Here is a 288358-nt window from a genome sequence, read left to right on the forward strand (position 1 = left end):
CTCACTGCATCAAAGGTGCACAAGTAGGGCTCAGTCTATCAAAGGTGCACAAGTAGGGTTCAGTGGATCAAAGATGCACAAGTAGTGCTCAGTGCGTCAAAGGTGCAGAAGTAGGGCTCAGTGCGTCAAAGATGCACAAGTAGGGCTCACTGCATCAAAGGTGCACAAGTAGGGCTCACTGCATCAAAGGTGCACAGGTAGGGCTCACTGCATCAAAGGTGCACACGTAGGGCTCACTGCATCAAAGGTGCACAAGTAGGGCTCAGTCTATCAAAGGTGCACAAGTAGGGTTCAGTGGATCAAAGATGCACAAGTAGGGCTCAGTGTGTCAAAGGTGCAGAAGTAGGGCTCAGTGCATCAAAGATGCACAAGTAGGGCTTACTGCATCAAAGGTGCACAAGTAGGGCTCAGTCCATCAAAGGTACACAAGTAGGGCTCAGACCATCAAAGGTACAAAAGTAGGGCTCAGTGGATCAAAGATTCACAAGTAGGGCTCAGTGCATCAAAGGTGCACACGTAGGGCTCAGTGGATCAAAGGTGTACAAGAAGGGCTCACTGTATCAAATGTGCACAAGAAGGGCTCAGTGCATCAAAGGTGCACAAGAAGGCCTCACTGCATCAAAGGTGCACAAGTAAAGCTCTCTGCATCAAAGGTGCACAAGAAGGCCTCACTGTGTCAAAGGTGCACAAGTAGGCTTAGTGCATAAAAGGTGCACAAGAAGGCCTCACTGTATCAAAGGTGCACAAGTAGAGCTCTCTGCATCAAAGGTGCACAAGAGGGGCTCACTGTATCAAATGTGCGCAAGAAGGGCTCACTGCATCAAAGGTGCACAAGAAGGCCTCACTGCATCAAAGGTGCACAAGTAGAGCTCTCTGCATCAAAGGTGCACAAGAAGGCCTCACTGTATCAAAGGTGCACAAGTAGAGCTCTCAGCACCAAAAGGTGCACAAGAAGGCCTCACTGTATCAAAGGTGCACAAGTAGAGCTCTCTGCATCAAATGTGCACAAGAAGGGCTCACTGCATCAAATGTGCACAAGAAGGGCTCACTGCATCAAAGGTGCACAAGAAGGCCTCACTGCATCAAAGGTGCACAAGTAGAGCTCTCTGCATCAAAGGTGCACAAGAAGGCCTCACTGTATCAAAGGTGCACAAGAAGAGCTCTCAGCACCAAAAGGTGCACAAGAAGGCCTCACTGTATCAAAGGTGCACAAGTAGAGCTCTCTGCATCAAATGTGCACAAGAAGGGCTCACTGCATCAAAGGTGCACAAGAAGGCCTCACTGTATCAAAGGTGCACAGGTAGAGCTCACTGCATCAAAGGTGCATAAGTAGAGCTCTCTGCATCAAAGGTGCGCAAGAAGGCCTCACTGTATCAAAGGTGCACAATGCACGTGAAAGGTTGTCCATTGGGCCGAAGGGCTCAGTCCATGAAAGGTACACAAGAAGGCCTCACTGTATCAAAGGTGCACAAGTAGAGCTCTCAGCACCAAAATGTGCACAAGAAGGCCTCACTGTATCAAAGGTGCACAAGTAGAGCTCTCTGCATCAAATGTGCACAAGAAGAGCTCACTGCATCAAAGGTGCACAAGAAGGCCTCACTGTATCAAAAGTGCACAAGTAGGGCTCAGTGCATCAGAGGTGCACAAGAAGGCCTCACTGTATCAGGGGTGCACAAGTAGAGCTCCCTGCATAAAAGTTGCACAAGAAGGCCTCACTGTATCAAAGGTGCACAAGTAGGGCTCAGTGCATCGAAGGTGCACAAGTAGGCCTCAGTCCATCAAAGGTGCACAAGAAGGGCTCAGTGCATCAAAGGTGCACAAGTAGAGCTCTCTGCATCAAAAGTGCACAAGAAGGGCTTAGTGCATCAAAGGTGCACAAGAAGGGCTCACTGCATCAAAGGTGCACAAATAGAGCTCTCCGCATCAAAGGTGCGCAAGAAGGCCTCACTGTATCAAAGGTGCACAAGTAAAGCTCTCTGCATCAAAGGTGCGCAAGAAGGCCTCACTGCATCAGAGGTGCACATGAAGGGCTCAGTGCATCAAAGGTGCACAAGTAGGGCTCATTGCATAAAAGGTACACAAGTAGGGCTCACTGCCTCAAAGGTACACAAGTAGGGCTCAGTGCATCAAAGGTGGACAAGTAGGGCTCAGTGCATTAAAGGTGCACAAGTAGGACTCAGTGCATCGAAGGTACACAAGTACGGCTCAGTGGATCAAAAATGCACAAGTAGGGCTCAGTGCATCGAAGGTGCAGAAGTAGGGATCAGTGCATCAAAGGTGCACAAGTAGGGATCAGTGCATCAAAGGTGCACTAGTAGGGCTCACTGCATTGAAGGGGCACAAGTAGGGCTCAGTGAATCAAAGTTGCACAAGTAGGGCTCACTGCATCAAAGGTGCACAAGTAGGGCTCACTGCATCAAAGGTGCACAAGTAGGGCCCAATCCATCAAAGGTGCACAAGTAGGGCTCAGTCCATCAAAGGTGCACAAGTAGGGCTCAGTGGATCAAAGGTGCTCAAGGAGGGCTCACTTCATCAGAGGTGCACAGGTAGGGCTCACTGCATCAATGGTGCACACATAGGGCTCACTGCATCAAAGGTGCACAAGTAGGGCTCAGTCTATCAAAGGTGCACAAGTAGGGTTCAGTGGATCAAAGATGCACAAGTAGGGCTCAGTGCGTCAAAGGTGCAGAAGTAGGGCTCAGTGCATCAAAGATGCACAAGTAGGACTCAGTGCATCAGAATCAGAACTGCACAAGTAGGACTCAGTGCATCAAAGGTACACAAGTAGGGCTCAATGCATCAAAGGTGCCCAGGTAGGGCTCAGTGGATCAAAGGTGCACAAGTAGGGCTCAGTGCACAAGTAGGGCTCAGGACATCAAAGGTGCACAAGTAGGGCTCAGTGGGTAAAGGTGCACAAGTAGGGCCCAGTGCATAAAAGGTGCACAAGTAGGGCTCAGTGCATCAAAGGTTCACAAGTAGGGCTCAGTCCATCAAAGGTGCACAAGTAGGGTTCACTGCATTGAAGGTGAACAAGTAGGGCTCACTGCATCGAAGGTGCACATGGAGGGCTCACTGCATCAAAGGTGCACAAGTAGGCCTCACTGCATCAAAGGTGCACAAGAAGGGCTCACTGTATCAAAGGTGCACAAGTAGGGCTCACTGCATCGAAGGTGCACAAGAAGGGCTCAGTGCATCGAAGGTGCACAAGAAGGGCACACTGCATCAAAAGTGCACAAGTAGGGTTCACTGCATCAGAGGTGCACAAGAAGGGCTCACTGTATCAGAGATGCAGAAGTAGGGCTCACTGCATCAACAGTGCACAAGGAGGGCTCACTGCATCAAAGGTGCACAAGGAGGGCTCACTGCATCGAAGGTGCACAAGTGGGGCTCAGTGGATTAAAGGTGCACAAGTAGGGCTCAGTGTATCAAAGGTACACAAGTAGGGCTCACTGCATCAAAGGTGCACAGGTAGGGCTCACTGCATCAAAGGTGCTCAGTCAATCAAAGGTGCACAAGTAGGGTTCACTGCATTGAAGGTGAACAAGTAGGGCTCACTGCATCGAAGGTGCACAAGTAGGGCTCACTGCATCAAAGGTGCACAAGGAGGGCTCACTGCATCAAAGGTGCACAAGGAGGGCTCACTGCATCGAAGGTGCACAAGAAGGCCTCAGGGCATCAACGGTGCACAAGTAGGGCTCAGGGCATCAAAAGTGCACAAGTAGGGCTCAGTGCATCGAAGGTGCACAATACATACGAAGGCTTGTCCAGTGCGCCGAAGGGACAGGGCATCTAACGAATTATGAAGAAAGCGATCGGTCCATTGCGTGTGTTCACCGCTCACAAGCTCTTACCAGCATCAGGTGTCACTCGACACTTGTAGATCCAGATACTGCTCCTAACACCACACCTGACGACCGATTAACAATGGGGCCTTGTGCTCGCCTGGTATAACAAAAATGGGGAATAATGCAAGCGCAAGGTTGTTCCGTCGGTCCGCAGGCGCCATTGCACAGTTTTCTATTTTGAGCTCGTGCTGAACACCGCATAAAGGCTCTAGGTCGGTGCTGATAGCGCAAGCATCACTTGTGCACACTCTGTGATTCTACTAAAATCATATTATGTGCACAAACGAGCAAACATTCAGGAGGTGACCAACAACCCGGGAGGATTTTTCATTATTCGATCTCAAGTCTTCTTTTTCTTCACCACAGGCCTCATATATAACTTCACTACAGTCCTCTCTGCCTTCACTACAGACCTCTTTACCGTCACTATAGTCCTCTCTGCCTTCACTACGGTCCCCTCTACCTTCACTACAGTCCCCTCTACCTTCACTACAGTCCTCTCTGTCTTCACTACAGTCCTTTCTTCACTACAGTCCTCTCTGCCTTCACTACAGACCTCTTTACCGTCACTACAGTCCTCTCTGCCTTTACTACAGTCCCCTCTACCTTCACTACAGTCCTGTCTGTCTTCACTACAGTCCTTTCTTCACTACAGTCCTTTCTATCTTCACTACAGTCCTTTCTTCAATACTGTCCTCTCTGTCTTCACTACAGTCCTTTCTTCACTACAGTCCTCTCTACCTTCACTACAGTCCTCTCTACCTTCACTACAGTCCTCTCTGTCTTCACCACAGTGCAATCTACCTTCACTACAGTCCTCTCTGTCTTCACTACAGTCCTTTCTTCACTACAGTCCTCTCTGCCTTCACTACAGCCCTTTCTTCACTACAGTCCTCTCTGCCTTCACTACAGCCCTTTCTTCACTACAGTCCTCTCTGTCTTCACTACAGTCCTCTCTACCTTCACTACAGTCCTTTCTTCACTACAGTCCTTTCTACCTTCACTACAGTCCTCTCTGTCTTCACCACAGTCCTCTCTACCTTCACTACAGTCCTTTCTTCACTACAGTCCTTTCTACCTTCACTACAGTCCTCTCTGTCTTCACTACAGTCCTTTCTTCACTACAGTCCTATCTATCTTAACTACAGTCCTTTCTACCTTCACTACAGTCCTCTCTGTCTTCACTACAGTCCCCTCTACCTTCACTACAGTCCTCTCTGTCTTCACCACAGTCCTCTCTACCTTCACTACTGTCCTTTCTTCACTACAGTCCTTTCTATCTTCACTACAGTCCTTTCTACCTTCACTACAGACCTCTCTACCTTCACTACAGTCCTCTCTGTCTTCACTACAGTCCTCTCTGCCTTCACTACAGTCCCCTCTACCTTCACTACAGTCCACTCTACCTTCACTACAGTCCTCTCTACCTTTACTACAGTCCTTTCTTCACTACAGTCTTTTCTATCTTCAATACAGTCCTTTCTTCACTACAGTCCTCTCTGTCTTCACTACAGTCCTTTCTTCACTACAGTCCTCTCTACCTTCACTACAGTCCTCTCTGTCTTCAATATGGTCCAATCTACCTTCACTACAGTCCTCTCTGCCTTCACTACAGTCCTTTCTTCACTACAGTCCTTTCTTCACTACAGTCCTCTCTGTCCTCACTACACTCCTCTCTGCCTTCACTACAGTCCCCTCTACCTTCACTAAAGTCCTCTCTACCTTCACTACAGTCCTCCCTACCTTTACTGCAGTCCTTTCTTCACTACAGTCCTTTCTAACTTTACTACAGTCCTTTCTACCTTCATTACAGACCTCTCTACCTTCACTACAGTCCTCTCTGTCTTCACTACAGTCCCCTCTGCCTTCACTACAGTCCTCTCTACCTTCACTACAGTCCTCTCTACCTTTACTACAGTCCTTTCTTCACTACAGTCCTTTCTATCTTCACTACAGTCCTTTCTTCACTACAGTCCTCTCTGTCTTCACTACAGTCCTTTCTTCACTACAGTCCTCTCTACCTTCACTACAGTCCCCTCTACCTTCACTACAGTCCAATCTACCTTCACTACAGTCCTCTCTGTCTTCACCACAGTCCAATCTACCTTCACTACAGTCCTCTCTGCCTTCACTACAGTCCTTTCTTCACTACAGTCCCATCTGCCTTCACTACAATCCTTTCTTCACTACAGTCTTTTCATCACTACAGTCCTCTCTGTCTTCAGTACAGTCCTCTCTGTCTTCGCCACAGTCCTCTCTACCTTCACTACTGTCCTTTCTTCACTACAGTCCTTTCTACCTTCACTACAGTCCTCTCTGTCTTCACTACAGTCCTTTCTATCTTCACTACAGTCCTTTCTACCTTCACTACAGTCGTCTCGGTCTTCACTATAGTCCTTTCCTCACTACAGTCCTTTCTATCTTCACTACAGTCCTTTCTACCTTCACTACAGACCTCTCTACCTTCACTACAGTCCTCTCTGTCTTCACTCCAGTCCTCTCTGCCTTCACTACAGTCCCCTCTACCTTCACTACAGTCCCCTCTACCTTCACTACAGTCCTCTCTACCTTTACTACAGTCCTTTCTTCACTACAGTCCTTTCTATCTTCAATACAGTCCTTTCTTCACTACAGTCCTCTCTGTCTTCACTACAGTCCTTTCTACCTTCACTACAGTCCTCTCTGTCTTCAATATAGTCCAATCTACCTTCACTACAGTCCTCTCTGCCTTCACTACAGTCCTTTCTTCACTACAGTCCTTTCTTCACTACAGTCCTCTCTGTCTTCACTGCAGTCCTCTCTACCTCCACTACAGTCCTCTCTGTCTTCACTACAGTCCTCTCTACCTCCACTACAGTCCTCTTTGTCTTCACCACAGTCCTCTCTACCTTCACTACAGTCCCCTCTATCTTCACTACAGACCTCTCTACCTTCTCTACTGTCCTTTCCTACCTACAGTCCTCTCTGTCTTCACTACAGTTCTCTCTACCTTCACTACAGTCCTGTCTGTCTTCACTACAGTCCTCTCTACCTTCACTACAGTCCCCTCTATCTTCACTACAATCCTCTCTGTCTTCACTACAGTCCTTTCTTCACTACAGTCCTCTCTATCTTCACTACAGTCCTTTCTTCACTACAGTCCTCTCTGTCTTCACTACAGTCCTTTCTTCACTACAGTCCTCTCTACCTTCACTACAGCCCTCTCTACCTTCACTACAGTCCTTTCTTCACTACAGTCCTCTCTGTCTTCACTACAGTCCCCTCTATCTTCACTATAGTCCTCTCAATCTTCACTACAGTCCTTTCTATCCTCACTACAGTCCTTTCCTCACTACAGTCCTTTCTTCACTACAGTCCTCTCTACCTTCACTGCAGTCCTCTCTATCTTCACTACAGTCCCCTCTACCTTCACTACAGTCCTCTCTGTCTTCACCACAGTCCAATCTACCTTCACTACAGTCCTCTCTGTCTTCACCACAGTCCAATCTACCTCCACTACAGTCCTCTCTGTCTTCACTACAGTCCTTTCTTCGCTACAGTCCTTTCTATCTTCACTTCAGTCCTTTCTTCACCACAGTCCTCTCTATCCTCACTACAGTCCTCTCTATCTTCCCTACAGTCCTTTCTTCACCACAGTCCTCTTTACCTTCACTAAAGTCCTCTCTTTCGCCTGAGCTAGTGGAGTGCGATGAAACATACAAACGGAAGGCCTACTGTCAGCAGTGTGCATTGTTCCCTGTGACTGGGGGGTCTGTGGTCAGTAGTGTGCGTTGTTCCCTGTGACCGGGTGGTCTGTGGTCAGTAGTGTGCATTGTTCCCTATGTCCGGGTGAGCTGTGGTTAGTAGTGTGCGTTGTTCCCTGTGATCGGGTGGTCTGTGGTCAGTAATGTGCCTGGTTCCCTATGACTGAGTGGTCTATGGTTAGTAGAGTGCTGTGTTCCCTGTGACCGGGAGGTCTGTGGTCAGTAGTGTGCGTTGTTCCCTGTGACCGGCTGTTCTGCGGTCAGTAGTGTGCATTGTTTCCTGTGACCGGGTGGTCTGGGGTTAGAATGCACATTGTTCCCTGTGACTGGGTGGTTAGAAGAGTGCACTGTTCCCTGTGACCGGGTGGTCTTCGGTCAGTAGTGTGCGTTGTTCCCTGTGACCGGGTGGTCTGTGGTTAGTAGTGTGCGTTGTTTCCTATTATCGGGTGGTCTGGGGTTAGTAGAGTGCAGTGTTGCCTGTGACAGGGTGGTCTGTGGTTAGAAGAGTGCATTGTTCCCTGTGACCGAGTGGTCTGTGGTCAGTAGTGTGCGTTGTTCCCTATGACCGGATGGTCTGTGGTCAGTAGTGTGCTTTGTTCCCTGTGATCAGGTGGTCTGTGGTTAGTAGTGTGCTTTGTTCCCTATGTCTGGGTGAGCTGTGGTTAGTAGTGTGCGTTGTTCACTGTGACCAGGTGGTTTGTGGTCAGAAGTGTGTGTTGTTCCCTATGTCTGGCTGAGCTGTGGTTAGTAGCGTGCGTTGTTCCCTGTGACCAGGTGGTCTGTGGTCAGTAGTGTGCTTTGTTCCCTATTATCGGGTGGTCTGTGGTTAGTAGAGTGTGGTGTTCCCTGTGACCGGATGGTCTGTGGTCAGTAATGTGCTTGGTTCCCTATGACTGAGTTGTCTATGGTTAGTAGAGTGCGGTGTTCCCTGTGACCGGGTGGTCTGTGGTCAGTAGTGTGCGTTGTTCCCTGTGACCGGGTGGTCTGCGGTCAGTAGTGTGCATTGTTTCCTGTGACCGGGTGATCTTTGGTTAGAATGTGCATTGTTCCCTGTGACTGGGTGGTCTGTGGTTAGAAGAGTGCATTGTTCCCTGTGACCGGGTGGTCTTCGGTCAGTACTGTGCGTTGTTCCCTGTGACCGGGTGGTCTGTGGTTAGTAGTGTGCGTTGTTTCCTATTATCGGGTGGTCTGGGGTTAGCAGAGTGCAGTGTTGCCTGTGACAGGGTGGTCTGTGGTTAGAAGAGTGCGTTGTTCTCTGTGACCGAGTAGTCTGTGGTCAGTAGTGTGCGTTGTTCCCTATGACTGGGTGGTCTGTGGTCAGTAGTCTGCGTTATCCCCTGCGATCGGGTGGTCTGTGGTCAGTAGTGTGCATTGTTCCCTATGACCGGGTGGTCTGTGGTCAGTAGTGTGCGTTATTCTCTGTGATCGGGTGGTCTGTGGTTAGTAGTGTGCATTGTTCCCTATGACAGGGTGGTGTGCAGTCAGTAGTGTGCAGTGTTCCCTGTGACCGGGTGGTCTGCGGTCAGTAGTGTGCAGTGTTCCGTGTGACCGGGTGGTCTGTGGTTAGTAGTGTGCGTTGTTCCCAATGACCGGGTGGTCTGTGGTTAGTACAGTGTGGTGTTCCCTGTGACCAGGTGGTCTGTGGTTAGTAGTGTGTGGTGTTCCCTGTGACCGGGTGTTCTGTGGTCAGTGGTGTGCGTTTTTCCCTGTGACCGGGTGGTCTGTGGTTAGTAGTGTGAGTTGTTCCTTGTGATCGGCTGAGCTGTGGTTAATAGTGTGCATTGTTCCCTGTGACTGGGTGGTCTGTGTTTAGTAGTGTGCATTGTTCCCTATGACAGGGTGGTGTGCAGTCAGTAGTGTGCAGTGTTCCCTGTGACCGGGTGGTCTGCGGACAGTAGTGTGCAGTGTTCCGTGTGACCGGGTGGTCTGTGGTTAGTAGTGTGCGTTGTTCCCAATGACCGGGTGGTCTGTGGTTAGTACAGTGTGGTGTTCCCTGTGACCAGGTGGTCTGTGGTTAGTAGTGTGCGGTGTTCCCTGTGACCGGGTGTTCTGTGGTCAGTGGTGTGCGGTGTTCCTTGTGACGGGTGGTCTGTGGTTAGTAGTGTGCGTTGTTCCCTATTATCGGGTGGTCTGTGGTCAATAGTGTGCGTTGTTCCCTGTGATCAGGTGGTCTGTGGTCAGTAGTGTGCATTGTTCCCTATACGGGGTGGTTTGCGGTCAGTAGTGTGCGTTGTTCCCTGTGACCGGGTGATCTGCGGTCAGTAGTGTGCAGTGTTCCCTGGGACCAGGTGGTCGGCAGCGTTGATCCCTGTGACCGTGTGCTCTGTGGTCAGTAGAGTGCGGTCTTCCCTGTGACCGTGTGGTCTGTGGTCAGTAGACTGTGGTGTTCCCTGTGACCGGGTGGTCTGTGGTCAGTAGAGTGTGGTGTTCCCTGTGACCTGGTGGTCTGTGGTTAGTAGTGTGTGGTGTTCCCTGTGACCGGGTGGTCTGTGGTCAGTAGTGTGCATTGTTCCCTATGACTAAATGGTCTGCAGTCAGTAGGGTGCTTTGCTCCCTGTGACTGGGTGGTCTGCGGTCAGCAATGTGCGGTGTTCCCTGTTTCTGGGTGGTCTGAGGCATTGATCCCTGTAACCGGGTGATCTGTGGTCAGTAGAGTGCGGTGTTCCCTGAGACCGGGTGGTCTGTGGTCAGTAGAGAGTGGTGTTCCCTGTGACGGGGTGGTCTGTGGTTAGTTTGTGGTGTTCACTGTGACCGGTTAGTGTGTGGTTAGTAGTGTGCATTGTTCCCTGTGACCGGGTGGTCTGTGGTCAGTAGTGTGCGTTGCTCCCTGTGACCGGGTGGTTTGTGGTCAGTAGTGTGCGTTGTTCCCAGTGACCAGGAGGTCTGTGGTCAGTAGTGTGTGTTGTTCCCTATTATCACGTCGTCTGTGATTAGTAGAGTGTGGTGTTCCCTGTGACCGGATGGTCTGTGGTCAGTAGTGTGCGTTGTTACCCGTGACCAGGTGGGCTGCAGTCAGTAGTGTGCCTGGTTCCCTATGACCGGGTGGTCTGTGGTTAGTAGAGTGCGGTGTTCCCTGTGACCGGGTGGTCTGTGGTCAGTAGTGTGCATTGCTCCCTGTGACCGGGTGTTCTGCGGTCAGTAGTGTGCGTTGTTCCCTGTCACTGGGTGGTCTGTGGTTAGTATTGCACGTTGTTCCCTGTGACCGGGTGGTTTGTGGTTAGAAGAGTGCGTTGTTCCCTGTGACCGGGTGGTCTTCGGTCAGTAGTGTGCGTTGTTCCCTATGAACGGGTGGTCTGTGGTTAGTAGAGTGTGGTGTTCCCTGTGACCGGGTGGTCTGTGGTTAGTAGTGTGTGGTGTTCCCTGTGACCGGGTGTTCTGCGGTCAGTAGTGTGCGTTGTTCCCTGTGACCAGGTGGTCTGTCGTTAGTAGTGTGCGTTGTTCCCTATGGCCGGGTCGTCTATGGTTAGAAGAGTGCATTGTTCCCTGTGACCAGGTCGTCTTCGGTCAGTAGTGTGCGTTGTTCCCTGTGACCGGGTGGTCTGTGGTCAGTAGTGTGCGTTGTTCCCTGTGACCGGGTGGTCGGTGGTTAGTAGTGTGCGTTGTTCCTTATGACCGTGTGGTCTGTGGTTAGGAGAGTGTGGTGTTCCCTGTGACCGGGTGGCCTGTGGTTAGTAGTGTTTGGTGTTCCCTGTGACCCGGTTTTCTGCGGTCAGTAGTGTGCGTTGTTCCCTGTGAATTGTGGTGTGCGGTCAGTAGTATGCGTTGTTCCCTGTGACCAGGTGGTCTGTGGTTAGTAGTATGCATTGTTCCCTAAGGCCGGGTGGTCTGTGGTTAGTAGAGTGCGTTGTTTCCTGTGACCGAGTGGTCTGTGGTCAGTAGTGTGCATTCTTCCCTATGACCGGGTGGTCTGTGGTCAGTAGTGTGCGTTATTCCCTGTGATTGGGTGGTCTGTGGTCAGTAGTGTGCATTGTTCCCTATGACCGGGTGGTCTGCGGTCAGTAGTGTGCGTTGTTCCCTGTGACCGGGTGGTCTGCGGTCAGTAGTGTGCAGTGTTCCGTGTGACCGGGTGGTCTGTGGTTAGTAGTGTGCGTTGTTCCCTATGACCGGGTGGTCTGTGGTTAGTACAGTGTGGTGTTCCCTGGGACCGAGTGGTCTGTGGTTAGTAGTGTGTGGTGTTCCCTGTGACCGGGTGGTCTGTGGTTAGTAGTGTGTGGTGTTCCCTGTGACCGGGTGTTCTGCGGTCAGTAGTGTGCGTTGTTCCCTGTGAACGGTGGTCTGCGGTCAGTAGTATGCGTTGTTCCCTGTGACCAGGTGGTCTGTCGTTAGTAGTGTGCGTTGTTCCCTATGGCCGGGTGGTCTGTGGTTAGAAGAGTGCATTGTTCCCTGTGACCAGGTCGTCTTCGGTCAGTAGTGTGCGTTGTTCCCTGTGACCGGGTGGTCTGTGGTTGGTAGTGTGCGTTGTTCCTTATGACCGTGTGGTCTGTGGTTAGGAGAGTGTGGTGTTCCCTGTGACCGGGTGGCCTGTGGTTAGTAGTGTTTGGTGTTCCCTGTGACCCGGTGTTCTGCGGTCAGTATTGTGCGTTGTTCCCTGTGAATTGTGGTCTGCGGTCAGTAGCATGCGTTGTTCCCCGTGACCAGGTGGTCTGTGGTTAGTAGTCTGCGTTGTTCCCTAAGGCCGGGTGGTCTGTGGTTAGAAGAGTGCGTTGTTCCCTGTGACCGAGTGGTCTGTGGTCAGTAGTGTGCATTGTTCCCTAAGACCGGGTGGTCTGTGGTCAGTAATGTGCGTTATTCCCTGTGATCGGGTGATCTGTGGTCAGTAGTGTGTATTGTTCCCTATGACCGGGTGGTCTGCGGTCAGTAGTGTGCGTTGTTCCCTGTGACCGGGTGGTCTGCGGTCAGTACTGTGCAATGTTCTGTGTGACCGGGTGGTCTGTGGTTAGTAGTGTGCGTTGTTCCCTATGACCGGGTGGTCTGTGGTTAGTACAGTGTGGTGTTCCCTGGGACCGAGTGGTCTGTGGTTAGTAGTGTGTGGTGTTCCCTGTGACCGGGTGGTCTGTGGTTAGTAGTGTGTGGTGTTCCCTGTGACCGGGTGTTCTGCGGTCAGTAGTGTGCGTTGTTCCCTGTGAACGGTGGTCTGCGGTCAGTAGTATGCGTTGTTCCCTGTGACCAGGTGGTCTGTCGTTAGTAGTGTGCGTTGTTCCCTATGGCCGGGTGGTCTGTGGTTAGAAGAGTGCATTGTTCCCTGTGACCAGGTCGTCTTCGGTCAGTAGTGTGCGTTGTTCCCTGTGACCGGGTGGTCTGTGGTTGGTAGTGTGCGTTGTTCCTTATGACCGTGTGGTCTGTGGTTAGGAGAGTGTGGTGTTCCCTGTGACCGGGTGGCCTGTGGTTAGTAGTGTTTGGTGTTCCCTGTGACCCGGTGTTCTGCGGTCAGTATTGTGCGTTGTTCCCTGTGAATTGTGGTCTGCGGTCAGTAGCATGCGTTGTTCCCCGTGACCAGGTGGTCTGTGGTTAGTAGTCTGCGTTGTTCCCTAAGGCCGGGTGGTCTGTGGTTAGAAGAGTGCGTTGTTCCCTGTGACCGAGTGGTCTGTGGTCAGTAGTGTGCATTGTTCCCTAAGACCGGGTGGTCTGTGGTCAGTAATGTGCGTTATTCCCTGTGATCGGGTGATCTGTGGTCAGTAGTGTGTATTGTTCCCTATGACCGGGTGGTCTGCGGTCAGTAGTGTGCGTTGTTCCCTGTGACCGGGTGGTCTGCGGTCAGTACTGTGCAATGTTCTGTGTGACCGGGTGGTCTGTGGTTAGTAGTGTGCGTTGTTCCTTATGACCGGGTGGTCTGTGGTTAGTACAGTGTGGTATTCCCTGTGACCGGGTGGTCTGTGGTTAGTAGTGTGTGGTGTTCCCTGTGACCGGGTGTTCTGCAGTCAGTGGTGTGCGTTGTTCCCTGTGACCGGGTGGTCTGTGGTTAGTAGTGTGCGTTGTTCCCTGTGACCGGGTGGTCTGTGGTTAGTAGTGTGCGTTGTTCCCTGCGACCAGGTGGTCTGTGGTTAGTAGTGTGAGTTGTTCCCTGTGATCGGCTGAGCTGTGGTTAATAGTGTGCGTTGTTCCCTGTGACCTGGTGGTCTGTGTTTAGTAGAGTGCGGTGTTCCTTGTGACGGGGTGGTCTGTGGTTAATAGTGTGCGTTGTTACCTGGGACCAGGTGGTCGGCAGCGTTGATCCCTGTGACCGTGTGCTCTGTGGTCAGTAGAGTGCGGTCTTCCCTGTGACCGTGTGGTCTGTGGTCAGTAGACTGTGGTGTTCCCTGTGACCGGGTGGTCTGTGGTCAGTAGAGTGTGGTGTTCCCTGTGACCTGGTGGTCTGTGGTTAGTAGTGTGTGGTGTTCCCTGTGACCGGGTGGTCTGTGGTCAGTAGTGTGCATTGTTCCCTATGACTAAATGGTCTGCAGTCAGTAGGGTGCTTTGCTCCCTGTGACTGGGTGGTCTGCGGTCAGCAATGTGCGGTGTTCCCTGTTTCTGGGTGGTCTGAGGCATTGATCCCTGTAACCGGGTGATCTGTGGTCAGTAGAGTGCGGTGTTCCCTGAGACCGGGTGGTCTGTGGTCAGTAGAGAGTGGTGTTCCCTGTGACGGGGTGGTCTGTGGTTAGTTTGTGGTGTTCACTGTGACCGGTTAGTGTGTGGTTAGTAGTGTGCATTGTTCCCTGTGAGCGGGTGGTCTGTGGTCAGTAGTGTGCGTTGCTCCCTGTGACCGGGTGGTTTGTGGTCAGTAGTGTGCGTTGTTCCCAGTGACCAGGAGGTCTGTGGTCAGTAGTGTGTGTTGTTCCCTATTATCACGTCGTCTGTGATTAGTAGAGTGTGGTGTTCCCTGTGACCGGATGGTCTGTGGTCAGTAGTGTGCGTTGTTACCTGTGACCAGGTGGGCTGCAGTCAGTAGTGTGCCTGGTTCCCTATGACCGGGTGGTCTGTGGTTAGTAGAGTGCGGTGTTCCCCGTGACCGGGTGGTCTGTGGTCAGTAGTGTGCATTGCTCCCTGTGACCGGGTGTTCTGCGGTCAGTAGTGTGCGTTGTTCCCTGTCACTGGGTGGTCTGTGGTTAGTATTGCACGTTGTTCCCTGTGACCGGGTGGTTTGTGGTTAGAAGAGTGCGTTGTTCCCTGTGACCGGGTGGTCTTCGGTCAGTAGTGTGCGTTGTTCCCTATGAACGGGTGGTCTGTGGTTAGTAGAGTGTGGTGTTCCCTGTGACCGGGTGGTCTGTGGTTAGTAGTGTGTGGTGTTCCCTGTGACCGGGTGTTCTGCGGTCAGTAGTGTGCGTTGTTCCCTGTGACCAGGTGGTCTGTCGTTAGTAGTGTGCGTTGTTCCCTATGGCCGGGTCGTCTATGGTTAGAAGAGTGCATTGTTCCCTGTGACCAGGTCGTCTTCGGTCAGTAGTGTGCGTTGTTCCCTGTGACCGGGTGGTCTGTGGTCAGTAGTGTGCGTTGTTCCCTGTGACCGGGTGGTCGGTGGTTAGTAGTGTGCGTTGTTCCTTATGACCGTGTGGTCTGTGGTTAGGAGAGTGTGGTGTTCCCTGTGACCGGGTGGCCTGTGGTTAGTAGTGTTTGGTGTTCCCTGTGACCCGGTTTTCTGCGGTCAGTAGTGTGCGTTGTTCCCTGTGAATTGTGGTGTGCGGTCAGTAGTATGCGTTGTTCCCTGTGACCAGGTGGTCTGTGGTTAGTAGTATGCATTGTTCCCTAAGGCCGGGTGGTCTGTGGTTAGTAGAGTGCGTTGTTTCCTGTGACCGAGTGGTCTGTGGTCAGTAGTGTGCATTCTTCCCTATGACCGGGTGGTCTGTGGTCAGTAGTGTGCGTTATTCCCTGTGATTGGGTGGTCTGTGGTCAGTAGTGTGCATTGTTCCCTATGACCGGGTGGTCTGCGGTCAGTAGTGTGCGTTGTTCCCTGTGACCGGGTGGTCTGCGGTCAGTAGTGTGCAGTGTTCCGTGTGACCGGGTGGTCTGTGGTTAGTAGTGTGCGTTGTTCCCTATGACCGGGTGGTCTGTGGTTAGTACAGTGTGGTGTTCCCTGGGACCGAGTGGTCTGTGGTTAGTAGTGTGTGGTGTTCCCTGTGACCGGGTGGTCTGTGGTTAGTAGTGTGTGGTGTTCCCTGTGACCGGGTGTTCTGCGGTCAGTAGTGTGCGTTGTTCCCTGTGAACGGTGGTCTGCGGTCAGTAGTATGCGTTGTTCCCTGTGACCAGGTGGTCTGTCGTTAGTAGTGTGCGTTGTTCCCTATGGCCGGGTGGTCTGTGGTTAGAAGAGTGCATTGTTCCCTGTGACCAGGTCGTCTTCGGTCAGTAGTGTGCGTTGTTCCCTGTGACCGGGTGGTCTGTGGTTGGTAGTGTGCGTTGTTCCTTATGACCGTGTGATCTGTGGTTAGGAGAGTGTGGTGTTCCCTGTGACCGGGTGGCCTGTGGTTAGTAGTGTTTGGTGTTCCCTGTGACCCGGTGTTCTGCGGTCAGTATTGTGCGTTGTTCCCTGTGAATTGTGGTCTGCGGTCAGCAGCATGCGTTGTTCCCCGTGACCAGGTGGTCTGTGGTTAGTAGTCTGCGTTGTTCCCTAAGGCCGGGTGGTCTGTGGTTAGAAGAGTGCGTTGTTCCCTGTGACCGAGTGGTCTGTGGTCAGTAGTGTGCATTGTTCCCTAAGACCGGGTGGTCTGTGGTCAGTAATGTGCGTTATTCCCTGTGATCGGGTGATCTGTGGTCAGTAGTGTGTATTGTTCCCTATGACCGGGTGGTCTGCGGTCAGTAGTGTGCGTTGTTCCCTGTGACCGGGTGGTCTGCGGTCAGTACTGTGCAATGTTCTGTGTGACCGGGTGGTCTGTGGTTAGTAGTGTGCGTTGTTCCTTATGACCGGGTGGTCTGTGGTTAGTACAGTGTGGTATTCCCTGTGACCGGGTGGTCTGTGGTTAGTAGTGTGTGGTGTTCCCTGTGACCGGGTGTTCTGCAGTCAGTGGTGTGCGTTGTTCCCTGTGACCGGGTGGTCTGTGGTTAGTAGTGTGCGTTGTTCCCTGTGACCGGGTGGTCTGTGGTTAGTAGTGTGCGTTGTTCCCTGCGACCAGGTGGTCTGTGGTTAGTAGTGCGAGTTGTTCCCTGTGATCGGCTGAGCTGTGGTTAATAGTGTGCGTTGTTCCCTGTGACCTGGTGGTCTGTGTTTAGTAGAGTGCGGTGTTCCTTGTGACGGGGTGGTCTGTGGTTAATAGTGTGCGTTGTTACCTATTATCGGGTGGTCTGTGGTCAGTAGTGTGCGTTGTTCCCTGTGATAAGGTGGTCTCTGGTCAGTAGTGTGCATTTTTCCCTATGACCGGGTAGTTTGCAGTCAGTAGTGTGCGTTGTTCCCTGTGACCGGGTGGTCTGTGGTCAGTAGTGTGCAGTGTTCCCTGGGACCAGGTGGTCGGCGGCGTTGATCCCTGTGACCGGGTGCTCTGTGGTCAGTAGAGTGCGGTCTTCCCTATGACCGGGTGGTCTGTGGTCAGTAGACTGTGGTGTTCCCTGTGACCGGGTGGTCTGTGGTCAGTAGAGTGTGGTGCTCCCTGTGACCTGGTGGTCTGTGGTTAGTAGTGTGTGGCGTTCCCTGTGACCGGGTGGTCTGTGGTCAGTAGTGTGCATTGTTCCCTATGACTGAGTGGTCTGCAGTCAGTAGGGTGCTTTGCTCCCTGTGACCGGGTGGTCTGCGGTCAGCAGTGTCCGGTGTTCCCTGTGTCCGGGTGGTCTGAGGCATTGATCCCTGTAACCGGGTGGTCTGTGGTCAGTACAGTGCGGTGTTCCCTGTGACCGGGTGGTCTGTGGTCAGTAGAGTGTGGTGTTCCCTGTGACCCGGTGGTCTGTGGTTAGTAGTATGTGGCGTTCACTGTGACCGGTTGGTGTGTGGTTAGTAGTGTGCATTGTTCCCTGTGACCGGGTGGTCTTTGGTAAGTAGTGTGCGTTGTTCCGTGTGACCGGGTGGTTTGTGGTCAGTAGTGTGCGTTGTTCCCTGTGACTGCGAGGTCTGCGGTCAGTAGTGTGCGTTGTTCCCTATTATCAGGTCGTTTGTGATTAGTAGAGTGTGGTGTTCCCTGTGACCGGATGGTCTGTGGTCAGTAGTGTGCGTTGTTACCCGTGACTGGGTGGGCTGCAGTCAGTAGGGTGCCTAGTTCCCTATGACCGGGTGGTCTGTGGTTAGTAGAGTGCGGTGTTCCCTGTGACCGGGTGGTCTGTGGTCAGTAGTGTGCGTTGCTCCCTGTGACCGGGTGTTCTGCGGTCAGTAGTGCGTGTTGTTCCCTGTCACTGGATGGTCTGTGGTTAGTATTGCACGTTGTTCCCTGTGACCGGTGGTCTGTGGTTAGAAGAGTGCGTTGTTCCCTGTGACCGGGTGGTCTTCGGTCAGTAGTGTGCGTTGTTCCCTGTGACCGGGTGGTCTGTGGTTAGCAGTGTGCGTTGTTCCCTATGACCGGGTGGTCTGTGGTTAGTAGAGTGTGGTGTTCCCTGTGACCGGGTGGTCTGTGGTTAGTAGTGTGTGGTGTTCCCTGTGACCGGGTGTTCTGCGGTCAGTAGTGTGCGTTGTTCCCTGTGAACGGTGGTCTGCGGTCTGTAGTATGCGTTGTTCCCTGTGACCAGGTGGTCTGTCGGTAGTAGTGTGCGTTGTTCCCTATGGCCGGGTGGTCTGTGGTTAGAAGAGTGCATTGTTCCCTGTGACCAGGTCGTCTTCGGTCAGTAGTGTGCGTTGTTCCCTGTGACCGGGTGGTCTGTGGTCAGTAGTGTGTGTTGTTCCCTGTGACCGGGTGGTCTGTGGTTAGTAGTGTGCGTTGTTCCTTATGACCGTGTGGTCTGTGGTTAGTAGAGTGTGGTGTTCCCTGTGACCGAGTGGCCTGTGGTTAGTAGTGTTTGGTGTTCCCTGTGACTGGGTGTTCTGCGGTCAGTAGTGTGCGTTGTTCCCTGTAAACGGTGGTCTGCGGTCAGTAGTATGCATTGTTCCCTGTGACCAGGTGGTCTGTGGTTAGTAGTGTGCGTTGTTCCCTAAGGCCGGGTGGTCTGTGGTTAGTAGAGTGTAGTGTTTCCTGTGACTGGGTGGTCTGTGGTTAGAAGAGTGCGTTGTTCCATGTGACTGACTGGTGTGTGGTCAGTAGTGTGCGTTGTTCCCTATGACCGGGTGGTCTGTGGTCAGTAGTGTGCATTGTTCCCTATGACCGGGTGGTCTGCGGTCAGTAGTGTGCGTTGTTCCCTGTGACCAGGTGGTTTGCGGTCAGTAGTGTGCGGTGTTCCCTGTGACCCGGTGGTCTGCTGCGTTGATCCCTGTAAACGGGTGGTCTGTGGTCAGTAGAGTGAGGTGTTCCCTGTGACTGGATGGTCTCTGGTCAGTAGAGTGTGTTGTTCCCTGTGATCGGGTGGTCTGTGGTTAGTAGTGTGTGGTGTTCCCTTTGACCGGGTTGTCTGTGGTTAGTAGTGTGTGTTGTTCCCTATGACCAAGTGGTCTGCGGTCAGTAGTGTGCGTTGTTCCCTGTGACCGGGTGGTCTGCGGTCAGTAGTGTGCGGTGTTCCCTGTAACTGGGTGGTCTGTGGCGTTAATCCCTGTAACCGGGTGGTCTGTGGTTAGTATTGCGCATTGTTCCCTGTGACTGGGTGGTCTGCGGTCAGTAGTGTGCCTTGTTCCCTGTGGCCGGGTGGCCTGCAGTCAGTAGTGTGCCGTTTTCCCTGTCACCGAGTGGTCTGCGGTCAGTAGTATGCATTGTTCCCTGTGACTGGGTGGTCTGCGGTGAGTGGTGTGCATTGTTCCCTGTGACTGGGTGGTCTGTGGTTAATATTGCGCATTGTTCTCTGTGACCGGGTGGTCTGTGGTTAGAAGAGTGCGTTGTTCCCTGTGACCAGGTGGTCTTCGGTCAGTAGTGTACATTGTTCCCTGTGACCAGTTGGTCTGTGGTTAGTGGTGTGCATTGTTTCCTATGACCGTGTGATCTGTGGTTAGTAGAGTGTGGTGTTCCCTGTGACCGGGTGGTGTGTGGTTAGTAGTGTGCGTTGTTCCCTGTGACCGGGTGGTCTGTGGTTAGTAGTGCGCGTTGTTCCCTATGACTGGGTGGTCTGTGATTATTAGAGTATGGGGTTCTCTGTGACCCGGAGGTCTGCGGTCAGTAGTGTGTGGTGTTCCCTGTGACCAGGTGGTCTGTGGTTAGTAGTGTGAGTTGTTCTCTGTGATCGGGTGAGCTGTGGTTAGTAGTGTGCGTTGTTCTCGGAGACAGGGTGGTCTGTATTTTGTAGAGTACGGTGTTCCTTATGACTGGGTGGTCTGTGGTTAGTAGTGTGCATTGTTCAGTATTATCGGGTGGTCTGTGGTTAGTAGAGTGTAGTGTTTCCTGTGACTGGGGGGTCTGTGGTTAGAAGAGTGCGTTGTTCCCTGTGACCGAGTGGTCTGTGGTCAGTAGTGTGTGTTGTTTCCTGTGACCGGGTGGTCTATGGTCAGTAATGTGTATTGTTCTCTATGACCGGGTGGTCTGCAGTCAGTTGTGTGCATTGTTCCCTGTGACAGGGTGGTCTGCGGTCAGTAGTGTGTGGTGTTCCTTGTGACCGGGTGGTCTGCTGTGTTGATCCCTGTAACCGGGTGGTCTGTGGTCAGTACAGTGCTGTGTTCCCTGTGACCAGGTGCTCTGTGGTCAGTAGAGTGTGGTGTTCCCTGTGACCGGGTGCTCTGTGGTTAGTAGTGTGTGGTGTTCGCTGTGACCGGGTTGTCTGTGGTTAGTAGTGTGCGTTGTTCCCTATAACCAAAGTGGTCTGCGGTCAGTAGTGTGCATTGTCCCCTGTGACCGGGTGGTCTGCGGTCAGTAGTTTGCGTTGTTACCTGTGACCAGGTGGTCTGTGGTTAGTAGTGTGAGTTGTTCCCTTTGATTGGGTGAGCTGTGGTTAGTAGTGTGCATTGTTCCCTGTGACCGGGTGGTCTGTGTTTAGTAGAGCGCGGTGTTCCTTGTGACCGGGTGGTCTATGGTTAGTAGTGTGCATTGTTCCCTATTATTGGGTGGTCTGTGGTTAGGAGAGTGCAGTGTTCCCTGTGACTGGGTGGTCTGTGGCTAGTAGAGTGTGGTGTTCCCTGTGACTGGGTGGTCTGTGGTCAGTAGTGTGCTTTGTTCCATGTGACCGGGTGTTCTGCGGTAAGTAGTGTGAATTGTTACCTGTGACCAGGTGGTTGGTGGTTAATATTGTGCATTGTTCCCTGTGACCAGGTGGTCTTCGGTCAGGAATTGTGTGCGTTGTTCCCTGTGACCGGTTGGTCTGTGGTTAGTAGTGTGCATTGTTTCCTAAGACCGGGTGGTCTGTTGTTAGTAGAGTGTGGTGTTCCCTGTGACCGGGTGGTCTGTGGTTAGTAGAGTGTGGTGTTCCCTGTGACCGGATGTTCTGCGGTCAGTAGTGTGCGTTGTTCCCTGTGACTGGATGGTCTGTGGTTAGTAGTGCGTGTTGTTCCCTATGACCGGGTGGTCTGTGGTTAGTAGAGTAAAGGGTTCCCTGTGACCGGGTGGTCTGTGGTTAGTAGTGTGTAGTGTTTGCTGTGACCTGGTGGTCTGTGGTTAGTAGTGTGAGTTGTTCACTGTGATCGGGTGAGCTGTGGTTAGTAGTGTGCGTTCAGTATTATCGGGTGGTCTGTGGTTAGAGTGTAGTGTTTCCTGTGACTGGGTGCTCTGTGGTTAGAAGAGTGCGTTGTTCCCTGTGACCGAGTGGTCTGTGGTCAGTAGTGTGCGTTGTTCCCTATGACCGCGTGGTCTGTGGTCAGTAATGTGTGTTGTTCCCTGTGAACGGGTGGTCTGTGGTCAGTAGTGTGCATTGTCCCCTATGACCGGGTGGTCTGTGGTCAGTAGAGTGTGGTGTTCCCTGTGACCGGGTGGTCTGTGGTTAGTAGTGTGTGGTGTTCCCTGTGACCGGGTTGTCTGCGGTTAGTAGAGTGCGTTGTTCCCTATGACCAAGTGGTCTGCGGTTAGTAGTGTGCGTTGTTCCCTGTGACCGGGTGGTCTGCGGTCAGTAGTGTGAGTTGTTCCCTGTGACCGGGTGGTCTGCGGTCAGTAGTGTGCGGTGTGCCCTGTGACCGGGTGGTCTGCGGCGTTGATCCCTGTAACCGGGTGGTCTGTGGTTAGTATTGCGCGTTGTTCCCTGTGACTGGGTGGTCTGCGGTCAGTATTGCGTGTTGTTCCCTGTGACCGGGTGGTCTGTCGTTAATATTGCGCGTTGTTCCCTGTGACCGGGTGGTCTGTGGTTACAAGAGTGCGGTGTGCTCTGTGACGGGGTGTTCTGCGGTCAGTAGCGTGAATTGTTCCCTGTGACCTAGTGGTCTGTGGTCAGTAGTGTGAATTGTTCCCTGTGACCGGGTGGTCTGTGTTCAGTAGTGTGCGCTGTTCCCTGTGACCGGCTGGTCTGTGGTTAGTAGTGTGCGTTGTTCCCTGTGACAGGTTGGTCTGCGGTCAGTAGTGTGCGTTGTTCCCTGTGACCGGGTGGTCTGTGGTTAGTATTGCGCGTTGTTCCCTGTGACTGGGTGGTCTGCGGTCAGTATTGCGTGTTGTTCCCTGTGACCGGGTGGTCTGTCGTTAATATTGCGCGTTGTTCCCTGTGACCGGGTGGTCTGTGGTTACAAGAGTGCGGTGTGCTCTGTGACGGGGTGTTCTGCGGTCAGTAGCGTGAATTGTTCCCTGTGACCTAGTGGTCTGTGGTCAGTAGTGTGAATTGTTCCCTGTGACCGGGTGGTCTGTGTTCAGTAGTGTGCGTTGTTCCCTGTGACCTAGTGGTCTGTGGTCAGTAGTGTGAATTGTTCCCTGTGACAGGTTGGTCTGCGGTCAGTAGTGTGCGTTGTTCCCTGTGACCGGGTGGTCTGTGGTTACAAGAGTGCGTTGTCGGATGTTTTTCCTCGGCAAGTTTTAAGTTAAACTTTGAGTAATTTGTGAACTTCAGAAAGTTTTGTAAGCAACCATTAATGGTGAGTATTTCTGCTTAAAACCGATTTTAAGCCTATTTTACCTTTTTCTGACGGTCAAGGTTGTGATCGGAAAACGTGTTCAAATTCCAGGTGGTACAATTCTTTTTTAATATATTTATTTTACATAATACATCACACAAGGTAAACAGTAAAGTCAGAAATTCTAAATCCGTCATCCACCACATTGGATATCCCAGTGTAAGAATGACACATCTTTGCCCCATTTCATGTCCTTTAACCCTTTCTCTATTCCCACCACTAAGCTATCAGGGTCTCATGTTTACAAGGTGTTCATAGTAGTGTCTGCATTCATCCAATAATGCTTTTAGAGAGAGTTTCTGGTCCACCATGACTTCTTGCTCCCCAGCTGTCCCAAATTATCCCAAATTTCTTCGTACAGCCAGAATCCTTATACACTTCTCTTTCACGTGGTATAAATTTAATTAAAAGTAATTGTAATTTCTCCTACCACCACTCCAAACTTGGTTGGAGCCCGCCAGGCACTTACCATTTGTTGGTTTGCGTGGCACTTTTTTTACAGCCTCGTAATTTGTCACTGCAGGCAAGCATCATTTCCTTTTCTCTGTGTGGAGCAGAGACCAAGCAGTGATTGAATCAACTTAATCAGTGCCCCTCCACTGCTCCCGACGTGACTGAGGTACTATTTTTTTCTTTTTAACTTCTAGTGCCCTGCAAACACAAGAGTATGACTGGCAAAAATGTGCATAGCAGGAGCAATAAAAATGCAAAGTTTTATTTTTTATACCTAACTTTCTTTTTATTTGGCCAAGTCGCCTTTTCTCACTTTGTACTCAGGTTTTATTTTGTTTTTTGCTCGTGGGCACTGTTCTCAAAAGATTACCAAGCAACATTGTTTTTTGATTATGTGTAATTTCTAAAATGATGCTAACACATAATTGTGCAGTACAGCCGAGTCCACCCCTCTACAATCCACCCCACCTCACTGCACTTCCAATCCAAACTGAATGTATGATAGAACAACGAATGCTGAAACTACTCATGCCTGAACAACGCAGTCGGAATGACAACTGTGTTGTTCCCACGCATGCCTTTACAAGTTTCTTTAGTTGTAAAAGCATGCCTAGTAAAGGCATGTGTGGGAACGGCATGCGTGGTTCTAGCATGCAACCCCCCCACCTTCTCTAAGGCCCAGAAGTACCCCACCACTAAAACAAAACTACCCTGGATACCTTCCACCAACCCTGAGCCATCAACCCTTCCCTGACCTCCCCTACCTGCTCTAAAAAACAACCAACCCCCCAACCTGCCTCTAAAAACCAAACTACCCCGACCCCCCACCCCTAAAAACCAAACTACCTCAACCGCCTCCCCCAAAAACCAAAGTACTCTGACCCCCACCCCCAAAAACAAAAGTACCCTCACCCTCAAAAACTACCCTGCCCCCCCCACCCTTGCACCCCAAAAACAAAAGTTCCCTGATCCCTACACCCCCAAAAACCAAACTACCCTGCGACCCCCCAACTCCCACAACCAAACTACCCCAATCCCCCACCCCCAAAAACCAAACTACCTCGCAACCACCCCCAAAGGAACAAAAGTACCCCGACCCCATCACCCCCAAAACAAAACTACCTGACTCCCCCACCCCACCCCTAAAAACAGAACGACCCCAATCCCCCTGCCCCTAAAAACCAGAACTACCCCGAAGCCCGCACCCCTAAAAAACAAACTACCCCGACCTCAGACTCCTAAAAACTACCCCAAACTCTGCCCCAGCCCCACCTACCTGGCTGTGTCATCTGCAGATCCACTCTCCCTTATTCTCTTCTTTTATTGTTTAGCACATGCATGGTTAAGGCAGATTTTCTCTTCTTTTATTGTTTAGCACATGCATTGTTAAGGCAGAGAAAAAGGGAGTCGTTGTTAAAGCAAGCGTGGTTCCGCTTCCGTGGTTCCGGAGTCGTTGGTCCAGGCGTTCCCCATCCAAACCACTCATTCCCAATGCAATCCAGTCCAAACCCACCCCACTCAAATCCTCCCAACGCATCCCAATCTAATCTGCCCCACTCCAGTCCAAAACAATCTGCACCACCCCAAAACAATCTGCCCCAATCCAGTCAAATCAATCCAACCCACTCCAATCTGCCCCACTCCAATCCAAAACAATCTGCCCCAATCCAAAACAATCTGCCCCACTGCAATCTGCTCCACTCTAATCCAAAACAATCTGTCCCACTTCAGTCCAAAACAATGTGCCCCACTCCAATTCACCTTACTCCAATTTAATCCACCTCACTCCAATCCAGTCCACCTCATTTCATCCCAATTCCTCCCACTTCAATCCACCACAACCTACTCCACACAATCCAATTCAATCCACCTCACACCATTTCACCCCAGTCCAGCCCAGTCAAATCCACCCCACTCCAATACAATAATATCACCCCAATCCAATCCAAGATACCCCACTTCTATCTCATCCACTTCAGTCCAACCCACCCCACTCTAATCCAACCCAACCCACTATAACCCACACCAATCCAATCCATCCCACCCATTCCACCCACTCCAATCAAGTCCACTGCTACCTAATCCACCTCACTCCAATCCAACCCACCTCACCACCCCACTCTAGTCCAATCCAGTCCACATTAATCCACCCTACCCCAGTCCAATCCACCCTACTCCAAGCCACCCTAGTTTACCCCTCTCCAATGGAATCCACCCATCCCAGTTAAGTCTGCCCCACCCCAATCCAATCCATCCACCCTACCCCAGTCCACCCCACCTCAATGCAATCTACCCCACTCAAATGCACCCCAATCCACTCAAACACACCCCACTCCAATCCAGTCCATTTCACTGCAGCTCACCCCACTCCAATCCAATCCACCCCACTGCAATCCAATTCACCCCACTCCAATCCATCTCACTCTAGTTCGATCCACCCCACCACACCCCACTTCTATCCAATACACTCAGGCGAATCCAAACCACCCCACTCGATTCAAACCCACCCCACTCCAATCCAGTGAATCCAATCCACCCCATCCCAATTCAGTTCAACTCACACCACCCCACCCCAGTCCAACTTTATCCACACCACACCACCCACTCCACTCCTATCCAATCCACCCCACCCTAATCCAATCTAATCCATCCACTCAAACCCACCACAATCCAGTCCACCCTACACCAATCCACCAAACTCCACTCAATCCACCCCACTCTACTCCAATCTCATCTCCCACTACCTCAGTACACTCCAACCCACTATAATCCACTCCACAACACTCTCTGCCATTGAACCACTGACCTCTACTCCCCTCTACTCAACTCTACACCACTCTACTCCCCCACTCCATCTATGATGCTCCAACAAATCCACTCTATGACACTCTACTTCCCCACTGCACTGTATGACACTCCATGCCTCTAGCTTTCAGCCGTGCTGAACAACAGCCAAACTGGTGTACAACATGGCAAACCACATTGCCAAACCCAAAAGCTCTGGTATAGGCGAGACCTATTGGCTTTGCCATGCTTGTTTATTTTACAGTTAGGTTCAGCCCCGTCCTCCCCAGGTCAGGCTTCAGAGTGCCTGATTGTAGGTGACAGCCTATCACAGGCCATTAATTAGTGCCAGCTCCGTGCCCTCACTGCTGAACAAAGGCATCCTGGTCTTCTCTATTTCCATATTTAATTAACAATCTGCCAGCTGGCGCCAGTGGGTAGATTTCCATAGTTAAACAATGTCCTATGTTGGCACGCACTGGTATCACGTAGAGTTATCACGTGGTGGTTGAGTCTTGCACGCGAGGGCGGTGGTAACATTTGTGTCACAATTTGGATACAGTCTTTGTTCTCAAATGCTGCCCCACATCCTTTACTCTCTCTAGATCCAGAGATCCTGCCCATCAGCTACCCCCCCAACATCCCCTACACTCTCTCTGGATCCAGACCTCCTTCCCATCAGCTACCCCCCACAACATCCCCTACACTCTCTCTGGATCCAGACCTCCTTCCTACCAGCTACCCCCCACAACATCCCCTGCACTCTCTCTGGATCCAGACCTCCTGCCCAGCACCTATCCCCCCAGCAACATCCCCTACTTCCTCTGAATCCAGTCCTCCTGCCTAGCACCTAACTACCCCCCTAACTCCCAACATCCCCTACCGTCTCTGGATCCAGACCTCCTGCTAAGCAGCCCTCACATCCCTTCCTCCCCTGGATGTCTGGGAGAGAGGACTCTCTAGCAGTATTCAATGCTCCAAGGAAAGTGGCCCACACTATCTTCTCAGCCAAACATGTGAAGGATGATATAGAGGTGGGACACATTGCATGGATGTTCAAGACAAACATATTACTTATCTTCTGTAATCCTACTTCTGGTGGATCTAAATGCAGATATCTCACCTTAGAATATCCCCAGATATCCCACCTTAGAATATCCCCAGCTGTCGGACTGGATCCTAACAATGTTCTGCTCCCAGGTGCTGGTGGGTGATAGCACGTGGCTCCAATATGACTTCATACCATCCCAGAAATAACAGAGTGGAGCCACATATAAACACCACCCCTGCACACTGACTTCAATTTTTCTCTTTTTCCTTTCCACACTCTTAAACACATAGCATACAATAATTGTGTGTGATAATGTGCTGATCACTAACTAACTTTGAGATGTCAAAAAGAGGCCTCTCCACAGAATAGGGAGATGGGAGGGAAGCAAGGAATCTGCCGTAAGAGTATCCACCAGAAAGAGTGGCAAGTAATTTGTTTGTTTAATGGATGCTTCTAACCTCAGATCCCTGTGATGTTATGTTGATTTGTATAGTGAACTAGTCACCTGAGAGGGTATCCAGGTACCTGGGCAGGCGTGTAGGTATGTGGTTCCCAAGGTGCTTATATGAAAAGCCAGGTCTTCAGCTTCTTGCAGAACTCAAGAAGTGAGGTGTACGCTCTGATGGGTTGATGGACGTTGTTCCATGTCTTGGGTGTGATGTAGGAGAATGAGTGACCTTCAGTTTTGCTTTTGCCGATGCGAGGCAAGTGTGCGAGTGAGAGTGGGGAAGAACGTAGTTGTCTGGTGGGTTAGTAAATGTGTATGCGGCTGCTCAGGTTTTCTAGTCCTGTGTTGTGTAGAGCTTTGTATGTGTGTGTGTGAGAAGTTTGAATTGGCTGCGCTTGCGAATAGGGAGCCAGTGAAGCTTCCTGTGCTGCGGTGTGATGTGGGTGCAGCATCAGTGTCAAGTATGACTCTTGCAGCTGTGTTCTGGAGGGTCTGGAGTCTCTGTAGGAGTTGTTTGGAGATTACGGCATAGAGAGTGTTCCGTAGTCCTGCCTGCTGGTGATGAGTGCTTGTGTCCATCTGGTATTCTGAGACAACCATTTGAAGATCTTTCACAGCATACGTGGAACCAGGAGGTGCACACTGTACTGACTTGAGTTCTCATGTTGAGCCTATCTTATAGGATGATCCATAGATTTCTTGCATGGTCTGTGGGTGTGGGTGTTGGTTCTAGCTCTGACGGCCACCAGATGGAATCCAATGGGAAGGTCTTGTTGCTGAAGACCGTACTCCCATCTTGTTGGAGTTGAGCTGCAGGCAGCTGGTTTGCATCCAGACTGCTACCATGGTCATGCAGTTGGTAAAGTTGGTTCTGGTGGTGTTTAACTTGTCCTTCACTTCAGATTGGATGCCAAAGCTGTGCCTCAAAGGATGGTGGGGGGTATCTGTGGAGTAGACTCAAATGAAAAAATCCAGCATAACCAAGAAACAGAAGTATCCTTAGGGCTGGAACTGTCTGTCAAGGCAGTTGTGCTCCATGAATGTATTCACCAATCTCCATGTTGCAGCCTGGCAGATATCAAGAACTTGCACCCTTCATGCAAGCACATTGGTAGTGACCTTGGCCCTGGTGGAACAGGCTCTCAGACCTTCCATTTCTTCATTCCAGAAAACCCAAGAACAAGTTGACAGTCCACTCACTTGGCCTTGGTAAGGATCAATGTAAAAACATAAAGCCTTTTTGGGTTGCAAATGATGGAGCCTCTGCTCCCCTTTTGAGGGATGAGGGGAACAGAGAACACAAGCTGAAAGACTGAGTGTTCAACTTGGCAGTCACAGTTTTAGACACAAAGGTCATCCGAGTCCTCAGCACCAATTTGTTAGGGAAGAAAGTGGTGTAGAACGGTTGCATCGAAAGTACCTGAAGTTCACTCACACAACAAGCTGATGTAATTGCAATGAGAAAAACTGTTTTCAGGGTCAATAAACGAAGTGAGCAACTATGAATCGGCTCAAAGGGCGAACACATGAGAAATGTCAAAACCAAGTTAATGCACCACTGGAGTGTCACAAATGGGTCAACGGCCACAATAAATTGCACAGATTCGGGTGGTGGACCCTGCCCCGTTGCTGAGACAGGAGGTCTTCCCAAAGTGGCAGCCTGATCTGGGGTCAATTCTCAGGTCCATTCTCAATGGTAGTGAAAAAATCAAGCCAGGATTTCCCTCACTGGTGGAAGAGGCCCTGCATCACCTTGGAATGCAAATGCCTCTTGTGATCAGACAGGTGACATCTGCTCAGTTTGCCTCCTCTGACATTCAGGAACCTCACCAGGTAGTTGGTGACCAGAAGGCTTGTCTGCTGCTCCAGCTACCTCCAGAGATTCCAACCCTTGAGGCACAGGCTTCAGTAACCCAAACCATTCTGGTAGTGTTCATGGGAACTTGCTTTAGTCCGAACTGGAGGATCAGCAAGAAAGTCTTCCGGGCCAAGTGGATGGCCCGTAGCACCAGTAGGTTGATGTGCTGAAAGTCCTCTGCAGGAAATAGGAAGTCTCTGATCTCCACATACCTCAACTGACCCCCCTCAACAGAGTAGCAATGTGTCAGTCAGCTTGAGCATGGGTAACAGCTGTGGGACTGCAGGGCAGGTATTTAAAGATTCATATCCTGCAAGTCCAGTCTCTCGGGTCAAGAGCACATAGGATCTGGTGAGAGAGCATTTTGAATGTATCCTTCCGCAGAAAGGCCTTCAGGGGTCGAAGAGATGCAGAATAGGACTGAGGCCCCCACCCTTATTTGGGACGAGGATGTATTGTGAATAACAACCCTCTCAAACCCCCAACGTTCTCTGATTCAGGTACCCACTCTATGGCACCCTTAGAGAGTAAGAGGTACACCTCCTACAGCAAGATGCTCCTCTGAAACTCGTTCTGGTGCAGGAGGAATATTGGGTGGGGAGGAGATGAAAGGTAGGACACAGCCATCTTGAACCATTTGCAAACTGCAAGATCAGTTTGTAGGACGTGATGGACTGCCAATCTGGCAGGGAGAGTTGAATCCTGTATTGCATGGGTTGAGTGTGATCTGCTGAGGACAAACTAAAGGGGTTTGTTGAGTGTTGTACCAGGGCACGAAGAATTGAAGAACTGGTGCCCCTCCTTGCCTGTGTAATGCCTGCCGGCACAACCTCTGCAACCCTGGACGATTTGGCCTGCCTAAAGCATCACTGAAAGAGGCTGCTGCTGACTATTGGCTAGCCCCATGAAGTAACCCCTAAACTTGTGGAAGTGATGGGGAAATTGCTATTCAGAGATTCGAGACCTCAAGGAATGCACTGTGGCCCTGCAATCCCTAAACCATTGCAGATCGGGGACCCATCCAAGGGCATATCCAGCAGCGACGCGTGGAGCTCGGGCCAGAGTGGAAGTTTGTACGGAAGTCAGAAAGGGTCCAGTAGCGGGTCCCGCCGGGGCAGAGAGTACCAGGGGAGGACCTACTAGCTGTAACCCGAATGGAGACAATAAATCAAAAAAGGTACACATGGTTCCAAAAACGCCAGAAGGTTTCTTTCACACTAAATGGTTCAGCATTCGATGGAATCCAAAAATGATCGAAGCAAGGGCCTTCACTCACCTTCCGGTGACATGCTTCATCATAGGGCCAAGCTCCTCGACAGGCCGGCACTGCAATGCCTGACGGGCCCCACACAGGGGCTCTTTGCCAGAGATCTTTTGGAAGTGATGTACAACCGGTCAAAAAATCATGAAGGATTGGTGTAAGGATAGTTAAAAATGACTAGAGGTAACAGTTTTGCAAGTTTATTCTAATGCTGGAACCTCTGACATGATTAAAAACAATGCACAGGGATATGGTAGATTAATGCCTACACTCCCCATATAGAAATAAAGTACTAATTCTCACAATCGAGAGTTGTAAAAAAAGGGAGTAAACACAGGATCCCCTGTGTTACTCGATATCATCGGTCAACATGTTTCTCGCCTTTTTTTTAGTCAATAAATGATCTTAATGCGATTCTTCAGGACCACAGTACATACCTAATCTTTTAAGCAATTCGGACTTCCACAGTACGGAAATCCAGAAACCTAGTAAAAACAGGGAAGAAAGAAACCAAAGTCACAGCAACTCACAATAGTCAGTGGTGGAATGTTCACAATATCTAGAGATATTATCCCATACACTTGTGAGGGATCCCACACGGTGCCATGTGACGGAAGTACAATATTAGTGAAGTGAAAAAGCTCATTTAATAAAGACCACAAAGCTTACCCTCCAAATATTAAAGGAATGGCCTCATCGGGGAGACTTCAGGCTTTGAAAATCCACTATGGTCTAAATTAGTACACAGAGAACATAAGACCCTTAGATGATACATTAGTTCAATAAGGAGTCTGTACGTGTAGCGCAATCTAAAGACCATAACAAGCAAGGTGAGTTATCAAAAACAAACAACTTCTATCACCGAAAACTATTACACGGCCTAGTAACATATCAGAGCAGGTTAAAGTGAAAGGCAAAGGAGCATAGGGGCTGGCGGATGCTCCTGATGTATTCATAAAGTAAAAGAAACATGGAAGTCAATGTGTCAAACTTCATGCATGTAGGTATGGACATTGATTCGGAAAAGAAAAAATGTTCCAGGGAGAGGAGTGTCAAGGAAACAGATGTAATGGCTATATCACACTTTGGCAGAAAATGTCACTGCTGTTCCTTAAAAATATATATAAGGCACAAGAGTGTGTATAAGGACACGAAATATACACGAAGATTCAAAAAAAGGGCTGTCACTATAAAGGTATTGTATACAGCCGAGGAGGTGCATTAAGTAAAAACATATATCTATATATATCTCTCTCTAAGCTGGGAGGGCGTGAAACTCATAGTGCATTACAGCTTAAAATAATAAACAATAATAAACGAGCGAGCACGCGGAAATCCCAGCGTGTCTAAACTTGTTAACCAAATCAACACCGGATGAGTCAGCGCACAGTACTGAAGGTGCGTCCCTGCTCATCCGGACGTTGATCCCAGAACCCTCGTAGAGTGCAGTTGTACGTGCTGGGAGACCGTGAGGTTTAACACGTGTCCCCAGCTCGTAAAAAGGAAAAAAATAGAAGATGAGCGAGCGCGTGGAGAACCCCACGCGTCTCATCTCATTTCAAAAACAATAGTAACCGGATGCGCATGCGGAACACTTAGCGCGCTGCTGAACTTGTAGCCATGAGTACTAGGGATCTCGTAGTGTCCCTGTTGAAGCCCGTATGAAAACGTGGGAAACGCTACGCTGTAAACACTAAGGCGGTTCAATTTTCAAAGACGCAGGTAAAAAAAGTCAAAACTGCGTCTAGAGGCAGATGAATATGCAAAAATCCAAAAAGCTCACCAAAGAGCACTTACTTAATGTGGAGACAAGGATACTGGACCACCTACGCCTGCTGATAATCCCCGGAACTCTGGGGTATGATCGGTTACACAGCCATTAAAAAGAGAGAGGAGAGATCAGAAATAGAAAAAGGACTCGTATAAAAGATGAAAGTAAAGAATGTCACACTTTGTCGGCCATCTTAAAGGGGGTCCATACAAATGATGTCAGCTACACCATATAATAGAGAGGGCAAAGTCCCCATCCTCATCCTAATGATGAAGTTAGACCCATGTCAGAAAAAATAGAATATTAGTGAAGGAAAGGAATTCCTATATAAAAGAAAAATACAAAACGATGTGGTTCCTAGTGGATAAAACTAGTCCACTGAATATCGTCGTTGAGGCCAGATATATGGGTCTTAAGCCTGAAGACCCATCGCTGCTCTTTCTCAAAAAGTCTTGTCGTACAGTCTTTATTGTCCCTAATAGTTTCTAGAATGATCCATCTGATGTCCTCGGGAGTGTGTTGTTTCTCAATGTAATGGTTGGTCAATTTTGTGGCGGACCTCTTACATCTAATAGTGCTGCGATGTTCGTTAATTCGGATTTTCACCATCCTGGTCGTCATACCAATGTACTTCAGACTGCACGGACATGTAATCATATAAATACAGTCTTTTGTGCGGCAATTGGTATGGGACCTCAATTGCCAGGTCTTAGGTTCACTTATATCTACCTCATGCGTGCTCCTAGTGATTGGGCAAACATTACAACCTCCACACTGATAGTGTCCTTTTACTTTGAGCCATTGACTGGGACCGGTGTTGTCAAGAGGTCGGTGTGTTGTAGGTCTCGTGTGGACTACTAGGTCTAGGACTACTAGGGGCCAGATGTAGCAAAGGGTTTTACCCATTCTGTGTCTATAGGAAAATGTGTTCGTACATATGGCCCTAGGTCCTTAATATTATGAGTTCTCTTGAAGGCAAATAGAGGGCATTCTAGTGTCTTGCCTGCACTTGTAAGAATCGGCCAGAATCTACGAACAATACCTTTGATCCGGTTACTTAACGGGGTGAATGTGGTCGCACAAGTCAGCCTAGATTGCTGTGTTCGGGTGTTAGTAGTCAGTAAAGTTTCTCTAGGTATATTACTGGCCCTCTTCTTTGCTTGTCGGATGTTACTCGCTGGGTAGTTGCGTTCACCAAGTTTACGACACAATGTATTAGCTTGAATATGGAAATCACTCTTATCTGAGCAGTTACGTCGTATTCTTAGGAACTGGCCAAAAGGTAAGTTATCTCGTAATGCCTTAGGATGATGGCTATTGTAAAGTAGCAGGCTATTCCTATCAGTGGGTTTATGGAACACAGAAGAGTGAAGATAACCATCTCTAAGTATAATTCGTAGGTCAAGAAAGGATACCTCTTTGTCAGAGATGGTGGAGCTAAAACGAAGATGAGTATCCAACGTATTAACCCACTGCGTAAAAGCTGTTGCTTGATCTTCATTGCCCTTCCAAATCACTAGAATATCGTCTATGTAACGACGCCATAGCCTAATGTTGGAAAAGAAAGGTTGTTCAGGAGCAAGAATGTGGCGTCGTTCAAAGGCGAACATGTACAAGCAAGCTAGACTCGGCGCAAAAGTACTGCCCATAGAAGTTACCTGTATCTGGTGAAAGAGACGTTTTTCAAACTGAAAGAAATTTTCTTGGAGGGCCACACTTGCGCATTGCATGACAAAACTAACGGGAGTATTATGAGTCCAAGTCTCGGCCAGAAGTATGTCCTCCACAGCAGCCAGTGTTGCTTCTTGTGGAATGTTAGTGTATAGGGCCTCCACATCTAGACATATTAATATGTCTGTGGTACCTGCTTCATTAACATCATTAAGTAGGACCAACGTGTCTTTCGTATCTTTTAAGAAAGTAGATGTTTTCTGGACAATTGGTTGTAGAAAAAAGTCACAAAATTTTGATAAGGGTTCCAAAAGGGAACCAATCCCGGACACTATTGGGCGCCCCGGGGGAGGAAGTCCTTTGTGGATTTTGGGAAGACAGTAAAAGTATGGGATCCTGGGGTTCTTTGTATCCAGGAACTCAGCTTCTTGTTGAGTAATCCATCCGACTGATTCAGCTTCTATTATCATTCCACGTATCTTACGTTGTAGGCATGGGGTCGGATCGATAGAAATATGGTGGTAGTAGGATTCATCACTGAGTAACCTCAGACATTCCTGTCTATAGTAGGTTGTGTCTAAAACCACAATCGCACCTCCTTTATCTGCTGGTTTTAATGTGATGTCTGGATTATGGGATAAAGAATGGATCGCTGTACGTTTCAGTTTGGAGATGTTCTGAAAGGCCCTAGGAGGTTCCAGGTGTTGATTTTCATGGTGGACCGCCTTCTCAAAAGTAAGTACCTCTAACGGGACCGCGGTAGCGGGGGGGCGTAAAGAAAGATGGATTCCTTAGATTGGTATCACCACTTGTATCCAATTTCGGGCGATCTTTAAAGAAAAAGTGTAATCTGATCTTTCGAAACAAAGCTGCCATCTCACAGTGCAGTTTGAATGAATCTTCTTTGGGGGTGGGCACAAAACCTAGGCCTTTCTCTAGAACCGCCATCTCTGGGGGGGTTAGGGTGGAGCTGGAAAGATTTACAACTAGGGTTTCTTTTGAGTCGTCACACTGCGACTTCTGGTGACCATCTGTGGTTCTTCATGTGCCCAGTGGACATTTCTGCCTCTCCATCTGTTTCTGCCTCTGCCTCTTCCTAAAAAAGGATTGAAGTTATATTGAGATTGTGGCTGGAAAAAAGGCATAGGCATAGATTGCCAAGGTGGAATCTTTACACACGAGACCAGGAGTACTTCCTCCGAATCTCCCACATTTGCCCCTCCTTTTTGTTGTTTTTTGATGACCCGAATGGAGACCCCTGCATTGCCGAGCGTACCAAAGTTAGCAGGAAGCAACTAAAGTTTTTAAGCATGACCTTGCTGAACGTCTTGATTTGATGTGAAGTTGACAAAGGCCTGTGAAACTTGGGGTGCATTAGGAGCACCTGAGCTATCAGTTTTGTCACTCAGTTATGGCTACCACAGGAACAGCCGGCGCTGGGGTCGGGCCTGCAGGTTGTAACCCAACTGATTCTGTGGTGCCCAAATACTGCTAGCCTGAGTTTTGACCATATTTGCTCTGCCGGCCCAACTTTGTGGGCGGTCTTGTATCTTTCCATAGGATGGACATTTCACGCTCACTGGTGCCAGCCATAAAGGTAGAATCCTGGTTCACGCAACAGAAGGATAATTCATAAACTATAATTAGGGCATGATGTTTATGCGAAGATACTTCTGACTACAACCTTCTGAGATACAGCCCAGAGAAGGGTCTGCCTCTTGCTCTAAGACGACTAAGTCTGTCATCATTCAGATGGCACTGGATGCCGCAGCAAGAACTCTAGATGGAAGGAATGACCTCAGTTTCCTTTTCAAAAACACCTAATTGGCTTTAAATAAGACCTTGAAGAGAGCCTTAAAGCTCACCTTTGATTCACAAGGAGCTAATGTAAGTCAGCAAAAGCTGGTCCTATTTCTTAACGGGCAAGGAGCGCCGGCTGCTTGATTTTCTAGACATTTGACAGACCAAGATACCAACATCAGCTCCACTCGCTCAGGGAAGACTCACAATACCAGTGGCAACACTACTGGAAACTCACAGGAGATTTGTGCCTCGAGAGGAAGGTCAGACCCTACAAGGAATCCCAGGCTCATCACTCAAGCCACCTGAAGAGGGCAACCACCGAGTCACCAGCCGGACTTCTTGTGGACAATCAGACACCCCACTCTACCAGCACAATCTCTGTCTTTGACAGGCTCAGTTTTAAACTACATGTCCACTTATCAATAGCTGACAAGACAATTTGCTGAATTTAGTCTGATGAGATGGTTTTAACTTGCAAATGCGTTCTGTGTCATCTGCCTCATTTTTAAGAAATAAGGTCAAATGACTGCAGGAATTTTAGCAAATACACATTAAACAGTACAAACTGATCCTGGTGAGACTCCACATGGATGTGGCAGGGGACTGAAGAGGATACTGCAAAACATTTTGTAATCAGTCTTGGATAAAGAAGGCTATACATTTTTGCACTGTATATCTTACTCCCCCTTACCTTGTGCCAGAAGCTAGGGATTGCTGATCGTGTCAATGGCATCAGATATAGCTAATATAATCAGTGAGCCAACATCTTGGTTGGGCGGAACTCACAGAGTTTCACTCTGTGGAATTCTGCCAAGTTACATGAAAACTCAGCAAGATTCCGCGGAGTTCTGCCAACCTGTTAAAATTGGCACGAGCACCGGGAGCTCACTCTATACTGAAAAATCAGTGTAAATGACACCACGTGGCCCTCCAGAGGGAGTTTTTGCTTTTATCGATTTTGCTTCAGCTTGAGTACGTAATTCAGCTGGAACTCCACGTAATGCGGAGTGGCTAAAATCCCATCAATTCTGCTGGCGGAGCAGAGTTTATCGGCCACTCCTAGTCAACGCCATCAACAGAAGTCTGCATATACAGGTCTCCACAATAGAACCGATGACTGCCTCTGCGTTACGCATAAGCCTAAAGCTGCTTGGGCTCCACACAAGTTTTCTGGTTGTATCAGAAAGGGAATTGTGGGCAAACATAAAGACGTAATACTGGTGTGGTTACTCGAGGTGTGTGAAGTTGGTCTCCACAACTCTGTATGTATTTCCTATTTTTAAAGCTATGTCAACTTCATGAATTGGCAAAGTCTTAAAGAAACACAGTGGGTGAAAAGTCTTACATGTAAATTTTAGGGACAAAAAAATCCAAAATTACTTCTTTTGTGGGAGAATTACTTTGAAAATAAAGTTTTGGGGAGCTAAATCTCACATGAAACATTTTTTTAGCGGATATTGCGCTCTTATGAACATTTTTGCAAAAGTTACTCTGTGAAATTGTGAAGTTTGACACCTTTGTAAATGCTTGCACATCGAATGCACCTTTCATGGCTGGGTGGTGGTTACTAGTTCTGTGCACTTTATTTTCAGTAGTGATCATTGAGTGAAGACGAAAGTTCATGATTCCTGCTCAGCTAAGACTCAGTACACCGTGGGAGTGTACTCCGTCTTCCCCAAAAAATGATATGTACAATAAAGCAGTTCAAATTTGTGGAATTATTTAATGTTACAAAAAGGATTCTTTGCTGAAAAGCCGATGATTTTATGTGCACATGCAATTTACAATTTTTGAGAAAAGATTAAATAAAAAAGAAATCCGGACACGTAGTTTTGATTATTGGACTGGGACTTGTTCTAACCAGTTTCCTTCCAGGTTAGTCGCTTGAAACAAGAATTCTGCTGTTATTCGATCACATAGTTGTGCCTCTCAACTGGGTGTAGCTGTCCAGTTTCATTTGTAGGATTTCTTCACCTGGTAAATGTTAAATTAATTTTCCAACCGCTTATTTAGACACATATCTAAGTGGCGGGAGCAAGTATACCCTGGAACAAGCCCTATGTGCCCTGGGATGCGGGTGGTATCTGCACCTGCCTTAATAAATAAACGGGAACATAAACAATGTTTGTCATCATTTTGTACAAGTTGTTGCAACTTGGGTACTTGTGACTCCAGAGACTTTAGCACCAGATACAACCTGGTGATAGTGCAAGTGCTAATGACCAGTTTGTACTTTCATCGTTGCTGTAAGCATCGGTGCACTCGTATTCTACTAAATTAGGGAAAAAAACACAACTTTTAAAAACAAAAAGAGAGAGAACTGTGGCATAAGTGGCAATTTGATGGGCAGGGATCCTTTCTGGCGCCAGGTTAAGTGAGATGCATCAGGGCAGACATTTTCTCGTTGAGGTGGGAGACCATTTTACAATGGTCATGGGAAGCCATTTTACAGTAGTTGTGGGAAGCCTTTTTTACAGTAGTTGCGGGAAGCCGTTTTACAACTGCAGAGGGGGATTCCTGAGAACAGAGTAACCAATGGGGAAGCAGCATCCAATCAGGGAGCCTGCCAATCACCAAGACAGCGGTGCCCAGCTTAACCCTTTTCAAAGTTCATTCCAACAGGGAAGGGAGCCTGGTCCCTATGCCTTTATTGGTTGGACGGCCAAAGCCTGCTTGCACCCAATCAGAGATCATTGGACCAAATGTAAACATACTAATTGCTTCTCTTTATACAAAGTCTTTTTGCATGAATGGAAATGTTCTTTTCTGCATCTTCTCTGCTCATAGGATCAGGACAGGTAGTCTCCATTTTGAAATTATCTCTAGAAATGGCTGGTTGTAGTTTGATCACTCTCTCCAGGGCAGGTTAGATTTTGCTAGAGCTCCCCTGTATAAAATCTTAAATTAGTCTTATTTAAACGACTTGACTTCTTGTCATTTCATGTTATTTATATTGTTCTTCTTATAGCTTTTAACCACTGGCACTTCGAGATAAGATTTTGCAGGTTTGGACCATGACACTACTCAGCTATTTCCAGGGAGACATCAGAGAAATAAAGTCCCCAACGGAGGGATGGCTGCCTGTGTCGGCTCTGGGCATCTCTTTAAGTTGAATCGGGACACTCGAATGTCATGTGCCTCAACGTGTGGACTCTTTCAGTGTCCATGATATCATCACTGGCACTGGTAGGAAAGGTGTGTCCCTTTTTATTCACTCACTTCCCACACTGCCCTCTGTCTTACCACACTTCGAAAAATCATATGGAAAATTTAGTAAGTCTCTTAAAGGCGGTGTTGCATTATATAGGACCAAACCACCACATCTGAACCCCAACCTGGACTTCCCTTCCTTATTCTACCTCCAGCCCAAATCATCTTCTGACCTTTAACTTCCACATAGTCATTTCCTCCTTCTTCTACACTGCCCTTCCATGCCTCACCTGTTGACTTCAACTCGATACATCAGACCATCAAACGTGCATATTGTGATGATGCAGCCCATCGCAGTGCAACAGTGTCTCTTGCCCCACCAAAACATACAACCCTAACCCCCATCCCTTCATTTCCTAGGTCCAGATGTAAGAACAAAGCACAATTTCACGTACAAAAGGAAATTCAATAGCAAAACCATAGAAATTGAATTATAGTTTGAAAGGTGAATCCAAGAGGACTTTCAATCAGTTCCAGGAGTGGTCATGTGGACTGTTGTGGGGCCACAACTCCCGCTCAAGTGATGACAAGGTTTGGGAATTTTTTCATTCAGTTCCAGGAGTGGTTGGGTGGGCTGTTTGGGGCGCCCTCTCAAATGATGATAAGGTCTAGGAGGACTTGAGGTGTTGGGAACCACTATTACCTCAGATGGTGAACAGACGTGTGAGGCTTCAAGGTGCTGAGATCCCCTGGCACCTCATATGTTCAATGGATCTCAAGGGACTTGTGGTGCCAGGTTTCGCTGGCACCTCAGCTGGTGAAACCGATCTGTGACTGTAGAGCTGTGAGGAGCCACTGGCATCTCAGATGTCGAACACATCTCTGATTTGTCTTGGAGGTTCCACGACCGGTTTGGACGTCTGTAGGGGCTTCCTGCATCATGTGTCACTGCTGCCTCAGAAAAAGATCTGGACCAGGAGACTAGAGATGTAATCACCCAACCACATCTCTGAGGGTAAATATGTCTAAGAGGTGCCCAGGTAGGACCCACTCCCACCTCACATGGTGAACTGGTGCGGGAGTAGAAATGGAAGGATACAGCGATGTCTCAGATTGTGAATCTGTGCAAAGGTATCTTGGTGGGGCTCACTTGCACTTACGTGAGTGAATTGGTCTGGGGAGGAGAGATGGCAGGACTCAGTAGTGTCTCTGCTGGTGAACAAGTGTAGGAGATATCCTAGTAGGATTCAGTTGCACTCTATGTGGTGACCTGATCCAAGAAGTAGAGGTGGTAGGACCCAACACTCCCTCAGATGGTGACCATGCAGAAGAGGTATCTCTTGTGCCTCAGATGGTGATTTGGTCCGGGGAGGAGAGATGACAGGACCTAGCGATCTCATATGGTGTAGGACCCACTTGCCCTTTGTGTGGTGAACCGGTGTGGGGAGTAGAGATGGTAGGTCCCAATAGTGTCTCAGATAGTGAACATGCATAAGAGGTATCTTGGTAGGACACACCTGAACCTCAGATGGTGAGCAGGTGCTGGACGGACCCAGTCTCAGATGGTGAACATGTGTAAGAGGTATCCTGGTAAACCCACTGGTACCTCAGATAGTAAACAGATCTGTGAGTTGTCGCCTTAGATCCCACTGGCGCCTCAGATGCCAATCAGGCCTATGATGTGACGCTATAGACCCCATTGGCACTTCAGACAGTGAAGAGATCATCCCCGTCCTCTTCCTCCTGTAACCTATCGCCTGGCTGGATGTAGTTGTCCTCGATGAAGCCGTCATCATCCTCCGCCTGAGGGAAGGCCTGGTGACGCCCATCCACCTGCCTCCTGGCCAGGGTGGCGTCTGAGAGATCCGCCTCAGAATGATGCATGGAGTCACTCTCCGGAAGAGGCTGGTGTCGGTAGCTGGCAAAGTAGCGGCGGAAAACCTTGCACTTGGCTACAATGGCGATGAGGACGGAGATGCTGATGGCGGCAGCGATGAAGCCCACTAGGTAGGGCCAGCTGCTCCCACCTGTGGCTGAAGGCAGTTCAGCCGTGGATGGTAGGCCTGCTGTGGAGAGAGGCACAGAACAGTAAGAGGCAGTCCAGAATTGTGTACAGAACACAGAAGTTAATCACTTTATTCTTATTAGTTAATTGCACTAAAAGAGTGACACAAACCTTTAAAAAAATGTTCATTCGAATTTAATTTGATTTAATAGATATTGCTGAATTAAAATGCTTATAATACTACAATAAAACAATTTGTTTTCAATAATTCATGAACATTATTCAAATTATCTCTCTGCATTTGATGAATTGAGCTCTACACGTTTTAGAATTAACATATTTTTTAGAGGTACTCGAGGAATAGAGCCAGATTTAAAGAACACATAATTCTTGACAATGATGTTATAAGCCAAAAATATAAATATATAAATGATTAGTTTGTGTTAAGTCTGGACTTTTAATTCCTGTTTGGTCACTATTCTGTGAAGTTTGAGCTTCTATCCTGAATCTTGAGATATGGCCTCAGCAGTAGTTTTACATCTGGATCCACAGACATCTCTAGCAGAATACAATATCAATGATGTCTCACTTAAGTGGCTTACATTATGATGAGGGTGGTGGACACTTGCTTCAGTTTCCTCACAACACATAGACTCTGAAGCACTGGGGGAAAAGCACAAGCAAATATCTCTGACAAATTCATCCACAGTGCATTGCCCATGGACGGTGGGTGTTAGTACGTGGGCAAAATATGTTCATTTTGAGTTTTTCACAGTGACAAACAGATAAACCGTGGGACTGACCAATATGTGGAAGTACCTGTGAAGTATTTGGGCTTCACGTCCCACTCGTGGACTTGCTGATGCTTCCTGCTTAAGAGGTCTCCAAAATCGCTGTCCACCATCCATAGATGCTTCGTTGGAAGCTGAATACAGTTCCAAATAGACCAGTGCTATCTTTCGGGCAAGTGCTGACACCTGTTGCAAGTGAGTCCTTCCCTGCTTCTGGGTGAGATACATTGTATCATGTTGGCCATCTTTACAAATACTGACTTACCTCAAACAGGAGCATACATGCTTTGGGAGACAAATGAATTGCTGTGAGCTCCAAATGACAGTCCTGATGTTCCAGCGTCGAGGTACTGTGTACCTCATTGCTGTGGTCGCGTGGTTGTGGTGTGCTCCCCACCCCATGATTGAGGCATTTGTGATAATGGTCAGTGAGGCCTCTGAGGTAATGCTCAGCTCTGCTTTAGGTTCCAGAAACGAAAAGCAAAAACAGGAATCCAGTGGGGATGAATTCAAAATCAAGTAGCTCAGTGAAAACATCAATTATTCACGGGAAAATATATTTCTTTATTCTGAATAAATCAATTAAATTCGATTCAGCTTAGTGTCTGCAAGTCACACTCACACAACTGTATGACAAATAGTAAAATAATATCAGCAACAACAAATAAATTATACAGAGAAAACAGAAGTGCTATACAACAAACTGTACAAGAATCCAAAAACAAAGTGATATAAAAAGAGATGAATCAAAGATTGCTTTGAGCACCGTTATTTCTTTACCTATAACTGCTTAACCATTCAGTGACAAGCAGTTAATTGTCGAGGTAATGCAGCTAATTGGAAAGACGTATCGTCCATCAGCAAAAAAACTATCGCTGGACACCATCTCCGATACAGTCCAATGTTTTTAACATCCAATTATTCAGAAAATTGCAATGCGCATTCCTCCACCATAAACGTCGACGCGTTTCGGCTTTTATAAATCTGGCCTCCTCAGGACAACACGAACAGTGCCTTAACGATGTAATATAATTCAAAGAAGTGATCACGCATTGAACGCTTCACTGGTGGTACGAATAACCCGAGTTGCTTTCCTTAATTCCAACCTGGTAGCACTTAGCTGGTATTGTCAAATAGATCCTGTGTCGAGGGACTATGTACCTCGTGGCTGTGGTCGCGTGGTTGTGGTGTGCTCCCCACCCCATGATTGAGGCATTTGTGATAATGGTCAATGAGGCATCTGAGGTAATGCTCAGCTCTGCTTTAGGTTCCAGAAACGGGCTGTTGAGAAAAAAAAATTTGTCGTCCCGCTAAAGAAAAGAGTGCTGGGTCCTGGGCTGCATCAACACTAGATTCTCCCACTGACTCTCTGCTTGTGCCATTGCCTTGCTAGACACCCCTTCAGTGTGCACATGTGCAATCTTGTGGGTTGCACAACTGCCACACATGAAGCCACCATTCCCAACATCAACAACTTCATTCCGGTCCTCACTGTAAGGGGACATAACATCTGCAGAACGGACCGCAGCCACCAGAGTCTCCAGATGTGGGTAGCCCTTTCCGTCCCGGTATTTTAACAGAGCCTCCAAAAAAGGTTGCATGTGGCGCAGCATGAGATGCAACTTTTTGCATTGACCCTGAACCCTACCCGTTGCAACACAGATACTGCCACCTGCGTGTGTGCTAGGCATCGTTCTCAGCGGATGCTCTTTATCAGCCAATCATCCAGATAAGGGAAGACGTGAATGGTGATTCTGCACAGATGTACAACCACCACCGGTAGACATTTGGTAAACACTCTTGGGCTGTTGTGGCTCGGAAAGGAGGAGGTTTATATTGGTATTGTTGGCCCCTTGCAAGAAGGTGCAAGTGGTGGTAATAACCCACATGAGATGTGGAAGTATGTGTCCCTCAGGTCCAGGGCCGCCATGTGATCCCCTGTGCAGAGTGGCGGGAATACATCCTGCATGGTGGTAACTTTGAAGTGCTCTTACAGAATGTAGCAGTTCAAGGGCCTTGGATCTAGGATAGGTGCAGAGTTCTGTTCTTTTTGGGAATCATGGAGTTCAGCGTGTAGCCTCCTTGACCTGTTGAAGAAGGCACATCCCTTTGATGGCACCTTTGTTGAGAAGCATCTGTGCTTCTTCCTGCAATAGGCGTAGATTACCTTGAGTCACTGCAGGGTGACGTGGTGGTACTTTTGGTGGCATGTGTGGACCTCTGGGGTACCTATGCTGAACCATCAACGGCAACAATTTGTCAGAGGTTATTTCCTCCTATTGTAAAAGGAAAAAACTCAGCCTTCTATCAGGTGTTATGTGATCGGGGGAATGAAAGCTCTGCTTAGAGGTAGAGGTTGTTGGAGCCAGCTCAAATCTTGTCGCTGCCATGGTGGCAAAGTCTGCCAAAGGGCATGGTTGGTTCCCTGTGTGTCCTGAAAGGACCATTGTGAGTTGTGTCCCTGTCTCCGAGAAGGACCAGATCTTTTTGGACCTTCTCTCACCAGTTGTTTGTGAAAGGCAAACCATGGTTTAGGGGTCTGCAGTGCAACCATGGTCTTGGCAGTCTTTAGCTTTTTTTAAGTGTTGAATCAACTTGGGGGGCAAACAGATGCTCTTGGTCGAGCGGGAGACTAATGAAGTGTTGTTACCCTTCCGGTCAGAACCCTGAGCCTCTCAGCCATGCATGGCATCTAAGCAGGATACTGGCATTCATTTCACAAGATACAGCATCTGCAGAACCCAACAGGCATTAATTTTTCTCATTGGAGGTCGCCATCCTTACTGCGATGACCTCTGACCTCCTTTTGCGGTCCGCTTGGGAAATGCGCTTCACCAATGCCTCTATTTCCTCACAGTGTTGACAATCATACCTGGGGAGCAGTCCAACTGAACTGGCCATTCTCCTACAGCCCCTACAGCCACACATTTCCCAACCACATCAATTTTCTTGCTCTGCTTATCTTGGGTAAGAGTAATCCCCTGTTGTCTGCACTGAGTCCCTCTTCCTGGCCCTTTGTACCACCAAAGAGTCAGGTGAGCATGCTCCTGAAATAGACTGGGTTGTCTCTTGCCACCTCAAACTTATTTTTGACTTCTAGGGTGGCTACTCAAACCTTGATCTGGCCTATAAACTTTTTTCTGGTACATTTCACAGCACTGACAGGTATTTGGCAGATCTCTTGGTCTTGGTTGCAACTGAAAAATAGTTCTCCTCCTCCTCTATCACAAGTAGTTTTACTTGTGGTGGTCCTCCACCCTCTGTACAACTACGTGGTGGATAGTGGCGCTATCCTGAGTGGAAGCTTAAACAGGGTAGGGCTTAAGGTCCCGATCATTTTGGGGATCTACGTGGCAATCTTCCCAAGAATCATACCCACTCCTAGTTGTGACTGGGTTATAATATGGATCTTGGAGCGTGTAGGGGTCCCTTGGTCTGAGTTGTCAAATTGGGAATAGAACTGTGGCGACTAAGGGGGTGGTGAAGCGCAAGACCGAGTTGGTGGTGTATGAAGCTGGGGAGGTGTTGGTGCCGCAGCAATGAATGCAAAGGAGGCACCTCTGATCTTTCCTTCAACACCACAGTGGTTCTTAAACACCAATCCCTGATGCCAATGGATGGATTAGACAGGACTCTTTGCTTTCCTGCTCTGCATCCACTACACATCATCCTCTCACCAAATTAAATCTAAACTCATTATGCAAAAGCAATGCTCTTTTAAAGGCGGTCCTCAAGGACATACTTAGGAAAGACCTTAGTTAAATGATCACAACAAACAGCCCCCAATCGGTTGGGACCCCGGTGCCATCCCTGATTCACCCTGCTTACCCTTGAACACCACTGTTCGAATTAACATCCTATGGACGTGCATTCTATTAACTCAAAACTGTCCTCAGCCCGATTTACACAGAAACTGAAAACTATTCTCAGCCTGATATACCCAGAAACTCATTAACAGCACGCATAAGAAGTGGCGTGAGATCTAAGGCGACCAGACAGCACTGAAGACTCTGCACCCCATGCAGAAACCTCATCACCACAGTCAAAGCCTTCTCCTGAAATACAGGAGGCACATATGGATTTAGAACCTCCCTCAAAGCACCAAGTATTACCACAACCCCCTACTAGTCTCTCTGGTGTATGTTTAAAATCACAGGTGCAACACTAGCAACACACAATGAAACAATTGAGAAGATCAGACATCCCTTAAACAGCCTCTAGTCAACCAACATCCAACTTTCCAAAGCCACCACATACAAATCTCAAATGATTCTCCTTAAAGGTGCTGAGAAACACAGACCAGGCTAAGTTTGTCAGAGCACTGGAGGCCAGCATATACAAACATGATGTTCTGCCATCCTCCACGTTGACAGCACTCTGGGGTGAGCACTCACACCACTCCTCAAGATAGTCAATGTCTCTCCCTCTAAAGGTATCTTCCCTGTCACACGGATGCCCTTGATCTCCAAACCCTGCATGGAGAATTTTAAGTCCACACAGGGAACCTCAGATTCAAGTTTCATCAGTAGGCAATGTCCACAGCATCCTCTGATTGAATGGCCGGCTTGCCTTCATTGTGGCCTGGCTAGCGGGTGTCCACATAAAGGCAATAATAAGGATCAAAATAACTCTCAGTGCCAATAGGACCCGACAAACAGGTGTTTAAGCAGTATGTTGGATAGATTCACTCCTGAACTCCCCAAAAACACAAAATCCCACTGAATTATAATTTACAGTGGTCTTCGCCTCAAACTCCTTAGTGCCTAAAAACAGAGAGCCTGGCACTAGCTCTCCACTCTAGACAGGAGCACTGAGGGGGCCAGGGCTCCTCCTACAGAAGATGTGGCCACAATATGTGGTGGAAAGGGGACATTTAAAGGTCAGGTAACACTGGTCCAACTGGGAGGTATATAACAACAGTATTTTAGTGGGTGTTGGAAACCCCAGACATCTGAGATCCCTTTGGTATGGCAACGACACGCCCCCCAGTTTGTTGTGTTTGATGTTTGTTTTTTGACTGTGGCAGGTTAGTAGAGAGTATATTCAGTGTTTAGCCTACAAGTGGTTCGAACAGATTATTGTGAAAATAACTGGTGTTTGCTACTGAGAGGTCTTTTGGTCTGTGTGTGTGTGTGTGTGTGTGTGGGTGCGCCAAAGGACTCTCACGTGGTTTCACGTTGTTTTGGTAGTTGGCTGTCAAGCACTCAGCTGGAGTAAAGGTTTCTGAATGTAAACATTACAGTCCAGGTAGGTAATTGCGGTGTGAAGTTGCATACAAGAGGGTGTGACGTGTAGAGTAGATAACAGAATGGATCTACAATGCATGAAACCATGGTGCAAGGCAGTGCTGTGGGTTTTGCCAACTGTGTCTAATTTTCGGTGCTGAGCTGTTTGCGGTTGTTGCTGGGTTCGTGTGGTGCGTGATGTCCTCAGCAGAACATGGAGGAGGGTGCGGCTGCAGTCCTTAAAGTCTTTTCAACTTTCAAGCTGGTGCAATAACTGAAAGTCACTTCACAATGTTTCCCATTAACATAACTAGTGGACACTCCCTCTCTCTGGACTTTCATTGCTTCTTTTAAGTCAACACCCACAACACTGGGGTTAGGCAAGGCATCCACTGCAAACTCTGAGATGGCTTCCAGGGGCAGGACTCTGGCCAGCAAGAACAGAAGCCACATAGGGAATAGGCGAAATGGGGAGATATCTGGAATTCACTCCCGTTGAATCTTAGGCAAGAACATAACCATTTAAGATTTAGGAGATTGGTTAAAACGTGGCTCTTCCCGCAATAACTGGGGAGTCCCTGGGTATATGGATTCTGCCTCACCTCAGTCAGCGCTTCGATGCCCACGGGTTGGAATGCGCTTTACAAATACTCAATACATACATACATACATAGCTGGGACTTGGAAGCCGCGCGCGCCTCTTACAGTAAAGCTCTTCTAAACTTAATTATTAGAAATGTTTTCAATTTCTTGATCAAGTAATACTTTGTCATTTCCTTTGCAGAAATGTTAGCTTGGGTATTGCACAGCAATTCTTCACCTGCAGATCTCCCCGATTTTTTCTGTTGCACAAGTCCACAACACAAGGGGCAAGAAATGAACCGCAAACTCCCAAACTGGACTTTCAAAGTCTACAAGCCATGCAAACAATTCCTCCAAAAAGTAATCATGATCGTCAGAATAAAGGAGATGTTTCCAGAGGCAAACACCTACGCTAGCTTTTCAAGCTGTTGAATTACTTTACAGCTCAATCACTTTCCATTTTGTAGGTTGCACTCCTTACCTACCCCGCGCACCCCAAAAAGTGAACCAACTGTGGGAGAGAGGGTAAGGGGAGGTCAAAGAATCACAGAGCGGTAAGTCTTCTCGCTTTATATAGCTAGTGTCGGGATGTCCAGTGTCCTTGAACCCACTGTGGTATTTTTCAGAAATTTACCTCATTAATAAGCCTGGGTGGAGGGAATTCCGCAGAGTTACGTAAAAACTGTGCAAGGTTCCGCAGAGTTCAGTGAGCGGGTGGAATTTGGCCACGTCGTGCTGTTCGGGCTGATTTTTAGCAACAGGAGCGTCTTCCGTGCTCTAGAATCAGTGCAAGTGGCACGATGCAGCGCACCAGAGGACGCTGCTTCTTTCTGCTGCTCGAGTACGTTTTCTACTCGAGAAGCAGCTTTCTCAACACGAAGGGTCGGGACCTGCCATGACCACCCGCGTTGAGAAATCTCACTGGGATGCGCGTTAGCACCAGAAAATCACACTAGGGGACGCAAATTCTTGTGCTCCCCAAGTTAAAATTGGCAAGCCACACACAAGAAAAAGCTCTGCCACGCGGTGGTTGGTGGAGTTTTTGCTAGACCTCTGCGCTCCAGGTGGAGTGTGAACTCTGCCGGCAGAGAGGAAATTTACGCGAACCTTGAAACCCTGGTAGCTAATGACGGAATGGAAAGCAGGTGGAGCCTTATCGTACAGACTGGGCGAGGCTAAGAATGACCTTACGGAGCACGGATGCCAGCGTGTCCTCCAAGGGGCAATGGCCGCTCACGGCGATCTCACAGCACCACCGCAGATGAAGGGCTGCCACATAGCACCAACCACAAGAGGGAGGCTGCTTGCTGTGGGACCCACGACTGCCTGTTCTTGAAAGCCACCCATGCCGCAAGGGAAGGAAGAGCCCATGCCTGACCCTGCCTGATCCTCCAAAGCTCACCAATGGAAGAAGGCTTTCTTACCAGGGCAACCTTCTGGGGATTGTCAGAAACTCTTGCATTGTTGCAGCACGACAGGCCGCAGAAAGCCAGTGCAGGGAAGCCCCACTGGAGTAGCCATGCATTTTATAAATCCATATTATAATAATAGTAATAATAAAGGGAGAGAAAGAGCGTGCCAACGATTCAGCGCTGACTTTCAGGTTTAGAACCTACGCTTTAGATATGCATTACACCGCCATTGGCGGTAGGGCTACTATTCCACCTTCCAGGCACCTACCACTGCGAGGGCTCTAGAGAAGGAGGTAAACGGATTCTGCCTCCCGGGGTCAGCAGGTAAACCTGCATCGAACCAGCATGCACATGGGAGGTTCATTAAATACATTTAAAAGCAATGGATGATCCTTTTGGGCTCCCTGAAGGAATTGCCACAAAATGAGCAATAGCTTAAAGTTTGTCAACCTAACTCTAGTTCTTGGTCATCAGAAAACGACTGCTAAGGCTGATGTAGCAGGCTGACGGGAAAGCCATCGTAGCCTATCACCCGCCATAGCGGGCGACACTGGCTATTAAAGGCCCGAGCTGAAACAAGCGCCATTAACAAGGGAGCCACTTTTAATGGCCTGTACAGCCCAGCTATGGTGCGCTATAAGGCTATTAGAACATTCTGAGGGCAGAATTATTTAATTAATAAAACAAAGGCCTCACAGAGCCCGAGGGGATTGAAATCCCCTCCGACGCTGTGACGCCTCTGTTCTCAGCAACGGCTGCGAACGACAAACATTGGAATGTTGGATCCCCAGGCTTCTATCAGCCCTTAAAAGCCCGGCGCACTCCATTGTCTCCAACGGACCGCTCAAAATTTTAATTATTTAATGGCAGATAAAAGAAACCATATTCACTAAATTGTAGCCTGATGTTCTGGAAAATCTCCAGAAATGTAGAACAGGCCAGAGTTAGGACCAGACCTTAAACCCTGACTGACAGGTATCTGGCAGGACATTTCCTCTGTGCACTCCTGGGTCTGTGGCTCTGTGATTCCTGCTTTCACCATCACCTTTAATAAGAACTCAAGTACATAGCAGCGATTCTAGACGACCATGGGAGTAACCGAAACACGCATTTGCATCTTTCCAATTTTAGTTCTAGCGTATTGTGGACATAATTCCTTCACCAACCCCTGCAGACACTAAAGCAGAACTGATGAACAGCACATTACTCATTCGTAGACTGCCAGGGAGGGAATATAGGGCCTGATTTAGAGTTTGGCGGATGGGATACTACATCACTAATGTGACGGAGATGCTGCCCGGCCGATTACAAGTGCCCTAGGATATAAGGGACTTGTAATACGGTGGGCGGGATATCTGTCCCGTTGTGACAGAGTAACCCAGTCCACCAAATTCTAAATCAGGCCTTTAGGGGCATGTGTATGAGCCCCTTGCGTCACCGTTGCAATGGCAGCACAAACCTTATACTCATGTCTATGAGGCCACACACAGCCACTTTGCGTTCCTTTGAATGGCTTCATAGATATGGAGAAACGCGAGGCAGCGCAAATCGTTGTGTTGCTTTACTCTGTGCAAGGGAGGCGTTCAATGGGCATTGCGGTGAATGTTACCACGCAGCACCCATGGATTTTGGTGCTGCCCCAGATTTACAAGACCTTGTAAACCTGGGGATGTACAAAAACCTTACACGCTCCCAGGGTAGGCACAACGAGGATAAATATGTTTATTTCTTCTTGTTTTTCCTCTTTCTATGGTGCTGAATTCTGCAGCGTGTATAGAAAGAGGGAAAAGCCTCCCAGGATTGGTTTTGTGCAGGAAGGTACAGTACTGCCTACAACGCAGACAACCTTGCTCCATGGTGCAAGGTTGCCTGCATTGGTGCTAGACAGCCAATTGTGTGCCAGCACAGGGGGAAAGGACAGGAATGCACTGGAATGCACTGGATGCCATTGATACAGCGCATTCCTGCCCTTTCACTTTGGTGCAGGGCAGCATAGCAGGTGATTTGTTGTTCTGCCTACGCCAAAAGCCCTTAAATATAAGCTTTAGTGTCTAACATTATTTAAAGTGATCTTTTTCCTTCAATATAGTGACTTTTGGTCAAAGACTGGTGTGGGATCTTCAACCCCCAGTAGTTTGTGTACCAGGACCAGCAGCCTTTGGCCTGCTGGAAATTTTAAGTTGAGGAAACCAGATTGCTCGACTGTGGTGTAATGAGGACTCAGTCCTGAAATGAGCTGTGGGTGAGCTCCCACTAAGTTAAAACAATCTACATGTTTCTATCTCACCAGAAGAAGCAAAGCTTTACTCAGCCTTTCTCCAGCCAGGCAGGAAACCTTCCAATCAGATCATTCTTTCATGTTTACTCAGAGAAGCAGCAGGTGTGTGATTACTGGGAGCAGTGTGTCCAAAGGACAGTATTTTCCCATAAATAATTCAGTTTTCAACTAGGGGCCTTGCTTTGTTTCAGTGACAAAAAAACGAATGCAGTGTGTGTCTTGAATGGTTACAACAAAACAACACTACAGTTAAGAAGTAAACATGATAAACGTATGCCCGAACAAATTTATTTTAAAAACATACAATGTAATTATTAAACTTATACAAAATTAGGTAAATCTGATGTTGCTTTTTTTAAAGCAGTCTTTTAGAGATTAAAAGTAAGTTATTCTAACAAGCTGATGGTGTTTAGGGCACATCTGTGCTTGAAACTTTGGCACTAGAAGCAAAACGGAGTGCACCCTCTGAACATTGAAACCAGAGTATGAATGGGACACAATATCGAGGGCAGAATTTTGAAAATAAAATATCAACAGGTAAGTAAGTCTAGATTTCTGGTACCTAAAGCCTAATGGATGTACCTATGCAGTACATATGTCTTCAAGGTGAGTAGATGCAGAGTCAGGAATAGTAAATTAGCACTTCCTTATGTGAGCTTATCCTTAGATGCTTAGGGCCAGATGTACGACCTTTTTCATTTTGCGACTCGCAATTTGTGATCCGTTTGGGAATTGCAAGTCGTAAAACAAAATGTACAACAGTGTTAAGCACACTGATTGCGATTCCCAATGGGGTCGCAAATGACCTACCTCATCAATATTCATGAGGTAGGTAGCAATATGCGACCCTTTGGGACTGGCTACAATCATAGGGATGGTGGCCTGCTGGGATCAGCAGACCACCATGTCTGTGACTGCTCCTCAATAAAGCATTTTTTTTTTAATGCAGCCCGTTTCCCTTAGAGGAAAGTTTTCTTTTAATGTTTCAGAGTAGGCAGTAGGCTGTGGGACCACTGCCTGCTCTGAAAAAATATTTTAGCTTTCATTCACAAAGATGAAGGGGCCCGTGGGGACCCTTTCCCATTTGCGAATGGCTTACCACCAATTTGAAATTGGTGGCAATCTGTGAATATTTTGCAACCTCATTTTGGTCGCAAAAAACATTTGTACATACCTTTCGGATTCCCGCCCCTTCCTAATACCGAATCACAAAACCCAAATTGCAATTCGGTAACAGGTTACCAAATTGCAACTCTGGGTTTGTACATCCCAAAGAGCATTTTTCTGGTTGCAAACAGGCCAATTCTGCAAATCGGCCTGTTTGCAACTAGGAAAATGCTCAGTTCATGTGGTCCCAAATCCCTCGATATTCTGTGATTGATATTCTTGTACCACAATTGTTGGTGTCGATGTTCAGCCGTACAGCTGCAGAGAAGTGCCCCAGCCACAGCAAATGGTTTTAAAAGAGAAACATTTTTATGAAGATGTTTCCTTCAAAAACACAGTTGTGCTCACTTGCAGCAGATGTAATGTTCATCAGTTAGCCCATGAATGGGAAGTGTCTAGCAAAACTCCACAGCTTCTCTTGTGGTGCTCCCTCCAAATTATCCCAAACTTTCTGGGACGGTTACTTGGACACCAGCCCATGGGTTGAGTGGGAAATGGATTTCCTCTCTTCCCACCAGGACTACAGCCATATGTCTGCTTATCTCCAGACTCGCTTTCTGTCTTCCCTGCAGATGGGGCTGACACTGTGCCCTGAATCTTCAGCGTCCCACAAAAGTAGAACCAGAGGAGGCAGGTACATCTTCAGGATTTGGGGGTCCTGGCCCAAATGTATTTTGAGGATCCCTGTTCGGAACAGCTTTGAATTTATGATCCAGTTTCAGCTCTTTCATGCCCCCTTTGGCCAGGTCACGGACAGTGCACAGGGGCACTGGCCCAAATTCTAAATCTATTTACATCCAATATTCAGGGATAGTGACGTGTTTTCAATATTGTAACACAGCTGCAGCTCATTAAAATTACTGCAAATAACCTCTCTGGCTCCCTCCCAGTTCTAATGCATGAGCTATTTTACGATCTATAAGGATGTTTTATGGATGTTACACGAAACATAAACACAAAATTTCTCTGAAGAATGTCTGTAATAGACTCACACATCACCCACACTAACATAAATTACAGGGGAGCCTATTTAAAACAATCTGTTTAAGAATGATTCCAGGTCATCAGGGCAAGACTCTCTGCAGGGCAGAGGCTGCTCTATCAGGGGCCCCTGAAAGGCCGGGGCCCTGGGCCAGAGCCCACTTTGCCCTCTGAGAGGAGGCAGACATCTTCCAGAAAGATCCTGGTCTTTCTAAGCCCTTTTCCTCTGCTAGAGGTCGGCCCTCTGCCCCCTGCGAAGGTTTTTGAATAAATGTTTCAAGGGGAAGCAGGAGTCAGACACCCCTCAGTCCTCCAAGGTGCCAGGAACTCACCCACTCAGATAATCCTTTTGGGGTTTCACAGGTAAGCAGCAGATGTGTAGTTATGGGAGCACTGTCTCCAAAGGACAACAATTTTCTAGAAACAACTCACGTCTGAACCGGGGACACTGTTTTGTTTTAATGACAAAAACAAGTTAATTACTGCCCTCTTTGGTCAACTTCAAACAATCCTTAAAGGACTGAAGTTTGAAACAAAAAAGTCCCTAATAAAGTATTAATGTCTCCTGGTCCCTACATCAGATTTACTTCACTTTCTGCTGTGAAGCGTTAAATTGACTATTTTCCAATCAAATACACTTGACTATTCCACCCTATATATTTTTAATGGTAATGCAGTTTAGGTGTGGCTGTTTGGTTTCCCATGCAGTATCACCAAGGGCAAGCCTTGCTGTTTGTGCCTGGCTGCCAAGGATAAGCTCAGGATTCCTCCAAGAAACCCACTTTCGATTTTAAGTGAGAGATGGTTTTGACTTTGTGGGAGCTCAGCTACAAGTCACATCAAGACACATCTATCCCCCATAATCTGATAATCCAGTGTTTTACAAAAAGTATATGTCCCTGTCCTCCATGCGCCTGAAGTGAGAGATGCAAGTGTTCGGCGGCCCATCCATACTGGTTTCACACCCTCCGAAGATAGAGAACTTTGGGGTATATGGACAAGCTCCTAGAGCCTCCTTGTGCCACACTAGCATCATCTTGTTTTATGCTAATGTGCCGTTAAGGAGACAATTTCCCTGCATCATATTTACAATGTAGTGCAATGCCTGCATTGCGCCACTTTGCAATCCCTGCATTGCACCACTTTCAATCCCTTGTGCCTCACTGTGCCTGCATCAGGCGCAATGTATGCAAGGCTGGGTGTTTCTCCACAGGGAGGCCCGAAAAATGCTGCAGTGAAATCTACAACATTTCACTCCGCCATTTTTTCTGTTAATTTTAATTCCTGCTCAGAGCAGGTGTTAAACTGTTGCACCCATATTAACCTATGGGCCTCCCTGTGCTTTGCTGCCCTAGCGTCAACATTTTTTAAGCTAGTGCAGCAAAGCGCCACAATAGCCTAAAAAATGATGACGCTATTGTGCTAACGGTCGCCATGGTGCGCTGTATCATAAATACAGCTCAACCATGGCGTCGTTAGGTGGCGGTAGGGGGACGCAAGAAAAGTGGCGCATCTCCCACCTTGCGTCATGCAAGTTTTGGGATCCTTAGTACCAGGTGCATAGACTTAGTGCTGGTCATAGCGCCCTGAGGTAGCTTCGTTCAGGCACCTTGCAGTATTACGCTGAGGCTGAGGTATAATGCGCACAAGAGGTCGAAATCTACAGTTTTCTTATTAATAATCCCTTTTGCACAAACAAAGTCCTACAGGAACTTCCCGAAGGAGGTTGGACAAGTAAAGTTTGCTGGAGTACGGTAACAGCACGCAGCATCAGATGCAGCATCGGGACTGGGCAGAAACAGAGCCTGATCCCAGTGCTGGTAACTCCCACACACCTGTGAGAAGAGCCTGTCTCTGCGGTCCTCCGCGTCCTGTCAGTCTTATCGACCCTGAGTGGATAATGCACTACGCACCCTATGCCTGCACCTGTCCCAGTCCTGTCTATGCAGCCATCATCCTCGATTGCAGTTTATATCCCTTGTTTACTCAAAATAAAGATCTCCGCCCACGCCAACCTCCAGCAATCAACAGTCAATGCCAACCCGAGCACAACAAGGAATACCTGTCTTGCTACCATAACAAAGCTCGTAAACCGTGTTGGTCTAAAGTGCTGCCACTGTAAGCATGAACACCCCTGCGTCCTGTGGACAGCTGCAGCACCCATGCCTTCTGTGGACAGGGGCAGCATCCCTGCATCCTGTGGACAGGGGCAGCATCCCTGCATCCTGTGGGCAGCGGCAGCATCCCTGCATCCTGTGGGCAGCGGCAGCATCCCTGCATCCTGTGCTCAGATGCAACATCCCTGCATCCGTGGACAAGTGCAACATCCCTGCATCCTGTGGACAGCTGCAACATCCCTGCATCCTGTCGACAGGGGCAGCATCCCTGTATCTTGTGGACAGCAGCAGCATCCCTGTAGCCTGTGGACAGGTGTAGCATCCCTGATCCTGTGGACAAGTGCAGCATCCTTGATCCTGTGGACAGCTGCAACATCCTGTGGACAGGTGCAATATCCTTGCATCCTGTCGATAGCTGCAACATTCCTGCATCCAATGGACAGCTGCATCCTCCCTGCATCCTGTGCACAGCTTTAACATCCCTGCATCTCTGGACAAGTGAAACATCCCTGCATCCTGGGGACAGGTTCAGCATCCCTGCATCCTGTGCTCAGCTGCAACATCCCTGCATCCTGTAGACAGCTGCAGCACTCATGCATTCTGTGGACAGGGGCAGTATCCCTGTGTCCTGTGGACAGCGGCAGCATCCCTGCATCCTCTCCACAGCTGCAACATCCCTGCATCTGTGGACAAGTGCAACATCCATGCATCCTGTGGACAGGTGCAACATCTCTGCATCCTGTGGACAGCTACAGCATCCCTGCATCCTGTGGACAGCTGCAGCACCCATGCATTCTGTGGACAGGGGAAGTAGCCCTGTATCCTATGAACAGCAGCAGCATCCATGCATCCTGTGCTCAGCTGCAACATCCCTGCATCTGTGGACAAGTGCAACATCCATGCATCCTGTGGACAGGTGCAACATCCTTGCATCCTGTGGACAGCTACAGCAATCCCGTCATCCTGTGGACAGCTGTGGCACCCATGCATTCTGTGGACAGGGGCAGTATCCCTGTATCCTGTGGACAGCGGCAGCATCCCTGCATCCTGTGATCAGCTGCAACATCCCTACATCTGTGGACAAGTTCAACATCCCTGCATCCTGTGGACAGGTGCAACATCCCTGTATCCTGTGGACAGGTGAAGCATTCCTGATGCTGTGAACAGCTGCAGCATCCCTGCAAACTGTGGACAACTGCAAAATCCCTTCATCCTGTGGATAGGTGCAACATCACTGTATCCGGTGAACAGGTGAAGCATCCCTGATGCTGTGAACAGCTGCAGCATCCCTTGAACATGGTGCAACATATTTGATGCTGCGAACAGCTGCAGCATCCCTGCATCCTGTGAACAGCTGCAGCATCCCTGCATCCTGTGAACAGCTGCAACATCCCAGCATCCTGTGGACAGGTGCAGCACCCCTGATGCTGTGAACAGCTGCAGCATTTCTGCATCATGTGGACAACTGCAACATCCCTACATCCTGTGGACAGCTGCAGCACCCATGCATTCTGTGGACAGGTGCAGTATCCCTGTATCCTGTGGACAGCGGCAGCATCCCTGCATCCTCTGCTCAGCTGCAGCATCCCTGCACCTGTGGACAAGTGCAACATCCCTGCCTCCTGTGGACAGGGGCAGCAACCCTGCATCCTGTGGACAGGGGCAGCATCCCTGCATCCTGTGATCAGCTGCAACATCCCTGCATCTGTGGACAAGTGCAACATCCTTGCGTCCTGTGGACATCTGCAACATCCCTGCGTCCTGTGGACAGCTGCCGCACCCATGCATTCTGTGGACAGTTACAGCATCCCTGCATTCTGTGGACAGTGGCAGCATCCCTGCATCCTGTGCTCAGCTGCAACATCCCTGCACCTGTGGACAAGTGCAATATCCCTGCATCCGGTGGACAGGGGCAGCATCCCTACATCCTGTGGACAGCGGCAGCATACCTGGTCCTGTGGACAAGTGCAATATCCCTGCATTCTGTGGACAGTTACAGCATCCCTGCATCCTGTGGACAGCTGCAATATCCCTGCATCCCGTGGACAGGGGCAGCATCGTTGCATCCTGTGGACAGCTGCAATATCCCTGCATCCCGTGGACAGGGGCAGCATCGTTGCATCCTGTGGACAGCTGCAATATCCCTGCACCCTGTGGACAGGGGCAGCATCCGTACATCCTGTGGTGGACAGCGGCAGCATCCCTGGTCCTGTGGACAGGTGAAGCATCCATGATCTTGCTGACAGCTGCAACCTCCGGCCTTTTCATTCGGTTGTCTGGTTCATCCCATGTCTTAGTCTAAGTAAACCTGACACACTGAAGGTGCTGCATTTTGATTTTGTGTTACTGGATACTGCTCCCTGGCAAGACTAAGAAGAGAGTCTAAAACAACAAGTGATGGACGGAATGCTGAACATTGTCAAACACTCACCCCCAGTCATAGATCTGGGTTTAATCCATCGTTCTTTTGTTCACCATGCCACCCCAGTTTGGACCCAGCCATATGCAAATCAGTCTTGACCCTGTTCCTCATGGGAACAGTCCAGACCGAACTGCCAAGCCAGGTCCTCACTGGACCGGAAACAAGCATCCTGGGACCGGTTTCGGGGTTTCACCCCTCATCAGCCAGGCTAGCTTGAATCCACTGGCATGGGAAGCACGGGACCCACGTCTGGGCATACCCTTCCCACTTAGGGCGACAAAGCAAAAACAACAAGGCTGGGTCCAAACTGGGGTGGCATGGGCAGCAAAAGAACGATGGATTAAACCCAGATCTGTGACTGGGGGTGAGTGTTTGAAATGTTTCAAAACTCCGCCCATCATCTTTTTTGTGTTGCTAGAGTTGCCCTAAGTTGGAAGGCTATGCGCAGACATGGGTCCTGTGCTCAGTGTGCTATTGGCGTCAAGCTAGCCTGGCTGATGAAGGGGGATACCCTGAAATTGGTCCCAGGAAGCTTGTTTCCAGTCCAGGGAGAACCTGGCCTGGCACTTCGGACTTTGGACTGGACTGTTCCCATGGGGAACAGGGTCAAGACTAATTTGCATATGGCTGGGTCCAAACCTGGGTGGCATGGTGAGCAAACTAACAATGGATTAAACCCTGATCAGTGACTGGGGTGAGTGTTTGACAATGTTCAGCATTCCGTCCATCACTTGTTGTTTTTGCTTTGTCGCCCTAAGTGGGAAGGGTATGCCCAGACGTGGGTCCCGTGCTTCCCATGCCACTGGATTCAAGCTATCCTGGCTGATGAGGGGTGAAACCGGTCCCAGGATGCTTGTTCGGTCCAGTGAGGACCTGGCTTGGCAGTTCGGGCTGGACTGTTCCCATGAGGAACAGGGTCAAGACTGATTTGCATATGGCTGGGTCCAAACTGGGGTGGCATGGTGAGCAAAAGAACGATGGATTAAACCCAGATCTATGACTGGGGGTGAGTGTTTGACAATGTTCAGCATTCCTTCTCTGCAGCTTTTGCTTTGACCCAGTGAGCTGCCTCCCATCGCACTACGAGACCAAAAACTGGACAGATGTTAGGCTTGGTACTTTGTAGTCTCGTGGTGAAAAACTTGAAATATAGCACAGTTTTGAAAGACAGGGGAAATCTGGGAGTCCATCCTTCATAGGACAGGTATCGTGATAAGACTCTTGTGTTATACTGAATTGTCCCGCCTGCCCGATAAGTGCTGTAAACTACATGCGCGTCCGTCCCTCCCGTGACGAGCTGCAGGGCTGCCTCAGAACACGCGTCTCTGAGCGCTATGATTCACCCGGGACCCTTCTACTGCCTCGTAAACAGCCCTGAGTCGAAGCCCTGGGCCAGTAGCGTAACAAAGCCCCCCGCAGTGCGGGGGGGGGGAGGGGATGCAGGGAGCGAGCTCCTGGGCCGCCCTCAACACAGTACACTAACTGGGTCCAAGGGGTAGGGCCCTCCCCCAGGTACTTTGCAGAGAGGGTGTGGGGGGGCTCAAGTTTCATTACGCCACTGCCCTGGGCTCTGGAGCGTGTACAGGGCTGCCATACTCTCCTGCTAGGGGCCGAGGCACGACCTGGTGCCTGACTCAGCACAACGCTGTGTTTCTGGGTCTAAAGTTCATACTAGGGTGACCACCTGGCATTAAGGCAAATTCTGGACAGGAATGTAAAAAATTCAGGACAAAGGGTCAAAATTCAGGACAAAAATTCAGGACAAAAATTCAGGACAAAGGGTCAAAATTCAGGACAAAAATTCAAGAACAAACGTCAGTTTTACAGACACGCGCAAGAGAGGCCATGCCTCACTATGTTGTCAGTGCATTTATTTACTCTTTTTTAACATAGCACTATTTATTCACTGTGGTCTTTTTGTGATTGCCTCCTGGTGTGCTACATTCAGGTGTCACATTACATCCTTGTTCAGGAGTAAATTAATGCCCTTCAGTACTGCGGCAAGGCCATCACCCCTACCCAAATCTACCCGTTCTTTCATGAAGAGAAAGTAACAGCAACATTTTGATTATGTTTATGAACATTTTAAAACCCCTGGCAAACAGTTTGGGAAACATTAAGGTAATTAACCTTATGCTTGTTTAAACAAATTAAACAAAAACATCTGGCTTACCCCAACCGCCCATGGACTTTCAACTTAACGAGGCAGGGCAGATGGTGTGGGCGACAGTCTCATACCTAATGTCAGGATTTGAGGTGCCCACAACTTGTCTGTAGTTTCACAGCACTAGAGTGTATGTCTGGGACTCTACATTTATCTCAGAAATGGGAGCCCGGACTACCAATCAAAGATAATAAAAGAGGAGGATGAAATCGAGAGCAAATGTGAGATCCACTGCAAGTGATTTATTGGGTTGTTGCTAAGAACTGGATAAATAAGGAAGAGAAGAACAAGGTGGGACAATTCCTAAAATCAGACAAGATGGGTCCACCAAGACTATCAGACGGTATTGGGTACCTGGGGAGCTGTCTCTGCACACAGGAGAGAAACAGAAGAGGCACTGTCAAGTGGTTGAACAAACAGCAGCCCTCCACCTTGGCAAACTCTTCTGGTGCAATGGACCATGGTTCATGCTTGTGAAGGGTGAGCAGGGGCCAGACCCCTTGCAAGGTTGTGGAAGGCAATTGCCTGCTTTGTCCAGGTCTTTATATGGTTTTGAAATTGAGCAAAAGCCAAACTAGAGATCTGGGGTATCCCTAAGTGTCAAGTACACATAGAATCTTCAAAATATTTGGGATGTAAATTGCACAAACACAATTTACAAATTGTAAAATTTAATTAGTGTTTCTTTGACATATGGCACTGTTTTTGCCTTTATATACATTTAGATTTCAACCTTTTGATACCTCATGATTAATATCTACCATTCTTACACTGATTTCCAGGAAAATAATCTCGGCAGAGCGAACGGTCCCTCCAAGCCCAGTTTGCTTTTTGGTCTTCTCTTCTGCATTCTGTAGTGGGCCACGTGGCACTAGTGAAGATGGTGTGCTACCCCAATGATAGTATTAATTTGCAAACCTTCCTCTGCTCGTCCTTCATTCCGTCTTCAGACATGCCACACATCTGATTTGGTCGCTGCAGCTCGATCGGGAGCTCTTTCCACCCTAAAGCTAACTGCGGGTGGATTAGGTCTTCTGGACTTAGGATGCTATTATTCAGCTGCACAGGTCCAATTGGTGGCTCGCTGGCTTTCTGCCCACCTCCCTGCATGAGATGGGGCTTATCAGTAAAGACTTTTAAGGAAGGCTTAATGCACTGCTCATTGTTTCCTACTGACCATTCTACGGATCACCATCTGGGGTTATCATGCACGGCTTTCTCTTGCCTTGCCAGAACCTGTACACCACTGCACTGACACTCTACTCTGCAACTCTGCACTCTACACCACTCTACTCTATGCCACTGCACTCTAGGCACTATACTCTACTCTACACCACTCTACAATACTCCACTCTGCACCACCCTACACCACTGCACTCTATGCCACATGAGTCTACTCTGCACTCTGACACTTCACCACTCTGCATTACTGCACTCTCTGCTACTCTATTGTATGCCACACTACTCCACTGCACTCTATGTAACTCTACCCCATGCCACTGCACTCTGCGCCAATGCACTCTAAACAATTGCACTGTATGCCACTGCCCTCTACTCTGTACCACTGTACTCTACGCCACTGCTCTCTGTGCCACTCTACTCCACTCTACATCACTGCACTGACACTCTACTCTGAAGCGTTCCACTCTCCACCACTGTACTATACACCAATGTACTATGTACTACTGCATTCTATGCCACTGCACTCTATGCCACTCTACATCACTCCACTCTACAGCACTTTTCTCTACTCTGCACCACTCTACACTACGCCACTGCACTCCCTGCAACGTCAGTCTACTCTGCAATCTTTGCCACTGCACCACTCTACACTACTGCTCTCTCTTCTACTCCATTGTATGCCACTCTACTCCACTGCACTCTATGCCACTCTACTCTGTCCCACGCCACTCCATGCCACTGCACTCTAAACCACTGCACTCTACGCTAACGCACTCTAAACAACTGCACTGTACCCCACTGCACTGTACTTTGCACCACGGGGCTCTACACCACTGCTCCTATGCCACTCTACTCCACTCCACACCACTATGCCACTAACTTTAAGCCATGCTGAACAGCAGCTACTCTGGTGTACAACATTGCTTATGGCTAAAACACATTAGCAAGGCCAATAACTCTTTCGTAGATGAGACCTATTGGCTTTACCAATGTTTGTTAGCACTATGAGGTACCGAGGTACCTGAAAGAACTCTGAAAAATACAATTACATCATAATAAAGGCTGCTACAAAATGCACAAATACATTTCGCTTAAATAAAAAAAAAGTGCTTCTCAAATACAGATTTGAATAATATACAGTTTATACCTAGTACTAAAAAATTTTATAACACTCCATTAAAACCACACACCCCACAGCTCACTTTGGAACACCATTACAATACCTCTCTAAAAGAAATATCTTTGCCACCAGAAAACTTCAAGTGACTCCTTTTAGTAAAGTCAATGCAGGTTTTCAAGCCCCTTTGCATTTGCAGATTTACCAGTTGGGCACATTTGCAAGTCTTTAGGGAAGGAGACCCCCTGGCAACAAGGTCTGATTCTTATCTGTCTGCCCCTCCCTCAGAGCACAGGAGGCTCCCAGCCTTCCAGTCCAGCTGGGGAGACTGATCTGACCCTAATTTCGCCCTGCCTCGTTGTCCTTAAGGTGAAAGGCTAAAATTACGGACAAATGCTGTCCGTGAAGACTTTCATCACAGACAACGGACAGCAGGGTGAAATTACGGACAGTCTGTGAAATTTACGGACGGGTGGTCACCCTACATGTAATTCTTAATTTCTGAGTTAATGCATGAACTTTGGAAAGCAGACATTGCCGCTTTGTTCCTATGGTTTTCGAAAGTTCATTCATGAATTCCCAATTATTTACGTGAACTTTAGATGCCTCGGTCACAAAACTCAGGCGCTGGGCTCTGCGCTGACCCAAGACACCTGTGACACAGCCGGAACCGGGCCCTTCTGGATGTGGTGAACGGCGAACGTGGCCTATTACGTTTCTAAAGCTCTGATATTTAATGCGATCCTTTGGGAGTGGCTTTAGGGTCCCCCAAATTACCGCCCCAGGCAAGGGTGCCCATGATGTCCCCGTCCCAGGGTGCAGTGCGGTCACCAGACAGGGGGTGCCGGGCGCTGCAGGCGTGATCAGGGGGGGGGGGGGGGGAGTCTTCCCTGGCTCCTCCCATCCGAGGGAGCACTGGTCACCGCAGGCACCACTGGTCGCTCCTCAGAGTTTCAAAGTTTTCTAGAAGGGGAAACCCAAACCCCAGGGACATCTTAAGGATTTGGGTGTCTCAGGCCGGACGTATTTTGGGGGGCCCTGTTCGGAACATCTTTGAGTTTCTGATCCAGTTTCAGCTCTATCGCGCGCTTTGGTCAGGTCACTGACAGTGCACACGCCCAGTGGTCCGAATTCTACGTGTGATTACATCTAATACTCGGGGACAGTGATGTGTGTTTTCAAATCTGTAATACTGTAATCTCATCATATGAGGGGTACTGTTTTGATATAAAAGAAACGTATTTACGGATGTTGCGTGAAACAAAAACGTAACATTTCTCTGCAAATTATCTGTAATAGACTCTCACGCATCACCCACATCAAAAATAAATGAAAGAAAAACGGTATTTAAAAACATTCTGTTTATGGATTATTCGAGGCAATCAGAGCAACAGAGCTGGCACTAGCAGGGGAGCCCCTAGAATGCCTGGCCCTGCGCCAGCGCCCACTTTGGCCATGACTCGAAAAGCCTCTGCCAAAGCCCCTGAGGAGTCAGGTTCCTTTGCGTAGCTTGGGATACAAAAGACCCCCTCATTTTGAAAGTTGACAGCAGCAGCCCCCGGCATCTCTTCCACAAACTGGCAGCCAGGCCTTTCTTCAGCTGGATGGAGGCAAACACCGAGCCCTTCCGTGTCCCGAGAAGCACCGGCACAAATTAAAAGATGCTATGCGTCATGACGCACTGGACAGAAGCCCAGCTCCACTCAAGGAAGGTGCCGGGTTTGAAAACAGCAGCAGCCCGATACGAGAGACAGCGCTGGATCACCAGACCTTCAGCTGAGCTGTTCCATCAAACACCAGCTTCAGCCGGAAGTGGGTCTGTGGCCCAGCTCCGTGCCTGGCGCCGCCTACGGTTTATTTTTCTGGGAAAACGTGTGGAATGAACAGGGGCACGGAAACAAGGAGTCTTTCCTGGAATGTCCAGAGGCACACAGGAGGGACTGTGGCAGCCTAGCTGTAAAGAAATGAGTGGACAGAATGAAAGGGGAGGTAGCCTTTGGGAGGGGGAGGTGGGCAGTGCTTTATTTGTAAATAAAAACGTGCTGGTGCCCAAAACTCTTCTCTGCAACTCGAAGCTGCTGCAGTTAAATGTGCGAGCACAGAATACTGAGGCAGCTAATCCTAAAGCCACCTCGTGCCTCTTTAATCCATTTACAGCCGCGCTCTGCCCCTTCAGCTCACTCCTGCAGTGTTCTGCTTTCTCCCTTTGTGATGCTTTTCCGTCTTTCTTTGCTCCGTTTTTCCATATGTGTCTTAAGCCCGCAGTAAATAGTTAAGGCAGGAAAAAGAAGTGCCTGTTCCCCACACCGGAAACCACCGGCACAAATTAAGCACTGGAGAGGGGGGTGTTCTGCCTCACGCACCCATCCTTGCTTCCAGGGCACCCACTCGCACCCACACCCAGTCTCTCTCTGCACTTCTATACAACAGGGCCAATGAAGATGATACCAAGGGGTAGAGTAACTCCTCATCCATCAACCAGGAAGTTCCTCCGGGTTCCACAGGGAGATTACTCCCTGATGAATGGAAGGAACAGCCCTCTGAGTGATCCTCACCTAGAGAGAGGGGGCTCAGTTGGTGACACAATAAAGCCAGCGCTTAGGTGGCCTCTGCAAAGAGGAACTTACTGGGGAAAAGTAAAACGTCACGAGACCTTCGTCCTTACAAGGCCGTAAGTGTGTCGCCTACAATGCTGTGTTTGATTGTAGGGACCACTTCAGTAGTACTGGGCCCAAGTCCGAGCAGCATTTGGAGCCTCTGGAGCAATGTGCCAAGGTCTGAGCAGCATTGCATCCATCTGGAGCACTGTGCCAAGGTCTGAGAAGCACTTCATCCATCTGGAGCACTGGGCCGAGGTCTGAGCAGCATTTCATCCATCTGGAGCACTGCACCAAGGCCTGAGGATATGCCAAGGTCTGAGCAGCATTTCATCCATCTGGAGCAATGCACCAAGGTCTGAGCAGCATTTCATCCATCTGGAGCACACACTGTGCCGAGGTCTGAGCAGCATTTCATCCATCTGGAGCACTGTGCGAAGGCCCTCTTCTCTTGTCTAGGGAAAGTCTGATTACACAGACGTATGTGACATGCAGACAGGATGTACACAAGCACGTGGCATGCAGACAGGATGTACACAGACACATGTGACATGCAGACAGGATATACAGAGAAATGCATGACAAGCAGGCAGGATGTACACAGACATACAAGACATGCAGCCAGGATGTACACACATATGTGACATGCAGACAGGGTGTACACAGACATGTGGCATGCAGACAAGATATACAGAGACACATTACATGCAGACAGGATGTACACAGACACACATGACATGCAGACAGGATGTACACCTACACACATGACACACAGACCGGTTGCACACCAACATATTCACATGCAGACAGGATGTACACAGATATGCGTGACATGCAGACAGGATGTACACAGACATACATGACATGCAGACAGGATGCACACAGACATACATGAGATGCAGGCAGGATGCACACAGACATACATGACATGCAGTTAGGATGTACATAGACATACATCACATGCATACAGGATGCACACAGACACACATGACATGCAGGCAGGATGCACACAGGCATACATGAGATGCAGACAGGATGCACACAGACATACATGACATGCAGACATGATGTACACAGACACACATCACATGCAAAAAGGACGTACACAGAGATACATGACATGCAGGCAGGATGCACAAGACATACATGACCTACAGGCAGGGTGCACACAGACATACATGAGATGCAGACAGGATGCACACAGACATACATGACTTGCAGACAGAATGTACACAGACACACATCACATGCAGAAAGGCCGTACAGAGATACATGACATGCAGACAGGATGCACACAGACATACATGACATGCAGATAGGATGTACACAGACACACGACATGCAGTCATTTTCCTTGTTACTGATTCATGGCTTACAGACCACACACTTTCTGCTACGTAAGACATAGCTTCAACATATTACGCAACCAGGACAGCAGGCATGACAAAATCAAGAACTTTACATGAGTAGAAGTGGCCAGCCTACAAATACTGGCAGTGAGTCTGTTCTAGGCGAGATCTCTCAGTCCTGCTGCGCGTTCCCCGCCAGGGAACCCTACATCATGTGTGAATCTCCATCGAACACTACTGCCCCTTTCACTGGACAGCAGGTATTTGCTGATTGCAGGTGGTTCCAGTGTCAAAGGCGACCCCAATCTGCTGATCAGTTTGGTGCTTAGCATGGAATCCTTAGGCTTTTGCCAAATGGTTAGTTAGACCTGTTCATGTTTAAGAGTAGATCACGTGACTACTGACAATCCAAACCCCAGGGTGGAGGGATGTTCCTGCAAAGGGGGGGGGGGGGGTGAAGGATGGGGGAACCAGGGCTGTCTAGAATGGTCACTTGGCCTGGAGTAAATTTAATTCTCTTGTTCTGCTGGATGTTTTATGCCGCTCAGCATTAAAAGCCTCAGGGCTGATTCCATGACAGGAGAAATATTGGAATAGCTTTTTTAGGTCGAGCGTGCAAACACTCTGACGCGTTGTAATCTCTGTGAGCTTTTAACCACGCCCACCGCACGTCCATCACTATCACTTGTTCATGGGCTTGCCTTTCAAAAATCCTTTGTTATCATTGGTAAATGCTTTATCTTTGTCCCTCGTTGGGGCAGTTTAGTCACCGCCTTGGCCCTCGACCCTGTTACATGGATAATTGCTATTTGCCGATACGTTTGACTGTGAGCGAACTTCTTTTTCCTTTTGTGTCTCTCCTTCACGCTCATGGCGGTCGTGGCGCTTTGAATTGGCTCGCTTATGTCAACTGTTTTACTTTTCATTTTCAATTTATGTGGCAGGAAAAGTCCAGTTAGGAATTAACAAGGCTAACAGCTCTAACTCGAGCAAACGCGAGACCCATTGCATTGCAAATGCTTGTTTTTTGTTTCTTGCTGGCTGCCACATTAGAACACGCTTTCCCAGCCTTACAGGCCTTCCCACCCAACCTCATCTGGCACTTGCCTTTGTTTCCCACCCAATTAGCCCAAGGCGAATTTATTAAGCAACAGTTTGAGAGATAATGGTGAGCAAACTATGACAGCAGCGACAAAGAGGAGTAATGCCCCGATTTAGAGTTTGGTGGACAGAGTGCTCTATCGCAGACGCAACTGAGTACCCCTTGGTCTGCCAGCCTCATTTACAAACGAGTGGAACTTAATTTTTTTTGTTGAATGAGCCTCCGTTGGCTCAGTTGACGGAAAACTTCCTTTGATGGCCCAACGGAATAGGGCCCATCGGAGAAAGGACATTACATTGCTGGCCGTGTTTAGAGTGGACGGTGTCATTTTCTTCTTGTCCATCACTATTAGGAAAGCTACGTGGTGATGGAGAGGGCGTTTGGGTCATTAGTTTCTTTGTTTTTCTGGAACAAACTACCACTTTTTGAACTTTTGAAAAGTTTGGTGAACGGCCATCAAAACTGACTTTGCCATGATGCATGCACGCACCTACGAAATGACACAGCTGTCATTGTGCCTTTCTTTACTTTTGTTCAAGCTGTAGAACATGAACGAGGCCTCGACAGAGCCAAGAGGTCTCAAATGTGAGACCCATTGCTTTGCCAATGTTTGTTTTTAAAGTTCCCCATTTCATTGTATTGGAAAGCAAGATGTGACGGCTGTTGGTTTCCCTATTTCTCTCCCAGGTCATGGGGCAGATACCCTTCATCAATGTGTTCAGTTTCAAACCATTTGCTTTTCAGGGAAACATTACAATCCACCTTTTCATTAAAGACAATTGTGGCTGTGCAAGACATTAAAACCACAATCAGTATTATCAAGGAATACCCTGACCAGAGATGCTGATATAAAAAAGGTATTCGTGGGCTTCTATGATAATTTATATAAAGCTACCAATCACGTAAACTAAAAAAGTTGGGAGCTTCTAAACAACACCTCTGTTAACAGACTCTCAGAATCTGACAAAATAGATCCAAATATGCCTTTTGAGAAAAAAATAAATTAGAGACACTATGACATCTATTTCCCCAGGCAAAGAGGTTTGCCCTAATGGCTTTCTAATAAGCTTTTATAAAAATCTTCAGTGATACGATGATTGACCACTTAGAGGTGGCACTCACGCAGTTTGCCCTAAACCGAGAAGTCCTGCTAGAAAGGCTGAGGCGGCGATCATAGTCATACCTAAAGAAGGGAAGGACCACCAAGGTCCAAAACACTCTAGGCCTGTATCCCTAGTAAATGTGGACACAAAACTATATGCTAAAGTCTGTAGGAAAGTACCATCTTGCCTGGCATGTTACCCCCATATTTCACTGTATATATGTTGTTTTAGTCTATGTGTCACTGGCACCCTGCCAGGCAGGGCCCCAGTGCTCATAAGTGTGCCTGAATGTGTTCCCTGTGTGATGCCTAACTGTCTCACTGAGGCTCTGCTAACCAGAACCTCAGTGGTTATGCTCTCTCTGCTTTCCAAATTTGTCACTAACAGGCTAGTGACTAAATTTACCAATTCACATTGGCATACTGGTGCACCCATATAATTCCCTAGTATATGGTACTGAGGTACCCAGGGTATTGGGGTTCCAGGAGATCCCCATGGGCTGCAGCATTTCTTTTGCCACCCATAGGGAGCGCTGACAATTCTTACACAGGCCTGCCACTGCAGCCTGCGTGAAATAACGTCCACGTAATTTCACAGCCATTTACCACTGCACTTAAGTAACTTATAAGTCACCTATATGTCTAACCTTCACCTGGTGAAGGTTGGGTGCAAAGTTACTAAGTGTGTGGGCACCCTGACACTAGCCAAGGTGCCCCCAGATCGTTCAAGGCAAATTCCCCGGACTTTGTGAGTGCGGGGACACCATTACACGCGTGCACTATACATAAATGGTAACTCCGAACATGGCTATGTAACATGTCTAAGATCATGGAATTGTCACCCCAATACCATTCTGGCATTGGGGGACAATTCCATGATCCCCGGGTCTCTAGCACAGAACCCGGGTACTGCCAAACTGCCTTTCCGGGGTCTCCACTGCATCTGCTGCCAATCCCTCAGACAGGTTTCTGCCCTCTTGGGGTCCAGGCAGCCCTGGCCCAGGAAGGCAGAACAAAGGACTTCCTCTGAGAGAGGGTGTAACACCCTCTCCCTTTGGAAATAGGTGTGAGGGCTGGGGAGGATTAGCCTCCCCCAGCCTGTGGAAATGCTTTGATGGGCACAGATGGTGCCCATCTCTGCATAAGCCAGTCTACACCGGTTCAGGGATCCCCCAGCCCTGCTCTGGCTCAAAACTGGACAAAGGAAAGGGGAGTAACCACTCCCCTGACCAGTACCTCCCAGGGGAGGTGCCCAGAGCTCCTCCAGTGTGTCCCAGACCTCGGCCATCTTGGAAACAGAGGTGTTGGGGGCACACTGGACTGCTCTGAGTGGCCAGTGCCAGCAGGTGACGTCAGAGGCTCCTTCCGATAGGCTCTTACCTCTCTTGGTAGCCAATCCTCCTTCCTAGGTAGCCAAACCTCCTTTTCTGGCTATTAGGGTCCCTGCTTTGGGGAATTCACCAGATAACGAATGGAAGAGCTCATCAGAGTTCCTCTGCATCTTCCTCTTCACCTTCTGCCAAAGGATTGACCGCTGACTGCTCAGGACGCCTGCAAAACCGCAACAAAGTAGCAAGACGACTACTAGCAACCTTCTATCGCCTCATCCTGCCGGCTTTCTCGACTGTTTCTAGGTGGTGCATGCTCTGGGGGTAGCCTGCCTCCTCCCTGCACCAGGAGCTCTGAAGAAATCTCCCGTGGGTCGACGGAATCTTCCCCCTGCTAACGCAGGTACCAAAAGACATCGCTGGTCCTCTGGGTCCTCCCTCATCCTGATGAGCGTGGTCCCTGGAACTCAGCAATTCTGTCCAAGTGACTCCCACAGTCCAGTGACTCTTCAGTCCAAGTTTGGTGGAGGTAAGTCCTTGCCTCCCCACGCTAGACTGCATTGCTGGGTACCGCGTGATTTGCAGCTGCTCCGGCTCCTGTGCACTTTTCCAGGATTTCCTTCTTGCACAGCCAAGCCTGGGTCCCCGACACTCCTTCCTGCAGTGCACAACCTTCTGAGTTGTCCTCTGGCGCCGTGGGACTCCCTTTTGTGAATTCGCGTGGACTCCGGTTCACTCTTCTTCCAAGTGCCTGTTCAGGTACTTCTGCTGGTGCTGCCTTCTTCTTCCATCCGGTGGCAGCTTCCTTGCACCGTCAGATGGCATTTCCTGGGCTCCTGCCCACTCTCGACACTGTCACGACTATTGGATTTGGTCCCATTGTCTTACAGGTACGCAGGTCCGGAAATCCACTGTTGTTGCATTGCTGGTGTGTGTTCTTCCTGCAGAATCACCCTATCACGACTTCTGTGCTCTCTGGGGGTAGTAGGTGCACTTTACACCTACTTTTCAGGGTCTTGGGGTGGGCTTTTTTTCTAACCCTCACTGTTTTCTTACAGTCCGAACAACCCTCTACAAGCTCACATAGGTTTGGGGTCCATTCGTGGTTCGCATTCCACTTTTGGAGTATATGGTTTGTGTTGCCCCTATCCCTATGTGCTCCTATTGCAATCTACTGTAACTTTACACTGCTTGCATTACTTTTCTTGCTATTACTTACCTAATTTTGGTTTGTGTACATATATCTTGTGTATATAACTTATCCTCATACTGAGGGTACTCACTGAGATACTTGTGGCATATTGTCATAAAAATAAAGTACCTTTATTTTTAGTATATCTGTGTATTGTGTTTTCTTATGATATTGTGCATATGACACCAGTGGTATAGTAGGAGCTTTACATGTCTCCTAGTTCAGCCTAAGCTGCTTTGCCATAGCTACCTTCTATCAGCCTAAGCTGCTAGAAACACCTCTTCTACACTAATAAGGGATAACTGGACCTGGTACAGAGTGTAAGTACCCCTTGGTACCCACTACAAACCAGGCCAGCCTCCCACACCAGGTGCCTAGAGAGAATAATTACCAAATTCACCAATAACCCACAGTCTGGTTTTGCCAAGGGTAGACTTGCCAGTGATAATACATGTACCTTCTCGCACATCTAGAAAGCACGCTTATCCGACTCCCCAGCGGCCAGAGTCACGTTACATGAAGAAAAGGCATTCAGTAAAGTTGTCTGGCCTTAATTGGGGGCTGTTCCCAGTCACCATAAACCAGGTGCACAATTCATTAAAATGACTATAGCGTCATATGCTCACCTAACAGCGAGAAGAAGAATCAAAGGTAATCTGTCAGACCCTATCCATTTAGGACAGGTCATTTGTCAGGCTTGCCCCTATTTCCTCTAATATTTTTACTAGCAACTGACCCAACCATAATTAATTGTGGGGATGTCAAAGGCTTCCAAGTCAGATTTGCCATGTTAAGTACAGCTGCACACACAGATGATATCCTCATTGTCAAAGAGGAGGCTGACACTGCAATCACAGCATTGTTAGAACTAATAACTAAGTTATCTAATGCATCTGGATACACCTCAAACAAAGATTTTTTAAAAAAGTACTCCCTCTTAATCTGTTGTGCCTCCTCGAATGCACTGAGCCTGTTGGCTCACTCTAGCAATCAAACTATATCAAAGACATAGACATTTGGGGCCAGATGCATCAAGCTTTATTGAATTCGCAAACGGTGCGAATGGCCGTTTGCGAATGCAAAAATGCCTTTCATTATGTATGAAAGGCATTCGCTATGCATTGTTAAGGAATCGCTAAAATAGCGATTCCTTAAAATTGCGACCCCGTTTAGAGAATCACAAATTGTGATTCTCTAAATAAGAAATCGCAAATAAGGAATCCTTATTTGCGATTTCTTAAGCACATGTATCAAGCTTTTGCTTAATGCGAATTGGGCATTAAGGAATCGCAATAACCACCAAATACAGTTTGGTGGTAACCATGTACAAATTTAAAAAATGCATTAAAAATGCATTTTTAAAATTGACATGTAACGCACACATGGCCCTTTGGCATGTGTGCACCTTACATGTCCTAAAATAATTTTTGGGGGTGCAGCAGTGGGGGCCTTAGGACCCCAGCACCCTGGGGTTGCATTTCCGAAATCGCGAATTCCAGTTAGAAATTTTGCAATTTGGGAAATGCTAAAATTTCGCAAATATGGGCCTACAGGCCCATAGGTGCGAATGGGGTCAGAATCGCTATTTGCGATTCGGTAATAGCATTTGTGATTTTTAAGAAATCACTATTACCGAATCGCAAATATGGTACATACCATTTTGCGACTCTGAAATAGCGATTTCTTAAAAATCGCTATTTGAGAATCGCAAAATGGATTCTTGATACATCTGGATTTATCAGAATCAGAACAATAAATATTACCAAAATCAAAGACCTTGTGGACTTGTGGTTTCCTAAACTTATATCCTGGTGGGGAAGATTTGAAATCCCCAAATTGATGATTACTCCCATTATCCGCTTCGTAGCTAGCATGCTATGAATCAGACTTTCGAAAAACTTTCGATCTGAACTTGGAGCCCTGATGAAGCTCTCACTGTAGGACAGCGAAATGGGCTGGCTGTTTGCTGTATGTTGCATGATCATCTTCAAAGAAGATAAATGCAAGTTGATACATACAAATGTATTACTTATTAGGGACTGGAGGGAGCGGCTCGGAAATGGGGAATACTTACTACTGAATTGGAGGGTTTCAGTTAAGCGGGTTTATGGAGGGCTAATTAGAGGTTTAGGCAGGGGCAGACACCCCCACCCAAAAAACATTGAGTCCTTTACTTTGTTATTCACAAACTGCACCTCTATAGTTACTACAGCCAAAAAGGACCCAAAACAGTAGTAACATAACACACATATTTGTGAAGAACATGTCCATCCAAGTCTTGGGTGTCTTGCACTGTAAAAACACAGCTGTATTGCTGGTCAACTCAAAGATACTCATTTTATCAACTTCAGAAGAATGAAACATTAAGTGGACCTGCTGGGATTTGAATCTATGACCATGTGGCCTAACAAAGATCCTTTATGTGAATGCATTATTCCGCTGAACCAACAACTTAGCATAGTAACTGTGCTCCAACTCAGACCTGGAGTAAGTCGAGTACCATACGTGGCCAACAACTTAAAATAGAACTTCATAGGAAATAATGCTAAAATAAATGAAATTATTTTTACTTTTTAAAAAAATATGTAAATTTATGCAATGTTATATATATATATATATATTCATGTATAATATATTTTAATATTTTTAACTTAAAAATAAATGTAACTGTTTATAATTAACTTTATACTTCATTTATAACATTTGTAATACACAAATAGAAACTTAATTTAATTTACTATAATCAAATTGTAAAATATTTAATTCATACTTCAGTTAGTAGTGTTGCAGTACACTTTTAATTTTTTCTGCATGTTAAATACATGCATAACATTAATTTATAATAATATTTAACATAAAGGTATTTTTTATGTCTAATAACCTTTTGGAATTTTCCCATTACTTTAACATAGAGAGAGCTCTGTCCTGGGGCCTATGTGTCATAAGTTACCAGTAGTAACTTTACAGTCATACATTTGGCTCCGCCCCTTGGTTTCAGGGAGTGAGGACATTTAAGTCTACACTTTGTGGAAAATGTACACTCTGAAATGGTGAATGACTATGAAATGTAAGAGTAAATTTACACATGCACATTTACTCATGTGTAATTCACCTCTGTGACTAGGCCCCAAGTGTTCATACCAATGAGTGAAAGTGAATATTGATTTTGGGGTACGGATATGACTCTGTTTATCAGCAATAGAGGAGAATTTATCTGAAATGTTTTGTTTGGCTCCAAACACTCTCACCCATTTCAGAACAACCCAGGTGGGGAAAATCTATTAGTTTTCGTTTCCTCCAGAAAAGTCTGAGTTTCCATTTGTAGCTTAGGAAATCTACCGGGTTTAACCCCATAAAGTTGGGGCTCCATGATAGGAGCTCCATGGACGCTGCAGTACAGCAGTTGAAAACCAGTGCAAGGACCTCAGCAACTTTAAGTAGTTTGAGAACTTGGGGAGAGCTTTCCAGGATTATGAGCCTATAATGTCCCCAGTAAACCTGTATTGGACCTGTTATTACTGCTGCCCGTATCACCCGAGAGCTAGCAGACTTTGAAGATACTCATCTTCACCCTACCCCTTGGGATAGTGTCACACTGGCTGGCACTTCACGACCGCCTGACCCACCAATGTGGTCCTCGGTTCTCTAGGGATACAGTGGTTTGAACCCACAGTTCAACCGGGACTATATGACCATGAATCCAGCCTTCATGGTGACTAGTGGGCCCCATGGAGAGCCATAAGTTTCATGTGTTGTCATATCACCCAAACATCTCGACCACAAGACGGAAGTAACTAGGGTGCCAGCCCAAATTCTGCACTCATCGTTGCTCCCGAAAACATATTCACTGAAGAAGACAGGGAGGGCGGTAATGAACTGTGTTGAGAGACACCAACGCTGACCACTGGAGCCTTAGACGCCCTGTCGGTCATGCACCTAACCTTAAGATAACCAGTCTCTGTAGGAAAGTACCATCTTGCCTGGCATGTTACCCCCATTTTTCACTGTATATATGTTGTTTTAGTTGTATGTGTCACTGGGACCCTGTTCACCAGGGCCCCAGTGCTCATAAGTGTGCCTGAATGTGTTACCTGTGTAGTGACTAACTGTCTCACTGAGGCTCTGCTATCCAGAACCTCAGTGGTTATGCTCTCTCATTTCTTTCAAATTGTCACTGACAGGCTAGTGACCAATTTTACCAATTTACATTGGCTTACTGGAACACCCTTATAATTCCCTAGTATATGGTACTGAGGTACCCAGGGTATTGGGGTTCCAGGAGATCCCTATGGGCTGCAGCATTTCTTTTGCCACCCATAGGGAGCTCTGACAATTCTTACACAGGCCTGCCACTGCAGCCTCAGTGAAATAACGCACACGTTATTTCACAGCCATTTTACACTGCACTTAAGTAACTTATAAGTCACCTATATGTCTAACCTTTACCTGGTAAAGGTTAGGTGCAAAGTTACTTAGTGTGAGGGCACCCTGGCACTAGCCAAGGTGCCACCACATTGTTCAGAGCCAATTCCCTGAACTTTGTGAGTGCGGGGACACCATTACACGCGTGCACTACATATAGGTCACTACCTATATGTAGCTTCACAATGGTAACTCCGAATATGGCCATGTAACATGTCTATGATCATGGAATTGCCCCCTCTATACCATCCTGGCACAGTTGGCACAATCCCATGATCCCAGTGGTCTGTAGCACAGACCCTGGTACTGCCAAACTGCCCTTCCTGGGGTTTCACTGCAGCTGCTGCTGCTGCCAGCCCCTCAGACAGGCAGTTGCCCTCCTGGGGTCCAGCCAGGCCTGGCCCAGGATGGCAGAAAAAAGGACTTCCTCTGAGAGAGGGTGTGACACCCTCTCCCTTTGGAAAATGGTGTGAAGGCAGGGGAGGAGTAGCCTCCCCCAGCCTCTGGAAATGCTTTCTTGGGCACAGATGTGCCCAATTCTGCATAAGCCAGTCTACACCGGTTCAGGGACCCCTTAGCCCTGCTCTGGCGCGAAACTGGACAAAGGAAAGGGGAGTGACCACTCCCCTGTACCTCCCCTGGGAGGTGCCCAGAGCTCCTCCAGTGTGCTCCAGACCTCTGCCATCTTGGAAACAGAGGTGCTGCTGGCACACTGGACTGCTCTGAGTGGCCAGTGCCACCAGGTGACGTCAGAGACTCCTTCTGATAGGCTCCTTCAGGTGTTGCTAGCCTATCCTCTCTCCTAGGTAGCCAAACCCTCTTTTCTGGCTATTTAGGGTCTCTGGGCCTGATTCTAACTTTGGAGGACGGTGTTAAACCGTCCCAAAAGTGGCGGATATACCACCTACCGTATTACGAGTTCCATAGGATATAATGGACTCGTAATACGGTAGGTGGTATATCCGCCACTTTTGGGACGGTTTAACACCGTCCTCCAAAGTTAGAATCAGGCCCTCTGTCTCTTGGGATTCCTTAGATAACGAATGCAAGAGCTCATCCGAGTTCCTCTGCATCTCTCTCTTCACCTTCTGCCAAGGAATCGACTGCTGACCGCGCTGGAAGCCTGCAAACCTGCAACATAGTAGCAAAGACGACTACTGCAAGTCTGTAACGCTGATCCTGCCGCCTTCTCGACTGTTTTCCTGGTGGTGCATGCTGTGGGGGTAGTCTGCCTCCTCTCTGCACTAGAAGCTCCGAAGAAATCTCCTGTGGGTCGACGGAATCTTCCCCCTGCAACCGCAGGCACCAAAAAGCTGCATTACCGGTCCCTTGGGTCTCCTCTCAGCACGACGAGCGAGGTCCCTCGAATCCAGCAACTCTGTCCAAGTGACTCCCACAGTCCAGTGACTCTTCAGTCCAAGTTTGGTGGAGGTAAGTCCTTGCCTCACCTCGCTGGGCTGCATTGCTGGGAACCGTGACTTTTGCAGCTACTCCGGCCCCTGTGCACTTCCGGCGGAAATCCTTTGTGCACAGCCAAGCCTGGGTCCACGGCACTCTAACCTGCATTGCACGACTTTCTAAGTTGGTCTCCGGCGACGTGGGACTCCTTTGTGTAACTTCGGGTGAGCACCGTTTCACGCATCCTCGTAGTGCCTGTTTCTGGCACTTCTCCGGGTGCTACCTGCTGCTGAGAGAGCTCCTTGTCTTGCTCGACGTCCCCTCTCTCTCCTGGTCCAATTTGCGACCTCCTGGTCCCTCCTGGGCCACAGCAGCATCCAAAAACGCTAACCACACGATTTGCAGCTAGCAAGGCTTGTTGGCGTTCTTTCGGCGGAAAAACACTTCTGCACGACTCTACAAGGCAAGAGGGATCCGTCCTCCAAAGGGGAAGTCTCTAGCCCTTTGCGTTCCTGCAGAAACCACAGCTTCTTCAGTCCAGTCGAAGCTTCTTTGCACCCGCAGCTGGCATTTCCTGGGCATCTGCCCATCTCTGACTTGCTTGTGACTTTTGGACTTGGTCCCCTTGTTCCACAGGTACCCCAGATTGGAAATCCAGCGTTGTTGCATTGTTGGTTTGTGTCTTTCCTGCCTTATTCCCCTATCACGACTTCTTTGTCCTTTGGGGAACTTTAGTGCACTTTGCACTCACTTTTCAGGGTCTTGGGGTGGGCTATTTTTCTAACCCTCACTATTTTCTAATAGTCCCAGCGACCCTCTACAAGGTCACATAGGTTTGGGGTCCATTCGTGGTTCACATTCCACTTTTGGAGTATATGGTTTGTGTTGCCCCTATCCCTATGTGTCTCCATTGCATCCTATTGTAACTATACATTGTTTGCACTGTTTTCTAAGACTATACTGCATATTTCTGGTATTGTGTATATATATCTTGTGTATATTTCCTATCCTCTCACTGAGGGTACACTCTGAGATACTTTGGCATATTGTCATACAAATAAAGTACCTTTATTTTTAGTATAACTGTGTATTGTGTTTTCTTATGATATTGTGCATATGACACTAAGTGGTACTGTAGTAGCTTCACACGTCTCCTAGTTCAGCCTAAGCTGCTCTGCTAAGTTACCATTATCTATCAGCCTAAGCTGCTAGACACCCTATACACTAATAAGGGATAACTGGGCCTGGTGCAAGGTGCAAGTACCCCTTGGTACTCACTACAAGCCAGTCCAGCCTCCTACAGTCTCTTGGGATGTTAAATACATCTTTTTCACTTAGCTGTTGAGTGGGGCGCTTGGGTGAATTAGGATTGTTGATTATTGGGCCACAGTGAAATATTCTCAGCGATCTGGGCTGGAACCAAATGTCCCACCTGGGACTTCCTGTAAGAGAAGGTCTTAGGAGAGAGCCTCACACTGTGAACAGTTTTTGTTGTCTACCTTGGCCAAAAAAGAACCTGTGCTCCTCATGGAGACTTCAGTGTCTAGCCTGAGAGGCCTGTCCTAAGTATCTGAAGATGGGCGGACGCGGCCCATTTAAAGTGCGGAAGGTCCTAGGCAGGAAATGGAGAATTGAATATCTGCTGTCCCTCACAAATATTACTGTTATGGAATGCAGTGGATTCACAGATTGTCAATTATAGAATCACAGGCCTGGCCAGAGGCAGGTGAACATGGCACAGCCCTGTGAGTCTATCATTGACAATCTGTGAATCCATTACATTCCATAACACGGCCTAAAGGCGCTACTGGTGTATGGGGTGCACCCATAGTCTACTCCCACCCACATTTCAGGGCGCTTCCTCCACCCGTACCCAGGAATAGGGTAGGCAGTGGCTGGTGGCAGCTAAGATTAGGTCAGTGTGAGATGCATTTTTGCCTGAAAGGACCGACCAGCATCTCCCTGTAAATAAAGCAGCCCTTGCAGATGGGCTCCTTATGCCCTGTGGTGTGTCTGTGTGGTGGGTGGCACGCTGTACATCTACTTGGGAGATTGTATAATGCATCCGAGGTACACGCCACCTTTCAGCCAATATGCAGACTTCATTCAGGCTGAGGCCTCTACATTTTAAATACATCGTGTTCATTATATCTTCTGAAATCTGGCATATTTCTTCATAAATCCATAATTTCTTCACACCAGTATCCACCGCCTGCATTGTTGACTCAATGCATTTCAAGGCACTGGGGGTTCTCTCGTGGAAGGAGATGTTGCTATTATTTGTGTAATAGTTGTTAAACCAAAATTGTAAAACCATTTAAATACCTTTATCAGCATAGCACATTCTGTTTCATAGATTTAATAAACAAATTCTTAACACAAAGCATTCCCACGAGTAATTCACACCTTGCCTCTTATGCCCAGTCTTTTTGTATTCTTACTTCCAGTTGTTGCTAAGAGAAAACCTTATCATTGAGAACAGATGGCTATTTGCAGAAGTTGTCATTAAATACGCCTTTCTTTATGATAAAATGTGTTCACAAAGTACTATATGGTTTCCTTGTTTTTGTACATAATTTGAATTTAATTTGAACCAAATTGTGTTTGTTCTTTTCGAGTGATGCTGAGCCACTGTTGACTGAATTGATCCTGTCCAGATGTTACTGACATGTTCCTCCCAGTGGATTTTCACTTCTCCTGTTGTTTTGCCACCAGATGCTAACCAACAGGGACATTCTAAGTTTAGTAGCTGCAAGAACTGGCATCACAAGTAGTTTATCATCTCCATCCCTTTTTGCCCCATTTCTAGGGTTTTGAACATGAACATTTTTTTATAGTAGGTCAGTGGAAACACTGCAAAGAAGGATGTGGTCCTTTATGTTCTGTAATTATTTCAACTACTGTCGCTGTTTCATTAAATTTCATTAACAGTTAAACCTTTTTGTGTGCAATATTCCGCCTTAAACTCTATACTTTAACTGTTGATTGTGTTACATCAATTTCCAATTCATTCGTGCACTTTATTAAAGTGCATGCTTGCACTGAGTATTTTTATGCAACTACAAGTTTTTCTTCTTTGCTCTCTTATTTGCGGGCAGGGTTAGAAGATCCAACCAGGGTATTTCTATTTTTTCACCTGCTGTCTTTAGGTAATGCTTGGGATAGACGCCTTCTTCAAACCTTTAGCCACAGTCCTTCTACTTATATTTCTTTCATAGCAGGAACCACTCTCTTTACTCCCGGCATTTGAAAGGATGGCAAATGGTTAAGGATGAACATTTTGACAAGAATAATACTTTATTGGCATATACAGTTTCCTACATAATGGAGAAATCAGTTCTTTATTCTCTGACCCCATTTTTATATCCAAGAAACTTGCTGTCCTCTCTTCAATAGTATATGTCAATGAGATTCCAGACCGGCTGCAATCTACTATCTGTTGAAACAGGTTCGCTTTATCCCTTTCCATGGTTAAATGAAATACTCTACATATGGATAAAAAATTGTATCCACTGAGCAAAAAACAGGTGCATTATCAATGAAACTAGAGTAAGAAAGTCAAGTTCCTTTCCTGTGTATCTCATTTCAGAGGTTAATGTGCTACAGCTTGCAAACCTTCCCAGCGAGGTATAGGGATATTGTAATCTCACACCTAGAGAGCACAGAACTATTTCCATCTACTTACAGGTCGATATTTACATTTATAAATCACATCTGAACTATCTTAATGTAGAACTTAAAATGTCCACAATATCTTGTGAAAACAATCAAGGTTCTCACCCAAGGATTGTAAAATAGAAAATATACTGGAAATTGTGACCTTATATGGAAGGTTCTACTTATTCTTAACTATTTTGGCCTCTGGAACAAAATTGGAATTTTGGGATTTGTTTGAGTCAAAACATGTTTTTTAACCCAGCAACCCACTCAATGTCCTGTGCTTCTTCCTATTTTGTTCTTCCTATTTTGTTCTAAGTGTTCCCGTGTGTTGCTTAGTACCATTCTTTTGGAGTTGCATGTATGTGTTCTTATCTTCCTTCAATGATTAGTTCACAATATATTCAATAACTTTTTGAGTTTACCTTTGAAAAGACGATTTTTGTTTCAAGTACAGTCACCTCCGTTGTTGTGACAGATAAAGTATTTTTGACAAAATGTGCAGTTTTATTGTAGATAATGAATGGTTTGATATGTGAATGACAGGGCTTGATGAACTTGTTTCTATGGTTTGTGTTAAGAATTGTTTTTTGTTGTCTGTGATATACAATGTGGAGACTTGTTAAAGGTATAAAATATTTCTACAGTTTCAGTTTAACAGCAATAACAAAGAATCTGTATCTACACACACATGTATACTCCTAACAAAGAGCCCCAGTGCTGTGAGTGCACTGAGTTTGCTATGCAATCAGTTGATTGCTAGCAGTCAGTGCAAGGCTGGTAAGTTTGACACATGCTACGAGAACCATTGTCTGAGGAAACCCTCACCTGCATTTCATGGGGTTCACAGGGCCATGTGCCTGCCTGATCTGTGTTTTAACCAAAGTCAGGCTATAGTTTCGAAAGACAACTTGGTGGGCACATGCACTGGCTGCATAAACATGTCTGTGATCTGTATGTGTCGGTGTGTGCACGCGCACCCACGTGTGTAATGTTACTGTTTTTTATTATGTCATATATAGCATGGACCTGACTCCAAGGGGCAGTAGTAGCTTTTCAGAGGACATTTTGATTCAAACTGGGGCATCGCAAGATTTGAGGTGCCCTCCAGAAAACAAACAGTATATTCTGCACATGGAGATCGAAAACAAAATGTGGTGATGGGGTGAAGGGCACAACATCTCGAAAACCAGTGGGTGACCTGCATTCCACGCGTCCCAGCACCCAACTCTCCAACACGAGGAAAGGTGCCTTCCAAAGTGCTGTCACACTGATTTTGATGAAGAAGAAAGTGAATGTAAACCTGCACATGTGCAGCCGGAGGCCTGCAAGCCAGGGTTGCCATGCAAGGACCAGAGCTGGGAGTATGGACACATCTGGGATGGAGCTAAGCCTTGGTACATTTACCACCTCGTGCTATAGCACATAAAGGTACAAGGGGGGATGCTGTGTACTTTTATCCCACCCATTCACTCCACACCCCTCTCCTCCCCAAAACACAGGGGAGCTTCTTGAACAGAAGGGAACTTCTTGAACAGAGGGGAGCTTCTTGAACAGAGGGCCATTGGTATGTATCCTGGTCTCTGCTTGTCCATCATGGCAATGGTGCTTTGACCTTGTCTAGGGGCCTCCAATCAAGAGTAGTGAAAGGTTCTTCTCTGATGGACAAGGCACAGTTTTCTACCCTGAGATGATGCTCTGGGTCAGACTATGGGGGAGGCATCAGGTCTGGCACAGCTGGGCTGTTGCCTGTGCTCCCTTTCCCATGTAATCTGTGAGGCAGAGAGTAGTTCACACAGCATTGTGGAGTTATAGCACACAGTGAACAGTACATCACACAGTTACTGCTGCACAGAGTTACTGCTGCACAGACTTACTGCAGCAGAGTTACTGCATGCAGCAGTGCATCACAAAGTTACTGCATCACACAGTTACTGCATCACACTGTTACTGCAGCTCTGAGTTAGTGCAGACAGCAGGGCAGACAGAGGTACTGCAGCACAGAGTTACTGCATCACAGAGGTACTGCAGCACAGAGTTACTGCATACAGCAGTGCACAGTGCATCACAAAGTTACTGCATCACACAGTTACTGCATCACAGAGTTACTGCAGCATAGAGTTACTGCAAACAGTAGTGAACAGTGTATTGTATAATTACTACAACACTGAGTTAGTGCAGGCAGCAACGAACAGTGTATCACTGAGTTACTGCAGCACTGAGTTAGAGCATGCACTGCACAATGCATCATAGAGTTACTCCAACACTAAGTTAGTGCAGACAGCAGTGAATAGTACATCATAGAGTTACTGCAACACAGGTTCAGTGCAGGGAGGAGTGAACAGTGCACTACTGAGTTACTGCAGCACTGATGCAGGCAGCAGTGTACAGTGTATCACAGAGTTACTGCACCACAGTCAATGCATGCAGCAGTAAACAGTGCATCATAAAGTTACTGCAGCACAGTCGGTGCAGGCAGCAATAAACAGTTCATCACAGAGTTACTGCAGCACTGAGTTGGTGCAGGCAGCAGTGCACAGTACATCGTATAATTACTACAACGCTGAGGTAGTGCAGGCAGCAGTGAACAGTGTATCACGGAGTTACTGAAGCACAGTTACTGCAGACGGCAGTGAACAGTGCATCACAGTCACTGCAGCAGTGCACAGTGTATCACGGAGTTACTGAAGCACAGTTACTGCAGACGGCAGTGAACAGTGCATCACAGTCACTGCAGCAGTGCACAGTGTATCACGGAGTTACTGAAGCACTGAGTTACTGCAGACAGCAGTGGGCAGTGCATCACAGTCACTGCAGCAGTGCACAGTGCATCACAGAGTTACTGAAGCACAGTTACTGCAGACAGCAGTGGGCAGTGCATCACAGTCACTGCAGCAGTGCACAGTGCATCACAGAGTTACTGAAGCACAGTTACTGCAGACGGCAGTGAACAGTGCATCACAGTCACTGCAGCAGTGCACAGTGTATCACGGAGTTACTTCTGCACTGAGTTACTGCAGACGGCAGTGAACAGTGCATCACAGTCACTGCAGCAGTGCACAGTGTATCACGGAGTTACTGAAGCACAGTTACTGCAGACGGCAGTGAAAAGTGCATCACAGTCACTGCAGCAGTGCACAGTGTATCACGGAGTTACTTCTGCACTGAGTTACTGCAGACAGCAGTGGGCAGTGCATCACAGTCACTGCAGCAGTGCACAGTGCATCACAGAGTTACTGAAGCACAGTTACTGCAGACGGCAGTGAACAGTGCATCACAGTCACTGCAGCAGTGCACAGTGTATCACGGAGTTACTTCTGCACTGAGTTACTGCAGACAGCAGTGGGCAGTGCATCACAGTCACTGCAGCAGTGCACAGTGCTTCACAGAGTTACTGAAGCACAGTTACTGCAGACGGCAGTGAACAGTGCATCACAGTCACTGCAGCAGTGCACAGTGTATCAGGGAGTTACTTCTGCACTGAGTTACTGCAGACAGCAGTGGGCAGTGCATCACAGTCACTGCAGCAGTGCACAGTGTATCACGGAGTTACTTCTGCACTGAGTTACTGCAGACAGCAGTGGGCAGTGCATCACAGTCACTGCAGCAGTGCACAGTGCATCACAGAGTTACTGAAGCACAGTTACTGCAGACGGCAGTGAACAGTGCATCACAGTCACTGCAGCAGTGCACAGTGTATCACAGAGTTACTTCTGCACTGAGTTACTGCAGACAGCAGTGGGCAGTGCATCACAGTCACTGCAGCAGTGCACAGTGCATCACAGAGTTACTGAAGCACAGTTACTGCAGACGGCAGTGAACAGTGCATCACAGTCACTGCAGCAGTGCACAGTGTATCAGGGAGTTACTTCTGCACTGAGTTACTGCAGACAGCAGTGGGCAGTGCATCACAGTCACTGCAGCAGTGCACAGTGCATCACAGAGTTACTGAAGCACAGTTACTGCAGACGGCAGTGAACAGTGCATCACAGTCACTGCAGCAGTGCACAGTGTATCACGGAGTTACTGAAGCACAGTTACTGCAGACGGCAGTGAACAGTGCATCACAGTCACTGCAGCAGTGCACAGTGTATCACGGAGTTACTTCTGCACTGAGTTACTGCAGACAGCAGTGGGCAGTGCATCATGGTTACTGCAGCACTGAGGTAGTGCAGAAAGCAGTGCACAGTGCTTTATCAATGCATCACATCTCATGTGGCCACTTCTTCTAAATGTTGTTGTCCGCAGCAGTGGCGGCCGGCAGCTTTAGGAGGGAGGGGGGCGGGCGGGACACACACACAGTCATTCTTTCACACACAGACACACATGCACATCCATTAACAACACTCATACCATTCAAACATGCACGCACGCACCAAACATTCTTTTTAAAATATCACACACACATTCTTTCACACACAGACATACACGCACATCCATTAACTCATAACATTCAAACATGCACGCATACACCAAACATTCATTTTAAAAGATCTCACACACTCATTCTTTCACACACAGACACGCACGCACACACGCACATCCATTAACAACACTCATAACACTCAAACATGCACGCACGCACCAAACATTCATTTTAAAATATCACACACACACATTCTTTCACACACAGACATACACGCACAGCCATTAACTCATACCATTCAAACATGCACGCACGCACCAAACATTCTTTTTAAAATATCACACACACACATTCTTTCACACACAGACATACACGCACATCCATTAACTCATAACATTCAAACATGCACGCATGCACCAAACATTCATTTTAAAATATCACACACACACATTCTTTCACAAACGCACGCACGCACATCCATTAACTCATAACATTCAAACATGCACGCATGCACCAAACATTCATTTTAAAAGATCTCACACACTCATTCTTTCACACACAGAGACGCATGCACGCACATCCATTAACAACACTCATAACACTCAAACATGCACGCGCGCACCAAACATTCAATTTAAAACATCACATACACACACTTACCTTCAGCCTCCAGGTACCAGGAGGGTTGGGACTGCTGCCTTCCCTCATTGGCTGATCTTAGGTCTGCCAATGAGGGAAGGCAGCAGTCCCGGCCTCGTCACAGAGTGGGATGGGGTCAGTGAGACTGCTGACCCCACCCCACTCTGTGACGAAGTGTCACTGATTGACACTCGCCCTGGGCGCTTTAGGTCGAAGTCAATGGGTGGCGCTTTCCTTGCCACCCAGGGGAGGGCCTCGAAGCACCTTTGCTGAGCTGAGGAGGTCACGCCCATAGGAGCTGTGACCTCCTCAGCCCAGCAAAGTTCAGCTCAGGCAGCTAGGAGTCTGCGCAAATGGCTGTCTGAGCTGAAAATGAAGAGTGTCTGTCAGGCTGGCCTTTGTTCAGACTGACAGACACTCTTCATGAGGAGCAAAAGGTGGGGGGCGTGGCCCCTCTGCCCTAAAGGATGGGCCGCCAGTGGTCCATAGTGTATACTGTTTTGCCATTCCAAGATGGCCACCACGTTGGTTCTAATTGTGGTGACCATGCTGGACATTAGAGCAATGATAGACCAACTACAAGACGGACATCAATTCCTATGCTTAGTTTCGCTGTGCAGGCATGTGCTTTCTTTTGCTCTTTTTATTTATCTTGCATATATTGTTGATTTTTTTGTGTGTTTTATTGCGGTTGCGTCCGAGGGTGAATGCAGGAAGTCATCAATGGATGGATGAATGGGTGCATGAGTGATAAGATGAATGACAAAGTACATTTATGATGACATACTGGGTGTCTAAACTCATCAATGACACAAAAAGCACTTTCATTCATAAGGCAGACCTATTGGCATCACCAATGCTTGTTTAGTTTATTCAACGCGCACCCCAAGAGGGATATTGGTTGAGGTTGAATGCAGCAAAGCCCCCGTTACCAACCCTTCTTTTACACTGTCACTGTTTCAGGGTGGGGTGGGGGTTGGGGCGTTAATGGGTTATTAACTCCCCGTGAGGGCACCCTGAAAGATTGCACGAGAGGGGTGCACATAGGGTGACAAATGCTTGACACACTGCGGACAAATCACCCCGCTCTTTTCCCTGCCTCGTGCAATGGGGGTGTCGCCTCTTCTGGTGAAGCAGGGACCCGTCCGCTCCCCCACCCTCCCCGGGGCCCTCCCGGGGCAGGGGGTGTGTGCACCCAGCCACGTACAGCAGCAGAACCGGTCGCACCGGTTCTCCGCTTCCTGAGAGGACAAACCGTTTGGCATTCTTTGTGGTTAAATAAATGTTTACCAGGCTGACACGTCGTGTGCTCGTGTGCAGGCACACGGAGGCCAGGGACCTTCTGAGGCTGCTAATCCGGGCCAGAGACCCTGGGGGCAAGGCGACGGCACTCCCCGAGGAACGCCCTGTTCCTGGTCCGAAGGTCACCGCTGCAAACACACACTGCAGAGGAGGGTGACGAGGGGTGTGTGCCTGCTCTCAGTGCATGATGGGTGCCTGCACAAGGAGCCCGGTGTCTGCCTGCTCACAGTGAATGATGGGTGCCTGCACAAGGAGCCCGGTGTCTGCCTGCTCGCAGTGCATGATGGGTGCCTGCACAAGGAGCCCGGTGTCTGCCTGCTCGCAGTGAATGATGGGTGCCTGCACAAGGAGCCCGGTGTCTGCCTGCTCACAGTGAATAATCTGTGCCTGTTCTCAGTGAATGATGGGTGCCTGCACAAGCAACCTGGTGTGTGCCTGCTCTCAGTGCATGGTCTGTGCCCTCTCACAGTGAATGATCTGTGCCTGCACAAGGAGCCTGGTGTGTGCCTGCTCACAGTGAATGATCTGTGCCTGTTCTCAGTGAATGATGGGTGCTTGCACAAGCAACCTGGTGTGTGCCTGCTCTCAGTGCATGGTCTGTGCCCTCTCACAGTGAATGATCTGTGCCTGCACAAGGAGCCTGGTGTGTGCCTGCTCACAGTGAATGATCTGTGCCTGCTCTCAGTGCATGATCTGTGCCTGCGCACGGACCCTGCTGTCTGCCTACTCGCAGAGAATAATCTGTGCCCTCTAACAGTGAATGATCTGTGTCTGCGCGCAGACCCTGGTGTGTGCCTCCTCTCATTGCATAATGGGTGCCTGCGCGCGGAGCCTGGTGTCTGCCTGCTCACAGTGAATGATCTGTGCCTGCTCTCAGTGATTGATCTGTGTCCTCTCACAGTGAATGATCTGTGCCTGAACAAGGAGCCTGGTGTGTGCCTGCTCGCAGTGAATGATCTGTGCCTGCACAAGGAGCCTGCTGCGTGCCTGCTCACAGTGAATGATGGGTGCCTGCGCACGGAGCCTGGTGTGTGCCTCCTCTCAGTGAATGATCTGTGCCCTCTCACAGTGAAAGATCTGTGCCTGCGCGCAGAATCTGGTGTGTGCCTCCTCTCAGTGCATGATGGGTGCCTGCGCGCGGAGCCTGGTGTCTGCCTGCTCACAGTGAATGATCTGTGCCTGCTCTCAGTGATTGATCTGTGCCCTCTCACAGTGAATGATCTGTGCCTGCACAAGGAGCCTGGTGTGTGCCTGCTCGCAGTGAATAATCTGTGCCTGCACAAGCAGCCTGCTGCGTGCCTGCTCTCAGTGAATGATGGGTGCCTGCGCGCAGAGCCTGGTGTTTGTCTGCGCACAGTGAATGATCTGTGCCTGCACAAGAAGCCTGCTGCGTACCTGCTCACAGTGAATGATGGTTGCCTGCACAAGGAGCCTCGTGTGTGCCTGCTCACAGTGAAAGATGGGTGCTTGCAAGCAGAGCCTGGTGTGTGCCTGCCCTCAGTGAATGATCTGTGCTTGCACAAGGAGCCTGGTATGACCCTGCTCACAGTGAATGATGGGTGCCTGCGCGCGGAGCCTGGTGTCTGCCTGCTCACAGTGAATGATGGGTGCCTTCACAAGCAACAGGTGTGTGCCTGCACGCAGTGAATGATGGGTGCCTGCACAAGGAGCCTGGTATGTGCCTGCTCGCAGTGAATCATGGTGTGTGCCTGCTCTCAGAGAATGACCTGTGCCTGCGCGCAGAGCCTTGTGTATGCCTGCTGTTAGAGAAAGAGACCTGTGCCTGCTCACAGTGAATGATCTGTGTCTGCGCATGGATCCTCGAGTGTGCCTCCTCACAGTGAATGATGGGTGCCTGCTCTCAGAGAAAGAGACCTGTGCCTGCTCTCAGAGAAAGAGACCTGTGCCTGTGCGCGGAGCCTCGTGTGTGCCTGCACTCACAGAAAGAAACCTGTGTTTGCGCACAGAGTGTGGCGTGTGCCTGCTCACAGTGAATGACCCGTGCCTGTTCACAGTGAATGGCATGTACCTGCTCACAGTGAATGATCTGTGCCTCCTGTCAGTGAATAACCTGTGCCTGCTCACTGTGAATGATGGCATGTGCCTGGTTAAAGTGAATGGTGAGTGCCTGCTAGTAGTGAATGACCTGTGTCTGCTCAGTGAATAATCTGTGTCTCTGCACGGAGCATATTGTTTGCCTTTCACAGTGAATAATCTGTGCCTGTGCAAGGGCACAGAGCCTGGTGTGTGCCTGCTCACAGTGAATGATCTGTGCCTCCTTAAGGATAATGTTGTGTTCCTGCTCACAGTGAATGGTATGTTCCTGCTCACAGTGAATGATCTGTGCTTGCATAAGGTGAATGGTGCCTGCCTGCTCATGGTGAATGGTGTCTGCCTACACATGAAGCTATAAACCTTGGGCATGCAACTGTACAGACCTCTGCCATTTGAGGGCCTGGCTGGATAGATTGGAGGGAGAGGTTTTGACACTTGGCCAGATCATGGATGGCCCCACTAAATATTAAGATCTGCATTCAAAGCACCATGGCAGACAGGACAAACATTTAGGGGAGACATCTGTGGTTCAAAGGAGAACCCTCTGAACCATCCCTGACTTCAAAGGCACACTACAGTATACGTACTGGTGCCACCGTGCAGCAAAGTAGAAATACGCTTGTGAGGATGGACTGCGATGTGCACACTGCCAGAGGAATTTGTTGTGCACGAGGAGGAATTGCTGCCATTAGAAAAGGACCAGCGCCCTTCCCGAATAGTGGTTTGCCTGGTCTGATTGCCTGCTGCTGTGTGACACCCCAAAGTGTGCTCTCCAAGGGTTTGTTGGCTTGCCCCCTGTTCTCTGGTGAAGTTCTCAAGGACATCAAAGACTTCCCACGAGGGATCTGCACCTTTTATCTGTGACAGCTGGAGAGCGGTGTCCTCTTAAGTGCCCACATTGTCTGCTGGATCCCACCTGGTAGCAGCGGTGTGAGCTTGGAACCAAGTATTGTGCCTGGAGACCAGATTGCCTGGTGCAGAGACCCAAAGGAACTGCCAGCATTCAAGGGGTATCGTCCTTCATCATGGGGCCTTGACACGCATGAGCATCTTGTCGGTGGTGAGTGGATTCACTGTTTGTGGGACCCCACGTGGCCAGATTCGTCGATTGTGCTGTGCCGCATTTCTCTTGTGCAACACACCGACTTCATGCTCACTGTGTGCGGTGTCCAATTCACAGGTTGCGACCCTCGGAGGTGGTGGCATAACCGTAGCAGTGCTGCAATATACCTAATCTGTTACCGCCTAACTCGCACCTGTGTGTGACCAGAATTGTCTGGTGTGACTCAAGTTATCGCACACCAGGCGCTGTGCATCATTTCTAGGGAGGTACGGAATTGATAACTATTTGTTTGTGTGATCGGAATTGTCTGGTGTGACTCAAGTCACTGTGTGCCAGATGTTGTACCTCAATACCAGGGAGGTATGGAATTGATAACGCTTTGTTTGTATGTGACCGTAATCGTCTGGTGTGGCTCATAACACCGCTCCCCCAGATGTTGCGCCTCATTCCCAAGGAGGTGCTGAATTTGCTGCTCTGCACTGTAATTGATCAGAACTGTCTGTGCGACTCCTACCATCACGCACCTGATGTTGTGTGTCAATTTCTAGGGAGACGTGGGGAGAAAATTTGTGTTCCAGAGGGCCCAGATTGCCAGGGTGTGACTTTGTTCAACATGTGTCCTACGGGGTGTCGCCTCTTTCCGAAAGACTCCCCTACTTCATCTCTTTCTCATCGATTGCTCCGTTTGATGCCCTCAGTGCGGCGGACCATCTGCCAGCTCCTCACCCGACCAGACAACACCTGATAACAGATCGTGTTGATGGCACGGGCCTGGGGGGTGAGAGTAAGTGAGTGGGCTACAAAATACTTCTGAGCGCGATCTGAAGCAGGTCCAAAGACATGGTGTTCCCCTTCTTGTGCCTCCAACAACAAGGCAAGTGCCTGACAGCACGGTGGGACGACCTTTGATTGAACTTTCCGAGGGGTGGCCAGACCTCCATTTGTAGACTGCCACCTGAAACCACCTGGTACCGATCCCCCCACCTGTTTCCACAGGACCACTGAATAAGTGCGACTCCGGCAGGGATCTGCCTAGTGTCCTGGGGGTAAGGGAAAGGTTTCCTTCAACTCCAGTCCCTGGGTGGTGGGGTAGCATGGGTTGGCTGAAGAGGGAAGGAGGGTGTTTGGGCAATGGGGTCTGTGAGTACAATATCTACTGACCTGCCGGATATCAGTGCGCCGCATTAGTGGTGTGTGTGATAGTGCGTGCCCCATGAACCTGTCTGGTATCTGTAGCACTGAGTATCAGTGCTGAGTGAGTCCGTGGGAGTGACTGCCTGTGATTAACAACACTGCACTGCAGTGTTGCCCTACACGTTGATTCTCGCCAAAAGTGTATTACGTTTAACATTGGTTTTACCTGTGCGACCTGACCCACGGGGCTATTTAACAGTGTTATAATTGCCTGTGTGTACACATTACCACTACTGTTATGAACCGGGTTGCAACCTATAACTGTGTGGGATTGCATTAGAATAATTGCTAGGGTGGGCTGACAATGGTTTGCACCACATAAGGGTGATGGGTTTAAAGTAAGATCTTTCCCAAAGTGTACATATTACTGAACTTCCCGAGGGGTGGCCAGACCTCCATTTGTGATATTTGCAAATGTGATTTATGCTCAGAGATACATGATGTTCATGTTGTGTTAACTAATGTGTGTTGAATACAAACTTTATTTACATGCACCTCGTGTGAAGTCTCTTTTGTGAAGCTCAGTGTATTGTTGTGTAAAAAGTGCTGTGCCAATGCTTTAACCGGTTCTGTGCCTTGGACGAGATGATCTCGTCCTAGGCACAGGGGAACTTGGGGGAGCGCTAGCGCGCCCCCCCGTGCACCCCCCTCCCCCCCAAGGCGGGGATGGAAGGGGAACACCTTCCCCTTCCACCCCCGCCCCCCCCCTGTGACGTCAGCGTGCGAGCGCGTGCTGCGCGATTGAAAGAGAAATGCAAAAGCATTTCTCTTTCAATCACTGGGGAGGCCCGGAGGGGCTTCAAAGGGAAGGAAAAGTATTTCCTTCCCTTTGAAGTCTCTCCGAGACACCAGGGATTTTTTTTTTATTGAAATTTACATAAGGGAGCGACCCCTTGGTCGCTCCCATGGGGGGCATTTTTTTGGGAAGGCCTTTGCAGAAACCTCTGGCACCAGGGACCAATTTTCTTTTTTTTTTTTTTTTTATGTTTCATTTTATTTTTTTAGGTGGGGAGCGACCCCTTAGGCAAGGGTCGCTCCCCTTGGGGGAAAATTATATTTAGGCCATTTCTGCCCCCCTTGGGGTCAGATTGGCCTATTTTGATGAGGCCAATCTGCCCCCAAGGGGGGGAGAAACCACTAGACACCAGGGAGTTTTTTCTTTGCGTGAATTTCACGCAAGGGGAGCGACCCCTTAGGCAAGGGTCGCTCCCTGGGGGGGGCAAATTTATTTTAGGCCCCCTGGGGGCAGAAACCTCTAGGCGCCAGGGCAAATTTTTGTTTTTGTGTTTTTTTTGTTTTTGTTTGTTTGTTTTTTTAGAGATGGGGAGCGACCCATCAGGCAAGGGTCGCTCCCCAGGGGGGCAAATTGTATTTAGACCATTTCTGCCCCCCTGGGGGCAGATTGGCCGAGTTTAGGTCAATCTGCCCCCAAGGGGGCAGAAACCACTAGGCACCGGGGATTTGTTTTTTGGCGCCAATGTCAAGCAGGGGGAGCGACCCCGTAGGCAAGGGTCGCTCCCGGGGGGGTGGGGGGGGGGGGCTGGGGGGGCAAATTTATTTTAGGCCATTCCTGCCCCCCCTGTGGGCAGATCAGCCTACTATTAGGCCGATCTGCCCCCGGGCGGGGCAGAACCCTCTAGGCGGCAGGGCGATTTTTTTTTTTGTGGTTTTTGTTGTTGTTGTTTGTTTGTTTTTTTATAGATGGGTAGCGACCCATCAGGCAAGGGTCGCTGCCCTGGGTGGCAAATTGTATTTAGGCCATTTCTGCCCCCCTTGGGGGCAGATTGGCCGATTTTAGGTCAATCTGCCCCCAAGGGGGCAGAAACCACTAGGCACCTGGGATTTGTTTTTTGGTGCCAATGTCACGCAGGGGGAGCGACCCCGTAGGCAAGGGTCGCTCCGGGGGGGGTTTGGGGGGGCAAATTTATTTTAGGCCATTTCTGCCCCCCCTGGGGCCAGATCAGCCTATTATTAGGCCGAACTGCCCCCAGGGGGGGGCAGAACCCTCTAGGCGCCAGGGCAAAAAAAATGCTTGTGCTTTTTTTTTTTGTTTGTTTGTTTTTTTAGAGATGGGTAGCGACCCATCAGGCAAGGGTCGCTGCCCTGGGGGGCAAATTGTATTTAGGCCATTTCTGCCCCCCTTGGGGGCAGATTGGCCGATTTTAGGTCAATCTGCCCCCAAGGGGGCAGAAACCACTAGGCACCTGGGATTTGTTTTTTGGCACCAATGTCACTCAGGGAGAACGACCCCGTAGGCAAGGGTCGCTCCGGGGGGGGGGGCAAATTTATTTTAGGCCATTTCTGCCCCCCCTGGGGGCAGATCGGCCTATTATTAGGTCGAACTGCCCCCGGGGGGGGCAGAGCCCTCTATGCGCCAGGGCAAAAAAAAAAATTTAGTTTTTTTTTGTTTTTTGTTTTTTTAGAGATGGGTAGCGACCCATCAGGCAAGGGTCGCTGCCCTGGGGGGCAAATTGTTTTTAGGCCATTTCTGCCCCCCTTGGGGGCAGATTGGCCGATTTTAGGTCAATCTGCCCCCAAGGGGGCAGAAACCACTAGGCACCTGGGATTTGTTTTTTGGCGCCAATGTCACGCAGGGGGAGCGACCCCATAGGCAAGGGTCGTTCCCGGGCAGGGGGGTTTGGGGGGGGTGGTCACATTTATTTTAGGGCATTTCTGCCCCCCCTGGGGGCAGAAACCTCTAGGCGCCAGGGGAAATATATATATATATATTTATTTTTTTGTTTGTTTGTTTTTTTAGAGATGGGGAGCAACCCATCAGGCAAGGGTCGCTCCCCTGGGGGGCAAATTGTATTTAGGCCATTTCTGCCCCCCTTGGGGGCAGATTGACCGATTTTAGGTCAATCTGCCCCCAAGGGGGCAGAAACCACTAGGCACCTGGGATTTGTTTTTTGGTGCCAATGTCACGCAGGGGGAGCGACCCCGTAGGCAAGGGTCGTTCCCGGGCAGGGGGGGTTTGGGAGGGGGTGGGGGTGGGGGTCAAATTTATTTTAGGGCATTTCTGCCCCCCCCCCCTTCCCGGGGCCGGCTGAGCTAGAGGCCAAACTCCACAGGTAGGCACTTTGCAAAAAACACCTCTGTTTTCTGTGAAAAAATATGTTGTGTCCACATTGTGTTTTGGGCCATTTCCTTTCGTGGGCGCTAGGCCTACCCACAGAAGTGAGGTACCATTTTTATCGAGAGACTTAGGGGAACGCTGGGTGGAAGGAAATGTGTGGCTCCTCTCAGATTCCAGAACTTTCTGCCACAGAAATGTGAGGAACATGTGTTTTTTTAGCCAAATTTTGAGGTTTGCAAAGGATTCTGGGTAACAGAACCTGGTCCGAGCCCCACAAGTCACCCCTCCTTGGATTCCCCTAGGTCTCTAGTTTTAAAAAATGCACAGGTTTGGTAGGTTTCCCTAGGTGCCGGCTGAGCTAGAGGCCAAAATCTACAGGTAGGCACTTTGCAAAAAACACCTCTGTTTTCTTCAAAAAATTTGGATGTGTCCACGTTGCGCTTTGAGTCGTTTCCTGTCACGGGCGCTAGGCCTACCCACACAAGTGAGGTATCATTTTTATCGGGAGACTTGGGGGAACGCTGGGTGGAAGAATATGTGTGGCTCCTCTCAGATTCCAGAACTTTCTGCCACAGAAATGTGAGGAACATGTGTTTTTTTAGCCAAATTTTGAGGTTTGCAAAGGATTCTGGGTAACAGAACCTGGTCCGAGCCCCGCAAGTCACCCCTCCTTGGATTCCCCTAGGTCTCTAGTTTTCAGAAATGCATAGGTTTGGTAGGTTTCCCTAGGTGCCGGCTGAGCTAGAGGCCAAAATCTACAGGTAGGCACTTCGCAAAAAACACCTCTGTTTTCTTCCAAAAATTTGGATGTGTCCACGTTGCGCTTTGGGGCGTTTCCTGTCGCGGGCGCTAGGCCTACTCACACAAGTGAGGTATCATTTTTATCGGGAGACTTGGGGGAACGCTGGGTGGAAGGAAATTTGTGGCTCCTCTCAGATTCCAGAACTTTCTGCCACAGAAATGTGAGGAACATGTGTTTTTTTAGCCAAATTTTGAGGTTTGCATAGGATTCTTGGTAACAGAACCTGGTCCGAGCCCCGCAAGTCACCCCATCTTGGATTCCCCTAGGTCTCTAGTTTTCAGAAATGCACAGGTTTGGTAGGTTTCCCTAGGTGCCGGCTGAGCTAGAGGCCAAAATCTACAGGTAGGCACTTCGCAAAAAACACCTCTGTTTTCTTCCAAAAATTTGGATGTGTCCACGTTGGGCTTTGGGGCATTTCCTGTCGCGGGCGCTAGGCCTACCCACACAAGTGAGGTATCATTTTTATCGGGAGACTTGGGGGAACGCTGGGTGGAAGGAAATTTGTGGCTCCTCTCTGATTCCAGAACTTTCTGCCACAGAAATGTGAGGAACATGTGTTTTTTTAGCCAAATTTTGAGGTTTGCAAAGGATTCTGGGTAACAGAACCTGGTCCGAGCCCCGCAAGTCACCCCTCCTTGGATTCCCCTAGGTCTCTAGTTTTCAGAAATGCACAGGTTTGGTAGGTTTCCCTAGGTGCCGGCTGAGATAGAGGCCAAAACCTACAGGTAGGCACTTCGCAAAAAACACCTCTGTTTTCTTCCAAAAATTTGGATGTGTCCACGTTGCGCTTTGGAGCGTTTCCTGTCGCGGGCGCTAGGCCTACCCACACAAGTGAGGTATCATTTTTATCGGGAGACTTGGGGGAACGCTGGGTGGAAGAAAATGTGTGGCTCCTCTCAGATTCCAGAACTTTCTGCCACAGAAATGTGAGGAACATGTGTTTTTTTTGCCAAATTTTGAGGTTTGCAAAGGATTCTGGGTAACAGAACCTGGTCCGAGCCCCGCAAGTCACCCCTCCTTGGATTCCCCTAGGTCTCTAGTTTTCAGAAATGCATAGGTTTGGTAGGTTTCCCTAGGTGCCGGCTGAGCTAGAGGCCAAAATCTACAGGTAGGCACTTCGCAAAAAACACCTCTGTTTTCTTCCAAAAATTTGGATGTGTCCACGTTGCGCTTTGGGGCGTTTCCTGTCGCGGCGCTAGGCCTACTCACACAAGTGAGGTATCATTTTTATCGGGAGACTTGGGGGAACGCTGGGTGGAAGGAAATTTGTGGCTCCTCTCAGATTCCAGAACTTTCTGCCACAGAAATGTGAGGAACATGTGTTTTTTTAGCCAAATTTTGAGGTTTGCATAGGATTCTTGGTAACAGAACCTGGTCCGAGCCCCGCAAGTCACCCCATCTTGGATTCCCCTAGGTCTCTAGTTTTCAGAAATGCACAGGTTTGGTAGGTTTCCCTAGGTGCCGGCTGAGATAGAGGCCAAAATCTACAGGTAGGCACTTCGCAAAAAACACCTCTGTTTTCTTCCAAAAATTTGGATGTGTCCACGTTGCGCTTTGGGGCGTTTCCTGTCGCGGGCGCTAGGCCTACCCACACAAGTGAGGTATCATTTTTATCGGGATACTTGGGGGAACGCTGGGTGGAAGAAAATGTGTGGCTCCTCTCAGATTCCAGAACTTTCTGCCACAGAAATGTGAGGAACATGTGTTTTTTTAGCCAAATTTTGAGGTTTGCAAAGGATTCTGGGTAACAGAACCTGGTCCGAGCCCCGCAAATCACCCCTCCTTGGATTCCCCTAGGTCTCTAGTTTTCAGAAATGCATAGGTTTGGTAGGTTTCCCTAGGTGCCGGCTGAGCTAGAGGCCAAAATCTACAGGTAGGCACTTCGCAAAAAACACCTCTGTTTTCTTCCAAAAATGTGGATGTGTCCACGTTGCGCTTTGGGGCGTTTCCTGTCGCGGGCGCTAGGCCTACTCACACAAGTGAGGTATCATTTTTATCGGGAGACTTGGGGGAACGCTGGGTGGAAGGAAATTTGTGGCTCCTCTCAGATTCCAGAACTTTCTGCCACAGAAATGTGAGGAACATGTGTTTTTTTAGCCAAATTTTGAGGTTTGCATAGGATTCTTGGTAACAGAACCTGGTCCGAGCCCCGCAAGTCACCCCATCTTGGATTCCCCTAGGTCTCTAGTTTTCAGAAATGCACAGGTTTGGTAGGTTTCCCTAGGTGCCGGCTGAGCTAGAGGCCAAAATCTACAGGTAGGCACTTCGCAAAAAACACCTCTGTTTTCTTCCAAAAATTTGGATGTGTCCACGTTGGGCTTTGGGGCATTTCCTGTCGCGGGCGCTAGGCCTACCCACACAAGTGAGGTATAATTTTTATCGGGGACTTGGGGGAACGCTGGGTGGAAGGAAATTTGTGGCTCCTCTCTGATTCCAGAACTTTCTGCCACAGAAATGTGAGGAACATGTGTTTTTTTAGCCAAATTTTGAGGTTTGCAAAGGATTCTGGGTAACAGAACCTGGTCCGAGCCCCGCAAGTCACCCCTCCTTGGATTCCCCTAGGTCTCTAGTTTTCAGAAATGCACAGGTTTGGTAGGTTTCCCTAGGTGCCGGCTGAGCTACAGGCCAAAATCTACAGGTAGGCACTTCGCAAAAAACACCTCTGTTTTCTTCCAAAAATTTGGATGTGTCCACGTTGCGCTTTGGGGCGTTTCCTGTCACGGGCGCTAGGCCTACCCACAAAAGTCAGGTATCATTTTTATCAGGAGACTTGGGGGAACGCTGGGTGGAAGGAAATTTGTGGCTCCTCTCAGATTCCAGAACTTTGTGCCACAGAAATGTGAGGAACATGTGTTTTTTTAGCCAAATTTTGAGGTTTGCAAAGGATTCTGGGTAACAGAACCTGGTCCGAGCCCCGCAAGTCACCCCTCCTTGGATTCCCCTAGGTCTCTAGTTTTCAGAAATGCACAGGTTTGGTAGGTTTCCCTAGGTGCCGGCTGAGCTAGAGGCCAAAATCTACAGGTAGGCACTTTGCAAAAAACACCTCTGTTTTCTTCCAAAAATTTGGATGTGTCCACGTTGCGCTTTGGGGCGTTTCCTGTCGCGGGCGCTAGGCCTACCCACACAAGTGAGGTATCATTTTTATCGGGAGACTTGGGGGAACGGTGGGTGGAAGGAAATTTGTGGCTCCTCTCAGATTCCAGAACTTTCTGCCACAGAAATATGAGGAACATGTGTTTTTTTAGCCAAATTTTGAGGTTTGCAAAGGATTCTGGGTAACAGAACCTGGTCCGAGCCCCGCAAGTCACCCCTCCTTGGATTCCCCTAGGTCTCTAGTTTTCAGAAATGCACAGGTTTGGTAGGTTTCCCTAGGTGCCGGCTGAGCTAGAGGCCAAAATCTACAGGTAGGCACTTCGCAAAAAACACCTCTGTTTTCTTCCAAAAATGTGGATGTGTCCACGTTGCGCTTTGGGGCGTTTCCTGTCGCGGGCGCTAGGCCTACTCACACAAGTGAGGTATCATTTTTATCGGGAGACTTGGGGGAACGCTGGGTGGAAGGAAATTTGTGGCTCCTCTCAGATTCCAGAACTTTCTGCCACAGAAATGTGAGGAACATGTGTTTTTTTAGCCAAATTTTGAGGTTTGCATAGGATTCTTGGTAACAGAACCTGGTCCGAGCCCCGCAAGTCACCCCATCTTGGATTCCCCTAGGTCTCTAGTTTTCAGAAATGCACAGGTTTGGTAGGTTTCCCTAGGTGCCGGCTGAGCTAGAGGCCAAAATCTACAGGTAGGCACTTCGCAAAAAACACCTCTGTTTTCTTCCAAAAATTTGGATGTGTCCACGTTGGGCTTTGGGGCATTTCCTGTCGCGGGCGCTAGGCCTACCCACACAAGTGAGGTATAATTTTTATCGGGGACTTGGGGGAACGCTGGGTGGAAGGAAATTTGTGGCTCCTCTCTGATTCCAGAACTTTCTGCCACAGAAATGTGAGGAACATGTGTTTTTTTAGCCAAATTTTGAGGTTTGCAAAGGATTCTGGGTAACAGAACCTGGTCCGAGCCCCGCAAGTCACCCCTCCTTGGATTCCCCTAGGTCTCTAGTTTTCAGAAATGCACAGGTTTGGTAGGTTTCCCTAGGTGCCGGCTGAGCTACAGGCCAAAATCTACAGGTAGGCACTTCGCAAAAAACACCTCTGTTTTCTTCCAAAAATTTGGATGTGTCCACGTTGCGCTTTGGGGCGTTTCCTGTCACGGGCGCTAGGCCTACCCACAAAAGTCAGGTATCATTTTTATCAGGAGACTTGGGGGAACGCTGGGTGGAAGGAAATTTGTGGCTCCTCTCAGATTCCAGAACTTTGTGCCACAGAAATGTGAGGAACATGTGTTTTTTTAGCCAAATTTTGAGGTTTGCAAAGGATTCTGGGTAACAGAACCTGGTCCGAGCCCCGCAAGTCACCCCTCCTTGGATTCCCCTAGGTCTCTAGTTTTCAGAAATGCACAGGTTTGGTAGGTTTCCCTAGGTGCCGGCTGAGCTAGAGGCCAAAATCTACAGGTAGGCACTTTGCAAAAAACACCTCTGTTTTCTTCCAAAAATTTGGATGTGTCCACGTTGCGCTTTGGGGCGTTTCCTGTCGCGGGCGCTAGGCCTACCCACACAAGTGAGGTATCATTTTTATCGGGAGACTTGGGGGAACGGTGGGTGGAAGGAAATTTGTGGCTCCTCTCAGATTCCAGAACTTTCTGCCACAGAAATATGAGGAACATGTGTTTTTTTAGCCAAATTTTGAGGTTTGCAAAGGATTCTGGGTAACAGAACCTGGTCCGAGCCCCGCAAGTCACCCCTCCTTGGATTCCCCTAGGTCTCTAGTTTTCAGAAATGCACAGGTTTGGTAGGTTTCCCTAGGTGCCGGCTGAGCTAGAGGCCAAAATCTACAGGTAGGCACTTCGCAAAAAACACCTCTGTTTTCTTCCAAAAATTTGGATGTGTCCACGTTGCGCTTTGGGGCGTTTCCTGTCGCGGGCGCTAGGCCTACCCACACAAGTGAGGTATCATTTTTATCGGGAGACTTGGGGGAACGCTGGGTGGAAGGAAATTTGTGGCTCCTCTCAGATTCCAGAACTTTCTGCCACAGAAATGTGAGGAACATGTGTTTTTTTATCCAAATTTTGAGGTTTGCAAAGGATTCTGGGTAACAGAACCTGGTCCGAGCCCCGCAAGTCACCCCTCCTTGGATTCCCCTAGGTCTCTAGTTTTCAGAAATGCACAGGTTTGGTAGGTTTCCCTAGGTGCCGGGTGAGCTAGAGGCCAAAATCTACAGGTAGGCACTTTGCAAAAAACACCTCTGTTTTCTTCCAAAAATTTGGATGTGTCCACGTTGCGCTTTGGGGTGTTTCCTGTCGCGGGCGCTAAGCCTACCCACACAAGAGAGGTATCATTTTTATCGGGAGACTTGGGGGAACGCTGGGTGGAAGGAAATTTGTGGCTCCTCTCAGATTCCAGAACTTTCTGCCACAGAAATGTGAGGAACATGTGTTTTTTTAGCCAAATTTTGAGGTTTGCATAGGATTCTGGGTAACAGAACCTGGTCCGAGCCCCGCAAGTCACCCCATCTTGGATTCCCCTAGGTCTCTAGTTTTCAGAAATGCACAGGTTTGGTAGGTTTCCCTAGGTGCCGGCTGAGCTAGAGGCCAAAATCTACAGGTAGGCACTTCGCAAAAAAAACCTCTGTTTTCTTCCAAAAATTTGGATGTGTCCACGTTGCGCTTTGGGGCGTTTCCTGTCGCGGGCGCTAGGCCTACCCACACAAGTGAGGTATCATTTTTATCGGGAGACTTGGGGGAACGCTGGGTGGAAGGAAATATTTGGCTCCTCTCAGATTCCAGAACTTTGTGCCACAGAAATGTGAGGAACATGTGTTTTTTTAGCCAAAGTTTGAGGTTTGCAAAGGATTCTGGGTAACATAACCTGGTCCGAGTCCCGCAAGTCACCCCTCCTTGGATTCCCCTAGGTCTCTAGTTTTCAGAAATGCACAGGTTTGGTAGGTTTCCCTAGGTGCCGGCTGAGCTAGAGGCCAAAATCTACAGGTAAGCACTTCGCAAAAAACACCTCTGTTTTCTTCCAAAAATTTGGATGTGTCCACGTTGCGCTTTGGGGCGTTTCCTGTCGCGGGCGCTAGGCCTACCCACACAAGTGAGGTATCATTTTTATCGGGAGACTTGGGGGAACGCTGGGTGGAAGGAAATTTGTGGCTCCTCTCAGATTCCAGAACTTTCTGCCACAGAAATGTGAGGAACATGTGTTTTTTTAGCCAAATTTTGAGGTTTGCAAAGGATTCTGGGTAACAGAACCTGGTCCGAGCCCCGCAAGTCACCCCTCCTTGGATTCCCCTAGGTCTCTAGTTTTCAGAAATGCACAGGTTCGGTAGGTTTCCCTAGGTGCCGGGTGAGCTAGAGGCCAAAATCTACAGGTAGGCACTTTGCAAAAAACACCTCTGTTTTCTTCCAAAAATTTGGATGTGTCCACGTTGCGCTTTGGGGCGTTTCCTGTCGCGGGCGCTAAGCCTACCCACACAAGTGAGGTATCATTTTTATCGGGAGACTTGGGGGAACGCTGGGTGGAAGGAAATTTGTGGCTCCTCTCAGATTCCAGAACTTTCTGCCACAGAAATGTGAGGAACATGTGTTTTTTTAGCCAAATTTTGAGGTTTGCATAGGATTCTGGGTAACAGAACCTGGTCCGAGCCCCGCAAGTCACCCCATCTTGGATTCCCCTAGGTCTCTAGTTTTCAGAAATGCACAGGTTTGGTAGGTTTCCCTAGGTGCCGGCTGAGCTAGAGGCCAAAATCTACAGGTAGGCACTTCGCAAAAAACACCTCTGTTTTCTTCCAAAAATTTGGATGTGTCCACGTTGGGCTTTGGGGCATTTCCTGTCGCGAGCGCTAGGGCTACCCACACAAGTGAGGTATCATTTTTATCGGGAGACTTGGGGCAACGCTGGGTGGAAGGAAATTTGTGGCTCCTCTCTGATTCCAGAACTTTCTGCCACAGAAATGTGAGGAACATGTGTTTTTTTAGCCAAATTTTGAGGTTTGCAAAGGATTCTGGGTAACAGAACCTGGTCCGAGCCCCGCAAGTCACCCCTCCTTGGATTCCCCTAGGTCTCTAGTTTTCAGAAATGCACAGGTTTGGTAGGTTTCCCTAGGTGCCGGCTGAGCTACAGGCCAAAATCTACAGGTAGGCACTTCGCAAAAAACACCTCTGTTTTCTTCCAAAAATTTGGATGTGTCCACGTTGCGCTTTGGGGCGTTTCCTGTCACGGGCGCTAGGCCTACCCACACAAGTCAGGTATCATTTTTATCAGGAGACTTGGGGGAACGCTGGGTGGAAGGAAATTTGTGGCTCCTCTCAGATTCCAGAACTTTGTGCCACAGAAATGTGAGGAACATGTATTTTTTTAGCCAAATTTTGAGGTTTGCAAAGGATTCTGGGTAACAGAACCTGGTCCGAGCCCCGCAAGTCACCCCTCCTTGGATTCCCCTAGGTCTCTAGTTTTCAGAAATGCACAGGTTTGGTAGGTTTCCCTAGGTGCCGGCTGAGCTAGAGGCCAAAATCTACAGGTAGGCACTTTGCAAAAAACACCTCTGTTTTCTTCCAAAAATTTGGATGTGTCCACGTTGCGCTTTGGGGCGTTTCCTGTCGCGGGCGCTAGGCCTACCCACACAAGTGAGGTATCATTTTTATCGGGAGACTTGGGGGAACGGTGGGTGGAAGGAAATTTGTGGCTCCTCTCAGATTCCAGAACTTTCTGCCACAGAAATATGAGGAACATGTGTTTTTTTAGCCAAATTTTGAGGTTTGCAAAGGATTCTGGGTAACAGAACCTGGTCCGAGCCCCGCAAGTCACCCCTCCTTGGATTCCCCTAGGTCTCTAGTTTTCAGAAATGCACAGGTTTGGTAGGTTTCCCTAGGTGCCGGCTGAGCTAGAGGCCAAAATCTACAGGTAGGCACTTCGCAAAAAACACCTCTGTTTTCTTCCAAAAATTTGGATGTGTCCACGTTGCGCTTTGGGGCGTTTCCTGTCGCGGGCGCTAGGCCTACCCACACAAGTGAGGTATCATTTTTATCGGGAGACTTGGGGGAACGCTGGGTGGAAGGAAATTTGTGGCTCCTCTCAGATTCCAGAACTTTCTGCCACAGAAATGTGAGGAACATGTGTTTTTTTAGCCAAATTTTGAGGTTTGCAAAGGATTCTGGGTAACAGAACCTGGTGCGAGCCCCGCAAGTCACCCCTCCTTGGATTCCCCTAGGTCTCTAGTTTTCAGAAATGCACAGGTTTGGTAGGTTTCCCTAGGTGCCGGGTGAGCTAGAGGCCAAAATCTACAGGTAGGCACTTTGCAAAAAACACCTCTGTTTTCTTCCAAAAATTTGGATGTGTCCACGTTGCGCTTTGGGGCGTTTCCTGTCGCGGGCGCTAAGCCTACCCACACAAGAGAGGTATCATTTTTATCGGGAGACTTGGGGGAACGCTGGGTGGAAGGAAATTTGTGGCTCCTCTCAGATTCCAGAACTTTCTGCCACAGAAATGTGAGGAACATGTGTTTTTTTAGCCAAATTTTGAGGTGTGCATAGGATTCTGGGTAACAGAACCTGGTCCGAGCCCCGCAAGTCACCCCATCTTGGATTCCCCTAGGTCTCTAGTTTTCAGAAATGCACAGGTTTGGTAGGTTTCCCTAGGTGCCGGCTGAGCTAGATGCCAAAATCTACAGGTAGGCACTTCGCAAAAAACACCTCTGTTTTCTTCCAAAAATGTGGATGTGTCCACGTTGGGCTTTGGGGCATTTCCTGTCGCGAGCGCTAGGGCTACCCACACAAGTGAGGTATCATTTTTATCGGGAGACTTGGGGGAACGCTGGGTGGAAGGGAATTTGTGGCTCCTCTCTGATTCCAGAACTTTCTGCCACAGAAATGTGAGGAACATGTGTTTTTTTAGCCAAATTTTGAGGTTTGCAAAGGATTCTGGGTAACAGAACCTGGTCCGAGCCCCGCAAGTCACCCCTCCTTGGATTCCCCTAGGTCTCTAGTTTTCAGAAATGCACAGGTTTGGTAGGTTTCCCTAGGTGCCGGCTGAGATAGAGGCCAAAATCTACAGGTAGGCAACTTCGCAAAAAACACCTCTGTTTTCTTCCAAAAATTTGGATGTGTCCACGTTGCGCTTTGGGGCGTTTCCTGTCGCGGGCGCTAGGCCTACCCACACAAGTGAGGTATCATTTTTATCGGGAGACTTGGGGGAACGCTGGGTGGAAGGAAATATTTGGCTCCTCTCAGATTCCAGAACTTTGTGCCACAGAAATGTGAGGAACATGTGTTTTTTTAGCCAAATTTTGAGGTTTGCAAAGGATTCTGGGTAACAGAACCTGGTCCGAGCCCCGCAAGTCACCCATCCTTGGATTCCCCTAGGTCTCTAGTTTTCAGAAATGCACAGGTTTGGTAGGTTTCCCTAGGTGCCGGCTGAGCTAGAGGCCAAAATCTACAGGTAGGCACTTTGCAAAAAACACCTCTGTTTTCTTCCAAAAATTTGGATGTGTCCACGTTGCGCTTTGGGGCGTTTCCTGTCGCGGGCGCTAGGCCTACCCACACAAGTGAGGTATCATTTTTATCGGGAGACTTGGGGGAACGGTGGGTGGAAGGAAATTTGTGGCTCCTCTCAGATTCCAGAACTTTCTGCCACAGAAATATGAGGAACATGTGTTTTTTTAGCCAAATTTTGAGGTTTGCAAAGGATTCTGGGTAACAGAACCTGGTCCGAGCCCCGCAAGTCACCCCTCCTTGGATTCCCCTAGGTCTCTAGTTTTCAGAAATGCACAGGTTTGGTAGGTTTCCCTAGGTGCCGGCTGAGCTAGAGGCCAAAATCTACAGGTAGGCACTTCGCAAAAAACACCTCTGTTTTCTTCCAAAAATTTGGATGTGTCCACGTTGGGCTTTGGGGCATTTCCTGTCGCGAGCGCTAGGGCTACCCACACAAGTGAGGTATGATTTTTATCGGGAGACTTGGGGGAACGCTGGGTGGAAGGAAATTTGTGGCTCCTCTCTGATTCCAGAACTTTCTGCCACAGAAATGTGAGGAGCATGTGTTTTTTTAGCCAAATTTTGAGGTTTGCAAAGGATTCTGGGTAACAGAACCTGGTCCGAGCCCCGCAAGTCACCCCTCCTTGGATTCCCCTAGGTCTCTAGTTTTCAGAAATGCACAGGTTTGGTAGGTTTCCCTAGGTGCCGGCTGAGATAGAGGCCAAAATCTACAGGTAGGCAACTTTGCAAAAAACACCTCTGTTTTCTTCCAAAAATTTGGATGTGTCCACGTTGCGCTTTGGGGCGTTTCCTGTCGCGGGCGCTAGGCCTACCCACACAAGTGAGGTATCATTTTTATCGGGAGACTTGGGGGAACGCTGGGTGGAAGGAAATATTTGGCTCCTCTCAGATTCCAGAACTTTGTGCCACAGAAATGTGAGGAACATGTGTTTTTTTAGCCAAATTTTGAGGTTTGCAAAGGATTCTGGGTAACAGAACCTGGTCCGAGCCCCGCAAGTCACCCCTCCTTGGATTCCCCTAGGTCTCTAGTTTTCAGAAATGCACAGGTTTGGTAGGTTTCCCTAGGTGCCGGCTGAGCTAGAGGCCAAAATCTACAGGTAGGCACTTTGCAAAAAACACCTCTGTTTTCTTCCAAAAATTTGGATGTGTCCACGTTGCGCTTTGGGGCGTTTCCTGTCGCGGGCGCTAGGCCTACCCACACAAGTGAGGTATCATTTTTATCGGGAGACTTGGGGGAACGGTGGGTGGAAGGAAATTTGTGGCTCCTCTCAGATTCCAGAACTTTCTGCCACAGAAATATGAGGAACATGTGTTTTTTTAGCCAAATTTTGAGGTTTGCAAAGGATTCTGGGTAACAGAACCTGGTCCGAGCCCCGCAAGTCACCCCTCCTTGGATTCCCCTAGGTCTCTAGTTTTCAGAAATGCACAGGTTCGGTAGGTTTCCCTAGGTGCCGGGTGAGCTAGAGGCCAAAATCTACAGGTAGGCACTTTGCAAAAAACACCTCTGTTTTCTTCCAAAAATTTGGATGTGTCCACGTTGCGCTTTGGGGCGTTTCCTGTCGCGGGCGCTAAGCCTACCCACACAAGAGAGGTATCATTTTTATCGGGAGACTTGGGGGAACGCTGGGTGGAAGGAAATTTGTGGCTCCTCTCAGATTCCAGAACTTTCTGCCACAGAAATGTGAGGAACATGTGTTTTTTTAGCCAAATTTTGAGGTTTGCATAGGATTCTGGGTAACAGAACCTGGTCCGAGCCCCGCAAGTCAACCCATCTTGGATTCCCCTAGGTCTCTAGTTTTCAGAAATGCACAGGTTTGGTAGGTTTCCCTAGGTGCCGGCTGAGCTAGAGGCCAAAATCTACAGGTAGGCACTTCGCAAAAAACACTTCTGTTTTCTTCCAAAAATTTGGATGTGTCCACGTTGGGCTTTGGGGCATTTCCTGTCGCGAGCGCTAGGGCTAACCACACAAGTGAGGTATCATTTTTATCGGGAGACTTGGGGGAACGCTGGGTGGAAGGAAATTTGTGGCTCCTCTCTGATTCCAGAACTTTCTGCCCCAGAAATGTGAGGAACATGTGTTTTTTTAGCCAAATTTTGAGGTTTGCAAAGGATTCTGGGTAACAGAACCTGGTCCGAGCCCCGCAAGTCACCCCTCCTTGGATTCCCCTAGGTCTCTAGTTTTCAGAAATGCACAGGTTTGGTAGGTTTCCCTAGGTGCCGGCTGAGATAGAGGCCAAAATCTACAGGTAGGCACTTCGCAAAAAACACCTCTGTTTTCTTCCAAAAATTTGGATGTGTCCACGTTGCGCTTTGGGGCGTTTCCTGTCGCGGGCGCTAGGCCTACCCACACAAGTGAGGTATCATTTTTATCGGGAGACTTGGGGGAACGCTGGGTGGAAGGAAATTTGTGGCTCCTCTCAGATTCCAGAACTTTCTGCCACAGAAATGTGAGGAACATGTGTTTTTTTAGCCAACTTTTGAGGTTTGCAAAGGATTCTGGGTAACAGAACCTGGTCCGAGCCCCGCAAGTCACCCCATCTTGGATTCCCCTAGGTCTCTAGTTTTCAGAAATGCACAGGTTTGGTAGGTTTCCCTAGGTGCCGGGTGAGCTAGAGGCCAAAATCTACAGGTAGGCACTTTGCAAAAAACACCTCTGTTTTCTTCCAAAAATTTGGATGTGTCCACGTTGCGCTTTGGGGCGTTTCCTGTCGCGGGCGCTAAGCCTACCCACACAAGAGAGGTATCATTTTTATCGGGAGACTTGGGGGAACGCTGGGTGGAAGGAAATTTGTGGCTCCTCTCAGATTCCAGAACTTTCTGCCACAGAAATGTGAGGAACATGTGTTTTTTTAGCCAAATTTTGAGGTGTGCATAGGATTCTGGGTAACAGAACCTGGTCCGGGCCCCGCAAGTCACCCCATCTTGGATTCCCCTAGGTCTCTAGTTTTCAGAAATGCACAGGTTTGGTAGGTTTCCCTAGGTGCCGGCTGAGCTAGATGCCAAAATCTACAGGTAGGCACTTCGCAAAAAACACCTCTGTTTTCTTCCAAAAATGTGGATGTGTCCACGTTGGGCTTTGGGGCATTTCCTGTCGCGAGCGCTAGGGCTACCCACACAAGTGAGGTATCATTTTTATCGGGAGACTTGGGGGAACGCTGGGTGGAAGGGAATTTGTGGCTCCTCTCTGATTCCAGAACTTTCTGCCACAGAAATGTGAGGAACATGTGTTTTTTTAGCCAAATTTTGAGGTTTGCAAAGGATTCTGGGTAACAGAACCTGGTCCGAGCCCCGCAAGTCACCCCTCCTTGGATTCCCCTAGGTCTCTAGTTTTCAGAAATGCACAGGTTTGGTAGGTTTCCCTAGGTGCCGGCTGAGATAGAGGCCAAAATCTACAGGTAGGCAACTTCGCAAAAAACACCTCTGTTTTCTTCCAAAAATTTGGATGTGTCCACGTTGCGCTTTGGGGCGTTTCCTGTCGCGGGCGCTAGGCCTACCCACACAAGTGAGGTATCATTTTTATCGGGAGACTTGGGGGAACGCTGGGTGGAAGGAAATATTTGGCTCCTCTCAGATTCCAGAACTTTGTGCCACAGAAATGTGAGGAACATGTGTTTTTTTAGCCAAATTTTGAGGTTTGCAAAGGATTCTGGGTAACAGAACCTGGTCCGAGCCCCGCAAGTCACCCCTCCTTGGATTCCCCTAGGTCTCTAGTTTTCAGAAATGCACAGGTTTGGTAGGTTTCCCTAGGTGCCGGCTGAGCTAGAGGCCAAAATCTACAGGTAGGCACTTTGCAAAAAACACCTCTGTTTTCTTCCAAAAATTTGGATGTGTCCACGTTGCGCTTTGGGGCGTTTCCTGTCGCGGGCGCTAGGCCTACCCACACAAGTGAGGTATCATTTTTATCGGGAGACTTGGGGGAACGGTGGGTGGAAGGAAATTTGTGGCTCCTCTCAGATTCCAGAACTTTCTGCCACAGAAATATGAGGAACATGTGTTTTTTTAGCCAAATTTTGAGGTTTGCAAAGGATTCTGGGTAACAGAACCTGGTCCGAGCCCCGCAAGTCACCCCTCCTTGGATTCCCCTAGGTCTCTAGTTTTCAGAAATGCACAGGTTTGGTAGGTTTCCCTAGGTGCCGGCTGAGCTAGAGGCCAAAATCTACAGGTAGGCACTTCGCAAAAAACACCTCTGTTTTCTTCCAAAAATTTGGATGTGTCCACGTTGCGCTTTGGGGCGTTTCCTGTCGCGGGCGCTAGGCCTACCCACACAAGTGAGGTATCATTTTTATCGGGAGACTTGGGGGAACGCTGGGTGGAAGGAAATTTGTGGCTCCTCTCAGATTCCAGAACTTTCTGCCACAGAAATGTGAGGAACATGTGTTTTTTTAGCCAAATTTTGAGGTTTGCAAAGGATTCTGGGTAACAGAACCTGGTCCGAGCCCCGCAAGTCACCCCTCCTTGGATTCCCCTAGGTCTCTAGTTTTCAGAAATGCACAGGTTCGGTAGGTTTCCCTAGGTGCCGGGTGAGCTAGAGGCCAAAATCTACAGGTAGGCACTTTGCAAAAAACACCTCTGTTTTCTTCCAAAAATTTGGATGTGTCCACGTTGCGCTTTGGGGCGTTTCCTGTCGCGGGCGCTAAGCCTACCCACACAAGAGAGGTATCATTTTTATCGGGAGACTTGGGGGAACGCTGGGTGGAAGGAAATTTGTGGCTCCTCTCAGATTCCAGAACTTTCTGCCACAGAAATGTGAGGAACATGTGTTTTTTTAGCCAAATTTTGAGGTTTGCATAGGATTCTGGGTAACAGAACCTGGTCCGAGCCCCGCAAGTCAACCCATCTTGGATTCCCCTAGGTCTCTAGTTTTCAGAAATGCACAGGTTTGGTAGGTTTCCCTAGGTGCCGGCTGAGCTAGAGGCCAAAATCTACAGGTAGGCACTTCGCAAAAAACACTTCTGTTTTCTTCCAAAAATTTGGATGTGTCCACGTTGGGCTTTGGGGCATTTCCTGTCGCGAGCGCTAGGGCTACCCACACAAGTGAGGTATCATTTTTATCGGGAGACTTGGGGGAACGCTGGGTGGAAGGAAATTTGTGGCTCCTCTCTGATTCCAGAACTTTCTGCCACAGAAATGTGAGGAACATGTGTTTTTTTAGCCAAATTTTGAGGTTTGCAAAGGATTCTGGGTAACAGAACCTGGTCCGAGCCCCGCAAGTCACCCCTCCTTGGATTCCCCTAGGTCTCTAGTTTTCAGAAATGCACAGGTTTGGTAGGTTTCCCTAGGTGCCGGCTGAGATAGAGGCCAAAATCTACAGGTAGGCACTTCGCAAAAAACACCTCTGTTTTCTTCCAAAAATTTGGATGTGTCCACGTTGCGCTTTGGGGCGTTTCCTGTCGCGGGCGCTAGGCCTACCCACACAAGTGAGGTATCATTTTTATCGGGAGACTTGGGGGAACGCTGGGTGGAAGGAAATTTGTGGCTCCTCTCAGATTCCAGAACTTTCTGCCACAGAAATGTGAGGAACATGTGTTTTTTTAGCCAACTTTTGAGGTTTGCAAAGGATTCTGGGTAACAGAACCTGGTCCGAGCCCCGCAAGTCACCCCATCTTGGATTCCCCTAGGTCTCTAGTTTTCAGAAATGCACAGGTTTGGTAGGTTTCCCTAGGTGCCGGGTGAGCTAGAGGCCAAAATCTACAGGTAGGCACTTTGCAAAAAACACCTCTGTTTTCTTCCAAAAATTTGGATGTGTCCACGTTGCGCTTTGGGGCGTTTCCTGTCGCGGGCGCTAAGCCTACCCACACAAGAGAGGTATCATTTTTATCGGGAGACTTGGGGGAACGCTGGGTGGAAGGAAATTTGTGGCTCCTCTCAGATTCCAGAACTTTCTGCCACAGAAATGTGAGGAACATGTGTTTTTTTAGCCAAATTTTGAGGTGTGCATAGGATTCTGGGTAACAGAACCTGGTCCGGGCCCCGCAAGTCACCCCATCTTGGATTCCCCTAGGTCTCTAGTTTTCAGAAATGCACAGGTTTGGTAGGTTTCCCTAGGTGCCGGCTGAGCTAGATGCCAAAATCTACAGGTAGGCACTTCGCAAAAAACACCTCTGTTTTCTTCCAAAAATGTGGATGTGTCCACGTTGGGCTTTGGGGCATTTCCTGTCGCGAGCGCTAGGGCTACCCACACAAGTGAGGTATCATTTTTATCGGGAGACTTGGGGGAACGCTGGGTGGAAGGGAATTTGTGGCTCCTCTCTGATTCCAGAACTTTCTGCCACAGAAATGTGAGGAACATGTGTTTTTTTAGCCAAATTTTGAGGTTTGCAAAGGATTCTGGGTAACAGAACCTGGTCCGAGCCCCGCAAGTCACCCCTCCTTGGATTCCCCTAGGTCTCTAGTTTTCAGAAATGCACAGGTTTGGTAGGTTTCCCTAGGTGCCGGCTGAGATAGAGGCCAAAATCTACAGGTAGGCAACTTCGCAAAAAACACCTCTGTTTTCTTCCAAAAATTTGGATGTGTCCACGTTGCGCTTTGGGGCGTTTCCTGTCGCGGGCGCTAGGCCTACCCACACAAGTGAGGTATCATTTTTATCGGGAGACTTGGGGGAACGCTGGGTGGAAGGAAATATTTGGCTCCTCTCAGATTCCAGAACTTTGTGCCACAGAAATGTGAGGAACATGTGTTTTTTTAGCCAAATTTTGAGGTTTGCAAAGGATTCTGGGTAACAGAACCTGGTCCGAGCCCCGCAAGTCACCCCTCCTTGGATTCCCCTAGGTCTCTAGTTTTCAGAAATGCACAGGTTTGGTAGGTTTCCCTAGGTGCCGGCTGAGCTAGAGGCCAAAATCTACAGGTAGGCACTTTGCAAAAAACACCTCTGTTTTCTTCCAAAAATTTGGATGTGTCCACGTTGCGCTTTGGGGCGTTTCCTGTCGCAGGCGCTAGGCCTACCCACACAAGTGAGGTATCATTTTTATCGGGAGACTTGGGGGAACGGTGGGTGGAAGGAAATTTGTGGCTCCTCTCAGATTCCAGAACTTTCTGCCACAGAAATATGAGGAACATGTGTTTTTTTAGCCAAATTTTGAGGTTTGCAAAGGATTCTGGGTAACAGAACCTGGTCCGAGCCCCGCAAGTCACCCCTCCTTGGATTCCCCTAGGTCTCTAGTTTTCAGAAATGCACAGGTTTGGTAGGTTTCCCTAGGTGCCGGCTGAGCTAGAGGCCAAAATCTACAGGTAGGCACTTCGCAAAAAACACCTCTGTTTTCTTCCAAAAATTTGGATGTGTCCACGTTGCGCTTTGGGGCGTTTCCTGTCGCGGGCGCTAGGCCTACCCACACAAGTGAGGTATCATTTTTATCGGGAGACTTGGGGGAACGCTGGGTGGAAGGAAATTTGTGGCTCCTCTCAGATTCCAGAACTTTCTGCCACAGAAATGTGAGGAACATGTGTTTTTTTAGCCAAATTTTGAGGTTTGCAAAGGATTCTGGGTAACAGAACCTGGTCCGAGCCCCGCAAGTCACCCCTCCTTGGATTCCCCTAGGTCTCTAGTTTTCAGAAATGCACAGGTTCGGTAGGTTTCCCTAGGTGCCGGGTGAGCTAGAGGCCAAAATCTACAGGTAGGCACTTTGCAAAAAACACCTCTGTTTTCTTCCAAAAATTTGGATGTGTCCACGTTGCGCTTTGGGGCGTTTCCTGTCGCGGGCGCTAAGCCTACCCACACAAGAGAGGTATCATTTTTATCGGGAGACTTGGGGGAACGCTGGGTGGAAGGAAATTTGTGGCTCCTCTCAGATTCCAGAACTTTCTGCCACAGAAATGTGAGGAACATGTGTTTTTTTAGCCAAATTTTGAGGTGTGCATAGGATTCTGGGTAACAGAACCTGGTCCGGGCCCCGCAAGTCACCCCATCTTGGATTCCCCTAGGTCTCTAGTTTTCAGAAATGCACAGGTTTGGTAGGTTTCCCTAGGTGCCGGCTGAGCTAGATGCCAAAATCTACAGGTAGGCACTTCGCAAAAAACACCTCTGTTTTCTTCCAAAAATGTGGATGTGTCCACGTTGGGCTTTGGGGCATTTCCTGTCGCGAGCGCTAGGGCTACCCACACAAGTGAGGTATCATTTTTATCGGGAGACTTGGGGGAACGCTGGGTGGAAGGGAATTTGTGGCTCCTCTCTGATTCCAGAACTTTCTGCCACAGAAATGTGAGGAACATGTGTTTTTTTAGCCAAATTTTGAGGTTTGCAAAGGATTCTGGGTAACAGAACCTGGTCCGAGCCCCGCAAGTCACCCCTCCTTGGATTCCCCTAGGTCTCTAGTTTTCAGAAATGCACAGGTTTGGTAGGTTTCCCTAGGTGCCGGCTGAGATAGAGGCCAAAATCTACAGGTAGGCAACTTCGCAAAAAACACCTCTGTTTTCTTCCAAAAATTTGGATGTGTCCACGTTGCGCTTTGGGGCGTTTCCTGTCGCGGGCGCTAGGCCTACCCACACAAGTGAGGTATCATTTTTATCGGGAGACTTGGGGGAACGCTGGGTGGAAGGAAATATTTGGCTCCTCTCAGATTCCAGAACTTTGTGCCACAGAAATGTGAGGAACATGTGTTTTTTTAGCCAAATTTTGAGGTTTGCAAAGGATTCTGGGTAACAGAACCTGGTCCGAGCCCCGCAAGTCACCCCTCCTTGGATTCCCCTAGGTCTCTAGTTTTCAGAAATGCACAGGTTTGGTAGGTTTCCCTAGGTGCCGGCTGAGCTAGAGGCCAAAATCTACAGGTAGGCACTTTGCAAAAAACACCTCTGTTTTCTTCCAAAAATTTGGATGTGTCCACGTTGCGCTTTGGGGCGTTTCCTGTCGCAGGCGCTAGGCCTACCCACACAAGTGAGGTATCATTTTTATCGGGAGACTTGGGGGAACGGTGGGTGGAAGGAAATTTGTGGCTCCTCTCAGATTCCAGAACTTTCTGCCACAGAAATATGAGGAACATGTGTTTTTTTAGCCAAATTTTGAGGTTTGCAAAGGATTCTGGGTAACAGAACCTGGTCCGAGCCCCGCAAGTCACCCCTCCTTGGATTCCCCTAGGTCTCTAGTTTTCAGAAATGCACAGGTTTGGTAGGTTTCCCTAGGTGCCGGCTGAGCTAGAGGCCAAAATCTACAGGTAGGCACTTCGCAAAAAACACCTCTGTTTTCTTCCAAAAATTTGGATGTGTCCACGTTGCGCTTTGGGGCGTTTCCTGTCGCGGGCGCTAGGCCTACCCACACAAGTGAGGTATCATTTTTATCGGGAGACTTGGGGGAACGCTGGGTGGAAGGAAATTTGTGGCTCCTCTCAGATTCCAGAACTTTCTGCCACAGAAATGTGAGGAACATGTGTTTTTTTAGCCAAATTTTGAGGTTTGCAAAGGATTCTGGGTAACAGAACCTGGTCCGAGCCCCGCAAGTCACCCCTCCTTGGATTCCCCTAGGTCTCTAGTTTTCAGAAATGCACAGGTTCGGTAGGTTTCCCTAGGTGCCGGGTGAGCTAGAGGCCAAAATCTACAGGTAGGCACTTTGCAAAAAACACCTCTGTTTTCTTCCAAAAATTTGGATGTGTCCACGTTGCGCTTTGGGGCGTTTCCTGTCGCGGGCGCTAAGCCTACCCACACAAGAGAGGTATCATTTTTATCGGGAGACTTGGGGGAACGCTGGGTGGAAGGAAATTTGTGGCTCCTCTCAGATTCCAGAACTTTCTGCCACAGAAATGTGAGGAACATGTGTTTTTTTAGCCAAATTTTGAGGTTTGCATAGGATTCTGGGTAACAGAACCTGGTCCGAGCCCCGCAAGTCACCCCATCTTGGATTCCCCTAGGTCTCTAGTTTTCAGAAATGCACAGGTTTGGTAGGTTTCCCTAGGTGCCGGCTGAGCTAGAGGCCAAAATCTACAGGTAGGCACTTCGCAAAAAACACCTCTGTTTTCTTCCAAAAATTTGGATGTGTCCACGTTGGGCTTTGGGGCATTTCCTGTCGCGAGCGCTAGGGCTACCCACACAAGTGAGGTATCATTTTTATCGGGAGACGTGGGGGAACGCTGGGTGGAAGGAAATTTGTGGCTCCTCTCTGATTCTAGAACTTTCTGCCACAGAAATGTGAGGAGCATGTGTTTTTTTAGCCAAATTTTGAGGTTTGCAAAGGATTCTGGGTAACAGAACCTGGTCCGAGCCCCGCAAGTCACCCCTCCTTGGATTCCCCTAGGTCTCTAGTTTTCAGAAATGCACAGGTTTGGTAGGTTTCCCTAGGTGCCGGCTGAGATAGAGGCCAAAATCTACAGGTAGGCACTTCGCAAAAAACACCTCTGTTTTCTTCCAAAAATGTGGATGTGTTCACGTTGCGCTTTGGGGCGTTTCCTGTCGCGGGCGCTAGGCCTACCCACACAAGTGAGGTATCATTTTTATCGGGAGACTTGGGGGAACGCTGGGTGGAAGAAAATTTGTGGCTCCTCTCAGATTCCAGAACTTTCTGAAACAGAAATGTGAGGAACATGTGTTTTTTTAGCCAACTTTTGAGGTTTGCAAAGGATTCTGGGTAACAGAACCTGGTCCGAGCCCCGCAAGTCACCCCTCCTTGGATTCCCCTAGGTCTCTAGTTTTCAGAAATGCACAGGTTTGGTAGGTTTCCCTAGGTGCCGGCTGAGCTAGAGGCCAAAATCTACAGGTAGGCACTTCGCAAAAAACACCTCTGTTTTCTTCCAAAAATTTGGATGTGTCCACGTTGCGCTTTGGGGCGTTTCCTGTCGCGGGCGCTAGACCTACTCACACAAGTGAGGTATCATTTTTATCGGGAGACTTGGGGGAACGCTGGGTGGAAGGAAATTTGTGGCTCCTCTCAGATTCCAGAACTTTCTGCCACAGAAATGTGAGGAACATGTGTTTTTTTAGCCAAATTTTGAGGTTTGCATAGGATTCTTGGTAACAGAACCTGGTCCGAGCCCCGGAAGTCACCCCATCTTGGATTCCCCTAGGTCTCTAGTTTTCAGAAATGCACAGGTTTGGTAGGTTTCCCTAGGTGCCGGCTGAGCTAGAGGCCAAAATCTACAGGTAGGCACTTCGCAAAAAACACCTCTGTTTTCTTCCAAAAATTTGGATGTGTCCACGTTGGGCTTTGGGGCATTTCCTGTCGCGGGCGCTAGGCCTACCCACACAAGTGAGGTATCATTTTTATCGGGGACTTGGGGGAACGCTGGGTGGAAGGAAATTTGTGGCTCCTCTCTGATTCCAGAACTTTCTGCCACAGAAATGTGAGGAACATGTGTTTTTTTAGCCAAATTTTGAGGTTTGCAAAGGATTCTGGGTAACAGAACCTGGTCCGAGCCCCGCAAGTCACCCCTCCTTGGATTCCCCTAGGTCTCTAGTTTTCAGAAATGCACAGGCTTGGTAGGTTTCCCTAGGTGCCGGCTGAGATAGAGGCCAAAATCTACAGGTAGGCACTTCGCAAAAAACACCTCTGTTTTCTTCCAAAAATTTGGATGTGTCCACGTTGGGCTTTGGGGCATTTCCTGTCGCGAGCGCTAGGGCTACCCACACAAGTGAGGTATCATTTTTATCGGGAGACGTGGGGGAACGCTGGGTGGAAGGAAATTTGTGGCTCCTCTCTGATTCTAGAACTTTCTGCCACAGAAATGTGAGGAGCATGTGTTTTTTTAGCCAAATTTTGAGGTTTGCAAAGGATTCTGGGTAACAGAACCTGGTCCGAGCCCCGCAAGTCACCCCTCCTTGGATTCCCCTAGGTCTCTAGTTTTCAGAAATGCACAGGTTTGGTAGGTTTCCCTAGGTGCCGGCTGAGATAGAGGCCAAAATCTACAGGTAGGCACTTCGCAAAAAACACCTCTGTTTTCTTCCAAAAATGTGGATGTGTTCACGTTGCGCTTTGGGGCGTTTCCTGTCGCGGGCGCTAGGCCTACCCACACAAGTGAGGTATCATTTTTATCGGGAGACTTGGGGGAACGCTGGGTGGAAGAAAATTTGTGGCTCCTCTCAGATTCCAGAACTTTCTGAAACAGAAATGTGAGGAACATGTGTTTTTTTAGCCAACTTTTGAGGTTTGCAAAGGATTCTGGGTAACAGAACCTGGTCCGAGCCCCGCAAGTCACCCCTCCTTGGATTCCCCTAGGTCTCTAGTTTTCAGAAATGCACAGGTTTGGTAGGTTTCCCTAGGTGCCGGCTGAGCTAGAGGCCAAAATCTACAGGTAGGCACTTCGCAAAAAACACCTCTGTTTTCTTCCAAAAATTTGGATGTGTCCACGTTGCGCTTTGGGGCGTTTCCTGTCGCGGGCGCTAGACCTACTCACACAAGTGAGGTATCATTTTTATCGGGAGACTTGGGGGAACGCTGGGTGGAAGGAAATTTGTGGCTCCTCTCAGATTCCAGAACTTTCTGCCACAGAAATGTGAGGAACATGTGTTTTTTTAGCCAAATTTTGAGGTTTGCATAGGATTCTTGGTAACAGAACCTGGTCCGAGCCCCGGAAGTCACCCCATCTTGGATTCCCCTAGGTCTCTAGTTTTCAGAAATGCACAGGTTTGGTAGGTTTCCCTAGGTGCCGGCTGAGCTAGAGGCCAAAATCTACAGGTAGGCACTTCGCAAAAAACACCTCTGTTTTCTTCCAAAAATTTGGATGTGTCCACGTTGGGCTTTGGGGCATTTCCTGTCGCGGGCGCTAGGCCTACCCACACAAGTGAGGTATCATTTTTATCGGGGACTTGGGGGAACGCTGGGTGGAAGGAAATTTGTGGCTCCTCTCTGATTCCAGAACTTTCTGCCACAGAAATGTGAGGAACATGTGTTTTTTTAGCCAAATTTTGAGGTTTGCAAAGGATTCTGGGTAACAGAACCTGGTCCGAGCCCCGCAAGTCACCCCTCCTTGGATTCCCCTAGGTCTCTAGTTTTCAGAAATGCACAGGCTTGGTAGGTTTCCCTAGGTGCCGGCTGAGATAGAGGCCAAAATCTACAGGTAGGCACTTCGCAAAAAACACCTCTGTTTTCTTCCAAAAATTTGGATGTGTCCACGTTGCGCTTTGGGGCGTTTCCTGTCGCGGGCGCTAGGCCTACCCACACAAGTGAGGTATCATTTTTATCGGGAGACTTGGGGGAACGCTGGGTGGAAGGAAATTTGTGGCTCCTCTCAGATTCCAGAACTTTCTGCCACAGAAATGTGAGGAACATGTGTTTTTTTAGCCAACTTTTGAGGTTTGCAAAGGATTCTGGGTAACAGAACCTGGTCCGAGCCCCGCAAGTCACCCCTCCTTGGATTCCCCTAGGTCTCTAGTTTTCAGAAATGCACAGGTTTGGTAGGTTTCCCTAGGTGCCGGCTGAGCTACAGGCCAAAATCTACAGGTAGGCACTTCGCAAAAAACACCTCTGTTTTCTTCCAAAAATTTGGATGTGTCCACGTTGCGCTTTGGGGCGTTTCCTGTCACGGGCGCTAGGCCTACCCACACAAGTCAGGTATCATTTTTATCAGGAGACTTGGGGGAACGCTGGGTGGAAGGAAATTTGTGGCTCCTCTCAGATTCCAGAACTTTGTGCCACAGAAATGTGAGGAACATGTGTTTTTTTAGCCAAATTTTGAGGTTTGCAAAGGATTCTGGGTAACAGAACCTGGTCCGAGCCCCGCAAGTCACCCCTCCTTGGATTCCCCTAGGTCTCTAGTTTTCAGAAATGCACAGGTTTGGTAGGTTTCCCTAGGTGCCGGCTGAGCTAGAGGCCAAAATCTACAGGTAGGCACTTTGCAAAAAACACCTCTGTTTTCTTCCAAAAATTTGGATGTGTCCACGTTGCGCTTTGGGGCGTTTCCTGTCGCGGGCGCTAGGCCTACCCACACAAGTGAGGTATCATTTTTATCGGGAGACTTGGGGGAACGGTGGGTGGAAGGAAATTTGTGGCTCCTCTCAGATTCCAGAACTTTCTGCCACAGAAATATGAGGAACATGTGTTTTTTTAGCCAAATTTTGAGGTTTGCAAAGGATTCTGGGTAACAGAACCTGGTCCGAGCCCCGCAAGTCACCCCTCCTTGGATTCCCCTAGGTCTCTAGTTTTCAGAAATGCACAGGTTTGGTAGGTTTCCCTAGGTGCCGGCTGAGCTAGAGGCCAAAATCTACAGGTAGGCACTTCGCAAAAAACACCTCTGTTTTCTTCCAAAAATTTGGATGTGTCCACGTTGCGCTTTGGGGCGTTTCCTGTCGCGGGCGCTAGGCCTACCCACACAAGTGAGGTATCATTTTTATCGGGAGACTTGGGGGAACGCTGGGTGGAAGGAAATTTGTGGCTCCTCTCAGATTCCAGAACTTTCTGCCACAGAAATGTGAGGAACATGTGTTTTTTTAGCCAAATTTTGAGGTTTGCAAAGGATTCTGGGTAACAGAACCTGGTCCGAGCCCCGCAAGTCACCCCTCCTTGGATTCCCCTAGGTCTCTAGTTTTCAGAAATGCACAGGTTTGGTAGGTTTCCCTAGGTGCCGGGTGAGCTAGAGCCCAAAATCTACAGGTAGGCACTTTGCAAAAAACACCTCTGTTTTCTTCCAAAAATTTGGATGTGTCCACGTTGCGCTTTGGGGTGTTTCCTGTCGCGGGCGCTAAGCCTACCCACACAAGAGAGGTATCATTTTTATCGGGAGACTTGGGGGAACGCTGGGTGGAAGGAAATTTGTGGCTCCTCTCAGATTCCAGAACTTTCTGCCACAGAAATGTGAGGAACATGTGTTTTTTTAGCCAAATTTTGAGGTTTGCATAGGATTCTGGGTAACAGAACCTGGTCCGAGCCCCGCAAGTCACCCCATCTTGGATTCCCCTAGGTCTCTAGTTTTCAGAAATGCACAGGTTTGGTAGGTTTCCCTAGGTGCCGGCTGAGCTAGAGGCCAAAATCTACAGGTAGGCACTTCGCAAAAAACACCTCTGTTTTCTTCCAAAAATGTGGATGTGTCCACGTTGGGCTTTGGGGCATTTCCTGTCGCGAGCGCTAGGGCTACCCACACAAGTGAGGTATCATTTTTATCGGGAGACTTGGGGGAACGCTGGGTGGAAGGAAATTTGTGGCTCCTCTCTGATTCCAGAACTTTCTGCCACAGAAATGTGAGGAACATGTGTTTTTTTAGCCAAATTTTGAGGTTTGCAAGGATTCTGGGTAACAGAACCTGGTCCCGAGCCCCGCAAGTCACCCCTCCTTGGATTCCCCTAGGTCTCTAGTTTTCAGAAATGCACAGGTTTGGTAGGTTTCCCTAGGTGCCGGGTGAGCTAGAGGCCAAAATCTACAGGTAGGCACTTTGCAAAAAACACCTCTGTTTTCTTCCAAAAATTTGGATGTGTCCACGTTGCGCTTTGGGGTGTTTCCTGTCGCGGGCGCTAAGCCTACCCACACAAGAGAGGTATCATTTTTATCGGGAGACTTGGGGGAACGCTGGGTGGAAGGAAATTTGTGGCTCCTCTCAGATTCCAGAACTTTCTGCCACAGAAATGTGAGGAACATGTGTTTTTTTAGCCAAATTTTGAGGTTTGCATAGGATTCTGGGTAACAGAACCTGGTCCGAGCCCCGCAAGTCACCCCATCTTGGATTCCCCTAGGTCTCTAGTTTTCAGAAATGCACAGGTTTGGTAGGTTTCCCTAGGTGCCGGCTGAGCTAGAGGCCAAAATCTACAGGTAGGCACTTCGCAAAAAACACCTCTGTTTTCTTCCAAAAATGTGGATGTGTCCACGTTGGGCTTTGGGGCATTTCCTGTCGCGAGCGCTAGGGCTACCCACACAAGTGAGGTATCATTTTTATCGGGAGACTTGGGGGAACGCTGGGTGGAAGGAAATTTGTGGCTCCTCTCTGATTCCAGAACTTTCTGCCACAGAAATGTGAGGAACATGTGTTTTTTTAGCCAAATTTTGAGGTTTGCAAAGGATTCTGGGTAACAGAACCTGGTCCGAGCCCCGCAAGTCACCCCTCCTTGGATTCCCCTAGGTCTCTAGTTTTCAGAAATGCACAGGTTTGGTAGGTTTCCCTAGGTGCCAGCTGAGATAGAGGCCAAAATCTACAGGTAGGCACTTCGCAAAAAACACCTCTGTTTTCTTCCAAAAATTTGGATGTGTCCACGTTGCGCTTTGGGGCGTTTCCTGTCGCGGGCGCTAGGCCTACCCACACAAGTGAGGTATCATTTTTATCGGGAGACTTGGGGGAACGCTGGGTGGAAGGAAATTTGTGGCTCCTCTCAGATTCCAGAACTTTCTGCCACAGAAATGTGAGGAACATGTGTTTTTTTAGCCAAATTTTGAGGTTTGCAAAGGATTCTGGGTAACAGAACCTGGTCCGAGCCCCGCAAGTCACCCCTCCTTGGATTCCCCTAGGTCTCTAGTTTTCAGAAATGCACAGGTTTGGTAGGTTTCCCTAGGTGCCGGGTGAGCTAGAGGCCAAAATCTACAGGTAGGCACTTTGCAAAAAACACCTCTGTTTTCTTCCAAAAATTTGGATGTGTCCACGTTGCGCTTTGGGGTGTTTCCTGTCGCGGGCGCTAAGCCTACCCACACAAGAGAGGTATCATTTTTATCGGGAGACTTGGGGGAACGCTGGGTGGAAGGAAATTTGTGGCTCCTCTCAGATTCCAGAACTTTCTGCCACAGAAATGTGAGGAACATGTGTTTTTTTAGCCAAATTTTGAGGTTTGCATAGGATTCTGGGTAACAGAACCTGGTCCGAGCCCCGCAAGTCACCCCATCTTGGATTCCCCTAGGTCTCTAGTTTTCAGAAATGCACAGGTTTGGTAGGTTTCCCTAGGTGCCGGCTGAGCTAGAGGCCAAAATCTACAGGTAGGCACTTCGCAAAAAACACCTCTGTTTTCTTCCAAAAATGTGGATGTGTCCACGTTGGGCTTTGGGGCATTTCCTGTCGCGAGCGCTAGGGCTACCCACACAAGTGAGGTATCATTTTTATCGGGAGACTTGGGGGAACGCTGGGTGGAAGGAAATTTGTGGCTCCTCTCTGATTCCAGAACTTTCTGCCACAGAAATGTGAGGAACATGTGTTTTTTTAGCCAAATTTTGAGGTTTGCAAAGGATTCTGGGTAACAGAACCTGGTCCGAGCCCCGCAAGTCACCCCTCCTTGGATTCCCCTAGGTCTCTAGTTTTCAGAAATGCACAGGTTTGGTAGGTTTCCCTAGGTGCCGGCTGAGATAGAGGCCAAAATCTACAGGTAGGCACTTCGCAAAAAAAACCTCTGTTTTCTTCCAAAAATTTGGATGTGTCCACGTTGCGCTTTGGGGCGTTTCCTGTCGCGGGCGCTAGGCCTACCCACACAAGTGAGATATCATTTTTATCGGGAGACTTGGGGGAACGCTGGGTGGAAGGAAATATTTGGCTCCTCTCAGATTCCAGAACTTTGTGCCACAGAAATGTGAGGAACATGTGTTTTTTTAGCCAAAGTTTGAGGTTTGCAAAGGATTCTGGGTAACATAACCTGGTCCGAGTCCCGCAAGTCACCCCTCCTTGGATTCCCCTAGGTCTCTAGTTTTCAGAAATGCACAGGTTTGGTAGGTTTCCCTAGGTGCCGGCTGAGCTAGAGGCCAAAATCTACAGGTAAGCACTTCGCAAAAAACACCTCTGTTTTCTTCCAAAAATTTGGATGTGTCCACGTTGCGCTTTGGGGCGTTTCCTGTCGCGGGCGCTAGGCCTACCCACACAAGTGAGGTATCATTTTTATCGGGAGACTTGGGGGAACGCTGGGTGGAAGGAAATTTGTGGCTCCTCTCAGATTCCCAGAACTTTCTGCCACAGAAATGTGAGGAACATGTGTTTTTTTAGCCAAATTTTGAGGTTTGCAAAGGATTCTGGGTAACAGAACCTGGTCCGAGCCCCGCAAGTCACCCCTCCTTGGATTCCCCTAGGTCTCTAGTTTTCAGAAATGCACAGGTTCGGTAGGTTTCCCTAGGTGCCGGGTGAGCTAGAGGCCAAAATCTACAGGTAGGCACTTTGCAAAAAACACCTCTGTTTTCTTCCAAAAATTTGGATGTGTCCACGTTGCGCTTTGGGGCGTTTCCTGTCACGGGCGCTAGGCCTACCCACACAAGTCAGGTATCATTTTTATCAGGAGACTTGGGGGAACGCTGGGTGGAAGGAAATTTGTGGCTCCTCTCAGATTCCAGAACTTTGTGCCACAGAAATGTGAGGAACATGTGTTTTTTTAGCCAAATTTTGAGGTTTGCAAAGGATTCTGGGTAACAGAACCTGGTCCGAGCCCCGCAAGTCACCCCTCCTTGGATTCCCCTAGGTCTCTAGTTTTCAGAAATGCACAGGTTTGGTAGGTTTCCCTAGGTGCCGGCTGAGCTAGAGGCCAAAATCTACAGGTAGGCACTTTGCAAAAAACACCTCTGTTTTCTTCCAAAAATTTGGATGTGTCCACGTTGCGCTTTGGGGCGTTTCCTGTCGCGGGCGCTAGGCCTACCCACACAAGTGAGGTATCATTTTTATCGGGAGACTTGGGGGAACGGTGGGTGGAAGGAAATTTGTGGCTCCTCTCAGATTCCAGAACTTTCTGCCACAGAAATATGAGGAACATGTGTTTTTTTAGCCAAATTTTGAGGTTTGCAAAGGATTCTGGGTAACAGAACCTGGTCCGAGCCCCGCAAGTCACCCCTCCTTGGATTCCCCTAGGTCTCTAGTTTTCAGAAATGCACAGGTTTGGTAGGTTTCCCTAGGTGCCGGCTGAGCTAGAGGCCAAAATCTACAGGTAGGCACTTCGCAAAAAACACCTCTGTTTTCTTCCAAAAATTTGGATGTGTCCACGTTGCGCTTTGGGGCGTTTCCTGTCGCGGGCGCTAGGCCTACCCACACAAGTGAGGTATCATTGTTATCGGGAGACTTGGGGGAACGCTGGGTGGAAGGAAATTTGTGGCTCCTCTCAGATTCCAGAACTTTCTGCCACAGAAATGTGAGGAACATGTGTTTTTTTAGCCAAATTTTGAGGTTTGCAAAGGATTCTGGGTAACAGAACCTGGTGCGAGCCCCGCAAGTCACCCCTCCTTGGATTCCCCTAGGTCTCTAGTTTTCAGAAATGCACAGGTTTGGTAGGTTTCCCTAGGTGCCGGGTGAGCTAGAGGCCAAAATCTACAGGTAGGCACTTTGCAAAAAACACCTCTGTTTTCTTCCAAAAATTTGGATGTGTCCACGTTGCGCTTTGGGGCGTTTCCTGTCGCGGGCGCTAAGCCTACCCACACAAGAGAGGTATCATTTTTATCGGGAGACTTGGGGGAACGCTGGGTGGAAGGAAATTTGTGGCTCCTCTCAGATTCCAGAACTTTCTGCCACAGAAATGTGAGGAACATGTGTTTTTTTAGCCAAATATTGAGGTGTGCATAGGATTCTGGGTAACAGAACCTGGTCCGAGCCCCGCAAGTCACCCCATCTTGGATTCCCCTAGGTCTCTAGTTTTCAGAAATGCACAGGTTTGGTAGGTTTCCCTAGGTGCCGGCTGAGCTAGATGCCAAAATCTACAGGTAGGCACTTCGCAAAAAACACCTCTGTTTTCTTCCAAAAATGTGGATGTGTCCACGTTGGGCTTTGGGGCATTTCCTGTCGCGAGCGCTAGGGCTACCCACACAAGTGAGGTATCATTTTTATCGGGAGACTTGGGGGAACGCTGGGTGGAAGGGAATTTGTGGCTCCTCTCTGATTCCAGAACTTTCTGCCACAGAAATGTGAGGAACATGTGTTTTTTTAGCCAAATTTTGAGGTTTGCAAAGGATTCTGGGTAACAGAACCTGGTCCGAGCCCCGCAAGTCACCCCTCCTTGGATTCCCCTAGGTCTCTAGTTTTCAGAAATGCACAGGTTTGGTAGGTTTCCCTAGGTGCCGGCTGAGATAGAGGCCAAAATCTACAGGTAGGCAACTTCGCAAAAAACACCTCTGTTTTCTTCCAAAAATTTGGATGTGTCCACGTTGCGCTTTGGGGCGTTTCCTGTCGCGGGCGCTAGGCCTACCCACACAAGTGAGGTATCATTTTTATCGGGAGACTTGGGGGAACGCTGGGTGGAAGGAAATATTTGGCTCCTCTCAGATTCCAGAACTTTGTGCCACAGAAATGTGAGGAACATGTGTTTTTTTAGCCAAATTTTGAGGTTTGCAAAGGATTCTGGGTAACAGAACCTGGTCCGAGCCCCGCAAGTCACCCCTCCTTGGATTCCCCTAGGTCTCTAGTTTTCAGAAATGCACAGGTTTGGTAGGTTTCCCTAGGTGCCGGCTGAGCTAGAGGCCAAAATCTACAGGTAGGCACTTTGCAAAAAACACCTCTGTTTTCTTCCAAAAATTTGGATGTGTCCACGTTGCGCTTTGGGGCGTTTCCTGTCGCGGGCGCTAGGCCTACCCACACAAGTGAGGTATCATTTTTATCGGGAGACTTGGGGGAACGGTGGGTGGAAGGAAATTTGTGGCTCCTCTCAGATTCGAGAACTTTCTGCCACAGAAATATGAGGAACATGTGTTTTTTTAGCCAAATTTTGAGGTTTGCAAAGGATTCTGGGTAACAGAACCTGGTCCGAGCCCCGCAAGTCACCCCTCCTTGGATTCCCCTAGGTCTCTAGTTTTCAGAAATGCACAGGTTTGGTAGGTTTCCCTAGGTGCCGGCTGAGCTAGAGGCCAAAATCTACAGGTAGGCACTTCGCAAAAAACACCTCTGTTTTCTTCCAAAAATTTGGATGTGTCCACGTTGCGCTTTGGGGCGTTTCCTGTCGCGGGCGCTAGGCCTACCCACACAAGTGAGGTATCATTTTTATCGGGAGACTTGGGGGAACGCTGGGTGGAAGGAAATTTGTGGCTCCTCTCAGATTCCAGAACTTTCTGCCACAGAAATGTGAGGAACATGTGTTTTTTTAGCCAAATTTTGAGGTTTGCAAAGGATTCTGGGTAACAAAACCTGGTCCGAGCCCCGCAAGTCACCCCTCCTTGGATTCCCCTAGGTCTCTAGTTTTTCAGAAATGCACAGGTTCGGTAGGTTTCCCTAGGTGCCGGGTGAGCTAGAGGCCAAAATCTACAGGTAGGCACTTTGCAAAAAACACCTCTGTTTTCTTCCAAAAATTTGGATGTGTCCACGTTGCGCTTTGGGGCGTTTCCTGTCGCGGGCGCTAAGCCTACCCACACAAGAGAGGTATCATTTTTATCGGGAGACTTGGGGGAACGCTGGGTGGAAGGAAATTTGTGGCTCCTCTCAGATTCCAGAACTTTCTGCCACAGAAATGTGAGGAACATGTGTTTTTTTAGCCAAATTTTGAGGTTTGCATAGGATTCTGGGTAACAGAACCTGGTCCGAGCCCCGCAAGTCAACCCATCTTGGATTCCCCTAGGTCTCTAGTTTTCAGAAATGCACAGGTTTGGTAGGTTTCCCTAGGTGCCGGCTGAGCTAGAGGCCAAAATCTACAGGTAGGCACTTCGCAAAAAACACCTCTGTTTTCTTCCAAAAATTTGGATGTGTCCACGTTGGGCTTTGGGGCATTTCCTGTTGCGAGCGCTAGGGCTACCCACACAAGTGAGGTATCATTTTTATCGGGAGACTTGGGGGAACGCTGGGTGGAAGGAAATTTGTGGCTCCTCTCTGATTCCAGAACTTTCTGCCACAGAAATGTGAGGAACATGTGTTTTTTTAGCCAAATTTTGAGGTTTGCAAAGGATTCTGGGTAACAGAACCTGGTCCGAGCCCCGCAAGTCACCCCTCCTTGGATTCCCCTAGGTCTCTAGTTTTCAGAAATGCACAGGTTTGGTAGGTTTCCCTAGGTGCCGGCTGAGATAGAGGCCAAAATCTACAGGTAGGCACTTCGCAAAAAACACCTCTGTTTTCTTCCAAAAATTTGGATGTGTCCACGTTGCGCTTTGGGGCGTTTCCTGTCGCGGGCGCTAGGCCTACCCACACAAGTGAGGTATCATTTTTATCGGGAGACTTGGGGGAACGCTGGGTGGAAGGAAATTTGTGGCTCCTCTCAGATTCCAGAACTTTCTGCCACAGAAATGTGAGGAAACATTGTTTTTTTAGCCAACTTTTGAGGTTTGCAAAGGATTCTGGGTAACAGAACCTGGTCCGAGCCCCGCAAGTCACCCCATCTTGGATTCCCCTAGGTCTCTAGTTTTCAGAAATGCACAGGTTTTGTAGGTTTCCCTAGGTGCCGGCTGAGCTAGAGGCCAAAATCTACAGGTAGGCACTTCGCAAAAAACACCTCTGTTTTCTTCCAAAAATTTGGATGTGTCCACGTTGGGCTTTGGGGCATTTCCTGTCGCGAGCGCTAGGGCTACCCACACAAGTGAGGTATCATTTTTATCGGGAGACTTGGGGCAACGCTGGGTGGAAGGAAATTTGTGGCTCCTCTCTGATTCCAGAACTTTCTGCCACAGAAATGTGAGGAACATGTGTTTTTTTAGCCAAATTTTGAGGTTTGCAAAGGATTCTGGGTAACAGAACCTGGTCCGAGCCCCGCAAGTCACCCCTCCTTGGATTCCCCTAGGTCTCTAGTTTTCAAAAATGCACAGGTTTGGTAGGTTTCCCTAGGTGCCGGCTGAGCTAGAGGCCAAAATCTACAGGTAGGCACTTTGCAAAAAACACCTCTGTTTTCTTCCAAAAATTTGGATGTGTCCACGTTGCGCTTTGGGGCGTTTCCTGTCGCGGGCGCTAGGCCTACCCACACAAGTGAGGTATCATTTTTATCGGGAGACTTGGGGGAACGCTGGGTGGAGGGAAATTTGTGGCTCCTCTCAGATTCCAGAACTTTCTGCCACAGAAATGTGAGGAACATGTGTTTTTTTAGCCAACTTTTGAGGTTTGCAAAGGATTCTGGGTAACAGAACCTGGTCCGAGCCCCGCAAGTCACCCCTCCTTGGATTCCCCTAGGTCTCTAGTTTTCAGAAATGCACAGGTTTGGTAGGTTTCCCTAGGTGCCGGCTGAGCTACAGGCCAAAATCTACAGGTAGGCACTTCGCAAAAAACACCTCTGTTTTCTTCCAAAAATTTGGATGTGTCCACGTTGCGCTTTGGGGCGTTTCCTGTCACGGGCGCTAGGCCTACCCACACAAGTCAGGTATCATTTTTATCAGGAGACTTGGGGGAACGCTGGGTGGAAGGAAATTTGTGGCTCCTCTCAGATTCCAGAACTTTGTGCCACAGAAATGTGAGGAACATGTGTTTTTTTAGCCAAATTTTGAGGTTTGCAAAGGATTCTGGGTAACAGAACCTGGTCCGAGCCCCGCAAGTCACCCCTCCTTGGATTCCCCTAGGTCTCTAGTTTTCAGAAATGCACAGGTTTGGTAGGTTTCCCTAGGTGCCGGCTGAGCTAGAGGCCAAAATCTACAGGTAGGCACTTTGCAAAAAACACCTCTGTTTTCTTCCAAAAATTTGGATGTGTCCACGTTGCGCTTTGGGGCGTTTCCTGTCGCGGGCGCTAGGCCTACCCACACAAGTGAGGTATCATTTTTATCGGGAGACTTGGGGGAACGGTGGGTGGAAGGAAATTTGTGGCTCCTCTCAGATTCCAGAACTTTCTGCCACAGAAATATGAGGAACATGTGTTTTTTTAGCCAAATTTTGAGGTTTGCAAAGGATTCTGGGTAACAGAACCTGGTCCGAGCCCCGCAAGTCACCCCTCCTTGGATTCCCCTAGGTCTCTAGTTTTCAGAAATGCACAGGTTTGGTAGGTTTCCCTAGGTGCCGGCTGAGCTAGAGGCCAAAATCTACAGGTAGGCACTTCGCAAAAAACACCTCTGTTTTCTTCCAAAAATTTGGATGTGTCCACGTTGCGCTTTGGGGCGTTTCCTGTCGCGGGCGCTAGGCCTACCCACACAAGTGAGGTATCATTTTTATCGGGAGACTTGGGGGAACGCTGGGTGGAAGGAAATTTGTGGCTCCTCTCAGATTCCAGAACTTTCTGCCACAGAAATGTGAGGAACATGTGTTTTTTTAGCCAAATTTTGAGGTTTGCAAAGGATTCTGGGTAACAGAACCTGGTGCGAGCCCCGCAAGTCACCCCTCCTTGGATTCCCCTAGGTCTCTAGTTTTCAGAAATGCACAGGTTTGGTAGGTTTCCCTAGGTGCCGGGTGAGCTAGAGGCCAAAATCTACAGGTAGGCACTTTGCAAAAAACACCTCTGTTTTCTTCCAAAAATTTGGATGTGTCCACGTTGCGCTTTGGGGCGTTTCCTGTCGCGGGCGCTAAGCCTACCCACACAAGAGAGGTATCATTTTTATCGGGAGACTTGGGGGAACGCTGGGTGGAAGGAAATTTGTGGCTCCTCTCAGATTCCAGAACTTTCTGCCACAGAAATGTGAGGAACATGTGTTTTTTTAGCCAAATTTTGAGGTGTGCATAGGATTCTGGGTAACAGAACCTGGTCCGAGCCCCGCAAGTCACCCCATCTTGGATTCCCCTAGGTCTCTAGTTTTCAGAAATGCACAGGTTTGGTAGGTTTCCCTAGGTGCCGGCTGAGCTAGATGCCAAAATCTACAGGTAGGCACTTCGCAAAAAACACCTCTGTTTTCTTCCAAAAATGTGGATGTGTCCACGTTGGGCTTTGGGGCATTTCCTGTCGCGAGCGCTAGGGCTACCCACACAAGTGAGGTATCATTTTTATCGGGAGACTTGGGGGAACGCTGGGTGGAAGGGAATTTGTGGCTCCTCTCTGATTCCAGAACTTTCTGCCACAGAAATGTGAGGAACATGTGTTTTTTTAGCCAAATTTTGAGGTTTGCAAAGGATTCTGGGTAACAGAACCTGGTCCGAGCCCCGCAAGTCACCCCTCCTTGGATTCCCCTAGGTCTCTAGTTTTCAGAAATGCACAGGTTTGGTAGGTTTCCCTAGGTGCCGGCTGAGATAGAGGCCAAAATCTACAGGTAGGCAACTTCGCAAAAAACACCTCTGTTTTCTTCCAAAAATTTGGATGTGTCCACGTTGCGCTTTGGGGCGTTTCCTGTCGCGGGCGCTAGGCCTACCCACACAAGTGAGGTATCATTTTTATCGGGAGACTTGGGGGAACGCTGGGTGGAAGGAAATATTTGGCTCCTCTCAGATTCCAGAACTTTGTGCCACAGAAATGTGAGGAACATGTGTTTTTTTAGCCAAATTTTGAGGTTTGCAAAGGATTCTGGGTAACAGAACCTGGTCCGAGCCCCGCAAGTCACCCCTCCTTGGATTCCCCTAGGTCTCTAGTTTTCAGAAATGCACAGGTTTGGTAGGTTTCCCTAGGTGCCGGCTGAGCTAGAGGCCAAAATCTACAGGTAGGCACTTTGCAAAAAACACCTCTGTTTTCTTCCAAAAATTTGGATGTGTCCACGTTGCGCTTTGGGGCGTTTCCTGTCGCGGGCGCTAGGCCTACCCACACAAGTGAGGTATCATTTTTATCGGGAGACTTGGGGGAACGGTGGGTGGAAGGAAATTTGTGGCTCCTCTCAGATTCCAGAACTTTCTGCCACAGAAATATGAGGAACATGTGTTTTTTTAGCCAAATTTTGAGGTTTGCAAAGGATTCTGGGTAACAGAACCTGGTCCGAGCCCCGCAAGTCACCCCATCTTGGATTCCCCTAGGTCTCTAGTTTTCAGAAATGCACAGGTTCGGTAGGTTTCCCTAGGTGCCGGGTGAGCTAGAGGCCAAAATCTACAGGTAGGCACTTTGCAAAAAACACCTCTGTTTTCTTCCAAAAATTTGGATGTGTCCACGTTGCGCTTTGGGGCGTTTCCTGTCGCGGGCGCTAAGCCTACCCACACAAGAGAGGTATCATTTTTATCGGGAGACTTGGGGGAACGCTGGGTGGAAGGAAATTTGTGGCTCCTCTCAGATTCCAGAACTTTCTGCCACAGAAATGTGAGGAACATGTGTTTTTTTAGCCAAATTTTGAGGTTTGCATAGGATTCTGGGTAACAGAACCTGGTCCGAGCCCCGCAAGTCAACCCATCTTGGATTCCCCTAGGTCTCTAGTTTTCAGAAATGCACAGGTTTGGTAGGTTTCCCTAGGTGCCGGCTGAGCTAGAGGCCAAAATCTACAGGTAGGCACTTCGCAAAAAACACCTCTGTTTTCTTCCAAAAATTTGGATGTGTCCACGTTGGGCTTTGGGGCATTTCCTGTCGCGAGCGCTAGGGCTACCCACACAAGTGAGGTATCATTTTTATCGGGAGACTTGGGGGAACGCTGGGTGGAAGGAAATTTGTGGCTCCTCTCTGATTCCAGAACTTTCTGCCACAGAAATGTGAGGAACATGTGTTTTTTTAGCCAAATTTTGAGGTTTGCAAAGGATTCTGGGTAACAGAACCTGGTCCGAGCCCCGCAAGTCACCCCTCCTTGGATTCCCCTAGGTCTCTAGTTTTCAGAAATGCACAGGTTTGGTAGGCTTCCCTAGGTGCCGGCTGAGATAGAGGCCAAAATCTACAGGTAGGCACTTCGCAAAAAACACCTCTGTTTTCTTCCAAAAATTTGGATGTGTCCACGTTGCGCTTTGGGGCGTTTCCTGTCGCGGGCGCTAGGCCTACCCACACAAGTGAGGTATCATTTTTATCGGGAGACTTGGGGGAACGCTGGGTGGAAGGAAATTTGTGGCTCCTCTCAGATTCCAGAACTTTCTGCCACAGAAATGTGAGGAACATGTGTTTTTTTAGCCAACTTTTGAGGTTTGCAAAGGATTCTGGGTAACAGAACCTGGTCCGAGCCCCGCAAGTCACCCCATCTTGGATTCCCCTAGGTCTCTAGTTTTCAGAAATGCACAGGTTTGGTAGGTTTCCCTAGGTGCCGGGTGAGCTAGAGGCCAAAATCTACAGGTAGGCACTTTGCAAAAAACACCTCTGTTTTCTTCCAAAAATTTGGATGTGTCCACGTTGCGCTTTGGGGCGTTTCCTGTCGCGGGCGCTAAGCCTACCCACACAAGAGAGGTATCATTTTTATCGGGAGACTTGGGGGAACGCTGGGTGGAAGGGAATTTGTGGCTCCTCTCTGATTCCAGAACTTTCTGCCACAGAAATGTGAGGAACATGTGTTTTTTTAGCCAAATTTTGAGGTTTGCAAAGGATTCTGGGTAACAGAACCTGGTCCGAGCCCCGCAAGTCACCCCTCCTTGGATTCCCCTAGGTCTCTAGTTTTCAGAAATGCACAGGTTTGGTAGGTTTCCCTAGGTGCCGGCTGAGATAGAGGCCAAAATCTACAGGTAGGCAACTTCGCAAAAAACACCTCTGTTTTCTTCCAAAAATTTGGATGTGTCCACGTTGCGCTTTGGGGCGTTTCCTGTCGCGGGCGCTAGGCCTACCCACACAAGTGAGGTATCATTTTTATCGGGAGACTTGGGGGAACGCTGGGTGGAAGGAAATATTTGGCTCCTCTCAGATTCCAGAACTTTGTGCCACAGAAATGTGAGGAACATGTGTTTTTTTAGCCAAATTTTGAGGTTTGCAAAGGATTCTGGGTAACAGAACCTGGTCCGAGCCCCGCAAGTCACCCCTCCTTGGATTCCCCTAGGTCTCTAGTTTTCAGAAATGCACAGGTTTGGTAGGTTTCCCTAGGTGCCGGCTGAGCTAGAGGCCAAAATCTACAGGTAGGCACTTTGCAAAAAACACCTCTGTTTTCTTCCAAAAATTTGGATGTGTCCACGTTGCGCTTTGGGGCGTTTCCTGTCGCGGGCGCTAGGCCTACCCACACAAGTGAGGTATCATTTTTATCGGGAGACTTGGGGGAACGGTGGGTGGAAGGAAATTTGTGGCTCCTCTCAGATTCCAGAACTTTCTGCCACAGAAATATGAGGAACATGTGTTTTTTTAGCCAAATTTTGAGGTTTGCAAAGGATTCTGGGTAACAGAACCTGGTCCGAGCCCCGCAAGTCACCCCTCCTTGGATTCCCCTAGGTCTCTAGTTTTCAGAAATGCACAGGTTTGGTAGGTTTCCCTAGGTGCCGGCTGAGCTAGAGGCCAAAATCTACAGGTAGGCACTTCGCAAAAAACACCTCTGTTTTCTTCCAAAAATGTGGATGTGTCCACGTTGCGCTTTGGGGCGTTTCCTGTCGCGGGCGCTAGGCCTACCCACACAAGTGAGGTATCATTTTTATCGGGAGACTTGGGGGAACGCTGGGTGGAAGGAAATTTGTGGCTCCTCTCAGATTCCAGAACTTTCTGCCACAGAAATGTGAGGAACATGTGTTTTTTTAGCCAAATTTTGAGGTTTGCAAAGGATTCTGGGTAACAGAACCTGGTCCGAGCCCCGCAAGTCACCCCTCCTTGGATTCCCCTAGGTCTCTAGTTTTCAGAAATGCACAGGTTCGGTAGGTTTCCCTAGGTGCCGGGTGAGCTAGAGGCCAAAATCTACAGGTAGGCACTTTGCAAAAAACACCTCTGTTTTCTTCCAAAAATTTGGATGTGTCCACGTTGCGCTTTGGGGCGTTTCCTGTCGCGGGCGCTAAGCCTACCCACACAAGAGAGGTATCATTTTTATCGGGAGACTTGGGGGAACGCTGGGTGGAAGGAAATTTGTGGCTCCTCTCAGATTCCAGAACTTTCTGCCACAGAAATGTGAGGAACATGTGTTTTTTTAGCCAAATTTTGAGGTTTGCATAGGATTCTGGGTAACAGAACCTGGTCCGAGCCCCGCAAGTCACCCCATCTTGGATTCCCCTAGGTCTCTAGTTTTCAGAAATGCACAGGTTTGGTAGGTTTCCCTAGGTGCCGGCTGAGCTAGAGGCCAAAATCTACAGGTAGGCACTTCGCAAAAAACACCTCTGTTTTCTTCCAAAAATTTGGATGTGTCCACGTTGGGCTTTGGGGCATTTCCTGTCGCGAGCGCTAGGGCTACCCACACAAGTGAGGTATCATTTTTATCGGGAGACTTGGGGGAACGCTGGGTGGAAGGAAATTTGTGGCTCCTCTCTGATTCCAGAACTTTCTGCCACAGAAATGTGAGGAGCATGTGTTTTTTTAGCCAAATTTTGAGGTTTGCAAAGGATTCTGGGTAACAGAACCTGGTCCGAGCCCCGCAAGTCACCCCTCCTTGGATTCCCCTAGGTCTCTAGTTTTCAGAAATGCACAGGTTTGGTAGGTTTCCCTAGGTGCCGGCTGAGATAGAGGCCAAAATCTACAGGTAGGCACTTCGCAAAAAACACCTCTGTTTTCTTCCAAAAATGTGGATGTGTCCACGTTGCGCTTTGGGGCGTTTCCTGTCGCGGGCGCTAGGCCTACCCACACAAGTGAGGTATCATTTTTATCGGGAGACTTGGGGGAACGCTGGGTGGAAGAAAATTTGTGGCTCCTCTCAGATTCCAGAACTTTCTGCCACAGAAATGTGAGGAACATGTGTTTTTTTAGCCAACTTTTGAGGTTTGCAAAGGATTCTGGGTAACAGAACCTGGTCCGAGCCCCGCAAGTCACCCCTCCTTGGATTCCCCTAGGTCTCTAGTTTTCAGAAATGCACAGGTTTGGTAGGTTTCCCTAGGTGCCGGCTGAGCTAGAGGCCAAAATCTACAGGTAGGCACTTCGCAAAAAACACCTCTGTTTTCTTCCAAAAATTTGGATGTGTCCACGTTGCGCTTTGGGGCGTTTCCTGTCGCGGGCGCTAGGCCTACCCACACAAGTGAGGTATAATTTTTATCGGGAGACTTGGGGGAACGCTGGGTGGAAGGAAATTTGTGGCTCCTCTCAGATTCCAGAACTTTCTGCCACAGAAATGTGAGGAACATGTGTTTTTTTAGCCAAATTTTGAGGTTTGCAAAGGATTCTGGGTAACAGAACTTGGTCCGAGCTCCGCAAGTCACCCCTCCTTGGATTCCCCTAGGTCTCTAGTTTTCAGAAATGCACAGGTTTGGTAGGTTTCCCTAGGTGCCGGGTGAGCTAGAGGCCAAAATCTACAGGTAGGCACTTTGCAAAAAACACCTCTGTTTTCTTCCAAAAATTTGGATGTGTCCACGTTGCGCTTTGGGGCGTTTCCTGTCGCGGGCGCTAAGCCTACCCACACAAGAGAGGTATCATTTTTATCGGGAGACTTGGGGGAACGCTGGGTGGAAGGAAATTTGTGGCTCCTCTCAGATTCCAGAACTTTCTGCCACAGAAATGTGAGGAACATGTGTTTTTTTAGCCAAATTTTGAGGTTTGCATAGGATTCTGGGTAACAGAACCTGGTCCGAGCCCCGCAAGTCACCCCATCTTGGATTCCCCTAGGTCTCTAGTTTTCAGAAATGCACAGGTTTGGTAGGTTTCCCTAGGTGCCGGCTGAGCTAGAGGCCAAAATCTACAGGTAGGCACTTCGCAAAAAACACCTCTGTTTTCTTCCAAAAATTTGGATGTGTCCACGTTGGGCTTTGGGGCATTTCCTGTCGCGAGCGCTAGGGCTACCCACACAAGTGAGGTATCATTTTTATCGGGAGACTTGGGGGAACGCTGGGTGGAAGGAAATTTGTGGCTCCTCTCTGATTCCAGAACTTTCTGCCACAGAAATGTGAGGAGCATGTGTTTTTTTAGCCAAATTTTGAGGTTTGCAAAGGATTCTGGGTAACAGAACCTAATCCGAGCCCCGCAAGTCACCCCTCCTTGGATTCCCCTAGGTCTCTAGTTTTCAGAAATGCACAGGTTTGGTAGGTTTCCCTAGGTGCCGGCTGAGATAGAGGCCAAAATCTACAGGTAGGCACTTCGCAAAAAACACCTCTGTTTTCTTCCAAAAATTTGGATGTGTCCACGTTGCGCTTTGGGGCATTTCCTGTCGCGGGCGCTAGGCCTACCCACACAAGTGAGGTATCATTTTTATCGGGAGACTTGGGGGACCGCTGGGTGGAAGGAAATTTGTGGCTCCTCTCAGATTCCAGAACTTTCTGCCACAGAAATGTGAGGAACATGTGTTTTTTTAGCCAACTTTTGAGGTTTGCAAAGGATTCTGGGTAACAGAACCTGGTCCGAGCCCCGCAAGTCACCCCTCCTTGGATTCCCCTAGGTCTCTAGTTTTCAGAAATGCACAGGTTTGGTAGGTTTCCCTAGGTGTCGGCTGAGCTAGAGGCCAAAATCTACAGGTAGGCACTTCGCAAAAAACATCTCTGTTTTCTTCCAAAAATTTGGATGTGTCCACGTTGCGCTTTGGGGCGTTTCCTGTCGCGGGCGCTAGGCCTACCCACACAAGTCAGGTATCATTTTTTACCAGGAGACTTGGGGGAACGCTGGGTGGAAGGAAATTTGTGGCTCCTCTCAGATTCCAGAACTTTGTGCCACAGAAATGTGAGGAACATGTGTTTTTTTAGCCAAATTTTGAGGTTTGCAAAGGATTCTGGGTAACAGAACCTGGTCCGAGCCCCGCAAGTCACCCCTCCTTGGATTCCCCTAGGTCTCTAGTTTTCAGAAATGCACAGGTTTGGTAGGTTTCCCTAGGTGCCGGCTGAGCTAGAGGCCAAAATCTACAGGTAGGCACTTTGCAAAAAACACCTCTGTTTTCTTCCAAAAATGTGGATGTGTCCACGTTGCGCTTTGGGGCGTTTCCTGTCGCGGGCGCTAGGCCTACCCACACAAGTGAGGTATCATTTTTATCGGGAGACTTGGGGGAACGCTGGGTGGAAGGAAATTTGTGGCTCCTCTCAGATTCCAGAACTTTCTGCCACAGAAATATGAGGAACATGTGTTTTTTTAGCCAAAGTTTGAGGTTTGCAAAGGATTCTGGGTAACAGAACCTGGTCCGAGCCCCGCAAGTCACCCCTCCTTGGATTCCCCTAGGTCTCTAGTTTTCAGAAATGCACAGGTTTGGTAGGTTTCCCTAGGTGCCGGCTGAGATAGAGGCCAAAATCTACAGGTAGGCACTTCGCAAAAAACACCTCTGTTTTCTTCCAAAAATTTGGATGTGTCCACGTTGGGCTTTGGGGCATTTCCTGTCGCGAGCGCTAGGGCTACCCACACAAGTGAGGTATCATTTTTATCGGGAGACTTGGGGGAACGCTGGGTGGAAGGAAATTTGTGGCTCCTCTCTGATTCCAGAACTTTCTGCCACAGAAATGTGAGGAGCATGTGTTTTTTTAGCCAAATTTTGAGGTTTGCAAAGGATTCTGGGTAACAGAACCTGGTCCGAGCCCCGCAAGTCACCCCTCCTTGGATTCCCCTAGGTCTCTAGTTTTCAGAAATGCACAGGTTTGGTAGGTTTCCCTAGGTGCCGGCTGAGATAGAGGCCAAAATCTACAGGTAGGCACTTCGCAAAAAACACCTCTGTTTTCTTCCAAAAATTTGGATGTGTCCACGTTGCGCTTTGGGGCATTTCCTGTCGCGGGCGCTAGGCCTACCCACACAAGTGAGGTATCATTTTTATCGGGAGACTTGGGGGACCGCTGGGTGGAAGGAAATTTGTGGCTCCTCTCAGATTCCAGAACTTTCTGCCACAGAAATGTGAGGAACATGTGTTTTTTTAGCCAACTTTTGAGGTTTGCAAAGGATTCTGGGTAACAGAACCTGGTCCGAGCCCCGCAAGTCACCCCTCCTTGGATTCCCCTAGGTCTCTAGTTTTCAGAAATGCACAGGTTTGGTAGGTTTCCCTAGGTGTCGGCTGAGCTAGAGGCCAAAATCTACAGGTAGGCACTTCGCAAAAAACATCTCTGTTTTCTTCCAAAAATTTGGATGTGTCCACGTTGCGCTTTGGGGCGTTTCCTGTCGCGGGCGCTAGGCCTACCCACACAAGTCAGGTATCATTTTTTACCAGGAGACTTGGGGGAACGCTGGGTGGAAGGAAATTTGTGGCTCCTCTCAGATTCCAGAACTTTGTGCCACAGAAATGTGAGGAACATGTGTTTTTTTAGCCAAATTTTGAGGTTTGCAAAGGATTCTGGGTAACAGAACCTGGTCCGAGCCCCGCAAGTCACCCCTCCTTGGATTCCCCTAGGTCTCTAGTTTTCAGAAATGCACAGGTTTGGTAGGTTTCCCTAGGTGCCGGCTGAGCTAGAGGCCAAAATCTACAGGTAGGCACTTTGCAAAAAACACCTCTGTTTTCTTCCAAAAATGTGGATGTGTCCACGTTGCGCTTTGGGGCGTTTCCTGTCGCGGGCGCTAGGCCTACCCACACAAGTGAGGTATCATTTTTATCGGGAGACTTGGGGGAACGCTGGGTGGAAGGAAATTTGTGGCTCCTCTCAGATTCCAGAACTTTCTGCCACAGAAATATGAGGAACATGTGTTTTTTTAGCCAAAGTTTGAGGTTTGCAAAGGATTCTGGGTAACAGAACCTGGTCCGAGCCCCGCAAGTCACCCCTCCTTGGATTCCCCTAGGTCTCTAGTTTTCAGAAATGCACAGGTTTGGTAGGTTTCCCTAGGTGCCGGCTGAGATAGAGGCCAAAATCTACAGGTAGGCACTTCGCAAAAAACACCTCTGTTTTCTTCCAACAATTTGGATGTGTCCACGTTGCGCTTTGGGGCGTTTCCTGTCGCGGGCGCTAGGCCTACCCACACAAGTGAGGTATCATTTTTATCGGGAGACTTGGGGGAACGCTGGGTGGAAGGAAATTTGTGGCTCCTCTCAGATTCCAGAACTTTCTGCCACAGAAATGTGAGGAACATGTGTTTTTTTAGCCAACTTTTGAGGTTTGCAAAGGATTCTGGGTAACAGAACCTGGTCCGAGCCCCGCAAGTCACCCCTCCCTGGATTCCCCTAGGTCTCTAGTTTTCAGAAATGCACAGGTTTGGTAGGTTTCCCTAGGTGTCGGCTGAGCTAGAGGCCAAAATCTACAGGTAGGCACTTCGCAAAAAACATCTCTGTTTTCTTCCAAAAATTTGGATGTGTCCACGTTGCGCTTTGGGGCGTTTCCTGTCGCGGGCGCTAGGCCTACCCACACAAGTGAGGTATCATTTTTATCGGGAGACTTGGGGGAACGCTGGGTGGAAGGAAATTTGTGGCTCCTCTCAGATTCCAGAACTTTCTGCCACAGAAATGTGAGGAACATGTGTTTTTTTAGCCAACTTTTGAGGTTTGCAAAGGATTCTGGGTAACAGAACCTGGTCCGAGCCCCGCAAGTCACCCCATCTTGGATTCCCCTAGGTCTCTAGTTTTCAGAAATGCACAGGTTTGGTAGGTTTCCCTAGGTGCCGGGTGAGCTAGAGGCCAAAATCTACAGGTAGGCACTTTGCAAAAAACACCTCTGTTTTCTTCCAAAAATTTGGATGTGTCCACGTTGCGCTTTGGGGCGTTTCCTGTCGCGGGCGCTAAGCCTACCCACACAATAGAGGTATCATTTTTATCGGGAGACTTGGGGGAACGCTGGGTGGAAGGAAATTTGTGGCTCCTCTCAGATTCCAGAACTTTCTGCCACAGAAATGTGAGGAACATGTGTTTTTTTAGCCAAATTTTGAGGTGTGCATAGGATTCTGGGTAACAGAACCTGGTCCGAGCCCCGCAAGTCACCCCATCTTGGATTCCCCTAGGTCTCTAGTTTTCAGAAATGCACAGGTTTGGTAGGTTTCCCTAGGTGCCGGCTGAGCTAGATGCCAAAATCTACAGGTAGGCACTTCGCAAAAAACACCTCTGTTTTCTTCCAAAAATGTGGATGTGTCCACGTTGGGCTTTGGGGCATTTCCTGTCGCGAGCGCTAGGGCTACCCACACAAGTGAGGTATCATTTTTATCGGGAGACTTGGGGGAACGCTGGGTGGAAGGGAATTTGTGGCTCCTCTCTGATTCCAGAACTTTCTGCCACAGAAATGTGAGGAACATGTGTTTTTTTAGCCAAATTTTGAGGTTTGCAAAGGATTCTGGGTAACAGAACCTGGTCCGAGCCCCGCAAGTCACCCCTCCTTGGATTCCCCTAGGTCTCTAGTTTTCAGAAATGCACAGGTTTGGTAGGTTTCCTTAGGTGCCGGCTGAGATAGAGGCCAAAATCTACAGGTAGGCAACTTCGCAAAAAACACCTCTGTTTTCTTCCAAAAATTTGGATGTGTCCACGTTGCGCTTTGGGGCGTTTCCTGTCGCGGGCGCTAGGCCTACCCACACAAGTGAGGTATCATTTTTATCGGGAGACTTGGGGGAACGCTGGGTGGAAGGAAATATTTGGCTCCTCTCAGATTCCAGAACTTTGTGCCACAGAAATGTGAGGAACATGTGTTTTTTTAGCCAAATTTTGAGGTTTGCAAAGGATTCTGGGTAACAGAACCTGGTCCGAGCCCCGCAAGTCACCCCTCCTTGGATTCCCCTAGGTCTCTAGTTTTCAGAAATGCACAGGTTTGGTAGGTTTCCCTAGGTGCCGGCTGAGCTAGAGGCCAAAATCTACAGGTAGGCACTTTGCAAAAAACACCTCTGTTTTCTTCCAAAAATTTGGATGTGTCCACGTTGCGCTTTGGAGCGTTTCCTGTCGCGGGCGCTAGGCCTACCCACACAAGTGAGGTATCATTTTTATCGGGAGACTTGGGGGAACGGTGGGTGGAAGGAAATTTGTGGCTCCTCTCAGATTCCAGAACTTTCTGCCACAGAAATATGAGGAACATGTGTTTTTTTAGCCAAATTTTGAGGTTTGCAAAGGATTCTGGGTAACAGAACCTGGTCCGAGCCCCGCAAGTCACCCCTCCTTGGATTCCCCTAGGTCTCTAGTTTTCAGAAATGCACAGGTTTGGTAGGTTTCCCTAGGTGCCGGCTGAGCTAGAGGCCAAAATCTACAGGTAGGCACTTCGCAAAAAACACCTCTGTTTTCTTCCAAAAATTTGGATGTGTCCACGTTGCGCTTTGGGGCGTTTCCTGTCGCGGGCGCTAGGCCTACCCACACAAGTGAGGTATCATTTTTATCGGGAGACTTGGGGGAACGCTGGGTGGAAGGAAATTTGTGGCTCCTCTCAGATTCCAGAACTTTCTGCCACAGAAATGTGAGGAACATGTGTTTTTTTAGCCAAATTTTGAGGTTTGCAAAGGATTCTGGGTAACAGAACCTGGTCCGAGCCCCGCAAGTCACCCCTCCTTGGATTCCCCTAGGTCTCTAGTTTTCAGAAATGCACAGGTTCGGTAGGTTTCCCTAGGTGCCGGGTGAGCTAGAGGCCAAAATCTACAGGTAGGCACTTTGCAAAAAACACCTCTGTTTTCTTCCAAAAATTTGGATGTGTCCACGTTGCGCTTTGGGGCGTTTCCTGTCGCGGGCGCTAAGCCTACCCACACAAGAGAGGTATCATTTTTATCGGGAGACTTGGGGGAACGCTGGGTGGAAGGAAATTTGTGGCTCCTCTCAGATTCCAGAACTTTCTGCCACAGAAATGTGAGGAACATGTGTTTTTTTAGCCAACTTTTGAGGTTTGCAAAGGATTCTGGGTAACAGAACCTGGTCCGAGCCCCGCAAGTCACCCCTCCTTGGATTCCCCTAGGTCTCTAGTTTTCAGAAATGCACAGGTTTGGTAGGTTTTCCTAGGTGCCGGCTGAGATAGAGGCCAAAATCTACAGGTAGGCACTTCGCAAAAAACACCTCTGTTTTCTTCCAAAAATTTGGATGTGTCCACGTTGCGCTTTGGGGCGTTTCCTGTCGCGGGCGCTAGGCCTACCCACACAAGTGAGGTATCATTTTTATCGGGAGACTTGGGGGAACGCTGGGTGGAAGGAAATTTGTGGCTCCTCTCAGATTCCAGAACTTTCTGCCACAGAAATGTGAGGAACATGTGTTTTTTTAGCCAACTTTTGAGGTTTGCAAAGGATTCTGGGTAACAGAACCTGGTCCGAGCCCCGCAAGTCACCCCTCCTTGGATTCCCCTAGGTCTCTAGTTTTCAGAAATGCACAGGTTTGGTAGGTTTCCCTAGGTGTCGGCTGAGCTAGAGGCCAAAATCTACAGGTAGGCACTTCGCAAAAAACATCTCTGTTTTCTTCCAAAAATTTGGATGTGTCCACGTTGCGCTTTGGGGCGTTTCCTGTCGCGGGCGCTAGGCCTACCCACACAAGTCAGGTATCATTTTTTACCAGGAGACTTGGGGGAACGCTGGGTGGAAGGAAATTTGTGGCTCCTCTCAGATTCCAGAACTTTGTGCCACAGAAATGTGAGGAACATGTGTTTTTTTAGCCAAATTTTGAGGTTTGCAAAGGATTCTGGGTAACAGAACCTGGTCCGAGCCCCGCAAGTCACCCCTCCTTGGATTCCCCTAGGTCTCTAGTTTTCAGAAATGCACAGGTTTGGTAGGTTTCCCTAGGTGCCGGCTGAGCTAGAGGCCAAAATCTACAGGTAGGCACTTTGCAAAAAACACCTCTGTTTTCTTCCAAAAATGTGGATGTGTCCACGTTGCGCTTTGGGGCGTTTCCTGTCGCGGGCGCTAGGCCTACCCACACAAGTGAGGTATCATTTTTATCGGGAGACTTGGGGGAACGCTGGGTGGAAGGAAATTTGTGGCTCCTCTCAGATTCCAGAACTTTCTGCCACAGAAATATGAGGAACATGTGTTTTTTTAGCCAAAGTTTGAGGTTTGCAAAGGATTCTGGGTAACAGAACCTGGTCCGAGCCCCGCAAGTCACCCCTCCTTGGATTCCCCTAGGTCTCTAGTTTTCAGAAATGCACAGGTTTGGTAGGTTTCCCTAGGTGCCGGCTGAGATAGAGGCCAAAATCTACAGGTAGGCACTTCGCAAAAAACACCTCTGTTTTCTTCCAACAATTTGGATGTGTCCACGTTGCGCTTTGGGGCGTTTCCTGTCGCGGGCGCTAGGCCTACCCACACAAGTGAGGTATCATTTTTATCGGGAGACTTGGGGGAACGCTGGGTGGAAGGAAATTTGTGGCTCCTCTCAGATTCCAGAACTTTCTGCCACAGAAATGTGAGGAACATGTGTTTTTTTAGCCAACTTTTGAGGTTTGCAAAGGATTCTGGGTAACAGAACCTGGTCCGAGCCCCGCAAGTCACCCCTCCCTGGATTCCCCTAGGTCTCTAGTTTTCAGAAATGCACAGGTTTGGTAGGTTTCCCTAGGTGTCGGCTGAGCTAGAGGCCAAAATCTACAGGTAGGCACTTCGCAAAAAACATCTCTGTTTTCTTCCAAAAATTTGGATGTGTCCACGTTGCGCTTTGGGGCGTTTCCTGTCGCGGGCGCTAGGCCTACCCACACAAGTCAGGTATCATTTTTTACCAGGAGACTTGGGGGAACGCTGGGTGGAAGGAAATTTGTGGCTCCTCTCAGATTCCAGAACTTTGTGCCACAGAAATGTGAGGAACATGTGTTTTTTTAGCCAAATTTTGAGGTTTGCAAAGGATTCTGGGTAACAGAACCTGGTCCGAGCCCCGCAAGTCACCCCTCCTTGGATTCCCCTAGGTCTCTAGTTTTCAGAAATGCACAGGTTTGGTAGGTTTCCCTAGGTGCCGGCTGAGCTAGAGGCCAAAATCTACAGGTAGGCACTTTGCAAAAAACACCTCTGTTTTCTTCCAAAAATTTGGATGTGTCCAAGTTGCGCTTTGGGGCGTTTCCTGTCGCGGGCGCTAGGCCTACCCACACAAGTGAGGTATCATTTTTATCGGGAGACTTGGGGGAACGCTGGGTGGAAGGAAATTTGTGGCTCCTCTCAGATTCCAGAACTTTCTGCCACAGAAATGTGAGGAACATGTGTTTTTTTAGCCAACTTTTGAGGTTTGCAAAGGATTCTGGGTAACAGAACCTGGTCCGAGCCCCGCAAGTCACCCCTCCTTGGATTCCCCTAGGTCACTAGTTTTCAGAAATGCACAGGTTTGGTAGGTTTCCCTAGGTGTCGGCTGAGCTAGAGGCCAAAATCTACAGGTAGGCACTTCGCCAAAAACATCTCTGTTTTCTTCCAAAAATTTGGATGTGTCCACGTTGCGCTTTGGGGCGTTTCCTGTCGCGGGCGCTAGGCCTACCCACACAAGTCAGGTATCATTTTTTACCAGGAGACTTGGGGGAACGCTGGGTGGAAGGAAATTTGTGTCTCCTCTCAGATTCCAGAACTTTGTGCCACAGAAATGTGAGGAACATGTGTTTTTTTAGCCAAATTTTGAGGTTTGCAAAGGATTCTGGGTAACAGAACCTGGTCCGAGCCCCGCAAGTCACCCCTCCTTGGATTCCCCTAGGTCTCTAGTTTTCAGAAATGCACAGGTTTGGTAGGTTTCCCTAGGTGCCGGCTGAGATAGAGGCCAAAATCTACAGGTAGGCACTTCGCAAAAAACACCTCTGTTTTCTTCCAAAAATTTGGATGTGTCCACGTTGCGCTTTGGGGCGTTTCCTGTCGCGGGCGCTAGGCCTACCCACACAAGTGAGGTATCATTTTTATCGGGAGACTTGGGGGAACGCTGGGTGGAAGGAAATTTGTGGCTCCTCTCAGATTCCAGAACTTTCTGCCACAGAAATGTGAGGAACATGTGTTTTTTTAGCCAACTTTTGAGGTTTGCAAAGGATTCTGGGTAACAGAACCTGGTCCGAGCCCCGCAAGTCACCCCTCCTTGGATTCCCCTAGGTCTCTAGTTTTCAGAAATGCACAGGTTTGGTAGGTTTCCCTAGGTGTCGGCTGAGCTAGAGGCCAAAATCTACAGGTAGGCACTTCGCAAAAAACATCTCTGTTTTCTTCCAAAAATTTGGATGTGTCCACGTTGCGCTTTGGGGCGTTTCCTGTCGCGGGCGCTAGGCCTACCCACACAAGTCAGGTATCATTTTTTACCAGGAGACTTGGGGGAACGCTGGGTGGAAGGAAATTTGTGGCTCCTCTCAGATTCCAGAACTTTGTGCCACAGAAATGTGAGGAACATGTGTTTTTTTAGCCAAATTTTGAGGTTTGCAAAGGATTCTGGGTAACAGAACCTGGTCCGAGCCCCGCAAGTCACCCCTCCTTGGATTCCCCTAGGTCTCTAGTTTTCAGAAATGCACAGGTTTGGTAGGTTTCCCTAGGTGCCGGCTGAGCTAGAGGCCAAAATCTACAGGTAGGCACTTTGCAAAAAACACCTCTGTTTTCTTCCAAAAATGTGGATGTGTCCACGTTGCGCTTTGGGGCGTTTCCTGTCGCGGGCGCTAGGCCTACCCACACAAGTGAGGTATCATTTTTATCGGGAGACTTGGGGGAACGCTGGGTGGAAGGAAATTTGTGGCTCCTCTCAGATTCCAGAACTTTCTGCCACAGAAATATGAGGAACATGTGTTTTTTTAGCCAAAGTTTGAGGTTTGCAAAGGATTCTGGGTAACAGAACCTGGTCCGAGCCCCGCAAGTCACCCCTCCTTGGATTCCCCTAGGTCTCTAGTTTTCAGAAATGCACAGGTTTGGTAGGTTTCCCTAGGTGCCGGCTGAGATAGAGGCCAAAATCTACAGGTAGGCACTTCGCAAAAAACACCTCTGTTTTCTTCCAACAATTTGGATGTGTCCACGTTGCGCTTTGGGGCGTTTCCTGTCGCGGGCGCTAGGCCTACCCACACAAGTGAGGTATCATTTTTATCGGGAGACTTGGGGGAACGCTGGGTGGAAGGAAATTTGTGGCTCCTCTCAGATTCCAGAACTTTCTGCCACAGAAATGTGAGGAACATGTGTTTTTTTAGCCAACTTTTGAGGTTTGCAAAGGATTCTGGGTAACAGAACCTGGTCCGAGCCCCGCAAGTCACCCCTCCTTGGATTCCCCTAGGTCTCTAGTTTTCAGAAATGCACAGGTTTGGTAGGTTTCCCTAGGTGTCGGCTGAGCTAGAGGCCAAAATCTACAGGTAGGCACTTCGCAAAAAACATCTCTGTTTTCTTCCAAAAATTTGGATGTGTCCACGTTGCGCTTTGGGGCGTTTCCTGTCGCGGGCGCTAGGCCTACCCACACAAGTCAGGTATCATTTTTTACCAGGAGACTTGGGGGAACGCTGGGTGGAAGGAAATTTGTGGCTCCTCTCAGATTCCAGAACTTTGTGCCACAGAAATGTGAGGAACATGTGTTTTTTTAGCCAAATTTTGAGGTTTGCAAAGGATTCTGGGTAACAGAACCTGGTCCGAGCCCCGCAAGTCACCCCTCCTTGGATTCCCCTAGGTCTCTAGTTTTCAGAAATGCACAGGTTTGGTAGGTTTCCCTAGGTGCCGGCTGAGCTAGAGGCCAAAATCTACAGGTAGGCACTTTGCAAAAAACACCTCTGTTTTCTTCCAAAAATGTGGATGTGTCCACGTTGCGCTTTGGGGCGTTTCCTGTCGCGGGCGCTAGGCCTACCCACACAAGTGAGGTATCATTTTTATCGGGAGACTTGGGGGAACGCTGGGTGGAAGGAAATTTGTGGCTCCTCTCAGATTCCAGAACTTTCTGCCACAGAAATATGAGGAACATGTGTTTTTTTAGCCAAAGTTTGAGGTTTGCAAAGGATTCTGGGTAACAGAACCTGGTCCGAGCCCCGCAAGTCACCCCTCCTTGGATTCCCCTAGGTCTCTAGTTTTCAGAAATGCACAGGTTTGGTAGGTTTCCCTAGGTGCCGGCTGAGATAGAGGCCAAAATCTACAGGTAGGCACTTCGCAAAAAACACCTCTGTTTTCTTCCAACAATTTGGATGTGTCCACGTTGCGCTTTGGGGCGTTTCCTGTCGCGGGCGCTAGGCCTACCCACACAAGTGAGGTATCATTTTTATCGGGAGACTTGGGGGAACGCTGGGTGGAAGGAAATTTGTGGCTCCTCTCAGATTCCAGAACTTTCTGCCACAGAAATGTGAGGAACATGTGTTTTTTTAGCCAACTTTTGAGGTTTGCAAAGGATTCTGGGTAACAGAACCTGGTCCGAGCCCCGCAAGTCACCCCTCCCTGGATTCCCCTAGGTCTCTAGTTTTCAGAAATGCACAGGTTTGGTAGGTTTCCCTAGGTGTCGGCTGAGCTAGAGGCCAAAATCTACAGGTAGGCACTTCGCAAAAAACATCTCTGTTTTCTTCCAAAAATTTGGATGTGTCCACGTTGCGCTTTGGGGCGTTTCCTGTCGCGGGCGCTAGGCCTACCCACACAAGTCAGGTATCATTTTTTACCAGGAGACTTGGGGGAACGCTGGGTGGAAGGAAATTTGTGGCTCCTCTCAGATTCCAGAACTTTGTGCCACAGAAATGTGAGGAACATGTGTTTTTTTAGCCAAATTTTGAGGTTTGCAAAGGATTCTGGGTAACAGAACCTGGTCCGAGCCCCGCAAGTCACCCCTCCTTGGATTCCCCTAGGTCTCTAGTTTTCAGAAATGCACAGGTTTGGTAGGTTTCCCTAGGTGCCGGCTGAGCTAGAGGCCAAAATCTACAGGTAGGCACTTTGCAAAAAACACCTCTGTTTTCTTCCAAAAATTTGGATGTGTCCACGTTGCGCTTTGGGGCGTTTCCTGTCGCGGGCGCTAGGCCTACCCACACAAGTGAGGTATCATTTTTATCGGGAGACTTGGGGGAACGCTGGGTGGAAGGAAATTTGTGGCTCCTCTCAGATTCCAGAACTTTCTGCCACAGAAATGTGAGGAACATGTGTTTTTTTAGCCAACTTTTGAGGTTTGCAAAGGATTCTGGGTAACAGAACCTGGTCCGAGCCCCGCAAGTCACCCCTCCTTGGATTCCCCTAGGTCTCTAGTTTTCAGAAATGCACAGGTTTGGTAGGTTTCCCTAGGTGTCGGCTGAGCTAGAGGCCAAAATCTACAGGTAGGCACTTCGCAAAAAACATCTCTGTTTTCTTCCAAAAATTTGGATGTGTCCACGTTGCGCTTTGGGGCGTTTCCTGTCGCGGGCGCTAGGCCTACCCACACAAGTCAGGTATCATTTTTTACCAGGAGACTTGGGGGAACGCTGGGTGGAAGGAAATTTGTGGCTCCTCTCAGATTCCAGAACTTTGTGCCACAGAAATGTGAGGAACATGTGTTTTTTTAGCCAAATTTTGAGGTTTGCAAAGGATTCTGGGTAACAGAACCTGGTCCGAGCCCCGCAAGTCACCCCTCCTTGGATTCCCCTAGGTCTCTAGTTTTCAGAAATGCACAGGTTTGGTAGGTTTCCCTAGGTGCCGGCTGAGCTAGAGGCCAAAATCTACAGGTAGGCACTTTGCAAAAAACACCTCTGTTTTCTTCCAAAAATGTGGATGTGTCCACGTTGCGCTTTGGGGCGTTTCCTGTCGCGGGCGCTAGGCCTACCCACACAAGTGAGGTATCATTTTTATCGGGAGACTTGGGGGAACGCTGGGTGGAAGGAAATTTGTGGCTCCTCTCAGATTCCAGAACTTTCTGCCACAGAAATATGAGGAACATGTGTTTTTTTAGCCAAAGTTTGAGGTTTGCAAAGGATTCTGGGTAACAGAACCTGGTCCGAGCCCCGCAAGTCACCCCTCCTTGGATTCCCCTAGGTCTCTAGTTTTCAGAAATGCACAGGTTTGGTAGGTTTCCCTAGGTGCCGGCTGAGATAGAGGCCAAAATCTACAGGTAGGCACTTCGCAAAAAACACCTCTGTTTTCTTCCAACAATTTGGATGTGTCCACGTTGCGCTTTGGGGCGTTTCCTGTCGCGGGCGCTAGGCCTACCCACACAAGTGAGGTATCATTTTTATCGGGAGACTTGGGGGAACGCTGGGTGGAAGGAAATTTGTGGCTCCTCTCAGATTCCAGAACTTTCTGCCACAGAAATGTGAGGAACATGTGTTTTTTTAGCCAACTTTTGAGGTTTGCAAAGGATTCTGGGTAACAGAACCTGGTCCGAGCCCCGCAAGTCACCCCTCCTTGGATTCCCCTAGGTCTCTAGTTTTCAGAAATGCACAGGTTTGGTAGGTTTCCCTAGGTGTCGGCTGAGCTAGAGGCCAAAATCTACAGGTAGGCACTTCGCAAAAAACATCTCTGTTTTCTTCCAAAAATTTGGATGTGTCCACGTTGCGCTTTGGGGCGTTTCCTGTCGCGGGCGCTAGGCCTACCCACACAAGTCAGGTATCATTTTTTACCAGGAGACTTGGGGGAACGCTGGGTGGAAGGAAATTTGTGGCTCCTCTCAGATTCCAGAACTTTGTGCCACAGAAATGTGAGGAACATGTGTTTTTTTAGCCAAATTTTGAGGTTTGCAAAGGATTCTGGGTAACAGAACCTGGTCCGAGCCCCGCAAGTCACCCCTCCTTGGATTCCCCTAGGTCTCTAGTTTCAGAAATGCACAGGTTTGGTAGGTTTCCCTAGGTGCCGGCTGAGCTAGAGGCCAAAATCTACAGGTAGGCACTTTGCAAAAAACACCTCTGTTTTCTTCCAAAAATGTGGATGTGTCCACGTTGCGCTTTGGGGCGTTTCCTGTCGCGGGCGCTAGGCCTACCCACACAAGTGAGGTATCATTTTTATCGGGAGACTTGGGGGAACATAGATTAGCAAAACAAGTGTTATTGCCCCTTGTCTTTCTCTACATTTTTTCCTTCCAAAATATAGAAGAGTGTGTGAAAAAGATATCTATTTGAGAAATGCCCTGTAATTCACATGCTAGTATGGTCACCCCGGAATTCAGAGATGTGCAAATAACCACTGCTCCTCAACACCTTATCTTGTGCCCTTTTTGGAAATACAAAGGTTTTCTTGATAGCAATTTTTTACTCTTTATATTTCAGCAAATGAATTGCTGTGTACCCGGTATAGAATGAAAACGCACTGCGGGGTGCAGCTCATTTATTGGCTCTGGGTTCCTTGGGTTCTTGATGAACCTACAAGCCCTATATATCCCCGCAACCAGAGGAGTCCAGCAGACGTAACAGTATATTGCTTTCGATAATCTGACATTGCAGGGAAAAGTTACAGAGTAAAACGTAGAGAAACATTTATGTTTTTTTCACATCAATTTCAATATTTTTCTTTTTCAGTTGTTATTTTCTGTAGGAAACCCTTGTAGGATCTACACAAATGACCCCTTCCTGAATTCAGAATTTTGTCTACTTTTCAGAAATGTTTAGGTTTCTGGGATCCAGCATTGGTTTCATGCCCATTTCTGTCACTGACTGGAAGGAGGCTGAAAGCACAAAAAATTGCAAAAATGGGGTATGTCCCAGTAAAATGCCAAAATTGTGTTGAAAAATTGGGTTTTCTGTTTCAAGTCTGCCTGTTCATGAAAGCTGGGAAGCTGCTGAGTTTAGCACCGCAAACCCTTTGTTGATACCATTTTCAGGGGAAAAACCACAAGCCTTCTTCTGCAGCCACTTTTTCCATTTTTTTAAAAAAAAAACGAAATTTTCACTGTATTTTGGCCAATTCCTTGGCCTCCTTCAGGGGAACCCACAAAGTCTGGGTACCTCTAGAATCCCTAGGATGTTGGAAAAAAAGGACGCAAATTTGGCTTGGTTAGCTTATATGGACAAAAGGTTATGACGGCCTAAGCGCGAACTGCCCCAAATAGGCAAAAAAAGGCTCGGCACAGGAGGGGGAAAAGGCCTGGCAGCGAAGGGGTTAAACATTGCCCCTGTGATAAGCCTGATTGCTCAGTGCCAAGCTACCCAAGGGTGAGCACTGGTTAAACAGTGAGTGTAATCTCCTACCCCTGACGGGAGTGGTGGGTTCTGCCTGGCTGGGGTCTCGCCTCAGCCAACCAAAGCCTGCCGCCTCCGGCAGAGGTGCACTATTGATAGCCGCGCCGTGCTGCACACAGTGAATGACCTGCGCCTGCTCACAATGAATGCCTGCTCACAGTGAATGCCTGTCCACAGCACCTGAAGCCCACCTACTCACGGTGAATCATGACCTGTGCCTGCACTCATGCAGAACTACCTGTGCCTGCTCAGAGTAAATGCCTGTTCACAGAGACTAGAGCCTGACTACTCATGGAGAATGACCTGTGCCTGCTCACACTGAATGCCTTTTACAGTGAATGCCTGTTCACAGTGCCAGTAGCCTGCCTTCTCATGGTGAATGACCTGTGCCTGTTCACAATGAATGGCTGTTCACAGTGTCGGGAGCATGCCTTCTCATGGTGGCTGACATGTGCCTGCTCACAGTGAATGATCTGCGCCTGCTCACAGTGAATGACCTGCGCCTGCTCACACTGACTGGAACCTGTCTACTCATGGTGAATGATCTCTGCCTGCTCATGGTGAATGACCTCTGTCTACTCACGGTGACTGGAGCCTGCCTACTCATGGAGAATGACCTGTGCCTGCTCACAGTGAATGCCTGTTCACAGTGCCTGGATCCTGCAGTCTCATGGTGAATGGCCTCTGCCTGCTCACAGTAAATACATATCACACTCTCTTAACTTTAGTAAGTGAGACAGCAGTGCCTGTGATCTTGTGTACTCACTGGTGTTGGTTGGACACCCCCACCTTCAGTGAACACACAAGTAGTGCCATAGGCCAGGGATACTCTTAACTGGGGGGTCAGCATATCATCCGTTAAAAGGCGGAGTCAGATCGAGGCCTTTTGAGAGGAGGGAGGACTTTGTGCACTTGTGAGGCCCGCCCCGGGCTGGCACTGTGAACAGACGTAAGGCCCGGAGGAGTCCAGGGGGTACGAGTGAGGCCTATGCCCGGGCCGGCAGCATGCAGGTCACTTTACTCCTACCTGAACCTACAGGAGACATCCCTCACTCCGACCCCAGCAGTAAGATCAAGAAATGACTTACTCCCGTTTCCATGGGCGCTCGTTGTCACCTCGGCTACCATTTCACCGACGTCACGTCATTTACTCCCACATCCTCCTGGGCGGCCGCACTGCCTGGTAGGTCCTCGCCCTTCTGAAAGAGAAAACACCCCTTGTAGTAAAGAGCAGACAGGTGAAAGGCAGAGGTGCGACCCGACCTCGGACCCCGAGGGAGCGGGTGCAGGAGTAAGAGAGAGGCTGAGGGCGTAAAACAGCACTTACACCCGGGCTGGGTCAACACACCCACTTCCAACTCACTGAGGACACTTCACACTCAGGCAGCTTCATATAGTACCCTATACAAAGAGGCGCCTACTTATAGAAATGTATACAGTGCACACCGAGGCAGCTTCATAGAGTGCCCTATACAAAGAGGCGTCTACTTATAGAAATGTATACAATGCACACCGAGGCAGCTGCATAGAGTACCTTATACAAAGAGAAGCCTACTTATAGAAATGTACACAGTGCACACAGAGGGAGCTGCAGAGAGTACCTTATACAAAGAGAAGTCTACTTATAGAAATGTATACAGTGCACACCGAGGCAGCTTCATAGAGTGCCCTATACAAAGAGGCGCCTACTTATAGAAATGTATACAATGCACACCGAGGCAGCTGCAGAGAGTACCCTATATACAAAGAGGTGTCTACTTATAGAAATGTATACAGAGCACACCGAGGCAGCTTCATAGAGTGCCCTATACAAAGAGGCGCCTACTTATAGAAATGTATACAGAGCACACCGAGGCAGCTTCATAGAGTGCCCTATACAAAGAGGCGCCTACTTATAGAAATGTATACAATGCACACCGAGGCAGCTTCATAGAGTGCCCTATACAAAGAGGCGCCTACTTATAGAAATGTATACAGTGCACACCGAGGCAGCTTCATAGAGTGCCCTATACAAAGAGGCGCCTACTTATAGAAATGTATACAATGCACACCGAGGCAGCTGCATAGAGTACCTTATACAAAGAGAAGTCTACTTATAGAAATGTATACAGTGCACTCTCAGGCAGTTCCATAGAGTGCCCTATACAGAGAGGCGCCTACTTATAGAAATGTATACAATGCACACCGAGGCAGCTGCATAGAGTGCCCTATACAAAGAGAAGTCTACTTATAGAAATGTATACAATGCACACCGAGGCAGCTGCATAGAGTACCTTACACAAAGAGGCGCCTACTTATAGAAATGTACACAGTGCACACCGAGGCAGCTGCAGAGAGTACCCTATACAAAGAGGCGCCTACTTATAGAAATGTATTGAGTGCACACCGAGGCAGCTTCATAGAGTGCCCTATACAAAGAGGCGTCTACTTATAGAAATGTATACAATGCACACCGAGGCAGCTGCATAGAGTACCTTATACACAGAGAAGTCTACTTATAGAAATGTATACAGTGCACACTCAGGCAGTTCCATAGAGTGCCCTATGGAGAGAGGCGCCTACTTATAGAAATGTATACAATGCACACCGAGGCAGCTGCATAGAGTACCTTACACAAAGAGGCGCCTACTTATAGAAATGTATACAGTGCACACCGAGGCAGCTGCAGAGAGTACCCTATACAAAGAGGCGCCTACTTATAGAAATGTATACAGTGCACACCGAGGCAGCTTCATAGAGTGCCCTATACAAAGAGGCGTCTACTTATAGAAATGTATACAATGCACACCGAGGCAGCTGCATAGAGTACTTTATACAAAGAGAAGTCTACTTATAGAAATGTATACAGTGCACACTCAGGCAGTTCCATAGAGTGCCCTATACAGAGAGGCGCCTACTTATAGAAATGTATACAATGCACACCGAGGCAGCTGCATAGAGTACCTTACACAAAGAGGCGCCTCCTTATAGAAATGTATACAATGCACACCGAGGCAGCTTCATAGAGTGCCCTATACAAAGAGGCGCCTACTTATAGAAATGTATACAGTGCACACCGAGGCAGCTTCATAGAGTGCCCTATACAAAGAGGCGCCTACTTATAGAAATGTATACAATGCACACCGAGGCAGCTGCATAGAGTACCTTATACAAAGAGAAGTCTACTTATAGAAATGTATACAGTGCACTCTCAGGCAGTTCCATAGAGTGCCCTATACAGAGAGGCGCCTACTTATAGAAATGTATACAATGCACACCGAGGCAGCTGCATAGAGTGCCCTATACAAAGAGAAGTCTACTTATAGAAATGTATACAATGCACACCGAGGCAGCTGCATAGAGTACCTTACACAAAGAGGCGCCTACTTATAGAAATGTACACAGTGCACACCGAGGCAGCTGCAGAGAGTACCCTATACAAAGAGGCGCCTACTTATAGAAATGTATTGAGTGCACACCGAGGCAGCTTCATAGAGTGCCCTATACAAAGAGGCGTCTACTTATAGAAATGTATACAATGCACACCGAGGCAGCTGCATAGAGTACCTTATACAAAGAGAAGTCTACTTATAGAAATGTATACAGTGCACACTCAGGCAGTTCCATAGAGTGCCCTATGGAGAGAGGCGCCTACTTATAGAAATGTATACAATGCACACCGAGGCAGCTGCATAGAGTACCTTACACAAAGAGGCGCCTACTTATAGAAATGTATACAGTGCACACCGAGGCAGCTGCAGAGAGTACCCTATACAAAGAGGCGCCTACTTATAGAAATGTATACAGTGCACACCGAGGCAGCTTCATAGAGTGCCCTATACAAAGAGGCGTCTACTTATAGAAATGTATACAATGCACACCGAGGCAGCTGCATAGAGTACTTTATACAAAGAGAAGTCTACTTATAGAAATGTATACAGTGCACACTCAGGCAGTTCCATAGAGTGCCCTATACAGAGAGGCGCCTACTTATAGAAATGTATACAATGCACACCGAGGCAGCTGCATAGAGTACCTTACACAAAGAGGCGCCTCCTTATAGAAATGTATACAGTGCACTCCGAGGCAGCTTCATAGAGTACCCTATATACAAAGAGGTGCCTACTTATAGAAATCAGTACAATGTACATTGATGCAGTTTCAGAGTACCCTATAAAAATAGGTGCCTACGTATAGCACTAAATACATAGCGAACCCTATACAAAGAGATGTATAGTTATAAAAATGAATGAACTGTACATTGATGCAGTTTCATAGCGAACCCTATACAAAGAGGTACTTATAGAACTGAATGCACTCTAAATTGATGCCGTTGCATAGAGTACCCTATTCAAAGAGGAGTCTACTTGTAGAAGTGAACTTTATACACTTTACATTGAGGCAGTTTAATAGAATACCCTATACAAAGAGGTGCCTGCTTATAGAAATGTATACTTTGTACACCGAGGCAGCTTCATAGAGTACCCTATACAAAGAGGCGCCTACTTATAGAAATGTAAACAGTGCACACCGCGGCAGGTTAATAGAGTGCCCTATATACAAAGAGGCGCCTACTTATAGAAATGTATACTTTGTACACCGAGGCCGCTTTATAAAGTACCCTATACAAAGAGGTGCCTACTTATAGAAATGTATACAGTGCACACCGAGGCAGCTTTATAGAGTACCCTATACAAAGAGGCGCCGTCTTATAGATCTCAATGTTCTGTGCATTGAAGACTCTTCCTAGAGTACCCGCTACAAAGTTGCGCCCCTTATAGATCTGAAAACACAATTTAGGTTGAGCAAGTTTCATAGAATATTCTATACCTGGAGGTGCCTACATATAAAAAAAGATACAATTTACACAGAAGCAGCTTCATAGAGTACTCTCCAAAAAGAGGTGTCTACGTATAGGGGTGAATGCACTTTACATTGAAGCACTTTCATTGAGTACTGTATACAACAAGGTGCCTGCTTATAAAACTGAGTACACTGTACATTGAAGCAGTTTCATAGAGAACCCTAAACAAAGAGGTGCCCACTTATAGAACTGAGTACATCTATATTGGGGCAGAGTAACATATACAAAGATGTGTCTGTGTATACCACTGAATGCATAGTACAGTGAGGCAGTTTCACAGCGTGCGCTATAGATAGAGTTGCAAACATACAGGACTGAAAACACTTCAAATTGAGGCGGTGTGTAGGAGGCCGGCTCTCTATATAGTGTACGAAAATGACATGCACTTTGCAGAGAGTCCAAGCAACCCCACCTTGGTAACCAGAGGTAGTGGGTAGACCACCTATTGCTCTGTTTTTATGGTAGTGTGGGTGAGCAGTGTCAATAAATCAAGACACAGACCTGGAAGAATAACTCAAGATCAATTTACAAAAATTATATAGATTTTTATGTAATTTTTAAGACCAAGATCTTCGTAATGCAGTAAGTACTTTTTTTGTTATGATTTTTCAACCATAGGACTCAATGGGAGAAATTAGAACAATGAAATAAAATCAGGCAACGTTCTCACAAGTATCACCTTCTGTTTTTAGATTGAGGTCATGGAGAGGACCAATGGTCCAGCTGGAGAAGTTCAGGAGGTTCGAGCGGGAGCACCATGGAGGTCAATTAGGGGTCACCAGGGGTCACAGCTGTGACCCCTGGCTTGCTTGAACTTTGCAACCCCTGGCACTGCCATTACGACTCCTGGCTTCAGAGGTTGCTAATTCAGCTGCAGGAACACAGTGACAGCTTGTCCTCATGGGCGCCAGTTGGGACTCCACTCTCTTTGTTTTCTGTAAAATTGTTATTACAGTACTAGTGAATAATACTATATTATTCACTAGTAGTGTAATTAAAACATAAATATGCCCTTCCACAGCAGCTAAGGTAAGTAAAAATTCTTTTAAGTGTAGGTTGTAAGTGTGCATGCTTGCGGGTGAGAGTGTGTTTATGTGAGAAAGTGTGTGTGTGAGTGTGAATCTGTGTCTTTGTAAGTATGTGTCTGTGAGTGCAAGTGGAGGTCCCCCGCTACCCCTGGCATTTTGGTGAATTGACATCCTCGGGGAGCAGCGGCTGAAGGTCTTGGAGCTGGCGCACAGAGGAGAAAGGGGCCACTTGGAAACACACTGCACAGAGGGACTAAAAGATACGTTTGCTGGGTCTCCTTAGAGGGAGGAGGGCGCAAAGGCTTGGTGGCCACACGAGCACAGCTGGGTTGCCAGTGCGGGGGCCAGAGAGGCCGGGTGCAGTGCAGATAGGTCAGCCAGGTGTGTTGTGCATCTTGGAGTCCTCGTGGTCAGGAGCAGGCAGCTTTGAGGGTGGATTGCAGGTAAGCAGGGCCACTCAGGGGGTGGATCGCAGGTGTCCTCAAGTCCCTCGACGGGTGCTTGCTCCTGTGCTTTTGTGAGTCCGGAGTGGACTCTGCTCTTGGGTGCCCAACATCAGGGGTCCGGTGCCACAAGTATTGCTGCACCACAGTCCTAAAAAGTCTTACTGCTGCCAAAGTTGGCACGGTGGCAGGTCTAATCCTCTAGAGCTGTTGTACATTTTTTGACTGGACTGTTGGGTCTTTGGTCAGCAGCAGGTCAGTAAACCAGGCTTCACAGGTTCCTTGCCTGCAGGGTGCACAGGAGTGATGCATTCACTGAGAGGGAGATTCTTGGCAATTTTAAGATGGCTGGTGGTACTCTGGGGTTTTGTAGAGTCCTTCAGGTTTCCAGGTGACACCGCAGCGACAACTGTCGGGTCCTTGGAGCAGCAGGCAGGGTTTGGCGCCTTTTTCTTTGTGCAGCAAGGCTTCAGTTCTCCTGCCTTGGGTCTTCTTTGTTCCTGGTCTTCTTGTGTCCGCTGAATCTAAAGTCTTGGTCTGGGATGTCCTCTAAATACTGTATTTAGGGGGTGTTAGGGAGGTACATGGTAGGGGCCAATGGGCCACCTTAGCTTAGGGTGGCTACAGCCACTAAGCGATCACTTCCTATGGGAAGGGGACACATACCTGACCCCAACTGGCTATTTTTGCTACCATCCAGGATGGAGGAAAATGAAATGGAGGGGTCACCTCGCCTGCCACATCTGAGCGGTGGTGCAGGCTGAGTGAGGCCACTCCCCGTATTCCTTCTAAGTTTCCCACCAGTTTTCCCAGCTAAAGTGGGGTTAGAACCATTCAGCCGCCTTCTGCTGCTAGCAGCAGAGGCAGGGATCAGATTACAAAGGTGGTAGGCCTTTGAAGCTGACCGCTGGAGCAGGGTGCCTGCCTGGGTAGGAGGTGTGACACCTCCGCCTGGACACCCCAAGAGTCCAGAATCATGCCTGGTGGTGGCAGGCTGGTTAGGACCAGTCAGTAACCATGCCAGGGCTGGTTTTGCAGGGGGCATCTCTAAGGTGCCCTCTGGGTACATTTTATAATAAATCCAACACTGGCATCAGTCTGGATTTATTTTTTTGAGTTGTTTGATACCAAACAACCCAGGGTTCAGAAAGGCCACAATGTAGCTGGGGAACTCGTAGTGACCAGTGTACATATGCCCTCACACGCAGTATAGTGCACCCTGTCTTAGGGCTGTAAAGTCTGCCAGAGGGATGACTTACCTATAGTGCAAGCAGTGTTAGTGGAGATGGCACCCATGGTGAGTACCATGTCAATTTTGCAACGTTGGGTACACCTTGTCATGCACTTGCAATGGCAGTCTGCACGAAGCTGGTGTGGGCCTCTCAGAGTGGCACAATTAGTGCTGCAGCTCTAGCGGGCACTCTTCAGTACCCATGCCCTAGGTACCAGGGGTACCATTTACTTGGGTCTTACAAGGGTGGCTGAAGTGCCAATCACATTACAGTTTTGGGGAAAGAAATCTGGCCCCGGGAACCTGTTCAGCAGGGGTCCAGTTCACTTACAGTTCAAAACCACATCATGTTCCAGGCAAAACGTGGGGGGCTGACTAGGCAAAAAGAGGCACTTTCTCACAGTGACATAGAGTATCCTATACAAAGAGGTGCCCACTTATAGAACTGAATACACATATATTGGGGCAGTTTCACAGAGTAACATATACAAAGAGGTGCCTACGTATAGAGCTGAATACATTGCAGAGTGCACCACACAAAGAGGTGCTTCCCAGTAGACCTGAATACAGTTTAAATTGTAGCAGATTCATTGTGTAGCCTATACATAGTGATGACTACTTATAGAACCGAATACAATTTATTTTGAGTTGTTTCACAGAATACTTCATATGTGTAGGTGCCTACTTACAGAAGTTAATACACTTTACATAGAGGCAGTTTTATAGTGTACACACAGGTGCCTATTTATAGAACTAAATACATATTACATAAGAGCAAATTCACAGAACTACCCTATAAAAAGAAGTGACTATTTATAGAACTGAATACACTTTACACTGAGGAAGTTTTATAGTGTACACTGAAATTCCTACTTATAGAACTAAATACACATTACATAGGGGCAATTTCATATATATACCTTATAAAAAGAGGCGGCTACCTACAGAACTGCATACACTTTACCTTGAGGCAGTTTTGTCGCGTACACGCAGGTGTCTACTCATAGAACTATATACACATTCCATAGGGGCGGTTTCAAAGGATACCCTGTTCATAGAGGTGCCTAGTTATATAATTACAATTACAAAGACTTTGAGTCAAAGACATTTTAAAAGAAGACAAGATGAAGCTCATGGGAGTAACTGGAGACAGCCACCTGTTGAAATGTAGTATAGATTTACTGTCAGTAGTATCGAGATAAAAACATTTCGTGTTAACAAAGCGCCTAGTACTGCTGATCCTAAACACATTAAAAGTTGACTCAGTAGCGCCACCAGTGGTGGGATCAGCGGTGACTGAGCACTAACACTGGGCATGTGTTGCTGATTTCAGGGTGTCATTTCCTTCGTGGCAGAGGGCAATTACTTGCTGCTGTGCTGTTTATTACTGACTCACAGAGGCCTTCCAGGAACTATAGGTATCGTTTTTATACATTTCTAACCATTAATGGCCACCTGAGGCATGAGCCTGAAAGACCGAGATAAGCCTCTTTCTGTGAGCTCCCAAGATGAGGGACAGCTCTGCTGCCTGAGGCACGACCCTGAATGACAGACGTAAACCCCCTTCTGTGAGCTTCCAAGGTCTAACCTGAAGAATAGCTCATCTGTCTGAGGCATCACCTTGGCGGACGGAAGTCCACTCCTTAAACTTCGAAGGTCTCACAGGAGAGATGCCTCTGTTGTCCGATGAATGATCCTGAATGACAGAAGTAAGCCCTCTCCTTTGAGCCTCTACTGTTTAAGCAGAGAGATAGCTCTGCTGTCTGAGGAATGAGCCTGAAAGACCAGAGTAAACCTCTTTCAGTAGGTCTTCAAAATGTAACTTCAGTGATAGCTCTGCTGTTTAAGGCCCACTCCGTCAGTTACAGATATAATTTCAGTTATATTAAGTGGCTGATACTGTACATGAAGGATACAGGTTGGATTTACATCTAAGGATGTGAAAGGTGTAAATGAAGATTTAAACACTTTATAAAATCATATGAGGCCATGTGAAACTTCTTACATCAGTTGAAGTTCTAGTAAAACCTATACAAAATTAGGATACTTATTTGGGATATTGTGCTGTAAAATGTATTGTTTCCGACTCGCAAGTACTTTGACTTGTAAATATTGTGGGCGTCTAACCATGCCCACCTCACGTCCATCACTTTAATTCGTTCCTGGGCTTGCCTTTGAAAAATCACTTGATATCATTGGTAAATGCTTTATGTTTGTTCCGCCTTGAGGCTGCTTTTGTCACGCCTTGCAGACTACCCGTTACATGGATTATTGCATGATTGCCGATAGACTTCAGCGTGGGCAAACTATGTTTTTTCTCTCCACCTACGTGCTGCATGGCAGCCATGGCGGTCACAGCGCGAACACATCACGAACACTTGAAATTGGTAAATGCTTTACATGAAACAGAAATCCTCAAAGCGAAAGCGGCTCTCCTGGCACAGCAGGAGAGCCAATACAACAATATTCACCGCACTCTGGAAACTCGCCCCATAATGCTTTGCAGGGCATTACCTTTACAAAAATGTTTGCTCATAATTCAGCCTATGGTGGTCCTAGGACTATGAGACCACCACCAAAACGTTCAACGCAACACACTCTTTCTGTCTATGTCTTCTCTGGGTCCCCACACTAGGTTAGTGGTGACCCCAAAATAATAACCCCTCCCACCTCACTCAGTACCTTTTTAAACACTTTCATGACTAGAACCTTTGTTTTATAGCTGGGAATAATTTGTGTTTTAACCCTTGGGTGCCCAGGATGGAATGGTTGTGTCCTCAGCCTCAGCCCTCGGGAGCTGAGGATGTAACCGTTACATTCCCCCACGGACGAGATGGAAGAAAAATCGCTTCCCCTCACACCTCCGACCCCCACCCCTCCAAGCCTTCCCAGTGACATTGGATGATGGCAGCGTGCAATCGCGTGCTTATCGCATTAGAAGTTGCGTGCATCGTGCTGGAAGATGGCTTCCAGCATGAGAAACTGATTTGTTTCTTCTCAGTACTTGGGCAGGGGAGGTCAATAAGGCATGGAAAAGAAAGTATTTTCCTTTCCTTTTCAAGACTCTCTGAGCATTCCTGCAGCACGATCGCATAGGGATCGTGCTGCAGGAATGCCCACTAGACACCAGGGAGTTTTTTGTTTTTTTTGTTTTTGACATGAGCGGAGCGACCCCTTAGGCAAGGGTCGCTCCCCAGGGGGCTAAAATATTTTTAGGCCGTTTCTGCCTTTAGGCACCATGGATCATTTTTTTATTTTATGGTTTTTTTTTCAGGAGGGGCATTTTTTTGTGCCATTTCTGTCCCCCTTGGGGGCAGATCGGCCTATTTTTATTAGACCAATCTGCCCCCAAAGGGTGCAGAAACGATGTCACTCGACACCAGGGATTTCTTTTTAACGCCAATTTCACGTAAGACGCAAGAGGAGTGACCCCTTAGGCAAGGGTCACTCCCCTGAGGGGCAAATTTATTTTAGGCTATGCCTATTTTAATTAGGCCCATCTAAACCACGAGGCACCAAGGATCTTTTTTTAAATTTTATTTACAGGAGCAGAGCAACCCCTTAGGCAAGTGTCGCTACCCTGGTTGGCAAATTTATTTTTGCCAAATCTGCCCCCCTTGGAGGCAGATCGGCCAATTTTTATTGGGGGCAGAAACCACTGGACACCAGGGATTTTTTAAACACCAATTTCACGTGAGGGGAGTGACCCCTTAGGCAAGGGTCGCTCCGGCTGGGGGCAAATTTATTTTAGGTCATTTCTGCCCCCCTTCGGGCAGATCAGCCTATTTTTATTAGGCCAATCTGCCCCCAACGGGAGCAGAAACCACTAGACACCAGGTGGGCAGATGGGGCAATTACCCCCGATCCACTCCCTGGGGAGAGGGAGCAGAAAGCCTACTAGATGCCAGGGAATCCAACAACAACAAAAAATGGGGTGGTGGCTACCAACCAGTATGGGCATGGTTATGCTCCCACCCCAACTGAAGGGGGTAACAGTCTTTCAGCTCTCACCCCCGCACACTAAAAGATCTTATCCCAAAGACAAGCAAGAGGACATTTGATTATTATGGGTTTTGATTTTACATTTGGTCCATGAGAGCTTGGCTAACTCTCAAAATCGTCCCACTTGAAATGGTGAGGGCTGCACTTTTTGGACTTTGGGATGCCGCCATCTAGAAAAATGTACAAGACTTAGACACATCTGAAAACTAAACATCTGGGTGAGTCCAGGGTGGTGTGCTTCACATGCACCACGCACCATTTTCTTACCCACAATGCCCTGCAAACCTCCAACTTTGCTTGAATTCACACATTTTCCCCACATTTTTGTGATGGAATCTTCCGGAATCCACAAAATTCCTACCACCCAGCATTGTCATATTTATACCGATAAAAATTCTGCCCCACTTGTCACCCTAAAAATGTTTTTTCTCAAACTGCCCTTTTGGACCCACTTTGGTTCCTCCTCAATTTAAACATGGTTTTGCCTCCTCCCTGTCACAGGCACTTGGCCCACCCATACAAGTAAGGTATCATTTTTATCGGGAGACTGAGGGGAACATTGAGTGGTAGGAAATTTGTGCCAATGAGGTGATCCCACACAGAAATGTGGTGAAAATGTGATTTTTCAGCTAAATTTTAGGTTTGCTAAGGATTCTGGGTAAGAAAACACGGGGGAGCCAGGCAAGTCACACCTCCCTGGACTCCCTTGGGTGTCTAGTTTTCAGAAATGTCTGGGTTTGGTAGGTTTCCCTAGATGGCTGCTGAGCCCAGGACCAAAAATGCAGGTGCCCCCCCCCACAAAAACAGGTCGTTTTAAATTTTGATGTGTCCACGTAGTGTTTTAGTGTTTTGGGACATTTCCTGTCGCGGGCACAAGCGGGTACAAGCGAGGTACCATTTTTATCGGGAGGTGTGGGGGAATGCTGGGTAAAAGGAAGTTTGTGGCTCCTGTCAGATTCCAGAACTTTGCAGCATCGAAATTTTAGGAAAAAGTATTTTTTTTGCCAAATTTTGAGGTTTGCAAAGGATTCTGGGTAACAGAACCTGGTGAGAGCCCCACAAGTCACCACATCCTGGATTCCCATAGGTGTCTAGTTTTTAAAAAATGCACAGGTTTTGTAGGTTTCCCCTAGGTGCCGGCTGAGGTAGAGGCCAAAATCCACAGCAAGGCACTTTCCAAAAAACACGTTAGATTTCAATGTAAAAATGTGATGTGTTTGTGTTGCGTTTCCTGTCGCAGGTACTAGGCCTACCCACACAAGTGAGGTACCATTTTTATCAGGAGACTTGTGGGAACACAGAATGGAAGAACAAATGTTATTGCCCCATGTCTTTCTCTACATTTTTTCCTTCCAAATGTAAGACAGTGTGTAAAAAAGAAGTCTATTTGAGAAATGGCCTGTAATTCACATGCTAGTATGGGCACCCCGGCATTCAGAGATGTGCAAATAACCACTCAACACCTTATCTTGTGCCCATTTTTTAAATACAAAGGTTTCCTATTTTTCACTCTTTATATTTCACCAAATGAATTGCTGTATACCCCATTTACAATGAAAACCCATTGCAAGATGCAGCTCATTTATTGGCTCTGGGTACCTAGGGTTCTTGAACCTACAAGCCCTATATATCCCCGCAACCAGAAGAGTCCAGCAGATGCAACGGTATATTGTTTTAAAAAATCTGCCATAGCTGGAAAAAGTTATAGAAGAAAACATGGACAGCAATGGCTCTTTTTCACCTCAATTTAAATTTTTATTTTTTATTTTAGCTGTTACTTTCTGTAGGAAAACCTTGAAGGATCTACACAAATGACCTGTTGCTGATAATTCAGAATTGTGTCTAATTTTCAGAAAAGTTTAGCTGTCCAGGATCCAGTATTGGTTTTACACCCATTTCTGTCATAAACTGGAAGGAGGCTGAAAGCATAAAAAATAGTAAAAATGGGGAATGTCCCAGTAAAATGCCAAAACTGTGTTGAAAACTATGGTTTTCTGATTCATGTCTGCCTATTCCTGAAAGCTGGGAAGATGGTGATTTTAGCACCACAAACCCTTTGTTGATGCCATTTTCAGGGGGTAAAAACACATGCTTTTTTACCATTTTTTTTTTTTAAACAAAATTTTAGCTTTATTTTGGCTAATTTCTTGGTCTTCTCCAGGGGAACCCACAAACTCTGGGTACCCTTAGAATCACTAGGATGTTGGAAAAAAAGGACGCAAATTTGGCACGGGTAGCTTATGTGAACAAAAAGTTATGAGGGCCTAAGCGCGAATTGCCCCAAAAAGCCAAAAAAAAGATCTGCACCTGAGGGGGAAAAGGCCTGGTAGCGAAGGGGTTAAGGGCCTTATTTGTAATATTATTTGCTATAGGCCTGCTACCCCTGAAAATATATAATGTACTCTGCCCAGAAGGGGCTAAATACATAGTTACACTGCATTATTTATTGCCATTTACTTTTTTGTGGTTGTGCCTTCTAGGGGCTAACTATATAGTTCCATGACTAGGGGCATGATTACAACTTTGTTGGAGGGGGTTAATCCGTCCCAAATGTGACAGATATCCTGCCTGCCGTATTACGAGTCCATTGTATCCTATGGAACTCGTAATACGGTGGGCGGGATATCCGTCACATTTAGGACGGATTAACCCCCTCCGCCAAAGTTGTAATCAGGCCCTATGTTACTTACAAGTGCTGTTTTTATTGTGATGTCTTCTAGGGGCTGTTCTGAGCAATACAGACACCTCAACATCATAAAATGTTTGTGGCACCAAACTTTCTCCATAATGCTTTGCAAGGCATTGCTGTTAAGAACATTTGCTCATATCTCAGTCTGTGTGTGCAGCCTGAGTGGGGAATTCCAAAGTTCAGCGCGCGCGCACAGACGCATAAAGTCACGCGCGCACAGACTCATAAAGTCACGCGCGCACAGACGCACAGTCACACGGGCTCCTGCTGCAGCGGGGGTGACCTTGGGCAGGTGAGGTATGACCCTGGCTGCTTGTTCTGCACAGTTGTCTCGTGCGTGCGCGTGCGCCAGATCCCGGGTGCTCCCGGATATGAACCCAGAGGCCCGGCTCGGTAATCACCAGGCCCGAGGAGGGAGTCAAAGGACTTTATTAACCTGAACCTGGGAGGGAGGCCTCTGGGGGTGCGATCCGAGCAGGACCCAGGCGCCCCCCGCCCCCCATCATGAAAGGGAACACCCCCTGCAGGTGTTTCCCGAAGGGGGGCACGCGGGTGCGCGCGAGAGGGATGAGTGCAACCGGGAGCGCCGTGCATCGAGAAAACGAAGGACTTTAGCTGCGCACACTTTTACCAAACTTCACCGACAGGCGGAAGGGGTACAGGGTGTTCTGCAGGGGTGCAAGGTTCACTCACGCACCGCCCAAGCAACCGCACACTCTTCCCTAAACCACACAGGGCAGGTGCAGCACAGGAAACTGGTGCAAGGCCCCCTCATGCACTGCACAAGCAACACTATTCTTCCATTAAACACACAGAACAGGTGCAGCACAGGAAACTGTGGTGCAAGCCCCCTCCCCCCGTGCACTGAACAAGCGGAAGTGAACCGTCCCCTGAAACACACAGAACAGGTGCAGCACAGGAAACTGGTGCAAGCCCCCTCGTGCACAGCACAAGCAACACTGTATCCTTCCATTAAACACACAGAACAGGTGCAGCACAGGAAACTGTGGTGCAAGCCCCCTCCCCCCGTGCACTGCACAAGCGGAAGTGAACCGTCCCCTGAAACACATAGAACAGGTACAGCACAGGAAACTGGTTCAAGCCCCCCCCGTGCACTGCACAAGCGGAAGTGAACCGTCCCCTGAAACACACAGAACAGGTACAGCACAGGAAACTGGTGCAAGCCCCCTCGTGCACAGCACAAGCAACACTGTATCCTTCCATTAAACACACAGAACAGGTGCAGCACAGGAAACTGTGGTGCAAGCCTCCTCCCCCCGTGCACTGCACAAGCGGAAGTGAACGTCTCCTGAAACAAACAGAACAGGTACAGCACAGGAAACTGGTGCAAGCCCCCACACCCCCCCCCCTGCACTGCACAAGCAGAAGTGAACCGTTCCCTGAAACACACAGAACAGGTGCAGCACAGGAAACTGGTGCAAGGCCCCCTCATGCACTGCACAAGCGGAAGCGAACCGTCTCCTGAAACACACAGAACAGGTGCAGCACAGGAAACTAGTGCAAGGCCCCTCATGCACTGCACAAGCAACACTGTATCCTTCCATTAAACACACAGAACAGGTGCAGCTCAGGAAACTGGTGCAAGGCCCCCTCATGCACTGCACAAGCGGAAGTGAACCGTCTCCTGAAACACACAGAACAGGTGCAGCACAGGAAACTAGTGCAAGGCCCCCTCATGCACTGCACAAGCGGAAGTGAACCGTTCCCTGAAACACACAGAACAGGTGCAGCACAGGAAACTGGTGCAAGGCCCCCTCATGCACTGCACAAGCGGAAGTGAACCGTTCCCTGAAACACACAGAACAGGTGCAGCACAGGAAACTAGTGCAAGGCCCCCTCATGCACTGCACAAGCAACACTGTATCCTTCCATTAAACACACAGAACAGGTGCAGCTCAGGAAACTGGTGCAAGGCCCCCTCATGCACTGCACAAGCGGAAGTGAACCGTCTCCTGAAACACACAGAACAGGTGCAGCACAGGAAACTAGTGCAAGGCCCCCTCATGCACTGCACAAGCAACACTGTATCCTTCCATTAAACACACAGAACAGGTGCAGCTCAGGAAACTGGTGCAAGGCCCCCTCATGCACTGCACAAGCGGAAGTGAACCGTCTCCTGAAACACACAGAACAGGTGCTGCACAGGAAACTAGTGCAAGGCCCCCTCATGCACTGCACAAGCGGAAGTGAACCGTTCCCTGAAACACACAGAACAGGTGCAGCACAGGAAACTAGTGCAAGGCCCCCTCATGCACTGCACAAGCAACACTGTATCCTTCCATTAAACACACAGAACAGGTGCAGGTTTGGAAACTGTGGTGCAAGGTTCCTCTCAGGCACTGCACAAGCAGCACTACACTCTTCCCTCAAACGCCCAGAACGGGTCCAGAATAGGAAACTGTGGTGCGAGGTTCCCATCATGCACAGCACAAGCGGACATAGATCCGGCACTCAACTACGCAGAACAGGTAGAGCTTAGGTAACTGTGGTGCAAGGTTCCTCTCACACACAGCACAGGCAACACTGCATCCTTCCCTCAAACACACAGAACAGATACAGCCTGAGAAACTGGTGCAAGGTTCACTCACACACTGCACAAGCAACAGAGCATTCTTTCATCAAACACACAGAAAAGGTAAAGCGTGAGAAGCTGTGGTGCAAGGTTCCTCTCACGCACAGCTCTACCAACACTGCATCCTTCCCTCAAACACATGAAACAGGTACAGCCCAGGAATATGTGGTGCAACGTTCCTCTCACGCACAGCACAAGCACAAGCACATCTTTCCCTCAAAAAAACAGGACAGGTACAGCACAGGAAACTGCCGTGCAACGTTCCTCTCAGGCACTGCACAAGCAATACAGCATCCTTCCCTCAAAACCTCAGAACAGGTACAGCATAGAAAACTGCAGTAATGTTCCTCTCATGCACAGCTCAAGCAACACTCCATCCTTCCCTCAAACACACGAAACAGGTGCAGCATAGCAAACTGCAATGCAAGGTTCCTCTCACACACAGCACAAGCAGAAGTGCCTCATTCCCTAAACCACACAGAACAGGAACAGCATACAAAACTGGTGCAAGGTTCCTGTCATGCACGACATAAGCAGCAGTGCATCCTTCCTTCAAGCACACCGGACGGGAACAGCATAGGAATATGTGGGGCAAGGTTCCTCTCAGGCACCGCACAAGCAATATTGCATCCTTCCCTCAAACACTCAGAACAGGTACGGCATAGAAAACTGGAGTAAGGTTCCTCTCACGCAGAGTACAAGCGAAAGTGCATCCTCCCCTCAAACAGACAATATGAGACTCTTCAGTCAGGTGTACCTTGATCCCAGTGGCACAGTGACCACAGCACTCACGTGTGGGCATACCTTTTGCCACTTAAGGCATGGCATCAAACAAACAAAAAGTGATGGTAGAAATGCTTGCAATAAGTCTAACACTGACAATTGCTCAGGGTAGAATGTCAACCTCTTGCTCTTTTACCCACCATGCCACCTCTGTTTGGACTCAGCTGTATGCAAATCAGTCTTGACCCTGCTCCCATGGGAACAGTTCAGCCCAAACTGTCAGACCAGCTCCTGCCTTTACCAGAAAACAAACAACCCCAAGCCGGAAGTTGGAAGTTGGAATCCAAATCCAGGGCCAACCAGGACACACGCCTCTGAATAGGAAGAGGTATAAGGTTCATACTGTCACAATCAACTACACATTGTACACAGTACACACTGGGCATTGCCAGAGGCAGTGTCTAGCAGGGTCTGGTGGCTGTAGAGATGGACTTTAATGCCGGCAGTTCATAGCTGAAGGCCATTAGCTTCTTGGGACAGGGTGAGTACTCTCAGGCATGCTGAATTGACATTTATGGGCAGGGTCTTTTTATGCAATTTACGCATGGGGTGTCCTGTTTAGATGTAGGACATGGATCCAGGTGACCAGGACAAGAGAGGCCTACTCCTATATATGAAGCTTAGGCACAAAATATGCAATTTGAAACTTTCTATTGAAACATCCAGCTGTGGGATTTGAAAGACAAGGAGGGTGGACTTTGCGGCCCTTGGACTACTCTATGGCTCATTAACAATAAAATTTGAATACCCTGTATAAGTTCACTGTTGTTGACGAAACAAGTTGGCTGAGGCTGTAACAACTGGAATATGAAAGATGACAATACAAAAGCATTTTGTAATATACAATAAAAAAGAAACAGAGAAAATTGGTCACTTGAATAAGTTCTTTTAGGTTGAGCGCGCAAGCGCTCGGACATGTTGTAATCTCTGTAAGCTTTTAACCACGCCCACTGGACGCCCATAACTATCACTCCTTTGTGGGCTTGCCTTTCAAAAATCCTTTGTTATCATTGGCAAATGCTTTACATTTGTCCCTTCTTGGGGCGGTTTAGTTACCGCCTTGACCATAGACCCTGTTACATGGATAACTGCAGGTTTGCCGATACATTTGACCGCAAGCAAACTTCTTTTTCTTTTTGTGTCTCTCCTTTGTGCTCATGCTCATGGCGGCCGAGGCGCTTTGAATCGGCTTGCCTATGTCAACTGTTTTACTTTTCATTTTCAATTTATGTGGCAAGAAATGTCAAGTCAGGAATTTACAACACTAACAGCTCTAACTCCAGCAAATGTGAGACCCATTGCATTGCAAATGCTTGTTTGATTTATTGTTTCATTTTAGCATGCACCGCTATATTTATGTAATTGACAGAACGTGTTGCTGATTAACAGTTTTTAAGGGAAGTAAACTGGGCATAGGACCGTGACCCTGTGATCAGAAGGCATCAATGGCAAAACTACAGGCAGATTGTTGGTACTAGTCAAGTATATGATTGCAAATCAGGATTTCAGTCCGAAAGCACTAGGGGAAGGGGTTGAATGCTACATATGTTGTCCCACATGTCAATTCCGTACTCACATGACTCAGACAGGGAAGAGCATAGAAGCTCTTTAAGACTGGACAATGAAGAGTGAGAAAAGTAGACCATTCACCACAGTGTGAGTGGGAACATATCTAACCCTACTGCACACTGGTCTATCTGCCTGGCAACAATTTGTGCTTGTATTGTGTTAGACCTGACAGCCTTAGGGTGGTCACCCCTAACTTTTTGCCTGCCTCCCTCCACTTTTTGGACACTGTTTTTGCTGGCTTTTAGACTCTGCGCACTTTATCACTGCTGACCAGTGCTAAAGTGCATATGCTCTCTCCCTTTAAACATGGTAACCTTGGATCATACCTGATTGGACTATTTAATTTACTTATAAGTCCCTAGTAATGTGCACTATATGTGCCCAGGGCCTGTAGATTAAATGTTACTAGTGGGCCTGCAGCACTGGTTGTGCCACCCACTTAAGTAGCCCCTTTACCTTGTCTCAGGCCTGCCATTGCAAGGCCTGTGTGTGCAGTTTCACTGTCACCTCGACTTGGCATTTAAAAGTACTTGCCAAGCCTAAACCTCCCCTTTCTCCACATATAAGTCACCCCTAATGTGTGCCCTAGGTAACCCCTAGAGCAGGGTGCTGTGTGGGTAAAAGGCAGGACATGTACCTGCGTAGTTATATGTCCTGGTAGTGTAAAACTCCTAAATTTGTTTTGCACTACTGTGAGGCCTGCTCCCTTCATAGGCTAACATTGGGGCTGCCCTCATACAGTATTGAAGTGGAAGCTGCTGATCTGAAAGGAGTAGGAAGGTCATATTTAGTATGGCCAGAATGGTAATACAAAATTGCTGCTGACTAGTGAAGTCGGATTTAATATTACTATTCTAGAAATGCCACTTTTAGAAAGTGAGCATTTCTTTGCACTTAAATCCTTCTGTGCCTTACAATCCATGTCTGGCTGGGCCTAGTTGACAGCTCCTTGTGCATTCACTCAGACACACCCCAAACACAGGGTACTCAGCCTCACTTGCATACATCTGCATTTTGAATGGGTCTTCCTGGGCTGGGAGGGTGGAGGGCCTGCTCTCACACAAAGGACTGCCACACCCCCTACTGGGACCCTGGCAGACAGGATTGACCTGAAAGGGAACCTGGTGCACTTCTTAGCCACTCTTTGAAGTCTCCCCCACTTCAAAGGCATATTTGGGTATAAAACAGGGCCTCTGCCCTACCTCATCAGACACTTGCTGGAGAAGAAACCTGAACCAGAACCTGCATCCTGCCAAGAAGAAATGCCTGGCTGCCTAAAGGACTCACCTGACTGTTTTCTACAAAGGACTGCTGCCTTGCTGTTGCCCTGCTGCCTTGCTGAACTCTTGTCTGGCTGTAAAAGTGCTCTCCAAGGGCTTGGATAGAGCTTGCCTCCTGTTCCCTGAAGTCTCAGGACCAAAAAGACTTCTCTTTTTCATTTGGACTCTTCGTGCGCTGAAAATGTCAACGCACAGCTTGCTCCGCGGCGAGAAAATCGCCACACACCGACGCAGATCGACGCGACGCCTTCGGGGCGACCGGAACTTCGACGCACGGCCTCGCAAGGACAACGCCACCCGACTTCCAGAGGGGAAAACGACGCAAAGCCTGCAGTGAGAGTGAAACTTCGACGCGCAGCCCCGTGGAACGACGCACAGCCGGAAAACAAGCAGGAGAATCCACGCACAGACCCCGGGACATCTGGTAATCCCGCGACCCACAGAAAGAGACTGTCCGCGCGCCGGAAAACGACACACGACTTCCCCGCGTGAAAAATAACAACGCAAGTCCGTGTGTGCTGGGGAGAAATCGACGCACACACAATTTTTCCACGTATCTCTTCTTCTGCGGCCCTTTGCGGAGATTTTCCACTCCAAACCAGGTACTTTGTGGTTGAAAGAGACTTTGTTTGCTTTTTAAAGACTTAAGACACTTGATATCACTTTTTAGTGATATCTCTACAATTTCACATTGCATCTTTATTCGTTTTGACTTGCAATTATCCAGATAAATATTATATATTTTTCTAAACACTCTGTGGTGTATTTTTGTGGTGTTATATGGTGTTATTGTATGATTTATTGCACAAATACTTTACACATTGCCTTCTAAGTTAAGCCTGACTGCTCGTGCCAAGCTACCAGAGGGTGGGCACAGGATAATTTTGGATTGTGTGTGACTTACCCTGACTAGAGTGAGGGTTCTTGCTTGGACAACCTGACTGCCAACCAAAAACCCCATTTCTAACATATTGACTCACCTCTCTTGCTTAGTTTGTCCACTGGACCCTGCATCCTAAACAGTAGTTATTTTGCCCCATTTCTGGTTCCCTCATATAGCCCATACTAAGAAACTCTTCTTTGGCTATCTCTGTCTTTCTCTGATATATGCTGTCAGAGCGCAACCTCCTGCTACTGTTTGTGGGCCTCTGATTCCTGGGCATTCTAGGGAGCAATGCCGGTATCCTGGTCGACACCTGTTCTCATGACCACATCATACACTTATGACATGAGGAAGGTTGCTTGCATGCCTCGGGTCAGGCCCACGTACCAAAAACAACATAACTGTAGGTTGCTTTAGTTGATTTAACAGTGCTATTGGTTAAAAGTGTGATAACTAGGTCTGGGCAGAACTCATGGAGTTTAACTCTGTGGAATTCCGCAAGTTACAAAAAAAATCCGGCAAGATTCCACCGAATTCTGCGAACTGGCGGAAATAGGCACATCATGCTGTAATTTAGCACCGTGAGCTCGTTACTGGTGAAAAATCAGCACGAACTCCACCATGCAGCGTGCCAGAGGGTTCAGGTTCTCAAGCTGATTTTGCTGCCGCCTGAGTAGATTTTCTACTCAAGTGGCAGCTTTCTGACTGCAAATGGCCGCAACTGCTTTACTAGAGAAATCTCAATTGGTGCCTTCCTATTAACTGAAAATTGCACTAGGGGATGTCAAATCTCGCTCGGCAACTTACTGTTAATGAGTTGTGCATGAAAAAATACTCTGCCATGCAGCAGTTGGTGGAATTTGGCCGGAACTCCGCATTACAAGTGTAACGCAGAGTTGTCAAAACTCTGCCAACTTTGCCAGCGGAGCCGAATCACGTTGCTGGACAGACCCTCTCCCTACTACGGTTTCAGCATGGAAACAATCGCTAGTAGCTTGGGCTACACGGGAAGGTACCATCCTGAGAACTGAAAGCATCCTATCTCCATGCTCTGGGATGCTCTTGTGCCCCACTTCCATGCAGCGATCGCGGATTACTCTTTCCCACTCTGCGCAGGATACTCCTTACGATATGCTTGTATCTACCCGCTTTTTTATGTTATATTGAATTGGCATTACTCGGACATCTCACACTGTCTTGCTTGGCATCCCCTTTGTTTATTTACCATGGCATTGTATCTCCCCTCCCCCGACAAACATCAACTGTGTGGACCCCTCTGCTTCATTAGCATTAATGTTATGTTATATTGATTTGTATAGCTCACTCATCACCCGAGAGGGTATCCAGGCGCTTGTAGAACACACAGTTAGACTGCACTCTCTTCCCCACTGTGTTTGATGCCACAATACTGCCTTAGCCCCTCCATAAAGTATTAGATGTAATCATGCGCACAGCCTGCGGCTCACATCCTACTGCAGATGTTTCTTAGTTATTGTTTCCTTGCTGTATTCCATGGAGGCATTGATAGTACTAAGTGGATGTTGTTTCACATGATGAATTATATGTCATCTTTATCTCACTATATAGCTGCCGGTAACCACAATTACCCTAATTACAATCTCATTTGTTGGAGTTCAAACATAATGTTGTAAAGTTGGTACCTACATGTCAAAAATGATATAAAAAAAATGGGTAAGGTTGCAGGCTTTGTTGGGGCTGAGGTAATATATATTTTTTGCAGTTTTATACAGTGTGATCTTGGACAAAGGCATAAGAGCACTTTCTTTGCATGAGCACCAATAAAGTCTGTGAATTTTGCAGGAGATCGGTGTGCAGTGGTTTTTTACCTTTGGATTTATACTTAGAGGGGGACTGGTCTACCCCCTACCGCTAGCAGAGGAGTGCACTGTGTCAGATGATTTGACAGATTGCTTTATATATATATATATATTATATATATACATACACACACACACATATATATATATATATATACATACATATATACAGTGCTTAATTTGTAAATAAAAACGTGCTGGTGCCCAAAGCTCTCCTCTTAAACGTGCGGCTGCTGCAATTGAATGTGCAAGCACGAAATACTGAGGCAGCGTAATCCTGAAGCCATCGGGGGCCTCTTCAATCCATTTAAAGCCACTCCCTGCCTCTTCGGCTCACTCTTGCAGCTTTCTGCTTTCCACCTTTGTGACTCTTTTTCGTTTTTCTCTTCCTCCGTCTTGCCCATGTGTGTCTTTTGCTTGCAGCAAGTGCTTGAGGCAGAAGAATAAGCGCCAGCCCTCAAAAATAAGTGCCGGTGCTCAGTAACAAGCACCAATTAAGCACTGTAGATATATATATATATGCAACAATTGCAAAACAATTGATTCGTATGCACTCCAGGAGAGTTTTATTGCTTCTATTCAAGAGAAGTGTAAGAAGACACCACTTCTTACACTTCTCTTGAATAGAAGCAATAAAACTCTCCTGGAGTGCATACGAATCACTTGTTTTGCAATTGTTGGTGTTGGAGATTGTGGAGGAATGGTCCGTTCCTCACGTTTGCACCCGTGAAATCTGCGCGCCACAAGGTGGACCTGTGGATGGTATATATATATATATACATATATATATATTTATAAGATGATGCGCTAACGCCAGGACTTGAACTTGGTTCCCCTGTTCCAAAGCTGGCAGCTATGCCACACCTCTTCCCTTATGTCTTTTCACAGTGACATATCTAAATAATGCCTGCTCATTGATCTCTGCCACTTTCTCACACTCATTCAGCCATTGGTTCATGTACTGCCTGAGAATGAGTCACTGGCTAATCCACAAGCAGCTGCTACTCCACCCCGGGCTTTGCTGAGTCTGACCTGCGACAGCAAGCACTCCTGTGCCTTCTCTCCGTTCCCTGTTGTCCCCTTCCTCCTCTTGTGATGTATATAAGGGCTTGATACCTCCGGGCAGAGTAATGCAGAGCCACAAATTTCAGTAGATCCATACCTTCAGCCGAAGACTGACAGCTTGCCAGGCCCAACAATCATATATGGATCCCACCTAGAGCCACTGCTAAGATTGTAACTGCTAGCCGGGCAAGGACCTTTCTGTTGCATCACAATAATCAAGTAACCACTCCCCCTAAGACACCCCCAACCAGCTGACAGATTTCATTCTATTACCAGCAGCAAATGCAGGGGAAATAATCCAACAGCGGGTTAATCAGTGTCAACAGTACAGGGAAATTCCACCTCTTTGCTGCCCCGCCTGAAAAATATTCAGCCCCTCCTGTGCATTTTAAGCCTTGTTTGGCCCAGTGTCAATTGCATTTTTTGCCAAGGCCCCAGTATTGTTCTGGTGATCCAGCTAAAATAACTTTCATTTTGTCCTACCTTACAAATTGAGCCATTGTCTCAGTGACCCCATTGATTATTCATAGAAGTCCTTGAATTTCCAATTACAAGCAATTCGTGATGCAAGTTAAGGTGGTATTTATGAAGAGACAGGCTTTACCGATGCCCATATGCAGGGCCGCTGGAAATATGAATCAGGGAAGCACCAAATTATGTGGCAGAGGTGACTTCATTATCCAGCAATAAAGGGTCAATTATGCAGCATAACGCAGCACAGTTTTTGTTATTATTTCATAATTTTGCCTTATTGACACACAGTAATAGCATCTAAGCAAATATTTCACCTCACGAGGTACTAGTTTAACAACCAAATATGAAATGAGCAATGACCATTTAACCTTTTTGAAGAGCCTTCCACTGTATTTGAAGACATATTGCCACATTTTAATAATTTTGATCTGTTCCAGCTAAAACTCCTTTTTTGTTAAAATCTGCAGATTATGCAGTAGACAATAGTTTGTATGGCAAATGCTGCACATCCATTATTATGCCAAACAAGGCACGGCTGTAGAATTGCATAATTCCAGTGGCCTTGCTTTATGTGGCTTCCTACCCTAAGACAAGGAAATCAAGAACTCATCTACGATATCAGTCAGTTTCAACAGTAATGGCCGATAGACAGAGCTGCTGTTTTTTTATCAAAGCCTTTAAGAAAAGCTAAAGGATGCCCTCTCTTTAGTAGTGAATCAACCCATTACCACAATAGTCCTCATAGATTTGACCCTCCAAAGTGACACACAACAACAAAGAAGCAACAAGGAGAAGAGAGGGCGTCATCATAGTATTTGGTATGCTCCCAGGATGGAAGGTCCAGAAGAGAAACCTGTAAGTGAAGAGCCGATGTAGGTGGTCGGCACAAGGAAGACTTTTATGTTGGAGAAAAAGAAGTGCAGACGGAAAAATAACTTAAACCTCTATTGTGGCAAAGCAGGCCATTATGAGTGAAAATGTCCTAATCTGTCAAAAAAAGAAGAGGGTGCTCGTACCTAGAAGACAGATATCAGGCAAGTACGTCTGATCGCGATCAGTTTGTCCTTTTCAAGTGCCTATGACCACCCCAGGAGGTCCCATTGCCCTCCATGTCTTAGTTGATTCAGGCGCGTATGATTGTTTTATGGACCATGCCTTTCTACTGAAATATGCAATATCAACAAAGAGAAACCTGAAGATGTAAAGGGAAATCACTGCACGTTACTCACATCCAAAGCAGTACACAGAGAAATCAGATGTCTTCCGATGAGCACCTTTTGCGGACAGGTGGGAACCATTTAGTTCAATATCATAGACTGCCCAACCTTTCGAATTGTACTGGGAACCACAAGGCCGAGGATCCATAGTCCTGTAATAGGCTGCACACTCAATCTATTTCTTTTTCCAGATCTTATTAAGAAAAACTGCTACCAAAAAACAGAAATATTTGGACCCAAGCACTGAAATGTTTTGCAATCAAAAGGCAGGTGTCATCAGAAGGGAATGAATCGGAGTCCCCAAAGGATCAGATTCTGGCAGATCCTATCAATTTTTGTTGATGACTTCCATAAAAAGAAATGAGCACTCTACAGGCTCATCAACAATATAACTATACCAGAAACCTTGTCCCAGGAGCACTGATTCAATGTGAGAATATTTATCCATTGACCGTTACGAAGTACAGAAACAACAACATTTAAAAGAAAATCTAGACAAGGGATTCATTAGGTATTCCATGTCATCTGCTAGACCTCCCATCATTTTTGTACTTCGACCAAATGGAAAGTACAGACTGTGTATAGATTATGGTGAGTTGAATGCCATCAGCACCTGGAATCACTATTGTCTCCCTCTCATTATTGCATCAAGTATAATCTTCTAAGATCTTTTCAAAACTTGGCTTACAGGGAACTTACAGTTTCTACAGAATCAGAGATGGAGGTGAATGGAAAAACATATTCAACACACAGTATGGACATTATAAATACCTTGTCATGCCCTTTGGTTTATGTAATGCCCCAGTGCCTTCTCAACATTTCATGAATGGCCTCTTTGGAGACTTGTTGAATTTCTTCATGATGGTGTGCATAAGCGGTATACTGATCTATACAGAGAACTTTCAGCGACACCAGGAGAATGTCAAAGTGGTGCTCATCCATTTACAAAGACATTCCTTTTACACTAAGCTGGAGAAATGTCTATTTGAAATGTTAGAATTATCCTTTCTAGGCTTTCAAATATCTGAGGAAGGTTCTTAAATGGATAATTCTAACTTACAAGCTTTGTTGGACTGGCCTTGTTCTAGTAACGGCAAAGGCGCACTGAAGTGTGTAGGCTTTGCCAGTTCCTAAGGACACTTTATCCAGGATTTTCCGAACATCATTAGACCCGCAGTAGATCTGACTTTGAAAAGAACGGCATGTCACTGGCGTGAGAATCAAGAGATTGTCTTTTCTTCATCAAAGATAGCTTTCACTACTTCTCCTGTTCTTCCATGTCCAGATATTCATCTTTCTTTTTTTAACTTATGAAAAACCCCAAGGGGATGGACTGACAGAAAGGGTCAGTTAGACAACTGAGCAGCACCTGTGATGTTTCACAACTCTTTAGGAACCTCCCCTTCTCACTGCACCTATGACACACATCTCCGAAAGCTGCTCATTTCTATTTCTTGCTCCAAGATACCTCCGCTCTCTCACTTACTGCATCATATCCAGGTCATGAGGAAGTACGTACAGCAGCATGTGGAGAAGGCTCAATCAGATTACAAACACTGTGGCGACCTACACCGCCAGCTGCTTCTTTCATATCATCTAATGGAAACGTTGTAGATTTCCATTAGATTCCCCCGCTTTCTCCCCTGTGTGGCCAAGGGGTTCTAAATGAGTTCAAACTGTTTTAAATACAAGCACCATTTTCAGAAGGATTAGATGCTTATTTAATGAAAGTACCTGGGCGAATGAAGATGTACCTGATATATGGCAACAGTATTTGGGTATAGGAAGAGGCCGTGGGCGTATGGTGGAAGTATCTGGGCATACGAAGATGGACCTGACTTGTGACCACAATATTTGGTCATGTGAAGCTGGACCTGAATTGTGACCACAATATTTGGTCATGTGAAGATGGACCTGAATTGTGACCTCAATATTTGGTCATGTGATGATGGACCTGACTTGTGACCACAATATTTGGTCATGTGAAGATGGACCTGACTTGTGACCACAATATTTGGTCATGTGAAGCTGGACCTGACTTGTGACCACAATATTTGGTCATGTGAAGCTGGACCTGACTTGTGACCACAATATTTGGTCATGTGAAGATGGACCAGAATTGTGACCTCAATATTTGGTCATGTGAAGCTGAACCTGACTTGTGACCACAATATTTGATCATGTGAAGATGGACCTGACTTGTGATGTCAATATTTGGTCATGTGAAGCTGGACCTGACTTGTGACCACAATATTTGGTCATGTGAAGATGGACCTGACTTGTGACCACAATATTTGTTCATGTGAAGATGGACCTGACTTGTGACCACACACTTGTGACCACAATATTTGGTCACGTGAAGATGGACCTGACTTGTGACCTCAATATTTGGTCATGTGATGATGGATCTGACTTGTGACCACAATATTTGGTCACGTGAAGATGGACCTGACTTGTGACCACAATATTTGGTCACCTGAAGATGGAGGTGGCCTATGATGCCTGGGCTTGGGCAGCTGAGGTGCAAGTGAAGTATGGTGAAGACGCACAAATCGCACTTGTCAGCACTTGTTTCTGTGCCTTCCTCAAGAAGGACATCAGATGAAGGACGTTCCTGCATCCTTACTGTGAACAAATACTGCCTCTTCATTTTGATTTTTGAATTCAGTTTTTTATCCTTCCATGGGTTCCATTGTCCCAATAATTCTCATGACAGGTGCTGATGGTTCCTCACCAGCCCAGGGGCTCTGTGTCCCCTAGCTGACATATAAAACGGCCTCCTCGCCTTTTCAGTGGAAAAAGCCCCGTCTTTTCACGTAAAGCTCAAACACTGTTAGGACGGCCCTCGTGGAATTACTTTCTGATTGGTCAGAATCACGCATGTTGCATGATGTATACTTCCACCACACAGAAGTAGTCCCTGGCCGCTGCACCAGACCGCTTAGAAGCATGCCATGCATCCAAGCACTTCACGGCTCAGTGGGTGTCGGGAATTTACAGGGCGTAGCTTCAGGGGTGGGTGTTTGGGGTAGCGTGATTCAGAGGCGCTGCATTAATGAGTGAATCTAAAGGCCCACGATGTAAGATAGCTCAGGCGGGTAATGCTCATGTTTCTATCGGAAGAATGTGTCCACAGACTCTAAGCAACAGGTTTGATATATTGGATGGTTAATGTCCTGCGCAGAGCATTGCAAGCAGCGCTTCACACGTGTGCCGTGTTTCATGTAGCATTCCTACCTGCAGGAGCCGACGTGCCAGGATCCTGTGTCCGTACAATGTAGCAGCAGCCTGTTTACATACATGTACGTGTGTAAATGAACCTCTTGTCCTGTCTGTTTGCTGCTCCAACACACCTGTGCACTTTCGATGCCTGTACAGTGCCTGCCTCCAGCTGGGTGTAGGCACAGTGTAATTGTGGCATGTGAGGTGTGTAGAAAATGCATGTACACAGTACCTTTACACTCCCCAAGTACCCGGTGCCTTTGTTGTACTGCAGCGCCTTCGTTGTCTGCTCCTCGCTCCCTGGCACTGCACTGTGTCATTAAGGCATGGGCCCCCACCCGGTGCTCTTGTTATGCTGCAGAGCCCTCTTGGTCTGCTCCTCGCTCCCCGTCACTGCAGTGTGTCAATAAGGCATGGGCCCCCACCCGGTGCCTTTGTTAAGCTGCAGAGCCCTGTTGGTCAGCTCCTCGCTCCCCGTCACTGTGTCATTAGGGCATGGCTCCGCAGCCTGTCTTTGTTATACTATAGGGCCCAGGTCGTCTGCTCCTTTCTCGCTGGTGCTACACTGTGTCGTTAGGCCATGGCTCCCCATGCGGCCTGTGCCTTTGTTAAGTTGCAGAGCCCTGGTTGTATGTTGTCTGCTCCTCGCTCTCTGGCACTGCAATGTTTCATTAGGGCATGGCTCCACATTCAGCCTGTTCCTTTGTTATGCTGTAGGGCCCTGGTTGTCTGCTCATCGCGGATTGGCACTGCTTTAGGGTATGGGTCCTCATCCTGTGCCTCTGTTCTGCCACAGGGCGCAGGTTGTCTTCTCCTCGCACACTGGCACTGCATTGTGTCATTATGGCATGGGTCCCCAACCTGTGCCTTTGTTATGCTTTAGAGCACTGGTTGTCTGCTCCCTTGCACTGCATTGAGGCACGGCCCCCATATAGCCTGTGCCTTTGTTATCCTGTGGTACCTTGGTTGCCTGCTCCCCGCTCCCTTGCACTGCATTGAGGCACTGGTCCCATACAGCCTGTGCCTTTGTTATCCTGTAGTACCTTGGTTGCCTGCTCCTCGTTTACTGGCACTGCATTGTGTCCTTAGGGCATGGCTCTCCTTACAGCCTGTGCCTTTGTTCTCCTCTAGTACCTTGGTTGCCTGATCCTCGCTCACTGGCACTGCATTGTGTTATGGCATGACTCCCCATCCTGCGCTGGTCCCATGTTCCCTGTCAATAAGGTGCAGCCATCGCCTCGCTCCTTCCCAGGGGTTTCCATCTGTGGTGTCCCTCACTCTGAGTCCGGATTCACTTTCTAGCTGTCCTCAACGCACGCCCGGATACAAGCTACACCTTACTGGGGCCCGGATAAATTCTTATTTAATTTTATTGTTACTACCGGGTAAAATTTCCCAGTAGGATGTCAGGACCACTTCAGTCCACCACCCGTGATGCTGGATCCATGCACTTCTTTAGGAGAGGGGACCCAAGCCACCGGCCGTCGCGGCAGAGGGGTGCCTGCTGAAGCAGGGAAGTAACTCCATCACTCCAAGGGAGATTCCTTCGTTCTTCTGGTGCAGGCCAGGTGAAATTACTGCAGTGCCGTGCTGTTATGAGTAAAACCCCATAGAATGGGGAATTCCCATGTGGGGGACAGATGTTTAAGACTTGAAATTACACAATTTGCCATTCCATGAGGTTTCTCTACATATATTTAATATACGCACTGAGTCGGATCGCGCAGGGAAGTTGGTGCCCTGGCGAGTGTGGGAGTCGGGGGAGCAGGGAAGGGTAATTTATATTTGCATTGTATGCTCCACCGTTAGAAAAAAGACTGGAGTTGAGGCCTGGCTGCTGCTGAGGTGAAAGCCTCCTACAATTTTCACAGCCAGGAATAGGAATCATGTTTGGTTCTCCCACAACCAGTAAAACCAGATGAGGAAAAAAATATATATATCTTACCCAGTGGGGGCAAAATTAACATATGAAAGCTTATGTTAATTCCACTTTAACTTGCAATCAGGGCCTCATTATGTATAAGGCATGACACCCGCCTACTGGGCCTCTTGGAGCATAAGGCTTGTGAAAAGCTGGGAGGAGAGATTCCAGAATTCTAACCTTTTATCGAAGATCCAGAGATATACTTTTTTCCCTAAAAGACAGGTGATCGATTTCAGGTTTTGGATTGAGAGAAAGGGGGTTTCAGCGACTGATTCTTTGAACTCTGAGGGCTGCAGGGGCCTCTAGCTAATCTGATTTTAGGCACTAAAAGATGTGGGCGCAGCTCTGTACTTTTGTGCCATCTACAATCTCTTTGCTTCTTCAATCCTGTGCTTTAAATACAGAATCCAGGAGGGACAAACCTTCTCCACACTGGCCACCAAGTACACACTGGAGAATTTCTCCCTACCCTCAGCATAGGGACAGCGCTGCCCAGAAGTTCACCATGCTACACCGTGGCAAAACTCCAAAGGAACATCTCTACACAACTCCATTCATGTTCAATGTGTCTTCCAAGATGCTTCCACCCCATTTGGGATCATATTGCTGCTTGCAGGAGGACTGGTGTAACTATCAGTTATTTCACAGCTTCCACCAACAAGACAATGTTGCTCCCAACTCTTTAGCCTTGTTCTAAGGGAGGGGCAGTTTCTGCTACAGTGAAAGTGTGACACTGATGGCAGAGGGAGAGAGGGGTTCCTTGTAACACCACTGATGATGTAGGTACAGGTTTCGGGTCTTGTGTAGTCTACAAATGTAGGTTCCAGCTCCAGGGGGTCTTAATATATCAATGATCATGGGGTGTGGGCCTGTGGGGGTTGACCCAATGTACCTTCGGCCACCCTGGCTCACACCGGTGTTACCTTGTAGGCCTTGCTGCAGTACAACTTACGATTGCTTGTGAAGGAAGAATATTTTGTTGACTGGACCGAGTTTCTCAGATGAAAATGTTTTTCACATTCAGCTCTCAGAAGTAAAAAGTGACTACCCTAAGCAGTTTATAAGGGCACTAAAAAAACATATAAATCAGCTACACATATATTTGCCTGTAGAGAGGAGTTGGCCTGTTTTACTTCTGGGTGGATAGAGTGACACTCTAGAGGATACTATAGGCCTGGGAACGGTGACTTATCTTGTGAAGACGTGCCTCAGCGTTGGAGGTCCCATCACTGTTCCTTGTGAGGGACTCCCTGCTGTACATTCAGTCTATATAAACATTACTAACAAGCATTTGCAATGCAGTGGGTCTCGTGTTTGCTCGAGTTAGAGCTATTTGCGTTGTAAATTCCTAATTGGACTTTTCTTGCCACATAAATTGAAAATGAAAAGTAAAACAGTTGACATAAGGGAGCCGATTCACCGTGCCACGGCCGCCACGAACATGAGCGCGAAGGAGAGACACAAAAAGAAAAAGAAGTTCGCTCGCAGTCAAACATACAGGCAACTGCAATTATCCATGTAACAGGGTCGATGGCTGAGGCTGTAACAAAACTGCCCCAAGGAAGGACAAACATAAAGCATTTAACAATTATAACAAGGGATTTTTGAAAGGCAAGCCCACGAACAAGTGATAGTGATGGGCATACGGTGGGCGTGGTTAAAGGCCCACAGATAGTTTACAACAGGCCAGAGCGCTTGCATGCTCGACCGAAAAAGGGCTTAAGGGAGCCAGTCCTTTGCTTATGCTACCCATCTGGCTTAATACCAAAGTCACCAGTTGTTTCCAATACATGGGCCCAACTCTCGAATACTCTGTACTACAAACACCGGAATTTCTGAAAGCTGCTCAAAAACTACTACTTTGGACGGGACATATCATGAGTTCTGTTTGGCCACATCAGCATCTCTCTAGCCAGTAAGAGTGTTTTCCAGAGAGTGTACAATGAAGTTGCATCTTATTTACCCATATATCCTGTTTCCCAGGATGCTTTTCTCCGGTTGTTCCCCTTTGAAGTCTCCTGTAGAATCATGGAATTATTTTCTATAAATAGCAGTGTCCCTGCCTTGAGTAGAGGAAGGGAAGAGTTCTTGAGAAGAATACTACTAACTTAGCTATGGAAAGGACTTCCAGTGCAGAGACCTGAGAACAGAGTGCAAACTTACTCATCCCAAGAAGATTCAAAAGCCAGAGTGACCTGTCTTGATCCCAGCCGAGGAGGTCCATCTCCGGAGTCACATTACACGGCTGACTTGCTCTATATCTGGGTTTGGTTTCCAGTTTAAGGGTCAGTGTTTCAGGAAAGAACACAGGATATTTGGGCTTCTTGTCTTGGGATGAGGGGTTTATCGGTATCTGAGTGCAAGCTGGGATGATCATGGTCCTAGAATATGCTTCTATGGGTGCTGTAGGTCAGATGGATGCGGCGAGGTATAGAGTTCGTAAAATTGTTTTACCTAATATTATGAAGAGGTTCAGAGGGAGCGTTTGAGGGTCATTTTTCAATGCATAGAGAACCTTAGTTCAGATGAGGCAGAGGGACAGGCTCTTCTTCGCTAGGTATGGAAGATTGTAGTCAGTGCTTAATTTATGTAAAAACAGAAAGTTCCCGGGCCCTTGTCAGGAGGCGGTTTCCACTTTCCACATTTTGCTGCGGCCAGCGCTGCCAATTACAATATCAACACAGCTACTAAGCATCAAAATCCGACACGTGTGACAATTCTGCGTATTCCTGGCCCCCAAAGCTATATGAATGGCTTTGGCAGCAGGTATTAGTAATTTTTAATGTATATGGAGTTAAAAAACAACTGTTGTTTTGCGTGCCTCTAAACTAGACAAACAGCACCACCATGTGGCAGACAGTCATAAGTGCCAGTGTTGAAAATAAAGTGCTGGTGCTGCGCACAGGAAACCACCGGCTCAAATTAAGCAGTGACTGCAGCTCAAATCACTCGGATGGACATGCTCACCTTATCATGTGTGTCGTTTCATGAAATAGCTTAAATGGAGCACTGGGAGGAGGCCACTTAGGGGCTTCTTTTTTTAGTTTGACTATCGGCCCTTTTTAGGTGGGTGCACTATGGATCTTGTTGGGAAACCTCAGACTCACACCTCCTAACATTATTGCCTTCGCTATGCTAAACTTTTCTCCTGGACGCAGAATTAGTGAAACAAAAACAAATCAACCATGCATCTATTCTCGCTCCCATCAGCACTCTTTTCGAAAATGAGTTGTGAAACAGAATTAAGATCCTGTGCAGACAATCAAGAGGAGCTGAAATTTTATATTATTTTTCTATCACATTCAGGGATGGGCAGAATTCCTTTTTTCCGAGCATAGTAAGTAAATGCCCAAATATGATTATTTAGCTGTTTCCACGCCCACCTGCCCCAGACAGGAAAAAGCATGGAATGCAGGACGAAAGCCCTGCAAAACAAGAACTCCTCATGGAATGAATTCTTGTGCCACCCGGTGCTGCCCTTATGTGGTGCGTCGTCATATGCCTTAGTACTGTAGTCATACATCAGGTGCATCTTCATATGCCCAGGTGATGCCATGATGTGCCACGAGCATCAGCATATGCCGAGGCGATGTCATCATATGCAACTGCATCCAGGTGTGCCCGCGTGATGTCATTATCTACCAGGTGCATCTTCATATGACCAGGTAATGCCATCATATGCCAGCTGCATCCAGATGTGCCCAGGGGATGCCATCATATGCCAGGTGCATCCTCGTATGACCAGATAATGCCATCATATGCCAGCTGCATCCAGGTGTGCCCAGGGGATGCCATCATATGCCAGGTGCATCCTCGTATGAGCAGGTAATGCCATCATATGCCAGCTGCAGCCAGATGTGCCCAGGGGATGCCATCATATGCCAGGTGCATCCTCGTATGACCAGATAATGCCATCATATGCCAGCTGCATCCAGGTGTGCCCAGGGGATGCCATAATATGCCAGGTGCATCCTCGTATGAGCAGGTAATGCCATCATATGCCAGCTGCATCCACGTGTGCCCAGGGGATGCCATCATATGCCAGGTGCATCCTCGTATGAGCAGGTAATGCCATCATATGCCAGCTGCATCCAGGTGTGCCCAGGGGATGCCATCATATGCCAGGTGCATCCTCGTATGAGCAGGTAATGCCATCATATGCAGCTGCATCCAGGTGTGCCCAGGGGATGCCATCATATGCCAGGTGCATCCTCGTATGAGCAGTTAATGCCATCATATGCCAGCTGCATCCAGGTGTGCCCAGGGGATGCCATTATATACCAGGTGCATTCTCATACCACCAGGTGATGCCATCATATACCAGGTGCATCCTCGTATGACCAGGTAATGCCATCATATGCCAGCTGCATCCAGGTGTGCCCAGGGGATGCCATTATATACCAGGTGCATTCTCATACCACCAGGTGATGCCATCATATACCAGGTGCATCCTCGTATGACCAGGTAATGCCATCATATGCCAGCTGCATCCATGTGTGCCCAGGGGATGCCATCATATGCCAGGTGCATCCTCGTATGACCAGGTAATGCTATTGTATGTTAGGTGCATCTTCATATGACCCAGTAATGCCATCATATGCCATGTGCATTTTCATATGACCAGGTAATACCATCATATGCCCGGTGCATCCTCGTAAGACAAGGAAAATGGCATCTTATGCCCAGATAATGCCATCATATGCCAGGTGTATTTCATAAGCCTAGTCAATACCACCATATGCTAGGTACATCCTCATATGCCCCTGTAATGACACGTGCATCTTCATATATCCAGGTGATGCCAGCATGTGCCATGAGCATCATCATAAGCCTAGGTAATGCCTTAATATGCCAGCTGCATCTAGGTATGTCCTGGTGATGCCATTATATGCCAGGTGCATTCTCACATTCCCTGAAATAGCATCAGATGCGAGGTACATCCTTATATGCTCAGGAAATGCCTTGATATGGTGCATCTTCATATGTCTGGGTAATGCCAGCTTATGCCAGCTGCGCCCTCACTGTGCGAAAGTACTGCCCTCATACGCCATAAACTTATTCTTCCGCTAAGATAGTGCTGTTGTACATCTGGTGAGACTACATATGCCAAACAAACGCCATCTCACATCAGATGTATGCCCACACCGCTAGAGGGAGCCATCATACATCAGCTGCACCTTCAGGGGCACAGACCTCTCCAGCCAGGCCCTTCCGCCCTGATGGGCTCCTTCTGGCTGCAACTGGAGATACAGACCCTGAGAACTGCTCTAGAGAGGAGCACAGCACCAGTAGCAGAGCAAACAGGGGCAAGGAAGGACAGAATGAATACTGAACGGAAGGAAGGGTGCAAGGATGGATGGTTGACTCAGTGGATGAATAACCAGATGGATTAATGAGTGGGTGAAAGGTGGAGTGAATGCATACGGATGGACAGGTAAAAAGATGAAGAGTAGAAAGATGGGTGGACGGGTGAGTGGGTGAATGTAGAGGGGGGACAAGTGAGAGGATGGCAGAGTAAAGTGAAGGATGGATGAGTGGGTGAAAAGGTGAGCGAACGGATGACGGAGTGGATGGACAAATACGTGATCGTGTGGATGAGTGGCGACCAAAGAGGATGAATGTATGATGGATGGATGGCAAGATTGATAGATGAATGGATTTCAGAATGGAAGGATGGATGAGTGGATGGATGAAAGGATGGCAGAGTGGAGGGAAATATGGCAGAGTGGACAGACGAGAGGGTAGATGGTAGAGTGGATGGATAGATGGGAGAGTGGCTGGATGAATTTATGCCAAAGTGGATGGATGAATGGATTGCAGAGGGTATAGAAGTATGGATGGATATCAGAGTGGATGGCTGGGTGGATGTATGGCAGAGTGGGTATAAGAGGGTGGATGGATGGGAGGAAGGAAGGATGGAAAAGTAGGGCAACAGATAGCAGAGGGTATGGATGGACAGATGAATGGAAGATTGGACAGTTGAAAGGATGGATGGCAGAGGGGATGAATGGATGGAAGAATCATTTGGTGGCTGGATGGACGGACTGATGAATGGCACTGTGTGGTCGAATGGATGGCAGAGTTGATGAATGGATGGACTAGGGTCCGATTGAATGATGGATAAAAGAATTAATAGATGACAGAGTGTGAAGGTGAAATGCTGTCTATCAGCGGGTGGATGGAAGAGTGAAAGGATGAATGGATAGATGCTTGGATGGAAGAGACCAGGGAGTTCCAGGGGAGAGTTGGGCTCCTTTGCTTGCCTCGCGCCCTGAGAGGTCTATTTCAAGTGGGTGGAATTTTAATCTTCTGGGCGCTCCCTTGTATCAGGGACATCTTTACATGCCCGGGATTGGGAGCACGGACCGCTCGCGGACTACCACTGACACCCCCAAAACTGAGGAGGAGGGGACCCGCGATGAAGAGACAGGCAGGATGAACGTCAGCGCCGCAGCAGCCACCGTGGCCGGCACGGATCAGGGCGCAGTGCCCTTGACGAGGGCCTCGTGCATGTTTATTCTTATACAGTATCTGTACGTGGAGGCGGTCACCCTGGGGCTGTATGTGAAGGACATGTGATCCCGGCACTGACTGCGCCACTGGGTTACCCTGGCACTGAATGTAAGCGTCACGTGATCCCGGCCCTGTCTGCGCCCTTGTGTGATCCTGGCACTGTATGTAAGCGCTATATGGTCCCGGCACTGACTGTCCCGTTGTGTTACCCTGGCACTGGATGTGAGCGTCACGTGATCCTGGCCCTGTCTGCGCCCTTGTGTGATCCTGGCACTGTATGTAAGCGCTATATGGTCCCGGCACTGACTGTCCCGTTGTGTTACCCTGGCACTGGATGTAAGCGTCACGTGATCCCGGCCCTGTCTGCGCCCTTGTGTGATCCTGGTACTGTATGTAAGCGCTCTATGGTCCCGGCACTGACTGTCCCGTTGTGTTACCCTGGCACTGAATGTGAGCGTCACGTGATCCCGGCCCTGTCTGCGCCCTTGTGTGATCCTGGTACTGTATGTAAGCGCTATATGGTCCCGGCACTGACTGTCCCGTTGTGTTACCCTGGCACTGAATGTGAGCGTCACGTGATCCCGGCCCTGTCTGCGCCCTTGTGTGATCCTGGCACTGTATGTAAGCGCTATATGGTCCCGGCACTGACTGTCCCGTTGTGTTACCCTGGCACTGGATGTGAGCGTCACGTGATCCCGGCCCTGTCTGCGCCGTTGTGTGATCCTGGCACTGTATGTAAGCGCTATATGGTCCCGGCACTGACTGTCCCGTTGTGTTACCCTGGCACTGGATGTGAGCGTCACGTGATCCCGGCCCTGTCTGCGCCGTTGTGTGATCCTGGCACTGTATGTAAGCGCTATATGGTCCCGGCACTGACTGTCCCGTTGTGTTACCCTGGCACTGGATGTGAGCGTCACGTGATCCCGGCCCTGTCTGCGCCGTTGTGTGATCCTGGCACTGTATGTAAGCGCTATATGGTCCCGGCACTGACTGTCCCGTTGTGTTACCCTGGCACTGGATGTGAACGTCACGTGATCCCGGCCCTGTCTGCGCCGTTGTGTGATCCTGGCACTGTATGTAAGCGCTATATGGTCCCGGCACTGACTGTCCCGTTGTGTTACCCTGGCACTGGATGTAAGTGTCATGTGGTCCCTGCACCAGTGCTTGAAATGGAAAACTTAAAGTGCAGGTACTCTGTGCCAGAGTACCTGCTTGTTTCTGAGAAGTGCCGGTACTCTGCAATTAAATGTATTTTCTTGAGATGTGCCGGTACTCTCCCTCTCAAAATAAAAAAGTGCCGGTACTCAGTACTGGACAGTACCGGACCATTTAAAGCACTGCCCGGCACTGACTGCGCCGTTTTGTGATCCTGGCACTGTATGTGAGCGTCATGTGATGCTGGCACTGGATGCAAGTGTCATGTGATCCTGGCACTAAAATGTGGGACCGTGTTACCCTGGCACTGTATGTAAGCGTCATGTGACCCTGTCACTGTATGTAAGCGTCATGTGACCCTGTCACTGTATGTAAGCGTCATGTGACCCTGTCACTGTATGTAAGCGTCATGTGACCCTGTCACTGTATGGAAGCGTCTTGTGATCCTGGCACTGAATGCAGCATTGCTATGCTGCCACTGTGTGTAAGCGTCATGTGATCCTAGCACTGGATGCAACGCTCATGTGATCCTGGCACTGAATGCGTGATTGTGTTACCCTGGCACTGTATGTACGTGTCATGTGATCCTGGCACTGAATGTGGAAATGTGTTATCCTGATACTGCATGTAAGGGCAAAGTGATCCTGACACTGAATACAGGATTGTGTTATCCTGGAACTGTATGTAAGATGCATGTGATCCTGGCACTGTTTCAGAACATTGTGCTATCCTGCATCTGCATCTGGGGTGTAATGTTGGCACTGTATTAGAGAAGTGTGATATGCTGGCACTGTGTCTGTGGGTCACATAACCCTTGCACGGTGTCTAAGACAAGGTCATCTTGGTACTGTGTCTATGGATGTTGTTTATTATCGCACTGATTGTAAGGTTCGCACTATCCTGGCACTGTACCTATGGACAACATTATCCCGCACTGGATATAGGGCAGCGCCATCCTGGCACTAAATGTGTATGGAAAGGCCATGGTATCCTGAGCCTATTGGAACTTTTATCCTGCAACTTTATCTAGAGGAAATGTATTCCTGGCACTGTATCATAGGACTGTGGCACCCTGGCACTCTATCTGGTGGATGGCGTTATCCTGGCACTGTATCAGAGGAGACGTATACCCTGGCAGTGACACTGGGGAAAGAAGTTACCCGTGACTGTATCTGACGAGACTGACATCCTGGCACTGACACAGGGGAATGATGTTAGCTGTCACTGTATGAGAGGAGACTGACATCCTGGCACTGGGGAATGATGTTACCTGTCACTGTACGAGAGGAAACCGATATCCTGGCAATGACACAGTGGAATGAAGCCACCTGTCACTGTATCAGAGGACACTCATATCCTGGCACTGTATCAGAGGAGACTGATATCCTGGCACTGACAATGGGGAACTATGTCACTTGTCATTGTATGAAAGGAGACTGATATCCTGGCACTGACGCTGGGGAATGATGGTATCCTGGTACTGTATCAGAGGAAACTGACATCCTGGCATTGCCTCTGGGGAATGATGTTACCTGTCACTTTATCAGAGGAGACTGATATCCTGGCACTGACAATGGGGAATGATGTCACCTGTCATTGTATCAGTGGAGACGTATACCCTGGCACTGACACTGGGGAATAACTAATAACTAACCCGTGACTGTATCAGACGAGATTAACATCCTGGGACTGACACTGGGGAATGATGTTAGGTGTCACTGTATGAGAGGAGACTGACATCCTGGCACTGACACAGTGGAATGAAGTTACCTGTCACTGTATCAGAGGACACTGATAACCCGGCACTGACTCTGGAGGATGATGTTAGCTATCACTGTGTGAGAGGAGACTGACATCCTGGCACTGGGGAATGGTGTTACCTGCCACTATGAGAGGAAACCGAAATCCTGGCACTGACACAGTGGAATGAAGCTACATGTCACTGTATCATAGGACACTGATATCCTTGCACTGTATCAGAGGAGACTGATACCCTGGCACTGACAATGGGGAATTATGTCACTTGTCATTGTTTGAGAGGAGACTGATATCCTGGCACTGATGCTGGGGAATGGTGGTATCCTGGTACTGTATCACAGGAAACTGACATCATGGAATTGCCTCTGTGGAATGATTTTACCTGTCACTTTATCAGAGGAGACTGATATCCTGTCATTGACAATGGGGAATTATATCACTTGTCATTGTATGAGGAGACTGATATCCTGGCACTGATGCTAGGAAATGATGGTATCCTGGTCCTGTATCAGAGGAAACTGACATCCTGGCATTGCCTCTGGGGAATAATGTTACTTGTCACTTTATCAGAGAAGACTGATATCTGGCACTGACAATGGGGAATGATGTCACCTGTCCCTCTATCAGAGGAGACTGATATCCTGGCACTAGCACAGGGGAATGATGGTATCCTGGTACTGTATCAGAGACTGTGCTATCCCGGCGATGTGCCTGTTATTAATTTCATTCTGCGGTGGTATCTGAAGCTGATGTTATCGAGGCGCTCTATCAAAGGACTATGTTATCCTTGCATGGACTTATGAATAAAATGATCCTGGCACTATGTCTGGAGCCAATATCATACTGGCAGTGCCAACCCTGACACAATATCTGGGGAAAATATAATACGGCCTTTAATGTAAGGACCATGTTATCCTGGCACTGTAACAGAAGAGTGTGTTAGTGTTGCAAAGCGCCTCTTGTGTGGCACAATGGTTAGAGCGGCAGACCCTGATGCAGAGATCTGGCCCAGGACCAGGGTTCAATTCTCGCCTCGGCAGGTCTTGGGCTCAATTCCCTTGGACCAGATAATTCTCGCCTCAGTGCCTAAACTAATTAATGGGTCCCACTCTGGGCAATAGCTTGCTTAATCTCCACAAAGGCCCTGACAGTGCTTGGATGCCTGGCTTCACCCTGGGGGTTTCCCAGGAGTGGGCGCCTCACAGGGAAAAGCCAGGAGGGGTTCCACAGAGGTATGCGTACAGCGCCTTGAGACCCTAACGGGTGAGTAGTGCACTGTACAAGTGCGATTTCGCTTAAGCATTGTTCATTTCATTCAACAATTGTGTCAGGAGTTGAAGTTGTCGAGGCGCTGTATCAAAGGATTGTGTTATCCTTGCATAATGCTTGTGAATAATATGATTCTGGCACTGTAACTGTGGGCAACACCATACTTACACCGTATTTAAGATTATCTCAATACTATATATGAGAGGTATGGCAGCCTGGCACTGTATGTGGAGATGAGGCTATCCTAGCGCTTTGTCTTAGTATTGTGTTATCTTGGCGATGTGTTCATTCATAAGTTCACCCTGTAATTGTATCTGTGGCAGATTTTGTCCTGGCAGTGTATCAGAGGAGTGGGTCATCTTGGCACTTTGTCTATGGGTGGTACAGCCCTGGCACTGTATGTCAGCATCATGTTATCCCAACACTATAACAGAAGAGTGTACTATCCTGGTATTTATCAATGGGTAATGCCATCCTGGCACTGCATCAAAGGAGTAATTGTAATTGTATTTATATTCTGCTTACTACCCCTGACGAGGTGTCAAGCGCTTTTCGGTGAGCAGCGTATGCTAACCTGGCACTTTCTCTATGGGCCAAACAACCCGGGCACTGAATCTGAGCACAATATAATCCTGGCCCTGTTTAAAAGGATCATGGTATCCCAGCACTGTAACAGAGGAGAGTGCTATCCTGGCACTTTATCTACGGATAATGCAATCCTGGCACTGCATCCAAGGAGTGTGCTATCCTGGCACTTTATCTACGGATAATGCAATCCTGGCACTGCATCCAAGGTGTGTGCTATCCTGGCACTTTCTCTATAGGTTATACAATCCTGGCACTGTAGCAAAGGAATCTGTTTAACTGATACTTTATTGATGAGTAATGCAACCCAACCCTGGCACTGCCTCTAGGGACAATATGATACTGGCACCGAATCAAAGGATTGTGCTTTCCTGGCACTTTAGCCATAGGCAATGTAACCCTGGTTCTGTATCAGGACACTCGGCCATTCTGGCACTGTATGTAAGCATCATGCTATCTCAGTGGTGTATCAGAGGAGTGCGCTATCCTGGCAGTGTGTCTGTGGAATGATGCTTTCTTGGCACTACATCATAGGGTTGTGCCACAGTTGCGCTGTATCAGAAGTGCCTGTCATCCTGGCACTGTATCAGAGGACTGTGTTGTCCTAACACTGTGCCTTGGCACAACGCTTTCTTGCTTTGGCTTCTTGGGGTTGTGTCGCCCTGGCACTAAACTGTGGAGTTTATTATCTCAGCCCTTTGTTTAAGTGGGTATCTTCCTGGCACTGTATCTAAGCACAATATTACTCTAGCACTGTACGGTGCAGTTCATTGTCCTAGCACTTTATTTGAAGGTGATATCTTCCTGGCACTGTATTATTACAGGGTGATATCTTTCTGGCACTGTATCTCTGCACATTGTTACCCTTTTATTGCATCAGTTTATTATGTTAGCACTTTATGTAATGGCAATATCTTCCTGGCACTTCATGCACCGCGTCACACAGGCACTATGACTTGAGATCAGGGTACCAGGTCGTGCTCCGTGTGACGTCACTTTAGCGCATTATCTGCAGCGGCCCGGCACAAAGAGTGCTGTGGTGACTCCCGCCCTGGCACTGAGTGTCCCTGTCTCCCTCCTTCTCCCATGGGGGTGTCACTGCCTTTCTGTCCCAGCACCGCTAGTATTGTAATATCTCTGGGGCACAGAGATGAGGCGTCACCTAAAGCTGTTATTCTGACCCCCCTGGCCAGTGCAGACTTTAAACAGTAAATGTGAGAAGAACACATCTCATGATGTGCTTCACCCGAGCCCTACTGACCCCCGACTGATCATCAAAGTGAGCAAAGACGTGAAGTCAGGTTAAAGATGAAATCAGACAATTCCATGTAAAGTTCCACTGGAGCGTCATGGCCGGGCCTCTGCGGAATGTTAGAACACGAACTTAGGGCAATTCTTGCCCAGAAAAAGTGGCAACCCTACTCACAGGTCTATCCTTCCTTTCCAGTGTCTTACTGTCTCCGGCTGTCTCTTCTTACAGGTGCGCTCTGCTTGTCCCTGCCTGGCGGTCTCTTCTTACAGGTGCGCTCTGCCTGTCCCTGCCTCTCCCTGCCTGGCGGTCTCTTCTTACAGGTGCACTCTGCCTCTCCCTGCCTGGGTGCACCCTGCATCTCCCTGCCTGGCGGTCTCTTCTTACAGGTGCACTCTGCCTCTCCCTGCCTGGCGGTCTCTTCTTACAGGTGCGCTCTGCCTGTCCCTGCCTGGCTGTCTCTTCTTACAGGTGCACTCTGCCTCTCCCTGCCTGGGTGCACCCTGCATCTCCCTGCCTGGCGGTCTCTTCTTACAGGTGCACTCTGCCTCTCCCTGCCTGGCGGTCTCTTCTTACAGGTGCGCTCTGCCTGTCCCTGCCTGGCTGTCTCTTCTTACAGGTGCACTCTGCCTCTCCCTGCCTGGGTGCACCCTGCATCTCCCTGCCTGGCGGTCTCTTCTTACAGGTGCACTCTGCCTCTCCCTGCCTGGCGGTCTCTTCTTACAGGTGCGCTCTGCCTGTCCCTGCCTGGCTGTCTCTTCTTACAGGTGCACTCGCCTCCCTGGCTGTCTCTTCTCACAGGTGCACCCTGCATCTCCCTGCTTAACTGTCTCTTCTTACAGGTGCGCTCTTCCTGTCCCTGCCACCCACTGCCTGGCTGTCTCTTCTTCCTGGTACACTCTGCCTGCCCCGGCCCCTCCCGCTCCACCTGCGGGGACAGGTTTCTGGGCGCCCTCAGCTATCCCTCTATCGAGGGTGGTCGAGACCCTGAGGGGGCCCCTGTCTCTCGGGTCCTGGCACTACTCACCTACTCCCGGGGTCCCTCGGGGTGTCTCCTCGCTGGTTCCCGGGCTCTCTCGGTCCCGGGCTCTGTGGGTGTCCCTCTCTCACCCTCTCTCTCCTCGGCGCCCTCACTTCCTCCCTCCGAGGTGAGGGCGGGGCCTGAGAGAGGTACACAGGTGGGCGGAGGAGGGAGGCACGGCCGGGGCTGGTTAAACAGTAACCAAGAGAGCTCCTGGGGACAGAGAGGGACTCAGAGCAGAGACAGGCAGCGGGAGAGACAGCTAACACTGGGTGTCAGCTAGACATCCCTAGAGAACAGGATCAAGAGACCAGACAGTGACTGCCAGGTGGGAGTAGAGACAGACACCCCTGGGTGTCACACACAACTAGAGAACAGGATCAAGAGACCAGGAAGAGACAGGTAACACTGAGGGTCAGCTGGGCGTCACTAGACAACAGGATCCAGAGACCAGACAGCGACTGCCAGGCATGAAGAGAGACAGAAACCCTTGGATGTCAACTAGACACAATAGACATCAGTGGAGGGCAGGGTCAAGAGAGCAGGCAGTGGCAGCCAGGCATCAGCAGAGGAGAGGGCCAAGACTCAGAGACCAGTCAGTGACAGCCAGGCATCCGCAGAAGAGAGCGCCAAGACTCAAGAGACCAGGCAGTGACAGCCAAGCATCAGCAGAGGAAAGGGCCAAGACTCGAGAGAGCAGGCAGTGACAGCCAGGCATCAGCAGAGGAGAGTGCCAAGACTCGAGAGAGCAGGCAGTGACAGCCAGGCATCAGCTGAGGAGAGGACCAAGACTCAGGAGACCAGGTAGTGACAGCCAGGCATCAGCAGACGTGAGGCCAAGACTGAAGAGACCAGGCAGTGACATCCAGGCATCAGCAGAGGAGAGCGCCTAGACTGAAGAGACCAGATAGTGACAGCCAGGCATCAGCAGAGGAGAGGGCAAGACTCAAGAGAGCAGGCAGTGACAGCCAAACATCAGCAGAGGAGAGGCCAAGACTCGGAGACCAGGCAGTGACAGCCAAACATCAGCAGAGGAGAGGGTCAAGACTCAAGAGAGCAAGCAGTGACAGCCAGGCATCAGCAGAGGAGAGCGCCTAGACTGAAGAGACCAGGCAGTGACAGCCAGGCATCAGCAGAGGCGAGGCCAAGACTCAAGAGAGCAGGCGGTGACAGCCAGGCATCAGCAGAGGAGAGGGCCAAGACTGAAGAGACCAGGCAGTGACAGCCAAGCATCAGCAGAGGAGAGGCCAGACTCAAGAGAGCAGGCAGTGACAGCCAGGCATCAGCAGAGGGGAGGCCAAGACTCAAGAGAGCAGGCAGTGACAGCCAGGCATCAGCAGAGGAGAGGGCCAAGACTGAAGAGACCAGGCAGTGACAGCCAAGCATCAGCAGAGGAGAGCGCCTAGACTTAAGAGAGCAGGCAGTGACAGCCAGGCATCAGCAGGAGAGAGGCCAAGACTGAAGAGAGCAGGCAGTGACAGCCAGGCATCCGCAGGAGAGAGCACCAAGATTCAAGAGACCAGGCAGTGACAGCCAAGCATCAGCAGAGGAGAGGGCCAAGACTGAAGAGAGCAGGCAGTGACAGCCAAGCATCAGCAGAGGAGAGGGCCAAGACTCAGAGACCAGTCAGTGACAGCCAGGCATCCGCAGAAGAGAGCGCCAAGACTCAAGAGACCAGGCAGTGACAGCCAAGCATCAGCAGAGGAGAGGGCCAAGACTGAAGAGAGCAGGCAGTGACGGCCAGGCATCAGCAGAGAAGATGCCAAGACTCAGAGACCAGGCGGTGACAGCCAGGCATCCGCAGAAGAGAGCGCCAAAACTCAAGAGACCTGGCAGTGACAGCCAAGCATCAGCAGAGGAAAGGGCCAAGGCTGGAGAGAGCAGGCAGTGACAGCCAGGCATCAGCAGAGGAGAGCGCCAAGACTCAAGAGAGCAGGCAGTGACAGCCAGGCATCAGCTGAGGAGAGGACCAAGACTCAAGAGACTAGGTAGTGACAGCCAGGCATCAGCAGACGTGAGGCCAAGACTGAAGAGACCAGGCAGTGACAGCCAGGCATCAGCTGAGAAGAGGCCAAGACTCAGAGACCAGGCAGTGACAGCCAAACATCAGCAGAGGAGAGCGCCTAGACTGAAGAGACCAGATAGTGACAGCCAGGCATCAGCAGAGGAGAGGCCAAGACTCAAGAGAGCAGGCAATGACAGCCAAACATCAGCAGAGGAGAGGCCAAGACTCGGAGACCAGGCAGTGACAGCCAAACATCAGCAGAGGAGAGGGCCAAGACTCAAGAGAGCAAGCAGTGACAGCCAGGCATCAGCAGAGGAGAGCGCCTAGACTGAAGAGAGCAGGCAGTGACAGCCAGGCATCAGCAGAGGAGAGGGCCAAGACTGAAGAGACCAGGCAGTGACAGCCAAGCATCAGCAGAGGAGAGGGCCAAGACTGAAGAGACCAGGCAGTGACAGCCAGGCATCAGCAGAGAGGTCAAGACTCAAGAGGGCAGTCAGTGACAGCCAGACATCAGCAGAGGAGAGGCCAAGACTCAAGAGAGCAGGTGGTGACAGCCAGACATCAGCAGAGGAGAGGCCAAGACTCAAGAGAGCAGGCAGTGACAGCCAGGCATCCGCAGAGGAGAGGCCAAGACTCGGAGACCAGTCAGTGACAGCCAAGCATCAGCAGAGGAGAGCGCCTAGACTGAAGAGACCAGGCGGTGACAGCCAGGCATCAGCAGAGGAGAGGCCAGACTTAAGAGAGCAGGCAGTGACAGCCAGGCATCAGCAGTGGAGAGCGCCTAGACTGAAGAGACCAGGTGGTGACAGCCAGGCATCAGCAGAGGAGAGGACCAAGACTCAAGAGAGCAGGCAGTGACAGCCAAGCATCAGCAGAGGAGAGGCCAAGACTCAAGAGAGCAGGTGGTGACAGCCAGGCATCAGCAGAGGAGAGGACCAAGACTCAAGAGAGCAGGTGGTGACAGCCAAGCATCAGCAGAGGAGAGGCCAAGACTCAAGAGAGCAAGCAGTGACAGCCAAGCATCAGCAGAGGAGAGGCCAAGACTCAAGAGAGCAGGTGGTGACAGCCAGACATCAGCAGAGGAGAGGCCAAGACTCAAGAGAGCAGGCAGTGACAGCCAAGCATCAGCAGAGGAGAGGCCAAGACTCAAGAGAGCAGGCAGTGACAGCCAAACATCAGCAGAGAGCAGACATAGGAAGAGGCCGGACTGAAAGTTACCACCACCATCTCTGTACGCCACTGCCTCTTGTGGTGTTTAAGAGAACTTCACAATTCTTTCTTCGACTACCCAATTGTAAAAGTTGATTTTGATTTAATAAAAAGAGTGCTTCAAAACTATGAACATTTCTGCTTTAAAACAAAGAATCTTACATTCAACCGAACTGTATTTTCTTGAGCTTGGCTACACTAGGGCCGAGTTGCATCTCAGGCAGCCATGCTGTGTGTTACATCTCTCACTCTGGCCCTACACATAACCAGAATGTGCTCTGGTGCCCTGCACTGACCGGCTGCTGCAGTTCTCCAAGGAGACCCACGGGGGAAGACATTTGCAAACTTCAAGGTTCTTGCTGCCTGTATTCTTGTTTACAAGACCTGCATTGTTTGTGTAACTAGATGTGTACTGCCTCCTCTGATGATACTAGGTAGGAGTAGGGCACATTAATGTCCAGCTGGGGACTAGAGATGGTGAGATTAGATAACTTATCATTTTCTATTGTGACTTGTCAAATCATTGCTACATTTGCTCACCCTATGCTGACTGTGAGATTTCTACTGAATTCTATTGTAGATCTGCCAATCAAAATAATACCTTTCTTTTTATTTTTCAAAAGTTTGACGCACGAGGACTCCACCTGCCCGGATTACCATGGACCTGGCACTATGTTTCTACAAACTATATATCCTTGACTTAGTTTGGCTCTTCGTACATCCTCCTAAAAGGATCTTTACATAAACAGGTTACTTCGCATATACAGGTTTTCCAATCAGGAATCTTAGGAGCAGATACAGGCAGGATCTCCATTAAGCGTCGCCCCCCCCGCCAGTAGCGGCAGCTGCTAACCTTTTACCAAAGAATGATAATAAACTGTGTTTGTTATCATCTTTCGGTAAAAGGGGCAGGGCCACGGGGGTGACGAGCAGTGAGGGGGAGGCTCAGAGCGCATGTGTGTTTGGCCGGCCATCTCGGGTTGGCTGCAGGGGAGGGTGGGAGGCTGTGCCTGCAGCCCGGAGCTACGAGGGTCAGAAGAGAACGCGTGGCGCAACGGAGGAGGTAAGTGGGTTTTTTAAAAATTATTTTCATTTATTCCCCCCACGCGCCACTCTGCCCCTTCTGCTTGCCACGAGCCGCGACTGGATACAGGGTCACAAAATGTTTTCAGTTGCTCAGACACGAAATAGTCTCTAAGACGAAACACGTGTCGGCTGCCTTTTGTATCCGAAGTACATCTATTCATTTGTACTACAAGAAACTGATGAACTACGGAAGACATTTTGAAATAAACATCACGTTTGAATGACTTAATCGCACAAACATCAGCTTTTGGTGTTATACTTTGTTTGGACTGTATTCATTTATTTACATAGTTATTGCTCAGGTACATTTGTTCCCAGACCGAATACTTCACTGTTGGTGGCAAAGTGATCGTACCATGTGAGCACCAATCAAAGTACAGTTCTTGTACATGTGTATCAATATACCCCTTTGCTTTGGCATTTTTTTGGGATGTGGGAATCTCTGGCATAGCCACCTTTGCACTTGGACCATCTTGGAGGTGGGCTGGTCTTCTGACTCCCTGGCTTTGGAGACCGAACCCTTGTTGGTTGGTCTCACACTTCGGCCTTAGAAGATTTTTGACTTGGCTTCTTTCTCTTGCTGCATTTAACTGAGCGGTAGAGAATTCCCTGAATTAATTTGACATGCATTTTGACTAGTTATTGTTTTTGCCTTCCAAATTGCTTTTTGAATTATTTAATAAACCTTCAGGATTTATATTTTACTTCTAACAGAGGATTTATTTTTACGTGAGATGCTGATTTCCCTGTTGCTTTTGGGTGCCATTCAGGGACACATTGCCTCATTTACATTTGAGGTTCAAGACTGTCCCCTATCCTGTCTTGTTGGATTATCAGAAATAGCACCACCAAAACATTCTTATCTCTTTCTAACATAATTGTGGGACTTACATGCCCTCTTGTGGTGCTTCATTTACTCCTCTTCTCTTGGTCACCTCAGTGTTCACACTCAATATACTCCACTTTTAGTTTTTGCCTAGATTGAGCTTTAGCTGCCTGTTTTTGAAGGTCTACTGTGTAGAATACAATCAAATGTTGCAGAATACAATCAAATAGTGCTTAAAGGTAGCTTTGTGTCAGCTTATTTCTTATGATTGGATTGGTTTCTTGTCTATCTCAGTCCTCTGCTTCTTATTTGGTGACTTTTCTCCCTATTCTTGTGTTTTTTCAACCCCAGGAGCAATTCTTCTTTACCATTTTTTGAAAATGGGGTCTCTGAAGGGTCACCTCAAACTTTTTGCCTTCCTCTTCTTTTTCTGACCTTGTTTTTGTTGGCTTTAGGACACACATAAATAATTACACATTCATGTTTTACTCATGTGTAACAGCGTGTGTGAGACTGAGTACTGGCCAGTTGTAGGACACTGAGAAAGTGTAAGACAGCGAGAGGAATTAAAGAGGCCCCTTTGAAAGATTTAGAGAAGAGAAAGAGTTTATGAAAGTGGGACAGGATTAAAAGGTGATCCTTGAAAAGGTCTGTAACAAAGAAATTGGGTTATTAGTTAAGGGGGCAGGGACCCACCTCAGGAAATAACCACAATCTTTGTGAAGGTGAAACACAACAGTCACTAAATTAACCTGAGCTCAACTCCCGGCAACCATGGCACAGAACAGACATACTTAATGTAGAAACAATGTGTAAAGTATTCAATACTAAAACAGTGGTAACGTTGAAAGGCAAAGCAGTATAAATCACATAATGAATTAGAAAAATAGAGTAAAATTCAATAAACAAAATGACAGAAATTCAATAGGGGGAACCAGAGATATGGATTTTTAAAAATTTCAGTCAAATTTGCGCCAAGAAGAACAAAGTGCTAATGATAGTCAGTGGTGTGGGTCGACCAAGAGCAGGGTTCAGTTTGACACTGACCGCAATGGAGCACAGGTGGGGTATACGAACTAGGTTCGCTCTGGTCAAAGATTTTAGTCTCGTAAGTCCAATCCACCCCAGGGGTACACTTCTGAAGCTCCCCAGGACCTCAGGGGAGACACTTAGAGGCTCATAGGGGAGTAGACAGAGGCCAACAGGAGTGTCCAGTTCAGGTCCAGTTGTCACTGATCAGCTTGGCAGTTGCAGGAAAATGCCTCCTTTTGTAGCTTTGTTGTGTCACTGTAGCTTTAGCAGGAGGTCAGTCTGTTATGGCCCTTGGAGACCCTTCTTTGTCTTGAGTACAAGACAGAGAAGGTCCAGTCTTCGAGGGCTCTTCTCAGGTCACAGACAGCAGGGTCAGTCCTCTTCTGATCTTCCTTAGATCCAGGAGTGCACTAAAGTCAGTGCCTGAAGATGACACATTTATGCCTAGAATGAGCTGGTGGCTGGGAATGACCCCTGGGTGCCCTAACCAATGGGGTAATGGTTCTTGGGCTAAACCTACTTGAGGCATTTTCAAGATAGTGAAGTATTTGAAAACACAAAATATGGGCTCCGAGGGCTGGTGTGTGTGTGGACTGTAATCCCAGTGCGCTCCCATATCCAACGCTAACACTAAAATCCAGTTTCAGGCAGCCCCTATAGCCCCAACAAACTCAGAGACTAAAGTCTGACAGGAAAAAAAAACTTATCTTTCAGCAACCAGACAGTGGATTCACGCAAGTTGTTTAGCCCAAATATTATACGTAAACCCAGCAGACCCGTCAAACAGGCTTTGACACTGCAATATCAAAAAAGAGTTCTGCTGTGATTGGGACCTGTCTGCCAGGGGAACGAAAGAAGGGCCCTTCCCATGTGTCAGCTAACCTTTGCCTGTGACAAGGGAGCCTCCTTGAAGTGTGCCCCATGTGTCACAGGAAGAAGCCCAGCAGGATGTGACACTGTAACGTCAACCAGAGGCCCACTGTGATGAAGGCTGGTCTGGACGGGGGGACACAAAAAGGGGGCTGGCCTGAGTGTTTTAAGGCTTTTTACCTGCAAGGGCATGTTTAACATTTAAGCTTTACACATCCTGCGTTTCATAACCATGCACCCTGTCTTGTGGGCAAAAAGTCCTGCAAGGGGTGACATTAATGAACGGAAGGATTAGCTCTGCCAAAAGGTGTTATTTTGACAAGTCGAATTTGCAGATTGAAAAGTTGCGCATCCAGGCCACACTGATAGGGCTGAAGACATGCTCTATGAAGCCGCTGCAGTGGATGGCAAAATGAGTGATGCAGTCCGCTGGTAGCATTTAATATGTCGGCTCTAGGTACATTTGGCACCATATACTAAGGACTTATGAGTAAATAAAATGTGCCAGTTTGGAACATACCAATCTTGCCATGTTGACAAGAAGAGCACAAGCAGTTTACCGCCGGTTAGCAGGGGTAAAGTACACAGAGTTCTGTATGCAGTAAAAAAGGGGTTCAGCAAAAAGGCAAAAAGGTTTCAGGTGACCCTGCACAAAGGACACATTTGCAAGGGGCCCAAAAAGAAGCATGAATAATAAATATCTCCTGGAGCTGTCAGACTCCGCAACACTGTGCCTCATGCAATCAAATCTTTTCTTTTTGACTTACCACCTGCTAGGAATGGAACGTCCTAGCGTGGGGCATAGGCCCCCTGCCACGAGTGCCAGTAGCAGGTGTAACTGCTATCCTGCCTTTTGTGTCTGTGCAGGCACAACACTGATCTTGCATGTGTGCCGAGGCTGGAGCCTGTCCCTAACAATGAAAAGTCCATAACCTGTCCTGTGACCTGGGGGGCACCAAGTGTGCCCTCGTACTATAGAGCGAGCTACAATCCCTGTCCTGGGCATAACACATAACGTGGTGGTTACAATGTGCCATGTTTTGTGACTCCTTCGTGTCACCAGCCCTTTTTTCTCGGTGTCTGTGAGAGCCCGGCCTACTGACTCTTGCAGAAAGTTCCTCTGTTTTGTGAAACCAAGAATCCTATGCTAACATGTTGTATGTACGAAGTGCATGTGCAGTAGTAGAGCTCTTTATGTGGATGAGTGTGAGTACTGAAGGCGGTGGGATCCATTTTGGAGGACCCTGGTTGTGGCATGGCACAAGAGGGAGGGCGATGCTGCTTCCCAAGACAGTGCATTCCTGTGGCTGGAGGGTGGAGATCCAGACACTCACGTGAGGAGGATGGAGACAGCACTACCTTTAGAAATCGCATTTCACATACTCACTAACAGCCACATGGAGCCCTGTAGGCTCCAAATGTCTGTTGCTCCTACGTAGCAGCCACAGGTTACTAGATAGGGTGTCTCTCATGTGATGATCAGAACAGGGAAGGTAGGCTGCGATCTCTCTGAGGTTTCTAAATATTTGTACATACAAACACGAGCAAGGCATGGGGTGCCCTGGGGCATGAGCAAGGGCTTCCCTGGGATCTATTGTCTACACAATTTTTGGAAACCAGAAACCTTCTGTATATACTTGATAAAGCATCCTCTATCTGAAAACATTGCAAGTATGACCCAACGCAAGTTGACCCAACCACTAAGTATGTAAACAAGGAAGGTTATGTGTCGTCGAGCTCAGTCGTTAATGCTGCCTGGGCGCAAACTCAGGGATGAGATCCTATTTGGGTGCACTCAGTCACTCATCCTAATGACTTTCTTAAAATATGTTCAGTTCATCTGCGAAGTAACAATTGTAGCAAGCGCCTGGATGCACTTAACGTGTTTCATGCAGCACATAGGTGTAGTTATTATTCTTAAATTATTTTTTAACATCTATATAGTTGTCAATAGGCCATTCTCATAGCATTCATTATAGCATTTTGATTATTCATTCTTCTGTCAAGCCAACCGAGTCTTGGCGTCAATAATGAAGTCCCCTTTTCTGAAAGTTACAATATATTGTCTAAAGAAAACAAGTATTGGCAAAGCCAATCAGTCTCCCTTGCGAGAGAGCTATTGGCTTTGTCAATGTCTTTTAGCCATGCTGTCCTGCACAGCCACTTCTGTGCGACATGGCTAAAAGTTTAAAAAATTGTTATGATGCAGCCAGCGCTGGCCGCCTCGCAGCCCTTTTCCTTTTTGCTGGTGCGTCGAGAGGCAACACAGTGGAAGGTAGGCCATGTTGGATGGGCAACTGACACAACAGAGGGAGTGGGAAAAAAGCTCTAAGATGTGGCCAGTGCTGGAAGCAAGCACAGAGACGACAGGTGGAGAGAGCTTCTGGGGGCAAGAAGACAGGACGACAGGAGGGAGGGGCTGGGGCAAGCAATAAAGATGAGGGAAGAAGGGAGGGCAAGCGGGGGCAAGCAATAAAGATGAGGGAAGGAGGGAGGGCAGGTGGGGGCAAGCAAAGTAGATGTGGGAGATACAGATGCACCCTGGTATAGTGTAGAGTGCTTAAACACAAAGAAAAAAGTAGTGCCAAACAAATGAGTAGCGGAAGGACACAAGTAGTGCGTCCATGCTCTAGTAGAGAGAGTCAGCCACACAAAAAGAAATAAGGAAATGAGTCACCATGAAGCCAACCAAAGGTAAGTGAGGAGTGGATTCCAAGACCAATATTATAAACAAAAGGTCTGGAAGAGCAGCACACGAGCTGCCTCGGCGAGACCTAAGCAGAAAGAAACGAAAGCGCCGTGTGTTTTGGCCATCAGCTCCTTCCGGGCCTCTCTCGTTTACAGCACGGGAGCTCCGCGTGGACCGCGCCCGTGCAGGTGCTTTGAAGGGTGTAGGTATTTCGATTTCATTTAAGTGTTGCTAAGTTAATAGGTTGCGCTCTGTGTGCGAAACCTGTGTTAACTCACGTTATTATTAGAGGAAATGCTCTTGTTTGTTGTTAAACTTGTAACAAAGCCCAGGCGCATTTAGATGAAAAACGCGTTAATGAAAACAATACATGACAATAAAAGGCAGAGAAGATTTGAAGAACCCACGTTATCTTGTGAAAGACGTGGTCCTTAAATTCCCAAAGTGCAGCCAGCACGTCAACTTTTGTCTCCATAGAGCTATTGTGGCGCGTTCCTAACAGCGCTCTATCACGTGGCATCAGTAGGCGCTAGGAGCAGCTTCTGATGGCTGGTGGGCGCTGTACAATGATGCGGCGTGGCTTTTCTCTCCTTCCCAGACTGTGCCAGCCCACAAGGATCGCCTCTCAGGACTTTGGAGGTAGAGGGCAGCCCAAGGGCATAGATGTTGAAAATGAATGCAAAAGAATACATAAAACGAATTGTAGCGCCTAGCTAGACCAACAGGAAATCCTTCGGAGCTATGATCTTCACTGGAGCGGGCATTATTGACGTAATTTCTTCAGAATGGCAGTTTCACAGTTCCTGCCCACTTGTAATTTTATTCTGCCAGTCAGCTGTGCAGAACCTACACAAAACATAAACACCTCTTTGATACCATGGACTTGCCCCAAAACGTTATAGACAACCCAGAAGGGTAATGCCCGGATGCTCTAGTCCCAACAATGGAATGGTGAAAGCGGCTGGCCCAAAGCTCCTCCCATATGTTTTGTTGTGTGTTGTGCTAACATGAACTCAGGTGCACAAGCAAAGCTGTCTGTGGCTAGGCCTGAAAGGTAGGCCCTGGGAAGGCAGGGTACAGTTTCTTATTTGTGCACAAACTTTCAGTGAACTGAGAAGTTGTCCAAGCTTCTGGGATCCCTTTGTATTTTCTTGAGTCACCAGAGCTATTTTTAATAATATATTTCCAGGAAATGTAAAACCGAATATCATACTTCATGACATACTCAGAACTGTTCTGACACATGCCAAGGTGAGAAATTTGCACCGCTAAAACCAAGTTCCCAGACCCTTGCAGCAGAACCAGGTCGCTCTCAGTGACTGGTGGTTATTTCATTATTCAAGTATTACATTATTTCACGAGTTCTGGAATCATGAGTGTCCCTGCAGAGGTGCCTGTGAAACCCACCGCTTTCCCGCTAATGTCCTTCCATGCTGCTCTGTGAAATGGCTTATATGGCACAGTTCTTTACAATGTTTAGCAGGTTGGAGAACTCCCCAGACCCTGTTTCATAGGTTGGGCGTTCTTGCTTTGTTTACCCTCTAGTTGATAGTGGAGTCCCCCCTTTCTGCCCCAATAGTACCCCTGGACAGGACCCCTCTCGAGGAACCTTTAGCCTTCCAAGCACTAGAACCACCCCGACCACTGCTGCTGGATCCCCCCCCTATCCGCTTGGTTCCCTAGATGGAGTGACCCTCTTCACCCACTCTCCGTGGGCATCTCTACCCCAGGGAGGCAGCTACCATCTTTCGAAGACGGCCCTTTGTGTGCGCGGCAGGTCCTTGGGCTCGCTCTACTTCGGGTGCGCCTCGAGCATCCTGGCCACTCTTAGTTACGGTATCCAGAGACTTGGTTGTGGGCTCAGTTACCCTAAACCAGGGGTCTCCAAACCTTTCAGTACAAGGGCCACATCGTTCATTTTACAAAATATTCGCAGGCCGAAAAAAATCAGTTTTATAAATGAATGAATACAATTTAAATGAATGAGTAAGGTTTACTTTTTGGATTCAGCATGAAATGATTCAGAACAAAAGATAAATGTGGCAACTACAAAGAAACTATGCTGGGCTTAAACTGAGAAATGATTCACAACGAGTAAACATGTCAAACATTAACAAGTGCTGTGACAAAATATCAATTACATAACTGCAGATAAGAAGAACAGGCTATTCACACTTTTATTAATTTTAAAATACTGAAAATTAAAAAAGTTACATGAAATGAGAATGTGTTCAATTTTGTAGCACACATTAAGAAAAATAAACACACTCCAAGAAAGAACTTCAGTAAAACAAAGCTAAGAAATTCAAAATAAGCCCGAGCCATTAATAAAGGTCAACCAAAAATAAATTCAGTGTGCACCTTTCTACTCATTTTTGGCAATTGGTGTTTTCTGCAGTGTGGTTTATCTGCACTAGGAACTTGTGTTTTATAAAGATGTAGCATACATGACATTGCTGGTCCAAAATGTACAATAAAGAAGATTCAAGATGCACTGCTGCCACCTACAGACTGCCAAAGGAATTAAATATGTATTTCCCTTTGATCATTGGAACACAAGGCTTTGGAAAACAACAGAGGGCTGGATAAAATATTGTAGAGGGCCAGGTGTGTGCCAAGGGCCATAATTCGGAGATCCCTGCCATAAACAGTGCTGTGGAGTTATCAATTAACATAAAAACCTGAGCAGAATGCACTCAAACAGCATCTCAGTCAACAGATATTCAGGCCCTGCTTTTGGTTAAAGAGACCATAAGCCAAACGGTTTACACTGGTGGCCCAGCACCTGCATGGTCTGTGTATATTTTGTGCCAGGAGGACAAAGAGGGAAGGTAAACACAGGCCAGTTGTGAATTTATCATGATGGAATACCTGATCTTTGTGCGGGTGATGGATGGAGCAGGAACAATGACATGTCCAATCAACAAGAAACTAACAAATGAATACAGAAAATGAAATAAACCTTTCTCTGCATCTCCAAGAAAGCAAAATTGGTCTTAATAAATTAACAATAAAAATGTGGATGACATCAGGAAACCTTTGTATTTTAGCAGTGTTTAGTTTTTGTTGTCCTGGCACCTGAAGGATACAGATGGCCTTTAACACTACATAGAAACAATGTGCGGTGACATGAAGGCATCAATCACCACCCAAACAAAGAGGTTTATTTGCCACAGCCAAAACAGCATCAGGAACAAGCTGACACTGTTCAGAATCCCCAGCAAGGCCCCCCAACATTCCACACACAAAAGAATTAAGAACAAAGATTCATAAATGGTGTTAAAGATACATAACCACACACAAAGTTAAGCCAATCAGCCTTCTTGTCTGAAGGAATCACCACAGTGCACTGCATACCCCTTGTTGCCCTTACAAAATAACTAAGAAAACAGAACCATAAGTGATGTTAAAGATGCATCACAACAACATCTCCTTTTTTCCAAATGAAGCCACATTAACAACAATACAAAACAGCATAATATAAAAAAGAGTAAAATCACATATGGGTGAATTAAACATCACAAAATCTTACAGGTTTTTTACTAACTCATTTGCTTCTATGTTTTAGCACATTGCTGTCATTTTCAGCACTTTGCTGAGATGTTTGAGCACTTTGATCGGGCATACAGCGTGGTACCTGTGATTGGCCTCACTAGGTCTCACCACTCTACCCCTGTTCCAACATTCACGTGCGGACCGCATTCCCAGACACAGCCTCACCCCTACTGGAGACTTAGGGCCTGATTTAGAGTTTGGTGAACGGGTTACTCCGTCACAAACGTGACGTATATCCCGCCTGACGTATTAGGATTCCCATAGGATAAAATGGGATTGTAATATGGTGGGCGTGATATCTGTCAAGGTTGTGATGGAGTAACCCCATCCATCAGGCCCTTACATTTTGACATCCCTTTCCTAACATGGACAAGTTTCTGTGACACACACCCAATCCCCCACTCTATCTTACTTGTACATTTCTTCACCTTATGTCTTGCATCTTATTCACGTTTCATTTTGCCTTGAGATGCTTCAACCTTTGGTTGAATGATGCTGTCTATTGCACGAGCATGGCCAGACTAGGCTTCACTGATCTCCCTCTCCAGTAGAGAACTGAATTTATCCTTGGTGGCTTGACACACCTTTGTGAAGTGCCCTATTTTGCAACAGTTCCTACATTCAACATTCTTTGCAGAACAAGGACGACCATTAGGCATATGATTGGGGTACCCACATTCCAATCACAAATTCCTCTGCCTAAAAAAACACTTTTTGCCTCCTTCCTCTCAGCTTTTTTCATATTTTGCCCCCTTCTTTGTAATTCCAACTATCTTTTACATGAGCAACCCCACTTTGCCCTCTATGTGTCAGTTCCTTGCAGGATTTTTGTGATAGTTCTATACTCTTTACAATGTCTATTGTCTCTGTCAAGGTCGGATTGTTCAACCTAAGTAACATTTCCTGAACTTTCTTGTTCCAACACCTCACAATCTGTTCATGAATTAATTGAGTTGTGAAGTTCTCAAATTCACAGCCAGCTGCAAGAATACGCAATGCTGCTACATAACAATCAAACGACTCACCCTGATGCTGTTCTCTAGTGAAACATTTGTGTTTATTAATAATTAAACTAAGTTGAACATTAAACGGTTTTGCTAACTTTCTTACAGATAATTGATACTAATCTATATCTTCTTCATCCTCAACTAATTCACAAGGTGATAGGCCTTCATAAGTAGATTCTACTTCAAAACCTACGTTGTTTTCTAAAAGGAACCTTTTTAGTTCCAGGCAGTATCTCTTTCCACCAATAACACCAATATGCTTGGTAAACGCCCTAAACCAAGTTTCCCATAATATGAGTGGATCACCAGCATTTGATGAAACAGAGGGGGTGCATTTACACTCTGCACGACTAACTGCTAAATGTGCACCAACACTTTACTGTCAAACTAACCCAAACAAAAAGGTAAGTTGTAAGGCTGCTCTAATGTGTACAGTTTATATGCCATTGATCTTTGTGATTATCACAGTATGGTTCCTGACGCGCAGGCCTGAAATGTGAGCCTATCACAGTGTACAAAAACAGCTGTCAAATGATAGATGAACTACTCTTCTTGCAAGTGCTTGAACTGTGTGCGCATCACAGTGTAAACCTTGACACACAGCATAACACGCAGAATAGCTATATTCTAAATATCACCAAACAATAACGCCCTGAACACAGAAGGGTGTATAATGGGTAGAGTGCCCAAAGTAAAATGGGCGATCACAAACTGAAGCACCAAACTGTGTGGAACAAAAGGTCCTTGAGTGAATCTGTTTATTCACCACAGCTCAAACATCATCATGGCCACTGCTCAGAATCCCACCCCCCCAACATCTCACACACAAAAAGAACTTAAAAAACAGAATCATAAGTGATGTTAAACATCACCACACAAAGTTAATCTTAAACTAAGCTGCCTTCTTGTCTGAAGGAATCACTACAGTGCACTGCATACCCCTGGCTGCTGACTCAGCCCCTTGAAGGAATTCTGCAGAATTCAGCAGAATTCTAATGTAATTCTGTGGAATTCCACGGAATTAGACTTCACTAATTCTGCCCAACCCTATAGATGATCCCAGGAGACCCATCATCCGTGGTAGGTGATTGAGGAAGATCTCTGTCATAGTTAACACCCCTTTTAGTTCATTCCTGATCATTTCCAACTTTAAATCCGTAAGCAGAAATGTACCCAAACTAAAATAGGTGAACACAAGCTGAACCCTTCTCCAAGTCCAATAGGAAGCCCAACAAATCCATTTCCCTTGAGGTAAGTAAATTGGATTTCTCCACACGTTACTCACTAGCAGATCCTTACATTGGCCAAAAATATCATATTGTCTAGATATATCATCATTCTCATCCCTTGCGATCTCAGGGTGGCCACCCCTGGATTTAACAGTTTGGTGAAACACCATAGGGTGGAAGACAGCCTGAGCTGCAGGGACCTGAACCTGTAAATTCTAACTTGACAATAAAACTGAAGAAACTTTCCATGTTCCTGACATATCAGTATTGTAAGTAAGCATTCTTCACATCCATTGCATCCTCTAATCCCCTGGAAGAATGATGTACCGGAGACTGATGATTATTTCTATTTCGAAATGCCTGTAGCTTATGAAGTAATAGAGGGCATTTAACTGTAATTATTGCTGAAAAATCCTTCTCAGTGCCTGCAACAGCTTTCTGTTGTTCCTTTTACTAACAGATCTGAACCTCTACAGAAGTTACTTCTACGGTCTTCTGTGAGAACAGTCTCAGGGCTGGGAGTTTGAGCTGCACCGCACAGAAGTCTATTCTGGACTCCAATAACATTTGTAGTACCCTTAGATGGTTTGGTATTGACTCCCATCTTTGAACAAACAATGGAGAAGGAGAGCAAAGAACTCTTACCTCGGACCCCCCTTTTCTTGTCCACCATAGAACCTGAAACATCGAACCCTTCTCCAGAGCTGTAAATCTGTACTGCCGATTGAAGTGGCCGCTGCACCAGCTGGCCCTGGGGGGACCTTCCAAAACACCCTCATCAGAGAACAGTAAGCATTGTCACGTAATGCAAAGGAAGGCATGAATCTGCCGATTTCCTTAATCAATTTTTCCTAAAAAACAGACTCTTGTACATTCAAGCCAAATTCAGATCCTGCCAACTCTCCCAATTTAGGGTCTATTCTTAATATCTTTCATAGGACAACCTTGAATATGCAGTGCCAAGGAAACAGATTACTCTCTGGGCCCTTCTTGAAGCCTCTTCTGGATCCAAAGGTTCACCGGCATTCTTTACTTGCTCTGCTACACACAAGATATTTGTAAAGGCCTCAATGTGTCTAAAAGAATGTCCTGGCACGATGCCCAGACCCTATCAACTCGCCTCCTGGGATCCTCCCCGGCTCAGAAAGGTTGCAATTTTTGGATCCATAACAAGAGACACAGCTGCCTTATCTGAAATGGAAGGGTTAGGGAACTCAGCTTTCATTCTAGCCCTGTTTGCTGTATCCATAGTACTTCTTATCCTTGTCTTGAAATAGTCATCTAGGAACTGAGGTGGCCACCACTCCACTGAATTCGGGTGCTGCATCAACCCAGAGTGGAATATAAGATTGCCCTCAGCATCCACAGTCTGCAGCTTCTCAACCTTCAGCCTTTTTGTGTTGTTGGGATAGATCATCCTGGTCATAATAATCCTCTTTGTTATAAAACTCATCTAAACATATTGCTGTTTATGACCCACACATACAAATACCTCCATAACATCGGACCCAATCTCATCAACCCCAGACTCTCCTTCCAGCAGCCCACCAGGGAACTCCGCTCCTCCATCTTCGCCCTCGCGCAAGTCCCCAGAGTCTGTCGCAGCCGCTTCGGTGGACGCTCCTTCTCCTATCTCGCCACCAAGATCTGAAACGACCTCCCCCCCTGCCTACGTACCTCCCACACCTTCCTCGACTTCAGGAAGAAGCTTAAGACCTGGCTCTTCGACGAGTAGGTACCAGTTCGCAGTAACCACGCACAGCGCCTGGATACCTTCTGGGGTGATAAGCTGCGATTTACAAATCCCATGATTGATTGATTGATCGATATCTGAATCCAAATCATTCCAAGCAGTATTTAAATCTACATCATTATGTGGAATTGAACCGCTCCTGACCATCGTTCAGCACAACTATGTGCTTGTTTTTTACTACTTTTTTTGCCAGCTGACGCTGTAAAGGAGCTTGTTATTGCTGTTACTACTGAGTTTACTTGATTTGTGGCCACATGTTTAAAAGAGCGTGATTTAGCTTTTCTTATGGACTTCAACAATGATGTATCAAGAAAGTCAGAAAGGTTTTTCTTACAAATGTCTTCTGCTGCCTCAACGGCATTAGCAGTATTTCCATTATTGTCTTCATTGCTGATGATTCTTATTCAACTCCGGGAACGGACCCCCCCTACAATATTGAATCAAATTAATCCAGGCATTGTCAATGAATATGACTTATGGAATTAGGAGAGAAAAGGCCCTTCAATCAATATTGCTTATTATCACAGCTTTATTTTATCCAAATGAACTTTTCTCAAACAACACGAAATGTTGAAAAGATCTTTGAATTGAAAGACTCACAGTCCCAAAGCCCTTAAATCAGAGTATTAACCCAGAACCTTGCTGCTAGGACACATGCTCTTTTTTTAACCGATTGACTTCATGTTCAAGCATTTAAAAAAGAAACATTGAGCTGACATTGATAAAACAGCAGGAGTGTCTTTCTACCGCGTGTTCCCCCGTACAATGTATCAACAGTCGCCCAGTCAAATTTGACACTGAAGCTGACAATACTTCTGGGAGCGCGTCTCTTCGAGTGCACACTTAATGTAAACAATGTATCGACAGTAAAAGCAATGTTTCACAAGTGAAATTCAGGTTGATGACACGCTGGAAACACCACGTGATACAATATATTGAGACCGCTCTTAAAGCACGAGGAGAAGTGTGGCACAATGGTTAGAGCGGCAGACCCTGAAGCAGAGATCTGGCTCAAGACCAGGGTTCAAGTCCTGCTTTGGCAGGTCTTGGGTTCAATTCCCTTGGACCAGATAATTCTCGTCTTGGTGCCTAATCAAATTAATGAGTGCAACTCTGGCCAATAGCTTGCGTAATGCCCTCACAGCGCTTGGGTGCCTGGCTGAACCCTAGGGCTGTCCAGGAGTGAGCACCTCACAGGGAAAAGCCAGGAGGGATTCCATAGCGGTATGAGACACCGCCTTTAGACCCTAACAGGTGAGTAGTGCACTATACAAGTGCAAAGTTTACAGTTTTTTTTTACTCCTACAAACAAACCGAAACCAACAAAGGATAACGGCTATGATTAATTGCTCCCAACATAACGAAACGCATGCTCTCTCCTATAAAACACCATGCTTCAGCATATGCAAAGGAATTCCACTGCAAAAACTAATCTCACCAGCAAGAAAAGATTACGTTATCATTGGGTCTGCCCTATTTATAGTGAGATGTATGGAATGTTGTCTATGTTTTACACTTCCTGCCTAGGTGAGCAGGATTGTAGAAATTGCAGTTGCGTTCAAGTGTTGTGAAGTAAATAGTAAGAAAAGAGACTGCATAATATGAGCCTCCTCTTGTAATAACATTGGTTGATTCAAATGAAGTGAGAGTCACATCTGTGATATATATCCCGTCCGCCGAAATCTAAATCCCATCGGAAATAATTGAATTTAGATTTTGGCAAATGGTAAATCCGTCACCATTGCGATGTTGTAACCCATTCCCCAATATCTAAATCAAGCCCTATGTCTCAGAAGGATCGACATTACTGAGGTATGCTAAGAATCATGCGGTGTTCATATCATGGACAGTCTTTTCTACGATCTCTGTTTATGAAAGGAAGATTGTTTGAATGTTGTAATCCTGGTATTTAATTCCCATAAATTTGAATCAAGGTGCAGTGTGCGTTCAACTAAAGAAAAGTGATATCAGCCTAGTCAATGTAACATTAATTTATTTTATTTAAAAAAAAAACATTTTATTACTATTCTAGGGTGACCAAGCATCCCGGATTTGCTGTCCCGGTTTTTCACCAGAAGTCCAGCAGATTTTGGGAAATTTAGCTCATGTCTCGGTTTTAAGAGAGGGTCGACTGAAAACGGTGGGAGTTGTCTTTTTATGTCTTCCAAGCAGGAATAGTTATCAGATGTTATAAGAAAGCACTTTAACTATGATAATTAATGATGCTGGCTTCAAAATCTTATTTATGTGCTTAGTGCCTCTGCTTCAGTTTTATGCTGATGGGCGCTGTCATTCTGCGCTCGGTTGAAGTAAAATTGCAGTCCCTTTTCTATTTTTATGAAATGTCAAAAGTTTTGACTTTAAAATGCTGGTCACCCTAAACTGACCAGAATCAGGGGTCTTAAAATACCTTGACACAAACAATGTCATAGAACATATACAACCAATGGCAGAGAAAGTAACAAACACTAAAGAAAATATATGTCTTCCCAGTTGATTTCACAATAATTATATTCCAGTGGGTCTTGTAGAGAACCGAAATATGTTTCCTTTATGGCTGCAAAAGGGCAGATCGTCCTCGTTCATTCTGAAACAAGGCTGAGATCAAGCAAACAAGGGCGGGCAAAATACAGTAAATACAGGAAAAAAAACAGTTTTCAAGCACAAGAATCGTTCTTTTGCAAAGCCAGGGTTGCAGCAGCACCCTGTGGTTAGTTGGTGAATTGCAAGATCAGTTTAATATGACTGGTGTACACCACTTCTGCCGTTTCTAAGCACTGAGGCCTTTGCGCCAACGTTGTGTCATTTTTTTTATTGACGCAACAGTGGTGCAAGCACAAGCTCTACACTGCTTCACATTTACAAACTGACGCATTTTGGCCCAATACGTCAGTTTGTAAAGTTTTGTGTCACATTATTCCTGCGCCAGGTATAATGTAAATAAGGTAAGCTGACGCAGGGCTTTTCTCAATGGGGCAATGTGTGCCACAGATGCGTCAGAATTTCTGACGCATCTCTGAAAACGTGCATCATGGAGCTCTGTATTGTAAATACAGTGCATCCATGGTGTCTTTAGGGGGTTGTAGGGCAGCACAAGAAATCTGATGCACCCCAAGTCGATGCATCAGATTCTTGTAAATGAAGCCCTATGTAGCTAATCTAGCTGTAGTCATAATAACCGACGTCTGAAAGGAAGAAGCATAAATTGATTTTGCCAGCGTGATCTATACACGAGACGTCAGCAACAAGTATTAATTCACTGTGCGATGTCGGCACCTTATAAATACTACCTTTAATGTCTGCTGATGTTTCAGTGAGCTTTGTGTTGGTTGCAAGGTTGAAGCTGGCACAGGCGTCCATAAGGTTTGCACATTTAGGCCCATATTTATACTTTTTGATGCAAACCAGTGCCGGCTAACGCCATTCCAATGCACCAGGCGGGTGCCTTATTTATGGATTGACGTTAGCGGGCGCTGCGGGCTGGTCAGAGTAAAAAAAATGATCAGGCAGTGCTTGCGTAGGGGAAAATGGGTGTTGTGCGTCAAAATATGGTGCAAGTCAGGTTAGAGTAAAAAATCAAGGCTCTAACCGGACTTGCGCCATTTTTTGACCCCCATGGAAATGACTCCTGTCTTAGCAAAGACAGGAGTCATGCCCTCCTGCCCAATGGCCATGCCCTGGGTATGGCCATTGGACACAGTGGCATGTAGGGGGGCCCAAGTTAGGCCCCCCATGCCACTAAATTTTTTTAAAAAAAATACTTACCTCTACTTACCTGGGATGGGTCCTCCCATCCATGGGTGTCCTCCAGGGGTGGGTGGGGGTGGCAGGGGGTGTCGCTGGGGGCAGGGAAGGGCACCTGTGTACTGCTTCCATGGTCAGAGACCATGGACATGAGCCCACAGGTCCCTTAACGCCTGCCCTCACCCAGGCGTTAAAAAACGGCGCACAGCAGGCTGGGTGCCATTTTTTTAAACCCGCCCCCTCCTGTGTGTCAAAATGACGCGGGAGTATAAATAAGGCGCACAGGCCTTAAAGTCAATTTTTGGACGGGAATGCTTACCTTGCATGTCTTTAACGCAAGGTGGTTTCCCGCATCCAGAAAATGACGCACACAGAGGAATTTCGACGTTCGCGGGGTCGGGTGTTATAGTATAAACATGGTGCAAGGTTTGCGCCGATTGTGTGTCAAAATTTGTGACGCACATTCGGCGCAAACAGAGTATAAATATGCCCCTTAGTCAAGCAGAGAGAGGCACGAGTGGAACTTTATAGAAAACCAGGCAAAGGGCCAGCTCTCATGAAATTAACTAGTGCTGGACATTTGTGTACAGTTTTTTAAATAACATTTTATATTGGTAGTTGCACCAAAAATAGGTTACAAGACCATATTTGTACTGATAAATCTGCCAAAAATAACATAAATTTTTTTTACCGGTCGGTGGGTCCAAAGATTGCTACAAAATGTACCATCATCCGTGTAAAACTACCTGCTACTCGCGCAGTTCACGACTCCTGGTGTTTGCACCTCAGCCTCTGAGCACGAGACAGCCAGTGAAGTGAAGGGAAGGACTGGCATTCCCTTACCCAGCTCACAGGCACAGCTGCAAGCGAGCGAGCATGCACACTCTTCATCGTGCCTGCTGGAGGGTGTCCAGTGTAGGTCCATGAGACCCCGTGAGAGCATCTAACAAAAAGTATAGTCTGACTAAAATAGTGTTTGGAAAAACATCACTCCAAAGGGCTAGATTTTTATTGTATTGTACCTGTCATGAATAGAGGCACCCATGGACGTGATTTAGGAGACGCCAGGGGTTGCAGCTGAGACCACTGGCTTGTCCCTTGCGACCCCCGGGTCCACATTCTTTATTTTCTGGCCTTTTTTCATTACACTAATAGTGAATAATGTTCTATTATTCACTATTAATGTAAGAAAAATGGAGCATCAGCTGGAACACGACCTTTGGTGGCAGCTGTGGTAAGTAAAGGTTTTAAATGTATGCTATGGGTGTGCTTGGGGTGAGTGTTTATGTGAGAGAGCGTGTGTATGTGTGAACATGTGTCTGTATGTGAAAGCATGTGTTGTGAGTGAAAGTGAATCAGAGTTTGTGACAAGTGGTGAGTAAATCTGTTTGTGAATGAGGCCCAGATTTACTATTCTTTGACCCAAGGCAACGCTGCACTTAAGTAGTCGTGCTGTCTTGCGTCAAAGGGAGAGAGAAAAAATGCACCATATCTGTAAAAATATGGTGGATTTTGCTCTCTCCCTGAGCACTGTTGCACTTCTGACAGGCATGCACCAAAGCACACACCAAAAGATGTGTGTCTCTCCTCAGAAGTAGAGTAGAAGTTTTGTACTGAAAGGGGTCCCTACTGGTACAAAGACTATGCTTTAAGGCTTTTCCCACGTTGTAAATACAAATGCAGCACACATGCACAGTTGGAAAAACAATGAGAAAAGAAAACATTTCTCCTTATGCTACGGAAGCAAAATATTGTAGTGCCAATTGCCATCTACCAGTGTTTGTAGATAGGGATTTGCATCAAAACCCACGGGCGTTACATGAGAACACCCGTGCACTACCCATGAAACGCCCCCTTGACACAAAATACATTAAGCGGTGGATAGCACAATTTTACATCAGTTTGAGATTCTATCCAACAGAAATCAAGATTTGAGTTGGATAGAAATCCCACAATAACACCATGCGCCACGTTTGACGCAAACCTATGCAAAGCATTAGTAACCCTGGGCCTGATTGTCAGTAAGCATGAGTGAGATTAACAGTGAATGCAGGTGACTGAGTGAGAATGAATACAAATTAGTGTAATGGGAGTAAGAGAGCATGAATGAGAAAGAACGTGTGAGAACGTGAGTGAGAGAATGAGTCCGTGAGTGAATGTGATGTGAGCGAAAATGCGAGGTAATGCTTTTGAGTTTGTTGTTAGACCTGTCATACCGCAGGTAACTGTTGTCTTATAAAGATACCAGGACAGCATACAGGCACTGGCATACTTGTGGCAACTCTTTGCATGACAGACACTTTCTGGCAGAGGCACACTGAGGGTAATTCTTGGCATAAACAGCACCAATGGTAAAATATTGGCACTGGACTCCTAGAGGTAATTCATGGCATATCAGGCACCAGTGGTAAAATGCTGGCATACTTGAGGAAGTTGTTGGCCAGTGGATACCAGGGACAGAGTGCTGGTACAATGGAGATAAGTCTTGGCATGAAGGTAGACAACCTGGCATTTGAGAGGGTGGCAACCATGAAAGATGCTGGCCCTGACATACTGAGGACATTTTCGACATAAGGATTCCCTATGGTATGTGGATGGCATAAATTGCAAAATCCTGGCATATTTTATGTCATTTATGATCTAAGTAGGCTTCCATACAAGATGGCGCCACCCATGGTGAAATGATAGCCTTCACACAATAGAGGTAATTTTTCACATAAGGGATCACTCATACCACGTTTTGAAAAAAAATGGTTTCTGCTCTGGGGGAACGTTAGGTTTCATGAAAGGAAGTGAATATTCAAAGAAGGCCTTTTACCCTCTTAATGCCAGCAGCATTTTAGCACATTTATGTGAAAGTTGTCCATTAAAACGCCAGATTTTTACCCCATTCTTTTCAATTTTGGGGGAGAGGGGAGGAGAATCCACTTGAAGAGGTTTGGCTTACTCTCTTTGCTCGCTCACTACAATTCAGGGCATGTTTATACCCCAGAACTTTCAAAGATCAAGTCAGCACCATAAGGTAGGTGGTGTCTACCATAAACATTTGCCTGTGCCTGTTGTACTAATGCAGTTATTATAGAACTTCAGAACTATCAATTGTCCTGATCTTAGGCTCATGTGACATGCCCTCTGGGAACAATCAGGGTCAAAGGTCATGTGATAACACTTCCTCTAATGTCAATATGGTCAAAGCTTATGTGATGTCACTTCCGCCACTCCTGGCATTTTGGTGAACCGATACCCACGTGGCACCCTAGTGCATAGTGTTAATTCGTGTTTTTTAATACATGGTGTATTTTAGCAGCAATTGAACATTTATACAATTTGGTTAAAATACGTGGAAGCAGTAGCAGGGCAAACAGCAGCAAATAGGCAGGGTGAAAATACAAGTCTTGATATAATTGAAGAGTATGTGATTCTTCATCTGTTTATTTAAATGATGGAACTTTAGCAAAATTTAGCAAAGGATGACAGACACTTATGCACTCTAATTGAAAACCTTAAATAAATAAATCTAGTTTGCACTCTAATTTAAAACCTTAAATAAATAAATCTAGTTTGGGGTGTCTTTCACTTTCTGCCTTTTCCTCTCCGCCTCCTCCCACTGTGTCAGCATCAGAAAGATCACAGCAGCGGCAGGAAGCCCAGAGGGGCTGCGAACACTGACTCTGCAAGGTACAAAGCAAGAACCTGCTCCAAAGCTGGACATTTTTGGATCAGAGTGGAGTGGGTGTTACACCTGATGAGAGGCTGCTGGCAGCCGCGCGCTCTCTGGAGGGCGTGGCCTGCACTGCGCAGGCGCACACAGTGCTCTGCTGGCACGACAAGGCATGCGTGTCACAAAACATGACATTACAAAGGAATGACAGTCCACACCCCTCAGCTTCCACCTTCACTGTCACATGTGGTGCCAGCCAGAGACAGTGCATGGCCTCTGCCTTCACCGTTTATCACTCGCTCTGCTTCTCAGACCGCCCTGGGCGAAACCAAATTTGGCCCACCCTCCCATAGGTCCTCTATTAGTGTCCATAAAGGTCTGGGCCCAGCTCGCACATGCTTGAGGCCGGCCCTGGCGGTCCCTCTGGTGGGTCCAAAGGACGGGGTGGTTATCACGCCTCTGTTTTTGTTAGGAAATGTTCCTTCTTGGGTCGGTTTGCACCCTCCCCTCGCTGCGAATGGCCATGACCCTTGGCCGAACAAGGGCTGGACGGGCCTCTTTTATTCCACTGGGCACTTCCCCGGTGGGATGCAGCTCCTGGAAGCCCGTTTTGAAAGCCAAGGGCCGCTCCTGGTGCCTCTGTCACGTCTCCCAGCTCCTCCAGGTTACTTGCAGCAGGCACAGGGAGGCACAGGGAGGCACAGGAAGGCTTCGAGGGAGAAAGAGGGAGGCAAAGAGAAAGCGATCAGAGAGGGAGAAGGGAGAGAGAGAGGATGGATAGATGGAAATAGATACCTAGCGCGAGAAGACCAACGGGAGCAGGGCTGGTTGAAACATGCTTTTGGTTCACCAGTCCTAAAGATGAGCCCTAAAATTTCTTGTGATAAGGCAATTCCACATTTTACCTACTTTGGTGCAAATAAGAAAAAACAGGAGTCGCATCATTGCAAAAATATGTTGTTGCCAGACATTTGCCCAAATACCAACTACATACATGACTGCATTGCCTGAGTAAGAGAGTCCATCAGTTTCAGTGGGTCTCAGCGGGCCTTATTGCCTTTAAATAAAATGTTGCATGGAACACTTTCTGACTCAAAGAAAATGTAAACAAATTTGAGCGCTAAGCACAGTTCAATAATTTGTGGAGGTAGTTTACCACTTCATATATGCTGCTGCAAAATGCCAATAGGAAACACATTAAATTCCTGTGAAATAAGGGTTAGTGGTGTGTGAAATAATGTATTTGCCTTTGCCTAATTAAGCAACTTTTGGCAAGGTATCGCCTACCATATTGTGACATCGGAAACAGCCAGGATTTCCGGGGCAGTAGCAACGCCATCAAAAGCCTGGTGGAAACACTTCACAGAAAACAAAAGAGTCACCATCGGGGTCACAGAGGATTCTGCGGCCGCCACAGAACCGGAACTCCAAATCTTCCCAATGCTCTACCACACCATGGCCGTCCTGGAACACCAACGCCGACGAAGACGACGACGGTGAGTACAGCCGCCTAGCACACAAGGGAGGGAGGGAGGAAAAGGAGAGTGACACAAACGCACAACACACACCATTCACACACACACCATACACAGAACCAGCTGCAGAGGAAAACAAATGTCACAGGACCCACATGAAAATAATGCAAGGACAACAATTCCAATGTACGAACATTGTAATTTGCTGCCAACAGCCACCATTATGTAAAATGAAATGTAAATGCAGGCGTCAATGTCCAGATTGGACCAATTGCCAGTCCAAAGTACCACAGGGCCAGTGGCCCCTGATGTGCCAGGAAGTTCATCCAGATCCAGAAGTCCAGAGTTGCTGTCAACTCTGGGGGCATCTTCTGGTGGCGGACTGGGAGCCGTGGCACCTCCTCGCCGCTGAGATTGGCTGGTGCACCTGTAGGGATGTAAGTGGTGTATTATGCTTCATGTCTGTGACATATTCTACGTCCCTAGCTTCCTCTATATCGTTGCTGTTGCCCTGCCACCTTTGTTTGTGTATGGTGATGTATTGTGGGATTGTTAGTTCCTGGACTTGAAAACTAATGCCCACTTTGGCAAAGTCTCTCCATAGCCCAGACCACCGCATTTTGAGCCCTTTGTAGTCCATACATTTGGTAGTCATGAAGGCCTAGATGGAGTGAAGTGCAGTAATCCAGCTATGAGTTGATCGTTGCTCCCACCACCAAGGTGAGATCAGGGAGATATAGTGGTGGAAGACTAGATATCAGCTGGCAAGAGCGCTGCTAGTTTGATTCTTAGGGGTGAGTTCTGCATCCAAGTAGATTCCCAGGTTTTTCACTTTGCTGAACGCTCATACATGTTGTTTCACGAAGATCTCTGCACTCGGAGTGGAATCTCTGCACTCAGGGTGGAATCTCCACACTTGGGGTGGATCTTCGCTGTGAGTGCTGAGATTCCGTCAAGAGCACAGAGTTTCCGCCCCAAGTGCAGATGTAAAGCTACTACTCTTAAAATACCTTTTTGAATACCAAAAACTAGTAAAGTTAGACTTTTGGTCTAAACTTAGACTGAAAGTCTAATTTCACCTTTGTGAATCAGGCCCAGACTTTTTAGCTCTTGAATTTGGCCTCCTTTGGGTGTTTGCGTCTAGAGACTCCTAATGGTTTCGAAGGGTCCACCACACCCACTTTCAGTGTGCCTTAGGGTCTTACGCGCCTGCTCTAACCGTGGGTTCAAGTCAAGTCTAAATTAATGATTCTGCCATGAATGCCCACACCAGCACTGGCCTGTAGGAGAGGCTGTGAAACCACTGGGTAGCCTATGGCTCAGTGGAGTAACACAGAGTTATGGGTAGTCATAGTGGTAAAGGTCCTCTAAAGCATCTGTTTTTTCTGATTCAGTCAATCAGTCAGGACTTGTAAAGCATGGCAAACCACCCGTCAGGGTCTCAAGGCTTGTGATTGTCTCACAAAGGGGCCTGTGCCAGATACTACCCCGAGGAGCTGTGGTGTTCCTGTCCTGGTCTCTTGTGTCGCTGAAGTGGTTGAAATATGGTCTTCCTGCTGATAAATCCATCTGCAGCATTCAAAGCAGGATCTCTGCTCACAACAGGAAGGAGGAGTGCCTTACAGATGTTGAACCTCTTGACCTCTGCTGCAGAAGGCAGCCAAGAGCTATTTCAGAAGGACAATGGACTCTTCCATCCGGGCCTGCCTCCACCTATCCCTGCGGTCCCTCTGCTTCTGCCAAAGGAACTCAAAGCTCTGCGTGATAACATGCTAAATATGGATTTGCATGTTCTGCGTCCTTCTTTAGCAGGACTCACCTCAAAACAACTTACCTTGAAATGACTCACCACAAAATGACTCACTTCAAAATAATTCACCTCAAACCAACTCACTTCACGACGATTCACCTCGAAACAAGTCACCTCAAAATAACTCACCTACAAACAACTCACTTCAAGAAGATTCACCTCAATGCAACTCACTTCAAAACGACTCACCTCAAAATAACTCACCTAAAGACAACTCACTTCAAAACAACTTACCTGGAAACTACTCACTACAAAATCACGCAACTCAAAATAATTCACCTCAAACTAACTCACTTCATGATGACTCAACTTGAAACGACTCACCTCAAAATAACTCACCTACAAACAACTCACTTCAAGACGATTCACCTCAACGCAACTCACTTCAAAACGACTCACCTCAAAGTAAGTTACCTCAGACCAACTCACTTTGATGCATTACACTTCAATGCATTACATGCTAAACCATTATAATGTGTGACTCTCAATTACATTAGATTTCGATGCATTAAACTACAATCTATTACACTTAAATGCATCCCCGTCCATGTGTTATATTGCAGTTCATTGTTATACTTTGATGCATTACACTCCAATGCATTACATGCCAAAGTGTTACAATGTGTGACTCTCGAGTGAATTAGACCTCAATGCATTAAACTGCAGTGTACTACACTTGAGTCCATTACACTTAAGTGCATCCTTCTCCAGGTGTTATACTGCAGTTAATTTTATTATACTTTGATGCATTACACATCAAAGAATTCCAATGTGTGACTCTTGAGTGCATTAGACTCGATACATTAAAGTCCAATGGATTACACTTGAGTGCATTCCACTTGAGTACATCCCACTCCATGCATTATACTGCAGTTAATTTTATTATACTTTGATGCATTGCACTCCAATGCATTCCATGCCAAAGCATTACAATGTGTAACTCTCAAGTGCATTAGACTTCGATGCATTAAACTCCAATGTGTTACACTTGAGTGCATTACATGTAAGTGCATCCCCATCCATGTGTTATACTGCAATTCATTCCGTCGTACTTTGATGCATTACACTACAAGGCATTACACACCGAAGCATTACAATCTGTGACTCTTGAGTGCATTATACTTTGATGCATTAAATTCCATTGTATTACACTTGAGTGCATTACACTTAACTGCATCCCCCTCCATGCTTTTTACTGCAGTTCTTTCCATTATATTTTGATGCATTACACTCCAATACATTACATGCCAAGCATTACAATGTGTAACTCTCAAGTGCACTAGATTTCGATGCAATAAAATCCAATGTGTTACACTTCAGTGGGTTACACTTAACGGCACCCCCATCATGCTTGATGCTGCAGTTTATTCAGTTATACTTTAATGCATTACACTCCAATGCATTACCCACCAAAGCATTACATTGTGTCACTCTCAAGTGCATTAGACTTCAAAGCATTAAACTCCAATGTATTACACTTGAGTGCATTACATTTAAGTGCATCCCCCCTATGCGTTACACTGCAGTTAATTCCATTATATTTTGACGCATTAGACTCCAATGTATTGAACACCAAAGCATAACAATGTGTGACTCTCAAGTGCATTAGACTTCGATGCATTAAACTCCACTGCATTACACTTGAGTACATTACACTTATGTGCATCCTTGTGTTATACTGCAGTTCATTCCATTAAACTTTGATGCATTACATACCAAAGCATTACAATGTGTGACTCTCGAGTGCATTAGACTTCGATGCATTAAAGTCCAATGTATTACACTTGAGTGCATTACACTTGAGTACATCCCACTTCATGCATTATACTGCAGTTCATTCCTTTATACTTTGATGCATTGTACTTCAATGCATTTCATGCCAAAGCATTGCAATGTGTAACTCTCAAGTGCATTAGACTTTGATGCATTAAACTCCAAGGTATTACACTTGACTGCATTACACTTAACTGCATCCCCCTCCATGTGTTTTACTGCAGTTCTTTCCATTATGTTATCATGCATTACACTCCAATACATTACATGCCAAAGCATTACAATGTGTAACTCTCGAGTGCATTAGACTTCGATGCAATAAACTCCAATGTGTTACACTTGAGTGACTACACTTAAGGGCATCCCCATCATGCGTGATGCTGCAGTTCTTTTGGTTATACTTTAATGCATTACACTCCAATGCATTACCCACCAAAGCATTAAATTGTGTCACTCTTAAGTTCATTAGACTTTAATGCATTAAACTCCAATGTATTACACTTGAGTGCATTCCCCTCCATGTAATATACTGCAGTTCATTCTGTTATTCTTTGATACATTACAGTCCAATGCATTACACGCCAAAGCATTACAATGTGTGACTCTCGAGTGCATCACCCTCTGATGCGTTATACTGCAGTTCAATACACCTCAATGCATTATGGACCAAAGCATTACGAATACAGATTGAATATAAGTGTCTTGGTTTTGCTAAATGTTTCTGTTATTTAGATATGGTGGCAGTGGCGGCCGGCAGCTTTGGGAGGAGGGCGGGCGGGGCACACACACAAACACACACACAGACTCATTCTTTCACACCCAAACACGCACGCACGCACGCACGCTCACCCATTAACAACACTCATTCCATTCAAACATGCACGCACGCACCAAACATTAATTTTACAAATTCACACACATTCATTCTTCCATACACACGCACGCACGCACTCACATCCATTAACAACACTCATTCCATTCAAACATGCACGCACGCACCAAACATTCATTTTACAAGATCAAACACATTCATTCTTTCACACACACACGCACGCACATCCATGAACAACACTCATAACACTCAAACATGCATGCGCGCACCAAACATTCAATGTAAAACATAACACACATACATACACACACACACACTTACCTTTAGCCTCCAGGTCCCAGGAGGGTAGAGACTGCTGCCTTCCCTCATTGGCTGACCTTAGGTCAGCCAATGAGGGAAGGCAGCTGTCCCAGCCTCGTCACAGAGTGGGATGGGGTCAGTGAGACTGCTGACCCCACCCCACTCTGTGAGGAAGTGTCACTGATTGACACTCGCCCTGGGCGCTTCAGGGCTTAAACCTGAAGCGCCCAGGGAGAGTGTCAATGGGTGACGCTTTCCTCGTCACCCAGGGGAGGGCCTGGAGGCACCTTTGCTGGGCCGAGGAGGTCACGCCCATAGGGGTCGTGATCTCCTCAGCCCAGCAAAGTTCAGCTCAGGCAGCCAGGAGTCTGCGCAAATCACACATGTCTGCTCCTGGCTGCCTGACCTGAACATAAAGAGTGTCTGTCAGGCTGACCTTTGTTCAGCCTGACAGACACTCTTCATGGGGTGGGGGGGCATGGCCCCTCCGCCCTAAAGGACGGGCCGCCACTGTATGGTGGTCTAACTTAATAGCAGAAGACCTGAAACATGTCGGAAAGACTGACAGCCCCCTTTTAATATTTATTTGTTAATGATTTATTTTGGTGTTTTATAGCACACTGCATGTACATTTTAGGTTACTGCAGAGCGCAAGCAGGGGAACGCAGCTAACTTTAATCACAAGACAAGCAATGGAGGGGGCGCTTCAGTAAAGTGAAGGGTAGCACAGATGAACATCTGAGATTGCAGACCCTGTGAAGATTCTGAACTTGTCAGTTTTCAGGAGTTTCTTGAAGCTCAGGGATTGGGTTCAGGTCTCACACACTGGTCAGGGGCCCTCAACAGTCCTGGGCCCTGTACTCACAGACATCCTAATCCGTGTTTTATCCACCTGAACTGACATGTTGAATCAAGTTAGTCCCGGTCTCTACCTGGGGTGTGGCATGGGGCTTATTTCAGCAGGTGTTTTGGGCCTTTCTCCTAGAATTCTTTGTGGACAGGGTGGAGCCCCTAAAACAGGTCCTGTCTTAGACTGGTAACCAGTGAATGGCCTTCAGAGCGGTCTGGTACCATCCCAATTGTGACCCTTATTGCACATTTTGGCTGCCTGGGTTTGTAATCGTTGAAGTCTGATTGCAGGTTGAGTGGGTTGTAGTAATGTAGATCCCAGTTCAAGCACATCAGACACGGGAGATCCATGTTGCAAAAACTCCACGGAGAGGTAACTAGTAACTGAAACTTTACTAATAGATCACATATAAGGACCAACATGTCCGACCGCGTCAAACTCCAGTGAGCAACAGTCAACGTGGAATGCCAGATGCCCCATGTGATGATCACACATGTAGGTTCTAACCCAGGGCCCATTACAACAACATTTAAAGGAACAGTAAAGACCTCAAGAATAAACACAACACATCTTCCCTCTTACACAAACTGAATAGCTAACAATAAGGCATAAAATACTTAATAAAATACTGCCGGAAACAACAACACAATGTTGGAATATGCATCCAAGAGAAATAATCTTGCAGGCCTGCAAGTGAACATCATGAGATGTGCCTTCCACAGTAAGTACACTGAAAATATGAGTCCTAAAATTCATAATAATACAGGAAGGACGTTACAAGGTTGCAAATGCATTCAAGTGACATAATCTTGCAGGTATGTAGGTTGTTTAACTCCTCTTCCGTACCTGCTAGTCAACTGTACAGCTTGATCCTTTCGTTCCACAACATCACCCTCAACGACACCACCACCGTCAATCTCTTCACCACCTATACAATACCCATCACCACAAACATCCTTCTCACCTTGAAGACCATCAGGTCTATGACACTCACTTCCACTTCCAGACATCCACAACTCGTGCAACCAGTAATGATCATTCAAATCTATTTCTTTCTCTTTGCCTCCTTCTTTGCATTTCACCCAGCAACTTGTGCCATAACTTGCCATCGCTTATCCTTATAGAATTAGTGAAGATCTCCTCAACCTTTATATGGCTAGAAAGTTGGAGTTCCCTTTACTAACCTTAAAAGGTAACTCAACTCTAATCATATATCCTTTCTTTATCTGGCATTCTCTGTCACGTTTGTGATGTCCTGATACTTTTTGTAAATCCCTTGTGCTTCCAAAATATTCTCCTTGACTTCAACAGGAGGCTAATGCAACAATCTGGAACTCCCTAGCCATCCCTGATTATCTTTCATGCAAGGAACTCTACCCCTCATAATAGTAAAAGGGCTAAATCCTGTAACCGTTGGGTTAGTGCAATATATCCAGACAGTCCTTTTTATGCTCACTTTCCAGCTCAAAATCTTACTCTTTGACATCAGAAACGATCCCTCAAACACCCTGTTAAGCCTCTCGACTTCTCCATTGCCACTGGGATGATAAAGAGAAGATAATTTGTGTTCAACCCTATTGCACAATATGAAATCCTTCCTGGCTTCACTCTTGAACTGTGTGTGAGAAAAGCCTTCTTTTTGACATGGTTAGCCCCCCACTCTTTGCCTGATGTATGATGTATCCTAGAAATTGTAGTGCCCAGGGCCCCTGCTAACCAGTTTCCCTGGGCCAGAGCTCTTTCCCTAAAACTGTTGTGATGCATTGGCACAACTGGATAACCTTTAACTACCACTATAAGTCCCTAGGTACCCAGGGCATGGGGTACTAAGGGTAGGCCCCTGAGGGCAGCAGCACTGATTGTGCCACCCTCTAGGGCCATGCATCCAGATGCCCCCAGCACTGCCATTGCAGGCTGGGTGTCCTAGTGCAAACCTAAAACAGACACTCAACATGGCACACTGCCTGTGTGCCCTGTCCACCATACACTGCATACACTATGAATAAGACACCCTTCTGGCAGACCTTCCAGCCATAAGGCAGGGTGCACCTTATGATATGTGAGGGCATAGCTGCATGAGCAATATGCCCCCACTGTGTCTTTGCCAAACCTGGGTCATAGTGAGTGAACAGAGCAGCCTTTTTATTACATGTGCTGGACACTGGTCCATACGAGTTTCCCAGTTACATGATGGACACTCTGAAACCTCTGTTGTTTGGTATCAAACAACTCAGAATGATAAATCCAAACTGGTACCAGTATTGGATTTATCCCTAAATGTACCCAGGGGTCATCTTAGAGGTGCCCCCTGCAAAAGCTGACTACCCTGGCATGGTTGCTGACTGGTTCTATGCAGCCTGCCACCTCCAGACACCCAATCTACAAACCTTGGGGGAGAGATCTGTCTCTCTGGGTTGTAGAACAAAGCCCTTCCTGGATGGAGGTGCCAACACCCCCTCTCTCAGGAGTGTGCACTGCCCTGGTGGCGATCTTCAAAGGGCTAACCGCCTTTGAAACTCGACACCCAGGCCTGCTTCTAGCAGCAGATGGTAACTCCGTGCAAACTCCCACTTTTGGCTGGAGCAATGGCAGGAAACTCAAACAAAGAGTAGGAGGAGTGGCCCCATATAGCACACACCACCCTAAGGTGTTGCCTGCAAGATGGGCACTCCATTTCATTTTCCTCCATCTTGGATGGAAGGAAAATAGCCAATCAGGGATAGGGAAATGACTCTTCCCACAGGAAGTGGTTACTGTAGCGGGTGTAGCCACCCAAAGGTAGGTGACTCATTGGTCCCTACCAGGTTCCCCCTAAGACATCCAATAAATAAGTATTTAGTGGGCATCCCTAGACCAAGAAATCATATTCGACGGACAGAAGAAGGCCAGCACCAAGAAGATCCAAGGCATGAGAACTGTGGACCTGCTGCAACAAAGAAAAGGCACCAAACCCTGCCTGCTGCACCCAGGACCTGTCAATCACCATAGAGGAGCTGCTGGACAACTGGAAAAACTCTAAAGAACCCCAGAGGACATCCAGGCTTCATAATTCACCATAGAACTACCTCCAGAGTGGAGGTACCGCTCTACAGCAGCAAGAAACCAGCAAGCCAGTGAGGGTCACTTCACTGAACAGCCGCTGACCAGAGGCTAACTCCCGATGTGGAAGTTGCAGCTGGACCCAATGACACACCGATGACCGTGAGCACAAACCCTTCACGTGAGCCAAAAGTGGTGGCACTGCGCCCTCCAGTGGTCAAAATGTATCAATACCCTGGGTATTGGTCAGCTGAGATTGAACACCAAGAAAATCAGCCCACCCAGGGCTGAAAAAGGAACAGGAGGAAGCCCCAGTTAATGGACTTCAGGAACAGAGTGCCCCTGTTGTCCTGCAAACAGCCCTTGAAGCAACTTACCTCCTGCTCCAGAGGGCATCCTTGCACACAGTTCCTGGCTCACTGATTAGCTCTGCACCCGGCTGCCCTGTGACCTACAACAATGAACCTGCTGTGCCCTAGGAGTCCCCCACACCATGCAATCTCGACACTCCAAGGGGACCCCTAGGAACCATCTTTAAACTTAACTGTGCAATGCTTTTCCAAGTGGTCCCCTGCAGTGGCCCTGCACCAGCTCCATAGAACTTTCACCGCTGCTCCCGCCGGAACCGGGAGCCGCCCAAACCACTGTCAACCTCGACCAACCTGCAAAAGAGGAACTTGGTAAACCAATTGTACGATTTTATATGTATTTTTAAAGGTGTCCTCCATTGATTCCTATGCTGCATAATTACACACAAAAGACTATTTTTATCAATCGTCAAAAATTCTTACTTAATCAATTTTGTTAATCTTGGTCTTAAAAATTACATAAAAATCTGAAGTATTTTTATAAATTGGTGTTGAGTTTTTCCTTTGAGGTTGTGAGTTGCAAGATTGATGCTGTGAGTACAACAAATGCTTTGCAATTCTCCAAGATTGGCCTAACTGCTCGACCAAGCTACCTTAAAAATTAGGTGATCTAGTTTTTTCCCCTGTAAACCAACATGTGGTTGCCTGGAACCCTGCACAGTGTGCCTAGCTTTGCACAATACATAGCGGGGCAGCCTCCTACATTTGGTGGATCAGTGGTGGGATAAAGACTTTGCATTTGCTTACACACTTTGTCAAATTTTTGAGCACACAGATAACTCTCCAAATTGCCTTTAGTTAATTATTTTTTGATTTCTTTATTGAATAAACATTTTTTTAAAAAAATTTAAGTAATTGTTAGGGCCCTGATTAGGTCACTACAACTTTAGCAAAAAGTTTTAAAAGTCCTTAATTTAGTCGGCCTATCTAAAAAGGGGACTCCAAATTCTTAAAAAGGTCCTAACTTTATTAAAGTAAAAATGACAGATGCAGAGACCAAGACACAGGAGCTCAACCTGGAACCTTATGAGACATATAGCTATGACCAATTAAGAAGACTCTGCAGGCTGTACCAAATATGTACTGGAAAAAGCCATGGTTTCTGGCGACACAGCACAAAAAAGATAATCCCCCAGATGAAGCAGAAGATGATGCATCTAAGGTAGGTGAAGAAGATCCTGTGGAAAATGGGGATGAGGTTTGTTCCTTTTCTACCAGAAACAGACCTGGACATTGCCAGGCTGACCAAGAGACTGGCCTTAGAGAGTCATCTTTTGGAAATAGAGAAACGAGTTGGGCCTAGGACCCATCTCTAGTGGCAGCATACAAGTGTTGAGGGAGAAATCCTTCAACATCAAGATCCCAGAAGGAGTTGTCCCTGCCTTCATTGAAGGGGATGATGTAGTCAAATGGTTTTCTGCCTTTGAAAGAGCCTGTATTGGGTGGGAAATTGAGAAAAAAACATTAGGGCACACTGTTGTGGGAGTTATTCTCAGGGAAGTGCAGGGCTAGGCTCCTGACACTGAATGAGGCAGATTCTAAATCCTATGACCTCATGAAGGATACTCTTATTGAGGGCTTTAGATTTACAACTGAAGAGTACAGAATAAAGTTCAGGTAGGCTCGAAAAACCCAGAGCCAAACCTGGGTAGACTTTGTGGACTATTCAGTAACAATGCTGGGTGGCTGGTTAGCTGGAAACCAGGTACAAGATTATGATGGGCTGTATAACCTGTTCATGAAAGAGCACTGTAGGAGGCTGGCTTGGTGTGTGGTGGGTACCTATGGTACTTACACCTTATGCCAGGTCTAGGTGTCCCTTATTGGTATAGTCAGTGTCTAGAAGCCAGGCTCTCTAGAGGTAGCTGTGGATGAGCAGCCAAGGCTTAACTGGGAGACATGCAAAGCTCATGCAATACCACTGTTGTCACATTTAGGGGGTTATTCTAACTTTGGAGGAGGTGTTAATCCGTCCCAAAAGTGACGGAAAAGTGACGGATTTACCACCAGCCGTATTACGAGTCCATTATATCCTATGGAACTCGTAATACGGCTGGTGGTATATCCGTCACTTTACCGTCACTTTTGGGACGGACTAACACTCCTCCAAAGTTAGAATAACCCCCTTAGTATTTACACACAAGAAAAAAACACACTCAGTGTTACAAAAATAAAGGTACTTTATCTCAGTGACACAAATACCAAAAACACGATAGACACTATACTCCCTTAGGAGGTAAGTAATACACAAATGATATACACTAGTAGGCAGAAATAGGCATAAAAGAGTTAGACAACAGTGCAATTAGTGAAAATCACAATAGTTAGAAATGGGACTGGGGGAGCACAAACCATATACTAAGAAAGTGGAATGTAAAAGTTGGTCCCCCACCTTGTCAAGTGTAGTGTCTAGAGAGGAGCTGGGAGTACTAGAAACGCCCAAAGATAAGTAATACAACCCACCCCAGAGACCAGGGAAACAGGAGTAAATCACAGTAAGTTTCCCAGATCACACACAGAAATGAGAATAAGAATTATGCAAAACCCAAAAGAGACTGCAAGACACCAACAGTGGATTCCCGGGCAAGATGACCGGTGGAAGAAAGGGACCAAGTCCAAGAAGGACAGAAGAGTCCAGGAAGAACAGGAGCTCCTGCTAACGCAGATGAAGGTGCAAAAGGGGAACCACCAGTGAAGACGAAAAGTCAGCACTGCACCCAAGAAGATGAAGTCTGGTTCCTGGAGGATGCAAGTGATTTCCCATACCAGATGGAGGATTGCAGTCAGGTTTGCAATGTCAGAATCCACTAACAAGCCTTGGCACATGCAAAGCTCGCAGTTAGCGGAAAATGGCACGGTTCGGGACCAGGAAGGACCAGGTGGACTCTACCCAAGAGGGGGAGCCAGAGGGGTCCCTCAGCAACTCAGAGAGCCCACAGAAGACCAGGCAGTTCACACAGGAGTCCCACAGCACAGGGACAAGAAAGTTTCAGAAGAGGCCCACGTAGCACTACAAAAAAAGGCTCCCACGCTGCCGGAGAACCACTCAGGAAGCTGTACATTGCAGGATAAAGTGCTGGGTGCCGGAGCTACAAGATGCACAAAGGACTTGGAGGAAGGATGCCAACAAGCCTTGGCAGCTGCAAAAGATGCACTGCACGGGGGTACTGTCTTGCTTTGGGAGGCAAGGTCTTACCTCCACCAAAGTGGGAGAGCTGGAAGAGAGGACCATTGGGACCACTTCAGTCCATGAACCGTCATGCAGTTCAGCAGGAGAGGGAATCCACGCAGCCAGTTGTCGTCGCAGTTGTTGCCTGCAGAAGCAGGGGAGTGACTCCTTCACCCAAAGGGAGAGTCCTTCTTTCTTCTGATGCAGGCTGAAGATTGCCTGTCCTTCGCGGATGCACAACCGGGAAACTGTTGCAGTTGCTGGCAGGAGCCGGAGATACAATGTTGCAGGAGGCACCTTGCTTCTTTGTGACAGCTTGTAGGTTCCTGGAGGGTCCAGATGCAGTTTCTTCAGTGAGAAGTCGAAGTGGAAGATGCAGAGGATTCCTGCTAGAGTCTTTCAATCCGAATCTGAGGAACCACCCAAAGGAGAGACCCTAAATAGCCCTGAAAGGGGGATTGGTCACTTAACCAGGTAAGCACCTATCAGGGGAGGGCTCTGATGTCACCTGCTGGCACTGGCCACTCAGATGCTCCCAGAGTTCCCTGCCGACCTTGAATCCAAGATGGCAAAACCCTGGGACCCTCTGGAGGAGCTCTGAGCACCACCCCTTGGGTGGTGATGGATAGGGTAGTGGTCACTCCCCTTTCCTTTGTCCAGTTTCGTGCCAGATCAGGGACTGGGGGTCCCTCAACCGGTGTAGACTGGTTTATGCAAGGAGGGCCCTGCAAAGCATTTCTAGTGGCTTGGGGAGGCTATCCCTTCCCAGCCTGTAACACCTATTTACCAAAGGGAGAGGGTTTCTGCCTTCCTGGGCTTGAACTTTTCAGGCAATAGGAGGGCAGAAACCTGTCTGGGAGGTGGCAGCAGCTTGGGCTGCCTGGGAACCCTCAGAAGGCTGAAATGGCAATACTGGGGGTCCTCTAAGGAGCCCCCAGAGTGCATTGAATCATACAACCAATGCTTGCAAAAGCCTTAGGGTATGATTCCAACATGTTTGATACCAAACATGCCTATGTTCGGAGTTACCATTATGTAGCTGGACATAGGGAGTGATCTATGTCCAGTATACACGTAAAATGGCATCCCCACACTCACAAAGTCTGGGAAAATAGGCCTGGAGTACATGGGGCACCTCTGCTAGTGCGGGGGTGCCGTCACACACAAGTACTTTGCACCCTTCCCTCTGAGCTGGAAGGCCTGACTTAGGGGTAGCTTATAAGTGACCTGGTGTAGTGAAAAAAGGCAGTGAAAGGATGCTTGCACCTTCTCATGCAGGCTGCACTGGCATTCCTGCAGAAGCCTTTGCATGGGCTCCCTATGGGTGGCAAAATATATGCTGCAGCCCATAGGGATCCCCTGGAACCCCAATGCCCCGGGTACCTAGGTACCATATAGTAGGGACTTATAAGGGGGCACCAGTATGCCACTTGTTGGTGAAAAACAGAGTTTTGAGAGAGAGAGAGCATAATCACTGGGGTCCTCGTTAGCAGAACCTCAGTGAACACAGTCAAGCACTCTGACATCAGGCAGAAAAAGGGGTAACCATGGCAAGAAAGAGGGTACTTTCCTACACAACCCTCCCCAAACGAGGGACAAGAAGGCTAACCTTGCCCAGATGAGTCTTCCTTCTCTAAGTGGAAATAACTGGAGAGTCCATCTGCAATGGAGTGGTTACTCCCAGGTCTATGTTCCACTGTATGGAAATGGACCACCTCAACAATTTTGGGTTATCTCCTTTCATCTGCTTGAGCCATAAGAGAGGTTTGTGGTCTGTCTGAACAATGAAGTGAGTACCAAAGAGGTACGGTCTCAACTTCTTGAAGGCCCAGACCACAGCAAAGGCCTCCCTCTCTATGGCTGACTTCTCTGGAAGTCAAACTCCTGCTGATAAAAGCAACTGGCTGATCCTGGCCCTCTGTAGTAAGTTGTGAGAGAACTGTCCCAACCTCTACCTCTGAAGCATCAGTCTGAACAATGAACTTCTTGGAGTAGTTTGGGCTCTTTAGAAATGGTGCAGAGCACCTGGCCTGTTTGAGTTCCTGTTGGACTTTTGGCCATACACATGGTCATCCCTAGTCTTTTTGCCTCCTTCCTCCTGGTTTTTCTGACCTCTCGCTGTTGGCTCTAGGACTCTGAGCACTTTATCACTGCTGACCAGTGCTAAAGTGCAGGTGCTCTCCCATCTAAAGTTGGTATGATTGACTTATACCTAATTGGCATATTTAATTTACCTATAAGTCCCTTGTACAGTGGTATCTCTATACCCAGGGCCTGTAAATTAAATACTACTAGTGGACCTGCAGCGCTGCTTGCGCCACCCACTGAAGTAGACTTTCAAACCTGTCTCAGGCCTGCTAGCGCAGGGCCTGTGTGCGCAGTTTTCTGTCACAGGGACCTGGCATCTAAATTTACTTGCCAGGCCCAGAACTCCCCTTTTACTACATGTAAGTCACCCCTAAAGTACGCCCTAGCTAGCCCTATGGGCAGGGTGCCATGTATGTAGAAAGGCAGGACATGTGCCATATTGCATGGCCTGTCCTAGTAGTGACAAACAGCCTAACTTGGTGTCTCACTGCTGTGAGTGCTGCCTTCTCATAGGATTGCATTAGAAATGCCCTGCCTTATGTGTAAGGGGTATTGTCTGATTTATGAGGGGTAGCGTAGGCGTGTTTGGTATGGTTGTGATGGGGATAATAAATACTGCTTACTGGTGTGGGTGTATTTTTTATTACTATCACAGAAATGCCACTTCTAGAAAGTGTGCATTTATCTGTGCTTATGATTCTGGTGTTTTGCAGCTTGACTCCAATCCACGTCTGGGCAGAGTGACAGTTGGGGCTTTGTGCATACTTTTCAGACAGCCTGTACACAGGGAGGGTGGAGGTGTCACAGAGGTGCATCTACATACTGAATAGTCTTCCTGGGCTGAGAGAAGGGAGAGGCGGGGCACACCTGCATTTGTAAAGACTGTGCCCTGGCCTCACACAATAGGGTCGTTAACCCCCCACTGATGTTTGGAGCCTGTGCTGAAAGGAGAGAGGGGGCACTCCCAGAACCAGTTGTAACTGGCTGGAACCTCCTCTCCCTATCATTGTAAAACACTGTAAAAACGGACTAAAAGTACAGGGGAATTTTCCCCACAATTTGAACATTCTTGGAACTTGAAACTGGACACAGGACGCTGATGAATGGACTCACCAGGAAACCGCCATGGACTGCTGCTGCTGTGCTGACCTGTGACCTGCCTGGTCCCTAGGAGGAACTGCCACCATCTGCACCCCTTGTGCTGGCCTGTAGCTGGGCCCACCAGCCCTGTACCTTCTCCTTGCTTATTGTTCCCAGGGGCAGGGTGCTGTGGCCCCTGACCCCTGCACCGATCTTCCAATGATATTGCCTTAGCGCTTGGGGGAAAAGCGCTCTGGTGGATAAATGCTGCCGAAGATCACCGCCGCAACCCGGGCGTAAAAGAGGACCTTGGCGCCTCCCTAAAGCGCTTTTGTTGTTGGGCAAAATCACCGCCGCAACCCAGGCTTAAGGGAAGACCTTTGCGCCCTCCCCAGCGCTTTTGTTGTGGTGTAGAATCACCGCCGCAGCCCAGGCCGCCTAATTGTCGTCGCGCTGTGAAAAGCGCTCGATGAAAATCACCGCCGCAGCCGGGTTCGGAAAATAGCCCTGAACGCGAGGTCCGCGCTCAGCACTGTGCCCCCAGGGCACGAAGGAAACCTCCGTTTTATTATAAGGAGCAAGCGTGCTCCTGTTGGTGCCCCCGGGGCGAGGACTACTCTTGGGAGTCCCCCCGGGGCACCGGAAGGCCCTGCCTTGGGCCGGAGAGCCATAGAGGCGGCGGGAGGAGAGGAGGACGCCTCTCTCCCGCCGGGAGAAGCCTCGGAAGGCTTCGGTGGCCAGGGGGAACGGGCAGCAGCCTCATCGGAGGCTCGCTGCACCCCCAGGTCCCTCGGGGCCCCTGCGAGGGCCAGCTTTTCAATAAAGGGGTCTCCCTTGGTGAAGGGGCCGACGGAGGCCCCGGGAGACCCCAGGAGTTTGCAGGTCCCCGGAGGGGCCCGTTTCTCAACCGGAGGGGGTGCGTGGCGCCCCCCTCCCCACCTCAAAGGTTTCCCTGACCGGGGCGCCCCCCTCGAGAGGGCTGGTGGAGGCCTGGGGGGGCCCCCAGCGTTTACGGTCCCCCGAGGGGCCCGTTTTTCATTAAGGGGAGGTGTGTGCTACCCTCCTCGCTCCCCACATTGTCAGGGGCCCCCATTTTGCGCAGAGGAGCGCTGGGGCCCCCTTTCTTCTTTTTCTTCAGGCACGGAGGGTGCCTGCTTCATCAAAACAGGTACTGTCTAACATGGACCAATATGCTGATAATTTAAAGTTCTTTCTACAGACTTTATTCATTATGATGTATTGCCTACCTGTTCCCTGATGCTTTGACATATGGGTGCACATGTTCCTTTTATGGGCATGACTTGCTAATATGTTTGCTTAACTTGCCATAGATTTTCTAATGTTCCTACTATGGGCGTTTTATGATATTCTTATGACAAGTGTTCTAATGTAATTATGTGTTTCCTGACTACTGCTTATGTTGCAGAATACTGAGTAACCTGTGTGTTATGTGTGACTACTGCTAGTTTGCAGAGTAACTAATGTGTAACGTTCTGACAACTGCTAAGGTAGCAGGATAGTACTGTTATGTGATGTTGGTCTAATAATTACGTTGTGTACAGTACAGTGTATTTTCATATAATCTGGTGTTGTGTTTCCTTTGTGGTGGGGATATTGCGTCACATGTATGTGTGTGTTGTGCAAACGCTTTACGCATTGCCTCCGGGTTAAGCCTGACTGCTCGTGCCAAGCTACCAAGGGGGTGAGCAGGGGTTATCTTGGACGTGTAACTCCCTTGCCCTGACTAGAGTGGGTAAGTTCTGCCTAGCTGAGGTGCATACCCTAGCCAACCAGAAACCCCATTTCTAACAGTTCCTCAAAAGTATTTTGACAGCTGGCTGTCCATAATACCTTTTTAGCCATTTTCCTAGAGGCGAGGTGATTAGGAGGGGCAAAATGGAGCTATAGTTCTTAGTGAATCTCCTATAATACCCAGTGAGACCTAAGAAGGCTCTGACCTGGGTTTGTGTGGTAGGGGGAGTCCAATCCAAAATGGTTTGGATCTTCCCCTGTAGTGGTTGCATCTTTTCCCCACCTACTAGGTGTCCCAGATAAACCACTTCCCCTGCCTTATCTGGCACTTTGAAGCCTTGATAGTAAGGCCTGCTTTCTGCAGAGCCTCCAAAACCTTCCAATGGAGGACCAGGTGGTCGTCCCAGGTGGCGCTAAAGACAGCTATATCATCTAGATATGCTGCACTGAAGGCTTCCAGACCTTGGAGGACTGTATTCACCAACCTCTGAAAAGTGGCAGGTGCATTCTTTAGACCAAAGGACATTACTGTAAATTGGTAGTGCCCTCCAATGGTTGAAAAGGCAGTTCTAGGTTTAGCATCTTCTGACAACCTAATCTGCCAATAGCCTGCAGTAAGGTCAAATGTGCTAGGATGCTTGGCAGGTGCCAGAGTATCAATGAGCTCATCTGCCCTAGGGATTGGATGAGTATCTGTTTTAGTTACTGTACTGAGCCCTCTATAGTCAACACAAAACCTCATCTCTCTTTTCCTATTTTGAGAGATTGTGGCTTTGGGACTAGTACCACTGGGCTAGCCCAAAGGGCTATCTGAGCGCTCAATAACTCCCAGGTCAAGCATCCTTTGCACCTCTGCTTTGATGCAGTCCCTTACATGATCAGGTTGCCTGTAGATTTTACTCTTGACAGGAAAGCTGTCTCCTGTATCAATGGTTTGTTCACACCATGTGGTTTGACCAGATGTAAGGGAAAACAGTTCAGAGAACTGTCCTAGGAGATTTCTGCAGTATTCTTTTTGAGACTCAAAAAGACAATCTACTTAGACTACCCCCTCAAATGAGCCATCAGCTGCAGAATTTGAAAAGAGGTCAGGGAGAGGGTCACTCTCATCTTCCTGACCCTTATCAGTGGCCAGGAGCAGGGTTAAGTCAGCCCTGTCATAGTAGGGCTTTAGGCAGTTAACTTGAAGTACTCTGAGAGGACTTTTTGGGGTGCCAAGGTCTATTAAATAAGTAACCTCACCGTTCTTTTCCACTATGATGTGTGATCCACTCCATTTGTCTTGGAGTGCTCTTGGTGGCACAGGCTCCAGGACCCACACTTTCTGCCGTGGTTGATACACAGTCAGGACAGCCTTCTGGTCATGCCATTGCTTTTGCAATTCCTGGCTTGCATGAAGGTTTTTACTGACCTTCTTCATGTACTCAGCTGTCGCGTGGGCTCTCATTATTCTAAATGAGACTACTGGATTTCTAGGCGGCAGGATCGATAACGGTGTGGGGGACTGAGTCTGACCCACGTGTAAAGAACTCTGTCACCCTAAATCCGGTTTTTGCTCCGGCTAACTAGCAGTGCCTCATTTTTCCCATGAGGAAGGAATGATTTGGCAGCCGAGCGCATGACATCTTTGGAACTTCTCAGGGAAGTCGTGGTCACTCAGATCCAAACCAGGGGGCTCATTCTGACCGCAGCGGACGGCGGTCGCCGCCGCCCACGCGGTTCCCGCCGAAAGACCGCGGCGGTCATTCTGGCTTTCCCACTGGGCTGGCGGGCGACCGCCGAAAGTCCGCCCGCCAGCCCAGCGGGAAACAGAATTGAGCCGGCGGAGTGGGAAGGTGCAGTTGCACCCGTCGCAAATTTCAGTGTCTGCTAGGCAGACACTGAAATTCTTTTTTGGGTCCTCTTACGGGGGCCCCGCGGCACCCCCTACCGCCATCCTGTTCCCGGCGGGAGAACCGCCAGGAACTGGATGGCGGTAGGGGGTGTCAGAATCCCCATGGAGGATTCTCAAGGGCAGCGGAAAGTCGGCGGGACACCGCCGACTTTCCGTTTCTGGCCGCGGCTGAACCGCCGCGGTCAGAATGCCCAGCGGTGCACTGCCAGCCTGTTGGCGGTGCTACCGCCGACCTCCGCCATGGCGGTAATTACCGCCAGGGTCAGAATGACCCCCCAACTCTCTTATTTCCAATATGATCTCATATACAAATGACAAAGACAGTATAAGTTTTATATAATATTTTAATAAAACGACTGTATTTTAGATATTAAGGCGTGAGCCGCAATAACCAGAACGATACAACACAGTAGGATTGAAATAGTCACCAGGAGAGTAAAACATAAGAACAAAGCTATCATATTGTCTAACAGTTTCTGCTCTCCCTCTGCTTGTTCGATTTAGAGCACAGCATGTTAAGCTTCTAGCTTGCCTGTCAGAATCACTGTGGAGACATCAGACCTCATACCTGAGCAAAGACCTGTGATCTTGGTTCAGCATCTGCAACGAGGCAGTCAGCGTCTAGTTGTGGTTCCCTGATCGGAATCTCCCTCTTGCGTGTATTGGGACAAGGAAGTGATTTTATAACTAACATGTCATCGTGATCACAAAATGTCCCTACGCAGGAATGCCAAGTCTAAACTCCTACCACGTCTATCGGCAATGTACCAGACTGTATCCTTGACTGAAGCACAGAGTAAATATGTTATGGAGAACTCCAGTGCTGAAGTAGGCAAAACAGTGTGATATGATTAACAAAACAACACCGTAGAACTGGCTATTCGAAAAATAACAGTACGAAGCCTAATAAAAAGCATGTAGAGCAAAGTGCACAGAGGCTTTAAGCTGTCAGCAAATGAACAAAATATATTCAGGGCAAAGTGCACAAAGGCCTAAAGCCTGAAGCTAAAGCGCAACGAATACGTAAAACTGACCACACTACACTCTCCCCTTGTCGGTAGCAAGTGGTTCCAATAATATAAAAGCATGCCCCAGATATAAACAATATATAAAATCATATATTTCGACAAGGTGAGAAGACAACAAAGTCATAAATTTAGGAAACATGTGACCAAAAAAACAAATTCAATATTGTGTCAATTTCGTAAAAGGAAAAAAAAAAATCCAATCGTCAAACAGAAGCAACAGAACGCAGGAGTTCCTCCACTTCGATATATGTTAATACCGGAAGATCCACGCCACAAAGTACCATGGAGCAGGTGTGGTCCAAAGCCCCAAAACCATTCAGGGCGGCACCCCGTGCAGGGCCTATGAAAGAGACAATACCATCTTCCTCCAGGAAGGGAATCTCATAAACCGCCTCACGAAGCAAGCGTATCCGTAGTGCACAAGTCTGGGAATGAGCCCTAATCGGGAACATCAACAGATCAGTATCGACCATTTGAGAGCGCTGCAGTGAGAGACAGAGAGCCAGTGCATGTTCAAACGAGCACCAAAGGCATCGAAACACGGGTTGCACACAATCCAAAACCGGTCTAAATGACAGAGACCAGTCACACTCCAAATGTCCCAGGAGTGTTGCTCCAAAATACTGCATCATGCATTCACAACACAGCTGCGCTGACGGGAGCAGTAATACAGGATCTCGTCGTGACGGGACAGCCATTGCGAAAAAATATCAACAACAGCAAAACTCCAACCAATAAAGCCAAAGTAATCGGGAAACCCCCCAAAATGCTTCCGAAAATAGAATGTATAGCCGAAGGTATCAAACCGAATATGGAAGAGAAGGTGTGAGTTAAACCAACACCAACGGCTTTGAAAAAATGTGCAATACCAGCAGTGCTGGATGCATTAAATATACGTCCCACAAGTTCACCGAAGTGACTTGGAAAGTTAGTATTCAAAAGGGACTGTATCTCCGCCGATGACCTTGCCACTTGAAGTGCGTAGGTCTCGCTAGCAGATGTAAGGGCCACATGCTTTTGAAACAATAAAGCTTTTAGCCGACTCAACTTGTCGAATTCAACCTTGGAAGTAGCAATATGAGGCCAGATGTCTGCTACCTCCCTAATTTGAGTGGGGGGAAACAACACATTCCCGCAGCACGTAATGGCCTTGTTGACAACGACGATGTAAACTATTCTGGCACGCATGCCACAGCAACGTTCGCTGTTAAGAACAACCTAACTGCCGTTAGAAAGCACCTGGAAAGTGTTTTTAATAACTGGGACTGGAACTCCCTTCAGATAACAAGCTAAGTTAGCAATCAAAGCGTTACACGCCCCGTGCAAGGACATCTGTTTACAAACCATTGAATGGCTGACAGAAGCTTCACATTCGCTGCCGCTAAGAAAAACCTCCCTCAAACCATTAACACATCTGTACTGAAAGGGAAGCTCCCACACCTCGTGTATGTAACTGTCTCCCAATAGTTCATATCTACCTACCGGAATGTGCTTCAAACACGAAGTAAATTGCAAAGTGGAGCTAGGCAAATTAGTAACCCCATGAATCAACCACTCAGCTGACGGAATCTCAGCTACCGTGAAAGGCAGTTTCTCTAATTTCTCAATATTCAACATAATATATGTCGCTTCCTTTTTAGCCATCAGTTGTTGCTGACGAGTCAAATTAAAAGAGATAAAGGGCCTCATTCTGACTTTGGCGGGCGGCGGAGGCCACCCGCCAAAGTACCGCCATCAGAATACTGCTGCGCGGTCAAAAGACTGCCGCGGTAATTCTGAGTTTCCCGCTGGGCTGGCGGGCGACCGCCAGAAGGCCGCCTGCCAGCCCAGCGGGAAACCCCCTTCCACGAGGATGCCGGCTCCGAATGGAGCCGGCGGAGTGGAAAGGGTGCGACGGGTGCAGTCTTGGTGGGGCCCTGTTAGGGGGCCCCACGACACCCGTTACCGCCAACCAGGTTCTGGCGGTCAAAACCGCCAGAACCAGGCTGGCGGTAAGGGGGTCGGAATCCCCATGGCGGCGGAGGATTCCTCAGGCCAGGGGAAAACCGGCGGGAAACCGCCGGTTTCCCTTTTCTGACCGCGGCTTTACCGCCGTGGTCAGAATAGGCCTGGATGCACCACCAGCCTGTTGGCGGTGCATCTGCGGTCCCCGGCCCTGGCGGTCCATGACCGCCAGGGTCGTAATGACCCCCAAAGATCTCTCTGGCACGAACGTGCTGCCATGGAACGCGACCCGCCTTCAAGGTCTGAAGAGTCCAACCCAGCTGCATGATGGACCGTGTCTGACTCTGCCCATGATATAAAGAAGACATGTCCGATTCAATAATGTCAATGGCAGAGGAAACAATGCTGTCAATCGTGTAAAAACGGTCAGAAAGGGTATGCATGCCATTATCAACAACAGACAAAGGGGGTCATTCTGACCTCGGCGGTAAAATGCCCTTACCGCCGGTCATAAGACCGCCATAACACCGCCGCGGCCGCGGTCAACCGCCACGGTCATTCTGACCCACAACGGCCAAACCTCCAAAAATCCGTCCTCCACTGCAGCCCGCCACATCTGCGGGCAGCGATAAACTGGAGATGACCAAACCTCCACCGTCACGCCAACAGAAATACGCCCATGCCATTACGACCCACGAATCCACACGGCGGTCATTCAAACGCGGTATTCCATTGGCGCTACACACCGCCGCGGTCAGAATACACACACATCACCAAAACACAGCCACATTGGACAATTTGAAATACACACACCTGATACACATACACACACCACTCCCACACAATCAACCAACTATAAAACACACACCCACATCACCCACAAACCCCTGCGACCATAATTACTGAGAGAAGGAGAGAGAGACACAGCAGACAATCCATAGCAAGACACACTGAGGCACACTACACCATCACACACACCACATAGTAGCACAAAGCACCACTCACCAACATACTCCTCATCACATACACCACCCCACACTTCACCCACACCACCTCATGGCACCCCAAAGGCACCCACGCTTTTCGGACCAAGAACTCCGGGTCATGGTGGAGGAAATCCTAAGAGTGGAACCCCAGCTCTTCGGCTCGCAGGTGCAGCACACCAGTATAGCCAGGAAGGCGGAGCTATGGCAGCGGATCGTGGACAGGGTCAACGCGGTGGGACAGCATCCCAGGAATAGGGAGGACATCCGCAAAAGATGGAACGACCTACGGGGGAAGGTCCGATCGATGGTCTCCAGGCACAACATCGCGGTCCAGAAGACTGGCGGCGGACCCCCACCCACCCCTCCTGAATTTACATCGTGGGAGCAAGAGGTCTTGAACATCCTGCATCCTCAGGGCCTCGCTGGAGTAGCCGGAGGAATGGACTCTGGTAAGTCCCATCTCAACTACTATATCCCCCCCACCCCACCAGCATGCCAACCCACACCCCCACCCTCACCCCCAACCCCCAGCACACATCCTCCCTGACAATGTCTCACCAGCACAACCCACCCATCCCAACACCAACTCCTGCATGCCAACACAAATCATGGGCACCCATCACCTAAGCATGACCACTGCACTAACCCCCCCCCCACTAACTACCCTCACAACACCTCCCTCAAGGGAATGCCTGCACTGGGGGACAAGGGCACCCATAACACGCACGCTATTGCACACACAGAAACAATAACCAAACTCTCTTACCCCATGCAGGACCCGAACGACAACACACCAGCCAGGAGGGTCCAGAAGTGTCCATCCCACCACCGGAACAGGCCCACACTGAGGATAGCAGCTCTGTCGACAGTGAACCTGATGACCAGCCCGGACCATCGGGGACCTCTGGGCAGTCGGTTCCCCTCAGGCAGCCACAGGCCACACCAGACCCGACCCCCTCTGCCAACACCAGCACAGCTCCCACCCAGCGGGCCCATGCCTCTGTCTCTAGGACAGCTCAATCAGCGGTGTGTCTGCCACTACAGGGCACCCAGGCTAACCCAACACCCCAACAACAACAGGGACCTGGGGGCAGTGGTAGCGGGCACACCGTCCAGGGGACAGAGGCCGGGGGAAACCGGGCAGCTCGGAGGGCTGCTGTGCGACAGGGGGGGGAGGAGAGGCCCAGGGAACCCACTCTCCAAGAGGCCCTCACCACCATCATGGGGGCCTACCACCACTCCCAAGAGACGATGGCGACGGTACTGGCCAGGTTCACGGAGATCCAGGCACAGCAGGAGGAACGCTCAATGGGGTTCAGGGAGGAGCTGAGAATCATCGGGACCGCAATGGGGACCATCGTCCTGGCCCTCAACAGGATAGAAGACGCGTTGCGGGACCATGTGGCACCACACAGGGCCCCTGTCACTAGCCCGGACCAGGAACAGCCTACCACCTCCGCCGGCGCTAGTGGACAGGAGGCCCCAACACCACGGCAGGCCACCAGAACCCCACCTCCTGCTGAAGAACAACCACCCCGTAAGAGGAGCCTGAGATCCAAAAAAAAGACAGAGTAGGATGTCAAGACCCCCGCCAGCAGGACATACCCCCTGAACTCTTCCCACTGTCCCACATTGCCACCCTGTCCAACCATGAACTGCCTCTGCTCCATCCTTCCACAGGCAAAAGGACAATGCACCTGTGAGACTGAGAACTGGACTCTGCCATGGACATTACTCCACCCCCACCCATCACCCTTAGAATCACATGTACCAATATCTAGCCCTGTAAATAAATCACATATTGCACACAAATCAGTTTGGAGTCATGCTGTATTATTAGCAAATGTATTACATATTACTGTTCAATATCTGTTCTGTCAATTAGTGATGACAACATACCAATGTCAATACGTTGTAGTTCATGGGCAAACCAAGCAGAAGTCAGGCACTGCGTCATACAGCACTGAGAAGGGAAGGGAAAATCAAAAATTACCCAAAAATATCTGGTGGGAACTACAGAAAGTACAGATGCAGGAGGCTAGAAGCAATTGGGAAATGGCGTGGGTGATTCTTACCTGGGTGTTACTGGAAATAATGTTGTATCACTCTGTCCCTATTGTCTGTGTCGTCCTCTGAGTCTTCCTCCTCTTCACTCTCCACAGGCTCCACGGCTTCTACAACACCACCATCTGGACCATCCTCCTGCAGGAAAGGCACCTGGCGTCGCAAAGCCAGGTTGTGAAGCATACAGCACGCCACGATGATATGGCACACCTTCTTTGGTGAGTACATTAGGGATCCACCTGTCATATGCAGGCACCTAAACCTGGCCTTCAGGAGGCCAAAGGTTCGCTCAGTCACCCTCCTAGTACGCCCATGGGCCTCATTGTAGCGTTCGTCTGCCCTTGTCCGGGGATTCCTCACTGGGGTCAGTAGCCACGGCAGGTTGGGGTAACCAGAGTCACCTATTAGCCACACACGTTGTCTCTGTAGCTGCTCCATCACATAGGGGATGCTGCTATTTCGCATCACATACGCGTCATGCACTGACCCTGGGAACTTGGCATTTACATGGGAGATGTACTGGTCAGCCAAACAGACCACCTGGACATTCATCGAATGATAATTTTTTCTGTTTCGGTACACCTGCTCATCGTCTTTTGGGGGTACCAAAGCCACATGGGTCCCATCAATGGCACCAATGATGTTGGGGATATGTCCAAGGGCATAGAAATCACCCTTCACTGTAGGCAAGTCACCCTCCTCGGGGAAAATGATGTAGCTCTGCATGAGTTTCATCAGGGCAGACAACACTCTGCTCAAAATCTTAGAAAACATAGGCTGAGACATTCCAGATGACATGGCCACTGTGGTCTGGAATGACCCACTGGCCAAAAAATGGAGGACTGACAAAACCTGCACCAGAGGGGGAATCCCTGTGGGTTGGCGGATGGGGGACATCAGGGCTGGCTCCAGCTGGGCACACAGTTCATGGATAGTGGCACGGTCAAGTCTGTATCGAAGTATTATATGGCGTTCTTCCATTGTCGACAGGTCCACCAGCGGTCGGTACACGCGAGGATTCCTCCTTCTCATCGCAAGTCCCAGCGGACGGTGCCTAGGAAGGACAACATGGAGCACAGAGTCAGCCAAACCACAGGTACGTACAGACAGCTTACACAGTTAAAGAATGGCAATGGGTTGAAAGGCGTGTATGTGTGGCAATGCAAGGCCTAGGCCTGTGTGTCGCAGTCAAAATTAAGCCATGTAGGCCCTTGAAATGGCGGCTGCCTGACCTGTGAAGTGGGACAATGGGATGTGAGGTCAATGCGCTGGCGGGGCACACCGTGGCGGTAGGCGGTCGAAGACCGCGGCGCAAAGCCGCATTGGTTAACATTGAAGCCTATGGGTTTCAGGAGCCAATGACGAAGTGCGCCGGCGGTCGCGGTACGCACCGCCGCGGTACGCACCGCCGCGGGCGTGTCCGCCATTTTCTATCTGCTTAATCACTCGAGACCTGATCATCCACAGGAGAGGACCTATACTGCAAGTGCTGCTGTGACCTCGGTCTGGAAGATACAATGGCTGCTGCGACTGGGGAAAGGGCCCCTGCCTTCACGTCTGAAGAGTTGGAGAAGCTCGTGGATGGGGTCCTCCCCCAGTATGCGCTACTCTACGGTCCTCCAGACCAACAAGTGAGTACACCGGGTGCACATGGAATGGGCTATGCCTGTGTGGATTGGGGTGGATGTAAGTTTGTGGGGTGGGGGGCGAATGAGGAGTGCAACGCCCGACAGATGAGAGCATGTGCCATATGGCAAAGTGGGTGGGGGGGGCCAATTACATCTAACATGCAGGTCATTGATGATTTCCTCCTTTCCACCCTGTACATGTCAAATAGGTCAGCGCCCATCAGAAGATCGAGATTTGGCGTGCCATCGCCAAGGAAGTCCGGAACTTGGGGGTCCACAACAGACGGGGCACCCACTGCCGCAAGAGGTGGGAGGACATCCGCCGCGGAACAAGGAAGACCGCAGAAACACTGCTGGGGATGGCCTCCCAACCTAGGAGGGGTGCCAGTCACACCATGACCCCCCTGATGTCCCGGATCCTGGCGGTGGCCTACCCTGAATTGGATGGGCGCTTTAAGACATCACAGCAGACACAAGGGGGTGAGTATCAGCACATTCTCCTATCTTTCTGCGCAGTGGAGGCGTCTGGGTGGGGGAGGAGGGCTGTGGGTGACATTAGGCCAGGGCGCTTTCTGTAGTGTAGTCCTCTCCCTTAGGCATGGCCCTGTGCCCCCGGCCCCCACCTCGGTAGGGTGACAAGTTCAGCCATTGAAGGTCCAGCATCTCCCATGTGCGCGTTTGACGTCTCTTGGCCTGTTGTCTTAGTCAGTAGTACTGAGTAGTGTACCCCGAATGCGCGGCTTAGTGCATTAGGCACCTGTGTCTGTCCTCTCCGCCAACGGTGTTGACATTGCATGCACTCAACCTGGTCTTCTTTTTTCTCCCCCCACCCTTTCTCTTCATCTTCTTGTGCATGTGTGCATTAGCATCATCAGGCGGAGGAGATTTGGCATCGGAGCACGAGGGAGCTGCAGGACACAAGGCCCCGGTGGGCCCAGGAACAGACACCGAGGGCACCAGTGATCCGGAGGGCGAGGGGAGCACCACGACGGGGACCGCTGGTGAGAGCAGCGAAAGCGACACGTCCTCGGATGGGAGCTCCCTAGGGGTGGCGGCAACATCCGTGCCCCCCGCCTCTACAGGTACAGCCGCCACCCAGCGCACCAGCCCCGCCCTCCCAGCAGCCCCTCAGTCTTCGCTCCGTGCCGGTTCGCCCAGGAAGGCGCGCGTCTCCTTCGCCCCAGGCACCTCAGCCCCTGCCCCTGTTGCCCCTGCTGCCCTCAGTGCGGAGCTCATTGACCTGGTAAGGACGCTCATTGTTGGGCAGACGACCCTTTTGAATGCCATCCAGGGTGTGCAAAGGGAGGTGCAACAGAGCAATGCGTACCTGGAGGGCATTCATTCGGGTCAGGCTGCCCATCAAAGAGCGTTCACTGCTCTGGCCTCAGCACTGACGGCAGCCATTGTCCCTGTTTCCAGCCTCCCTCTTCTTACTGCCTCCAGCCTTTCTCTGTCTCCTGTTCCTCAGCCTATCCCATCCACACCATCAGACCAGCCTGCACACACCTCAACACCCAAGAGCAGCTCATCCAAACACAAGCACCACAGATCCCACAAACACTCACCCAAGCAACACCCAGATGCAGACATGCCAACAGCCACTGCCACCCCTGTGTCCCCCTCCTCCTCGTATCCCTCCTCCCTCCCTGTGACGTCTACACTCACACCTGCATGCACCCCAACATCAGCCAGTGCTTCCATCACCACCTCACCCTCCAGGACAGTCCACACTCGTGCAGTCACCACCCCCACTGCCATTTACACGTCCCCTGTGTCCTCTACCACTGTGTCTGTCACCCCCTCTTCCAAGACACACAAACGCAGGCAGACACCCACCCAACAGCCATCCACCTCACGACAGCCTACAGCACCAGCACCTTCACCCAATGACAGCACACCTGACTCTCCTACAACCACCTCCTCTACCTCCACTTCCATCTCCACTTCTCCTACCCTTTACCTTGGCCCTAAAAAACTTTTCCTGGCTAACCTTAACCTCTTTCCCCCCGATGAGCTCCCCCATCCATCTTCAAAGAGTCCCAAGAGCACCGCAGCCACCACCAGCCCAGCTTCGGGTGTCACTGTTGTGCCTGGGTTCTGGAGCCCACCCTTTGCCAGCAGTGACACATCGATCAGCAGCAAGGACACGTCCAGCCCCCCCCCCCGGCAAGAGGACCCACAAAAACAAGGGCTGCCGTGCGAGGACCGACAGGGCTGCCCCCAAGGAGCAATGTGCGGCCACTTCACCACCCACACCATGTAGGGGAGGCAAGGGCCCGAGAGCCCCATCAAAGGAGCGGAAGGGCAGCAGGAGCGCGGAGAAGGTGGACCCCACATGCCACATACCAGCTGGGAAGGAGGACACTAAGGAGGCCAGGAGTCCGTCCCCGAAGGGTCCAGAAACGTCACGGTCCGAGGGCGACTGAGCAGGGGGTCCAGGCCAGGTCTGGCTCCCTTGACCTGCTGGATGAGCACCGCTGAACAGGGCCCGCGGTGCAGAAGAGCACCGCTGAACAGGGCCCCGCCGTGGAGGAGAGCACCGCTGAACAGGGCCCGCGGTGAAGAAGAGCACCGCTGAACAGGGCCCGCGGTGCAGAAGAGCACCGCTGAACAGGGCCCGCCGTGGAGATAGGCACCGCTGAACAGGGCCCCGCCGTGGAGAAGAGCACCGCTGAACAGGGCCCGCTGTGGAGATAGGCACCGCTGAACAGGGCCCCGCCGTGGAGAAGAGCACCGCTGAACAGGGCCCCGCCGTCTCAAGCACCGCTCCGCTGGGCACCGGCGTCTCAAGCACCGCTCCGCTGGGCCCTTCCTCTCAAGCACCGCTCCGCTGGGCCCTTCCTCTCAAGCACCGCTCCGCTGGGCACCGGCGTCTCAAGCACCGCTCCGCTGGGCCCTTCCTCTCAAGCACCGCTCCGCTGGGCCCTTCCTCTCAAGCACCGCTCCGGTGGGCACCGCCGTCTCAAGCACCGCTCTGCTGGGCCCTTCCTCTCAAGCACCGCTCCGCTGGGCCCTTCCTCTCAAGCACCGCTCCGCTGGGCACCGCCGTCTCAAGCATCGCTACGCTGGGCCCTTCCTCTCAAGCACCGCTCCGCTGGGCCCTTCCTCTCAAGCACCGCTCCGCTGGGCCCTTCCTCTCAAGCACTGCTCCGCTGGGCACCGCCGTCTCAAGCACCGCTCCGCTGGGCCCTTCCTCTCAAGCACCGCTCCGCTGGGCACCGGCGTCTCAAGCACCGCTCCGCTGGGCCCTTCCTCTCAAGCACCGCTGCGCTGGGCACCGGCGTCTCAAGCACCGCTCCGCTGGGCCCTTCCTCTCAAGCACCGCTCCGCTGGGCCCTTCCTCTCAAGCACCGCTCCGCTGGGCCCCGCCGTCTCAAGCACCGCTCCGCTGGGCACCGCCGTCTCAAGCACCGCTCCGCTGGGCCCTTCCTCTCAAGCACCGCTCCGCTGGGCCCTTCCTCTCAAGCACCGCTCCGCTGGGCACCGGCGTCTCAAGCACCGCTCCGCTGGGCCCTTCCTCTCAAGCACCGCTCCGCTGGGCCCTTCCTCTCAAGCACCGCTACGCTGGGCACCGCCGTCTCAAGCACCGCTCCGCTGGGCCCTTCCTCTCAAGCACCGCTCCGCTGGGCCCTTCCTCTCAAGCACCGCTACGCTGGGCACCGCCGTCTCAAGCACCGCTCCGCTGGGCCCTTCCTCTGAAGCACCGCTCCGCTGGGCCCTTCCTCTCAAGCACCGCTCCGCTGGGCCCTTCCTCTCAAGCACCGCTCCGCTGGGCACCGCCGTCTCAAGCACCGCTCCGCTGGGCCCTTCCTCTCAAGCACCGCTCCGCTGGGCACCGGCGTCTCAAGCACCGCTCCGCTGGGCCCTTCCTCTCAAGCACCGCTCCGCTGGGCACCGGCGTCTCAAGCACCGCTCCGCTGGGCCCTTCCTCTCAAGCACCGCTCCGCTGGGCCCTTCCTCTCAAGCACTGCTCCGCTGGGCACCGCCGTCTCAAGCACCGCTCCGCTGGGCCCTTCCTCTCAAGCACCGCTCCGCTGGGCACCGGCGTCTCAAGCACCGCTCCGCTGGGCCCTTCCTCTCAAGCACCGCTCCGCTGGGCACCGGCGTCTCAAGCACCGCTCCGCTGGGCCCTTCCTCTCAAGCACCGCTCCGCTGGGCCCTTCCTCTCAAGCACCGCTCCGCTGGGCCCCGCCGTCTCAAGCACCGCTCCGCTGGGCCCTTCCTCTCAAGCACCGCTCCGCTGGGCCCTTCCTCTCAAGCACCGCTCCGCTGGGCACCGCCGTCTCAAGCACCGCTACGCTGGGCCCTTCCTCTGAAGCACCGCTCCGCTGGGCCCTTCCTCTCAAGCACCGCTCCGCTGGGCCCTTCCTCTCAAGCACTGCTCCGCTGGGCACCGCCGTCTCAAGCACCGCTCCGCTGGGCCCTTCCTCTCAAGCACCGCTCCGCTGGGCACCGGCGTCTCAAGCACCGCTCCGCTGGGCCCTTCCTCTCAAGCACCGCTCCGCTGGGCACCGGCGTCTCAAGCACCGCTCCGCTGGGCCCTTCCTCTCAAGCACCGCTCCGCTGGGTCCTTCCTCTCAAGCACCGCTCCGCTGGGCCCCGCCGTCTCAAGCACCGCTCCGCTGGGCACCGCCGTCTCAAGCACCGCTCCGCTGGGCCCTTCCTCTCAAGCACCGCTCCGCTGGGCACCGGCGTCTCAAGCACCGCTCCGCTGGGCCCTTCCTCTCAAGCACCGCTCCGCTGGGCCCTTCCTCTCAAGCACCGCTCCGCTGGGCACCGCCGTCTCAAGCACCGCTCCGCTGGGCCCTTCCTCTCAAGCACCGCTCCGCTGGGCCCTTCCTCTCAAGCACCGCTCCGCTGGGCACCGCCGTCTCAAGCACCGCTCCGCTGGGCCCTTCCTCTGAAGCACCGCTCCGCTGGGCCCTTCCTCTCAAGCACCGCTCCGCTGGGCCCTTCCTCTCAAGCACCGCTCCGCTGGGCACCGCCGTCTCAAGCACCGCTCCGCTGGGCCCTTCCTCTCAAGCACCGCTCCGCTGGGCACCGGCGTCTCAAGCACCGCTCCGCTGGGCCCTTCCTCTCAAGCACCGCTCCGCTGGGCACCGCCGTCTCAAGCACCGCTCCGCTGGGCCCTTCCTCTCAAGCACCGCTCCGCTGGGCACCGCCGTCTCAAGCACCGTTTATGGTTCACTGTGCCCACCATGCCTCCTCCTTGACCAGTGGAGACTGTCATCCACCTGATGGACTGTGGCTTTGCACTCCCCAGGATGGTCCAGTGGGCAGCCCACCCACTGTAGAGACATTGAGAGACTGTGGCTTTGCACTCCCCAGGATGGTCCAGTGGGCAGCCCACCCACTGTAGAGACATTGAGAGACTGTGGCTTTGCACTCCCCAGGATGGTCCAGTGGGCAGCCCACCCACTGTAGAGACATTGAGAGACTGTGGCTTTGCACTCCCCAGGATGGTCCAGTGGGCATGGTGGCTCCTCGTGGATCTGGCGTCGTGGACTCATGTGGCTGTGGTGCCCCCCCCTTCCATTCCCCCTGAGGTGCCTGTAGTTTTTACATCTGATGCCCCTGCAGTGTTCTCTCCAAAGGACTCAGGTCTCCTGTGTGGGCTTTGCCCTTATTTCTCAAGACTTTGGCCCATGGACATGCTGAATTCGTAGGATGTGCAGGACTTGGTACTTCAGTTATACACTGATGTGTATGTCATTAGTTTTGTTGTGAATATCTTTCATGGTTGTACGATAATTTTCTGGAGCTTTTTGGTACATAAATATTTATTCCAAATATGATTATGTCCTAGCATTTTTCAGGGGTGTTTGGGTGGTGTCACTGTGACTTGGTGCTCTGCATTGGTGAGTACATAGTTGGGGGGGGGGTTGCATATGTGTGTGCCCGTAACCTTTCGTCCTCCCCCTCCCGTGTGTCGTAGGTGCAGTACTCACCGTTGTCGTCTGCGCCGGACTTCGTACTCGTGGTAGATGAGAAGGTAGACGAGAGCAGGTAGGATGTTTAATTCGGGTTCCATGCTGTCCTCCTTCCTCCTGGAGTGCGTAGTGGTGAGCGTTTTCCCGTCCGTAGTCTGTTTCCGCCGTGTTTTTATCGGCGGTGCTCCCGCCCCGGAAAAGGTGGCGTATTGGTGAGTTGGAATAGTGTGGGCTGTACATTGTCTGCCGCCTGTCTGTTGGCGGTGACCGCCGCGCTGTTTGTTTGTACCGCCGTGGCGGTCGGAGTGTTAAGGTGGCTGTCTGTGTTGGCGGTTCCCGCCAGGCTCAGAATCCTTTTTTTTACCGCCAGCCTGTTGGCGGGTTGGCCGCCGCTTTAACACCGACCGCCAGGGTTAGAATCACCCCCAAAGTCTGCATCAGGTTTTCCTGATCAATCTGCCTCAACCGGGCTGCAGCCTCTTGTTGTGAAAGCTTCCAAATCTCATTATAAACTTCGTATAAGAACCTTTTCTTCCGTGGTACTTTGGGACCCGACAAAAAATCTTGTAAATCAGTATCATTAGACAGTAACGTGAGATGTGACTTAACTGCATCCAGCGTGGATGACATCAACCATTGCTGACAAAGCTTCCCCACACTGTATGTAGTTATAATATCAGCATGTTCTGGTGAAACGTAACGAGTGTCTGCCCTACTAGTCCTGAACCCCCCTGAAGAGGTGACAAAACGTTGATGACACACATTAGTGTCTACAGGCCATAATAACCACCCGCCTGGATGTAACGATGAAATGTTAAGCGTACCATTCTGGACCCAATGTGTAAATTCACTAAAGGTAGCATTCACATAATGCTGCCAATCTTTCAATTTAGAAGGGACAGGTATACTAGGCAAAGTCAACTCCCTAATTGTCGCTAAGCCCAAACAGCTAGTCTGTTGTACTGTGTCATTGAGGAAAATCATCTGCACAGGGATAATACATGCTCTAAATAACGTGTCCCTGCCTCGAATTTGCCAATTTTTTGAACCCCAAACACTTTTCAATTCAACAGTTTTAAACCAGTATTCATACCCCTCGACCGAAAGTTTAGATACAAACAAATTTGAATACAGTAATTTAGTATCGGTCAATAACATTTGCTTATTGGAATACGGTGCAACTTTAAAATAGTAAGACTTAGCATTTCGTTGCTCATGCCCAGAAAAATATGCAAATTTATCATAATACGTTTTCGAACTCCCTTGTGGAGGAGTCACATCCCAATCATCAGAAACAATGCCAGGTATAACAATATCATTCATTGATAATTTGAGGGTATTTGAATCAATTCAGTGGGACCATATATATCAAACATTACTTTATCCCACACAATCCCATCCGGAATTGGTATAGCAGAAATGTTTACTGTGGACAAGTCTCTTCGAACCATATGAGATGAAAAATGCGGTTTTAACACAGTCTCCACGTGCTCAATGTCAGATCGATCAGGAAGAAAATGACCATGTATTATCAGAAAAAAAGTAATCACAAATCCCAACCATAATAAAAGAGTCATCACGGCCAAAAACAGCCACAAATAGTTCCAAGGAAAAAACAAAATATGTGCGTTTAAGCCAATCCAGCATCCGACGTGGACCGTGGACAGAAGACATCGAGGACGAGGAGCCGGACACATCATTATCAGCGTTGTTGAAGCAGCCAGAGGCAGTTCTAGCAAAAGGTGCAACTGTGAACAAAGAAGCAGATGGAGGCTCTCGCCTTGGCACGCTATAAACCACATGTTCAGAAACATCAGTAGAACGTACAGCAAGTTGATCAAAAGATTCCATATTAATCGTCGTCGGTGGAACAATCGCAAGATCATCATCCACCCTCCCCATGCTCGGAGAGGAAACAGTGTCAGTGAAAATCACCTGCAGCAGGACTTCTTCCCCAGTAGTGAGAGGGATTCCGGAACTACTGGGTGTCCTTCTTGGTCTGCTGTGCAGAATCGGCCACATGTTGTAACTTGACATTATCAATGGAAACAAAGCGATTTCCTTTGGCCCCTCGCAGCGGCGGTAAAATCACAGTTCTCGTGCCGCTTACCCCCAACACAGGGACAGGTGCTCGATAAGAAGGACCAAATTATTTTTTAACTGCGACCTTTTCACGCACTAGATCCCCAATCCTGGGTATCCAACCAGTAGGTGTTACTGGCTCATCCTTAATTCCTGAGGAGGCAGCACTGGCAGAAGAGTTATCTTCACGGAATTGTTGTAAATCCTGAAAAACAGTGACACGATCATTTATGTCAAAGGGCGTATCTGCTGCCTCCACACCAGGACCATCTAGATCAGGAACATACATTCGGGTTCCAAACAGGCACTCATATGAAGTACGACCCCCCAGTGACCTTCTAGGCAAGTTATTAAGTGCTCTCTGTACTCCATATAGGTGGGCTAGCCAACCACGACCCGTACCTATAACCCTGGCCGTTAAGGATTTCTTTAAATCACGATCTAAACGCTCCACAACAGAATTTCCCTCGGGATGAAATGGAGACGAGAATTGGAGTTGGACCCCCAACGAAGCCATGGTGTCCCTGAATGCCTTAGAGGCAAAAGCAGGGCCCTGGTCCGAATGAAAAGCCGCAACTGCAAATGTATCGACAAAGATGCGCAAATCTTTAATAACAGTTCGAGCGTCAGCCGAGCGTTGTGGCCATACCCACACAAATCTGGAGCACGAATCTACAGCAACCAATATATATTTGTATGCACTATCTGGTGTCAGCGGACCACAATGATCCAAGTACAAACACTGTAAAGGTTTATTTGAATTCAGAAGGGGCGTCTGCTGCGGGCGTCTAGCCGACGACGCTTTAATTTGTTGACAAACGTTTACAACAAAGGACATTTCGCTTCGTCTCTTTATAGAGACCAGGCCACCAGTAACGAGCCTGTAAAAGTGAAATTGTGGCAGACACCCCAGCATGTGCAGAAGCCACCCCCTCATGTGCTGCAGAAATTAATCGAGGTCTCTCAATTTTATTGGGAATTTCACGTACACCAATGCCTGGAATTGTAACAGTAGCATTCAGCGCACCATTCAAGCAGTAACTATATTTAGAAGGAAATCCTTTAGGAAAGGGCGTGCCATCAGCCGTAGCCTTTATGGCAGCCGAAATTTCTGTGTCTGGTTTGGAACTCGAACAAGTCACTGCGGCCACAGTGGCGACAGCCACTGCCGATTTCGCGGCTTCATCAGCCAAAGTATTCCCAGCAACGTGTATTCCAACGCGCTGGTGTCCAAGTGTATGCACAACATGGACGTTAGGAAGCATTTCCTTCAGATCCGCAACCTTGCCCCACAACATTTTATGTTTAATGGTGTTGCCTTTAGAATCTCTGAACCCATTCATCTGCCAATAGTGTAAATATTCATTGAAAGATTGTACACAGTAGTAGGAGTCACAGACCAGCAAGGTTGAAATCGCCGGATCCGCGTGCTCCAACGCTAATAATAGAGCTTTGAGCTCAGCCAGCTGTGCCGTGCAATCTCCCAAGGTTTTAGTATAAGTATGTTGGGGGCAGAACACTTCCCCCTCCATAGTGCCGCTCACCACCGCACATGCAGCAGAATACTGTTGTTTAGTCCCAACCGCTGGTTGCACAGAGCCATCGGTATACATGACCACTTGATATTGGTCAATAGGCAACGTACCAGCAGGAACAGGGTATTCCATCTCATATTGAAGAAATTCTTGAGTCTGCAGTTTAGGGTCAAATACATAATCTACATCAGTGGCTGTCAAAGACGTAGCCCATTGTATCCATCGCGGGTGTAAAGCTTTCGAATTAGGAACACTCGCTTTTGTAACAGCCTCTCGGTCTTTCTTTAACCACAGCCGTCTGTACTGCAGTGAGTATTTTCTCAGTCTGTGCAAATCGTTGTTCTGCAGCAGAATACAAGTGGGACTTGTATGCAATCGGGACTGTCTCACCCTCATTAAAGGTGACATACGTAAACCCAACAGCCCCAGGTATCACCCTGATGACTAAATGTGTCTTATTGTCCCGGGTGTGTAAGTGTTTAACTGCTAAGAGATCAGTCTGTAACTCTCGTAGTATGTGTGTATGCTCAATCGTCCAAAATTTACTCAAAAAATTCGGGCGAATCAATTCGTATAAGGGTTTTATACGCGTAGCATAATCAGGAATGTAAGTTCTGCCAAAATTCAGAAACCCCAACAATGACTGGAGCTTCCGAACCGTATTAGGAGGCTGCAATAAAGCACATTTCTCAAAAAAATGTGGCGCTAAGCTCTTGCCCTCACTCGACAACTCATATCCTAGGAAAATGATGCTGAGGAAGGCAATCTTTGATTTCTTAAAATTAAACTTATAGCCAATATCAGCAAACCCCACAATAATGTGCGATACACGCCTTAGATGTTGCAGAATCTCATTGTCTGTCAGATATATGTCATCAACATATGATAACGCTTCAGGGTCGAACTCGTGCAGCATTTCAGTTACACGAGCCGAAAACAGTCCTGGGCTATTCTTATACCCCTGAGGCAAACAACAACATTTTTTCTGAGAGCCAAACGCACTGAAACTGGTATAGTCCCGACTTTCGGGCGCTATATTCTGGCAGAAAAATCCATTCGAGATATCTAATGTAGTTTTGTATTTTTTACGCACTATATTATTCATAAGCGCTGCGCTATGTGAATTCTGTATTGCATATGTGCGTTTATGACTATTCAAATGTCTATAATCCACCACTATCCTATATGAATGGTCCGGTTTAGCAACCGGAAATAAGGGATTATTCATCGGCGAGACACAGGGCTCAATTACACCCTGGTACTCCAATTGTGTAAGAATTTTCCTAACCGATGCCCTTGCTTCAAATTTAATAGGATACTGCGGTTGTGGCTGAGATTTGCCCTTTATCGGAATTACGTGATAAGGTGAATGTCTGTCCCACCCCACATTATTTCTGTACAAGGCAGGAGCCTGTGCTAGAGCCCATGATTTACTATAGGACTCCGCTAGTTCTCTCGGAACAAGTGGTGAGAAGGAAGGTGTAATAACCTCCTCCCCAACCGGACAGTCGCGAACAAAGTCAGGTGGCCAATCCCGTTCGGCCAGCAGAACATCATATGATTTTACCACATGGTCCCAAAAAATGGCGTTTATAATATGGTCAATGTCCCCTTCCAATCGCAGAGTCACTTCATATACTCTATCAGGATCAGAGACTCGCATATCGGCCGTCTCGACTTGTATGAAGTCATCAGTTGCTTTCACCTCCAGATGCTCTAGAAGACTCTGGTGAACTATTGTGACCTTTGCCACGCTGTCTAACAGTGCTAACGCCCATGTCTTGTTCGTCAAGAGAACTCTCTTCTTGAGCAGCATGTCTAACTGAGACTGCTGCCACTTTCTTCTTTTTAAATTGCTGTTTTTGTTGCAGCGGTTTCTCTTCTTGTTTAATAGAAACCTCCGCCAAGCATTGTGAATCCTGTCTCGGTTTCATGTACTCCGTCCTCCGCTCTGACCGCCCACCTCTCTCACTTCTCTTTTCCGAGGAGTCCTGAAAGAAACGAGATTGGCGTGTATCAGTATATTGATATCTATCAGGCGTCTTCAAAGTATCCCTATTCCGGAGATTATACTTATTCTGTGGGGTCTCCGGTTGCGGAGACTGCCCACCATCTTTTTTAGGTGTTTGCTGTTTCTTTTCCCACTGCTTTTTTGAACCCTCAGGTTGTTGCTGTTTAGCATTATCTTTATTATTTTTACCCTGTAACTGGGGTTTCTGTGGTCTAGCACCTAGGCTATCTCGACCAATACTAGAATATGTTTCCGCTATTATTCTCGGAAGTTCCCGCTCCTGATTAAGCAGCGGAACATCCCGAAGACGCATTCGCACCGCTAGTACTACTGCCTCTCCTTTGAGATTACTCAAAATAATAGAAGAAACTGTGGCAAAATTGCCCAGCAACTGCATGCCCAAATCTAAGGCAGGGGCAGCCCCATATTCATCTTGAATTTGTTTAAGCACGTCCGGTAAATTAGCTAATGTCGGTGTACCGTGTGCCGTAGTGTAGAGCGCGGCAAACACCATGCCCCAGGTATTACAAAGGTCCACCGGAGGAACCATCCCATACGGCAAACACATCGTCAAAATTCTATGTTTATCCTGAGGTCCCGTATGGGGAAATACTGCTTCCAGCGTATTAATTTTCTGCGCCAGCCAAAATGGAGTCTCCTCTCGTTTAGCCGGTACCTTACCCATAACTGAGTGTACAGTGGCCTGATTAATACCCGGAACCACTGCCTGTGGGTGCGCTGGAGCAGCACGCGCTGCGTTTGTATTTAGTGTCTGCATTACAAACTGAACTAATCGTCTATATGTAGCCGTTAAGTCTGTATATAAACGACGAACTTCAACCACTGCCAATTGAGCAACCGCAGGATGAGGTGGATACGTAGCCAATAAAGGCCAGGTAGGACCATCATTACTCAGTGGACCTAACCTAACTTGTGCAACTGTGTGTGGGAGGGCGCCATCAAGCCAATTATGGTGTTCTTGATAAGATAGAGGTATTTCTAAGTAAGCGTAAGCCCTGTATTGTCCAGGGACATTCGCAACAGTGTATTTGTGAAAAGTATTTGTACCCCCATCCACTGCTGGAAATCCGACCCAAGAATAAAAAAGTTCCATTCTATAGGCTGCATGGGCGTCCACCACAAAAGTGACTGGACCCCCCGGACCGTCAGTACATGCGCCAACAGATGTCCTGTGAGCGGTTGACGCATATTGATTGCTATATTCACTACATTAGGATTCGCCATTTATAAAAAATAGCTCCAGGTCAGAGAAGGCACACCAATATCGGGGTTTTCCTTTCAAAGTTCAAGCTTGAACAACCAACCACTAAGCAATAGGAAGCACCTATCCCGTGGCGGCGGAAAGCCTCAGCCCCACGGACGTCTCCGTATACGGAACCGAGGAGTCAAAATATATATGAGACCAAGAGAGTCAGTCGGACCTAAACATCAGAGCCAGACCAAACGTTGGCGGCGCCATGTCGCGTGGGCTCTCATTATTCTAAATGAGACTACTGGATTTCTAGGCGGCAGGATCGATAACGGTGTGGGGGACTGAGTCTGACCCACGTGTAAAGAACTCTGTCACCCTAAATCCGGTTTTTGCTCCGGCTAACTAGCAGTGCCTCATTTTTCCCATGAGGAAGGAATGATTTGGCAGCCGAGCGCATGACATCTTTGGAACTTCTCAGGGAAGTCGTGGTCACTCAGATCCAAACCAACTCTCTTATTTCCAATATGATCTCATATACAAATGACAAAGACAGTATAAGTTTTATATAATATTTTAATAAAATGACTATTTTAGATATTAAGGCGTGAGCCGCAATAACCAGAACGATACAACACAGTAGGATTGAAATAGTCACCAGGAGAGTAAAACATAAGAACAAAGCTATCATATTGTCTAACAGTTTCTACTCTCCCTCTGCTTGTTCTATTTAGAGCACAGCATGTTAAGCTTCTAGCTTGCCTGTCAGAATCACTGTGGAGACATCAGACCTCATACCTGAGCAAAGACCTGTGATCTTGGTTCAGCATCTGCAACGAGGCAGTCAGCGTCTAGTTGTGGTTCCCTGGTCGGAATCTCCCTCTTGCGTGTATTGGGACAAGGAAGTGATTTTATAACTAACATGTCATTGTGATCACAAAATGTCCCTACGCAGGAATGCCAAGTCTAAACTCCTACCACATCTATCGGCAATGTACCAGACTGTATCCTTGACTGAAGCACAGAGAAAATATGTTATGGAGAACTCCAGTGCTGAAGTAGGCAAAACAGTGTGATATGATTAACAAAACAACACCGTAGAACTGGCTATTCGAAAAATAACAGTACGAAGCCTAATAAAAAGCATGTAGAGCAAAGTGCACAGAGGCTCTAAGCTGTCAGCAAATGAATAAAATATATTCAGGGCAAAGTGCACAAAGGCCTAAAGCCTGAAGCTAAAGCGCAACGAATACGTAAAACTGACCACACTACACAGCCATCCTTGATCTGATGCCAAGTACATAATCCCCTATGTCTTGTTTAGGGGGCTTCAGGGGTTGCTCCCAACCCTTCTTCACAAGAGCTAATGGACCCCTACCAGAGTGACCAAAGAGGAGTTCAAAGTGGCTGTAGCCCACTCCTTTTTGGGGTACCTCCCTGTAGGCAAAGAGGAGTCATGGTAACAGGACATCCCATCTCCTCCTGAGTTTTTCAGAGAGTCCCATTATCATTCCTTTGAGTGTTTTCTTAAAACGCTTAACCAACCCATTTGTTTGGGAATGGTAAGGTGTGGTGAATTTGCATGTTACACCACACTTTTTCCACATTGCTTTTAAGTATGCAGACATGAAGTTGCTACCTCTGTCTGATACAACCTCTTTTGAGAAACCCACCCTGGAAAAGATTCCTAGTAGGGCGTTGGCCACTGCAGGAGCTGTAGTGGTCCTAAGAGGTATACTTCTGGATACCTGGTGGCATGGTCCACCAACATCAGTATGAATCTCTTTCCAGAAGCTGTGGGAGGGTCAAAGGGGTCAACAATGTCAACCCCTACCCTTTCAAAGGGCACCCCAACCACTGGCAGTAGGATTAAGGGAGCCTTTGGGGTACCACCTGTCTTGCCACTGGCTAAACAGGTGACACAGGAGCAACACAACTCCTTTGTATCTTCTGACATTTGAGGCCAGTGAAAGTGAGGGACCAGTCTGTCCCAAGTTTTACTTTGCCCCAGGTGTCCAGCAAGGGGAATGTCATGGGCTAAGGTCAACAAAAACTCTCTGTATTGCAGAGGGATCACCAGTCTTCTGGTGGCACCAGGCCTGGGATCCCTAGGTTATGAATACAAGAGGTTGTTCTCCCAGTACACCCTGTGGGTGCCACTGACATCCCCTGCTTCTTCTTTGACAGCTTGCTGTCTCAAACCCTCAAGTGTGGGGCAAATTTGCTGAGCCACCCTTAACTCATCCCTGGCCGCCCCTCCCCTGCACCTAAGAGTTCAGCTGTGTCAGCTTGAAGTTCTTCAGGTGTAGATTCTATCCAGGGAGTTGATTCTTCCTTCTCAAAGGGGGAATCATCAGTGGAGGGATGGATAAGGGATAATTTCGTACCCTTCCTAGCCCTGATTTTGGGAAGCTCTTGGTCCATATTTTCAGGATCCAAGTTTCCCTGTTCCCTTTGCTTTTTGGCCTGACCCCATGTCAAAGCAAAGATATGCCCAGCATGGCTGCATGGGCCTACAACTCTACTTTAGCCCAAGCTGAAGTCTCCAAGTTCTTCCCTAGTAGACACTGTACAGATGGACACTACAACTTTTTAGGAGCAGTAACACCGCCCCCAGTTGAGATCAACAACCGCCATGGGGTGGCTCACAGTATTGTTGTGGGCGTCAGTTACTTGGTACTGTGACCAAGAAGGTGTTGCTCAGGGGACACCAGTTTTTCAGTGATACTGGCATCTGTGTCCCTCTAGGCCTCAACCCGAACACCATTTATTAGGGGTTGTTGCTTGTACTTATACATATTAAGGGGACAAGCAACAAGGGTGGCAAGGTCAATGCCACCATCACTGACTAAAACAACCTCAGTGGTTCCCCTAACTAAACCATCCCCCACTGCATTTCCCAGAGTGAGCCCTGCTACACAATTGGACTGACAATTTGTAGTATTAGTTTTCCCAGCACCACTGCTATTGCTAGGGGCACTAGTTGTAGCAGTGGAGGTAGTGGTGGTGGGAGGTTTTGTGCTTTTCTTAGGGCAAGAGATGTCTCCTGACCTGTGGCCTTTGTTTTTACAAATATAGCACCAAAGTTTTTTTGGTCTGATTGTGATGTGAAGAGTATTTAGACCCACCCCGAGAAGAGTTTTGTGGGCCTGATGAAGTCTCTTTACTTGTATCTTTGTCTCCACCTTTGTCATTAGGCTTACCATCCATCTTCTTGTCCTTGTCACCCTCTGTATGAGCTTTTCTGCTCACCCTTGTACTGACCCATTTGTCTGCCTTCTTTCCCAATTCTTGAGGAGAAGTCAGATTTGAGTCTACCAATTACTGGTGCAACAAGTCAGACACACAGTTATTCAAAATATGCTCTCTCAGTAGTAGATTGTACAAGCCCTCATAGTCAGTCACTTTGCTGCCATGTAACCAAGCCTTCTAAAGTGTTAACAGAAAGGTCCGCAAAGTCAACCCAATACTGTGTGGCATCTTTTCTGGTCTCCCTGAACATGATTCTGTATTGCTCAGCGGTGAGACGAAATCCATCTAAGAGTGCTGTTTTGAGAATGTTGTAGTTGTCTGAATCTTCCTCTCTGACAGTGAGAAGTCTATCTCTCCTCTGATCTGAAAAGGACAACCAAAAAAGAGCAGCCCACTGCCTTTGAGGGACCCTCTGAACTTGACAGACTCTCTCAAGTGCAGCAAGCCACTTATAGATATCATCGCCCACCTTGTATGGGGGAACAATCTTGTGTACGTTTCTGGAATCCATGGAGCCCTCCTAGACTCTGTAATCCCTGAAACTTGAGCTGTTGCTGCTGCCACCATGGGGTGCTAACCCCATCCACTGCCTCTCCCTCTCCGCTGCCAAGGCCTCCCTATCTAGGGCTAGCTGTTGCTGCTGCTGCAGCCTCAGCCTGGCCACCTCCAGTCTCAGTTTCTTGATCTCTCAATCTATAGAGTCATCCCCTGTAGTTGTTCAGTGTGACCCCTCAGACACTGAAGTGAAATAAGCGTGGGCAGAAGTGGATCTTTACCTAGTCTTAGTGACCCTAGCTACTTGTCCTCTGGGTGTAAAGAGAGCCCTACCTGTGTGACTTCCCTCCCATTACCGGCTACACTAGTAAGTCTGCTAGGAACTACCAGATCCTTTGAAGAACCCTCCCCTGGGCCTAGAAGATTATCCTCTATCTCAGTGGGATTAGAGTCTCCTTCTTCATTCTCCTGGCCACCAGCATGCTCTTGGTCATGCTGAAGGAGGAAGCTCAAGAGCAGACTCTTGTTAGGGTTCTTCCCCATGTCTAACTTCCTCTCTGAACACAGCCCCTTGAATTCCTTGAAGGTCAGGCCCTCATAAGGAGAGGCCATGACCTCAGAGCTAGGTCCAACTGTAGACATGGTGTGTGTTAGGGTGGTGCAGAGTTTACCTAACCTACATAACCCCTAGTCTCCCAGAAAGAAGTTTAGAGCAAGAGCTATGCCTATACCCTAGCGTGCCTAAACTTTAGAGGCTAGATTCTTGCACTAGGTACTATGTATGCCTCTAGTTAAGGGGTGGTCTTTCCTGTGGAAAGCACCAGGTGAGAGAGTGATAAGGCAAAAGCAAGTACTTATCCCTCCGCTGCCACCAATGTAGGAGGCTGGCCTGGTGTGTGGTGGGTACCTATTGTACTTACACCTTATACCAGGTCCAGGCATCCCTTATTAGTGTAGTGTAGTCAGTGTCTAGAAACCAGGCTCTCTGGAGCTAGCTGTGGATAAGCAACCACAGCTTATCTAGGAGACATGCAAAGCTTATGCAATACCACTGTAGTCACACTTAGTACTTACACAAAAGAAAAAAACACTCACTGTTACAAAAATAAAGGTACTTTATTTTGGTGACACAAATACCAAAAATACAATAGAGACTATACTCCCTTAGAAGGTAAGTAATACACAAATCATATACACGCGTATGCAGCAAAGGGCATAAAAAACCATTAGAAAACAGTGCAATTGGTGAAAATCACAACAGTTAGAAATGGGCCTGGGGAGAAAGTGGAATGCGAAAGTCAGTCCGCCTACCTAGGCAAGTTTAGTGTGTAGAGAGGAGCTGGGAGTACTAGAAAAGCCCAAAGGTAAGTACCACAACCCACCTCAGCGACCAGGGAAACAGGAGTAAATCACAGTAAGTTTCCCAGATCACACACAGAAACGAGAATAAGAATTATGCAAAACCCAGAAGAGACTGCAAGACACCAACAGTAGATTCCTGGACAAGAAGACCTGTGGAAGAAGAGGACCGAGTCCAAGAAACACTTAAGAGTCCAGGAAGAGCAGGAGCCCCTGCTAACCCGGACGAAGGTACAAAAGAAGTACCACCAGTGAAGAAGAAAAGTCAGCACTGCATCCAAGAAGATGAAGTCAGGTTCCTGGAGGATGCAAGTGATGTCCCACACCGGATGGAGGATTGCAGTCGGGTTTGCATCGTCGGAGTCTGCCAACAAGCCTTGGCTGGCACAAAGCTTGCGATTAGCGGAAAATGGCGTTGCCCGGGACCAGGAAGGACCAGGTGGACTCTACGCAGGAGGGGAGTCAGAGGGGGCCCTCAGCAACTCAGAGAGCCCACAGAAGACCAGGCAGCTGAACAGGAGTCCCACAGCACGGGGACAAGTAGCAGAAGAGGCCCATGCAGCACTACGACAAAGACTCCCACGCCGCCAGAGAACCACTCAGGAAGCTGTGCATCGTAGGATAGAATGCTAGGGGCTGGAGCTACAAGATGCACGAAGGACTTGGAGGAAGGATGTCAACAAGCCTTGGCAGCGGCAAAAGATGCAGTGCACGGGGTACTGTCTTGCATGGGGAAACAAGATCTTACCTCCACCACAGTGGGACAGCTGGAAGAGAGGACCGTCGGGACACTTCATTCCACCACCCGAGATGCAGGATCCATGCAGCTCAGCAGGAGAGGGGATCCACGCAAGAGGTCGTTGTTGCAGTTGGTGCTTGCAGAAGCAGGGGAGTGACTGCTTCACCCCAAGGGAGATTCCTTCTTCCTTCTGATGCAGGCTGAAGACGGGCTGTCCTCAGAGGATGCACAACCAGGAAACTGTTGCAGTTGCTGGCAGGAGCCAGAGATACAATGTTGCAGGAGGCGTTTTGCTTCTTTGTTGCAGCTCCAGATGCAGTTTCTTCAGTGAGAAATCAAAGTAGAGGATGCAGAGGATTCCTGCTGGAGTCTTGCAATCCGAATCTGAGGAACCACCCAAAGGAGAGACCCTAAATAGCCCTGAAAGGGGGATTGGTCACCTAACCAGTTAAGCACCTATCAGGTGAGGGCGATTATGTCACCTGCTGGCACTGGCCACTCAGATGCTCCCAGAGTTCCCTGCCAACCTTGAATCCAAGATGGCAAAACCCAGGGGCCCTCTGGAGGAGCTCAGAGCACCAACCCTGGGGTGGTGATGGACAGGGGAGTGTAACACCCCTCCCCAAAGGAAATCCCTTGTTCTGCCTTCCTGGGCTTGAGGTTCTCAAGCAACAGGAGGGCAGAAACCTATCTGGGAGGTGGCAGCAGCTTAGGCTGCCTGGGAACCCCAGAAGGCTGTAATGGCAATACTAGTGGTCCTCTAAGGAGTTCCCAGAAAGCATGGGATCATACAACCAATGCTTGCAAAAGCATTGGGTTATGATTCCAACATGTTTGATACCAAACATGCCTATGTTCGGAGTTACCATTATGTAGCTGGACATAGGTACTGACCTATGTCCAGTACACGCATAAAATGGCGTCCCCTCACTCACGAAGTCCATGAAAATGGGTCTGGAGTTCATGGGGGCACCTCTGCTAGCGCAGGGATGCCCTCATATACAAGTAATTTTCACCCTGTCCTCTGGGCTGGAAGGCCTGCCATAGTGGTGGTGTATAAGTAATCTGGTGTAGTGAAAAATGGCAGTGAAAGGGTGCTTGCACCTTTTCACGCAGGCTGCAATGGCAGTTCTGCAGAAGCCTTTGCATGGGCTCTCTATGGGTGGCAAAATATATGCTGCATCCCATAGGGATCCCCTGGAGCCCTAATGCCCTGGGTACCTAGGTACCATATACTAGGGACCTATAATGGGGCACCAGTTTGCCAATTGTGGGTGAAATACAGAGTTTTGAAAGAGAGAGCATAATCATGGTTAGCAGGATCCCAGTGAACACAGTCAAGCACACTGACATCAGGCAGAACAAGGGGGTAAACATGCCAAGAAAGAGGGTACTTTCCTACAAGCATCTGCTGAGTAATTGTTTCAATGACAGGCTACAACAACATCTGGTAAACCTAGGTCCACTTTCCCCTCAAAAATTGGGGAGGAAGGCACACCACTGGGTCCAGACAAGGGAGACCAAAACTACTACTGGTGGGGGGGTCCAAAGGAAATAAACCTCCCCCCTCCACCCCAGGAAAGAAAGGAGGCAAAGCAAAAAAAAGGATGCAAAGGCCCAGAGACTGTGAGGAGTCTCTGGGCCACCAAAACCCTGCACAGGAGGGTGGGCCCAGAGACTCCTCACAGTCTAGGGGCGGGTACAAAGGTAGACACTTTGATCCCAGCAAGGCTTGGTGCCATGACTGCAAAACTAAAGGGCACCAAACTTGAGACTCTAACTGTAAATACAAAAAGTATACCTCTAGTCAATCTGCAGTAAAGGCAGTTGCCAAGCTCCAGATGGAATTAGACGTGTGGCCTGACCATGTTAGTGACCCCACAGAGGCAACATTAGTCGCTGAGTGTGGGGTAGAATTATCCTGTGCTGTCTAATCAAGTAATATGCAGAAATACAGACAGCATCCTTTGATTAATGGGGAGAAAGTGGAAGCACTGAGGGACACAGGCGCTAGTGTTACCGTGGTAACTCAGCACTTGGGGCCATATATTTACGAACACATTTTCCCATAGACACAGAATGGGTAAAACCCTTTGCTACATCTGGCCTTTGGTTCCCTCAAATCAGTTCCCGGTAGGGAATTCTCATCCTGTCACCAATGCTGACAACGAGACAAAGTTCCATCCCATGGCTATGGTAACCTTTGATTGGGGGTAGTAGGAGCGCAAAAAGAAGTGGTTGTGCCCTCATCCATCTCAGTAGATTGCCTGCTTAGAAATTACCTGGAGCATTCCCCTGGACTGATGTAGAACTGAAGGCCCATGCAGCAATGCTAGGGATCCCTGAGTGGGCATGTGTCAAAACAAGGGCACAGAGCAAACTTCAGAGAGAAAAAAGACAGCTAGATCCTAAAATAGTAGACCAGCCTCCCAGGACATAAGGCAAGAAGACTGGCAGACCAGCTTCAAAACAGATCCCAAACTAGGATCCCTTTTTGCAGGAGGAGGAGTCAACCTTCTTGGAGGGGACTCAGACTGAGGAGCTTGGGCCTTACAGCATAGATCTCTTGGGCCCAGTGAGGGGGCCCTCCAGGGAAGATCTGTGCCAGGGGCAGAGGACCTGCCCCACTCTTAAAGGCCTGGGCTGCAAGCTAACACAGGAAAACGTAGGGAATATCAGTTATACCCACAGGGTTTATTGGGAGGAGGGGCTCCTGTATACTGAGGCCAGAGACCTCAAACCTGGTGCAACCAGGAGGATGGTAGTGCCCCAGCAGTTCAGAGACCTTCTCTTCACTCTAGCCCATGACATTCCCCTAGCTGGGCATCTGGGCCAAAATAAAACTTGGAGTAGGTTAGTTAACTACTTTTGTTGGCCAGGAATGTCCCAAAAAGAGAGGGATGTTTGTCAGTTCTACCCCACCTGCCAGGCCAGTGGCAGAGCAGGTGGGCATTTAAGGGCCCTCTTAATGCCACTACCTGTGGTTGGGGTACCCTCTAAAAGGGTAGGGGTCAACATTTTTGCCCCCCATGACCCGCAAACAGCAACAGGACACAGATACATACTAGTGGTAGTGGATCATGCCACTAGGTATCCTGAAGCTATACCCCATAGGGCCATTACTGCCCCTACAGTTGCCAAAGCCCTCTTGGGTATCTTCACCAGGGTAGGGTTCCATAAGGAGGTAGCATCAGACAGAGGTTCAAACTTCATGTCTGCATACTTAAAACACATTTGGAAGGAATGTAGGGTGACCTATAAGTTTGCCACCCCATACCATCCTCTAACAAATGGGCTGGTTGAGAGATTTAACCAGACCCTAAAAGGCATGATTGGAGGACTCCCTGAATAACTAAGAAGGAGATGGGATGTCCTGCTTCTTTGCCTGTTGTTTGCCTACAGGGAAGTGCCACAAAAAGGAGTAGGTTTCTCTCCATTTGAACTTTTGTTTGGGCACTCTGTTAGGGGACCACTAAGTCTTGTGAGGGAAGGCTGGGGAAAACCTCTCAAAGAGCCCAAGCAAGATATTGTGGACTATGTGTGTGGCCTACATTCAAGGATGGCTGAGTACATGGAGAAAGCCAGCAAAAGTCTTCAGGCCAGCCAGAAGCTGCACAAGCTCTGGTGTTACCAGAAAGCTGGGATGGTGGAGCACAAACCAGGGCAGAAAGTTTGGGTGTTGGTGCCAGTTGCTTCAAGGGCCCTCAAAGACAAATGGTCTGGGCCCTATCCCATAATTGAGAGAAAAGGGGCGGTCATTTATCTAGTTGACCTGGGCAGTTGCAAAAACCCAAAAAGAATAATACATGTCAACTGCCAAAAATCCTACTATGAAAGAGCTGATGTGACCATGCTTATGGTTACAGATGAGGGACAGGAGGATGAGAGTAAGCCTCTCCCTGACCTTCTCTCCAGCAACCCACAAGATGGTTCTGTGGATGGAGTGGTCTTATTAGATACCCTCACAGAACAACAGCAAACTGATTGCAGGCAAGTCCTCAACAAGTATGCTGAGTTGTTCTCTCTGACCCCTGGAAAAACAAACTTATGTACCCATAATGTGGACACTGGTGACAGCTTTCTTGTCAAGAACAAGATTTACAGACAATCAGACCATGTCAGAGAGAGTATCCAGGCAGAGATTAAAAAGACGCTGGATTTGGGTGTCATTGAACCCTCTGAGAGTCACTGGGTTTAGTACAGTAGACAAAGAGAAAAAGGAAATGAGGTTTTGTGTGGACTACAAGGGCCTCAATTCTGTTACAAAAACAGATGCTCACCCAATTCCAAGAGCTGATGAGCTCTTAGACAGACAAATATGTGAGTATTTTTTATTTAACATCTGGGTTCTAGCAGATTGGCCTGACCGCAGGAGCAAAAGAGAGATCAGCATTTTCTACTCCTAGTGGGCATTATCAGTTCACTGTTATGCCCTTTGGATTACAACATGCACCTGCCACCTTCCAGAAGTTGGTGAACCAAGTCCTTGTTGGACTGGAAACATTTAGTGCAGCTTATCTGGATGACATAGATATCTATATTTTCACCTGGCAGGATCACCTGATCCACATAGGGAAGGTCCTTGAGGCTCTGCAGAGGGCAGGCGTCACTATCAAGGCCAGTAAGTGCCAGATAGGGCAAGTTTACTTGGGTCACCAGGTTGATGGACACCAAGTGCAAACCCTCCAACCCAAGATTCAGACCATTCTGGCTTCGGAAGCTCCCACAACCCAGACACAAATCAGGGCATTCCTTAGCTTGGCTGGGTAATATAGGAGTGTTGTGAAGGATTATGGCACTATAGTTGCCCCCTCACAGAACTAGCGGGCAAATGTACCCAGGGGTCACCTTAGAGGTGCCCCCTGCAAAAGCTAATTACCCTGGCATGGTTGCTGACTGGTTCTATCCAGCCTGTCACCTCCAGACACCCAATATACAAACCTTGGGGGAGAGATCTGTCACTCTGCATTGTAGAACAAAGCTCTTCCTGGGTGGAGGTGCCAACACCCCCTCCCTCCAGAATGTGCACTGCCCTGGTGGTGAGCTGCAAAGGGCTAACCGCCTTTGAAACTCTACCCCCCAGGCCTGCTGCTAGCAGCAGATGGCAACCCCCGTGCAAACCCCCACTTTTGGCTGAATCAACGGTGGGAAACTCAATCAAAGAGTAGGAGGAGTGGCACTACCTGGCATGCACCACCCCTAAGGTGTTGCCTGCGAGGTGGGCACTCCATTTTATTTTCCTTCATCTTCGATGGAAAAATAGCCAATCAGGGATAGGAAAGTGACCCTTCCCACAGGAAGTGGTCACCGTAGTGGGTGCAGCCACCCAAAGGTAGGTGACCCATTGGTCACTACCAGGTTCCCCCTAAAACGCCCACTAAATACTGTATTTATTGGGCATCCCTAGACCAGGAAATGTTCTAGGGATGGACAAAAGAAGGCCAGCACCAAGAAGATCCAAGGCAAGGAAGATCCATGGAAGGAAAGGTAGGTCTACTGGCCAGTGTCTAAAGAGGGGCAGACTTCTGACCAGAAGGATAAAGAGAAAGGTCCAGCTGACTGAAGCCTGTTCATCTTCAATGAATTAGCATCCCAGAAACTATAAACACCCCACAGCCCATGGGGCCACAACTGGCCAAAGAACATTTGAGTGAAAAGAAAGGTGTGGCCTGCAAAGCAGTATTCCATGACTGCATGTCTGGTGAACCTGCATCATCCCTAATCAATCAATCAATCAGTCAGCCAATCAATCACGATTTATAAAGTGTGGCAAATCACCTGTGAGGATCTCAAGGCGCTGGAGCTGCTAGCTGCTTCGTGGTGCTCTGTTCATTCGAACAGTCATGTCTTGTGTCCTTTTCTGAATTCCTGGAGCAATGTGGCATTCCTGAGGTGCAGGGGAAGGTCGATCCAGGCTTTGGCAGCCAGGTGAAAGAAGAAGTCTCCTCTGCTGTTGGAATGGTGGATCCGGGGATGTCTGTGAAAAAGAGGGAGGCAGATTGAAGGTATCTGGTTGGTCTCTGTCATCTCATTACCTTCCTAGACTTTATAGGAGTCTGTATCCAGCCCCCTCCAGCTCTAGGGGGGCATAGAGGATTCCCCTCTCAAACCTTGGCCTTTCTGTTGTTTGAAATCGGTCACTGTGATTCTTGAACTGCTCGGATTTTCTGTCTCGAGTTTAAGCTTCCTGATTAACTACTAATTGATGGTGTGGTGTGCTCCCTAACCCTAAGTCCCAGCCCCCCCAGTCCAAACTGGTTTTCTTTAGTCCAGTCGCTGTACCGGGTCTCGTGGGGACCCAATGACTAAAAGTCTTGACTGTAATGGAGGAGTTTTAGGATATGCGCCCACGAGGTTTCGTGCCCTCATGGACGTACTTTGGTTGCTTACCCAATTCCACCCCCTCGTACCTCCATATTGACTTTGACACCAACTCTCAAGTCTGAACTCAGTCACATGCCCAGACAAAGGTTTTCTGGTTGGCAGTAGCCCACTTTACCTTACCATTAAGGCTTTGAGTTAATCGTCATTTGACACTTGAAAACCGTGCCTGTTTGCTTGGGTGGGACCCTTGTCCATGTTGGGTTGTAGGTTTTACATTTTGGGACTCCTTTGCTGGATTCACCACTTAATGGGGTCAGCCCCACTGAGTTGTCTAGCTTTGAACCCAGGGCAGATAAGAAATTATGGCAGGTGACAAAGCCATCAGGATAAAAGGTATATATATTATGTTCTTGTCCCACAGACTGTAGCACTGTAAACACATCCCAAGACCAGAAAGCCCGTCAAGTCCACCTGGACCACGTCATTCTTCACCCTTAGGACAACATAGGGCTGGGGAGGCGGGAGGTATGCTATTTGTGGCATGGATTGTGTAAGTGTCATGTATGTTTTGGTAGTTGTTTGCAATTAGAAAGGGATAAGACCTTCTATTTATAAATACCTATTTTTTCATAGCTACAGCTGTGATTGTATTTTGTTGTGTAGGGTCTTAGTTACAAACCCTTTAACTCCTACTGGAGTAAGTCTTTGCTGCTCAACCAAGTTACTCTTGCTAACTCAACGGCTCAATGGGAGTACCTAGCCATCCAACTGGAGCGCCTCGGTACCTGATGTCACATGTCAGCAGTGATGAATGACATCATCACCCACACAGGACACTGCTAAACAGTCATTGGCTGCCTCAGGACTCATGGGAAAGGCCTCTCCTGTGGGGTAGGCCACTGGAATTATGCGACAGGAGAAGGCCAAATTATGCAGTAGGGTTGATTAAATTGTGCGGCAAGAAAAGACAAATTACGCGCTGTGGTCCACGAGCTCCAGGGGGGCCCCTCAGTACAGTACTCTGTGAACAGGGAGCAGACCCCTGACTTGGGGAGGGGGTCCCCCTACAGGTTCTTTGCAGGGGAGGGGGCCTTAAGCTTTGTTACGCCAATGATAATGCGGCATAAGGCAGCACATGTTTTAATAGTGTTACTTCATTATTTCGTCAGTTTTAGGGTTGAGCGTGCAGCGTTCTAGCCTGTTGTAATCGCTCTGTGGGCTTTTAACCATGCCCACCCTTGCTATTCATTGTTTGTTGTGCTTGTTTTAAATACTTCATTTTTATTGTTGCATTTTGTGAAATGTCCCTCCTTTGTGTGCTGAATTCCCTTTCCAGGTGTTTTAAGCAAGTGAACATTTCTGTTGGCTATCACACTACATCACGCTTCCTCCTGTTACAGCGTGTGATGGCCCCTCCTCCGGTTTGGTTTGCCTTTCATTCCATCTGTGATCCTTTCAAGACATTCATGCAGGGAGCCAATAACTATCACGCTCATAGCGGCGGTGGCGCTCTGAATTGGCTTGTTCCTTTTCTGTGTCTCCTTCACGCTAATGGTGTGGTAGGCGCGCCCCCCAACCTTTTGCCCCTCATGAAGAGTGTCTTTCAGGCTGAACAAAGGCCAGCCTGACAGACACTCTTCATTTTCAGCTCAGACAGCCAGGAGTGAGACATGCGTGATTTGCGCAGACTCCTGGCTTCCTGAGCTGAACTTTGCTGGGCTGAGGAGGTCACAGCCCCGATGGGTGTGACATCCTCAGCTCAGCAAAGGTGCCTCGAGGCCCTCCCCTGGGTGACGAGGAAAGCGTCACCCATTGACTTCGACCTGGGCGCTTCAGGTTTAAGCCCTGAAGCGCCCAGGGCGAGTGTCAATCAGTGACACTTTGTCACAGAGTGGGGTGGAGTCAGCAGTCTCACTGACCCCATCCCACTCTGTGACGAGGCTGGGACTGCTGCCTTCCCTACTACCTAAGGTCAGCCAATGAGGGAAGGCAGCAGTCCCAACCCTCCTGGGACCTCGGGGCTGAAGGTAAGTGTGTGTGTGTGTGTGATGTTTTAAAATGAATGTTTGGTGCATGCGTGCATGTTTGAATGTTACGAGTGTTGTTAATGGATGTGCATGCATGTGTGTAGAAAGAATGAGTGTGTGTGATCTTTTAAAATGAATGTTTGGTGCGTGGGTGCATGTTTGAATGTTTTGAGTGTTAATGGATGTGCGTGCGTGCGTGTGTGAAAGAATGAGTGTGTGTGTGATGTTTTTAAAATGAATATTTGGTACGTGCGTGCATATTTTAATGTTATGAGTGTTGTTAATGGATGAGCGTGCATGCGTGTGAAAGAATGAGTGTGTGTGAACTTTTAAAATGAATGTTTAGTGCGTGCGTGCATGTTTTGAATGTTATGAGTGTTTTTAATGGATGTTCGTGCGTGCGTGTCTGTGTGTGAAGGAATGAGGGTGTGTGTGTGTGTGTGTGTGTGTGTGCTTCCCGCCCGCCCCTCTCCCTCCTAAAGCTGCCGCCCGCCAAGGTGGTGTGGCGCTTTGAATCGGGTTGCTTATGTGAAACTGTTTTACTTTTCATTTTCAATTTATGTGGCAAGACAAGTCTGGTTATTAGTTTACAACGCTAATAGCTCTAACTTGGGCAAATGCGAGACCCATTACATTGCAAATACTTGTTTAACTTGGCAACACTGTCTGAGTATTGACTGCACTTTATTAGTACCCGTTTAACATCCAATTATAGCAATAAGCAACAGAAAGGTGACAAGTCTATCTTTGCTAAAGGGCTTTACACTGCGCAGCAACACTTTGTTGCTACATTTTTAGCAACTTTTGAACCGCTGGAGCTAGAAACCATTTTTTGGGTCAAAATCTGCAGACGATGCAGCAGATGATGGACTACGTCGAAAATGCAGCAAATGTATAATTATGTGAAAATTGCAGTGGTTGCACAATCGCATAATTCCAGTGGCCCTGCCTAGGGGTCTAGATTAACCCTTGATCTCCCAGTGACGTGGGCACATTCACACCTGCCTTTCAACGACTGATGTTGGCTCTCAAAAATCTTTCGTTTCTAGGGTGGTTTTTCATATCCATTGGCTGGGTGCAGACCACAGGATGTACTCAAGCTGTGCCAGACCACCCCGCTCTTTTTTAACATTTTAGGGGTGCAGCGCCTTTGCGACTCAGACGTCCTGACCCTGAGCAGAGCCCACCGAACTACCCTTATTACTTTCTGTATGAGGTTGGGGGGCTGCATACATACTCAAGTCGGCGTGTACTGCCCCCTAAACTGCTGGGATGTCCGGTCACCAAGTCCCTCCATGCACTGCAGTCTCAGCAGGGGCAGGAGGAGGGGTTCTCCCGTGGGGCACAGCAGCACTGTATAGCCAGGGCCTCTGGAATTATGAGGCAAGGGAGGGTTAAATTAAGCGGCAGCAATAAGTAAATTATGCAGCAAGAAAAGGCACATTATGCAGCAGCATTTCATGGTAGTTTTCCTTTTTTAGGGTCGAGCCTGCGTTGCATGCCCTCGCGCATGCGTAGCGCAGCGAGACGCTTTACTTATTAGACAAGGGCTCGGAGCTCTGTCGACATCACGTCAGTGTTTTTCATTGGTTCGTGAGCTTGTCTATTAAAATCCGCTTGCTTTCATTAGTCGAAGGCATTCACACGTCATGCCTTTTCCGGTGGCTAGCCCTCCTCGAGCGCAGCGACCAAGTACAGAAAACATGCGAGGCTCGCTGTTTTCTGTCGGATCGTGGACTACTTTTTCTCTATTTTACTAGTGCGATTTTGCTTGGCAGAAGTCGAGCGCTTTACACAGTTAATTGCACTTTTTCGGGTTCCATACATAAATGCACTTTTGCCGATAGGTGAAATGTCAGGTTAAGAGTTTACAACCCTATCAGCTCTAACATGAGCAAACGCGAGACCCGTTGAATTGCAAATGCTTGTTATTTTTCACTGTCTGGGCATTGATGGTACATCATTAGTACCTGTTTAACACCAAGATATAGCAATAAGCAACAGAACGGTGAGCAGGTAAGCTTTGCAAAAGGCCTTGCACTGCTCAGCAACTTGCTTAGCTGCATTTTTAGTAACTTTTGAACCGTCTGAGGTAGAAACGTTTTTTGTTTGTTAAAATCTGCAGATTTTGCAACAGACGATGGATTATGTGGCAAAAGTGGCAGCACTATAACAATGTGAAAAACGCAGCAGCCGCACTGTCGCAATAATTCCAATGACCCATATAGCGCTGGACACGATTTTGTTTTCGGAGAGCCCTCGCCCACTTACAGGCCCCCCACTCCTCCCGATGAGACCACGCCCCTCAGAGGCCTGTGCTCCCCCCCCAGAGAGCCTGCTCTGGGTGAAGGAAACCTCTGGCACAGCAGCTGAAGACGTCTGTTTACTGAGGCCCTTCCTCCCCAGCTGGCAGGACCCTCCGAGCTGTCTGACAGGAAGTGAGAGCTGAACCCAACACAATGGCGCCACTTCCGGCCTCACCCCAGACAGGCCAGCTAACAATACAGTCCCCCCCTGCAAGGAAGAAGATGAAAACATTAAGGAGGCGCCAGAAAAGGCTCAGAGTGAGAAGAGGAGGGGGCCCCTCTCAGACTCAGAATTGTAACAAAGGGATGTACACTCCGAGAGCTGTCGGTGACAGAGTCCGCATCAACAATTAAAACTAAACTAAACAACCACAACAAAGGCACAGCTCTCTCACGTCCTTGTTGAAGGACCAACCAGGGACATTTTAAGGATTTGGGGGGCCTGGGCCAAACAGATTTTGGGTGCGCCTATTCAGAACAGCTTTGAATTTATGATCCAATTTCAGCGGTTTTATGCCATCTTGCACAGGCGGGATGTGTTACATCTAATATTCAGGGATAGTGACCTGTGTTTTCAATATTTAACACTGCACCAGCACACTAATATTACAAAATAAAATATAATCTTTGCGACGCCCTCCCATTTCTCATATTTGAGGTCCTATTTTATAATCTAAAAAAAACTTTCTTATGGAAATTTCTTTGCCAGTGTATGTTGTTGACTCTGACCAGCAATTAAAAAAGAATTTTAAAAATGGTTGTTACAAAAAAAATGCCCTCCTCACTGTGATGATGGGTGTGTACATACCTCACCAAGCAAGTACGTTAACGTATCATGTTGCTTCACCGGGCATTTTGGCTTTTGTAGTTAACTGTTCAAAGACAGTGGACGCCTGTCTTGGAGCAATAATTAAAATATAAAAGAAAAGGTGTGTGAAATCAGATCAAAAAGAAAGGTATAAGTAGGTAGCAAACTACAGTTCTGAGCCCCACGATAATACAAAATAAATAAATTAAACAGAAATATAGCTTCTTGAATGTAAGCAGTGGAAGGATACAACCCATCCAATCAAAAGGATGGCGAAGAGGTTAAGCTCCAAGGGAGGTACAAACAGAAAAGGATAAAGGAAAGTAATTGGATAAGACGCAGGCAAATGAGAGAAACAAGAAATCCAACCAATCATGAGCAATGGGCAGACCCTAAGCCCCACTCAAAGTATTGTTGCACAATCGATCTTTTGAGAACAGACAGATGTCTGTAGGCGAGACCTAGGAATGGAAGAGGGGCAGTTGCAGGTTCACTTTATTTGCAAGCCTGATACAGAGTCAGCATTGTGGTAGTTATCTTCAAATATTAACCTGCTCCCCCATTTTCCAGTGTCAAATTTGTTTGAGCTGAAAGCGCACGGCATACAGTGCAAGGCACAATATACTAAAGGATCACTGCGAGCTGTCACCCTTTTTGATTTGCTTGGAAACGGAGGAGAATAAGGGGGTGAAATGGAGGTCCCCACTTCCTTGTGATTTGCAAGAATATGCATGGTTCCCGTGGCCCCAGATTAAGGGCGAACAGGCATAGCCAGTGCTTAATTTCTGCAGGTGGTTGCCGGTGTGGGCACCGGCACTTGTTTTAAGGGGACAGGACTTTTTTCCTGCACTAGATATATGCGGAGTGTAAGAGAGGGATCAGCACACAGATCGCAAAGACAGAGGTAGAGAAAAACTGCAAAACCGAGATGCAATCTCAAGGGCCCACTCCAAGGACACTGAACTAGAATGGCCTCAGGTATGATGCAGAGACCACCATCCAGCGTGCTATGTAATTTGTCCTCATAGAGCGCTCCAGCTTTCACACATGGGTTTATATACACATCTCATACACAGTGTGAGATTTGGGGGTCTCAAGGGTCCATCACTACACTCTGCAGGAGGCTTCATCGTTTTGCATGACACGACTAGCTCAAGGAATCAAGGTCCTTATTTACAAGGTGCTTGTGCCGCCATTGCGTCATTTGTTTTTATGCAACAGTGGCACAATCAGTGCTCCACAGTTCTCCATATCTACAAACTGACGCATTGGGCCCAATGCGTCAGTTTGTAGAGGCATGTTTCACATTATACCCGTGCCAGGTATAACTTATGCAGGGTAGGTGTTCCCATGTTAAAAGCCACGCAGAACTGATGCAGTGAAATTTACAACTTTTCACTGCATCACTCTGCAACCTGACTGCATCAAAATTCTTACACCTGCTCAGACCAGGCGTAAGAATTGATGAAGGGCTTTTAACATATGACTCTCCTCTGTGTTCTGGTGCATTGCTGCAGTTGTGTCCGTTTTATGATACAACTTCAGCAATACGTCACTTTAGCCCCAACAGATGCGTCAGAATTTCTGACACGTGTGAAAACATGTGCCATGGAGCTCTGTATTGTAAAATGTCCAAAATGTTGACACTAGTGGAGCAAAGTGCAAGGAAGCCCATAGGTTAATGTGGGTGTGTCATGTTAACACCTGCTCTGAGCAGCCGTTAAAAATGACACCAAAAAGGGCGCAGTGAAATCTTGTAAATTTAACTGCACCATTTTTGCAGGCCTCCTAACGCTGGACCGCCCCCCCTTGCATAATGTGGTGCAAGGGGTTGCAAAGTGGCGCAATGAAAGCATTTTGCCACTTTGTAAATATGGCGCAGCGAAAAATTGCCTCCTTGAGCCACATTAGTGTAAAAACAAAAAATTACGCTACTGTGGCGTAAGGAGGCCCTAGGGCCTTGTAAATCTGGCCCACAGTCTTTGTCCTCTTTCTGCATTGTATTGTATTGTATTGTATTAGTATTTATATAGTGCTTACTACCCCTGACGAGGCGTCGAAGCACTTTTCGGTGAGTAACACGCTACTCTGGAACCCAACAAGAATTAGTGATGGATTAGTATCGGGGAAATATGAGTACAGTTTTAGTATTTATTATGAGTTAATTTGAGCCGCGGATATGAGAGTTTGTTAGTTAGATTGTTAATCTGTCTCTTCGCTCCCCCTACAGTCCTTGTGTAGGGCCTTCTCCCGGCCCTGAAGCTTCAGGGGGCGCCTATTAATAAAAAAGGTGAGACTGCCGGTGTCCCCCACTGACCAGCATGATGAGCTCTAGCGCGAACTCGACCCGGGAGCATTGGAGCCCTTTACACCAGCACCAGTTGCATCACACAAGGGCGTGTCCATGTTTCTGTTTTTAGGCGGGAAACATATCTGCGGCTCCCGAGGTTTTGATCATGGGTCAGGAGAGGCATGATGATCACATGAAGTTCTGCTCTGCCTGGCTCAGGGTGGGCCGGTGCTCCTGCACTAGGTTTCCTGGGTGTGGGAACAGCAGACCCCATCTCTCTGGATGGTAAATTTTCACAGAAAAAAATCACAAGAAGTTTTGCCTGCAGCAACTGTCCAGCCACAGCCCCCATCTCTTCTGGGGGGGGGCACACAGTCCTGTGCTGAGTCTAGCCCTGTGCTCCCCAGACGCTGCCCCTTCTCTCTCCATTCCTGTGCCCTGTCTCTCTCCTCCTAGTTTGTCCCTGCCCCATCACTGGCCCTCATTTCTCATGTGTGATTGTCTCTCCCCTACCTTCCTTGTGCCTCTCTACTTTCCACATCCCCAAACCAGTTCTCGTGGACACTGATTCACCAAAATGCCAGAGGCGGCTAAAGTCGCACCCTGCACCCCTCGACCCCCAAGTAACTCACAGGGTTAACTTGTTCTCCTGCCCTTAGCCCCCCAAGAGCCTCCTTTTTGCTGCTGAGTGGATAAGAGAGAGGCACAGAGTGGAAACTGGAAAGGAAATAGGAAATCTGGTTACATTCCTGGTTCTTCCGCTGACTTCATAACCACTGAGGGTGCAACCTGAGCATCAACTCCAGAATATCGATGTGACCCAATATCCAGACCAAAATATCGAAAACAATATTGACAGCTAAATAAGACTAGATGTGCTGCGACTAAATCCATGTATATGCCTCTGTGTGGTGCATAGATCTTCACGGTAGGTAGAGGTGGATTGGGCAACAGTAAATCTGTCCTGGCTTGTTTGCAGGTTCCTTTCCATATTCTGCTCATCGGTATTGTGTTCTCGATAATCTTGTGACACGATATTCTGGGAGTCGATATTCTGGGACAATCCTCCTGATAACAGGAGCACTAAGGGCAGTGCCGGGGGTGTGTCCCCCTCCGTGGGCACCCAAACCCGGCTCTGGCCTCCCTCTGGCACTGTCCTGGCTTTACACTGTCACCCCTGCCGTGTCCCCCGGGGGTCCCATCCTTACCTCCTCTCTCTGGCACTGCCCTGGCCTTACACTGTCACCCCTGCCGTGTCCCCCGGGGGTCCTATCCTTACCTCCTCTCTCTGGTACTGCCCGGGCCTTACACTGTCATCCCTGCTGTGTCTTACACTGTCACCCCTGCCGTGTCCCCCGGGGGTCCTATCCTTACCTCCTCTCTCTGGTACTGCCCGGGCCTTACACTGTCATCCCTGCTGTGTTTTACACTGTCACCCCTGCCGTGTCCCCCGGGGGTCCCATCCTTACCCTCTACCTCTGTTCTCATTTAAAGCCTCCCTGCCCTCTCTCTACCTTCCCTGCCTACCTCAGTCCCTCTGCCGCCCCTCGGCTCAGGCCGGCCGCTGCACACTTCATGCACGAAAACCTTGCACAGCCTGCTCTGTGCATTGGCGGATATCTGCGTGTCAAATGCACAGGAGCCCTGAGCACAGCAGCCATATACAGGGGCAAGCTGTAGGCCGACACCCTGTGCAGAGGAAGCCCTATACACCAGTGCAGTGGGGGTCTGGTGAAGTCCTGGGCACTGCACTGCTTGTCTTGTGCACTGACAGTCCCGTGCACTAGAGCCTTCACACAGCAGCCAGATCCAGAGGCAAGCTGTAGGCCGACACCCTGTGCCGAGGAAGCCCTATGCACCTGTGCAGTGGGGGTCTGGTGAAGGACTGTGCAATGCACTGCTTGTCTTGTGCACTGACAGTCCCGTGCACTGGAGCCTTCACATAGCAGCCAGAAACAGAGGCAAGCTGTAGGCCGACACCCTGTGCAGAGGAAGCCCTATGCACCTGTGCAGTGGGGATCTGGTGAAGGGCTGTGCACTGCACTGCTTGTCTTGTGCACTGACTGCCCTGTGCACTGGAGCCTTCATACAGTAGCCAGCCGACACCCTGTCCAGAGGAAGCCTTATGCCCCTGTGCATGGGGCTCTGGTGAAGGGCTGTGCACTGCTTGTCTTGTGCACTGACAGCCCCGTGCACTGGAGCCTTCACAAAGATGCCGGATACAGGGGCAAGCTGTAGGCCGACACCCTGTCCAGAGGAAGCCCTATGCACCTGTGCAGTGGGGGTCTGGTGAAGGGCTTTGCACTGACCTGCTTACCCTGTGCACTGACAGCTCCGTGCACTGGTGCCTTTGTGCACAGCCAGCCTGACACAGAGACAGCCCTGTACTCAGGCAGCGCTTCCATCAGTTGTGGCCGAAGGAAGGATATTCCAGAATGTCTGGGGAGAGGAGCTGTGTGAAATGTCAGCCTCGCGCATTGGTGGTCCTGTGAACGGGTGTAAACGTGGACACGCTGTCACTCAGACCAGTATCCCTCACGTGCGCATCTGTAGGTGGTGTCCTGTGCACAGACTGCAGGTAGCAAAGGAGCCCTGGAAGAGGCAGGATCGTGGCAATCCTGTGCACCCAGTCAACTCTATGTACTGGTCGCCCTGTGCACTGGTGAGCCTGCCCACTGGTGCTTTGTGCAAAGCCAGTCAGTCAGTCATCTGACTATGCAGCTCTGCACTTATCGAGGCACCCCGGCCACTGCTTAAGAGGCAGAACTTCACACAGAGAGCCCCGCTCACAAGGGCCGCTTTGAACCTGAAGCTCTGTGCACAGGTGGTCCCATGCACTGGGGTTCGTGTGCACCTATAGTTCTGTGCCTGTTAGCCTTGTGCCTGGGCAGCGCTCCAGGCGGCTTTGCACACTGCCTACCCTGCGAGTAGGTGTGTACACTTGTCACTGTGCACAGGTGGTCCCATGCATTGGGGATCGTGTGCACCTATAGTTATGTGCTCGCTAGCCTCGTGCACGGGCAGCACTGCAGGCAGCCTTGCTCACTGCCTACCCTAGGAGTACCTGTGCACACGTGCCACTGTGCACGTTCATCCCCATTCATTGGGGGTCACGTGTACCTGTAGTGCTGTTCTCGCTAGCGTTGTGCACGGGCAGCACTGCAGGCAGCCTTGCACACTGTTCACTCTGCAAACAACTGTGAAAACGTATCACTATGCACAGGTAGGCCTTTGAACATTCAGCACTTCACACAGGCTTCTGAAATAGCTACCTTGTACACTGGCAGTTCTGCACACACACCAAACCACTGAACCTTGTACACTGGCAGTTCTGGACACACACCAAAACACTGAGCCTTGTACACTGGCAGTTCTGCACACACACATCAATGCACTGAACCTTGTACACTGACAGCTCTGCACACACACAGCACAGCATTCAGGCTTGTGCGCTGGCAGCTCTGCACACACATCAAATCAATGAACCTTGTACACAGGCAGCTCTGCACACACATCAAATCACTGAACCTTGTGCACTGGCAGCTCTGCACACACAGCACAGCATTCAGGTTTGTACACTGGCAACTCTCTATACACATCAAAGCACCGAACCTTGTACACTGGCAGCTCTGCACACACACATCAGAGCACTGAACCTTGTACACTGGCAGCTCTGCACATGCAGCACAGCATTCAGGCTTGTGCGCTGGCAGCTCTGCACACACATCAAATCACTGAACATTGTACACTGGCAGCTCTGCACACACAGCACAGCATTCAGGCTTGTGCACTGGCAGCTCTGCACACACATCAAAGCACTGAACCTTGTACACTGGCAGTTCTGCACACACATATCAGAGCACTGAACCTTGTACACTGTCAGCTCTGCACAGACACAGCATAGCATTCAGGCTTGTGCATTGGCAGCTCTGCACAAACATCAAACACCGAACCTTGTACACTGGCAGTTCTGCACACATACATCAAAGCACTGAACCTTGTACACTGGCAGCTCTTCACAAACACAGCATAGCATTCAGGCTTGTGAACTGGCAGCTTTCTATACACATCAAAGCACTGAACCTTAAACACTGGCAGTTCTGCACACACACATCAAAGCACTCAACCTTGTACACTGGCAGCTCTGCAGAAACATAGCATAGCATTCAGGCTTGTGCACTGGCAGCTCTGCACACACATCAAAGCACTGAACCTTGTACACTGGCAGTTCTGCACACACACATCAAAGCAACGAACCTTGTACACTGGCAGCTCTGCACACACACATCAGAGCACTGAACCGTGCACACTGGCAGCTCTGCACAAACACAGCATAGCATTCAGGCTATTGCACTGGCAGCTCTCTATACACATCAAAGTACGGAACCTTGTACACTGGCAATTCTGCACACACACATCAGAGCACTCAAACGTGTACACTGGCAGCTCTGCACAAACACAGCGTAGCATTCAGGCTTGTTCACTGGCAGCTTTGCACACATGTCAATACACTGAACCTTGTACACTGGCAGTTCTGCGCACACACATCAGAGCACTGAAACTTGTGCACTGGCAGCTCTGTACACACACATCAGAGCACTGAACTTTGTACACTGGCAGCTCTGCACAAACAAAGCATAGCATTCAGGCTTGTGCGCTGGCAGCTCTCTATACACATCACAGTACTGAACCTTGTACACTGGCAGTTCTGCACACACACATCAGAGCACTCAACTTTGTACACTGGCAGCTCTGCACAAACAGAGCATAGCATATAGGCTTATGCACTGGCAGCTCTTCACAAACACAGCATAGCATTCAGGCTTGTGATCTGGCAACTCTCTATAATCAAAGTTCTGAGCCTTGTACACCGGCAGTTCTGTACACACATATCAGAGCACTGAACCTTGTACACTGGCAGTTCTGCATACATACACCAAAGCACTGAACCTTGTACACTGGTAGCTCTGCACACACATCAAAGCACTGAACACTGCACACTGGCAGCTCTGTCCAAACATAGCATAGCATTCAGGCTTGTGCACTGGCTGCCCTCTAAACACATCAAAGCACTGAGCCTTGTACACTGGCAGTTCTGCACACACACATCAATGCACTGAACATTGTACACTGGCGGCTCTGCACAAACACAGTATAGCATTCAGGCTTGTGGACTGGCAGCTCTCTATACACATCAAAGCACTGAACCTTGTACACTGGCAGCTCTGCACACACACATCGGAGCACTGAACTTTGTACACTGGCAGCTCTGCACAAACACAGCTTAGCATTCAGGCTTGTGCACTGGCAGCTCTCTATACACATCAAAGTACTGAACCTTGTTCACTGGCAGTTCTGCACACACACATCGGAGCACTCAACCTTGTACACTGGCAGCTCTGCACACACACATCAGAGCACTGAACCTTGCACACTGGCAGCTCTTCACAAACACAACATAGCATTCAGGCTTCTTCGCTGGCAGCTCTCTATACACATCAAAGTACTGAACCTTCTACACTGGCAGTTCTGTACACATACATCAAAGTACTGAACCTTGTACACTGGTAGCTCCGCACACACATCAAAGCACTGAACATTGCACACTGGCAGCTCTGTACAAACATAGCATAGCATTCAGGCTTGTGCACTGGCAGCCCTCTATACACATCAAAGCACTGAGCCTTGCACACTGGCAGTTCTGCACACACACATCAATGCACTGAACCTTGTACACTGGCGGCTCTGCACAAACACAGCGTAGCATTCAGGCTTGTGGACTGGCAGCTCTCTATACACATCAAAGCACTGAACCTAGTACACCGGCAGTTCTGCACACACACATCTGAGCACTGAACCTTGTACACTGACAGCTCTGCACACACATCAAAGCACTGAACCTTGTACAATGCCAGTTCTGCACACACACATCAGAGCACTGAACCTCGTACACAGGCAGCTTTGCACACACACATCACAGCACTGAACCTTGCACACTGGCAGCTCTGCACTAACACAGCATAGCATTCAGGCTTGTGCACTGGCAGCTCTCTATACACATCAAAGTACTGAACCTTGTACACTGGCAGTTCTTCACACACACATCAGAGCACTGATCCTTGTACACTGGCAGTTCTGCACACATACATCAAAGCACTGAACCTTGTACACTGGCAGCTCTGTACAAACATAGCATAGCATTCAGGCTTGTGCACTGGCAGCCCTCTATACACATCAAAGCACTGAGCCTTGTACACTGGCAGTTCTGTAAACACACATCAGAGCACTGAACCTTGCACACTGGCAGCTCTTCACAAATACAGCATAGCATTCAGGTTTCTTCACTGGCAGCTCTCTATGCACATCAAAGTACTGAACCTTGTACACTGGCAGTTCTGTACACACATATCAGAGCACTGATCCTTGTACACTGGCAGTTCTGCACACATACATCGAAGCACGGAACCTTGTACACTGGTAGCTCTGCACACACATCAATGCACTGAACATTGCACACTGGCAGCTCTGTACAAACATAGCATAGCATTCAGGCTTGTGCACTGGCAGCCCTCTATACACATCAGTGCACTGAGCCTTGCACACTGGCAGTTCTGCACACACACATCAATGCACTGAACCTTGTACACTGGCGGCTCTGCACAAACACAGCGTAGCATTCAGGCTTGTGGACTGGCAGCTCTTTATACACATCAAAGCACTGAACCTTGTACACCGGCAGTTCTGCACACACACATCTGAGCACTGAACCTTGTACACTGGCAGCTCTGCACACACATCAAAGCACTGAACCTTGTACAATGCCAGTTCTGCACACACACATCAGAGCACTGAACCTTGTACACAGGCAGCTTTGCAAACACACATCACAGCTATGAATCTTGGACACGGGCAGCTCTGCACAATCTCAGCATAGCATTCAGGCTTGTGCACTGGCAGCTCTCTATACACATCAAAGTACTGAACCTTGTAGACTGGCAGTTCTTCACACACACATCGGAGCACTCACACTTGTACACTGGCAGCTCTGCACAAACACAGCATAGCATTAAGGCTTGTGCCCTGGCAGCTCTGCAAACACACATCAGAGCACTGAACCTTGTAAATTGGCAGTTCTGCACAAACACAGCATAGCATTCAGGCTTGTGCACTGGCAGCTCTCTATACACACGAAAGTACTGAAGCTTGTACACTGGCAGTTCTGCACACACACATCAGAGCACTCAACCTTGTACACTGGCAATTCTGCACAAACACAGCATAACATTCAGGCTTGTGCACTGGCAGCTCTTCGCAAACACAGCATTGCATTCAGGCTTGTGAACTTGCAGCTTTCTATACACATCAAAGTACTAAACCTTGTACACTGGCAGGTCTGCACACACAAACATCAGAGCACTGAAACTTGTACACTGGTAGTTCTGTACACACACATCAGAGCACTGAACTTTGCACACTGGCAGCTCTGCACAAACACAGCATATCATTCAGGCTTGTGAACTGGCAGCTCTCTATACACATCAAAGCACTGAACCTTAAACACTCGCAGTTCTGCACACACACATCAAAGCACTCAACCTTGTACACTGGCAGCTCTTCACAAACATAGCATAGCATTCAGGCTTGTGCACTGACATCTCTGCACACACATCAAAGCACTGAACCTTGTACACTGGCAGCTCTGTACACACACACCACAACATTCAGGCTTGTGCACTGGCAGCTCTGCACACACATCAAAGCACTGAACCTTCTACACTGGCAGTTCTGCACACACACATCAAAGCAACGAACCTTGTACACTGGCAGCTCTGCAAATACACATCAGATCACTGAACCGTGCACACTGGCAGCTCTGCACAAACACAGCGTAGCATTCAGGCTTGTGGACTGGCAGCTCTCTATACACATCAAAGCACTGAACCTTGTACACCGGCAGTTCTGCACACACACATCTGAGCACTGAACCTTGTACACTGGCAGCTCTGCACACACATCAAAGCACTGAACCTTGTACAATGCCAGTTCTGCACACACACATCAGAGCACTGAACCTTGTACACAGGCAGCTTTGCAAACACACATCACAGCAATGAATCTTGGACACGGGCAGCTCTGCACAAACTCAGCATAGCATTCAGGCTTGTGCACTGGCAGCTCTCTATACACATCAAAGTACTGAACCTTGTACACTGGCAGTTCTTCACACACACATCAGAGCACTCACACTTGTACACTGGCAGCTCTGCACAAGCACAGCATAGCATTAAGGCTTGTGCCCTGGCAGCTCTGCACACACACATCAGAGCACTGAACCTTGTACATTGGCAGTTCTGCACAAACACAGCATAGCATTCAGGCTTGTGCACTGGCAGCTCTCTATACACACCAAAGTACTGAAGCTTGTACACTGGCAGTTCTGCACACACACATCAGAGCACTCAACCTTGTACACTGGCAATTCTGCACAAACACAGCATAACATTCAGGCTTGTGCACTGGCAGCTCTTCGCAAACACAGCATTGCATTCAGGCTTGTGAACTTGCAGCTCTCTATACACATCAAAGTACTAAACCTTGTACACTGGCAGTTCTGCACACACACACATCAGAGCACTGAAACTTGTACACTGGTAGTTCTGTACACACACATCAGAGCACTGAACTTTGCACACTGGCAGCACTTCACAACCACAGCATATCATTCAGGCTTGTGAACTGGCAGCTCTCTATACACATCAAAGCACTGAACCTTAAACACTGGCAGTTCTGCACACACACATCAAAGCACTCAACCTTGTAC

The 288358-nt window shown here is 48.4% G+C and overlaps 1 protein-coding gene across 1 annotated transcript; it reads right to left on the bottom strand.

Annotated features, from left to right (window-relative positions):
• Positions 1–37368: 37368 nt before the first annotated feature.
• C4_1H1orf210 (chromosome 4_1 C1orf210 homolog) lies at positions 37369–194495 on the bottom strand. Its single transcript, XM_069227790.1, has 3 exons — positions 194430–194495; positions 150878–150988; positions 37369–40881 (listed from the first exon to the last, which is right to left on the bottom strand). Exons 2-3 carry the CDS (start codon positions 150915–150917, stop codon positions 40523–40525), a joined length of 399 nt encoding a protein of 132 aa, XP_069083891.1. The 5' UTR covers positions 150918–150988; positions 194430–194495; the 3' UTR covers positions 37369–40522.
• Between the last annotated feature and the right edge of the window lie 93863 nt (positions 194496–288358).

This window comes from Pleurodeles waltl, chromosome 4_1, assembly GCF_031143425.1.
Source record: "Pleurodeles waltl isolate 20211129_DDA chromosome 4_1, aPleWal1.hap1.20221129, whole genome shotgun sequence".
NCBI classification, from domain to species: Eukaryota; Metazoa; Chordata; class Amphibia; order Caudata; family Salamandridae; genus Pleurodeles; species Pleurodeles waltl.

Bases quoted from the DNA above. Each gene is read 5' to 3' on its own strand.
- C4_1H1orf210 (XM_069227790.1), bottom strand. From the start codon at position 150,917: ATGGTAGCCGAGGTGACAACGAGCGCCCATGGAAACGGGA. The intron at 40,882-150,877 runs GTAAGTCATTTC...CTCTCTCCACAG, and splicing joins GAGCGCCCATGGAAACGGGA to CAGGCCTACCATCCACGGCT.